This window comes from Lithobates pipiens, unplaced genomic scaffold (genome assembly GCF_037356315.1).
Source record: "Lithobates pipiens isolate NorthernLeopardFrog02 unplaced genomic scaffold, aLitPip1_a1.2 Scaffold_10, whole genome shotgun sequence".
Classification (NCBI taxonomy): domain Eukaryota; kingdom Metazoa; phylum Chordata; class Amphibia; order Anura; family Ranidae; genus Lithobates; species Lithobates pipiens.
Window position 1 is genome coordinate 51,059,412 of NW_027507686.1, and position 243,793 is coordinate 51,303,204.

At 42.1% G+C, this 243,793-nt stretch overlaps 1 protein-coding gene across 2 annotated transcripts; it reads left to right on the plus strand.

The window, feature by feature from the left end:
* Positions 1–85,724: 85,724 nt before the first annotated feature.
* ADAMTS18 (ADAM metallopeptidase with thrombospondin type 1 motif 18) lies at positions 85,725–238,980 on the plus strand. Of its 2 annotated transcripts, XM_077454708.1 has the most exons (23): positions 85,725–85,988; positions 86,072–86,153; positions 102,839–103,158; positions 155,366–155,594; positions 158,387–158,586; positions 160,828–160,911; positions 163,004–163,163; positions 163,371–163,476; positions 166,380–166,517; positions 170,890–171,037; positions 171,536–171,631; positions 176,304–176,452; positions 179,301–179,473; positions 182,615–182,745; positions 185,792–185,915; positions 190,306–190,550; positions 211,353–211,491; positions 218,808–218,934; positions 222,707–222,908; positions 229,391–229,582; positions 231,940–232,152; positions 236,181–236,328; positions 238,041–238,980. In XM_077454708.1, exons 1-23 carry the CDS (start codon positions 85,815–85,817, stop codon positions 238,172–238,174), a joined length of 3,714 nt encoding a protein of 1,237 aa, XP_077310834.1. In that variant the 5' UTR covers positions 85,725–85,814; the 3' UTR covers positions 238,175–238,980. The 2 variants fall into 2 exon arrangements, with proteins under 2 accessions (XP_077310834.1, XP_077310825.1); XM_077454699.1 differs by lacking the exon at positions 85,725–85,988 and having other exon boundaries at positions 85,999–86,153.
* The last annotated feature ends 4,813 nt before the right edge of the window (positions 238,981–243,793 follow it).

A 243,793-nucleotide genomic window follows, 5' to 3' on the forward strand; every position in this document is an offset into this window, starting at 1 on the left:
AAAAACTTTTTTTACCCTTTTTTTTATAAGTGATTACATTCCCTCTGTTCTTAGCTGTATAAGACCTGGGGGGAAGAAGCAGCATCACACTGAGCTTCCCAGTGACAGGCTGTGCAGCAGGGGAGTGCCAGGACAAGTGCGATCATTGGAGGAGAGCCAACTGAGTTACCAGCATGGCTAGAGAACTGACCACGGTGTGCTCTCTTGCTGAGTGTGGTCAGTTTTTAATAGGAAAGCAGAGGCACTGGCAGGAACACCAGGAATCTCACATAAAGGAAGAAATACAAAAATAACAGGTTAATTTCTCATGCAAGTACATGGCTAGGGCACATATCGGGTATATGAAGTGTTGGGGTAACAAACGCTTTAAGTTTATTATGATCAGGAATTGATTTTGCACATTGAGTTTGCACATTTTTGTATGCATAGCATTGTTATTGAGGAAATACTTGTTTGTACACAACTGCACTAAATTGGATACAGCAGCTTTGTACTTAAAGTGGTTGTAAAGGCAGAAGGTTTTTTTATCTTAATGCATTCTATGACCGGGACTCCACTCCTCATTGGCTGAGACAGCAGTGCGGCACCAATGGCTTCCACTGCTGTTAAACAAAGTCAGTCAGCCAATGAGGAGAGAAAAGGGGTGGGACCAGGCCATGGCTCCATGTCTGTATGGACACAGGGAGCTGTGGCTTGGCTTGGGTGCCCCCATAGCAAGCTGCTTGCTGTGGGCGCACTCGTTAGGAGGGAGGATCCAAGAGTGCCAAAGAGGTATCCGAGAAGAGGAAGATCAGGGCTGCTCTGTGCAAAACCATTACACAGAGTAGGTAAGTATGACATGTTTGTTATTTTTTTTTAAAATAGACTTTAGTATCACCTTAATTATTTAAAACTTACATAATTTGGGGCACGGGTTTTGGTTTTTCAATAAAGTGAACAGCGCATTTGCTTTTAGTAAATCAACCCCATCTTTCCAAAGGTGAAGGCTTGTGTGGGGGGCCAAGAGATATTGAGAAATAGTTCCATTGCACATAATAATCCAGCCATTTTCTGATATTTATAGTCAGCTTTACAGCTGAGTGATTTGGGAAAGTATTAGGCAGAAATGATAGAAAATAGGGATAATAATGACGTTTCTCTCAAATGAATAAAATATGTTGCATCGCAGATGGGGGCTTGGTAAGTTTGCAGTACTTGTAGCCTATTATGAAAGGCAACTTGTAGCAATCCATTCCAACCAATAAGAATGTATTTTTTAGTAGTCCGTTTTTAGTAATATCAGATCTGCTTTATTTCTAATACATTTACACATTTCCGCTGTACTTTACCTTGTTTCAATTAACTTGGATGGTAAAAATCATACTAGTGAATTCTTTCCATACTGTGTTAATTGGTTCATGTTGTCTATGCACTTACTGTTTATGGAATGGGCCCCCGAAGAACGCAAAGCTCATGATTTCACATCTCTGGCCTTGACCTCCTTCATCCCATTTTCCCAAGAGGGCTTTCTGAGTTTGCTGACATACCGCATGTCAGAGGTTAAGTTGTGGCTAGTGAAGTGTTAACAATGTGACCACCAACAAAGCATGGCACACACAAGTTTACAGCCAAGACATAAGAACACTTTGGTGTGAATTTTGAGGTTTCCATCCAAATATCACAGTCTGCGTAGCTAGAGAGGAATACCCTTTGCATCTAAATGAATGAAATAACATAATCCCAAATTAAAAAAAAAATGGACCTATTTGATATCCATGGCTCTAAGTTCACACCTGTGCTTTGTATGTGCAATTTGTTAAAAACAAGTCCTGCATGCTGCATCTTTGAGTTGCTTTTATCAAAATTCACGTTCTATAGTGTTCAATAGTGGTATGCTTAAAATGCATGTAAAACATGCTGAAAATGCAATGTGCTAAAAATGCATGGCACAGATGTAAACCGACATAAAAGTCATAAACGCGGTAGAATGTAAAAATAGGTACCTGAATGTGGTCAACCTTCCTCATCAGAGATAACTGAATAATACAAAATCCACTCCACTGGTGATTCAATGGAGTGGACCCCATAATTTACACGTAGACAGTGCAGTAGCTTCCATAACAAACATCCCAAAAAAAAATCCAATGGGGATCCCACTTTTAAGAACTTAGTATACTACCTTATTAGGCGTTATCCTAGTATGTCCTGCGTGTAACATCACTGCACTAATAATAGAAGGGTTGTCCCAATACCACTTTTTTAAGACCGAATACAAGTAACGATACCTTTTTCAAGTACTCGCCGATACCGATTACCAATACTTTTTTTAATGATGGCAGTGGCACTGATAGGTGTCATGCACTGATAGGTGGCACGCACTGATGGGCACTGATAGGTGGCACACACTAATGGGCACTGATAGGTGGCATGCACTGATAGATGGCGCTGATAGGTGGCACTGATTATGCAGCACTGATGAGCACTGATAGGTGACATGCACTGATAGGTGGCATGCACTGATGGGCACTGATAGCTGGCACACACTGATGGCAGGCAATGACACTGGCTGGATGGGCACTGATGGATGGCCCTAACAGATGTCACTGATGAGCACTGATTGATGGCAGCACTTATGGGCATGAGAGGATTTATTTTTCGATGCTTCCTCTGCGACGCCCATCTTGGTAAACCTTGCACTAGGCCTCAATAAAGCAGCAGCGGACATCTTGTTACACCAAGCCCGAACTATATGGGCTATGTATAACAAGATGTCCGCTTGTGGCATACTATGGTCGAGTGCAGGGTGTACAAAAATGGGCGTCGGGATTTTCAAGCACTGACGGTGTAACGGCAACACAGAGCGTCATCGCCCTTCACCGAATGTGAAGGCTCCGGTCGCCGATCCCTATGGCTGATGCAGCTGTGCCCTGCACTCTGCACTACCTGCTTGAGGATTCGGAGAACGCGCTCTCCGATCTGCTCTCCGCTCCGCCTGCTGACTCCGCCCGCTGACTTCCTGTCTCTCCCATCCCAGGTATAGGCTAAGGCATCAGGGGCATTTGTGCAAGTACAAGTACTCGTGCAAATGCTCGGTATCAGTTCCAATACCGATACTAGTATTGGTATTGGGACAACCCTAAATAATAGGAAAGTACTTTACCTCCCTATAACTGCTTGTTTGGATCTGATAATAATGTACATTATCATACATCTTTATTAGGTTGTTGATATTATTATTATTAATATTATACAGAATTTATATATTGTCAACAGTTTGCGCAGCGCTTTACAACATGAGGGTAGATAGTACACTTATGCCCCATACACATGATCGGATTGTCCGACAACAAAACCATGGATTTTTTTTCCCGAAGGATGTTGGCTCAAACTTGTCTTGCATACACACGGTCGCACAAATGTTGTCGGAAATTGTGAACGTCACGAACGCGGTGACGTACAACACGTACGACGGGACTATAAAAAGGAAGTTCAATAGCCAGTGTGCCACTTGTACTTGATTACGAGCATGCGTGGAATTTTTGCATCTGACTTATGTACACAGGCTTGCAATTTCTGACAAGTTTTGTTGTCAGAAAATTTGAGAACCTGCTCTCAAACATTTGTGTGCGGAAATTCCGACAGCAAATGTTCTATGGAGCATACACACGGTCGGACTTTCCAACAAGCTCACATCAAACAGTTCCCGTCGGAAATTACGATCGTGTGTACGCAGCATTATAATACAAATCAATACAGGAGGGATCAGAGGGATATCACAGGTATTGAGGATTTTGTAACCCCCTGAGGCATTAAAGTGAACCTGTGCTTTGTCCATACAAGACAAAGTAATATGTTTACTTTGTGCAAGCCTGCCCAGCAGCTTAAACTTAACATTCTTTAGTTTCCTGACACTCTTTTCAGTCACCAGGATAGAATTGGTTGAAAAAAAAAGTCTTCTAAGGAGTACACACTTTTTGTTATGGATTGTGCTGCATGCTTTGCATATACCAGAAGTTGACTGATAAATGGTTCATTTGACTGCTTTAAATTAATATTAAAAGGTAAAGTTTTTAAATATTACAGATAAAATAAAAAAGATATTATACTTACTTGTTTTGTGTAATGATATTGCAGAGTGGTCCCTTACCTCCTGTTTGGCAGTTTCCCACTTGCGCTGTCCACTCATTCTTCCTCCAGGTTCCCCCTGGGAAATGCCTGTGCTATAGGGGGCACCTGTTCGTGTGTAGTCCTGGGTTGCGCTATTGGCATCCATAGACACACACATCTCTGGTAAATCACGCCCCTGCTTCCTTCCCCCAGGAGTTTGACTGACATCAGCAGTAGCCTTTGGCTCTGGCTTCCCTCAGTATCTCCTGTGAGACCAGAAAGAGAGGAGAGCAGTGCTGCAGCGAGGACAGTGCTGGATCGGTGAGAGGAGGCAGGTAAGTGTTTAGGAGTTAGGAAAGATAAGGGGCGTTTTTTTTGCTTTAATTCAATGAAAGCATTGAAGTGGTTCTAAAGGCTCAATGTTTTTTACTTTCATGCATTATATGCACAGGGCCGGTGCTACCTCTAGGAAAAACTAGGCAGCCGCCTAGCACGCACTGCTGCCTAGGGCACCCATCCGCTGGTGTTCCTACGCTCTTCTCTGCAGCATGCAACTAAGTCTCAGCATCAGCAGGCAGCCGCCGTTTCGTTCGCACATAGTGTCAGAGGTACAGCGGCGGCGGAGGACTGTGTTCGTGTCCCAAATGAATGGAAGCAAGCAAATATTCATTGATGGGTGCTGGTGAGGCTGTTTTTGATGGGCAGTGGTGAGACTGCATTTGATGGGCGCTGGTGAGGCTGCCATTCATGGGCACTGGTGAGGCTGCATTGATGGGCGCTGTTGAGGCTACATTTATTTGGCGCTGGTGAGGTTGCATTGATGGGCACTGGTGAGGCTACATTTAATGGGTGCTGGTGAGGCTGCATTTAATGGGCGCTAGCGAGGCTGCATTTAATGGGCGCTGGTGAGGCTGCCATTCATGGGCACTGGTGAGGCTGCATTGATGGGCGCTGGTGAGGCTACATTTATTTGGCGCTGGTGAGGTTGCATTGATGGGCGCTGGTGAGGCTACATTTAATGGGTGCTGGTGAGGCTGCATTTAATGGGCGCTAGCGAGGCTGCATTTAATGGGCGCTTGGGAGGCTGCATTTAATGGGCGCTAGTGAGGCTGCATTTAATGGGCGCTAGTGAGGCTGCATTTAATGGGCGCTGGTGAGGCTGCATTTAATGGGCGCTGGTGAGGCTGCATTTAATGGGTGCTTGTAAGGCTGCAATTGATGGGCGCTGGTGAGGATGCAATTGATACAATTGATGGGCGCTGGTGAGGCTGTATTTGCATTCAAAAGGTGGGGTATACATCGGCAGGGCAAAGAGGGCGGAGGCGGCAAAATGAGGTTTCGCCTAGGGTGTCAAAAATCCTTGCACCAGTCCTGGGTATGCATGAAGGTAAAAAACCTTATTTGTGCAGCAGCCCCCCCACCTTAATACTTACCTGAGCCCAATCTTCCTCCAGCGCTGTGCACCAAAGCCTCGGCTCTCTGGGGACTCTCTGTGCAAAACCACTGCACAAAAGATCACACAGCATTGTCATCACCTGGCAAAGCCAATGTACCTATGTATAAACGTAGTGGAAAAGAAAGACAGGAAATACAACTGAAATAAAAACGCATTTGTAACTTCCAATCCGGTATCACATTTTACTCTCTGAAAATGTTAAAAAAAGATAGCTGTTCAGTCATCAGTTCTTCACTATGCAGTTTTTTAAAACATTTTCCAAGGTCTTCTGGAATTTCCCTGGTTAGTAAGGCACACTGTACACTTCGCCCAAAGGGGTTACATGTAGGATTTTGTATTACGGTTTGTTCTGCAGGAAGTAGCTCAACTCTCACTGGTTTTCCAGGACAGCTAATGAAACAAGAGTAGGGCTAAACCAGTCATTTCACTCAGCTGTCAATACCTTTTACAACCCAAGGGAACAATGTCAGGCAACATCTCTGTGATTGACAGCTCTGCTTTTCAAGAGATTCAACAGCATATGTGACCCTTACACCAAGTCCCAGAATGTACTTACATACATACGTAGCCTAAATGTTTGTATTTTTCCAATTTTTTTATAATTATTTTTTTAAATAATTTCCATGTACAGAATTCGTCTTAAATTTCTGTACATAGAAGGTGCCCATTTTTACGTACTAAGAGGTGTTTACCATAGTCTGTGGACCTATGGAATCCTTATGCCGTGTGCACACGGCCGGACTTTTTGAAAGTCTGTCGGACAATTCGACCGTGTCTGGGCTTCATCGGACTTTTGCTGTCGAAATATCAGACGGACTTTAAATTTAGAACGTTTCAAATCTTTATGACGGACTCGAGTCTGGTCGAAAAATCAGCTCGTCTGTATGCTAGTTCAACGGGTGAAAACCGACACTAGGGCAGCTATTGGCTACTGGCTTGAACTTCCTTATTCTAGTCTGGTTGTACGTCCTCAAGGTTGAATCCGTCGGACTTTGATGTGATTGTGTGTGGCCAAGTCCGTTTGTTCGGAAAGTTTGTCGGAACTCCACTGAGAAGTCCATCGGGAAGACCTAGTCTGCCAGAAAGTCCAGTCGTGTGGTGACCAATAATAAGTTGGATGGATACAGTCACAGAAATTGTGAACATTGCGATAATTTATGGGTCTATTTATAAATGTTTTCACACAACTTTTAATTGGAGCAATGTGTGAATCCTGGGTAAACGCTGTATGAATCTTGTGTGAAGACATTTAAAAATTGGCCCCTTATAGTGTATGTAAATCCTATTTATTCTTTTTTTGGTCTGCTAAATATACCATTGAAGGAAGTTTGTTGTGTCTGTTTTAGCACATGGATCTTTTCCAAAATCCGAGTCACGTTGATGTTAATGGGCACCATTGAAAATAATGTGAGGAGAGGGGGGAGAGGGGGGGGGGGGGGAGTATAGTGGCGCTTGGAGAGAGACAGATGGGTCGGAAACAAAACTATAGGTAAAGGTGGTTATGATAAAAAAATCCAGTGGTTAGGGGTGGCTTGGACCCTGGAAAATTTCAGTTCAGACTTGAATGGGTTAAGAACAAGTTTTATGGGTTAACCACTTCAGCCCCGGAAAAATGTTCCCCCTTCCCGACCAGAGCACTTTTTGCGATTAGGCACTGCGCCGCATTAACTGACAATTGCGCGGTCGTGCAACGTTGCACCCAAACAAAATTCCCACAAATAGAGCTTTCTTTTGGTGGTATTTGATCACTTCTGTGGTTTTAATTTTTTGCGCTATAAACAAAAAAAGAGCGAAAATTTTGAAAAAAACACAATGGGGGTTATTTATAAAAGGCAAATCCACTTTGCACTGCAAGTGAACTTGGAAGTGCAGTCGCTCTAAATCTGAGGGGTAGATCTGAATTAGGGGAAGCTCTGCTGATCTTATCATCCAATCATGTGCAAGCTAAAATGCTGTTTTTTATTTTCCTTGCATGTCCCCCTCAGATCTACAGCGACTTTACTTCCAAGCGCACTTTCAGTGCAAAGTGGATTTTCCTTTAGTAAATAAACTCCAATATTTTGTACTTTTTGCTATAATAAATATCCCCATTTAAAAAACAAAAAAAAAACAATTTTTTTATCAGTTTAGGCCACTATCTATTCTTCTACATATTTTTGGTTAAAAAAACCCCGCAATAAGCGTATATTGATTGGTTTGCACAAAAGTTATAGCGTCTACAAAATAGGGATAGATTTATAGCATTTTTATTATTTTTTTTATTTTTTACTAGTTAACCTCCCTGGTGGTATGATTATTACAGATTTTAGGTGCTGAAAGCGGTACAATTATTTTGCATGGAAATTTGGCGTTTTATATCATAGGCCTGTAATTCTTAGGAATAACTCAGTTAAATCTGTCCAAACCAGAGTCTAGTAGACATCCCGGGTATGATAAAGTTTGAAAAATGAAATCATAAATTATAATATAATAAATAACTATAAATAATTATACCAAATAATAATATAATAATAATAAAAATTATTCAATAATGTAATCAAATCAAAAACACATTATACTGTATGTAATGTGTGTGTTTTACTTTTTGAGTTTGACGCCGTTCTCCGTCCCCGTGCGTCGCAACGCTCGCAGGGAACGGAGATCGGCTCCGTGATGAATCGAGTGGAGGATGAGCTGCTCACACAGCGGGGGGGGGGGGGAGGGGGACATCGCTGGATAAGGTAAATAAATTCATCCTGGTTCCTACGATGTGATTCCGAGTCCGGCTCGGGGTTACCGCTAATGGTACTGAATTTTCACCCCGAGCCAGACTCGGGAATACCGCCAGGAGGGTTAATGGTGGCGATCTGCGATTTTTATCGTGACTTCGACATTAGGGTGGACACATCGGAAAATTTTTACACATTTTTGGGACCATTGGCATTAATATAGCGATCAATGCTATAAAAAATGCATTGATTACTGTAAAAATGTCACTGGCAGTGAAGACGTTAACACTAGGAGGCAATCTAGGGGTTAACTGTGTTCCCTGGGAGGTGTTTGTAACTGTAGGGGGAGGGGACTGACTAGAGAAAGTGACAGATCGTGGTTCCTAGATAATAGGAACACACGATCTGTCACTTCTGGCAGAACAGAACAGAGAAGTGTGTTTACACACACTCATTCCTGTTCTGTGTCTCCTGCTCACGATCGCTCGTGGCCACGAGCATCGGCACCCCCGCCTGCTATCCCGACCCCGTATAGCTCCACCGGCTTGCTCAGGGGAGCCAGCTTGCCGCAGTATAACCACAGCGGCTGGTCGGGCTGCGGTTAAAGGTTTATGTAACTCTCTCGAGGTGCAGCCAGCTGTGGAAGAGGAAGCAGCTCTGTAGATATACAATGTGGACAACTAATAGAGAACTAATAGTTATTTTTCTGTATCTGAAGTGTGTTTAACCACTTGGGACCCGCACTATAGCCGCCTTATCTGTGCCCATCGGTGCCGCCTTATCTATGCCTATTAGTGCCGCCTTAACTATGCCTATCAGTGCCCACCAGTGCAGCCTATCAGTGCCCATCAGTCAAGCCTTATCTGTGCCCATCGGTGCCGCCTTATCTGTGCCCACCAGTGCAGCCTATCAGTGCCGCCTCATCAGCGCACTTCAATGAAGGAGAAAAATGGCCTGTTTGCAAAATTTTATAACAAACTATTAAACATGATTATTTTATTTTTTTTGCATCTTTTTTTGTTTGTTTAGCAAAAAATAAAACTCCCAGCTGTAATTAAATACCATCAAAAGAAAGCTCTATTTGTGGGAAAAAAATGATAAAAATTTCATTTGGGTACAGTGTAGCAATTGTCATTCAAAGTGCATCAGCGCTGAAAGCTGAAAATTGGTCTGGGACTGAGGGGGGTTTAAGTGCCCAGTAAGCAAGTGGTTAAATGGATAAAACATGGAAAGTGTGCAAGTATTGCAAGTATGTACAAAATATATTTTATTTATTTAATGAATTTTGCCTTGGCATGTATTTTAAGACACACACAGAACACACATCATTCTGGAGAAACATTATCCATGTGGTTGCCATTCTACATCTACTGGCCTCACTTTATAATTAATATAAAGAGAAATGGTGCCCAACTCTAGGAATATCCATATTTCATCCTTCAAAGTGTGCACCCCTCCCCAGCACTGCAAGGGTTATATTTGTTAAGTCTTGTTAGGGGGCACAGTGCTGCCTCTATAACAGGGGTCTCCAAACTTTCTAAAGTAAGGGCCAGTTTACTGTGCTTTAGGGGGACCGGACTTTGCCCAGTGGGAGTAAACAATGCCCCATCATTGGTATTGGGGGAGAAACAGTGTTGGTATCAGTGGCAGTAATAGTGCCCTATCATTGTTGTCATTGTGGGGTAAAACTGTCCCATCATTGGTGTCAGTGGGAGTAAGAGTGCCCCATCATTAGTGTCAGTCAGAGGAATAGTGCCCCATTGTTGGTGTCAGTCGAAGAAATAGTGCCCCATCATTGATGTCAGTGGGAGGAATAGTGCCCCATCATTGATGTCAGTGGGAGGAATAGTGCCCCATCATTTGTGTCAGTGGGAGGAATAGTGCCCCATCGCTGGTGTCAGTGGGAGAATGATTGCCCCATCATTGGTGTGAATGCTAGGAATGGTGCCCCATTGTTGGTGTCAGTGGGAGGAATGGTTCCCCATTCATGGTGTCAGTGGGAGGAGCAGGAATAATGCCTTAAGGTCCAGATAAAGGCAAGAAAAGGGCTGCATCCAGCACATGGGCCGCAGTTTGGAAACCACTGCTTTATAACTTACCTGTCTCCCCACTCCAGCCAAATCCGGTGCACTCCTCCTCTGCCCAAAAGAACCTGCCTGTGGCAGAGCCTCAACCTCATCACATACAATACGGACAGGGACATTAAAGAGGAAGTAAACCCTTCCAAACAACTTGGACCTATAGGTAAGCCTAGATTAAGGCTTACCTGTAGGTCCAAGCAATATCTCCTAAACCTATATGGTTTAGGAGATATTTGCCCGAAAATGGGCACCGCTGTCTACGGCGCATGCGCCGTAGACAGCGGCGCGCAGGCGCACTAAATGCGGCAAATCCAAGAATGGATTTGCCTAATTTGTCGACTCCCGTGCGCATGCGCGGGAGTGACTTCATCGCGGCTTCGCCGTATGGCAGCGGCGGAGCTGCGAGACGAGACTCCCGTGCGCATGCGCGGGAGTGACGTCATCGCGGTTGCGCCGCTGTGATTCGTCGGAGCTGCGAGACGCCACAAGCAACATGGATGCGGCGGACTACAGGGGACAGCGGCGACTTCGCTGGCTCCTGTGTCAGGTAAGTGACACATAATGAGCTACTATGCGATGCATAGTAGTCCATTATGCTTTACCTTTGCAGGGAAAAAAAGAGGAAGTAAACCCATCAGGGTTTACTTCCTCTTTAATCTTGTATTGTATATTGAGGAAGATGAAGTGCAACTGTGGTCGGTCTCCACTTAAAGAAGCAACTGCAAGGGGACCTTCACAAAGTTATAGAGATCCTGCTGGAGGCAGGAATACCATAAGTACTTGTTCATATTTCCCTACTCCTAGACATAATGATTATTTAACCCTTGCAGTCCAAGAGGGGGTACTGAAAGGGTTTTATTCTTTAAAGTTCTTAAAAGAACAGGTCTGAAGATTTACCTTCACTTTCTGACCCTGAAACACAGCACAGAAAATCTTTTCACAGCGAGGGAAAATCCCCTCATAGTTGTCACCATAACAGGTGTCACTTTGGAAGGTTTTCCCCGCAGGGGCACAAACATTTATAAAATCTTTGGCAGAGGATTTAAGCCATCCAACTCTATCCAAAATGCATTTTTCTTTTTTAAACTTATTAATGAACACTTGAATTCCAACAGCTATTAGTTAGAATCTTAAAATGTACCTGCAAAAATGTCTGTTGAAAATGGACTGGTTGCATACACCCTTTGAATTGCAGGACTTGCTGAAACCCTTAGGGGGTTATTTACTAAAGGCAAATCCACTTTTCGCTACAAGTGCACTGAAAGTGAACTTGGAAGTGCAGTCGCTTTAGATCCGAGGGGGACATGCAAAGAAAATAAAAAACAGCATTTTTGCTTGCACATGATTGGATGATAAAATCAGCAGAGTTTCCCCTCATTTCAGGTCTACCCCTCAGATTTATGGCGACTGCAATTCCAAGTGCACTTTGGGTGCACTTTCAAGTGCACTTGTAGTGCAAAGTGGATTTGGTTTTCGTAAATAACCCCCTATGTAACCTAGGGACGGCACAGTGGTGTAGTGGTTAGCTCTCTCGCCTAGCAGTAAAAATGGTTGCTGGTTTGTATCCCAACCACAAGACTACCTGCCTGGAGTTTGCATGTTCTCCCTGTGCCTGTGTGGGTTTCCTCTGGGTACTCTGGTTTCCTCCCACACTCCAAAGACATGCAGGTAGGTTAATTGGCTTCTGTCCAAAATTGGCCCAAGTATATGAATGGGGACCTTGGATTGTGGCTCCTTGAGGGTAGGGACTGATGTGAGAGTGCAATGTACAGGGATAGGGACAATTGTAGACACTCACTCAGGTTAAACTGGATGGACTGGTGTCTTTATTCAACCTTACTATGTAACCTTTTGCAACCTCTTTATGTCAGTGGAACCCTTAAAATAATTCTTTTGGTCTGAGGAACCACTGCTAAATTGAATTAAAGGGAGTCAGTGAGGTGAGCTTGCTTCAGCAGCACATATACCGAAGGGAGTCAGTGGGAATACTGCACCTTACATTGTTGGCTAGTGGGGAGAATGTCCCCCTTTCAGCGTTGGTTAAAATGCCACCCATACGGACAGCTAAAAAAAAGATCAATGGTGTCATGTAGCTGGGGCTGCCAAGCGGTATTGCAAACAGAATTTAGCAGGAACCATTAGATGGGAGGTCAATCAGTCTAAGCTAAAGGAACCCCTAAAAACTTCAGGAGGAACCCTGGTAAGAATGGTGGGTTTCATCACTGGGTGCCAGGGTTTGTAGATTTCCAAAATGCTCATAACAATGGAGAATATTCACATAATACTTTGATATACAGTTAGAAAACTGTGCAAATAGCAAAATATTGTGTCCTTATAAATATTCCAATATCCTTTATAGATATAGCTGTTAAAGGCCCCATCATGCAACGTAAATATCCGCAATGGGACACAGGTGGCAAAAAAAATCAGACAGGGGTTATCGCCTTCCTTTAGGCTACTTTCCCACTGGGGCACTCAGTGCGCTGGCAATAAAGCGGCGCTATATTTAGTGGTGCTTTACCATCGTTTTAGCAGTGCCGATCGGCTGCTAGCAGGGCAGTTTAAGCCGAAAAAGGGATAAAACCGCCCGCAAAGCGCCGCTGCATTTAATTAGCAGATGAAGCACCTTACTATTATTTCCCCTGAAAGTCACCTGCTCACAAAACCAATGCTTTTTTCATCCAATTACCAACCACCCTACATGACCGCTGAAAAGCGTAGGCCTTACAATTTCATAACAAAATTAGCCGTGTACCAATAATGACACAAAAACACATTAAAGCACCTTACGTTTAAAAAGGCCAAGGCCACCGCTTTAGGCTCGATTCACACCTATGCAGTTTTAGTGCTTTTTGCATTTTGCAGATTTGCACTACAGTCGAGTTAACATGGTTTCCTATGGAACATGTTCTGTAGTGCAAATCTCCAAAATGCAAAAAGCGCTAAAAATGCATAGGTGTGAATCCAGCCTTATTTAGATTGCCTGTCATTATAAACATAATCTGACAGTGATACTACTTAGTGCTTGATGTTGCTGATTGGCTTGCTGAATGCATTAGGTTCTCCCTTCTGAAATGTGCTAAGGGCTTCCTTCTTTAAAGAGGGATTCCACCAAAAAAAAAAAATATTAAAAGCCAGCAGCTATAAACACTACAGCTGCTGACTTTTAATAAATGGACACTCACCTGTCCCGGGTTCCAGCGATGCCGGCAGCCGAGGCCGATTGATTGCTTGGCCCTCGGCTGCTGCCGCCACCATTCTAGTTGAGGGAATCAGGAAGTGAAGCGAATCGGCTTCACTTCCCGGTTCCCTACTGCGCATGCGCGAGTTGCGCCGTGCAATAGGAAATCTCCGCGCTGTCACTGGGACCCATGTGTGTCCCAGCAGACAGCGCGGCAGGGCAGGAAATGGCGTAGACTCCCACGGGAGTCTATGCCCGGAAGTGGGTGTAAATACCTGTCTTTGACAGGTATCTCCACCCCCCTCCCCCCTGAAAGGTGTCAATTGTGACACCGGAGGGGGGGAGGGATCCGATCAGCGGAGGTTCCACTTTAGGGTGAAATCCCGCTTTAAATTGTGATTCATAGATTACAGTCTCCGCAACAGCCACTGTAAATCAGATATACTAAGAAAAGGGCATTCATTGGCATTTCTGCTCTCTAATTTGCCCATTTGTTTAGGAATAGCAAGAGAAAAAAAAAAAAGAATGTAAACTTTTCTATATCATTAATTTGGCCTTGGGTTAGAGCTAATGCATTAATACTTAATGACCTAGCCTGGAGCTCTTCAAACAAGCATGTCAGCTGCTATGACAGGTGAAGAAAATATATGTTATCAAATACAATGATGGCTTGTGGCCCATACAGTTATACTTTTAATTCAGCCGTAATGACTAGACAAAATTAGTAAAGCTTCCGCTACCCCATCCACATACAATTAGCAGTCTTTGTAATTTATCAGGGCAGAAAATTGCACACAAGGCCTTATAGTGGGTTCTCTTTTCTACCTTCCCTTCAGAGAAAGCAATGGTCTCTGTGTTCTTGGCCAATTTTCAAAGAGTTCACACACAATTTCAAAAATCACAATTCCCATTGTCATGCGTTATTCCAAGAAGACATGTCGCTCTTGTGAAGTTTAATTACTCGCCTTCAAAGATGTGAAATGCTAATGAGGATTCCGCTTTATCCCTTTCATGCTATTCTTAGAGGGCTTTTTTGTAGAAAAGATGTAAGATTTACACTACTTTCCTTTTACTGTAGACTTGTTCCACCAATTGTGTGTTCGGCCACCCGAAACTGCAAAGCAGGCAAAAGCTTTGAGTACTAAAAGCGTTTCATAGTTTGATCTAACTGGGACAGCCTGTGGTTTAATGCAAAGCAAATTTGTACATGCCTTTAAATTATATTTTCCACCAGGAATTAATCATGTTTTCAAGTAGTTTTGTATTTTTTTACGCTGCATGTTCTTTTGTGTTCATTGAAAACTTATGGGTGAAATATTCAAAGCCGACACTAACACTTTACAGTTTTATTCTCAAATGCCGTCTCCGAGACAGTTTTATTTAGATTCTGCGCTGTTACAAATCTCAGTTTCAATGTACCATCCAATTTACCAGCCTTTTAAACTTTTGTTTTCATTTTTTCTTTAAACATTATTAAAGGGCCAGTCTACCCACTATATTTATTCTTTTGCTACTCTGCTTATGAGATCTCTGCATTCCAAGAGTTAAAAAAAAAAAAAAAAAATATATATATATATATATATATATATATATATATATATATATATATATATATATATATATATATGTATATATATTTAAAAATACACACACAAACACACTATTACCAAAAGTATTGGGACCCCTGCCTTTACACACACATGAATTTTAATGGCCACCCAGTCTTATGCCTTGTACACACGGTCAGACTTTCCAACGGAAAAGGTCCGATTGGATTATGTTGTCGGAAAATCCGATCGTGTGTGGGCTCTATCGGACTTTTTCTGTCGGAAATTCAGATGGAAAAAGTTTGAGAGCTGGATCTAAAATTTTCCGACAACAAAATCCGATCTGACTTTTTCCGATCGTTTGTAGAGAATTCAGACGGACAAAGTGCCACAAGTGTTCAGAATAAATTACGAGATGAAAGCTATTGGCTACCACCGCGTTCAGAACGATCGGATTTCTGACAACTTTGTCCGACTGTGTGTATGCAAAACAAGTTGCGGCCAAAATCCAATGGATTTTGTGGTCGGAATGTCTGACCGGGTGTACAGGGCATTAGTCTGTGGGGTTCAGTGTTGAGTTGGCCCACCCTTTGCAGTTATAACAGCTTCAACTCTTCTGGAAGGCTGTCCACAAGCTTTAGAAGTGTATCTATGTGAATGTTTGACCAATCATCCAGAAGCGCATTTGTGAGGTCAGGCACTGATGTTGACTAGAAAGCCTGGCTCGCAGTCTCCACTCGAATTCATCCCAAACGGTGTTCTATGGGATCGAGATCAGGAGGACTTTGTGCAGGCCAGTCAAGTTTCTCTACCCCAAACTCGCTCATCAATGTCTTTATGGATCTTGCTTTGTGCACTGGTCCAAATCATTTGGTGGAAGGGGAATTATGGTGTGGGGTTGCTTTTCAGGGGTTGGGCTTTACCCCTTAGCTCCAGTGAAGGGAATTCTCAAGGCGTCAGCGTACCAAGACATTTTGGACAATTTCATGTTCCCAACTTTGTGGGAACAGTTTGGGGATAGGCCCTTCTCCAGTGCACAATTCAAGGTCCATAAAGACATGGATGAGAGAGCTTTGGGTGGAGAAACTTGACTGGCCTGCACAGAGTCCTGACCACAACCCGATAGGAGACTGCGAGCCAGGCTTTCTCGTCCACATCAGTGCCTGACCTCACCTCCTTCTGGAGGAATGGTCAAACATAGACCCATAGGCACACTCCTAAACCTTGTGGACAGCTTTCCTAGATGAGTTGAAGCTGTTATAGCTGCAAAGGGTGGGCCAACTCAATAATGAGCCCTAAAAACTAAGACTGGGGTGCCATTAAAGATCATGTATGTGTAAAAGCAGGTGTCCAAAAACTTTTGGTAATATAGTTGTAATGAAACGTTCCACACTCTGCTTGAGTGCTCTCAACATATAATGCTTCCTCCAGTCTGAATATAGATCAGATATTACAGCCTATATGTTGTAACTAAGAACCAGACGAGACTAGCTCAGTTACACAGCTTGAACATGGAATTGTTTGTTTGAACACAGGTACATAGAGATACACTCAGCGACAAGCCCTCCTCCTTTGCATAATGAAACAGGGCGGGGTAGACTTTACCTCCACCAGTAGCATGACACAGGTGTATTCAAACTTCTCATCAGTAGATTGTCTTTGGTAGGGGCTGTTGGAGAACCCCCCCCCCCCCCCCCCCACAGTTAATCCACAGAGACGTATTCATCCCATAATAGGTTTCTCCCAAGGCAGACAGACACAATAGAACAATGGAAAACAGTTATACCCCAAATGACCCAACAGACAGCACACCATAGTATAAGACAATATACAAGATATATATATTATATATATATATATATATATATATATGTATATATATATATATATATATACACACACACAACAGTCCGATTAGTACAGATTAGACTGGGGTGCTCGGTCACCCTGTGCCCCTATTAGACACGGGTTGACTTACACATAGGAGGTGCACGGGAAGCTGAAACAACCTCCCCAAGACTTCCGTCTCAATAGAATATATATATATATATATATATATATATATATATATATATATATATATATATATGCAGACACTCTACTGTGCAAAAGTTTTAGGTTAGGCAGGTGTGAAAAAATGATGTAAATTAAGAAAGCTTTCAGAAATAAATAATAATATTTTTTTTTATCAATTAACAAAATTGAAAGTAAATGAGCAGAAGAGAAATCCACATCAAATCAATGTGGTTTGACAACTCTTTGCCTTCAAAAGTGCATCCTTTCTTCTAGGTACACTAGCACATGGTTTTTGAAGAAACTTGTCAGGTAGGTTGTTTCCATCATCTTGAAAAATGAATTACAGATCTTATGTGGATGAAAGCAGCCTCATATCCTTCTGTCTCTTGGTGTAATCCTAGACAGACTTAATCAGGGCTCTGTGGGGGCCAAGCCATCACTTCTAGGACTCCTTGATCTTCTTTACTGAAGATAGTTCTTAATAACTTTAGCTGTATGTCTGGGGCCAGAACACCTGCTGACATTTTCTGCACCCTAGTTCCTATATTTTCATGCATATTTGAGTTGCTTAGCCTTGTGTTCACGTCGGAGGTATGGTTTTATGGCTGCAATTCTTCCATTAAAATCACTTCTGACCAGACTTCTCCGAACAGTAGATGGGTATACCTGGGTCCCACTGGTTACCACCAGTTCTGTGCTGGTGGCACTGCTTGATATCTGCTACATGCGATTTCCTTGGCTGACCACTGCGTTTACGGTCCTGACCATTACCTATTTCTTTGTGCTTCTTCAAAAGAGCTTTAACAGCTTAACATCTTGAAACCGCAGTCTGCTTTCAAATATTTGCCAGGAGAGACCTTGCTAAGGCAGTATCTTGTGTCTTGTTGCTGTGCTCACTCTTGCCATGGTGTATGACCAGCGACATAAAAACTTCCACAACCTCACCTGAGTAGCAGAGTCTGGCTGTTCCTCACTCAATTTTAAGCCTCCTATACAGCTGTTGCTGTTTCAGGTAATGACTGTGTTTGAACCTATATATGAAATTGATATAATTGGTGAATCATACACCTGGCTTTAATCCTACAAAATTCCTGACTTTTTACAAGTGTACAAAATGTGCAAGTGTTAGCCCTTGTACACACGGTCGGAGAATCCGTCGGAATGTGTCCTATCGGACCATGTCGTCAGATAATCCGACTGTGTGTGGTATGCATCGGACTGATTCCGTCAGAATATCCGTCGGACCCAATTTTCCAACATGTTGGAAATATTTCCCAACCAAATCCGTTGGATTTTGTCCGACGGATTTTGTCCGACGGATTGTGTCCGAAACTGTTGCATACACACGGTCGGACCAAGTTGTCGGAAAATCCGATCGTTCAGAACGTGATGACGTTATTTCATTACAACGGGACGCTAGTAGCCAATAGCTTTGATGTAGGAATTTGATCTGAGCATGCGTGGCACTTTGTCCGATCAAAATTCTCTACACATGATCGGAGTATGTCCGATCGGACCAGTTTGTCTGAAAATATTTCCAACAAGTTGGAAAATTGGGTCCGACGGATATTCCGACGGAAACAGTCCGATGCATACCACACACAGTCGGATTATCCGACAAAACGGTCCGATAGGACACATTCTGTCAGATTTTCCGATCGTGTGTACAAGGGCTAAGAGACAGTCATGTAAATCCTGGCTTCTGAACAATATTTATATCTATTTGTACACATGTTGTATTTCCCAGATCGGTTCCATGTTGCTGCTTCTGACTCACTACAAAGTTTCAACAGTACTAGTGAGCAACCACTAAGGGAGGGAAGACTGAAAAAATGCTTCCCCCTACCTGAAAAATTTTACTATAAAATGTAAAGTATGACGTTTCAATTTGCAGACTTAAGTTACTGCTCAATCTAGTTAAAAAGGCTTTCCATTACTATTTTTTACTTAAAATATTGGATAAACTTCACAACTACATAACACGTGTACACATTACAGATTCTAGCTATTGAAAGCACCCAAAGAATGTGTAGCTATATTTCATGTGTGTCATGTACAGAATAAGGCACGAAGAGCAGAATTTCCTTACTTCTGGCAGGTGACTATGACCAATAATATACTGTCGATCTAAATAAAAGTTTGAGAAAAGAGTGGATACAATTTTTGCTGGGGGGTATGAGTGGGTCGTATATCAAAATCTTCAGCGGTAATTCAAATAACCAAATTTACCACGTCAGCCTAAAAAAAACAAATTCTAATGACATAATTAAAATACGTCAATCTTAATCTATCAGAATTTGTACTATACTTTAAAACTGGTGTGATGTTTTTCTTGTCCTGTGGTTTTAAAAATTCTGCTTACATTTTTGTGACTCTCAGAATATTTGTTGGTTTTTGGTTACATTTCCTATACAAAGTACTTATAAATGAACAATATAGTAGATATATTCTTAGCTCCCACAATAGCCTCCGATCCTTAAAACAAGCACATCTGGGTTCCTGCATCTCTAAACAAACTTATAAAACTTGGGCAAAATTAGACAAAGTTTTCAATTCATACTCCTGGCTGATCTCCATCTGCTCTCTGTGACTTCGTATTTGGTAAGAGAAGTGACGACGAGCCTCACTGTCCAACTAGCTGTGGTCACTATTTGTGCTAGTTTTGGGGATTCCAGGACGCAGTGATGATCATTAAGGTTGTGCAAAGTAGATCTAGAAATAATCTCCATAGCTTTTTATTTTAGTTTAGAGTGTAGAGGGATTAGAAAACTTGTCAGTTTTTATTGTCATTTGTGCCCTCATTGGGGAAATTCTCCCTCTCTATTTTTCCTGTTTACATTATCGAAAGCAAAAGTATAAGAAAATCCCAAATTTTGAGTTACCTTCAGAACAGTAACAGAAGAGAAATCTTCCAATGGGGACACTAGTTCTGTGGACCCTAGTGGCAACCTGGGATTTCCTCCCACTTCCTGTTTAGCTATGGGCAGAAAGTGAAGGGAACTTTCCTCTATGGGACACAGATAGAAAAAAAACTGACAAGGGTTATAACCCTTCTTTACGCTAGGTTATAACCCTTCCTTACTATTGGCCTCAGGGGCCTTACATTCAAGAAGCGTCCAACAGTCATTAGTTATGCCAAAACGTATCTTCTTCTTCTTCAGCAGATCTATATGATCAATACTTTGTAAGTTGGGGTATGTTGATGGCAGATTCACAGTACCCTGAAATGCTCACAACTGTTATACAAGCGTGTGCTTACTATACAGAATGTTTTAGCTTATACCATTTCACCAAAATACAGGTATGTATCAAGTGGAATTGCAGCCAAAACCTTTTTTTTTTTTGGGTAGAGTGGTAAGAGGTTGCCTCCCTTGGGTAGATTCGCACTTCATGTTACATAAGAACAGACAGAAATCTAAGCTTGTCTGTAGTTCGTAAGCGTCCTCATTCCACTCAAATTTGTTGGAGTTTTGTTTTTAAGGGCATGTAGAGATATGATGGGAGTTCAGTCTGCTGAGCAGTCACTTTGATGGCAACAGTTGGTGCATAAGCATTCATGTTACTGTTATTAGCCAACAATAGAAATTGCCCTAGAAAATCTAACCGGCTTAAAAAATTCTTCCTTGAGGACTGCTCAGTCAGGGGTTAAACCCTAAACCCACATCCAATTCCTCCAACAGGGAAAAGTTCCTTCCTGACCCCATAAGATGACCATAGATAGATAAGGCCAGCCAATCAAGCAGGAAAATCTGACTGCCCGCAGGCAGGTATATTAGGCAGCAGAGGTCTATACATCTGTGCAGAGTAGATGGAGAAGGAAGCAGTGTCAGGTACCATGAAACAGACAGAGACAGAAGTACAATCAAATCACACTTGTTTATTAATAAAATAAAAAGGTAAATAGAAAAAAGCGTGATCAAGCATAGCCAGAGTCCAGTAGCCAGATCGGGTAGTCAGCCAGTCCAAAGTTCATAAACCAGATCGGGTAATCAGCCAGTCCAGACGTCAAGGATCCAAGGAGAGCAACTGCAAGCAGGATAGTAGCCAGGAGGGATGTCAGAAAGCCAGTCTTAAAACAAACAGCAGGAGATGGTTCCTAGTGATGTGACCAACGCGAAGGCAAATGAAAGAGTGGGCTGGAAGGCTTTAAATAGGCAGGTCAGACGAGCATCATTGTGAACAGCTGGTAACTGTGAAGAGAGAAGAGAGCTGGCAATTAGCCGACAGCTGAGTGGCCAGCCCAGAGGAGGAAGGGCTAAGCTAGCCCTGACAAGCAGACAGATAACTCATACCATCACAATCTCAGGGCAGCAGGGAAAACAGTAAACCCTGTTTCAATTTCTTATATCTAATAGATTCAACATAAATATTGTTTAGTTGACAAATTATGTAACCCCCTCTATCTAACATTTTCCCATTCCCCTGCCAAAGAGAATAATAAGTAATTGTCATCTCTAGTTTTGGTCATATTTAAAGTGGAACTACACCCAAAAGGGGACGTTGCACTCTTCCTCCTCTTCCCTCCACCTCTGTCACATTTGGAATACATTTTTTGGGGGTTTTGACAGGTATCCACTCCCACTTCCAGGTTGGAGTGCCGAGGAGGATCCACCGGTAGTCCAGTAATTAGTAATTAGTAATTAGTTCTGTAATTTTACAAACTGCAGAACGGCAGTGAGAGGTCAGCAGTGAAGTCACAAGGAGTCACAGCCGGCTGCCCACAGTTGATGTGCAGGCTCAAAAAGACCAGTGAAGACCTGGCCGTGTTAAAAATCAGCAACCTCAGTTTTTATACCGACTGAGATTACATTTATCGAGACGTGACTGAAACTCCCCTTTAAGCACCTTTAATGTTTAGCCCATAACTATTCTATCTGACAAGTGGCTTCCTTAACAATGTCTATGGTGCAGTTGTGATAAAGGATTAACACTTAGTTAACCTGTCTGTAAAGTTCTTCAGTGTATCGGTGGTGCTAGTTGTATTTTGACTGGTGTCCTGGAAACATAGCGATGGATTTTATCACAGCATTTTCTTTTTACATAGCTATCAGTTTGATGATGTCACATTAAGCATACTTTTTCTCAGACTATGTGAACTTTCTGGTAGAGTTAAAAGTAGTTACAAGTACCTGTTATCTATACAACTATGGGTTTTAGATGTAATTGCTTCCACAGTAAGGACTTGTCAGGATGTCAGCGTACATCCTGGTGTTTCAGTTGACTTGTCTAGATTCGTTTACACAGGTCTTAAGATTTAATTCTTATTCTTTAATATAGTAGCATTAAACCAACAGTTTTGCTTTTACAGACAGTTCATGCACTACAGTGTTTTCTTAACATCTATAATGTTGAGATAACGAAACATAAGCTCTCCAAAGCAAATGCTTATAGAGAAGTAGGGGCGTTAAAGTCTTACCTCCCAACTGTCCCTTATTTGGAGGGACTGTGCATGATTTGGAGCAATGTCCCTCTGTCCCTCATTCCTCTTCATTTATCTTTTAAAAGGTGTTTCCCAGTGCTAAATCTTTCATCTAATTTTTTAATTGTTACAACTGTAAACTTCAAAAGCCAATATAAAGGAATAGTAGTGGTAACAAAAATAAAAAATAAAATAAAAAACACATGTTGGTTTAACCAATCTTTTTTTTGTATAGTTCTCCTTTAAGGGAGTGTGGCAGGGGGAGTGTCCTATGCCTACATACATTTGCTAATAGGTGTCCCTGGGTCCCATCTTGAAAAGTTGGGAGGTATGCAGTCTTCACAATGAATTACTATTTAATAAGGTATTGCCTATATCTGTCTCTCTTTTCCCGTTATTTAAAGCATTTTGTGCTGTAAAGTAGATCTTTAGCCACGCTATGTGCATTTGCATATCTGTGTATTATTTACAAGCAGTAATTCTGCTTTAAAACAAATTCTACTAACCTCAATAGTTACAGTCACTGTGGAACAATTCATGCTCAAAGTTTAGGAGCTGTAAAGTTATTCAACTCTAGTCTAAGCACCCTGCTATCTCTCCTATTACTGTGCCAATTCAATGCTGACGAGGAGCTCAGCTGAAGAGAAAGTGAAAGTATAACGGAAGCATCAGCGGCAAACTTTGAGGATGGTGTTGTTCTTTGCATTTAATAAACTAAGTGAAAATTCACTTTGCTAGGGCAGCCTAAACTCCTTTAATAAATCAGCCCTGAAGTGTTAATTTAACCCTTTCATGACTAAGCCTATTTTTGGAATTTGGTGTTTACAAGTTAAAATCCAAATTTTTTGCTAGAAAATTACTTGGAACCCCTAAACATTATATATATTTTTTAGCAGAAACTCTAGAGAATAAAATGGCGATTGTTGCAATATTTTATGTCACACGGTATTTGTGCAGCGGTGTTTTAAACGCAACTTTTTGGGAAAAGGGACACTTTCATGAATTAAAAAAAAACGAAACAGTAAAATTAGCCCAATTTTTTTGCATAATGTGAAAGATAATGTTACGCCAAGTAAATAGATACCAAACATGTCACACTTTATAATCGCACGCACTCGTGGAATGACGACAAAGTACGGTACCTAAAAATCTCAATAGGCGAAGCTTTTTAAAAATGTTTATGGTTACCAGGTTAGCGTTACAGAGGAGGTCTAGTGCTAGAATTATTGCTCTCGCTCTGACGATCGCGGTGATACCTCACATGTGTGATTTGAACACCGTTTACATATGCGGACGCGACTTCCGTATGCATTTTCTTTGCTTCGCGAGCTCGCGGGGACGGCGGGCACTTTAACATTTTTACATTTTTATTTATTTATTTAATTTATTTTAAAATTAATAAATAGTTTAAAAAAAAATCAAATTTTGATCACTTTTATTGCTGTCACAAGGAATGTAAACATCCCTTGTGACAGTAATAGGTGGTGACAGGTACTCTTTATGGAGGGATCGGGGGTCTAAAAGACCCCCGATCCCTCCTTTACACTTCAATGTATTCAGATCGCCAAAAACGGCGATTCTGAATACTGTATATTTTTTTTAAACCGGCGCCATTGGCAGCCGAGTTAAAGGGAAGTGACGTCACGACGTTGCTTCCGTGTTTACTATTAGGAGACTGGAATGATGCCAATTACAGCGTCATTCCAGTTCCTCCCCAGCAGCCGGAGCCATCCGATTGTGAATCGGTGCTCCCGATCGAGCGATCATCACTGGTAACAGCGGCGGGAGGCGGCGGGAGGGGGGACGTCCCCTCCCGCTCCTCCAGCATAACAGCCGAGCGGCTTTTAGCCGCTTCGGTTGTTAGGACTAGATAGCCAATCGCTTGCTGGAAAAAACGGTACCGGGATGATGCCTGCAGGTGCGGGCATCATCCCGGTATACCCCCCGAAAGCTGAGTTCGCACATCTGCGTACGCTCGGCAGGAAGGGGTTAACTTAAGTCTGTTTTACTTTGAAAATTATCAAAGTGTGTTCACCTTTATATAGATCTGACTTTCATTTTACAGCATGCTTGATTTGCAATGTACATAAAAGATTTCACCATTTGTGAGTATTTTTTGCAGTTGAATGTGGGGTACACATAAGAGGTGAGGTCTGGAAGATGATATATGCACACAGAAGCAGTGTGGACGGATGGAAATGGACAGGCAGGTGTGGCCAGAAGGTGGAGTAACAATAAATACATGACTGACAATAGATGACCTCCCCTATGGCAGAAAAACAGTAGTAATATTAGTCGGTTTCAATCATTCATAAGAAAACATATCAACCAAAGTTAAAAACATAAGAAAATATAGTAAAAGACCAGAATTAGAAAAAAGAAAAAAAAGAGGAAAAAAATACCGGGATCGTACCTTAAATCCCGCGGGCAGTGTCATTACCTGTGTCAAGCACGCCAGCTCCAATTACAGTTGGAATTATCTAGAGTAAGGGGCACCATTTCTATCCCTTATGAATAAGTCCGGGCTCACTACTCCTGGGGTTGGACACGCTGTCTAAGACGGCTCTGCCAGTTCCAGCAGCGGCAAGTCTAAACTGGGAGATACGTGGGCTGAGTCCCAAGTATGTTCCAACCATGGTGCCCAAGTGCTGGTGAAGCGATCTCAGGTACCTTTACAGGTTGCAATCCATTCCTCCGCCTCTCTGATCTCATTGACCCTACGCACCCAATCCTCTTGAAAAGGCATTTGTGTTTGCTTCCAATAGATTCGTAGCAATTGTTTGGCTGCATTCAACAAGTGGGGCAGCACACTCTTCTTATACTGACTAATCAGTACAGGAGGGGTGTGCAGGAGAAAATGGACAAGGGAGTAGGTAATATCCAGACCCAGGATTTCTTTAATCTAAACTCTAAAATCTGTCCAAAAGGGTACAATCTCAGGGCACTCCCACCACAGATGTAGGAAAGTAACCTGGCCCCCACATCCCCTCCAGCACAGCCCAGGGTTAGAAGGATATATACGGGCCAGGTCATCAGGCACCCAAAACCAGCACGACAGAAGCTTATAATTGGTCTCCTGCATTTTAGAGTCAATAGAGCTTGTGTCAGTGAGCTGGTATAGGTGTGTCAGCTGAGCAGTGGTAAACTCAGTCCCTATTTCCCTTTCCCAGATCCGGATATATGAGGGCTTAGCAGCCGAGGTGGCAGAACCCAACGGTAGGTAAAGTTCCAAGACCATATGCAGCATAGGCTCCTCAGCTATAAAAAGGTCTTCAAATGGCATAAGAGAAGTGATATCTCTTATAGAACTGCCATGAACCTCAAAGAAGTGATGCAATTGTCTGTATTTCCAGAAATTAATTTGGGTACAGCCCAGATCGGGCTTTCAAAGTCTCAAAGGGCAACATTTTACCATTTCTCATAAGTTTACCACATTCAGTTGTCATTTAATGTTTTCAGAATATAAATTTTTGGTCAAATGAACTGATCATTGGATAAACAGAGTTTAAGATAGCTGTGGAGGTGGGGGTATAGGATTGATGTGAATCATAGACCGCTGGAAGAAGGGCATAACAAAAAGACTGGGAGAAACTCTTTCTACTAGTATGGCACCTCTGCCAGGTCCACTAGCAACAATGTCTATATTTACTTTAGTGTGTTGTTCCATCACAGCCTAGTATGTTTGAACTACACACACACACAAACTTTTATGATGGGCTTGATAACATGTTTGGAATTGGGTAAACTGCCAATCAGTATTATGTAATGGAAGGGGTTGGGCAAAGAGTTTTCATTAGCGGGGGTACTGGATTCTTGCTTCCCATAGAAGTCACTCTGCAGGTGCAAGAAATGCATGCAAAAGTGTTAATCAGTTATAGCCAGGGATTTCTACAGATCCTCATATTGGAACTCACACAGTAATAAATTGTATTTAAAGTTTCTCCTATGTGGAGAGAATATTCTTTTATTGCATGCACTTTCTACCCTGGTAATTTTTAAATTGCTTTTCCAATACCTTGGCTCTGTATAAGATTATAAGAAGAGTTTATTGCACAGAAACCGAATCTATGCAGTCCATGCACTGTCATCATTTACATTTTATTAGAAACAATAGAACAGCAATTAATTTCAAATCAAAATACCAGTAAAGAAGCCATTTTGGTGTATGGTACATAACTGGTGCAGTGGTCGTTGCCAATATTAACATACATTTATTGATGTTCTGTTTCTGTTTTAAATAATTTTAATATTATGAACAGTCAACGAAACTCTTGCAAAGTCAGTGTGATTTTTCCATATGGAAGGCAATATGCTATTAGGATTATTAGGATAATTCTGTCTTAATTTAAGCAATGTTCAGTGGGCCATAGCAGCCAATCAAAAATCAACTTTCATTAGTCTGACAACAGAAAACTTCTAAAAGCTAATTAGCACAAGATTTATGTGTTGATACACCTGTTAATTATCAATTGATATTTTTTTAGTAAACACTGTATTATCTTTTAACCTATTGCAGTCTTCAGTCTCCAGCTGTCACAGTGCTTCTGAGGCATTGGGGTTGATTTACTAAAGGCAAATAGACTGTGCACTTTTCGAAGTGCAGTTGCTCCAGAGCTTAGTAAATTAGGTAAAGCTTCCCTTTGCAAAGAATACCCAATTGTGTGCAAGGCAAATAAAAAGCATTTTTGCTTTCACATGATTGGATGATTGAAGTCAGCAGAGCTTCTGCTTATTTACTAAGCTCTGGAGCAATTGCTCTTACAGAGTGCAACATCACTTTGCAAAGTGTACAGTCTATTCGCCCTTAGTAAATCAACCAGTGACAGTATGAGCTGGTAGGTTTGTTTGTTAACAAACCCATGTTGCGGCGGCACAGTGGTGTAGTGGTTAGCACTCTCACCTAGCAGTAAGAAGGTCACTGGTTCAAATCCCAACCATGACACTACCTGCCTGGAGTTTGCATGTTCTCCCTGTGCCTGCGTGGGTTTCCTCCGGGTACTCCGGTTTCCTCCCACAACCCAAAGACATGCAGGTAGGTTAATTGGCTTCTGTCCAAAATTGGCCCTAGTATATGAATGGGGTCCTTGGATTGTGTGGACTCCTTGAGGATAGGGACTGATGTGGGTGTAGCAATGTACAGGGAAAGGGACCATTGTGGACACTCACTCAGGTTGAACTGGATGGACTGGTGTCTTTATTCAACCTAACAAACTATGAAACTAACTATGAAACTATGTAATCACCATGTCATAGCTGTCATATTGTCCAGTCAGGGAACCACCTTTCGGGAGCGATCTGCAGCTCTCACTTGACAGCAGGATTTGACAACTAGGGATGTGCATGGATGCGTGCTCCTAGTGTGAAGGAATGTAATGTACATAATGATAATCAGAAAATGTCTATTTGCTTATGTGTATACATGGTTCTATGCGACTCCTTACTTATTATGTAGTATACAGATTGACTCTCTGTTTGGAATTAAAGATGGCGTCTGTACCCTACATCCCACGCGTTAGAAGAATGCATATGAGATAACAGAACCAGCTTCAACCAAACTTCAAGCATCAAGTTTCTCCATTTCTCTTGTATTTTAACCAATGAGATGTACCTATTAGACTGGCATAGCAATGACGTATCTTTCTGTATAAAATATTAACACCGCCTAGAAATAAATCAGAAGTTAGAAGTAACTGAGCTGAACGTGTCTCAGAGAGTGTTTACTTCTAATGTGCATGCACATTTATAATTTTTAATTAGAAACAGCAGCAAATAACCTTGAACTAGATTGTAGTTCTTTTCCATTTCACTAGTTCCCACCTTACATGTAAAAGTAGCTATGAACCCCAGCTGAATAATATTTCGTTTGCTAATATACAGCCTAATGAGAGTGCAAAACAAAGGTCTGAAAGTCCAAAATCCTATATTAATAATATTAATAATTCAAAACAAAATAACATAAAACAGGCAACACTTTTTGGTGGTCCAACAAACTCCCCTTTTTCAGGGCTACAAAACAAAACAAAAAATCTGCGTACAGTAATAAAATTTAAATTCCTGTATTGGTCCCATCAAAACATACTTACATTTCCAAACACAAAAATCATAACAAAATTCACTACAAACAGAAAACATATTAAAAAATTATTTAAATCAGGCTGATCATACCATCTTTTCGTAAAAAATAATAGGACGATCATAAAATGTATTGGAAATAATAAAAAAAAAAAGGTTTTGGAATTTTTTTGACCCTCCTGTTAGGCTAAACATACTGGGGGTTATTTACTAAAGGAAAATCCACTTTGCACTGAAAGTGCACTTGGAAGTAAAGTTGCTGTAAATCCGAGGGGGACATGCAAGGAAAAATAAAAACAGCATTTTAGCTTGCACATGATTGGATGATAAAATAAGCAGAGCTTCCCCTCATTTCCAATCTACCCCTTAGATTTAGAGTGACTGCCCTTCCAAGTGCACTTTCAGTGCAAAGTAGATTTGCCTTTCGTAAATAACCCCCATTGTATGTAAATTCTCAATTCTGAGTCACCTTAGTGGTGTCCTATTTTGTGTAAATGAGCTGCACAGAAGCCACCATGCTCTGCTATAATCTGACTGATTTACCTAAAATTCATGTCTGTAGCCTCATTGGCACTTATATTTAGGAGCACTTACCCCCAAAGGAGCTGTGTGATGTGTTGGGTCTCCTGTTCCTGTGCCCAGGACTCTAGAAATAGCACACACTCTGACACACCTGACTGGGTGGGGAATATTTATTGCAGATGTATATGCAGTACCCCGGTAGCAAAAGATATATGGCACAACACCATTGGTACAAAAAACTATTAAAGTATAGTAAGAAATATATTGCAAATAGGTGATAGGTGAATAGTAGAACAAAATATGCTGTACATAAAAAAAAAGAGTAGAGAGCAACTATTCCTAAACACTATACTGGAGTAATCCTAACTAAGGAGAATTATGCCACACTAACAGTTCAGCTTTCTGTAATATACCCTCTATTGCTGGCCAGCTCGTTGGGGCCTGTTATGTTGGAGCGCTTATGCCTCTTTAAGCACTGATGATGACACTTACTATGGTCCCTTTTAAGCACAGATATAGTCACTGGCTCTCGTTCCATTAAGCACTGATAATGTCAGTGGCTCTGTGATATGTGCAGTCAACACTGTTCCTTTTTTGTTAAGGTGTAAAGTGGATTTGGCCAGCGGCTTCTCATCAACTTCTTGTGTTCACAGGTGGTCTTCTTCTATATACTAGGTGAGACACAGCTGGTCTGTGTCTGCAGCATCTCCCCCCCTTTGATCAGACCGAAGGCCCCACCAATATCTGTGGCTCGCTCTTCAATGTTCTCAGATGTCTAAAGCATTGTCTCTCCCTTTCAGGTGCAGCAGTGAGCAGTCTGCCTGCAGCCCAATGAGCACATATCCCTCTCAAAAATAGCCTCCACACTTCTCCTTAGCCTGGGAAAACAGAAGGGAACCACCTCTCCTCTTTGCAAAAGGGGGGCCCAGGCATCTGCTTAGTAGGAGGGCTGGCTGTATTGTCTTATTGAAGACACTGATCCTCTTCTGTCTCCTACTGCAGCGCTGCTGGCTTCTTCTCCTCCCCCTCTCTCTGGCTGCACTGCAGAGGAATTGGTTCTAGCATATGCGTGCCTTCCATCTGCTGTCGGGGCCCCCCTGGGTGCCCATTTTCCCCACTTCGCTTCCGGCTTCCTTCCTCTCCCCCAGGAGCTGCTGTGGGTACATGGGGATGTTGCAGGATGCAGAAAAGGGGAAGGGACTGGTAAATATATCATTTACTGGCCCCTTCCTTTCCTGAATAAACACAGTGAGCGATCAGTATCAATCACTCTTGTGTCCATTCATCACTGAAGCATAGTGAACTGTTTTTACTATGCTTCAGCTTGTGAATGAGCAGGAAGCCTCAGAAAGCCTCCTATTCATTCTTCTGTGCAGCTGAGGCCACAGGTAAAGGGACTGATAAATCTATGTCCTCAGTAGCTTTCATTCGGGGTGGGTGGGAGGATCCTGTCAGGTAGGCTGTATGGGGCCCTGTGTTTTCTAACAGCAGCCCTGCAGACCAGGGCTACAATTTATTTTGCTTAATAAAAAGTTCACCTTTTCAGAAAAAAATTAAAAGGTAGACTAAAGCCTCATACACATGATCGGCTTTTCCGCAGGCAAAACCTCAGCGTTTTGTCTGAAGGGCGTTAGCCAGGAACTTGTCCTGCATACAAACGGCAAGGAATTGTCGGCCAACAAACACGCATGTAGTAACGTACTACGTGGTTTTTCAGCTCTTTAGCACCACCCTTTGGGCTCCTTCTGCTAATTTTGTGTTAGCAGAAGTTTGGTGAGTGTTGATCCATGCTTTTCATTTTCCACTTTTAATTTCGCACTTTTCATTTTGCAGTTTTCAGTTCGTTTCTGAATGGCTGTTCGTCAACCAACCATGTTGTGCAATCGGAAGAGATAATGTGTTATTATTGGCCTTGGAGTTATTGCTTTAATCCAAGTCCAGTACAGGAACAGGAGGAGGAGGATTTCTTGGACCAAAAATTGGTTGCTTTATTAATCGTGACCAATTATGTAATATGCCTTTGCTGCGGGAGCTCCGGGGGAATAATCCGGATGATTTTCGGAATTATCTCCGGGTGACAGACCCCTGCTTTCACCAACTATTGGCATAGTTGACCCCCTATATTAAGAAATAGGACACATGCATGAGGCTTTTATTTTATTTTTTGGTTGAATAATGATTTGATTTGGTATATTTTTTTCGATTTTTGGATGCATAGAATGCACTTTTTGTTAAGTTCTATTGGCAGTCTTATTTTATTTGTTTTCTTTTTTTTAATGCACAATAAAAAAAAATTGTGTTTTACTTCAAATGACAGTTTGGGAGTAGGCAGTTTCATTTAAAAAAATACAATGTAAAATTAACAAGGGACATCAACATAGTTGTATCTTTGATCTTAAAAAACTATGGGATAATGGTGTTGCACCAAAAAAAAAAAAAAAAAAAAAAAAAAAAACAAGCATCATAATATTATTCTTGATATCATTAGACAAAAAAAGCCTTTGAAAATTAGTTTGCAATAATTCCATCAGTATCACCAGCAAAGCAGCTTCATTATTATCCCATTAAAGAAGAAGAGAATGTGCACTGCATTTTAAGATTTCATAATTTGCCACGTCACAAATGTTAATTCTCCATTACATAGTTACATAGCTACATAGTTATATAGTAGGTGAGGTTGAAAAAAGACACACTTCCATCAAGTACAACTTATGTGTGTGATTATATGCCAGTATTACATTGTATATCCCTGTATGCTGTAGTTGTTCAGGTGCGTATCTAATAGTTTCTTGAAACTATCGATGCTCCCCGCTGAGACCACCGCCTGTGGAAGAGAATTCCACATCCTTGCCGCTCTTACAGTAAAGAACTCTATGTAGTTTAAGATTAAACTACTTTTCTTCTAATTTAAATGAGTGGCCACGAGTCTTGTTAAACTACCTTCTGCGAAAAAGTTTTATCCCTATTGTGGGGTCACCAGTACGGTATTTGTAAATTGAAATCATATCCCCTCTCAAGCTTCTCATCTCCAGAGAGAATAAGTTCAGCGCTCGCAACCTTTCCTCATAACTAATAGCCCCCAGACTCTTTATTAGCCTTGTTGCCCTTCTTAGTACTTGCTCCATTTCCAGTACATCCTTCCTGAGGACTGGTGCCCAGAACTGGACAGCATATTTCAGGTGCGATCGGACCAGAGTCTTGTAGATCGGGAGAAATATTGTTTTATCTCTGGACTTGATCCCCTTTTTAATGCATGCCATTGCTGGGCCTATCTTCTACTAGGACCCCCAGGTCCTTTTCCATCCTAGATTCCCCCAAAGGTTCTCCCCCCAGTGTATAGATTGCATTCATATTTTTGCCACTCAAATGCATTATTTTAAATTTTTCTACATTAAACCTCATTTTGCCATGTAGTTGCCCACCCCATTAATTGTTCAGATCTTTTTGCAAGGTTTACAGATCCTGCGGAGAAGTTATTGCCCTGCTTAGCTTAGTATTGTCCGCTAATACAGAGATTGAACTGTTTACCCCATCCTCCAGGTCATTTATGAATAAATTAAATAGGATTGGTCCCAGCACAGAACCCTGGGGGACCCCACTACCCACCCCTGACAATTCCAAGTACTCCCCATTTATCACCACCCTCTGAACTCGCCCTTGTAGCCAGTTTTCAATCCATGTACTCACCCTATGGTTCATGCCAACGGACCTGATTTTGTACAGTAAACATTTATGGGGAACTTTGTCAAATGCTTTTGCAAAATCCAGATACAGCACGTCCATGGGCCTTCCTTTATCTAGATGACAACTCACCTCCTCATAGAAGGTTAATAGATTTATTGGTTTGGCAAGAATGATTCTTCATGAATCCATGCTGATTACTGCTAATGACACCGTTCTCCCACGCAGCTGGTATAGCATTCTAGGAATTTAAAATCCCTACCCTACAGGCTGCATGGCCAGTGATAGCTCATCACCCATGGTGGTAAGTACAGCGGGGAATGGGGAGGAATGGAATAGAGTTTTAGTTCACCTTTTCACTGTGTGTCGTAAACATTTGTCTTTTTTACTCTTTGTTGCATCTCAGCGCTACTGATCTCTCCCATGCTCTTTGCAGTCTGGACTCCAGTGATGCTTCGCTGGCATTTTCAGGACTTACTGATGGTGCCAGCAGTAGATCATGATTGACATGGAAGAGCCTACACGAGCCTTTAGTGTATATATATTAGGTTTACACTTTGAGAGAAATTAACAGAAGATGTGTTAATCAGAATTTTTTTTTTTTTTAAAGACCATAGAAGTCCATTATGCACATAGTAATGTACAATGCAGTCTTCCAAATAAATATCTTAAGAGCACAGATACTGTATCTAAAGTAAACCTGTTAACTAAGACAAGTCTATCTCAAAGTACAAAAAGTTAAGGGTCTTTAAGAATTTGTTCTTATCGACTTGTCTTTAAGTTTAGAGTGCCCTGGCCTGCTTTTGTTTTCTTGTAATCTGTTAAACTGGTTACTGTTTTGTTTCAGACGTACAGTACAAAAACCTTATTATCTCCCGGCATCTGTAAACAGTCTCCATGCTTGTTCTTCCAATGTAGAAAAAGTCAGTTCAACCAAAACGGATATTTCTATTTTGGGTAGATGGTGGTCTTTTTGCCACCCACCTTCTTATGATTATTCATAAGGACTACATTTGTATAATTTTTTCTTGTGTGTTTTGGGACCAGTATTGAAATCAGACCCGACTCTGATGAGACCACAAACAGAATAATTTACCAATTGACTTGCACTGTTGTATATTGGCAGTGCTTGACTGGTGTACTGCAGACTTACCGGCTGCCGTGACCAAATTCCACTAACCACCAAAAACTCTACCCAATTAAGACACGAGACCTTGCTGGAATTTAATGGCCATAGCAGACTTTTATTAACAATGAACCAAAAAAAATAAAAAAAATCCAATAACGATTTTTAAACATAAAATATCTAACCGACTGACTGTATAGCAGGTATTTTGAAGGCAAGCATGGTCTACCACTATGCTGTATCAAGCTACCTTTTAATACAACGGCCCCCAGCTGCGAATAACCTGGCACGGGGACAATATGTACACCTTACCAACCTGATACAGCCATCATACCATTTTTGTCTTACTGACGTCACTTAATACGGGAGGGTACCCATACCAAATATGAGCCCCTCCCACCATTCTCCAAGAAACATCTTTGCAATACCCACCTTCAAAAGCCTGAGACCCCTGCCTGCCGCTATGACATATGCCACCCCAACCACCACATAACCCACATACTCAACTCGACAAAAACGCAAACTAAGGGAGGGAGGGAGGGAAACTTCTCCTACTCTGCCTAGCTCCAATTGACCCTTTCCTAACTCCCCCCCCCCCCACTGCCTACACCCTCATTTACTCCACCCTGACCATCTTACTCCACCCTGCCACACCTTATTCTCCTCCAGTGACTGACCCTAACCTCGTTACCATGGCTATTATTTTAAAACTGCCTCACTACAGCCTACCCTGCCCCCCAGTCATGTAGGCCTTCCACTGATTGCTCTGCAACTATTACAGGCCTGTTCTGGATGGAGTGACACTGGGCACAGTGGTTGCATATGATGGGCACAGTGGCTGCATATGATGGGCAGAGTGGCTGCATATGATGGGCAGAGTGGCTGCATATGATGGGCACAGTGGCTGCAATTGGTGTTTTTGTTTCAGTATTTTTCAGAATTTTTCAGTTCGCTTACAAATATCCCACCTGCCCCCCCCCCCCCCCCCCGCCCCCAATATTTTGAACACTGGCCACCAATATATGTGTTAGAATTGATTTCATATTTAAATTTAAACAAAAAAACTGACTATTATATGGCCACCCTTATTTAGGACCTCCATTATTATAGGTCTTAGGTGTAGAGACATTGGTCCACCAGCTAGTTTTCATAATTTTGCAATATTGGTACTTATTATTGTGTATTTGTTTATTGTTCTTTCATTTGGTTATTCATTTACTATATGCTGCATAAATAGATATTCGCTTTTCAGCTTTGATGTGCCAGGGGGTGTAGCATTGCGGGAAGAGTTTTTGTCATCCGGCATCAGGAGACCCAAACAGCAGCGGCTCCTTCAGGGGTAAGTGATTATCAGAACCAAGTATCACTTCTGTTGTTCCAGCACTATCACACATACGTCTAACAGGGGGCACACACAGCAACATAAACCTGACAGATGTTCTAATCCCTATCCACTCCATCAAAACAATATATATACGTTTTGCTTTTAGTTATATTTTAACATTAGCCCTTTTTGATATTGCATTTTAGTGGAGGTCTTCTTAATACCCGCCTTACCATTACTCCAGAACTCCCTGAAATCTGTTTTCATATATCCACATACATTTCTTTATAGACAGTAACTATTCCCCATTTTCTGCAAAGCTGAGCTCTATTCATCTCCTCGCTTTCAGTAATAAAACCTTCCAGTGTGATAATAGGTAAGCAAAACAAATTCCCCCCCAGCAAGCTGGAGACCTAATGGTGCATTATTCCTTTTGCCTCTCTAAGACTGGGGCTTTGTACTTAGACTTATGATCTATTGCTTTCATATTTGACAAGCAAAGTGAGATAATGTGACCGGTTTCATAGGGGATGATAATTGTTTCAAGATGGCTGGGTGTAGATTAAAAAAAGTGTGTTTTTACCACTATTATTGGAAATAGGACCCCAAAACTTCAGAAATAAGAGCTCTAATGAGACAGAAACATTTTTTAAATGCCATTTTTCAAATTTATTCTGATTCAATATCACAGGATAACAAGTTTCTATTTCAAACTGTACAATAAATATGACTTTGATTGAAGCTCCAAAACGCTCAATATCAAAAATCCTATGTTTTTTATAATTTTTTTATATCTATAAATAAATGTTTTGCCTTTTGTTTCAATTTTAAATTGAATGGGCTATTTTACAAGGTGATCATTTACAATCACTTTAAGTTCTTCTTTAACCACTTGCCAACCAGCCGCCATTGTTATACGGTGGCAGGTCGGCTCTCCTACGCAAATCGCTGTAGCTGTACGGCGGTGCACGCTTACTGCCTGCTGCGGGAGCATGACAGGGGGGCGGTCGAACTTGATGTCCGCTGGCAGCACGCAATTGCCTGTTACAGAGGCAGAATGGGGATCTGCCTTTGTAAACAAGGCCGATCCCCATTCTGACAGGGGACATGTCAGAGATCTACTGTTGCCGGTGATCCCTGTCATGTCCCTGCTAGCCCATTCCCCCTACAGTTAGAACTCACCTAGGGAACACATTTAACCCCTTGATTGTCCCCTAATGTTAACCCCTTCCCTGCCAGTGTCATTTATACAGTAATCAGTGGCTATTTATAGTACTGATTGCTGTATAAATGTCACTGGTCCCAAAAAAGGGTCAAAAGTGTCCGATCTGTCCCGCTAAATAAAATGACAGATCGCTGCCATTACTAGTAAAAAAAATAAAAATAATAAAAATGCCATAAATCCATCCCCTATTTTGTAGACGCTATAACTTTTATGCAAACCAATCAATACATGCCCTTTGAGATTTTTTTTACACCACAAATATGTAGAAGAATATATATCGGCCTAAACTGCTGATGGATAAATTATTATTATTTTTTTGGATGTGTATTATAGCAAGTAGAACATTTCTTTTTTTTTTTTTAATTGTCACTATTTGTTTGTTTGTAGCACAAAAAATAAAAACCACAGAGGTGATCAAATACCTCCAAAAGAAAGCTCTATTTATGGGGGAAAAAATGTCAACGCAGTGCCATATTGCAAAAAATGGCAAATCCTTACGGGGCTGAAGTGGTTAAAAGACACTACATAGTCCAGGGTCCCTCCGTTCTTCTACATTAGAGGCCACATCCGTGGAATTCCCCATACAAAGGTGATTATGACAGTTCATGCACAATTCATCTTGGATTTATTCTAGCGGAATAAACAATGTAATCTAAAATCGACGGGGAAAAAAATAATTACATTCATTTTCGGTTGACAATGCAAACATTCTCTTTTTCATCCCTTCCATTAGGCAGGGCATGAGATTTTTGCTTCTATATCGAATAATACTTTGTATAATAATAATAAGGCTCTGACATCATCTATTTGTGTTCTTCAGTCAGGTGTGGAACTATGGGAGAAGCTCTTTGTCATGCTATAGGTGAACGGGTTAAAGGCGCAGACCTGCCACCCCTTCCCCCGTACAGGTTCCAGCATGACCCAGGTGGAAGTGTAAGGTGAGCACTATCAGATTTACCTGTAATTCTTCTGTAAATAAAACTTCAAAAGAGATAAGGAAATCTTCTCTAGTGCACTCAAGAAAAATAATGCGGTCAATATCTCAAAATGTTTATCTTACATAAAAGACTGTCATCTTTCTTCCTTCCTTTAATTGCATTGAGAAGAACAATACATTTCTGATCTCAAAGTACAGAAGGAGTGTTTGATGGTAGAACACTCTTCATGGAAGGAGAAGGTGTATACAACTCATAAAGTGTACCAATCATCCATTAATTGGTATTGAACCAGATAAAGCAAATTACTCTGAACTAAACGTTGACTGTACATTCTATGACGTCAACTCTTTGTAGCCTAAAGGCATAGTTGTGAACTGTGCATGGATTTTGAAGTTTTCTTTCATGGTTCTTTTATGGTTCTTGTCTTCTGTGTGCTTTTTATACTATTAAATATTAAAGCTTCGAGAAGATCTCCCTTTACGTGGATGACACCCTTCTCTATTTGGGGGACGCGGACACATCCCTCACCAACCCAACGCGATGATTCGGCACTTTGGCTCTTTGTCGGGATTATCCATCAAAATCAGTTCTTCTGCCTTTAGATGATCTACTGATTACATTACCGATTGATGCGGAGTCCCTCAAAGTTGTCCCCTCGTTTAAATACTTGGGAGTACAGGTTTCTGCAAACCTGACCTATTTAGAAGAAAACTTACTACCCCTATTCAAAAGATTCCAAATGACCTGTAACACTTGGTGTAAATTACCACTGATGGTAATAGGAAGGATAAATCTAAGTGGTTATACATTATGCACAATTCCCCACAGTGTTTACTCCGTAGATGAATCATGCATATAGATACCCCATTCAGATCTCTGATATGGAAAAAACAGGTAGCTGCAGTACGGCAAAGATCAGGGAGGAGCCGCAGTACCTAATCCTAGGCTTTATTTCTATGCCTCTGAACTACAACACCTGAGTGGTCTTGGTTCACCAGGTGAGTGTGACCTGATTGATGGCCTACTGGGGACTGGAATGTGTATCACCTCCGTTTTGGCGGGTTTGGAGGTGGGCCTACCTCATCTGCCACAAACGGCGCCTACGGTTATTCTCCTAAAAAAACCTCAAGACCACTGTTAAGAAATAGCTTGAGGGTGTCGGATTTCTTGAAGAAATGCCTGCTGTGGTGCAACCCTAATCTTGCAGAAATATGCAAACTAGACTTTCTATCATCTCAAGTCAGTCTGCCCATTCTCCTCTGACCTCTGACATCAACAAGGCATTTTCCTCCACACAACTGCCGCTCACTGGATATTTTCTCTTTTTTGGACTATTCTCTGTAAACCCTAGAGATGGTTGTGCATGGAAATCCCAGTAGATCAGCAATTTTTTAAGTACTCAGACCAGCCGTCTGGCATCAACAACCATGCCACGTTCACCACATCTAGAAGCCTAAATGCATTTAGTTACTGCCATGTGATTGTCTGATTTGCAATTTGTGTTACTAAGCAATTGAACAGGCCTACCTAATAAAGTGTCAGGAGACTATTTTTTTAAATTTTTTAATTTTTTATTCTGCCCTGTCTTATAAATTGTCCCAGTCCCTGTTCAAATCCAATCCAGGGACAAAACCAGGGGACTGTCCCTGGAAACCGGGGTTGTCTGGTCACCCTAATAGATAGCCACAGTATCCGTGCATATCTATGCCATGTCCGGCACCTCCTCCGCCCCTCCCCCCGTTGTCTTCTGAGAGACAAACAGGTCCCAGAAAAGACAGCAGGGACCAGTAGGATCGTGCAGCGCAACTCGCGCATGCCCAGTAGGGAATCGGGCACTTCCTGATTCCCTTACCGAAGATGGCGGCGCCTCCACCCAAGAGCCAAGGAACAGATTGGCTTTGGGTGCCGACATCGCGTGCGCCCTGGACAGGTAAGTGTCCTTATTTTGAAAGTCAACAGCTGCAGTATTTGTAGCTGCTGACTTTAAAAAATAAAATAAAAATTTGGAGGAACTCTGCTTTAAGGTAAAAAAAAACTTTTACCTTTAGAACCATTTCAGAGACTTCATGTGTCCCTCAAGGTATGAGAAAGAAAATAGGATTTTGTATTCGCTATATAGTCCTTTTTTGGAGTCCATTGAGGGGCAAAGGTAATACCCCTTTGTGTTTATGATCATTATTTCATCACTACTTTTCTACAAAATTGAGGCATGCTGTTAGTCGGAGTGGTTATCCTGGGCTGGCCTACAGTTTTCTGTTTGCCAGTGCTCAATGTCCCTGTAGGTAAAATTCTAAGAATTCTTGTGTCCTTCAATGGATTCCAATAAAAGATTTTACGATGAGTACAAAAATCCAGTTTTGCAGACCATATCATACAACAGCATTTATCCTGTTTGTTTTGTTCTGGATGGGCAAAGCATGTGTATTCATTAAGTGGGCAAGACAAGAAGTAAGACTATAGTGCTGATAGTATCTGCGTATCTTCTTTTCATTAGTGTTTTGTTATCCTGGGTTGTATTTCATTATCACAGTCACAAGCTGAGTGCTTGGAGGTGACCACGCTTAACTGCTTATCTAAAGTAGAGAATAGGAAGTCATGAAAATGGCTATCAGGGCTGTGAAAATGACAGTACTGGCCAGGGGCGTTGTTAGGTCTACAAAAGATCTGGGGCTAGAGCCCATAGCAGAGAAATAAAGAAAGTCATATGCTTGGGTGGGCATACACATGTATATAATATACGTGTGTGTATATTTGTGTATATGTATGTGTATATATGTACAGTATATGTATATAATGTGTGTGTGTGTATGTATATATATATATATATATACAGTATATAGATAAGAGTGTGGAGCCTCCACTTAAATCAGGGTCCCCAGAGAGCCTCCCCTTACATGTTGAGATGTGGGTGCTATAAGGTTAATTATTTGTAGTGATTTTTAACCTTTTTACTAGGGCTGTTACTGATTAAAATTTTCGTGTTCGATTAATTGATTTTTTTTTTTATTGATTAATCAACTAATTTCGATTAATTATAAAACACATACAAACTACTTTTAGCTGATCTCCTTGTAATACAACTCTGCATTAGTCAGTGGTAAATGTGGTATACACTATATACAATCACCCGACACTAGTTAGTTTCCACAATCCATGACTTAACTTCACAGTTCACACAAATACGTTTTAAATTCAAACTGTAGCACTGACATAAGTCATTTTTTTTCCCACAGTAGCGTGACAATTCCTCCACCTCTGGTCTAACTAATCACTCTCACCTTATGACATGGACCCCTGTGCAAACAGGTGGCCATGCAAGCGGGTATCAGAAGGGTTAACACGGACCATAAATTTCTCTCACGTCTCCTTAGATCTCATCAAGGACGCCAGGTCATGGGTAGAAAGAAAAGATCTAAGTGCTCACCGCTTAAGTATAAGATTTAATTTCTGTGTTCAAACACACACTACTCACATAAAGATGATAAAAACACAGCATGTAAAGCCGACAATCGTGTTAGTTCCGTAGGCGCAGCAGCGGGTGACGTCATGCGTAGCTCCTTCCCCGTGCGCGTTACGTTCAATCAGAACTTCAACATCACCGAACTCCTCCCCCTTCCCTTCGTTAGCAGACGGATGCACTTGGGGAAGGGGGGAGGAGTCCGGTGACGTTGATCTTCTTGACGTCACCGGATCTCCAACGGAACTCCCTAAAGACCCGGAAGCCGGCGGACAGGTGAGTACCGATCAAAAGAATTTTGATCGATCAAAAAAATTAATGATTAATCGAGGAATTAATCTTTAATTTCCACAGTCCTACTTTTTACACATTTTATTGGGTAGGAAGATAATATGCACATTGAATATTTGCTTTGTCCCTTGATGACGAGATAGAGAGAGATTCCCTGGAATCCAGTCAGGGACACAGAGGGGAAACACACAGAAATCTCATAGCAGGACATTACCAGCTTTATGGAGGAGTTCTGACACAAAATGTGCGCACTACTTCCAGTTATACAAGTCACAATATGGCAGGAGATTTCCAGAAGCACCTTAATTCTTCCGCCACAGCCGTTCTTCTATTCTCCTGTTGCATAATCCCAGTGTGACTCTGGAGGCACCAGAATAGTGGGTGCCGTCGCGCCGCCTGGATGGAAGGATAAATCCAGCAGCAAGGTCATTCTCCTGCTGCTTTCCTCAGGCATATCACTCCGAAGCCTGCAGGTAACAGTGCAGTGGGTTGCGCCGCTCTGGCCAAATCGCACAGAAGGGAAAATACAGCTGCTGCCGCTGCTCACTACCCTTTCATTATACTCAAAGGCTGCACCCGCTAAGACACTCGGGGCTAGGGACCCCAGATTCGGGGGTATAGCCGCAATAGCCACTCCCTAGCGACACCACTGGTACTGGCTGAATAAAATGACATATTCTCTGGCAAGTAAAGGATCTTCTATATATTATATGTTTCAACATTTATTTATCTAGCCTGGAGATTAACTTTACACACGGATGATCCAATCATTTCTAGACATGTGCGCCATCAATAAATTTTAAAGTTTCGTATTAGCCATTAATTTGTGTCCGAAATTCAATTTGGATTCGTACGAAATATGACATTTCTTTAACTTTTCGTAACAATTACGAATGTTCGTTATGATGAATTTATCATTATGAGGGGCTCCCCCCATCCCTGAGCTGTGCTAATTATGAGGGACTCCCACCATCCCTTTGCTGTGCTGACTTCCTGGGTTTTTAACTTCATCATAACGAATAATCGTAATTAACGAAAATTCTTTTTTTGTCCGATTCTGAATCTCCCATCCACTACCAGTACCAGTCTCCCACTCCCATATTAAAAAAAGGTAATTTACCCAATCCTCACCCAGCAGCAGAAGAACACCTCTGATTGGTCAACAAAACACCAGTCACGTTTCCATTGTAACGGAATTTGGATCTGAAATCCGTAAACGAAATTTTATATTTCATACTAAATTTGGAAGCATAGCAATTCGTATTTCAGATCCTCCCGAATGTACGAATTTACGGAAATTGGTACGAATTTTCATTTTGTACAAAAATTAATCGCACATGTCTAATCATTTCTGCCTGTCGTTTTTTCAGTGGGACCTGATCAGAAGGTCCATGCATCCCTATAGACAGGGGAGTGTAAAGTGACTTGTGTCCGTTTACACCAACCTACCTCCAGAAACTATCTGGTCTGCTAAAAAAAAAAACCTGTGGCCATACCTCCCAACTTTTTGAGATGGGAAGGAGGGGCACCTATCAGCAAATGTATGCAAGTATAGGACACACCCCATTGCCACGCCCTCTTAAAGGAGAATTATACAAAAACACAAGATTGATTAAAACTACAAGTGCTTTTTACCACTACTATTCCTTTATATTGGCTTTTGGAATTTACAAATGCAGAAATTTAGAAATCAGATGAAAGGTTTAGCACAGCAAAACACTTTTTGAAAGACAAAAATTGCATTTTTTTATCCAGCTATATAGATCAGACCAAAATAAGGGACAAATGAGGGACAGTGGGACTTTGCTCCAAATCAGGGACAGTCCCTCGAACTCAGGGACAGTTATGTTTAGGCGGTTTGGTGGGTTAAATGGACAGTGGAGTCTGTTTACTCCTGGCCACCCATAGATCAGAGAAGGCTCGGTCCGTGTCTGCAATGCAGAAACTGAGCAGACATGGACTTGTCACCTACCTGCCATGTTCCAATCAGCGGAGGATCTGTGAGTTGTTCCCTTGCTGATCGGAATGGAATCTGCCCCATGTGAAAGAGGCTTTAAAGAGGAAAGATCCTAAACAGGACCTTCTGTCTTTTAGTTTAATTTTATTTATTTTGACTACCCCCTTTCTTCTACTTTTTTTTCTTTCTGCCATGATGTGTCCCAGCAGCACATCATTAAGGGCAGGAAGCCCAAGGTAGACCAGGGTATCCAGATTTTATTGGATGGTATGATGTAATGCTTAGTGTTGAGGCCACAGAAACTCACAATGACGTTGTTATGCACAGAGTAGACTTCATATTTCTGCACAAACCAATGCCTGTTGACAACTAATGGTGCACAGAACGTGCTTTTGCTGACAGGCACTGTTTTATTAAATAAAACTCAATATGCTTTAAATAAGGGATGAGCAATAAGATATTTTGCAAGACCTTCAACCAACAAAGACATCATTTTTGTGGACATCGGTGTAGCTTAAATCATAGAATCTGCCATCAGATAGATCAAATGAGGAACAGAGCAACACGTTTTCACTTTCAAAACACAGGAATGAATCATTCATAAAATGTGCCTTTCCACTTTATAAACACGTATGTGTGGGCTATTAATCAAAAGATCAGTGGCAATGGGTGGGAAATGCACAGATAAGCCAATTCTATACTGCAGCTCATCAGTTAATTCACTTGGCAGAGCTTTAGAGGGGAGAAAACCACCAAATTTATTGTTACGCCCTTTCTTTTATCATATCAATAAGTTGTGCAATGAGTATAATCTCGCCAAGGGATCTAGGATTTAAAACATCAGCTCTCGGAAAGCTTGCAACCTATGATATATGTGACCTGATAAGGAGAACTTAATCACTCAAATAGCAAAGTAGAGTCATGTTTTTAGAGTCATGTCAGTGCCTTTGAGAACTGTTTTCAGGCTACTGATATACTATATGTGTAACTGCATATGAATAGAGCATTGCTAGAATGTGTAATGTCAAGCTGAATTTCCTATGGCAACATGTGAAGAAATAGAATATTCAAAGGGCAAGGGTCTTGTAGTCCATACACCATGGTGGATAAGACCACCTAGCTTATTGCTGGTGTCTTTAAAGTTCAATTCCAGTAAAACAGCTAAAAAAACACAGATGAAATACATATATTGGATGATTTTTTACTTACCAAGGAGATCTTGATTTTTTTTTTTTGCTGAAGCTAGTGGTTCTAAATACTCAAGGTCTTTTACTTTTATGTATTCAATGCATGAAGGTAAAAAACCTTCTCTGTGCCAGGGGCAGATCCAGAGTCTAGTCTTGGGGGGGGGCACTGCCAGAAAATATTTTTTTTGCAGGCAATTTATCGGGGAAATGGCTGGTGTTGGCGCTTCAATCATCCTGGCACCATGGTTGTTATGGTTGGTGTCAGGTTGATTGAAGCGCATTATTTCTATTATTACGTTATGTAAAATGAAATAGTTCAACTCACCATAATGTAGAATCAGTGGGAGCCCTGAGCATGTCACTTGCCACCGTCGCCTGCCACCAGATGTGGATTGTCACTTGCCACACCACCTACCACACGTTGCAGACGGTCACTTGCCACGTCACCTGTCACAAGTTGCGGACTGCACTTGCCACAGTCGCCTGCCACCACTTGCCACTTCACTGGTCACAAGTTGCGGATTGTCACTCGCCACGTCACCTGTCACAAGTTTCGGACTGTCACTTGCCACGTCACCTGTCAAAAGTTGCGGATTGTCACTTGCCACGTCACCTGTCACAAGTTGCGGATTGTCACTTGCTACGTCAGCTGCCACACGTTGTGGATTGTCACTTGCCACATCACCTGTCACTTATTGCCAATTGTCACTTGCTGCTAAGGTGAGGATTGTCTCTTGCTGTGTCCCAGAGTCAGGCAGCAGAGAGATGATGTAAACTCTCTGCTGCCCGCGGCTGCCTGCACAGTGAGGGTGGAACTGCAGGGCGGGCGGTGAGAGATTATGTTTCTCGGGTGAGATCGGAACTTCGCCCCTCCAGCCCTCTGCACCGCTACTCCTCTACTCTCCCTCAAATGCTAATCATCCTTCTACCGCCTCCGCCCCTGTGCATGTCCACCTTCCAGGTGATATTGTTGGACTAATAATGATGACATAATAGGGACCCAGGGGAGAACTTACAGTGTCTGTATCGAAACAGGTTTCCCCAGAAAACCAGGGAAGTGCACAGGGGTGGGGGCGGTAGAAGGATGATTCGAATTTGGGGGAGAGTAGGAGGAGCAGCAGTGTAGGGGGCTGGATGGGCGGAGTTCTGATCTCAGTCGAGAGCCAGGGAAAACAGACTTTGTTGGGGAAACCGATCTCGGCACAACTCCGACCCACCCGCGCTCTCACCCGCCCACTCTTTCACCTGCATCTAATTTCTGGGGGAGGGCAATTGCCACGTTGCCCCCCCGGATCCACCCCTGCTCTGTGCAGCAGCCCCCCAGGCCCCCTTAATACTTACCTGAGCCGCATCACAATCCAGCAATGTGCATGAAAGCCTTGGCTCTCCAGGGACTCTCCCTCCTCATTGGCTCCCATTGCTGTTAATCGCAGCCAGTGAGGCGAGAGAAAATGATCTGGAGGCAGGAGGGAGGATCGGGGCTGCTCTGTGCAAAACCACTGCACAGAGTGGGTAAGTATGACATGTTTGTTGTTTTTTTGTTTTCGTTTTTTAAAAAGAATTGCTTCAAATGTCACTAGAGTAACACTTATGCTGCGTACACACGACCGGACTTTTCGAGGGACTAGGTCCGACAGACTTTCGACGGAGTTCTGACGGAGTTCTGACGGAGTTCTGACAGAGTTCTGACGGACTTTCCGAATGAACGGACTTGGCCACACACAATCACACCAAAGTCCGACGGATTCGAACGTGATGACGTACGACCGGACTAGAATAAGGAAGTTCATAGCCAGTAGCCAATAGCTGCCCTAGCGTCGGTTTTTGTCTGTCGGACTAGCATACACACGAGCGGATTTCTCGGTAGGAACTGGGTCCGGCGGAGTTCCAGCGGAACAATTTGAAACATGTTCCATTTCTAAAGTCTGTCGGATTTTTACAAATCTAAAGTCCGCTGCAGCCCACACATGATCGAATGGTCTGCCGGAATTGTTCCGTCGGACCTTTGATGTCGAAAAGTCCGCTCGTGTGTACTGGGCATTACAGGTCAAGACCTGTAAGAGTTACTTAAGTGATATTATAGGCAATTCTCCTGCCTCTGATTGGACAGTAAAACAGCAGCATCACACTGATGAGATCATCTCTCTGTCACTCTAATCTCTCCTCCTATTCAGTGACCTGTATTCACTATGCCCTGTTTATAGCCACTGCTAGATCGTGCATTTCACAGAGCATGCCTTCTGAACTACAGAGGTACCGAGAGGAGGAGGATAAGGGGTGGAGTCAGCACAGGAATCATTGCCTGGAGGTAGGAAGGTACCATGGGATATGTAGTCCTTAGAAAATGAAAGTAAACGGCAGAGGAGATGCTGCAAAGCATGCAGGGAATCCAGGAAGTTGTGAAAAGAGATGGCTAGGAGACACACGCATGCAGAACTCACAGCATGAAAGGACATTTTTCATGTAAACTTATACTGGATCACCAAATATAACTATTGCTATTACTATCCAGATGTTATAAAATGAAATTGTATCTTGTGACCATCGATTTCCTTTAATGTAAAAAACTCCCCAATACCTTTCCAAATCCCTCACCCCCAAACACTTACTTTCTGGCCCTTGTTACCACTGATGGCTTTTTCATGATCTGTGCCATTCACTGAATGTCCAGGTTGTAGAGATAGTGAGATAGTGATGGTAAGGAACACATTTTAAAAGAAGCAGGCTATACATATTAGTCTGGACTTCCTCAGCTGAAATGAAATGTTTAATATCAATTTAACTTGTACAAGCATGTTGGTGGATAAAAAACGTTCCCATGTGTATAAAGTTCATAAATCATTGGGAGACTTGACCACCTACTGTGGTTGTGCTGCTATAGTTATTTTAGTTATTCTTACAGCAGAAATATAAGTAGAAGCTGGGTGTGCCCTATTCGTAAGTTAATGAACTTGTTGGGCTGGTCCATAAAGCTCAGGACGGGAAATTATATTAGACAATAGACATTTGGTGCTTTGCTTATTGAATGAGTCCATTGAACATTAGTCCACGGTTGATATTGAAAACAGCACACCTAATAGTGTAGTCATTGAATACGAACAAAAGAGAAAACCACCACCATCAACCATTCACACCACCACTTACCCTCCTCTTTGGACCCTCATAACAAAGGTCAAGTGGGCATTGGATGTTATTTGAAGACCCCTTGATCTCAAAATCTCATGATGCAAAGGGAGATAGATACAGGCACCCCAGTCTCAGTACTTCACTCCTGGTGATCTGGCCGTTAGCTCCACAGCCATTATGCCCATGGAACACAAAGGAACAGACCTCATGGTGCAGTAATCCTCAATCACGTTTAATTAGGTAAACGATTTTACACTCACAATTTCCAGGTAAAAAACATGCTAGTTTCTTTGTGGAAAACTTCCAGTGTCCCCCACCAACAAGATGGCCACTGCATCCGGCACTCACTTCACGTCAAAAGCTCCTCCCTGCGCGTTTCATCATATGATGACGTAACCAGGGGCATGGTTAGACGGGCATTCAAGTGATAGTAACAGCCATGACCTTACAGTCTGCCAAAAAGAGCAACTTGTAACAGTGCAGGGATTTGCATATAAGAGAAAAAAAATAAGTATAAAATAAATAAATAAATAAATGGAATTTTTGTAGGCAGATCAGGAAACATCAACCCACATCCAACATCAAGTGCTGAATGTAGGCATACTGATAATCGTAGCCAGTGATGCACATGCAAGGACGCGTCACAGACAATCCATTGCTACAAAATAAATATTTCATATTTTTAATCTGATTATAAAAAAAATATTGTGTTTGTATTTTTAATGCTTAATTTAGTAAATAAATGTTTATAACACAATACATTTCCTAGATGAAGCCTACTTTGTTTTTCTGCTATAAATAAAGCAATGCTTCCTTACTGATTTTGCTCAGAAGGAAGTCCGGGTGTTCAATAATAAAACAAAAAATGCAACTACGCAATATTTAGGTAGTGATTTATGCTGGTACATTGCAGTCTAATCCCCGTCTTTGTTTGGAATCTATTTTCTGGTCCTACAATCCATATTCAATTCCAAAAATGTATCACTTTAATCACGTTTGAATTTTTTCAGCCTGCATTTATATTTTTACTATGTCTAGTATTTATTTTTTACATGCATGTTGGCTTCTGTGTAGCTACATATGCTTTTACTATAGAGATACACATTTTAAAGATATGAAATACTATAAATATCTCCCAAATGGATAATCTGGGAGCCAGACTTTCAAAACCGAGCAATCCTTTTTTTAATTCTTTACATATTTATTTTGGACTGCCTGTATTACATAAATGCTATTTAATATATAGAAACACCGAAAATTAATTTGTTGGTACCCTTACAGTTCATTCTTCATTCTTCCTATAAAGTGATAAAATTAAAAGCAATTGTCTCATGTATACCCGAATGCCTGTAGTCTGTCCTGGAGTAAAGCAAAGAAAGTGTAAAAAAAAGATACATTATTCTACAAAAATATTTTAAAAAAATACTCCTAGAGAAGATTATAAATAATTGGTTCAGTACCAAAATGATCTTCAGTCCTGTGATCAGACATTCAGCCTTTAAAATAAAAAAAAAAGAATCACTGTTCGGTATTAACATGTACAGTGCACTGGACATAGACCAGAGAAAGCACAAGAGAGAGTTGTCAGAGGGCTGAAAAGGAATATTATAGACCAGCATGTCAAAGGTAAAAGCTATAAGACCGTATCCACGTAGCTCAATGTTGCACAATGTTCTACAGTCAAAAATATTAAGAAGTTTAAGATTCATGGAAGTGTGACCAACTGCCCTGGATGTAGCTGCAAAGGAAAATCGAGCCCAGAATGAACAGAAGGATAGTGCGAATGGTAGACAAAGAGCCAAGGAAAACTTCCAGAGATACAAGCTGAAGTCCAAGGTCAAGGTACATCAATATAATTAATTAACAATTTCCTTTGCTGATGGAAACCCACTACTTCAATATAATTGGTCATACACGGATGAGAACAGCTGCCAGACACTACATCGGGTTAACCCCTTCTTATTTCTTTTCGGGTGACCCATGATCTAGAAAACAATATATATATATATATATGTATATATATATATTTTTTTTTTTAATTTATTATATATATATATATATATATGTTGTGCCACAGTCATGTACCTTCCCAACATATCAACATAAACAATTATTTCACCATAAGGTCTCCCATAGTGAATACTCTTTTAAATGTTAATGTAGGTACTGTGCTGTGATAAAGTTCAAAAATGTGTGACAAACAAATGTTATAAAAAGTCTCTACTTTCTTCTAGTGCTGTTTACTATATTTCTCCTCAGTGTCCAAAACTATTACACCTCCATCCATGAACAGCTCCATGCTGGAACAGTCCTCACCAACCATATGTGAAAGTCTGCTTCACTTTTTGCTGGTGTTACATACTGTGTTTCTCCCCAATAACCATGTACATTAAAATACCTTCGTGCTCACTGCTGGGTTACACAAACTCAGTTCCACTCACCTGAAAGAGGATGTGTTAGGATTGGTTCCTATAGTGCAGTGATTCTCATCCAGGGTTCCTCCAGAGGTTGCTAGGGGTTCCTTCAGTATTGGGCAACTTCTGCCTCTCAGATAAGTTCCCACTCACACCATTGATCTTTTTAGCTACCTGTAAGGGGGTAATTCTTCCCAATGACCACAAGTCTATGGACCATTCTTCCCACTGACCATCACACTAATGTATCATGAGTTGTAGATTTCTACTTTTTAGCCGGGGTTCCCCGAGACCAGAGAATTATTTCAAGGGTTCCTCTGTGTTGAAAAGGTTGAGAAAGGCTGCTATAGTGTATTCCATTTATTTATTTTTATTTTTTATAGAAACCCCTAGAGGGCGCTGGTATCAGGGTCCTATATATATGTACAGTATTTAATCTTTATTATTATTTTACCTATGTTCCACGTAGTTTATAAAACTGCCACAAGATGGTGCACTTTTTTGCATGCGCATATTGAGGGGTTCGGGCTGATTCTCTGTGCTCCTCCCTTGCTAATGATGTTGTAGGTACACTATATTACCAAAAGTATTGGGACATCTGCCTTTACACAGTCATGAACTTTAATAGCATCCCAGTCTTAGTCCGTAGGTTTCAATATTGAGTCGCTCATGTTTTTATGGACCTTGCTTTGTGCACTGGTCTAAATCATTTGGTGATGGGGGGATTATGGTGTGGGGTTGTTTTTCATGGGTTGGGCTTGGCCCCTTTGTTCCAGTGAAGTAAACTCTTAAGGTGTCAGCATGCCAAGGCATTTTGGACAATTTCATGCTCCCAAGTTTGTGGGAACAGTTTGGGGATGGCCCCTTCTTGTTCCAACATGACTGCGCGCCAGTGTACAAAGCAAGGTCCATAAAGACATGGATGAATGAGTATGGGGTGGAGGAACTTGACTGGCCTGCACAGAGTCCTGACCTCAACCCAATAGAACACCTTTGGGATTAATTAGAGCAGAGACTGCGAGCCAGGCCTCCTCGTCCAACATCAGTGCCTGACCTCACAAATGCGCTTCTGGAAGAATGGTCAAACATTCCCATAGACACATTTCTAAACCTTGTGGACAGTCTTCCCAGAAGAGTTGAAGCTGTTATAGCTGCAAAGGGTGGGCCAACTCAATAATTGAACACTACGGACTAAGACTGGGATGCCATTAAAGTTCTTGTGCGTGTAAAGGTAGGCGTCCCAATACTTTTTGTAATATAATGAAAATAGATATGATGAGTCCACGGCTTTTCCACGCCCCTGATGACATCAGTTTTGAGGAAACGTACATAAGGGTGGAACCGGAAGTTGTGACATTCACCATGCATGCGTAATCCCAAATTGTATTGTGGGATATATAGTTAGTGAATGCCATGTGTATACGTGTTTTTTAGTGCTTTTTAAATGCAAATAAAGGACCTTACTAAGGATTTTACACTATGTGAGCCTGTTGCTCTGTTTTTTTACATTTCTGGAGATCTAGAGTAGTGGAGAACCTGTGACTGGAAGTCTGATGGTGGATTATGGATTACGGCAGTGACATCTTTATGCACAAGCGCTTTCTCATCAATAGAAAGTCACACATGCTCTGGTAGGCCTTTTTGTATACCAAGAAGAGAGAGAACGAGACAGGAAAAGTGGGACTTTATATGACGCACGCAAAAGAGATTTATTGGATGAAAAAGTGGTCTATTGAATGATAACATTCATGGACTGCGTGTTAAAATATAGTTCATATATATAACATATACATACAATAAAGGTAGATTGTCACATTATTGTAGACAGTACACATAAGATAAATAGATAAACACATGATACACATAATGAAAAATGGACATAAATCGAATACAGCCCACAATGAATTGAAACACGGCATATGACAGCTCTACGTGTTTGGTAGAGGTTATATCCACTCTCCAGGAGCATACATGTGACTTGCATCTGTAATAGAATAAAGACATTGCTATATGGTCTAACCATATCAAAAAAAGGAAGAGAAAAAAAAAGAATACATAAAAAAGAAAAAAAAAATTGGAACTAATAATCTCTCTCTGAGATACTTACAAACAAAGCTGTATGTTGAGTGGGGCACTAGAAACTGGAAGCACCCAAAGGGCATCTCTACCTGGAGCTGAGGTGGAGAGAAAGGCCAGTGGAACCAACAAGGGCCACATCCAGGGGGAACAATGTCCAGCATTAAAGATAGATATTTGTGACCATAGTGTTAAACCCATTATAGGAAGACATCTTGTGCTTCATATAAAGTCCCACTTTTCCTCAGTTTTTTTTATTCTTTTTGTATACCAGGTGGTGAGGACATGTGGTGGTGTTTCTAATGCCGCGTACACACGATTGGACTATCCGGCGGACTTTTTGTTCCCAAAACGGCCAGGGTTGTCGGGAAGAGACCCTTGTCATCATCAACATGGGCCTCAGGGCCCCCCCTTCCCCAAAGCACCCCCCCCCATGTTGAGGGCACGCGGCCTGGTATGGTTCAGGAGGGGGGCGCTCGCTCATCCCCTTTCCTCAATCCCGTGCTCGGATAAGGGTCTGGAATGGACTTTGGGGGACTCTCACGCCGTTTTTTCGGCATTGTGGTTCCCCGTTAAATCCATACCAAGCGACAGGGCTCGCGAGGTGTCAATCTCGCTGATGGAGGCGGCAACATTGACTTCCTTCGCTAGTCCCGTCTATCTGGAGACACGTTCAAAATGAACGGACTTTACTCCGTGTGTGGGCAAGTCCGTTCATTTCAAAAGACCTAATCTGCCGGAAAAGTCCAGTCATGTGTGGGCGTGTGTGGACAAGTCCGCTCGTTCAGAAAGTCTGGCGGACCTCCGCTGAAAAGTCCGGCGGATTGTCCGCCGGATAGTCTGATCGTGTGTACGCGGCATAAAAAGTTTAACTGTGAACTCGGAGATCTTGGAGGATATATTGGTATTAGACTTTTATTCATGCATGGACTCTGCATTTCTGCAATTTAATGTGATTAGATTTTTTTGGTCTTCTATGTACACTTATTATTGTATACTCATATTTATATATTCATTCCCTTTATATTTATAGCGCGGCATGTTATCTATAGATCTATTTATGCTGGAAATGATCCCATACATGTATTTGTTGCAGCTCACCTATAGTGACATTTTGAGTTGATTAACCATGTGCGTGGTATTCACTTTTTGTTTTAGTTGGTATCATTCTGGCCTAGGCCAGAAACCAGGAAGCAACTGAAGAAAAAAAAAGTTTAAAACAAGTAATAATTTACCATCTTATCTATTTACTAATTCTAGCAGCATAAGGATTAAAATCAGTTAATATTGACTGAAAGAATATAATTTCACTTGAAAAAATAACTGGAGTAGGATTGTAAACAGGTTATGGGGATTGATTTACTAAAGCCAAATAAACTGTGCACTTTGCAAAACAGTTGCTCCAGAGCTTAGTAAATGAGCAGAAGCTCTGCTAATTTCCATCATCCAATCATATGCAAGCAAAAAATCCTTTTTTGTTTTTTTATTTTCCTTGCATGTGATTGGGTATTCTTTGCAAAGTAAATCTTTACCTTATTTACTAAGCTCTGGAGAAACTGCACTTGCACAGTGCAACTTTGCAAAATGCACAGTCTATTTGCCTTTAGTAAATCAACCGCTAAGTGCAAAAAAATTAAATAAAATGGATCAAAAAGACAAATTGATAATTTACATTTTTCCAGTACCTTTCGTCTGTTTTGTTTTTTTCTTCAGAAGAACAAAACTTCTTTGCATGAATAATGAATAATCAAAACCATTTTTCTGACGACCTGTGTAGTAGAAGGACTTCCTGTTGAAGGTAACCCCTGCCTGATCAAAGTGATAACTTCAGGGCTTTGTGCTGAATATGAAAGATGGATGGAGGTGGTGAAAGACACATTTACTAACAGTAGTAAAATAGTAGTAAATGATAAATGTCAACTATAGGGCAAGAAATAATGGAAGGCAGTACTTGAAATCCTTTAAGTGAAATATATAGGTGAAGCTAGACAGAGACTGTAAATAGAAAGGAAAGAAAGAAAAATTGTAACGGTAGAAAGACTGATAGATTCATAAATATGGTAGATAGATAGATATGATAGATAGATAGATAGATAGATAGATAGATAGATAGATAGATAGATAGATAGATAGATAGATAGATAGATAGATAGATATGATAGATAGAATATTAGATGGCATTTGATAGCAAGCTGCACTCAAAACTCTGTAAGGACGTTTTTACCTATATATGGTGCAGCGTGTCCCAGACTACTGAGGTTCCTGACTGTGATCTCAACCTTCTATATGTTATGTATGACCAATCATGGAATCTTTAGGACTTGAGCATAGCTACTCACTTTGTTTTGTTTTCTCTTTTTGTATTATTATATGTTTATTCGCAATGTGACCATCAATGTGATGAAATGTAGAATATTAATAAAACCCTTTGTACAAGAATAATAGATGGCAAACCAGTGATTAACCAGAGAACTTCTGTTTCTTCAAACTCTTTGACGTGCTTGTGATCTATAGACAGTTTGCAATTTTTGTGATATTCTGAATATTTTAGCGCTTCAGTCTTGGCTGCATTCCAGGGGGCCAGGTGCCTTTGTGAGATTAAATTTGAGTAGCCTTAGGCCACCTACAGAGACTTCATGTAGAATCTGGATTCTGTTCACCTCAATATGCCGCTGTGTAGATGAGTTTCAGCTACCTGTGAAGCATTTCCAGATGGCTGGTGCTTCCGCAGATAATATTACATCGCATCACTTCATTCCCCTAATGGGAGGTTTGTTTGAAAGATATGACATGGAACTGGCACAACAAGCCGTGACTGTCTGATATTATTTGTACATCAAGGTATTTAGTGCTAGGAAGTGACCATGGGATGTGAGACCACAAAATTGGTAAAGTGACTTTGAAAGTGGAACTCCTAGTCATCTTAAATTAGGGCATACAGCCTTAGTGGAAGTCTCTACCATTGGAGATAAAGATGGCAGGTAGGCAGTTTCCTTGATTTTTTTTCATCCCTGTATTTGAAATATTTTAGAAGGGAGATATGAAGCTTACTCTTCCATAATTGTTAACCAATTGCCCTCCGGAAGGTTTTACCCCTTCATAACCAGGGCATTTTTTTGCTATTCAGCACTGTACTAATTTAACTGGCAATTGCGCGGTCATGCAACACTGTATGCAAATTAAATTCATATAATTATTTTTCACACAAATAGAGCTTTCTTTGATCACCACTGTTTTTTTTTTTAATTATATAAGCAAAAAAAGACAAATTTTTTTTTAAATAAATAAATATATATTATTTACATTTCTTCATTAATTTAGGCCAAAATGTTTTTGGTAAAAAATCCCAATAAGTGTAAATGAAGTGGTTGGTATGAAAGTTGATCAATCCTGATGTACTGACGGACTACCTCATTTCTTGAGGTTCTTAAAATACCAGGATAGTACAAATACTCCCCAAATTACCTTTTTGGAAAGTAGACAGTCCAAGGTATTTAGTAAGAGGCATGGTGAATTTGTTGTTTTTTTGTCGTAATATTTTGGAGAATGAAGATATTTACATACTGTCAGCAGTGCAGTACAGAATCATCATATGACTGGTGTGGCAATGAACAGGTATACTGACTGAAGACAATATGCAAAAATAAATAAATAATCTATTTCATTTTTTAAAACTTTTTTTGAATTTAAATTTTTATCTTTTTACATTCTGCCATCAGAGTAGCTCAGTATCATCATTGTGACACTGTACTACTCTGAAAGAAGTAATCAGAGATTTTTTATTTTGCACTGTTATTGCTTACAAAGTGATGATCACTGTGTAAGCAATAGTTTTAGCGGTCATGAATGGGTTTCCCATTTATGAACAACTTGCTTATGGTTTTGATCTGTGATTGGCTACAGCTAATCACATTATATAGGTAGCCAGGTATCATGTGATTGCTTTGTGCCAATCCCAGATCACAACAGTATGCAAGCTATTCATGAAGAGAAAGACACTCTTGAAAAGTTGTTTCCATTGTTATCATGTAATCACTATGTCCAATCATGGTGATCACATGATAGCTGGTTACCGATCACCGGTAACAGTAAGCCGCTGTGCCCACTATTGCACGCTCCTAACCCAGAAGAGGCAGAATTACATATATATACATGGCTGAGCCTGCGCTGCCACCCTGCCACAGTAAATATACTGTGGTGGGGTGGCAAGTGGTCAAACTGTATTTTCACTTTTGACGCAAAATTGGGATAACACCTACTTTATATTTGTTACATGTACCCATTCACATAGCATAACTGTGTAGCGGCCATAACCCTTGGCAGGGCGGCCTTAACTTTTGGGCTACCGGTTACCTCCGCTTGGCTGGTTCTTCCACGCCTAGGGGTTCCCAGAGTTAGTACCCAACAACTTTCGACGCTGACACCATAAAAGTCCTTTAGAAAAGGTTTTTATTTGCAGGGGTAACATCCAACAACACAGTCTCGTATGGGAACAGAGGGCAAGGGTGAAGAAACTCAGGCACCTTGAACTGCTAATATCAGAAAGTCTCTAATATCAACCAGAGAGTAGCCACTCGCAGCTGGGCGCTTCAAGGCTGAACAAATCTCTAGCCAGAGATTATGACAGTCAGCACTTTGATCTAGAACTTGTGAAATCTTTTACCTTGAGTAACTGGTAATAGAAGTGAACAGGAACCTTTTTCCTCAGTACCTGGAACGTTCTCTGTCTCCTTGACAATACTAGAAAAAACGTGAATTTGTCAGTGTCCTTCACAACTCAGAAACCAGGCACTTCTCAGGATGCCAGCTTGTTGGCCCTCCTTCGAAGAGTCCTCCCCCGGTCACCTGCACGAGCTGCGGTGCCCCTCCAAGCCGAGAGCACACCCGGACGCATTGAATCCTCCCTCAGTTACTGCGCCTCGGACCAGCCGGTTCCGAGACTCGGGAACAGATGGATCCTTACCCCAGACCAGGCAGGTCTACTGGGGTTAGCCAACCGAAGCATGTTGCGGAGCGACAAATGCTCCGGTGGCCAGGACCCCTCGCGGGGCTACCCCGGTCCAGAATCAGGAACAGACAGCTAGGGCCTCACGAACGAACCTCCAACCACGTGACTTCAACATCTTAAGTACCCTTCCCCAGACTCCTCAGCGGGGCCCGGCGCACCCACTGATTGGCTCCAGGGAAGCTGATACCCAAAACATCCAACCAGGCCTGGTTCTGAGCCTGTCATGTGCACCTAACTGTACACATGACCAGACAGAACTCTAACACAGCCCAGCCAAACTGATGTCAAAGTTAAACCTACACAATTAACCCTCAGAACCCCTTTACTGTTCTGAGGCCAAAAAACTAATTTGTACATGACAATCACTTTGTCCAAAGTGTCATCGCTACAACTGTAAAAAAAAAAAAAAAAAAGACAGCTTACCTTTTAGATCAGCCTTTCTCAACCTTTTCAACATAGAGGGACCCTTGAAATAGTTCTCTGGTCTCAAGGAACCCCGCTAAAAAGGAGAAATTTACAACTTGTGATACATTCATGTGATGGTCAGTGAGAGGAATGGTCCTTACAGTTGTGGTCATTAGGAAGAATTACCTCCTTACGTATAGCTAAAAAAACAATGGTGTCAGTGGTAACTTATCTAAGAGGCAGAAATTGCCCAATACTGAAGGAACCCCTAGCAACCTCTGGAGGAACCCTAGGGTTCCACAGAATCCTAGTTGAGAATCACCGTTTTAGATGCTCTGGACCTTCCAGAAGGGATACAATTCTAGGTGGTTCTCTTTGTTTATAAGGGAACAGGGCAGTTGTGTTTGCCATAATTAACCCTGTATGTACTGTGTAGGCAGATCTTCATTATCAATAGTAAACGGGTGGAACACTGTCCTAAAAAGGGTTAAAGGTGTAGAGGCTGGGCTTCTTGCATTGTATGTTAATGAGGACAGACTTGAAACACTCTAACATTGTTCAAAAACCCTTGCAGTCAGTCACACAGCATACTTTTAAAAAAAATAATACTTTTTACTTTTTTTCCTCTCAGGGTAGGTGTTACCCTGAGAGGAAAAAAAGTAAAAAGTATTATTTTTTTTTAAAGTATGCTGTGTGAATTGAAACACATAACAAACATGTAGTGGTGGTTTCTTAAATTCGACTGCAAAAGTGGAAATTAGACATATGCAATTTGTTTCAATCCGAACCTAAATTCAGACAAATTTTTGATCATTTGGAGATTCAGATGTATCTGAATCTCCAAATGACAATAGTATTGAATTTCATTGACATTCATTACGTTTTGTTTGATTTATTTGTTGTCAACAAATTCCAAATTTTCGGAATGATTTGAATTCAGATCGATCAAAAAATTATCCACTGATCCGAATTCTGTGTGAAGAATTTCTGGTTGTTCAGTAGCGGGCCAGGAAGTCCTTAGAAGCAGATGAAACATCAACTGTGAGCAGGTTTCCTCGCTGACAGCTTAAATTTAAACATAGCAATGCCGGCAGTGAAAAATGCAGAAATGTAACAGCGTGGGGGTCCCCCCCATCCATACCAGGCCCTTTGGGTCTAGTGTGGGTTTTCAAGGGGAACCCTACATCAAAATAAAAAAAAATTACGTGGGGTCCCCCAAAATTCACACCAGACCCTTATCCAAACATGCAGCCCTGCAGGCCAAAAAAGGGGGGGGGGACAAGCGAGTGGCCCTTTTTCCTGAACCATACCAGGCCACATGCCCTCAACATGGAGAGGTAGACATGTAGACAGGGTCACCTGGTTACATAACTGGGTAACCCCCGCCCCTATGTTCATCTGTCATTTGGCTGTGTCCCTAAACAGGAGCAGTTGTATTCGGCGGGTGACGTTTTTCATTCGGGTTGGTGTTGTGTTTTTAACTTAACTACCCCATACTGATTCACATGGGGGGGGGGGGGTTCTTGGGGGCCCCCTTGTTAAATCACTGGGCGAGGGTTGTGGGGAAGAGGCTCTTGTCTCAATCAACATGGGGACAAGGTGCTTTGGGGGGAGGGAGCCCCCCTGGCCCAAACTCATTCACTTGACACTCATATTACCATGCTGGTTAAATTCAGTATCTTTCTGTTAAGGCTGAGCTTTAGGAAAACAACTAAATATAAAGCATATATTTGTGAACTATCTTGCCTGATAAAAGATTTGTAATTCTGTTCGGCTAGTCTTGTCATCCTAGCACCCCTGTTAGACAGCATAACCAGGTCCTGGGCCTCTACTACAGTTAAAATTCACCTATTGCATGAAAAAACACAATAAATGTGACCACAAATACCTATACCTGAAGTAGCTTGGAAGTCACAAACTAAGCCTACATCTTCTGGACAAACCAGGGCTTACACACACATGTCCACAGTATTAAATATGTAGCACCCTCCTAGTTTGCTAGTTGCTAAGTAACTTTAGTTGGCTCCTCTGTAGGCAGAGGAGCAGGGATTAATTGTGTTTAGGAGACTGGGCAGTGCTTCACAGGCTGTGACTTTGTTACCTCCACTGCCTTCTGAAACTCTTTGCGGGGGACAGAGGTTGCAGCCTGAATATTCATGAAGCATCCGCCAATGCCTGGGAAGATGGGCCTAGAAGGCCTAGAAGGTGGGAAAGCAGCCCCTAAATATCTCGAAGCCTGGCAGTCTGGGAACAGAGTCCAGAGTCCAATCATCTGGAGGTGACTAGGGACTCTACCCCCTGGGCAGAAGGAGCAAGAGCAGAGGAAAGAGAGAGAGATAAACCTCCAAGACATCACTCAGCTACAGCCTCAGCTAGGCATAGCCAAGCCGGAAGCAGACTGTTCAGCAGAAGGCCAGTACAGCAATCTGCTGGATTCTAGGAGCTGAGTGAATACAAACCAGCCATCACACCCAAAGGAAGAAGAGGACAGTGAAGTGCAACACCTCACATCACATGTCTGGGGTTTATAATTTCTTCAGTTCTAGGCATCCCATGTACCCCAAACCCCATCCAAGTTCAACTCTATCCAAAATAAACACTAAAAACCCAAACTCTTGAGCCATCAGAGAGAGAGAACAAAAAATTCCTTTTGCCTGGCTGTGGATGATGTGAGGGGGAAATGGGCCCGAAGGTCAGCAACATCTTTGGGAGTATCACTACACATAATTCAATGAGAGATCCCTGCATTCTGGGATACAGGAGGAATGCACACGATTAAATTTGTATACAGACTCAGTAGTTTGGAAGGTAGGTATTGTATTACATTTTAATCTTTGAAATGATTGGATGAGTTGGAGAGGAGATCACAAGAAATCATCGCTCTCACTGTATGCATGTGTGTGGTTTACTGAGTATCTATTATATGAGCCAAACACGAAAACCACATATATTTGGGGGCTTTTTAGGTACTGTGCAAACTAACATAATCAATAATATTGGACAATGTGGAGAGGTTGGATAGTGACGTCACGTTCTCCACCTCTTCCAATCAGAGGATGCTATGCATTCTTTAAAAAAAAGCAAATAATCTTCTGAATGGTACCCATGCTAAGCGGCCAAACTGCTGTGGTCATAATGCATCAGACTAGCTCTGCGGCACTGGACCTGGAAGAAAGTGGAGATTACTGAAGTAGCGGTGTCTACTTCAGTGATTTACAGCTTCCATTGGCATTGGCCAGATATGGCATTTACATTAGTCCAGGCGGGATCAATGTAACTATGTAAAAATATATCATGCCTTGAATTATACTTTAACCAGTTTCAGACCACCCACCGCACATTTAACTGTACATTGTTCGTGACTTCTGATTGGCCAATCAGCGTGTCCAGCGGCCGCGGTGGCCACCAGCCACCCGTGATCATTCGGTGGAATGACAGAACAGTTATGTAAACAAGGCAGACTATCGTTCTGTCACAAAGGAAGGGAGAGATCCGTGATTCCTACTAATCAGGAACACCAATCTCTCTTTTCCTCTAGTCAGTCCATCCCCCCACAGTTAGAAAGCATTCCCTAGGAGCACACTTAACCCTTTGATTGCCCCTGATGTTAATCCCTTCCCTGCCAGTGTCATTTATACAGTGACAGTGCATTTTTTTAGCAATGATCGCTGTATTGGTGTCACTGGTCCCTAAAAGTGTCACTTAGTGTCCGATTTGTCCACTGCAATGTTGCAGTCCCGCTAAAATCTGATCGCCACCATTACTAGTAAAAATAAAAATGCCATAAATCTATCCCATAGTTGCTAGACGCGATAATATTTGTGCAAACCAATCACTATACGCTAATTGGGATTTTTTTTTTACCATAAACATGTAGCAGAATACTAGACATGTGCGCCATCAGTAAATGTGTTTTGTTCCGTTACGTTTCGTATTAGAATTAATTCGTATTTCTTAATTCGTGTCCGAAATTTCATACGAAATACGAATTTTCATTAGGTTCGTTAACTTTTTGTAACAATTACAAATGTTCGTTATGATGAATTTATCATTATGAGGGGCTCCTACCATCCCTGTGCTGTGCTGACTTCCTGGATTTTTAACTTTTAGGTTCGTTATTCGTTAACTTTTCGTAACAATTACGAATGTTCGTTGGGAATTTGGATCCGAAAATTCGTAAATGAAATTTCGTATTTCGTACAGTTCGGAAGCATAGTAATTTGTATTCGCATCCTCCCGAATGTACGAATTTCGTAAGAATTTTCGATTCGTACAGAACTAATCGCACATGTCTACAGAATACTGTATTGGCCTAAAATGATGAAGAAATTAGATTTTTTACATATTTTTATTGGGTATGTTTTATAGCAGAAAGTAAAAATTATTGATTTCTTTTCAAAATTGTCACTCTTTTTTTGTTTATAGTGCAAAAAATAAAACCAGCAGAGATGATCAAATACCACCAAAATAAAGCTCTATTTGTGGGGAAAAGGGACATCGATTTTGTTTGGGTACAACGTCTCACAACGGGCAATTGTCACTTAAAATAATGCAGTGCTGTATGGCAAAAAATGGCCTGGTTATTAAGGGGGTAAAACCGGGCTAAAGTGGTTAACTAAATTCTACTGGTATATGGAAAGCTATAGTGTTGCAGAAAGTTTTGTAGCCATAAATAGCAAAGGCAAGTAGCATCTTCAGAAAGAGGTCAGCGACAGTAGCCTCCATTTATTTTAAATGGGTACAGCTTTTAGTGTGTTAGCTTTTGTCTGCCCTGACTTATTTGCATTTATTAATACACTTCCAAACTGTGTTATTGTGGCAGTTAAAATAACGGCTCCCACCCACAAGTCTATTCACACATTTACAGTATGCTGGGTTCAGTATTCTAGCACCTGCTCTTAATTATGAAGCGATAATAGCAGTCAGTGAGCTGATTATACAAAGTACAGTGAGTTCCTATATGCGTCTTATAATTAAAAGCAAATGCCAAATTCTAATAACACCCAAGTTTCAATTAGAAAAAAAAAGGATGTAGCTTGTATGATATAATTCTTATTATCTTCAAATATTTATTCTGGCTTCCTAAGCCAACTGTACATTTTCCACCCTGGAAAATGAAAGTGCTGCTTTACTTTTGTAGAAATGTTAGAATATACGGTCACTGTACGTAACCTTTGCTTAAAAATGGTCAACTAGGTGTTAACATTGAGTGATTCCTTATTGCATACAGTGCACTTAGTGAGCTGGTAACTGGTCCTTTGTCAATGATATACAGTACCAGTTTACTAATACAATTGATGAATCAAATATTTGCAGGGAGAGCCATTTTGCAGTAATATTCTGCACTGAATGAAAACATGTTAAGGAACCAATAGGTTCAGGGCCGGTGCTACCACTAGGCAAACTAGGCAGCCGCCTAGGGTGCACTGCTGCTTAGGGGCGCCCGGATGCTGGTTTCCCTCTGTGTCTGCATGCTCTGCATACTGCAGCATGTAACTAACTCAGTCCGACCAGTAGTGTAATTAGAGGCGCAGCACTGGAGCCAGCGCTAGAGGAAGCAGAGCCGATTCTTCCTGTATAGCGGCACCTTCTGTCAAATGGGCAGGGCAAAGAAGGTGGAGCCAATAGGGCGGCAAAATTTGGTTTCGCCTAGGGTGTAAAAAATCCTTGCACCAGCCCTGAATAGTTCCAACACTAATGCCGCATACACACGATTGGACTATCCGGCGGACTTAGTCCGGCAGACAATCCGACTGACTTTGCAGCTGAGGTCCGCCGGACTTTCAAGCGAATGGACTTGGCCACACACGATCACTCCAAAAGTCTGGCGGATTCGAACGTGATGATGTAGAATAAAGAAGTTCATAGTCAGTAGCCAATAGCTGCCCTAGCGTCGGTTTTACTAGCACACAGACGAACGGATTGTGCGCTAAAAGCCGAGTCCGGCAAACAATTTTGAAGCAAGTCTTATTTCTAAGTCTGCCGGACTTTTGGGAAGAAAAAGCCCACTGGAGCCCACACACAATCAAATTGTCCGGCGGACTTATAGTCCGATTGTGTGTACATGGCATAAGAGACTTTTGAGGCTCCAAACCAGAGGCAAAAAAAACAACATTAACATCGTTAATGTGTTTGGATAGTTATATTGGGATGTGCCATTGTACATACATTTTCTCTCCATGAAATGGTTGGTTATTCTATCTCCAATGCATAAAATCACTAGCAGAGCAGATTTTCCCATACCGCCATATCCCATCAATGTATAGTATAGACTCCAGTGCACTTACAGTACATTGCCTTCTATGTGCTACATGTCTCCCAATACTCACAATCATCTTACAGACACTATCCTCATACAAATGCATGTTACCTTGTGCTTACAGATAAAGAAAGGACTGGGTAGAGGGGCATTTACCCCCCTGGGCATGTACCAAGAGGATATGTTGGTAACCACTTGAAGCATACCTCCCAACTTTTTGAAATGGGAATGGGGGACACTTATCGGCAAAAGCATGCAGGCATAGGACAAACCCCTTGCCATGCCTCTTTAAAGGAGAATTGTACAAAAAAACAAGATTGGTTAAACCCACAAGTGCTTTTTTTACCACTACTATTCCTTTATATTGGCTTTTGGAATTTACAAATGCAGCAATTTATAAATCAGATGAAAAGTTTAGCACTGGGAAACACTTTTTGATAGATAAAAAGTGCATTTTATAAACATCTATATAGATCAGACAAAAATGAGGGACAAATGAGGAGGAATTTAAACACCTTTACAGGTTACATGTTTAGAGTTACAGAGGAGGTCTAGCACTAGAATTATTACTCTCACTCTAACATTCGTAGCAATACCTCACATGTGTGGTGCAAACACCTCTTACATATGCATTCGCTTCTACACGTGAGCACGGAAGGTTACTTATTTATTTTATTTTTTATTTTACATTTTTACATTGTCCCTTTTATTTTTTATTTTTTTTATCACTTTTATTCCTATTACAGGTAATGTAAACATCCCTTGTAATAGAAATAAGGATGACAGGTCCTTTTTATGGTGAGATGGGGGGGTAAAAAAATTAATCTTTACTTTACCTTGAAAAGCAATAGATACCCATCGGATTGTTTCTTGGGCAAGTCGGTGGAAACGGTAAGCCTGAGAAACACTGACCAGTGGCAGGAGGTGGACGCCCCATGTCCTCCCACACTCAGAAAGTGAACCAGTGGCTAATGAGCCACTGGGATCACTTTTGTGAGAAAGCCAGCCATCAGCTGAAAATAAACAATACTGGTAAACCACTTGCAAACCACAATGTATATTTATTTATTGGAGTCCGCAAGTGGGTAACTCTGCATGTCAGATCGGGACCCACAATCAGTGACACATGGTTGGATTATGTTCCCTGTTCACTTGTGATCACAGCATGGACACATAGGCTAACATGGTGGGGCATTTAGAGGCAGAAAAAAAACCTCAGACACCCTTATGCCGCGTACACACAATCGGAATTTCAGCCAGCAAAAAACAGATGAGAGCTTTTCATCAGAAAATGCAACCGTGTGTATGCTTCATCGGATTTTAGCTGGCCAAATTCCTGCCACCAAAAATTTGAGAGCATGTTCTCAAAACTTTCTATCGGAAATTTCTATCGTGTGTATGCAGTTCCGACACACAAAAATGTACGCATGCTAAGATTCAACTACGAGATGGAAGCTATTGGCTACTGGGTACGAGTTCTACGTCACTGTGTTCTTGACGGTCGGAATTTGGTGTGACTGTGTGTATGCAAGACAGCTTTAGCGAAATCCCATCTGAATTCTGTCGGCAAAACCATCAGAGTTTTTTCCGACCAAAATTCAGATCGTGTGAAACCCAGGCGAAGTCCTATTTGCAGTTTGCAAGAAGCCATGTGGGGGACACAGCAAACATGTGGAAGAAGGTGCTCTGGTCAGATGAGACCAAAATTTAACTTTTTGGCCTAAAAGCACAACGCTATGTGTGGCGGAAAACTAACACTGCATATCACCCTGAACACACCATCCCCACCGTGAAACATGGTGGTGGCAGCATCACGTTGTGGGGATACTTTTAATCAGCAGTGACAGGGAAACTGTCAGAGTTGATGGGAAGATGGATGGAGCCAAATACAGGGTAATCTTAGAAGAGACCCGTTAGAGTCTGCAAAAGACTTGAGACTGGGGCGGAGGTTCACCTTCCAGCAGGACAATGACCCTAAACATACAGCCAGAGCTACAATGGAATGGTTTAGATCAAAGCATATTCATGTGTTAGAATGGCCCAGTCAGAGTCAAGACCTAAATCCAGTTGAGAACCTGTGGCAAGACTTGAAAACTGCTGTTCACTGACGCTCTCCATCCAATCTGCTATTGTGCAAAGAAGAATGGGCAAAAATGTCACCCTCTACCCAAAAAGACTTGAAGCTGTAATTGCAGTGAAAGGTGGTTCTACAAAGTATTGACTTAGGGGGGCTGAATACAAATGCACGCCACACTTTTCACATATTTATTTATAAAAAATTTGGAAAACCATTTATCATTTTCCTTCCACTTCACAATTATGTACCGGTCTGTGTTGGTCTATCACATAAAATCCCAATAAATTACATTTACGTTTTTGGTTGTAACATGATAAAATGTGGAAAATTTCAAGGGGTATGAATACTTTTTCAATGCACTGTATATACCCTAACGTCGGTCAACACTACGGCCTGCCTTTTACAACCCCTCTATAATACAGTCCCTGGAACAGAGCTGGATGCAGTCCTTACACACACTTTGTACTTAGACCTAGCTACGTGTAGAGCCATCCCGGCATCCAACCCAGCAGGAAAACAGAACATATTGGGCAGTAATTGTGGCTTTCTTCTGAGCCTGCCCTGAGGTCAGTGAGAACACGGCTCAGGCTGTCAGAAGTCACTTTACACTTTGATCACTGCAGAGTCACTGTGGTCTGATAGAAGGTACGCATAATCCTTACTGAAATGCATTGATTGATTGATCACATCTTTAAAGTGAGGAATGCCAGCTTATGGTGCTTTTTGCCCTTGGCAAAATAAAATTGTTAATCTCTGCTTCTATTTTTCCATCTTTAGTATTTCTGCAGTGAACACCACCTTGTATCGGCAATGCAATGTACAGTGTGCAGGGCTGGATTTCTACATGGCAAACGCATTATGGTCTAGGGCAGCAGGACTGCCAGGGAGGCATCAGGTTCCTGTTTATTATACTGCTGACACTGTTTTTGCTTATGGGATAGTAAGGCTAGTCATAGAGTAGGGGCCCATCCACACCAGAACCTGGTGCGGGAAACCTACATTCTGTACGCATTTCCTACACTAAAGTTGCGATCTGCAGCGGGTGTCAATATTAAGTTAATGACACCCAGGGATTTTTTTCTTGGAGAATATGTTCAGGAACTCCCCCCTTATAAGTCCCCTTTTGACTCTGCCCCTACCCACCTCTGAGCACTATCTCTCGGCTTCACCCTCTACCCACCTCCCAGTACCGCCCCTTTAAGAGAGTAAAGAACTAAGTATCATTTTGTACTACTAAGTAATTTGTATGGAATTTGATAGACCCCACCCCAGCAACAACAGACCCCGCCCCCCTTGAAACAGACCCCACTACAGCAACAATAGATCTCCCATCCAATCCTTGGTTCCTCTATTGTCTCATACACACTATCAGATTTTATGCTGATTTTTTCCTTCAGGTTTACCAAAACCATGTAGTGCAAGGGCCTGCCTGATTGCATAGAAATTGAAACTCCTAAGGTTTGACCTCTGATAGTATGTATGGGGGTTTATGATTTCCTCTGTCACAAGGAGGCAACAATCAGATGGGATGCTGATGCCCCATTTGACTCTGGCAGGCATCTTGCGCAGGCAGAGTCTATTTAAGACTCCAGATCCTAGGATTGGCCTGCTTCCTGTGAGTGGCTAGCGTAGGGAATGGAACCCTGCCTTTTAGGGACAGTACTAGAGATAGAGACAGGTTCCTGAGGAATAGGAACAGTGCAGAGACTATGGCTACCTTTCAGGAAAGCCTTCCCTTTTGGGTGTGGACTGGCCAGTCTGCATACCGCTCCTCCATGGCACATCTTTCATTCTGAATCTGGTGGGCCCACCGCTGTCTCAATTGTAAATAGATGTGCTCCCGACTGGGTCTATTATTCTTGACGAACTGTTCTGCAATACACTATTCCTGCCAAAGTCTGCCACCCCCCTCCTGCCTAACACTGTACCTAACCCACACGCACTATTAAAATAGGCTGCCACTGAATATTTCCTTCTGAAAATGCTAGCTGACTGGCTGTGTCTGGCTTCATTGGTTTCTGAGTTACTGATCGTTAGTAGTGATCAGCGGCGTCGCTATGGGGTGGCTTTTGGGGCTATAGCCCCGAATCTGGGGCCCATAGGTCCGAGTCTCTGCAGGGGTCCCCAAGGGGAGGGGAGGGGAGGCTCTCTGGGGACCCTGATGTAAGTGGGAGGCTCTCCAGGGACCCTGATGTAAGTGGGGGGGCTCCCTGGGGATATATACATACACACACATGCATAAATTCCTGTATATACATGTGTATGCCTACCCAAGCGTATGACTTTCTTTACTACGCTGCTATGGGCTCTAGCCCCAGATCTTTTGTAGACCTAGCAATGACCCTGGTAGTGATGCAGATTAGTAAAGTCGGAGCTCAGCTAATGTTAATATGGGTACTTGCTCTGAATCAGTAACTCAGATACAACAAAAGCCCATCGAAGCAACATAACAGCCAGAGAACCAGTGGTCCACCTGTGGCAGAAGCTTCTAACCTTATGGGTTCCCTTTAATATTTTTAAACCAGAAAAAAAAAACAGTCAGTGTCATAAGTCAGTAAACCAAAGAATTCTAAAACCCCTGTAGACGTGGCCAGGGTGTGACACATACACGGACGTGTCCTTTCTGGAAGAAGAAGAGTTTTTTGTACCCATCACAATTTGCACAAGGTGCTTAGCCTTGGCTGGCAGAGGTTCAGTGTACAGAGCCAGTGGTCCCAGTTATGCAAATAAATATATAATTATCTCCTGGCAAATTCATACAAGTGTATTTCCCTTTGCTGCGGGCATGTATTTTGCATACATAGAATTTAAGAACACATAAACGGCTGTCTTCTCACCACAGGCTAGACGTGGGTAGAACGGATTTGGACAAATAAGAGGCTTCACCACCAACATAACCAGTCAACGTCTTAGTTACTTGTGCCAGCTCTTGGACCATGCCAGTCATCCAATAGTGAGTCAGCTGCTCTGGAATGAATAAATGTAATATTTCCAGTGTCATACATGGAGTCTGCCTCTCTGATCTGCGCTACGTACTCTCCAGCTTGCAGGTGATTGGCTTAAAGTAGAACTAAAAGCAACTTCTAAAATATCTTATATAAGTTTTAAATTGTTAACATAATTCCAATTGTTTATAGTCTTTTTAAATCTGCAGCTTTCTTTATAATAATAACTGGTGATCCTGCTGTGAAGGTCAATGTTTAGGCATTTTTCCTATTATGGGGTGACAACGTTCTACAAATTGTGCTCCAGCTTTGTCAACCTATTGGACCTACCTTTGGTGGAGTCTACATTGACATATTGTGCTGATACACATTGTGCAGGCATGGTTTACTGTTGTCACTATCAGTAAACTGGTCCTGACTAAAGCAGGCCATAAATTATACAGTATGCTTTCCTGCAAAGAAAGAAAATAGCTTGATTCCCCCATCAACAGTCAGTGTTGATGGGGGAATCCCTCCTGCAGTGCTATTGTGTTCTGCTGGGAGGGAACTTTCAATAGCCATAGCCACCAGCAGTGATCGAAAGAAAAAAACTGACAGGCTTGTTGTAATGCAGTCGATTGATGGATTGACTTCAGTACAACCAGCCTGCTCATAGATGGATCAAACTAGCAGGCACTGGCCGAGATCTGGATGTTATTTTTTTGGGCTACAGCCACTGATCAAGCAGAATTTTCCAACATTTTGTTTAGACAGAAGTTGATTAACCACTTGATTAACTGCCCAAGCCAATTTTCAGCTTTCAGCTCTGTCCCTGATTTAAATGACAATTGCGTGGTCATGCAATACTACCACTTTGTGTTGGTCTATCACATACAGTATCTCATAAAAGTGAGTACACCCCTCACATTTATGTAAATATTTCATTATATCTTTTCATGTGTCAACACTGAAGAAATGACACTTTGCTACAATGTAAAGTAGTGAGTGTACAGCTTGTATAACAGTGTAAATTTGCTGTCCCCTCAAAATGTCAATATTTTGTGTGGCCACCATGATTTTCTAGCACTGCCTTAACCCTCTTCGGCATGGAGTTCACCAGAGCATCACAGGTTGTCTACTGGAGTCCTCTTCTACTCCTCCATGACAACATAATAGAACTGCGCTCCTCCAACTTCCATATGAGGATGCCCCACAGATGCTCAATAGGGTTTAGGTCTGGAGATATGATTGGCCAGTCCATCACCTTTACCCTCAGCTTCTTTATCAAGGCAGTGGGGAGGGGATCATGCTCGGCTTCAGTATGTCATAGTACATGTTGGCATTCATGGGTCCCTCAATGAACTGTAGCTTCCCACTGCCGACAGTACTCATGCAGAGGTGACCATGACACTCCCACCACCATGCTTGACTGTAGGCAAGACACACTTGTCTTTGTGCTCCTCACCTGGTTGCCGCCAAACACGCCTAACACCATCTGAACCAAATAAGTTAATCTTGGTCTCATCAGACCACTGGACATGGTTCCAGTAATCCATGTCCTTAGTCTGCTTGTCTTCAGCAAACTGTTTTCAGGCTTTCTTGTGCATCATCTTTAGAAGAGGCTTCCTTCTGGCACGACAGCCATGCAGACCAATTTGATGCAGTGTGCAGTGTATGGTCTGAGCACTGACAGGCTGACCCCCCCACCCCTTCAACCTCTGCAGCAATGCCGGCAGCACTCACATGTCTATTTCACAAAGACAACCTCTGGATATGATGCCAAGAACGTGCACTCAACTTCTTTGGTTGTCCATGGCGAGGCCTGTTCTGAGTGGAACCTGTCCTGCTAAACCGATGTATGGTCTTGACCACCATGCTGCAGCTCAGTTTCAGGGTCTTGGAAATCTTCTTATGGCCTAGCCCAGTGACAGCGAACCTTGGCACCCCAGATGTTTTTGAATTACATTTCCCATGATGCTCATGCCTTCTGCAGTGTAGGTGAGCATCATGGGAAATGTAGTTGCAAAATACCTGGGGTGCCAAGGTTCACCATCACTGGCCTAGGCCATCTTTATGTAGAGCAACAATTCTTTTTTTTTTAGATCTTCAGAGTGTTCTTTGCCATGAGGTGCCATGTTGAACTTCCAGTGCCCAGTATGAGAGAGTGAGAAAGATAACACCAAATTTAACACACCTTCTCCCCATTCACACCTGAGACCTTGTAAAACTAATGAGTCACATGACACCGGGGAGGGAAAATAGCTAATTGGGCCCAATTTGGACATTTTTACGTAGGGGTATACTCACTTTTGTTGCCAGCGGTTTAGACATTAATGGCTGTGTGTTGAGTTATTTTGAGAGGACAGCAAATTGACACTGTTATACAAGCTGTACACTCACTACTTGTAGCAAAGTGTCATTTCTTCAGTGTTGTCACATGAAAAGATATAATAAAATATTTACAAAATGTGAGGGGTGTACTCACTTCTGTGAGATACTGTAATTAAAGCCTTGAGGCGATTCAGTTCGCATTGTGCGCTATACAAGTATTTCATTCATTCATTCAAAGTTAGAAAAACCTTCTTCTATTGATGATAAATTTAAGTGGCATTCTACCTATTGACCACCTATTGTAATGGAATTCTCCTTCCCACTGACCACCAATGTGAGGCTACGTTCACACTGCTGCAATATGATTTGGATCCGACTTTCAATGCGATTATGTAGTGCAACTTGGATGCTACTTTGAAGTGGTTTGCATATTTTGTGGGTCCAAAATTGTACTGGAATCACACTAAAGCAGTACAAAAATATTTTCCAAAATTGTGCTGTGTTGCATTTATGTGAACTCACACCATTGAAAACAATGTGATTTCCATTGTCATGAGATTCTGTGTGACTCAAGTCACTTCTGAAACTGCACTAGTGTGAATAGAGCCTAATGCCACGTACACAGGACCAGACTTTACGGCAGACTAGGTCAGACGGATTTTCCGAACTAACGGACTTGGCCACACACAATCACACCAAAGTCCGACTTAATTAGACTGTGATGTTGTACGACCGGACTAGAATAAGGAAGTTCATAGCCAGTAGCCAATAGCTGCCCTAGCATCGGTTTTCAGAGGAACGGATTTTTCGTCCGGACTCGAGTCCGTCGTAAAGATTTTAAAAATGTTATAAATCTAAAGTCCATCTGATTTTTCGACAGCAAAGGTCGGATGAAGCCCACACACCATCGAAATGTCTGACGGATTCGTTCCGTCTGACCTTTGCTGTCGAAAAGTCTGGCCACGTGTATATGGCATTAGGGTTTACTTTTCTACTGATCATGAATGTAAGGTGGTATATACACTAACCACCACTGACTACCAATATAAAGGGACACTACACTGACCACCAATATAAAGGGACACTACACTAACCACCAAGGTAAGAGGATATTTTTTCAATGGTGGTCAATGTTGAGCTCCTTATATTGATGGTCAGTGGGGATATACCCCCTTGCATTCATGGTCAGTGTAAGGCCCCCTTATATTTGTGGTTAGAATATGTGCCCCTTTATATTGATGCTCATTGGAAAACTACCTCTTTATATTTGTGGTCAGTACAGTGCCCTCTTGTATTGGTCGTCATTGAAGAAATACACTCTTGCCTTGGTGGTCAGTGTTGGGCCCCCTAAACTAGCAAGGAATGACCTTTGGGAGTTGCACAGGGAAACAAGGCATTCTATGGAGTTTGGTAACTAATGTAATCACTTGGTCCATATCTACCAATCAGATTCCATGCTGCTGAGGTCAAACTAATGAAAAATTAGTCTGGATTGGTCAGATTTTTTTTCCAACTGTGCTCCATTCTTTGTGCCCCATTAGAAGTTATGACCACCAATGTGAGGGGGCATTATACTTACCACTAAAATGAGAGAGCCCCACACTAACCACCAAATCAAGAGGGTAGTTCTTCAATTACCACCAATACAAGGAGGCGCTTTACTGACCACCAATATAAAGGCATCATTTTCCAATGACCATCAATATAAAGGGGCACATATACTAACCCCCAATATGTGTATATCTCAACTGACCATCAATATAAAGGGGCCCTGCATTGACCACCAATGTATAGGGGCATTTCTCCACTAAGCAATGATGTGAGGGGACACTACACATCTGTATTTCCTTTCTGCTTAATACGTATTTCATTTTATTTTATGATTACTACTGTAAACCATTTTGTCTTATAAAATACTCTAGGAGTTGCCATATTCTTTAGACTCTTTGTACATGGGGCCATCTAGGAGCAGTGCCTTCCTCCTGTGGATTTTTTGCACCCAGGAGGGACGGGGTGAACACTATACCAAGTGGTACCATCACCCCTGAATGCACAAGTCCGGCCCACTAGACACAGCATTCAGCCCAGTCCAGCTGCAGCCTTCCATAGACTTTACCAGGCTGCCTGCAGCAGGCCTCGATGTTCCACCTGCACTACAACACTGGAAGGGATGAACTGCAGCTGGATGGTCCCGTATGCAAGGGTTCTTGTTCTGCTGTTTATTATTTTATCTACTGATCATTTTATTGTACCTGTGAGCTGAGAGATCTAAAGAAAATTTTAATATGGGCTTCCAGAGACCTGGACATGGTTTCAAGGTTCCTCCAGGATAAAAAGTTAAGAATGGCCTCTTTATCTGCAAGTTTGTTTACTGAAATTTCTGGCACAAATTTGTTGTGGAGTGGTGGAAATAGCTTTCGGTGGACTGCTGATTCCTTGTCTTACACACTACATGTGGGCATTAATCCTTTCTTGGCTTAATGACAATGTTGCTATATTTAACAATGGGAAAATTGATGGTCTGTTAATAAAGTGCTCAATTTCTTTGCATTTATATGTGCTGTTTAGTTTCTCATTTTCTTATCTTGCTTTGTATAAATAATAATATTTTTTAGGTTATCTTCTCCTCCCCACATCTAGCTAATCTGTTTAATTATTTAAAAAACAAACTCTCAGAAACGCATAAAAACATACCTGAATCTGCTGTTGCATGATTCCTGAGGGACTTCGTCCAGAAGATCTTATTGGACGTAGCTGAAAATAATCGGCAATTCTTTTTTAATATAGATTCATATATTGGTATGGATGTGACTAGCAGTTTCACTTTTGGTTGGCATGGAAAGTAAGATATAGAGAATCATCAACTATAAGTAAAGCCAATCAATTAAACCTAATAGATAGCCTAAACTATCAATGGATGGCTTTGGGGACTGCATAGGGATGCAAAGTCATTGTACAGAGCATTGTATCTATTGTAACCACCATATCAACCAATCAGATTCCATGCTGCTGCAGTCAAACAAATGAAAAATTAGTCGGGCTTGGTCAGACTTTCTTTCCAACTGTGTTTAATTCTCTTTACCCCATTAGATAAGTATTGACAGGAAAGGCATACTGTTGTTTTCCGACCCTCATTCAATACCCTATTTCAAAGCCTTGCCCAAAACTCTGTGACCACTGACGACACTGCATAATGGTATAAGCAAACATAGATAAAATGGAACCAACTTTTTTTTTTTTCGATTTTTAAATAAATAAGAGAGGGAGATTATTGCATAAACCCAGTTGTGCCTGTTCTCTTTAAATGGGTGCCAGACTTTTCTTCCATTAGAGCCGGAGTCACCAAACCATCTAAACAAAGAACTAGTTTACTGTCCTTACTGACTTTAGGTGGGCTGGACAGAAACCAGTGCCCCATTGTTGGTGTCATTTTGAGGAATAGTGCACCATTGTTGGTGTAATTTGGAGGAATAGTGACCCATTGTTGGTGTCAGTAGGGGGAGTAGAGTTTGATCATTGGTGTCAGTTGGAGAATTTATGCTCCATTACTGGCATCAGTGGGAGGAATAGTGCCCAATCGTTGGTGTCAGTGAGAGGAATAGTGCCCCATCACTAGTGTCAGTTGGAGAAATTATGCTCCATTGTTGTCAGTGGGAGAAATAGTAGTACCCCGTTGTTAGTGTTGGAGAAAGGAATAGTGCCCCTTTATTGGTGTCAGTTGGGGAATTTATGCCCCATCTCTGGTGCCAGTGGCAGAAATAGAGCTCCATCGTTGGTGTCCGTGATCAAGATTTGTATGGACAGGTAGAGTATGGACAGGTAGATTATACTCAAGTCGAATATAATAGTGGGAATACAACAACAGGAGTCAATCCCCCATCAACACTAACTGCATTGATGGGGGAATCCAGCGATTTGAAGGAAAAAAAAATCAAATAATCTATGGGCTGTCTAATGCTGCGTACACATGACCGGACTTTCCGGCAGAAAAGGTCTGACGGTCTTCCCGACAGAGTTCCGACGGACTTTCGACTGATTTACGACGGACTTCTGAGGGAACGGACTTGCCCACACACGAATGGACTAAAGGCCATTTGTTTTAAACGTGATGATGTACGATGGGACTAGAAAAAGAAGTTCAATAGCCAATAGCTGCCCTAGCCTCGTATTTGGTCCGTCGGACCAGCATACGGTTTTCCCCATAGAAATTGATTCCGTCGGACAGATTTGAAACATGTTCTGTTTATAGGTCCGAAATTTTTGAAGAAAAAACTCAGATGAAGCCCACACAGGATTGGAATATCCGACGGAATAATTCCGTCGGACCTTTTCTGCCGGAAAGTTTGGTTTTGTGTACGTGGCATTAGTTTAATTTCACAGTTACCTGCTCTGTTGCTTTCTAATCTTTTACCAAATATCTTAAAGTGAACTTATAATTTGCCCAGGGTAAAGTAAAAGGTTCCCCAAAAGTCAGGTTTGCTTTAAGCAACGCCTGCTTATAAAAATAGTTATCTTACAATTATCTGCACCTGACAGCTGCAGCTAACGGCAATGTAACATTTCTTATTATATTTTAACCAGCACTGACACTGCTTTTATAATGATCAGTGCAAAAAAAAAAAAAAAAAACAGCTGACAGCAGATCTACTATGCCATGACTTCAGCTGTCAAAACTGACAAAGTGTCTCAGAGCTTACTGTAAACCTGTGGAAGTGGGTACACTGGGAAACAAAATTCTAGGATGTATGAAGAACATTCTATGTTCCTTACTGATTTAGGAATGTCCAGGTAAAGTGAAAATCTTTAATATGGTTGGGATCTGTCCAAGTAAAGTACTAATACCCAGAGCTCCAGGTTTTTGCCAGGGTCGGAGATCTGAAATATGTTTTCACTGATGCCATCTGCTGGTAAAATCAAGTATCGCAGCTTTTAAAATGTGTATGGACCTTAAAGCTCTGTTGACACCACGCATGCGTCATAAAGTGAACACTCTTTCTACGCATCATGTGTAGGGCAGCCCAGTAATTTCAATGGGCTGCCCTATGTGTGAGAAATGTGCAAAAGAAGTTCCTGAACTTTTTTTCAAAATCGCAGCGCCATGAACCGCTGTATACACTTATACACTTGGGACGTCTCTACTGACCACTTGCTGGTTCCATTTGGGACCTAATCCTCTTTAACATTGTTCACTTTATCTGACTACAACCTAGTGTAGTGCAAGAATTGGGGTCAAGAGTGTGGTGACCCCAGGCATCCATTGGGTGAGGGGGCATCCATTGGGTGAGGGGGGCATCCAGGGACAGGACAGACCCAGACAGCCGATAGACAGCCTCCTAGTCCTTCTGCTGGTGCCACTCACTGGTGATTTTTCTCTAGCGCTCAACCGCCGGGTGGCCCACCGTTTGACACACTGACATCAACATGTAAAGAATCTGAATGGAACAGGATTATCATTTCCACAATGAGTAAGGACAAAGCTCCAGAAGAAGTCATTCTGACGAAATGCGTAGGGCATGGCCATACGATGTGCACCTTCTATCTAGCAAACAGCGGCCGGCGGCGGTTGTATATATACAGCGATTTCATTACAACTATATTGTGAGTAGTTTTCTTTTTTAAATAAATGGATTGCCACTATGTACTACACTATGGATGTGTCTTTTCTCCTAACATACTTATAAACGGGGTCACTATTCGGAAGAGTGAATATCTCCCAGCACAACGCCAGCCAAATGCCAGACAGCAGCACAGTGGCTTATACTGTGGAGGCTCATCCACCCCTTTTGGGGTAAAATTTCTGGTGAGGGCAATACATTATCAAAACACTAAGGCCGCGTACACACGGGCGGACTGTTCGCCCAACTTTGTTCGTCAAACAGTCCGCTCAAAATTTGCATGAACGGACTTGACCACACACGATGAACGAACAGTCCGCTGAAAGCGTGCGCGATGACGTGAACGGCACATACGACGGGACGAGAAATTCGACGTCCAATACACTGCAATGCAACCTTCGCCGTGTAAATCCTTTCTGAGCATGCGCGAAACTTAGTTTGTCGAACAAGCCTACACACGAGCGGACTGTCCGCTGAAACCAAGTTTCAGCGGACTGTCTTACGGAAATTCCGAAAAACTTTGTTAGACAGACTGTCCGCTGAAACTGTCCGCTGAAGCCCACACACGAGCGGACTGTCCGCTGAAACACTGTTCAGCGGACAAAGTTGGGCGAACAGTCCGCCCGTGTGTACGCGGCCTAAGAAGTGTGCCGGAGAATTTTGCTCTATTGAAGAATATTGAATATTCCTGCACTAATCACTTCCTTTTCTCTACACTTGAATATGGGACTTTTTCATTAATTGTATTTTGGTTTTTAATTGTCACATGCTATTTATTTATTTATGCACTAGCACTTTCTATATCACGGATAATTGATTGCATTGACACATGATTTTTCCATTAGGATTGATTTTCCAATAGGATTGTTTTTTATTATTTTCCAATTTTTCATTTATTTTATTTATATATGCATCTATGCATTTATGTGTTTTATTAGGTATCCATTATAGCACATTTTCACTTCACAAGCTTTTTGGGTTGTAGGCACGTAACATTACATTTTATACTCATTTATAAGAAAGGCAAGAACAATAGTAAATATAATTTTTTTTTTTTTATTTAATGATTTTTGATGATATTACACATATGATTTTAAACTATCACGTGCAGGTACCCCCCACTTATATGGTGGTACACATATAATAACACTATCCATGTGAGTTATAGGTATAGCACCACCATCTACTACCCCTCCTTAAACCTGGTAAAGACTCTGCCCAGAAATGATATACACTTGGCGCTGTGGTTTAGAAATGAAACTACAGCCTTGAACTGTATCAGGTCTGACTGACATCAACATATCGAGAACAAGACCTTCAATTTCACACAATGAGTAAGGGCAAAACTTATAAACCTGGTAAAGTCTGGAAATCTTAGACACTTGGCATCACACAGGTTATAAATGAAAGTGCATGGGCTCCCATGGCTTCCAATACCATTTCTATGCTGATGCCACTCAAATCTATCTTGCCGCTCCTCAACTCACTCCATCAGTTTCCACACACATCACTAATTTACTTATAGGCCTATCAATATGGATGTCACACCATTTCCTCAAACTCAATCTATCCAGTATTAAGCTCATAACATTTCTCCCCCAATATACCCCTTCCCCTGACTTCTCTGTTGAGGTTGATGGCACAACTATCAGTCTACCCCACATGCCAGGGTGCTAGGTATAACCCTGGACTCTGAACTCCCCACATACTATTGCTTTCCAATTCTTGCCACCTCAACCTCCACAAAATCTCTAAAATGCGCCCCTGGTTAGCCAATGACACCACAAAGTCACTCCCTGTCCCTGCTTATCTCTTGCCTCAACCATTGCAACCCAATCCTCATTGGTTAGGCTTCCCCCACTTCAGTCCACTGTGTTTTGTACCCTATTCAAATGAATGAGCTATCAAAATGTACTGTAGGGAAATGTGCTGGAATCGCATGGGAACGCACATGGTCCGGTGTGAACTGGAACATACGTACAACTGAATACTACTCTTTCTCTTTTTCTCCTTGCCTCTGCTCATCTAAAGCACCATTGACTCATTGCTTCTTTTGGTTGCCGAGTGTAAAGTCATCATATACCCGATCCTTTAGTGCAGGAATTCTCAATCAGGGATCTATGGAGTCCTAGGGTTCCTCCAGAGGTTACCAGATGTTCCTTGAGCAATGACAGACCGATCTCCCACTTCCAATGACCACCAGAAAATTAATGTGGCCTCTTATAGTAAGTTACCGAAGTAGGGATAAATAGGGACCTGTACCATCATCCAGGAATCAAGTATTGCCAAAGTTGGGAGCCTAGTCCCTGGCTAGGCTACCACAAAAGTATAGAGGCAGTTGGACTTTCGCGGTACAGTAAAGGCAATACAATTAGATAATATAACAAATATATACAAAAATTACAGATGATTTTATTGATGCCAAAAAAATTGCCTTTGCCAATTGCATTTACCAATAAAAACATAGTAGCGGTACACAATATATCACCAGTGAGTAATCACGCTAGGAAAATTGATCACGGGTGTAATTTTCCTCGACTAGTTTCGTGAACAAAGGCCGCTTCATCAGGAAGTTATCTGTGATTGAATCAAAAAGACATTATAATGGTCGAAAGGTAGAAAAATAAAAACTTGTCATGCAGCATCATAATTGAAAAGAAGTCTTTGGGAATAATGTCGGTGGTGCTGTATTCCCTGGGAACACTGCTCGTCACTGACGCTGGTAAACAGTCATTGGTGGCTGTTTACCACATGATCGGCTATGATCCTTTCACAGCCAATCACTAAATGTAAACATAAAACGGTAACTAAATGTTACCGGGTTCTCTTCCTCACACACCAATCGTGACATCTCGTTACTGCTTACAGTGTACACCAATCACACTGATTACCCCCCAATAAAGATGACCTGTCACCACACATCAAAGTACCTGTCGCCACTCATCAAAGTACCTGTCACAGTTCATTTGCGTACCTGTGACACACAGTCCATCTGAGTACCTGTCACAGTTCATCCGAGTACCCAAGCACCTGTCATAGTTCATCTGAGTACCCGAGTACCTGTCACAGTTCCTCTGAGTACCTGTCACAGTTCATATGAGTACCTGAGTAACTGTTACCACCCTTCAAAGTACCCGAGGACCTGTCACCAGCCCATCAGAGTCCCTGAGTACCTATCTGTAGGCCATCAGAGTACCCGAGTACCTGTCAAGGCCATTAGAGTATCCAGGTACCTGTCACCAGCCCATCAGAGTACCCGAGTACCTGTCTGCAGCTTATCAAGTTAACTGAGTACCTATCTGCAGCCCATGCTTCATAGAATATACGTTGGGGTGTTTGCTTTCCAAAATGGGGTCACTTTGTGGGTAATTCCACTGTCCTGGTGCTCAAGGACCTTCAAAAGTGTGATAGGTAGGAATGAAATGAGAATTGTAATTTATGCTCCTAGAACACCTGAAGGTACTACTTCAATGTTGGGCCTCTGTATGTGGCCAGGCTATGTAAAAGTCTCACAAATGTGGTATCACCGTACTCGGGAAGAGTAGCAGAATGTATTTTGGGGTGTATTTTTTTTGCTATATACAGGCTATGTGATAGAAATATCTTATAAATTGAGAACTTTGTGTAAAAAAATTTTTTTCATTTTTTTCCACATATTACAAAAACTTCTGGGAAAAAATGACCCATTCAAAAGATACAACATGCTTTATAGATTATACGTCGGGGTGTTTGCTTTCCAAAATGGGGTCATTTGTGGGTAATTCAATTGTCCTGGTGCTCCAGGGCCTTCAAAAGTGTAATAGTTGGTTGAGAAATGAGATGTGTAATTTATGCTTGTAGGTGCTACTTCAATGTTCTGCCTTTGTATGCAGCCAAGTTGTGTGAAAGTCTCACACATGTGGTATCGCCACACTCTGGAAGAGTAGCAGAATGTATTTTGGGGTGTAATATGTGGTATGCATAGAGTGAGAGATAACCTAATAATATGACAATTAAAAAAAAAAAATCTTAATTTTGCAAAGAATTGTGGGAAAAAATACAATTTAAAAAAACTCACCATGCTACTTACTTAATAAAAAAAATGTGGGGAAAAGACTGCGCTACAACATAAAATAATTCAAAGTAAAAAAAAGCTGCCAACAATCAAACAAAGTTCAACATGAACAATAAAACAACAGTGTAGCGCTAATATACACACTAAAATGAAATAGTGCATGTGATTAAAACCAAAGTGTATAAAACAAAATTATATGTGTAAAAAACAAAATTATCTGTGTTTGGACACAGCAAATATATAAACTGGACACAAAACAGCAGTCTACAAAACATGTGAAAGGAAGGGCTCTTCCTGTTGCGGTGACACCAAGCCAATGGGGATGGTAAACTAATTGTCTGTAGTCATTCTCAGCAAAACTTCGAAGGCAAGTAAATAAATACTCTTACCAACTAGGATGGACAAACATGTCTTGTGACAGTGGGTCAAAACAGGCTCGAGATCCTATGAGATCTGGATCGGGTGCTGTACACATGAGGAGATGAGGCAGGTCCGAAGTGGTATCCCCGACTCTCGATCCCAAGACTCCACAGGTACTCTATAATCCAAATGGATATCTCCCAAACAGTTCCTCATGTACTCCAAAAGAACATCTTGAGTCTTGGGACTGAGAGTCATAGACACCACGCTGGACCTGCCTCATCTCCTCCTGTGTACAGCACCCGATCCAGACCTCATAGGATCTCGAGCCTTTTTTGACCCAGTCGTACGACATGTGTGTCCATCCTAGTTGGTAAGAGTATTTATTTACTTACCTTTGAAGTGTTTCTGAGGGTGACTACAGACAATCAGTTTACCATCCCCATTGGCTTGGTGTCCAAACACAGTTAATTTTGTTTTTAACGCATACTGTTAGACAGGTTAATTTGGTTGTCTGCGAGCTGGTGGTAAGTAGGCTTTGGTTTTTTCCCTGGGCATTCCCCAGACTTTGTTGTTACCTGTTGTTTAGCCTTCCAAAGCCACTTACTGCGATAGCCAGCTATAGATGAGGGCGGTGGGCAAGTTCTTGATAACACGGTAGTGTTTGCATTGGTCCAGCAATGCACCAACACCTTTAATGCCATTGTGCTCTTGCTGGGTGTTTGGTGTGTTCCTGTACCTTTAAGGAGGGGTGGCTCCCCTTCAGTCCACCTGCCCTCATCTAACCATCAGAATGCATGTGCCTCCACTGTGGGGACACCATGTTAGTGTTAGGACCACAGATACCAGGGTGCTTTGACGTGGCTCTGTGGCTCACGCATGCGTTTGCAAATGCGTGCGGACTAAACCCCTGTTTTTAACGCATACTGTTAGACAGGTTAATTTGGTTGTCTGCGAGCTGGTGGTAAGTAGGCTTTGGTTTTTTCCCTGGGCATTCCCCAGACTTTGTTGTTACCTGTTGTTTAGCCTTCCAAAGCCACTTACTGCGATAGCCAGCTATAGATGAGGGCGGTGGGCAAGTTCTTGATAACACGGTAGTGTTTGCATTGGTCCAGCAATGCACCAACACCTTTGCTGCCATTGTGCTCTTGCTGGGTGTTTGGTGTGTTCCTGTACCTTTAAGGAGGGGTGGCTCCCCTTCAGTCCACCTGCCCTCATCTAACCATCAGAATGCATGTGCCTCCACTGTGGGGACACCATGTTAGTGTTAGGACCACAGATACCAGGGTGCCTTGACGTGGCTCTGTGGCTCACGCATGCGTTTGCAAATGCGTGCGGACTAAACCCCTGTTTTTAACGCATACTGTTAGACAGGTTAATTTGGTTGTCTGCGAGCTGGTGGTAAGTAGGCTTTGGTTTTTTCCCTGGGCATTCCCCAGACTTTGTTGTTACCTGTTGTTTAGCCTTCCAAAGCCACTTACTGCGATAGCCAGCTATAGATGAGGGCGGTGGGCAAGTTCTTGATAACACGGTAGTGTTTGCATTGGTCCAGCAATGCACCAACACCTTTGCTGCCATTGTGCTCTTGCTGGGTGTTTGGTGTGTTCCTGTACCTTTAAGGAGGGGTGGCTCCCCTTCAGTCCACCTGCCCTCATCTAACCATCAGAATGCATGTGCCTCCACTGTGGGGACACCATGTTAGTGTTAGGACCACAGATACCAGGGTGCCTTGACGTGGCTCTGTGGCTCACGCATGCGTTTGCAAATGCGTGCGGACTAAACCCCTGGTTTTAACGCATACTGTTAGACAGGTTAATTTGGTTGTCTGCGAGCTGGTGGTAAGTAGGCTTTGGTTTTTTCCCTGGGCATTCCCCAGACTTTGTTGTTACTTGTTTTTTACACATATCATTTTGTTTCATACAGATTGCTTTTAAGCACATGCACTATTTAATTTTAGTGTGTATATTAGCACTACACCATAGTTTGTAGACTCTATAACATTACATGCGCTAATTTGGGTTATTTTTACCAAAGCTATGTAGCAGTATATATTTTGGTCAATATTTATTAAGAAAAATTACTAATTTGCTAAATTTTATGACAGAATTAAAGAAAAAGGCGTTTTTTTCACAAAATTTACGTTTTTTTAAATTTATAGCACAAAAAAAAAAAAAAAACCCACTAGTGATTAAATACCACCAAAAGAAAGCTCTATTTGTGTGAAAAAAGGATGCAAATTTCATATGGGTACAGTGTTGCATGACTGAGTAATTGTCATTCACAGTGTGAGAGCGCTGAAAGCTGAAAATTGGTCTGGGCAGGAAGGGGGTGTAAGTGCACTGTATTGAGGTGGTTAATCTAACCAATGATGCTGAGCAGCCAGGACACAATGGGGTTGATATACTAAAGGAAAGTAGACTGTGCACTTTGCAAGTGCAGTTGCTCCAGAGCAAAGAATTCCCAATCAAATGCAAGTAAAATAATAAAACAGCATTTTTGCTTGCATATGATCGGGTGATGGAAGTCAGACGAGCTTCCCTTCATTTACTAAGCTCTGGAGCGAACAGCCTATTTACCTTTACTAAATTAATCCCCATAGCTTCATTCATTTCTGTGGTACTAGGCGCCATACCGACAGCATCATCGAAATTAATTACATTAATCCAGGGTGGCAGCATTCAGGGTCACCCCAGCATTCATAAGAACCAGCCGACCTGCTCCACCTCCCACATGTAAGGTAGGATGGGGGACTGAGCACTTTGATGTGAGGGAGCTCTGATGTGAAAGGGGGCTTTGATGTGAAAGGGGGGCTCTGATGTTGGGGAGGTTGGGCCCTGATGTGAATGGGGTGCTCTGATGTTGGGGGGGTGGGCTCTGGTGTGAAGGGGTACATTTGATGTGAAAGAATGGCTCTGTTATGAATGGAGGGGCTCTGATGTAAAAGGGGGGCTTCTGATGTGAGAGGTGAACTTTGGTGTGAAGGGAGTGGGCTCTGGTGTGATAGGCGGGCTTATGATGTGAAAGGGGAACTATGATACAAAATGGAGCTCTGATGTAAAAATATAATCTGATATAATGGGGGGGGGGCTGTTTAATAGGGGGGGAGACTATGTCGTGAAAGAGGGACTTCTGATGTGATGGGGGATGTCTAATTTGATGGGGGGGGTCTGATATGAAGGAGAGACTATGATGGGAAAGGAGAGACTTCTGGTGGAATCTGGGGTTTCAGATAGGGGGGGGATTCTGATGTAATGGAGGGTTTCAGATGTTAAATTGGGGCTCTGATATGATGGGGGGCTTCTGATATGAAGGAGACTATGATGTAAAGTGAGGGTCTTCTGAGGTAATTAGGGTTTCTGATGGAGGGGGCTTCTGATGTGACGGGGGGTTTCAGATGTGAAATTAAAGCTCTGATGTGAAGAGGATTTTCTGATACGATGGGGGGCTTCTTATATGAAGGAGAGAATATGATGTGAAAGGGGGGAAACTGATGGAATTGGGGGTTTCTGATAGGTGGGGCTTCTGATGTGAAGGGGGGGTTGCGGATGTGAAATGGGAGGGCTGATATGATGGGGGGCTTCTTATATGAAGGAGAGACTATAATGTGAAAGGGGGGACTTCTGGTAGAATCTGGGGTGTCTGATGGGGGGGCTTCTGATGTAATGGGGGGTTTCGGATGTAAAATCGGGGTTCTGGTGTGAAGAGGGGCTCTGATATGATGGGAGGCTTCTGATATGAAGGAGAGACTATGATGTAAAGTGAGGGACTTCTGATGTAATCAGTTTCTGATGGAGGGGGCTTCTGATGTGATGGGGGGTTTCGGATGTGAAATGGAGGCTCTGATGTGAATAGGAATTCTGATACCGCAGGGGGCTTCTTATACAAAGGAGAGAATATGATGTGAAAGGGAGGAATCTGATGGAATTGGGGGTTTCTAATATCAGGGGCTTCTGATGTGAAGTGGGGTTGCGGATGTGAAATGGGGGGCTTTGATGTGAAGAGGGGCTCTGATATGATGGGGGGGGGGGGCTTCTTATATGAAGGAGAGACTATAAAGTGAAAAGGGGGTTTTCTGATGTAATGGGGGGGTTTCGGATGAAATTGGGGCTCTGATGTGTAGAGGGGCTCTGATATGATGGGGGGGCTTCTTATATGAAGGAGAGACTATAAAGTGAAAGGGGGGTTTTCTGATGGAATTGGGGGTTCGGAGAGGATGGGGGGTTCTGCTGTGATGGCAGGTTTTCTGATGTGAAATGGGGACTCTGATTTGACGGGGGGCTTCTGATATGACAGAGAAAGACAGTGTGAAAGGGGGGACTTCTGATGTAATGAGGGGGCTTCCGATGTGAAGTTATTTCTTTGACAGTGTTTATTCATTCATTTCAATTTTGTTAATTTATCTTTAAATCAGTTTTTTTTAAATGTGGCTCTTGTACTAAAACATTTGGAGACCCCTGCCCTAATCTAACTAACACTAAAAAAAATAAAATTTTGTCTTGAGTTATACTTTAATGATATTCCTGAAAATCCTCTGTTCCCATAATATAACACAAGGTCGCTGATCAGTCGCTCTCCAGCAACGTCCTTCGTTGCACAAATTATTTTTGGTTCTGTAAACGACTTTTAGGATCTCTGGGATTAAAAGTTACCCGAGCAGCTGAACCCAGAGAGCACAGGAGTGATAGCAGGGAGGCGTGCACAAGGGAGGGGGCAGTCAGTGAAATCCAATGCTGCCTTTAATGTGCATTGTATTGTTGGAGAATGCTGCTGCATGTTGCTGGGATGATCAGTGTGAGCCCCCAGCACTGAGTCCCACTTCCACTACCTGCCAGCATCAGCCAGCACTGGGCACCTTCCATCCACTGCATGCAGAGATGCCACCCGCCCCATCATGAAAAGGATACCCTGCCTATTGCTCTGCATGCCCTTTGGAGCGGAGTCAGGTTTGCATGCTTTGCAGAAGATGGATTACTTTGTCCTGATCATGTGGACCTTACCTGTCACTATACTCAAATGCACCTCTATGCCATTCCTGACAATCCTATGGATTGGAAGCTTAGATAAGGCAGGTCCTCTTTTGTACAGGTCATCACCGCCAACTTGTCCTATACTGATCAATCACTGACCTCATCTCTTCTTGTCTTTCAGACACTTCAACTCTATTGCCTATGCTGTGTGTCATTTGCAGCCACGTTAACTGGTAGCAGTGGGATGGGAGCGTTCAATCAAGGTGAGTGCAATCCATTTACATTCATTTGCTGTAGTGTAGTATACTTTGTCAGTATATAATGTTTTTAGCTTACTCCGAAGGACCCATCACACACGGTACAATCAAGTTTAGATGTACCAAAACGACGTAATATAAGGACCTACCTAATTTATCGAATTAATCTCTATATATTTAGGCAGGCTCTTGTATTACGTACTTGTTGGTAGATTTAACAGTTCAGCAGGAACTGGCTGGATTTCAGTCCAACTTTGGCTGTTGCCTGCTGAACTGGCTGAATTTCCATCAATTTCCTAACGATTGACTCCTCTTGAACGGGGCTATGGGCTGGTTCACATCAAACCGCGGTGCAGGAAAGGCGCGTTCTGTGTACATTTGTCCGCACCACAGTTGAACGTGCTTCCTTTGCAATTTGCATGTGGGTGCCAATGAATTGTTAAAGGCACCCCAAAAACATAGAGTTTGCAGTTTCTATGTGGTTTCGCACAGTGCGTTCCAAAAAAAGTACTGCTTTCCCCACTTTATCCGCATCCCAGTGCGCTTTGCCGCTCATTCAAATGAATGTGCTGCAAAACCGAACTGCAAAGGAACATGCCGGAAATGTGCACTTTTGAACATGGTTGTGAACCAACAATGTTGGTAAATCTTTTTTTGATCAGTGCCTGCAACCAATTGGCTGTAACTCTGATCAATGTATCCTGACAGTGGAGGAGTCCCTGCTGTCAGAATACAATAGTGCAATGAGGAGGATTCCTCCATCTACCTAATTTTTGTGGATGGATGAATCCGTTTGTTTTCTTTTCGATCAGCCCTCTGGCTGATTTTAAAAGAAAAAAAGATGATCCATGTATGGCTGGCTTAACAAAAATTGTATAAGAGATGATCCATGTATGACCAACTTATCAAAAATTGTACAAAGGATGGTCTATTTATGGCCAGCTTAACAAAAATTGTACAAAAGATGATCCATATATGGCAAGCCTAACAAAAAAGGTACAAAAGATGGTCTATGTATGGCCGGCTTAACTAAAATTGTACAAAAGATGATCCATGTATGGCCGACTTAACATAAGTTGTACAAAAGATAATCCATGTATGGCTGGCTTAACAAAAATTGTGCAAAAGATGGTCCATGTATGGTTGGCTTAACTAAAATTGTACAAAAGATGATCCAAGTTTGGCCGGCTTAACTAAAATTGTACAAAAGATGATCCATGTATGGCCGACTTAACAAAATTTGTACAAAAGATGATCCACATATGGCCGACTTAACATAAGTTGTACAAAAGATGATCCATGTATGGCCGACTTAACATAAGTTGTACAAAAGATGATCCATGTATGGCTGACTTAACATAAGTTGTACAAAAGATGATCCATGTATGGCCGACTTAACTTAAGTTGTACAAATGATGATCCATGTATGGCTGGCTTAACAGAAATTGTACAAAAGATAATCCATGTATGGCTGGCTTAACTAAAATTGCGCAAAAGATGATCCATGTATGGCTGGCTTAACTAAAATTGTGCAAAAGATGATCCACGTATGGCTGGCTTAACTAAAATTGTGCAAAAGATGATCCATGTATGGCTGGTTTCATAAAAATTGTACAATCAGATTGTAATGTGTGGTGAGCCAAGGTCATAGTTTTCATCCTTTGCAATGTACACTAGACTACAGCAACCAATCAACTGTGAGCTTCCTGTAGCCAGAGAAGTTATGAGATGATTTATAATTAGTTGTAGGAAATAACTGCACATTGTCCATTGTTACTATTACTAACTTTTGCATACAAATTATTTTTATAGGAAAATGTGCCAAACGCTCAGACCGATTTACATTTATTTGTTGTGGGAATGCACGCCTTAACATGCACTTTACCCCAACAAACAACAACATGCATTGATGTTTTGCTGTGCATTCATTTTGAATAGCACCTCAAAACAGTAAGGAGACACACATGCATCACAACATGCTGCAACGCTTGGCAGTGCACCATAGTTCCGTGTTGCAAAATTTAGTGATATGTTCAATTTCTGGCACAATCGGTGCTTCGAAAGCCCATTGAATTGAATAGGCTACCTCATTGCAACAAACGTTAACACATGACTTACCAGGCATTGACCCACGTGCATTAACGCACCACACAATGTAAATAGGCCCTAAGTGTACTCCTTAGCAGCAACAAAAGCAAAATGCAACCCAGAAAACATTGGGTTCCTATGGTATTTGTAGCTGGCACGTTTTACTAAGTACGGACTAAATTCCCAATGTTTTGCATTAAACCTGTTTTGGGGGCTTATGTATGAGAAGGAGCTAAAAGAAGAATGTCTTGTCGCTTGTAGCAATTCATGAGTCACGGCTTCAAACCATAGACTTTCAGAATGACATCTGGAAGCTGATTGGTTGGGCAACAAGAATTGTTCTTTGCATACTTTTCATGCATAAACCCCTTTGCGTGGAGCGAATGTGTAAGTTCACACTTGGGGGTCTAAATATAAAACAAGCACAATTGTGCAAATTGGCCAAGAACAAATGTTCTGTAAGCTATTTTCTCTTCTGAATGTTCTTTTATTATGGGCAGTAATTAAAATTATGCATTATGACCACTAGATGGAGCTGAGAAATATATAAAATAAATCTATCTTTGTAAACAAGAGATGTACTTTTACAGTTGTAGAGAATGCTAGAGGGAATAAGCAATTAGGTTTAACTAAACTGTGAACTTTTATGTATGCTTCTTGTCTTTGTTATATCCTCTTCCTCATTTTTATTATTATTACTATTGTTATACAGGATTTATATAGTGCCAACAGTTTACGTAGTGCTTTTTTCAACATAAGGGCAGACAGTACAATTAAAATACAATTGAATGCAGTAGGAATCAGAGGGCCCTGTTCCTTAGAGCTTAAAATCATTTGCTGTAACTGAACATCAAATGTAAGATTGAAATGCCACATCACTGGTTAATAGTCCAGACACAATTTTACCCCAGTATAGGGTCTCTTTATAAATAAAAAAGCGCAATCCAACACATTTCAGGGGTCCCAAGAAACTCCCTTCATAGGGCTGTGTAAGAGCATTCAGTGTTTATGGCCTGAATGAAGGGTTCATGTTCATTTTTAGGTAGTGAGATAGCAGGCAAAGGTTTTGTCAGCAGCTCACCCTTTACCCCCAATTCAGTCCATATACATTGTTTCCCATTAAAAGCCCAGAGTAAGGGGGCATCTTTGTACCCCTGAAAGACAATAGCTTCTTCTGTTTAATTTTCTCCATGACCCTATACTGTAATAAAATTGTACCTGGACTATTAATCAGTGGTATGAAGCTTAAATATTACACCTGTACCACAAACCAAGGAATCTGCCAACCCCAGTACCCAGGTAACCTATACCGACACCATTATAATACTATTAGATAGCAACACCAATAGGACAACCTCAGGGTCCAGCACTACCTGTCCTAAAGCTAATGCCCGCTGTTGCCTGGCATCACAGGGCTGGTCCAGGCTTCGGAAGGATCCTAAACCATATTGTTGGGATTGAGAGCTGGCTCCGGCTCTCAGGGCTTGGCTGAGATCCAAAACCAGCTGCACCCACCCCTTCTCCTGCTTGGCACACTAATGAGTGTTGGAGGGTCGCTGACAGTCACCTCTCTCTGCTCAGAATTGACCAAGATCTGAGCGATCGGTGGTTATGTGATCACTCAGTTCTCTTGCTTATAGCTGGCATCACACTCCAGCATAGAAGTATGTGTGTTTTTTTTTATTTTTTAACCCCATATTTCTCCTTTAAATGTAAAGGTGGGCAGAAACACAGAATTTTCTGGATATCAGTTCCTGAATGGCATGTTAACTGCTCTCCTAGTGCAAAGAAAGTTAGATCCAGCCCAGATAGCAAGCATTTGTGCTGCAAGTTTGAAAATTACTTGGTAAGACTTGGTAGGCTTCCCAAGTTTGTTGCACAATTGCAGCAAGTCCCCATTCCATGACAACTTTCTTCACAAACATTCTGCAAGTCTGTTGCAAATCCTGGTTCAATTATGTTGTGTCATAGTCATCCCACCACAGGGGTCGCTGTAGCTAAATTTTCATGCTGTAGAATTGCAGAGCTCTTGCTGTAGACTCACCACTGCAACTTAGCTCTTGCTAGAGACTTGCCACGCAAATTTGTTACAAATTGGAAAAATGTCAACTAGAATTTGTGCTTCAAGTGCTCTGCAAGTGTACAAGTTGCCAGTAAAAACGTGCAGCAAGTTAACAAGCGTTATAATTCAACACTGCCACAAATTTGTGGCAAGTTACCCTTTCTATCTGGGAGTGATTTCAGTAGTCCTTATTTTACAGCAATACCCCACTTTTGTACTAGATCAAAATTCTCCAATAAGAATCTCCAGCCAAAAACCTTTTTCTAGTTTTGGATAAAGTGAAGAGAGGTTAGAAGAACCTCTATCAGATTGTTATTGCTGTTTGGGACACCATTGGAGAAACTTCCCATTCTTGTGACATCCATGTCACCAGCACAGGAAATGAGAGGAAATCTCCATCAAGGATGTGGTCAGCAAAATACTTTTTAGTAGCATAGCAGACGACTAGAACCTCCATCAGTACTGGAGACTCTCTATTATTAATTGCAGGTATTGATGTAGCACCAACAATGTACACAGCACTTTAGATATTTATTGTGCATTCACATCAATCCCTACCTTCGAGGAGCTTACAATTTACTGGCCCTAACTCACAATACAAGGGCCAATTCAGACTGCAGCCAATGCACCTACCAGCCTATTTGGTGTATGGAAGGAAACCCAGCTGAGCACTGGGAGAACATCCAAACTCTATCTGCATAGAGTCATGTTTGGGATTCAAACCACCAACCCTAGTATGGCCAGGTAGAAGTGCTAACCACTAAGCCACTGTATACTTCCTGCTAAAGCCCAAATCTGGGAACAATTAACTTACTAAGGTTTAAACACTTAAGCTGGCTATAGATGGATTGTATCTCAGCCTGTTCAGCAGGGACTGGCCAAGATTTTATCCATCTATGGGCAGGCTGGTTGTACTGAAGTCAATCCATCGATAGATTTCAGAACCTCCATCCTGTTGGATTTTTTGCATGTGAGTCCAGCCGGTGGCTTTAGGTACCAGCAGTAATCATTGTATTCTGCTGGTAGAGAAGGCTTCCCGCTGACAGAACACATTAGCTCTGTGGAAGGGATTTTCCCATCAACACTGATTGTGTTGATGAGGGGATCGAGTGATTTTCTTTCCTTTAACCTGTGGTTGAAGGAAATAAAATGACATAATCTATGGCCAGCCATACACATTCTGTTTCCTAAAAAGCACCCCCCCCTCCCCCCACATCATACAGGCATTTTTCTACTTTAGAGCAATTTGGTTGTTTACATGCTGAGGGATGTACAGGGGTTGGACAAAATAATGGAAACAAGTATGGTAAAAAACGAAATCATTATCTAATATGGAGTTGGACCGCCTTTGGCATCCAAAATGGCCTGAATTCTCCTGGAAATTGAGAAATATAAGTCTTGGATGGTGGATAATGATACCACTCTTAGTGCAAAAATCCGGGTCACAATCCTGCGCAACGTCCTTTTGTCTCTTTCGGTCGGTTGACCACGTCGACTGTGTATGCCGTCATAACCTTTGATACTGTACATCGTGACACCGCAAACAAAGTGGCAACTTCAGTCAGGCCGCGTACACACGCGGGGACTGTTCGCCCAACTTTGTCCGTCAAACAGTTTCAGCGGACAGTCCGCTCAAAATTAGCATGGACGGACTTGCCCACACACGACGAATGAACAGTCCGCTGAAACCGTGCGCGATGACGTGAGCGGCACGTACGACGGGACTAGAAAACGACGTCCTATACACTGCAATGCAAACTTCGGCGTGTAAATCCTTTCTGAGCATGCGCGGAACTTAGTTTGACGAACAAGCCTACACACGAGGGGACTGTTCGCTGAAACAAAGTTTCAGCGGACAGTTTTTCGGAATTTCCGAAAAAACTTTGTTCAGCAGACTGTCCGCTGAAACTGTCCGCTGAAGGCCCACACACGAGCGGACTGTCCGCCGAAACACTGTTCAGCGGACAAAGTTGAGCGAACAGTCCCCGCGTGTGTACGCGGCCTTAGAGAGCCAACAGCTAAATGGGCACCAACAAGTTGCCCTCTTTGAAACTCGGTAAGCTCTGACATGACTCCGTATTACTAGCAGGGAATGACGAAAGGGAGGCTTCTCACCTGTAGGTAGTAGTCTCATCATACAACGGAAGAAAAAGAATGTTACATTATTTCCACTTTCAACGCGAAACGTATGTATCATATTCTTGTCAAGCCCCTGTACCATGCCTGGCCAATACCCCTGGACACTGGAAATTATTATAGTGGATAGAGCTACTGCGGTGATCTCCACTTGCTTCAGGTGCCAGAAGAAAGCTGCTGGCCTGATGCATTCTGAACATAGGAGGTTAGGTGTTCAGCATGGGCACCATTCAGAGAATGTTTTATATTTTCTGAACTAATGCAAACTGTGGTCTGATTGGACAAGGTGGTGATCATAACGTCACACTGATCCACCTCTCCACCTTGTCAGCAAGGGATCCAGAAGCAAGCAGAGATAACTTAAGTAGCAATGTACCTGTCTTTTTTTTTTTTTTTTGCCCGTGTCCCATTGCAAGATTTACCTCCACTTCCGTTATCAGCAGACACAAAGATGGGGTGAGTCCCCCAAACAAGCAGAGGATGCTTGCCATTTTCTCCATGAATGCAAAGCATTCTCTGATTGGTTGAGGTAAAGAGTGTGACGTCACCATTCCCGATTTGTTCATTCCCCGACTTAGTTGGTATGGGCGAAACACTTTGGTGGGGATGGGTCAGCCACGCCTCTTGACCATTGACCTCTGGGGACCCGCCTGCTGACCTTTGACCTTTGGAGGAGGTCCCTTTTCCAATTAAGGAGGAGGTCCCTTTTGCAAGTATGGTATCCCTGTACATATTGATATTGGTCTACTTGGATCAATGTAACTATGTAAAAAAAATCCCATACCTGGAATTCTTCTTTAATGATGGCAAGATGGAATGCTTTGACAAATGATTTTTCAGAATTTCCATACAAACGTTCAAACTAAATTCTACTGGTGTATGCTCAGATTTAGTAACTTCTATGCTTCTGTCATAACAGGTTCTCTTTAAATGTAATTAATTAATCAATACAAAAGCGAAATTTAAGCCTTAGGCGATTCCACTGGCTAGAGAGAACATGTTACACCTGTAACCCGTTCCTGGCTTGTCTAGTCATCCCTACACTGTCAGGAATAATTTACTGCCAGGTTTAATGACTGGGCCTCACGGTGGGGCTGTAAAGGCCTGCTTTCCCTGTGAAATAATGAATTAATGACAGGTTTCCTGCATGCTATGCACAGCACACAACGATGTTGCTAAGGAATTCTCCTCTGCAGATGTTGTTTCCTGTAGAGCCGGTTTGGAGAGCTCTGCTCTTCATTAATTTACCCGAGCATTGATTTAGTGTGAAGAACTGATCACTAGACACATATCCATGTCCTAAGATGCTACATACATAATGGCCACATGTGTCTCCCGAGCTATGTGTACTGTCACATCTGCTGCTCTTATTACTCACAGATGACTCGTCATAGAAAAAGCAGGAGAAGGTCACAGTCAGGGAAACAGTGATTACAGGCTCGTCCCTACAAGTCTTCCAGTAGAATTTCACGGTGTCATTCCAAGACCACTGGAATCTCAAAGAGAGGACAATCCCTTGCAACCAAACACCTTCCCAAAAAATTATATTAGCATATCGTGTATTTTAGGCACTTCAAAAAAACATTCTCTTGTAGACATCCAAAAGCCATGAGACTGCTGCTAGGCATTGCCATCTTAGATGTGATGTCAGAAGCCCCAGGAGACTCGGAGCTGTCATTTAAGTCACTCTGTAGCAGTCTTTCATCTTTTTTCTTCAAAGGAACCCTTAAAATATGTTTCAAGTCTTGGGGAAACCTTGCTAAAACAAATTCATTGTTAGTCAGTGGGGTACATGCCTCTTACATTGGTGGCCACTGGGAAGAAGGCTCCCCCTTACAGTGGTGGTCACCTGGAAGAATGCTCCCCTTACAGTGGTGGTCACCTGGAAAAATGCTCCCCCTTACAGTGGTGGTCACTGTGAAGAAGGCTCCTCCTTACAGTGGTGGTCACTGGGAAGAAGGCTCCTCCTTACAGTGGTGGTCGCTGGGAAGAAGGCTCCCCCTTACAGTGGTGGTCACTGTGAAGAAGGCTCCTCCTTACAGTGGTGGTCACTGGGAAGAAGGCTCCCCCTTACAGTGGTGGTCACTGGGAAGAAGGCTCCCCCTTACAGTTGGGGTCACTGGGAAGAAGGCTCCCCCTTACAGTGGTGGTCACTGGGAAGAAGGCTCCCCCTTACAGTGGTGGTCACTGGGAAGAAGGCTCCCCCTTACAGTTGGGGTCACTGGGAAGAAGGCTCCCCCTTACAATGGGGGTCATTGGGAGGAAGGCTCCCCACTACAGTGGTGGTCACTGGGAAGAAGGCTCCCCCTTACAGTGGTGGTCACTGGGAAGAAGGCTCTGCCTTACAGTGGTGGTCACTGGGAAGAAGGCTCCCCCTTACAGTGGTGGTCACTGGGAAGAAGGCTCTCCCTTACAGTGGTGGTCACTGGGAAGAAGGCTTCCCCTTACAGTGGGGGTCATTGGGAAGAATGCTCCCCCTTACAGTGGTAGTCACTGGGAATGTTCCCACTTACAGTGGTGGTTAAAATGCCACCCTTACAGACATGCTATGCCAAATGGTGTCGGCCCTAGAACAATTTGGGAATCATCAAATGGGAGGTCAGTCAGCAAGAGCTGAAGCAACTTCTTGCAGAACCTTGGTTGAGAATGTCTGCTCTATAGTATTCCTCTTCACACTTCTTACCACGATAGCTATAATAAAATGTTTTGCAAATGAGATGAGGGGAGGGGTAAAGGAGCTGAACCGGCCCATTTGCACTAGTCACATGCTAAAATGATCTGTGCGGGCTAACACGGTCTAGCAGTGCGTTTCCAAAACGCATGGCAAAACACATTTTCTGTGAGTTCTGAAAACGCCATATGTGCATGGAGTCTTAGGCCTCGTCCACATGGGGACTCCTAAGCGTACACCCGTGCGAGGGCTGTCTTTTCCCCATAGGATGCACTGGTGTTACATACAACCGCGTGCAGGCAGTCCCATTCATGAGTTTTGCAGCCTCAACTCCAATTGTAAACGGGCAGACTCGATGGACCACTTGGTCTTTGGTATTCTGTCACTTTTCTGTTTCTGTGTTTGACATCCATATGGGTGTGTGCCCACAAATGCATACATTGTGAGTTTGAGGACATAGAGCCCAATGCACCCGCATCCATGTCAGATTGGGAGCAGTGTCTGTGTCTGTGCAGCTGCTGCATCCCAATTGACATGAATGGGACTGCCAGCACAAGGATGCACGGAACACCTGGGCATCCCGTGCAGGCAAAAATTGCCCTCGCACAAGGGGCACACTTAAGTACGCCTGTGCCAACGAGGCCATAGGGCTCATGCATATGGATATAATAAAATAGTGATATCGCCGCAGGATCCTGCTGATAGAAAGCTCCTGCCTAAAAACGCATGTAATTGTCTATAAAATGCTTTCATTTACCCACATTTAGATGCAGTAAAACTTCCACATCCATAAAAATTCTTCTTCTATTTTAGCTCAGCTTTCAATCCCAGCATGTACACATAAACATACATCTATAGCAGGGGTCCTCTGACCTCAAATTAGGGTAGCCCATGCTCTGGGATGGCGGGTCGGCAAGCCCAGATCACGATCAACGGGTTGCAACCTGCCATCCTAGAGCATCAGAGTGCATAGAGGAAGCAGGTGGCCGCGGAAGGAGCAGGAGCTGCATCAGCCAGTGTTTCCTCTGCTGTGAAGTGCACTTCGCCTGGGACCTTTCTAGCAGCATGGAGAGCGATGCCAGCAGAAGCTGGAAGAGGAAGAATTCAGTGTATTAATCATCACATACACTGCACTTTTACAATGGGCATATTGGCTCGTATAAAAAAAAGGGTTATAGGCTACTTTCACACTGGCACTTTCAGAAAGTGCACCACACCCACAAGATATAATAGATGTCTATGGCTCAGTGCAGCTAACCTGCAGGAAAGCCGCAGGTGCACTGCGCTGCACCCGTGGTGCCGGTAAACCACAGCGCATCAGTGAAAGAGCAGCCTTATAGAGGGCTCAGGATAGTAAGAGCTTGTTTATATTTCTGATTTGGGGCATAGTAAAACCCCATAGTTCAATCTTGCTCTTCAAAAGGTTGAGCACCCCTGATTTACAGGCATACACGTTTAATTTTTACAGAATTTTCTACTTTTATTTTTTGCTACTGAATGCAGTGCAAGATTATCAAGCACAATGCAGCTGTGAGCATGTGCCCATAATATACAATACCATACCTCCAATCTTTTTGAGATGGGAACGAGGGACACCTATTATCAAATGATTGTAGGGATAGGACACACCGCAGCCTTGTCAAGCAGCCTGTCCTCATTGCAGTCTGTCCTCATTGCAGCCTGTCCTCATTGCAGCCTTGTCATGCAGCCTGTGCATCGTTGTCCCCTCAGTGTTAGGTTTTATTTTTAAAAATGGCGCCGCCGAGATGTCCTGTGTATCTCGGCGGCGCCCGGAAGTTCTTGGCCGCCTTTGGCCGTTCTCGGTGGCTTTTGGCAGCCTTTGGCCGTACTCGGCAGCTTTCGGCTGCCTTCGGCCGTACTCGGCGGCTTTCGGACGCCGAGAAGGGCCGAAGGCGGGCGAAAGCCGGCAAGAAGGGCCGAAAGCCGCAGAGAAAGGCCGAAAGCCGCGAGAAGGGCCGAAGGCGGCCGAAAGCCGCAGAGAAAGGGCGAAGGCGGCCGAAAGCTGCGAGAAGGGCCGGAGGCGGCTGAAAGCCGCCCAGAGCCCAGAAATCGCAGAGGATCGGCGTATAACACGCACCCGCGATTTTCCCCTGATTTTAAGAGGAAAAAAGTGCGTGTTATACGCCGATAAATACGGTATATAAATCATACCAAAATGAGGGACAAATGAGGAGGAATGAGGAACAGAGGGACATTGCTCCGAATCAGGGACAGTCCCTCAAAATCAGGGACAGTTGGGAGGTATGCAATATGGCTCCATTCAGATCTGTAAAAGCTATATGCTGTATAGCTCTGAACTCAGCTTTTTTTTTTTTTTGCGCCTGTATGCAAGAGCCCTAAAATTTAGTTTTTTGTTAATATCGAACTGCATTTCAGCTTTGAGATAGAAAAATAGATATAGATACTTTTGTCTACATCAGGCTTTCTCAAGCTTTTAATCCTAGAGGAACGAATGTCTCTTAAAGGAACCCTTACTAAAACCAAATCATCAGGGCTCAATAGGAACAATGCTCCTTCTATTGGTGGTCAATAGGAAGAATGTCCCCCTTAAAGTGGTGGTCAGAATGCCACCCTTAAAGGCAGCTAAAAAGATATTTGGTGTCATGCTGCTGGCTTTGCTATGTGGTGCTGAACCTTGAACTCTGTTGGCATCATCAAATAGGGGGTTCATCCGCCAAAGCTCAAGAAACCCCTAGCAACCTCTGGAGGAACCCTGGTTGAGAATGGCTGGTCTATATTATAAAATAGATATGTAAAAAGTCTGTTGACATTAACGTCTACAGCAAAAATATTGAGTGGATATTGGATGTTGTGTTGGGTGGTTGACTGCTGCAGAAAAAAAATGCAGACTCAGCATTCTTTAACCTGTAAGAGCTTCCCAGGATTACTGTGTAACGGCCTAATATGTTTGATAGGCAGAGCATGAACAGAGCAAAACCTTTAAACTCGGCCTTAAATCATTTATTTGCTAACTCTTATTGTACTGACTGGATAATCAGCTGAACCCCTGGTGGTGACAAATGTTTGTCTGAAGGACTTTATTGTAATCACTCGCCGTTTAGTTTGACTAATCCTCTTTTTATACCAAAACATAATGACAGGATCCCTTCTTGACCTCTATTGTTTTGATTGAGTTGTCAGAAAGCAGAGTGTGCATTTAAAGAGACATTAGCATAAAAAGCCCTTTAATTGTTTAGATGGGAGTCAGAAGACTTATAATGGTTCAGTACAGCTGCAGATGTACGAGGGATTCCATATAGTCCATGTTATGGCTTTATCTGCTAGAAATTTTTTTTTTGGTAGAGATGTATTAAAAGGGAATTTCAGCGACATTAAAACAATACAAAATGACCGCTTTAAAATGATTATGTTGCTAAGTGCGTGGAACTTTAAGGAGATAAGATACATTGAATACCAGATCCTTATATTGTTGTCTCTGTCTTTGAAGCCACCAACCTCTGCCCTGCAGTGTGAAGTGTTTTAAGCTGTTAAGCTAAACCATGACCCATAATACAAATGTATTGCTTGTGAGTGAGAGATAACAACATTGTGAATCTTGTTCCTGGTGAATTTTAAGACTAAACTCTAAAGCTGCCCAGTGCCCACCTACCAAAGGACTTAGCCCTTGTACATACGGTCGGACATTCCGACAACCAAATCCGTCGGATTTTGTCCGACGAATTTTGTCCAAAACTGTTGCATACACACGGTCGGACAAAGTTGTCAGAAAATACGATCATTCAGAATGTGATGACGTTATTTCGTTACGACGGGACTACGTTCAGGTTAGTAACCAATAGCTTTGGTCTAGGAATTTGATCTGAGAACTTTGTCTGATCGGAATTCTCTACACATGATCGGAGTATGTCCGATCGGAGCATTTTGTCTGCAAATTTTACCAACAAGTTGGAAAACTTGGTCCATCGGATACTCCGATGGAAACAGTCCGATGGAGACCACACACAGTCGGAATATCCGACAAAACGGTCCGATCGGACACATTCCGTCGGAATCTCCATCCGTGTGTACAAGGGCTAAGGAATATTTTGGGCAGGGGGTGATGCTATGAAATGTAGATCTCGGAACCTTTATCTTTTAATAAACAAGGTTTTTAAAAATGTCTCTGATATAAGGCATATTAACCGGACCCTTAGAAATGATTTAACCCCTTAGAGCCAGTCACATTAATGCATTGTGGTTATGCACGTTATCCAAAACATTGTGCATGCATTAGCACATTGTGGTGTCATTCAATTTCAATGGCACCTCAACGCACTAAGGTCTTGTTCACACTCAAAATATTGATCAAGAACAAATAGTGTTAATGTGTGTTGTTTGGCATGTTTGGCCCTATGCTCAGTTGATGCGCGTTAACCACTTGCCTACTGGGCACTTTTACCCCCTTCCTGCCCAGGCCAATTTTCAGCTTTTAGCACTATCGCATTTTGAATGACAATTGCGCGGTCATGCAACACTGTACAAACACAATTTTTATCTTTTTTTTTCACAAAAATAGGGCTTTCTTTTGGGGGTATTTATTTATTCACCACTGGATTTTTTTTTTTTTGCTAATCAAAATTTTGAAAAAAAAAAGCATTTTTCTGTTATAAAATGTAGCCAACGGGTAATTTTTCTCTTTCACTGATGTGCGCTGATGAGGCAGCTTTGATGGGCACTGATGAGGCGGCACTGATGAGGCGGCACTGATGGGCACTGATGAAGCAGCACTGATGGGCACTGATAGGCAGTGCTGATAGGCTGCACTAATGGGCACTGATGAGGAGGCACTGATGAGGCTGCACTGATATGCGGCACTGATGGGCACTAATAGGCAGCACTGATGGGCACTGATAGACGGCACTGATAGGCAGCACTGATGGGCTCTGATAGGTGGCACTGATAGGTGGCACTAATGGGCATTGATAGGCGGTACTGATGGGAACTGATAGGTGGCACTAATTGGCAGCACTGATGAGCATTGATAGGCGGCACTAATAGGTGGCACTGATTGGCAACACTGATGGGTGCTGATTGACACTGATAAGCAACACTGATGGGAACTGTTGGGGCTGCACTGACAATCAGGACACTGATGATCAGTGCCCTGATTATCAGTGCAGATGTCCCCTTTCACATTAGCCAGTAAGGATGAGCTCATACACACTAGCCAGTTATTGGCTCTCTCCTCTGCTCACCCTGTGACAGCATGAGGAAAGGAAAGCAGATAACCAGCAAGTGTGTTTACATCATGATCAGCTGTGCTGGTGACACCATTCACTGACACCAAAAAGCATTTTGAAAAAAATAAAGTAAAATACAAAAAAATGTAATTGTAAAAAAAATAATAATAATAATAATAATAAAAATAAAGAACTACTGACAACATCCACTGCCCTACTGACACAATACTTCACATAATACCCACCGCTGTACATTCCACACTCCCCACCTGCACATTCTACCCACCTACATACACTCCGCACTCCTCATCTGCACATACTACCCACCTCCATACACTCCATACCCCTCTCCCTGCACATACTATCCACCTCCATTCACTCCATACCCCTCTTCCTGCACATACTACCCACCTCCATACACTCCATACCCCTCTCCCTGCACATACAATCCACCTCCATACACACCGCACTCCTCTCTTTTTCGTGCCTAGGGCGCACTTTTAATCTTGAACACGGACCCACTGATTTCATGATACGCCCCTGACGGACACATAGGATAACACTGAGTTGTTTCTACAGGCAGCAACAACACAAAACACCTGTAGAATCAGTCATTTTTAAGCACAACGTGCATGGACCCTAAACGTTTCTGCCACTGTTCATCCCCATTTTTTCCCGATCCGCTAAAATCAGACGTATGGCGATACATTCACCATCCGGCTGGGCGGATCAAATGAGATCTGATGAAAACAGACATGCTGTCCGTTTTCATCCGATCCCTCCATAGGAATCAGGATATGGCTCTGACAGGATATGTCAGGATATGTCCTGACCTGTCATCCGCCGGCTGAGCGGATCCACCTCGTGTGAATGAGGCCTAAGTGAAAATGTCCAAATTGGGCCCCATTAGCCATTTTACCTCTCCGGTGTCATGTAACTCGTTAGTGTTACAAGGTCTCAGATTTGAAAGGGGAGCATGTGTGTTAAATTTGGTGTGTTTGTCTCTCTCAATCTCTCATACTGGTTACTGGAAGTTAAACATGCACCTCATTACAAAGAACTCTTTGAGGATCTGAAAAAAAGAATTGTTGCTCTACATAAAAATGGCATAGGCTATAAGAAGATTGCCAAGACCCTGAAACTGAGCTGCAGCACGGTGGCCAAGACCATACAGCGGTTTAACAGGATAAGTTCCACTCAGAACAGGCCTCACCATGGTTGACCAAAAGAAGTTGAGTGCATGTGCTCAGCATCATATCCAGAGGTTGTCTTTGGGAAATAGACATATGAGTGCTGCCAGCATTGCTGCAGAGGTTGAAGGGGTGGGGGGGTCAGCCTGTCAGTGCTCAGACCATACGCTGCACACTGCATCAAATTGGTCTGCATGACTGTCATCCCAGAAGGAAGCCTCTTCTAAAGATGATGCACAAGAAAGCCTGCAAACAGTTTGCTGAAGACAAGCAGACTAAGGACATGGATTACTGGAACCATGTCCTGTGGTCTGATGAGACCAAGATAAACTTATTTGGTTCAGATGGTGTCAAGCATGTGTGGCGGAAACCAGGTGAGGAGTACAAAGACAAGTGTGTCTTGCCTACAGTCAAGCATGGTGGTGGGAGTGTCGTGGTCTGGGGATGCATAAGTGCTGCCAGCACTGGGAAGCTACAGTTCATTGAGGAAACCATGAATGCCAAGATGTACTGTGACATACTGAAGAAGAGCATGATCCCCTCCCTTCAGAGACTGGGCCACAGGGCAGTATTCCAACATAAAGAGCCCCAAATACACCTCCAAGATGACCACTGCCTTGCTAAAGAAACTGAGGGTAAAGGTGATGGACAGGCCAAGCATGTCTCCAGACCTAAACCCTATTGAGCATCTGTGGGGTATCTTCAAACGGAAGGTGGAGGAGCGCAAGTTCTCTAACATCCACCAGCTCCATGATGTCATCATGGAGGAGTGGAAGAGGACTTCAGTGACAACCTGTGAAGCTCTGGTGAACTCCATGCCCAAGTGAGTTTAGGCAGTGCTGGAAAATAATGGTGGCAAAACAAAATATTGACACTTTAGGCCTAATTTGGACATTTTCACTTAGGGGTGTACTCACTTTTGTTGCCAGCGGTTTAGACATTAATGGCTGTGTGTTGAGTTATTTTGAGGGGACAGCACATTTACAAGCTGTACACTGACTACTTTACATCGTAGCAAAATGTCTTTTCTTCAGTGTTGTCACATGTAAAGATAGAAAAAAATAGTTACAAAAATGTGAGGGGTGTACTCACTTTTGTGAGATACTGTAGATCTAAAGCTTCAGTTAAGGTTATAGCTAGGTTTCTCAGTTTTTCTTTACTTGTTTCAAGCACTGGAAGCCACTTTCTAGGTTCTAGGCACTGAAAAGGAACATATTTGGTTGACCGGCTTCTATTCGGGTTGGCACTACAGCATATGTACAATATATTAGCTTGTGTGATATACACAATATAATTGCTAAATATTCCAATGAGGATAACAAAAGTCTCTGTTCTTTCATCAGATTATGTGTTTGTCACCCCTGTGGAAGTGGACTCCAGCGGAGCTTACATCTCACACGATATTTTGCACAGCAGTAGGAAGAAGAGATCTACACGAAGTTCAAAGCCTTCTTCCATGCATTACAGAATTTCAGCATTTGGACAGGAACTACACTTGGAGCTGCAGCCTTCCTCTCTGCTGTCTAGGGAGTTTGCCGTACAAGTTCTGGGTAAAGATGGATACCTAACAGATGTGGAACACAGCGCAGAGCCATGTTTCTATCAGGGATTTATCAGGGATTATGAGAACTCTTCCGTTGCTATATCGACATGTGTGGGCATGGTAAGTCATTTTAAACACCTATAGCTTTTCTTCTGTCAAGGAGGACTAATTTCAACTACATGGCCAATTGTTAGAAAGGGTTAATTTGAAGATGCTTTTGACTATGCATTGCTTTATTTTAGTCCGTATATCCTTGTATTTAGAGATACATGTCAAGAAAAATTAAACATTAAAAATGAAAGTGTTACTAAACCCAGGACCCTGCATTCACTATATCTGGTCTACCACAGTACACAGAACATGGAAATGCAATAATTTTAGTAAATATGACCTGTTAAAAACCTTTTCCCTTCTACAGTATATAGCAGTCAGTGTCTGGTTAAAGCTTGTAGGAGGAGTTTTCATACTGCACTGGCTGTCCTATCAGGATGCAGGATCCCTGACCCTCTGTCTGGACAGTGCTGATTGGCCCTGTGCTGATCACATGCACTCTCCCAAGAAAAGAAAAAATCTAGCAATATACACCAAACTGAGCATGTGCAGCCTGACTCCAGTAGCTCTGTCTTATCCGGACATGTTTTGGAGACAATACAAGAAGGGGAGGATCTGTGTATACAGGATCAAACAGCCAAAATTTTTCCACCATTTATTGCTGTAGTGCACCAAAAAACGTATTGTTGTTGGTAACCCTGTAGTCTGAGGACCCCTGCTTGTGATACGGCAGTGGAATTCCTAAACACACCCAATGTAATTTCTTCAAAGTCTCTCCTACACAAAACCATGATGTTAAAAAAAATTAGTGTCTCCCAGCCACCAAACAAATTTAAGGTATTACAGGCATTAAACAGCACTATACAATGGCTGAAGAAAAAGTCGAATGATTGCCGAAAACTTGCATTTTCAATAAACTATAGCAGAACAGCAGCCAGCAGAATACTCAACTCCGTTTCAGCGATGCGAATGCTGCATCCCTCGTTGGCCGTTTACATCTTTTCCCAGGGCTTCTTTCAGGTGCTGGGTTTTGAGCCTCATGAGTGGCAAGTGGGGATGACTTGACTACCATGCATGCAAACCAGAGTCAATTTTGAGTGTTGGCAGTATGAATAACACTGCAGCACACCGCAAATAGAGCCATGCTTTAGTATGTTTTAGTATGCTTTAGTATGTGTTGCAGTAACAAGAGCGTATTCCTGCAAAGCATAGGCATGGATGGGCTCTTCATTATCCCCACAGTCATTCATCAGACTCTGGCCATGTTTCATGTGGCTCTTACCATGTTTCTTGTTGCTCTTACCATGTTTCTTGTTGCTTTTCCATGTCTCATGTGGCTCTTACCATGTTTCTTGTTGCTCTTCCATGTCTCATGTGGCTCTTACCATGTTTCATGTGGACTCTTACCATGTTTCATGTGGACTCTTACCATGTTTCATGTGGACTCTTACCATGTTTCATGTGGACTCTTACCATGTTTCATTTGGACTCTTACCATGTTGCATGTGGAATCTTAGCACGTTTCATTACCTAAATGTGGTCAGAACGTGGTCAGCAAAATGGACTTAGCTTTTACCTAAGGGAAGTTCTTTTTGGTATTGATGAGCATGTGACTTCCTTCTTTGTTTCAAACATAACATCGATGGTTCTTGGTAGTTGGGTCAGCACTGTCATATGTCATGAAAGAGTCCTAAGCAAGGCAAAGATTTACAGCAAAACACAGGTTCAGAAACCAATACAAAAATAAGAGTATCACTTGAAGCTCCAATGTTTTCAATGTTTTCAGTCCATTGATTCCACACACACTGACAGGTGCAGTGCCAATGGGGCCCATCTCGTCCAAATGGATAGCCAACAAGCAGAAGATAGGGGTGCACACTGAAGCGACTAGATTCCAATGCCCCGTACACACGATCGGATTTTCGGACAACAAATGTTGGATGTGAGCTTGTTGGTTGAAAGTCCGGCCGTGTGTATGCTCCTTTGAACATTTGTTGTCTGACTTTCTGCCAACAAATGGTGGAAAGCAGGTTCGGAGTCATTGGTTCCTGCTGCTGTCAGTCACAGCCAGTGAGCCAATGTTGGGAGAGCAGGGGGTGGGGCTGTAAATGGACACACAGAACGGGGCTCGGGAGCAAGTCTGAGTGCCCCCATAGCAAGAGTCTTGTTATTAGGGGCACTCATCAGGGGGGAGAGCCAGAACTGCTAGTGAGGGACCCTAAAAGAAGAGGATCGGGCTGCTCTGTGCAAAACCACTGCACAGAGCAGGTAAGTATAACATGTTTGTTATTTTTTTTATTTTTTTATCTTTCCTTTAGAATCACTTGATCTCCAGTCATTCCAAGTGGGGATCAAAAAAAAGTATATATCTACATATTGTTTTGACACATTTTGAGATGGGAATGAGGGACACCTACTAGCAAAAGTATGTAGGCATAGGACATACACCCTGCCACGTCCCACTTAAAGGAGAATTACATTTAAAAAAATTAGTTAAATCCACAAGGGCTTTTTTTAAACTACTACTATTCCTTTATATTGGCTTTTACATTTTACAAATGCAGCGATTTCGAATTTGGATGAAAGATTTAGCACTTGGAAACACCTTTTGAAAGATAAATAGTGAATTTTATATACAACTATATAGATCTGACCAAAATGAGGGACAAAAAAGGAAGAAAGAGGGAGCTATGATCAACGTCCTGTAATCCCCTGCAAAGCAACTTTTTAGAATGGGAGAGGTGGGACAGCACTCTGAGCGTGTTCTTTGCACAGTGCTGTTTATCTAATGCCGCGTACACACGATCAAACAATCCGGTGGAAAAGTCCGGCAAACTCAAGTCCGCCAAACAATCCCCCCGTGTGTAGCCTCCGGCATACTTTTTTGACACGAAAGTACGGCGGACTTAGAATGCCGTGTTGCACTCCAATCTTCCCGCCGGACTCGCATTTCGGCGGACAATCTGGCCGTGTGTGTGCCAGTCGGCCGTACTTTTGAAATGAGCGGACTTTTCCCGCCCGGAGAAAAGTCCGCTCATTTTGAGCGGGTCTCCAGGTAGGCGGGGCCCGCGAAGGAGACGTCGCTGGCCCCGCCGCCTGGTATGGACTTAAAGGGGAACCCCAACGCCGAAAAAAATCGGCGTGGGGGTCCCCCCCAAGTCCACAACAGACCCTTGTCCGAGCACGCTACCCGGCCGGCCAGGAAAGGGGGGCGAGCGAGCGCCCCCCCCCCTCCTAAGCCGTACCAGGCAGCGCGCCCTCAACATGGGGGGTGCCTTGGGGAAGAAGAAGAAGAACGGAAGGCGGCGGCGACAGAAGACCGGGCCACCGCCTGTAAAAGAGCTATAAGAAGGCGCGGTGGCCCGGCAGAAGAACCGAAGAGGTGGACAAGACCCCCGAAGTCGGAAGAAGATGCCGGCGGCGAGGAAGAAAGCCGGGCTCCTCCGCTAGCAAAAGAGCTACAAGAAGATAGCGGAGGAGTCCGGCGAGAAGACCCCCGAAGACGGAAGACCCCCGGAGCTGTGCAATAAAGTATTTTATCTCGTGTGTTGTGGTTTTTTTGTACTTTTATTTTACAGGTGAATGGGTAGGGGTACATTGTACCCCATACTCATTCACATAGGGTGGGGGGCCGGTATCCGAGGGCCCCCTTATTAAAGGGGGCTCCCGGATTCCGATAAGCCCCCCGCCCGCAGACCCCGACAACCAACGGCCAGGGTTGTCGGGAAGAGGCCCTTGTCCTCATCAACATGGGGACAAGGTGCTTTGGGGTGGGGGGCCATGCGGCCCCCCCTTCCCCAAGGCACCCCCCATGTTGAGGGCACGCGGCCTGGTACGGCTCAGGAGGGGGGGCGCTCGCTCGCCCCCCTTTCCTGGCCGGCCAGGTAGCGTGCTCGGACAAGGGTCTGTTGTGGACTTGGGGGGGACCCCCACGCCGTTTTTTTCGGCGTTGGGGTTCCCCTTTAAGTCCATACCAGGCGGCGGGACCAGCGACGTCTCCTTCGCGGGCCCGCCTACTTGGAGACGCACTCGAAATGAGCGGACTTTCCTCTGTGTGTGTGGGCGAGTCCGTTCATTTCAAAAGTAGGGCGGATAGTACGGCGGGCTTAGTACGCCGTATTAGTCCGCTCAAAAAGTGCCGCGTGTGGGCAAGTAGCCCGTTCGGAAAGTCAGACGGACAGTCTGGCGGGAAGTCCGCCAGACTAAGTACGTCGGACATACCGCTACGTGTGTACGCGGCTTTACACATGAAGCAGACCAAGCTTCATGAAAGAAGGAAGGAGCAGATTACTGACCTCACCAGTATGCTGCTGATCCTTTACTGCCCAGTCATAGGTTGTGTTTGATCTGATGCCTTGCACACATGGTCGGACATTCCGACTACAAAATCCGATTTTTTCAGATGGATTTTGTCCAAAACTGGTGTTGCATACACATGGTCAGACAAAGTTGTCGGAAAATGCGATCGTTCGGAACGTGGTGACGATACGCTGCATATGACGGGACTATATAGAGGCTAGTAGCCAATAGCTTTGGTCTCGTAATTTGATCTGAGCATGTCTGTCGAAATTGTGAGATGTCAGATCGGATTTTTTTGTTGAAAAACTTTAGATCCTGCTCTCAATCTTTTTCTGTCGGAATTTCCGATGGAAAAAGTCTGATAGAGCCCACACACGATCTAATTTTCCGACAATAGAATCGGATCAGACCTTTTCCGTCCGAATTTCCGACCGTGTGTACAGGGCATTAGACCCAGACTATACCTGGGGCGTCTCAGGAAGTACAGGACCTGTCTGTGCTGTTTGGTGGGGTTGTGTGGATAACCATACTGTCCGTAGAGGCTCCTTCAGCAGTTAAGACAGTTCCCATGTATGTAGTTCAAATGTGTATTATCTTGTTTGCCTGGAGTTCATCTGTAAATACATTCAATATTTCTATGACCTTCTTAACATGGGAGAGTGGCATAAAGGACTGGTAATCGTATCCAGTTACAGGTGGTGAAAACAAGACAATGGAATGCAGATGGGAAGAATGGAGACGTTCAGGAGCCCACCTATAGCACATTTACAAAGGGTGATTGATTCTTTTGTATCTTCAAATCCAGGCTAATTCCCTCCAGACTGGAGCTCCTATGGCAAATATCACTTGAAATGCTTTGATTTTAAACCAATTCAGCTGATCCTGTTGCTTTGAAGCACATGTATAGGCATTCAAATTGTCACTGCACATCCTGAAAGCATATGTGTGATGGTACATTCTTTTGTTGAGAGCAGACTATTGTCATTAAACAGCAGCAAGGGGTACTGAAATAAAAAACAAAGTTACTTTCAAGCAGGCACACATTTTCATAAGTTACAGACTATTTTGATGCAGTCATGCAGCAATCTCCCTGTATGGACTCAAAATAATTGCAGCAAAAGAGCACCAATGAGCTGGATAGGCTTGTCTGGAAACATGTTCAGTGATTTTTATGGGACTATGCAGAGGTTATTCAACGTACACTTTATTGCCCAAAGTATCGGAATTCCTATCTTTACACGCACATGAACTTTAATGGCAACTCAGTCTTTATAGCTATAACAGCTTCAACTCTTCTGGGAAGGCTGTCCACAAGGTTTAGGAGTGTGTCTATGGGAATGTTCGGCCATTTCTCCAAAAGCGCATTCGTAAGGTCAGGTACTGATGTTGGACGAGAGGGCCTGGCCCGCAGTCTCGCAGTCTCCAATTCATCCCAAATGTGTTCTATTGGGTTGAGGTCAGGTCTCTATGCAGGCCATTCAAGTTCCTCCACCCTAAACTTGCTCATCCAGACCTTGACCATCGGACCTTGTTTTGTGCACCAAATCATTTGGTGGAGTGGGTATTATGGTGTGGGGTTGTTTTTCAGGGGTTGGGCTTGGCCCCTTAGTTTCAGTGAAGAGAACTCTTATGCCGCGTACACACAAGCGAATTGTCCGGTGTACTTAGTCCACCGAAACGCATTTCAGCGGACAATTCGATTGTGTGTGGGCTTCAGCTGACTTTTCCAGCGTAAAGTCCGGCGCACTTAGAAAGTAGTTTTGCACTCCAATCTTTCCGCCGGACTTGGGTTTCAGCGGACAATACGTTCGTGAGTATGCTAGTCCGGCGGACTAAGAATGATGCATGCTCAGAAGCAAGTACGAAAAGGAAGCTATTGGCTACTGGCTATTGAACTTCCTTTTTCTAGTCCCGTCGTACGTGCTGTACGTCATCGTGCTAGCAAACGCCGGACTTTCTGTGTGTCCGTGTGTGGCCAAGTCCGTTCGGTAGAAAGTCCGCCGGACTATCCACTGGATTGTTTGCTAGACTAAGTACGCCGGACAATTCACTCGCGTGCACGTGGCATTAGGGAATTAGCAAACCAAGACATTTTGGACAATTTCATGCTCCCAACTTTGTGGGAACAGCTTCTTGTTCCAACATGACTGCCCACCAGTGCATAAAGCAAGGTCCATAAAGACCTGGATGAGCGAATTTGGGGTGGAGGAACTTGACTGACCTGCACAGAGTCTTGACCTCAACAAAGAAAAAATGATTGATCAAGGTTTTAAATGTTAATAGAATTATTAAGAGGCCCAGTGAGTTATAGTTTATTTGCCTCCTTATTTATTTATGTTTTCCAGTTTTCCATAGGCTGTGGATGAGCTAGAACCTTAATTTGTATTGTTTACTTCCTCTTATTTCCTGTCTCAGTGACAACTTTGTCCCCAAGTCAGAAACAGAGGCAAAATATCTCAAAAGGGTCTGTATTGAGTCATAGCCACTGAATGGTTGGGTAGTGTGCGGAGGTGCAGCGTGGTGAGGTGGAGAACTGAACTTGTATTAATGCAGAATCCAGGGAATCACAACAAACATGGTGGGAAGACACCTGACTGGGAACGCTCACGGCATAAAACAGTAATGTGTAGCAGAGCAGGTCTCAGGTGTGCTGACAGCTTCTGTCTTGAGGGATGGAATGCAGCCTGGCCGGTACGAGCCCAAATGGGGAGGTCTCCAGAAAGGTGGCGTGTCCTTTTCCTTTTCCTACTTGTCTGGAACCTCTCCCTGCCGCTAATCACTGTCCTTGACGGGTAACCTCTCCCTACACTGCCCAGACGTGAAATGTGCCAAGCCTGGGAGCCAGGGTCTTAATAGGCTCTGCCTGACCCAATATGGCTGCTAGAGTCACATGGGGCAGCAGTATCCAATCAGATAGCCTCCGCAGCAAACCTGTAAAACCAGGGATATGTAATTAGCGAACCTCCAGCTGTTGCAGAACTACAAGTCCCATGTTGCATAGCAAGACTCTGACAGCCACAAGCATCACACCCAGAGGCAGAGGCATGATGGGACTTGTAGTTTTGCAACAGCTGAAGTTCCGCTAATTGTATAACTCCGCTGTAAACCATAGGAGAACCATGTTCCTCTTGACTTCCTCTCCCCTTGCAATGCCACTGTGGTTGTGTGCCACCTACAGTGGAGAAAGTAGATGGAAAGAAGGAGGAGGAGCCATAAAGGTGAAAACATACGTCGGAGTAGGGATCCGTAATTTCCAGGTCCTGTGTGACATAATTTCTGGGCTGGTTAGTCAGAACAAGGCTTGGACCACACACCAGCCCTGAAGAAGCCATTTAATACACACTGTGCACACTAGTACCGGTGCATGGGCACTAATACATGTGAGTGCAATTCCTATTTGTTTTGTTTTCAACACCAATTACAAATAAAATACTAGACTATGTTACTTTTTAATTTAGCTTCCTGCGGAGTCATTTTCTCTATGAGTTTTCTACTCTAATGGAGGAATGAAGTGGAGCTTCTCATTAGACAGATCCCAGCTATTTTGTGGTTTCATGAGCCTTTTTTCACCTACCTGTAAAAAGGGGTCAAACACCTCTGGTGAGTGTACATTTGAGCACAAGCAGTGAAGATTAAGAGTATCTATTTACTGAAGAAACTATTGGTGTTGGGACAGTCACACTGGACTTTATCTTTTATAATTTTTTCAAATTTCTTATATTTATATAATATATTGCCTAACTACATATGCCAAAATCCTGAAGTCACCTTCACAACCCAAGAAGTATACACTAGGCCAGTTAGTATGGGTCCCAAGACATCAGTGTCCTAGTTACTTGCTTACTCTTGATGACAGGCACCTCTAGTTAGTCACAGCAGCCCCATAGATACACCCAGGCCCTTATTTCCACAAGCAGAAGGCTCTGTAGCAGTTGAAGCTATTGCAAATAATAACCCATGTTTTATGGCTTTTAAAGTAACAAATAGATTATCATCAGTATTTCACACCCCAAACTGGTCTAAATAATTTGGTGCAACTAAAGTACAGTAAAATTATGCTGCTTTTTTAGATGTACAATAAGCTTAAAGAAGAGTACAACGCCCCCACCCAATGAAAAAAATTTAAAGTCAGCAGCTACAAATACTGTAGCTGCTGACTTATATTATTAGGACACTTACCTGTCCAGGGTTCCCGCAATGTCGGCACCCCAGCCGATTTTCGGATCAGCTCTCAGGTGCTTACCATTCATGGTAAGGGAAACCGTCAGTGAAGGCTTTCGGCATCACAGCCGGTTCCCTACTTCACATGTGCAAAGCACGCTGCACTTTCTAACTGGCCCAGCGGTGGATGAAGGAGGAGGGGGCGGAACTTTTGAGGGAGGGCACTGTGGCGCAGTCTCCCAGAAGTGGGGAAGAGTACCTGTCAAAAATAGGCACCCCCCCTTCCCCCTGAAAGGTGGCAAATGTAGCACCAGAGGGGGGGAGGAAGCAGATAAACAGAGGTTCCACAGTTTGTCCAGCTTTGTCAGAATCAGGTGACAAAAGTGCTGCTATGGGCACCATAGCACTGCAGCAGACCCATCTGAGCCTTCAGTCAACAGAACTGAGTGTGTTGCCTAAATTGCCAAGAGTTGCACTTGCAATACTTGCAATATAAGACTGTAGCATAGAAGTAAATCTTTTACAGTCCATGTCTTCCATATGCTCTTGATTTGTTCTTGCCTGGCCAATTTGGACCACTTGAACATATATACAAAGATCGATCTTGGGCCAACTATTAACAGATCAGGAGGTCTGTACAAGGAAAAGTCACACACTAATGATGTCAATGCTCTAATAAGCTTATAAGCTTCTTCATGGCATGTGCACTGACAGTCTCCGTCTGTAGCCATAGCTACTGGCGCTTTTCCCCCATGATAGGGCTTAGTTCTAGAGACTAAAGATGAATAGACTTAGCCATGAACAAACCAGCATTAACAGATTTAATAGTAAATATGTATACAACTAAATATATATTGAATTAAAAGAGTATCTAAGCCAGGGGTGTCCAACCATTTGACTTTCCTGGGCCACATTGGAAATCTTGGGCCACACATAAAATACACTAACAATAAGGATAGCTGATGAGCAGAAAAAGTTAGGCAGAAAACAAGTTAACGATCACTGATATACTGTAGATAATGTACAGTACCTGTCTGAGTAATAAAACTTAATTTTTTGGTCATATTTTTTATTATAAATATAAAAAGGACAAAAGATGCAATATTTGACATTTTTGATAAACGAACGCATCAATATCTGGATGTATTAGCTCAATGAATTCTCAAAGTGTTCATCAGATATTTTGGATCTAATTTTGCCCTTCGTGTGCTTCATTCTTGAAAATAGTTGCTCACAAATATAGGTGCTTCCGAAAACTGATGACATGAATAAGGCGTGATTGTGAAGAGTGGGATATTTTTCTTTGGGAAGATAAGCCCAGTAAAAAAAAATGTCTTCAGCCGCATGTGTTCTCTAAGTGTAAACACATTTTTTACAAAAAATTCTCCCCCAAAAAACTTTTTAAGTTTACAATTTTGTGTTGGTCCACATTCATAGCTGTCTTGGGCCACATGCGGCCCGTGTGCTGCAGGTTGGACACTCCTGATCTAAATCTTAATATAAAATGTCTCTCATTTGCTTCCTTTTGGTCTGCTAAATATATCATCAAATGAGTTTTGTTATATCTGTTTAATAAGTGAAAAAAATCCACTGATCTTGCCAGAAGTCTTGTAAACTGATCATTTCCTGGGCTCTCTGCCTGTGTACGAGGATGGGAGGGCGTGATGAGGAGGGAGAAGAAGATACAAAGAGGTTACGGAGATGAGGATGTAAGGAGAGGCTGTTTTTTTTATAATCTATCAGAAATTAAGTAGGCAGGGCTGACACATGTACAAATACATAAATGGTCCATATAGTGTACTTGGTGTTGAGTTATTCACCTTAAGGTCATCACAGAGGACAAGGGGGCACTGTTTACAGTTAGAGGAAAAGAGATTTCATCCCCAAATACGGAAAGGTTTCTTCACAGTAAGAGCTGGCCAGCTCAGTAGATTGCTTTAAAAAAGACCTGGATTCTTTCCTGAAATTTACATGATATAACTGAGTACTAACATTTATAGGTAAAGTTGATCCCGGGAAAAACAGGAAGGTATTTTTTCCCCTGTTGTATCAAATTGGATCGTGCTTTGCTGGGGTTTTCGCCTTCCTCTGGATCAACTGTGGGTATAGGATTGCGTATATGTTATTGTATGTATTTTTTTTTTCTTCTCTTTTAACACGTCTTGTTATCATGTAAAAGAGGCTGGTAGAAGCACACTTAATTTCTGACACATCAACAATTATTTTTTTGTACTGACAGAGTGCTTAAGTGGCGAAAACATGGGGAAATGTTCATGCATTGAAGACTTGTATGGCCACTTTGGACATTTGGCCTTATTATTGAATTTGGATCTTTTGGATCAACTATGGGTATAGGATTGTGTGTGTGTGTGTGTGTGTGTGTGTGTGTGTGTGTGTATGTGTGTGTGTGCATTTGATATATATATATATATATATATATATATATATATATATATATATATATATATCTCCTTTATTGGTTGAATTAGATGGACTTGTGTCTTTTTTTCAACCAGGCTAACTATGTATCTATAGGAGGGCCAAAAGAAAATACACGTGCCAAGGAAAAAATGTACACAAAGCAGGCTACTTAAGATAATTCCTGCTCCTCTTTGTGACCTCATAGTAACACTTATTACTCATTACTCATGATTACTCATGTGTCACAATACTAATCAATGTTTGGACCATGAGGGCACATTCACACTTCCTCTGAGTATCTTGAGTATGTATTTTAATCTGACGTGTCTCAGTCTATTTATTATTATTATTATTATTATTATTATTATAATACAAAATTTATATTGCTCCAACAGTTTCTTTTACAAAAGGTTTATTGAAAAAATTCACATCAGTGAGACAATACAAGGATAACATAGATCTGCCAAAAACATATCAAAGACCTGTGAAGAGTTACATATAGACATGCTCCAACAGTTTACGCAGCGCTTTACAATGTAGAGGGGGGACAGCACAATTACAGTACAGTTCAATACAGAAGGGACAGGAGGGCCCAGCTCGTAGAGCTTCATTCTAAAGGGAGGGGGTATTGGTAAAAAAAAGGTAATAGATGCGGGAATGATTTGATGGAGGTGGCTCAGGGACAGTTGTTAGGTGGGTGTGGGATAGGCTTCCCTGAATAAGTGAGCTTCCAGGTATCTCCTAAAGGTGGACAGGTTAGGGGCTGATCGGATATACCGGGCAGAGAGTTCTAGAGGATGGGAGAGGCTCTGGAGAAGTCCTGAAGGTGAGCATTAGAGGAGGTAACAAGGGAGCTAGAAAGCAGGAGGCCCTGGCAGGAGCGGAGGGGACGATTAGGGCGATATCTGCAGATGAGGTTGGTGATATAGCTGTTTATGACATAATCCCACTAATCTTCTCCCCAGGGTGCCCAGTGCAGATCTGCTAATTACTTAATAATCTGCTGTATCTGATTGTCCTTGCTAATTTGGATGCTGATGAAGAAAAGTAATTAAAAGCATCCGGTATTGTCACCTTGTAGTGAGTTACTTTTTTCCACTATCCAAACCCGGGCCATGGCTTAACTCCAGAGGGGATAAGGGAAGCAAGGGTTAAAAGCGTCTTTTTAGCACTTGATAAACGATCAGTACATCAGCCTATACCATCAGAGGCCAAGTTTACCCATCACACTGTCAGGCCGAACAATATCTCCGGGACTGAATAACCTCCATATCCTTTTTACACCAATTACTTTTGTCACTTGGATGCACCTCTTTCCAGCTCGCTTTGTTCAGTGCAATTAAAGTGGAAGTGGTGATTCTTTCTCTACAGTTGGCAGCTCTTATCTTTCCATTGTGGCTTTCATTAGCAGTAGCTTCACAACAATAAAACAGCGATGGCCCTAGTCTTTCAAGACTCCAGTCTTCACAATGGGGACTTGGAAGGAATTGCATTTCAATAGACTGCAAGGGTCTCTTTGATCTAATTTTTGGATGACCCAAATGATTCAGTCGTTCAGTTCTCCTTTGCCTGCCAATACTTGTATTGAGGCTTGTGTGGTGAAAGAACTCATTTAGAAGGAGTTGCTAGGTTGAGTGATCTTCGACTGACAGAGGAACCACACACAAGCACACACTCACACATATATCTAACTGTTAATCAACGGTTTGCTAAATAAAGGCTTGCTTGTTTTTTTTCTATTGACACATTTTCAACATGGTCGGGTGATGTACAAGCATAGCAACACAACTCAGTTCACTCAAGAAGCTAAATACACAGTTCAGATACATACATGGGAACTTTTTTTTTTAGTTTTCAAAGGATTTGCAGTTTTATGTGGGTAGTCACCTGCCAGCCAGCACTGCCAAATCCTTCACCACCATTGGTTGGTGAAGAATACACTCCTGGTCTACTGATTGGAGAATGAATGAGCAGAAGAGAAAAGATGAAGTCATCAGTCAACTGACATTGATCTCTTCTCCTATCAGGATGTTCACCAATAGCATGTGCACATTGCAGCAGAGCCTGATTGGCTGCTAGGACCGGACCTCCCTATCCCAGTCTGAGGCTGATATAAAGACAGACTTGGGTACATACATTTTTCTGCACACAAAAATACATTTAATATTTCATAGAAATATACAAATTTAATGTAGTAATGTACAGTATGTGTTAGAAATTTATTTTTTAAAACAGTCAGCAATGAAAGCTTGACAGAACTGGTCCCCATCCTATTAATAAAGTACTTTTATTGCCTTTTCTATTCCTGCTGGAGAGATTCTCCTCATTTCTTGTCCCCGTGACACAACATGGTGAAGTAGGGCTTTACATATTGCTCAATTTACTTACATTTTAAGTTTATAAAATTGGAGAAAAAAAAATTGGGAAAAAGAGCAGCTGAAAATTTCTGTGGTACCAAAATGGCAGATGTTCGCAGACCTATAAGCACTGCAGACTGGGGCGTATTCTGGCACAATAAATCATACGCCGTAAAGCAGAACTACACTCCCATAAGAGAATAATAAGGGGGTGATTTACTAAAGGCAAAAAGAATGTACACTCTGCAAATGCAGTTGCTCCAACGCTTAGTAAATGGGGTAAAGCTTCACTTTTCAAAGAATATCCAATCACATGCAAAGAAAATAAAGAAAACAGCATATTTGCTTGCACTTGATTGGATGATGGAAGTCAGCTGAGCTTCTGCTCATTTACTAATTAACTCTGGAGCAACTGCATTTTGCAAAGTGCACAGTCTATTTGCCTTTAGTAAATCAACCCCCTAGCCTTTTAAAGCCCTCTAAGTAAAAAAGGCTTGTATTATTATTATTATTATATTTTGTTTTCTGGGGGGGGGGAAAGTTTTCTCTGTACTTTGTTCATGTTTTCTCTCCCGGTACGGTGCACATCCTGTAAATTATTTCAATGAACTTATAATGCAAGTGTGCACATACTGAAAGTTGCAGTTTTATTGCTGTGATTTCAATGGAATGACCAGCCCACTATTAATTGAAATGACTGTTTATAGTCAGGGGCTGCACATGTTTTAAAAATATAAAAAAAAATGATTAAAATTTTCCTACATTAGAGAATGATGTGAAGCAGCATATTTGACTTAACGTGTACCTAAAAGAAAAAAAGAAATGTTAGGACTTTAAGTGAGGCAATGGCTATAAAAGTATGGTACCGTTGTCTCCATCCCTGTTACTTGTAAAGAAGGGGGATCGGGGAAAAAATGGTGGGTTATTGGGACTTTATATGAAACACACCACTGGAATATGATGAATCAATTAATACATTTAATTGACATTTATTGGATACAAATGAGCATATTGGGCGATGAAAATGTCATCATAATACAGTACATAGCATATGATATATAATATAAACATGATTGGTAAATCATATGATAAAATAATAAAGTAATAATAACTATAATAGTTAAATAATATGCATCACTGTACCCAAATGTAGACATAATAAAATGGTAATAGACCCAGTTGACTACAAACATGGTTAACATGATAAAGTAAGGCCAAAGTACTGTATAATTGATTCATGATTCTCAGGCCGCGTACACACGGGCGGACTGTTCGCCCAACCTTGTTCGTCAAACAATCCGACAAACAGTCCGCTCAAAATTTGCATGAACGGACTTGACCACACACGATGAACGAACAGTCCGCTGAAAACGAGCGTGATGACGTGTACAGCACGTACGACGGGACTAGAAAAACGACGTCCTATACACTGCAATGCAACCTTCGGCCGTGTAAACCCTTTCTGAGTATGCGCGATACTTAGTCCTTCCAACTTGCCTACACACGAGCGGACTGTCCGCTGAAACCAAGTTTGGACGGACAAAACCAAGTTTCAGCGGACTGTCTTACGGAAATTCCGAAAAACTTTGTTCGTCAGACTGTCCGCTGAAACTGTCCGCTGAAGCCCACACACGAGCGGACTGTCCGCTGAAACACTGTTCAGCGGACAAAGTTGGGCGAACAGTCTGCCCGTGTGTACGCGGCCTCAAAGGTAAAAATCACATGGTAACGCATAGTTGCTGTGACATAACATCAATAAAAATCTTGACACGTTTTGTGGATAGCTTCCACTCATCAGGAGCAGATGTAACCTGGGTATATCTGTAATAGAATGTAAATTTACCATAGATATAATAATTAATAGAGCGGAAAGAGGGGGAACAAAGAATAGGGTCCCAACACTCTTTTTTTTTTTAACAATGACATTTTTATTGAGCAACTTCAGAAAATACAAAAACATAGTCAGTATACAGAAGTGTGATTAGCCAAGACTGGTCACAAAGTAAAATTGTGAAAGTCTGAAAGGGTGACAATGCTAAAAAATGTTGTGGTAGGTCTTGTCGTCCTCGTGTGCACTCTCCTGCATCTGCAGTACAGGATGGCGTCATGGTCAGCCTATGGTTTGTGTGAAGTGCAGCATAGGAACTGTGCCATCGCACAACGGATAGGGTGTTGCTTTATGGTGTGCATAATTAGGGGTTCAACACAGACCAACCCCAGCTTATCACTATGTCCCCTAAAGAATGGGATCCACCTGGTTTCAGCCTGGTGGACCAGGAGTACCCCAGTCTCCATTGGGAGTATTGCAGCCTGGGAGACCAGGGTCAGGGCTCTTTCCTTTTGGGAGGAGGACCATTTGCTCATTTTTTTATTGTACCTCTTGTTAGCTTTTAGTGTACGCGCCACACTGCAGAGAAATGACTTAGAATGAATAATTGATGGATTTACTCTAGCCTGGAGGAACGCTTCTGAGTTATATATACTTTAAGTGTTTGGGCTTCAATACACTTTAGCAATAAAACTGCCTAAAGTGATGCCTATTACATGCCATGTTGCCCCTTTGTTGGCCACTATCATTTCCTCCCACAGAAAGATGCCTCCAGATTTTTTTTGTGACCATATGCTCAAATTTACAACCTTGAATTATCAAATTAATATGTGTGTGTATAAAATTGTGTTCAAGTATATTACATTACTGCAGAAATGGTGATGCCCCAACCCCAAAGTATATATTTTATTATAGAGTATAAGAAATGAAAGACCATCCCTGTTTATAAAGCATATATTTAAACAAGATATATGAACACTTGAGAATCAGTCTGACTTTCGAAAAGGCCAACTATCAGAATTTACATAAAACTGCATATAAAGTTATTTTCTGGGTGTTTTATCAAATGTGTGTTGGTGGCTGCGTGGCAGTACCATGTGCACCTGTAGTGACACTTTATGGGTCATATGACAAGTAACAAGCTGGTGTCATAAGTGTTGCGAATATGGGAAAAGGACTCTAAGAAGCGCTAACAGATCTTCTACGGCCATTTTACGAGCCGTGTGATATAAAAGGTCTTGTGAACAGCACAGATTTACGATTTGTGCCATCAAAGAAAAGCTTTGTGTCTTTAGTCCCACTGAAATGTTACTTTTTCTCTTTTCCTCGATAGCCCAATTCACAAGTTGTAAATTATTGAATCTTTTCCTCTCTGCTAATTTCACCAAATACTTACTGATCTCCGATCAAACGACGGTACTTTCATCTGACCAATGAAAGGACATTCCCATCACTTTTTAATGTCTCCATTTTGCACGGTATAGGTTTTTTATGTGATTACTAAAGGAAATCTGGCCATCAAAGAAGGATGTAAACACAGCTACTCAGCTCCATTTATTTAAAGCAGAAATTCACTCTCTTAATCAACATCGACTATGTAGCAAGGTCCCAGGCCTCCTTTGGTCTGATGAGAACCTCCAGGGCCAGAGATAGCTGACATCCTTCTGAATATGGTGGGTTGTGAGGCATTGTGTGTTCAAGCTAGTTAAAGTTATTGGTTGCCAGACACTTCTTGAATGTAAAAGAGATTTTTATTTCTCTTAACAGAACTCTTGGGAGAGGGTTAGGACCAGGACACCCTTAGGTAGTTGCAAAATTAATTGTCAGACTCAGAGACTTCAACAGGAGGACAGCCATGCAGAGAAAGGCATCCAGCAAGATGCCACATCTGCATGTGTAGGAATGCTGTCTACTATAGCAACAGTCTTTAACAGTTCCTAACACAAAATGTAACAGTTCCTTCACTTTCACTACATTACTTCTTGTAGTTTTTCAGCCCACTGAGCTCCCAGTCTTTCTCACTAGGGCTAGATGATTCACTGACACTGAATCCCTTGAGCTCCTCCAATCTTCACTGTAGTATCTTACTCAAGCATCACCCCTGCCTCTTTGCTGAGTCCCTAGCTTGGCACTCAAGATACCTCTCAAGGCTTCAGCCTACTGGCCTGCTCAGTCCCTGGCTTGACACATAAGGCTGCTCTGCAAGTGTCACCTTTGCTGGCTGGGTCCCTGGCTTGATAACCACTGAAGTTTTCAGATTCTTCACCATCCCTGGTTGGTGAGAATACTGCCATGGTACTTGCTTCAGTTACTCACTGTGGTCCCTGGTAATAAGGTGGTTGGTCCCTTAGTGGAGACAGCTTCCCCTCTACCTCCAACCATGAGAGGTTCTCCAGCCGGCAGAACCGTCACTTCTGATTGGATTGCCAGCTGCAATCCCAACCCTGCGCTGCTCTCTTACTTCTGGATAGGCGCTCAGACAGCCTAACAGCCAGATGTGCCTGGGATAGGCCCAATCTCTGGCCTAGCAGCCCGGGCAGTGCAGCACACATCCACCCAGACAGCCATCCAGGTGGTACAGAACACTGATCACCTGACTCCACCCAAATATATAGGTTCTCCCAGCAGGCCAAGAGATTTAAGAAAACCCCTGCCCATTGGCTGAGATACCCAAAAGAGAGAAGTGCATAGAGTGAAATCAAATGATCCTTAACAATTGGTGAAGGTAGCTATACCTGGCAGGTAAATTTAGGATCAACCCTGCCTAAACACCAGGGTGCTACATCTATTTTTAATCCTTATGCTGCTAGCATTAGTAAATAGTTAGGCAAGTATATTGTTTAAATGTCTGAGAGAAGGGCAGATGGATTCCAGGAAGTAAACGCTACATCAAGGTGGCAATGGTCAGAAATGATAGGGGGTGTTTTTCAAAGTGATTTCTTAGCAACATAAAGCATGGAGACATGTATGGATGAGATTATTTGAATATTAGAAATTAACCAGTATAGTTCTGTGTTAAATAGTATATAGAATCATTTTAAAGCAAAACTGCTGTTATTTAAAGTGTTTCTAAACTCACAAGAGTAAAATCAGTCTGTATATGCAGTAAAGCATGCTTAATTTACTCACTGTGGAACCTAAGGGGTTAGACCTCTGCATTCTGTAAAAAGGCTGTTTGATCCTGTATGCACAGATCCTCCTCTTCTTCCATTGACTCCAAAATGTGTCCAGATAAGACAGAGTTACTGGAGTCAGGCTGCATATGCTCAGTTTGGTATGTATTGCTAGAGAGTTTTTCTTTTTTCTTGGGAGGGTGTATGTGATCAGCATAGGGCCTATGTTCTGTGTGAGACCAGATATAGCAAATACAGGGTCCTGGGTTTAGTAACACTTTAAAGCACAAGAAATGTGCTTGAAAGGTGCTGGCTGTTATTCAATCTGGAATTGCAGCTATCAGCAGAGAGGACTTTCTGTGGGGGGCAGAGCTGGAGACAAGTATTGCATAGAGAGCTGCATTTTTGTAATTTTAGAAAGGCCGGGCATTTAAAAAAATTGTAAAGCGGAGTTTCCTTTTATTAAAAACAAAAAAAAAAAAACGGCACAGGCAGAGAGATATAAATATCAAACTATGTTACTTTATTACACTGATGGGTGCTACAGCAAGAGTTAAAATACCTTGTGCTGCCAACATATAGGAAAGTCGGACCGCGGCTCTATTACACAATGCAGAGGCATGGCTCTCCAGCTGTCCAACATGCCCCTTAACACTACTCTAATCAGCAGTGCTCTCCCGCCCCAAGCGGCACTGTTAATTGGAGCTTGAATTTAGAACTGCATCGTATCGACCTGTATTAACTTATATTTATTGTTGCTGTTGCCAAGCTTTATGTTGTTTTTCTGTCCTAGTCTACTGCCTTTGAACTGCCTTTTTTCTTTCTCTTAACAAGGCAATGGTAATGCAGCATGAATGCATGGTAAATGCATTTCAAAAGCAAACCAAAAATCTAAACGCATCCACAATCAAGGCTGTAGTTAACTTAAACCATCAATGCACTACAGTAGTAAAGTAGGTGTTGAGGGAAGGATTTACAAGGTTCATTGTTCGAACACAATATCTGATACAACCACTGTGCCAGTGTGTTAAGACAGCTAAGATTTCCCATACCACCTGCCAGAAATGGAAGGATTAACTTTTCTTCCTTTCATGGGTGGCTTTGGTTTTACTTTTTTGATTAAGCAGGACATAGATAGTTTAAATCTCGCTGGGATCAGCAAGGACTGGCAGAGATTTGAACCTGAGCTGGCTGAATGTACCCAAATTGACCCATCGATTGACTTGGGTACAGCCAGCATGTTGGATTTTTGGCATGCGATTACTCCCAACAGTTATAGCCACTAGCAATAATCACTGTGTTTTCCTGGCAGGGATGGCACCCCCACACCCCCACGGGGACATTTAAATAGTGTTGTGGGTGTAATTTCCCCATAACACTGACTGTGTTGATAGGGGAATCGAGCAATTTTTTTTCCTGCAACCCGTGTTTGCAGGAAAGAAAATGGCACCATCTATGGCCTGCCTTAGCAACAGGGTTGGGGAATGGTTGAATGTGCATGCAGAGGAAGATCATAGTTGCGTACGTGCTCCAGTTTAGGACAAAGGAGGAAAGAGTGGAAACCATGTGCAGACAATTCTCCCACAATGGAGATTGGGCAAAATTTCCAACCATTTTGTTCTTTTAGAATGCTCATCTCGGGCAACTGTGTGTGGCACCATATACATTGCATCATCACCCAATGTAGGCTGTCCTAAGCAACAGGATGTAAATCGTAAAATCCACCCTCTATGGGCAGCATATGCCCCGTACACACAATCCGAATATCGTACGACCGATCGTACTTCCGTTTTCGGTTAATAGTCGCAAGTAGAAATTGAATAGCTAAATAAAGTCACGTTAATTCTCGTACGATAGAAGAAAAAAAATCGGAAATGATGTCATGTGTTGTAATGTATTTGTATTGAATTTTCGGACGACAAATATACTGACTAACCAAAAATCGTACGATCTGGAATCGTACGAGGGAAATTTCCGTGCATGTCCGATCGAATAAGATCAGATGAACGGTCGTGATCAGCTGTGGAAAGTAGTGTACACACGATCTGATAATCGGACGATCCTTCCTCGGACTACCGTTTTTGTACGATATTCCCAATGTATGTATGGGCCATTAAAGGGTATGCAAACCTTAATAACGCATTTGTTATATTTGCTTCTGTTCTGTTGTATCTGTCCGATAGGTGCAAAAATATACCTGTTGATCTTGCCAGAAAGCTTCCTATGCTCTCTGCGCTTACCTGATACAGGACTACAGAACCATCTATGTTATGGAGAAGAAGAAATAGGGAGGTTTCAGTAGTGTTGTCTTGTTTCTGTTGTCCTAATATAGTACAGTGAGTGTGTAGTGCTGCCCTTGGAGAGGAAGTGCGTTAAGCTGGCCATACAAAGTTAAAGTGTTACTAAACCCAGGACCTTGCATTCACTATATCTTGTCTCACACAGTACACAGAACATGGAAATACAATTATTTTAGTACATATAAAATGCTAAATACCTTTTATCATCAGCAGTATATAGCAGTCTTGTGACTTCTATCAGTATCTGGTTAAAGCTTGTAGAATGAATTTTCATTCTCCTCTGACTGTCCTATGAGGCTGCATGACCCCTGACCCTCTGTCTGGACAGTGCTGAATGGCCCTGTACTGATCACATGCACCTGCCCAAGAAAAAAAAAATGTTTCTAGAAATACACATCAAACTGAGAATGTGCAGAGTGCCTCCTAGGGCTCAGTTCTATCAGCAGATGGATTGGGAATGGTAAAAGAAGGGGAGTGTCAGAGAAGACAGGATCAAACAGCCTTTTTACACAATGCGGAGGATTAACGCATTAGGTTCCACAGTGATTATAACAATCAAGCTTTACTGCATATACAGACTGATTGTATTAGTGTGGGTAACACTTTAACTAACAGGTTCCTCCATACACAAAGCAAGGTCAGTGGAGGAATTCCTCCCCCCTGCAGGGACATTGTGTTCTGACAGCGGGACCGGCTGCCCCCAGAATACACAGATCAGCGGCAACATATTTACTTCAGCAGAAGTCGATCAAATGTTCGATTTCTTATGAAAATGTATGTGTTTCAGTGAGTGTGCCATTACCGTGCGCATGCCAATCACAGCGCCGTAGCCGCGATACCCGGGAGTAACACCCGGGAGTGATGTCGCTGGCCTGGGCTCTGTACGGGCACCGCAGTGAGGTCTTCGATCTCAGGTGAGTGTTACGCTATGCATACTAGCTCATGTTGCCTTTGTCTTGTAGGTGTAAGGCTCTCCAAACAGCATCTGCATAGGAAGTTCTCACAACTTTTGCTCCATAAATAAAATATTACACTGCATATAAAATCTTCAGAAATAATAATAAGAACCTGTTGGTTTCCTGCTGATTTTTACCCTGATACAAGTTTTTCATTCATGTTCTGTTTAGGTCTACACGATGGTTCAATGCACATTGATACTATAAAATCAATCAAGTGTCTGCAAGACCAAAGCCCATAACGTTTTACAGCTCTGTCTGCGGGATATTAAGTTAATTGTCAATCTCTGAAATCAGAAAAATCTGAATATCTGCCTAACTTAAGTGCTTGCTTTGTGTTAACATAATGGATCATTTCCTAAGCTATAAAAAAGTTTGCCTCTGTAACGTCAGCATCTTAAATGAGCATGAAGATGCTTGTGATAAATTTGGCTTCTATATACCTAAGCTGTAAATATGAATTTCTGTTGCTGGAGACATGCATCAAACATGGCTATAACATTCTGTTGTTATTTCTATGTCTGTGTATGGTCAGGCCAGAATAGTCATAATCAAAACACTGCATGTGATTTAACCAATTTTAAGAATACCACCGATGGTGAAGCCGTGTAGTGTTTTACAAAGGCTTTATCAAAAGTGGGCATAACTTTTTTTATTAAATTACATAGGTCATAGGACATAGGTCATAGGTCATTCAAATTTCACATCTTGGTAGAGTAAACTTAGATTAAAGTTCAGCCAGTCCAGCAGGGACTGGCTGAATTTTGATCCATGCATGATCCCACAAGAACATTGAGCCAATTGGCAGACCTTTTTGGTCATGCCCCTTCGACGGGTCTCCCGGATCCGTCGGGATGGAGAGCAGAGGAAGTAGCCGATAAATATGTAATTTACCGGCTTCTTCCTTTTCTGAATGAGCAGAGTCAGTGATCACAGACTCTGCCCATTCATCATCTGAGCATCCTAAACTGTGTCCTAAAATGATGCTTACATTTATGAATGGACAGGAGCCTCTGTCTCCTGTCCATTCATTTTTAGCGCAGCTGAGGATGCAGAGAAACGGACTGGGGAATATGTCCTTAGTCCCTTTTCTTATCTCAAAGGGGAGATGTCAGGGGTCTGTTTAAACCCCTGATATCTCACCAAAGCAGGGCTGATAAATAAAAAAATAAATAAAAAAAAAGAGAATAATAAATAAACATTAAATTGTAAAAATAATAATAATTAAAAAAAAAAACTGTGTGTACTAGGCTATACCTGGCTGCCTACTTGTTCCAGGTCGATGACTAACTAGGAAGTGAAACAAGGATGAAAATGTCTCTGGCTCCAGTGTCTGCACCTTTAAAAACTGAGCAGACACTGGCAACTCCCATATATCTCTCCACCCATACTTACTTTTATGCTACCCAATGAATACTATTTTAAAAATCATTAAATCTCATTGTGACTTAACATTGATTATTCTCTTTTGTATGATAAGATGGAAGGATTGCTTTTTAGTTCAATCTTATTTTATTAAGAAAGGAGAGGTATACAATACACAAGTATATTGTACATTAACACATATATAGAAACATACATTTCAATTTTGCCACCATAACGTCACATTGTATAGAGAATTTGTTAGCTTCAATGGAATTGATTTAGTATATAAGCCTATGTAGCCATAGCATCTATTATGACATATTGAGGGTTGGTGAGCACCACTATCCACTCAACGAGCGGTGTCCACCTATTGTAAACATGCTATGGCTTTTGTTATTGTGCTAAATTTAATTTCTCGCGGGGGAACTCTATGTGGGTCACAGAGTTCCCGTTTGTCGAGACTAGAGATTATGGTTTGGGTGTTCGTGTATCATTGCATCATGTTAAAGAGAGGAGGGGGAATAAAGGTGAAAATAGAGGGGTCAATGCAGTAGAGTAAGTAGATACTAAGGATATTTTTAACTACCGGTATGTGTTGTGTAACTATATTGGTGTTCAGCTCCCGTTGACCTTTATTGCAAAAAATATTGATTGTTATAGCTTAGTTGGGGGTGAGGGGGCAAACATAATTTCTGTACAGGAGCTTATTGCTTACTTTATCCACCATTGGTGGTTACCTTGGGTAGCTGGGTTTGTATGGGAGGTGTTGTTATATGCATATGTCTTCCGAGACAGCAGAATTGTTGAAGGGGAAGAGGCTGGATGGAGCAAAACAGAGACCTTAGAATAGCGTAAACACAGGGGCAGGAACCTTATTTGAGCTTTTGGTGCTTTTTTGTGAGTCTTTTGGAAAGACCAACCAGATGGGTGAGGCCAGTGTTTGCTGCTATCCTGGTAGTAGGCTCACTAACCCACAATCAACCCACCCATGTTATTAGCATACTGTAAATGGAGTTTGGTGGGGATCACATCACCAGTATTTCTGTTTCAGTTCTGCCTTGAACACTAACTTCTAAGATCTGTTGCCTTAGGGGTCTTTGTCAAGGGGCATTGGGTTTGTGTTGATGGGCAAATGTAGCTTGCTGTCAGAGTTCATAGTTCATGACAGGTGCAGTTAAACTGCAAATGCCCTCATTCTTAGCTCCATCAATCTGTTTTAAGCTGTGTTTGCTTTCCCATTGACTTTTATGGGGGAGGAAGCAATTCTGGCATGAATAAAAACCTGTTGATGCAGGCTGTTGTTTTACTGTAGACATTTGACTGATTGGGCCTTTTTCTTTGTGCCACGTGTCTGTTGCCAATTGGACTGCAGTTGCAGTTTGCTGATTTTCAGTAGGGGCAATCTGTACTCAGGTTTTGTAAAGCTTTAACTTTTCGTAATTGGCTCCCAAAGAACTTGCAAAGAAGAGCAGGGGACCATGATCACAGTTAAACCCTGGGACTCCATTATTGTTTTATTGTAAGTGCTTCAGTGCTGGCCAAATGTTGGGAATCACAACAGGTTTTGGCTGGGTGGGCAATGATTTCAGCAAGGATGGCAGACACCAGTCACTTCTAATGAAAATATCTGCTCATCTATATCCACTCTAAAGCCCCGTACACACGTTCTGACTTTCCAACGGGAAATGATCGATGACAGGCTGTTGTCATTAAATCCGACCATGTGTACGCTCCATCAGACAATTGTTGTTGGACTTTCCGCCAACAAATGTTGGCTAGCAGGTTCTCTAATTTTCCACTGACAAATGTGTGTTGTTGGATTTTCTGAGCGTGTATACAAAAGTCCAAAGTACAAACACGCATGCTCGGAAGCAGAAGAGGTCGGTCTTGTAAACTAGCGTTTGTAATGGAGAATTAACATTTGTGACGTGGCAAATTATGAAATCTCGAAATGCAGCGCACATTCCCTTCTTCTTTAATGGGATAATAATGAAGCTGCTTTTCTGGTGATACTGATGGAGTTATTGCAAACAAATTTCCAAAGGCTTTTTTTTTCTAGTGATATCAAGAATAATATTATTATGCTTTTTTTTTTATTTGGTCAAGTTACCACAACACCATTATCCTGTAGTTTTTAAGAACAAAGATACAACTATGTTGGTGTCCCTTGTCAATTTTACATTGTATTTTTTTAAATGTAACTGCCTACTCCCAAACTGTCATTTGAAGTAAAACACATAGCCAAGTATTATTCTCCACAATTTTTTTATTGTGCTTTAAATAAAGAAAATTAGACATGCTATCTGCCGATAGAACTTTACCAAAAAGTACATTCTATGCATGCAAAAATATAGAAAATATGCCAAATAAAATCATTATTCAACCAAAAAAATAATGTCAAAGCAATAACTCCAAGGCCAATAATAAATGTTATCTCCTCCGATTCCGCAACATGTCTGGTTGAGGAATGGCCGTTCAGAAAACAAACCGAAAAGCGCAAACTGAAAAGTGCAAAATGAAAAGTGCGAAATGAAAAGTGGGAATGAACATTCACCAAACTTCTACTAACACGAAATTAGCAGAAGGAGCCCAAAGGGCGGAGCTAAAGAGTTGAGAAACAATGTAGTACGTCTAGTAGGTCACTATGTTCGTAATTGTTGGCCAATAATTGTGTGGCAGTATGTATCCAAGACAAGTCTGGGCCAACCCCCCCCCGGACAAAATTCCACGATTTGTTGTCGGAAAGTCTGATCGTGTGTACGAGGCATTAGACTAACAATATATTGCCATTTAGTGAATAGCGTTCCCAACTTCATGAAAAGTGTTTCTAAAGTCTAAAAGTTTTTTACCTTTAAGTGATTCTAAACCTTTTTATATATTTTTCTAATAACAAACATATTTTACTTGCCTGCTCTGTGCAATGGTTTTGCACAGAGCAACCCAGATCCTCCTCTTCTGGGGTTTTCCTCTGGCACTCCTGTCTTCTCCTGCCTTCTGAATCTCCCCCCCCCCAGCAAGCCACTTGCTGGGGGGGTGTACATGTGTGGGCTCGCTCCTAAGCCCCGCTACCTGCGTCCATGAACACATACAGCAGGGCTATGCCCCGCTTCCAGCTCCCTCATCATAGGATTTAATTGACAGCAGCAGGGGCCACTGACTCCCACTGCTATCAATCTGCCACGTGAGGAGAGAGAGATAGGAGAGGGGCGCTGCTCCTGTACACAGTGCTGGATCTAGATCGGGGCTCAGCTAAATATAGTGGGGGGCTGGGGGGGGGGGGGTCCTGGACACAGAAGTTTTTTTTAACTTAATGCAGATAATGCATTAAGGTAATAAAAACCTTAAGGCTTTAGAACCACTTTAATAAATTTTCTGCATTAAAAAAAAACTTTTCACCATGTGTTCCCCCCTCCCTAAAGACACGATCAGATTATTGGACGACTGTTCGTCCGTTTTTTGTTGCATGTCAGTCTCATATCAATAGTGAAGAGGTTACTTAACATACAAATATTTTCATACGACAGAATACAACTTCAGATGTGGCATAATGTGTTGAGTAGTTTTATATGTGTTTTTTAGTTTCTGAGCATGCGTAGTATTGTTCTTAGGATTTTTTTCATATGAAGATCGCACTAATTAAATGAAAATCTGATGTTAAGTTCACTTATAACAGTATATACTATAGTCTGCACATCCAGCTTTTGTCGTACAAAAAAACGGAATCAGATGTTGAAAGCAACGATAAAAAAATGGCAGATAATTGCCAGACAAAATTTTACGTCAGATTTTTGTTATTGTGTGTACAAGGCTTTACACTTACCTAACTCCTGTATCAAACAAGCACTGTACCTAGTTGTAGGGCTTCTCTCCCTCTCTTCCTGGTCTCACAGGCTTTGCTGAGAACAGCAGGAACCATAGGCTCATGCTGTTCTCAGCAAAATCCAGTGAACACAGAGCAGGGTGAGGTCGAACTTTATTGTATGTGTGTCTGTGGACTAGAGCTCTCTTTAATATTGACTGGACCCTGGTCAAACATTTTCTTGGGCCCCCTCTTCCACGCAATTTCGCTCTCCACCTGCTTTGAGACATACAATAAATATCAGCTAGACTCAAAATTAGTTTACTGATTCAGAACAGGCAGTGATTGCAATTGGTTGCCAGAGGTTACAGTGTATCATTACCGCTCACTGACTGGCTGCTAGAGGTTACAGCACAAATTAGGTCTCACTGTTATTTTCTAGAGGTTACAGCACATGATTTCTGCTTGTTTATTGGTTTCTAGAGATTACTGTACATCAATACTGCTCACTAATTGGTTGTTAGAGGTCACTGCACATTATTACTGTTCACTGATTGGTTGCTAGAGGTTAATGCACAGAATTACCGCTCACTGATTAGTTGCTTAAGGTTACAGCACATCATCTCCTCGCTGCCTGCCTGCGTATTCACATGCGTCAAAATTCAGGGTGCTTTGGCAGCATGTTATTTTGAAGAAGGGTTCCACCTCCGATTTCCTTACTTTTGACCACAGTTTTTTAGGCAGGACTTTCAAGCATGCTTCTTTACCTCCCCAGTGGACAGCATTCAGCAGACGTAATGGTGGATGTGAACTCCGCCACTATTTACATATCAATGCAGGTTATTTACATGTAAACACAGGGTCTGTAGATGAGTCATCTGTACATGGCAATGGGGCAGACCTGGGCAGCAGCAGCAGAAGTTTACACTGAGATATCAGCACACAGCACGGGACTAAAACTCCCAGGGATCAGGGAATGTAAACTGGGATAGTTGGCAAATTTGAGGCAGCTGCTTTGGGCCCCACTACAATGATGGGGCCCAGGGCAGCTGCCCCTTTTTCCCTGCCTTAGAAACGGTCATACTGTGGACACACACAACCCGGCTGGGGATCGAGCCTGCACATCTGCCCCCATAACAAGCAGCTTGCTATGGGAGTCGCTACAGAAGAGGAGGAGGCAAGATCTCCAGTCGGGGACCTCAGAAGAGGAGGTTTGGGGCCATTCTGCATTGACTAGGTGAGAACAAACCTGTTCATTATTTTATTAAATAAAAATATTAGACTTACATTCACTTTAAATTACAGACCCGCTGTATTTTTTTTAATTATTTGCACATGTAGAAATAATTAAATTTAATGACTCTTCATCCATCTTTGAGATTTGTAGCCCTGAAGCACCGCAAGCTTTGATTGGGGTTTTTTTTGGGGTTGATTTACTAAAGCCAAATAGACTGTGCACCCAGAACTTAAATGAGCAAAATCTCTGCTAAGTTCCATCATCCAATCATGTACAAGCAAAAATGCGTTTTTTTAAATTTTCCTTGCTTGTGATTGGGTATTCTTTGCAAAGTGAAACATTACCTAACTTGCTAAAGCGCTGGAGCAACTGCACTTGCAAAGTGCACAGTCTATTCCCCTTAGTAAATCAACCCCTTTGTTTGCACAGTGTTTATATAAGTTCTCTTTGATTTGGGCTGAGTTTTTGATTCAGTGACCCAAAATCACATTTAATATAGAGAGCCAGGTGACCAGCAATGTCATCATTGTGCTTCCTCTAGTTCAGGGTTTCCCAACCAGGCTCCATTCCAATTTATCTAGCAGGTGTTACAGCTCCAAGCACAGTGGAATACACCTTTAAATGCGGACATTGTGCTAAAAGCACAGCGATATAGGGGGTTAACTAGCACAATCACAGATTCCTATCAAGTGCTCTTGGCAACAAAAAGAAGTGTAAAATAACACCAGTTTAAACACACTGATTTTTGACAAATGACATCAGTCTTTGGCAATGACAAAAGATGATACCCTTTGAATGGCAAGAGATACAGCCTAGAGGCATAAATTAGCAACCATTTACCGGGACTGCCAGCAATTAAGTGACAATCCATTTCCCAAGAGGGGATTAAAACTGTTATCTTCTAATCCTCACTGTCAGCTTTTTTTGTATTTAGCTAAAACCATGGACAGAAAAAAAAAGGAATTTTTTGGGGGTCCCTGAGTGCCTTTATAGGCAGAGAAGTATTCTGACAATAGCCTCATTACAGCCATGATGTGGTCAGGAATTATACATTCTAATAAACTGGCTGTATAGTTAGTTAAAGTGAACCTGTCACAAGTTTGAACAGTTCATATGGAGCACAATCAGTGTATTCAGATGTTCACTATAGACAGTTTAATATACCCTAAATTAAAAATGTCATATATTGCAGTTTACCAATCATCAGATGTGATGGCTGCATTCGTTTTCTTTTCTTCTTTATTCCCCTCAGTTTTTTCTGGTGATCTGGCCAGTAACATACCTCTTTTATTAGAGCATCCCTACTCTGGATGAAGGGTCACAGGGGGCACTTTTGGACAGCCGCAATGTCAATCAGAAGGAACGGAAGTGTTAGGCCGCGTACACACGGGCGGACTGTCTGACGGACTTGGTCCGCTGAAATGTGTTTCAGCGGACAATCCGCTCGTGTGTGGGCTTCAGCTGACTTTTTCAGCGGACAGTCTGGCGGACTAAGTCTTTCGGAATTTCCGTAATATTGTCCGTCCAAACTTGGTTTCAGCGGACAGTCCGCTCGTGAGTAGGCAAGTTGGACGGACTAAGTATGGCGCATGCTCAGAAAGGATTTACACGGCCGAAGGTTGCATTGCAGTGTATTGGACGTCGTATTTCTAGTCCCGTCGTACGTGCTGTACACGTCATCGCGCAAGCTTTCAGCGGACTGTCTGTTCGTCGTGTGTGGTCAAGTCCGTTCATTCAAAAGTAGGACGGACTGTCTGTCGGATTGTCTGACGGACTAAGTTGGCCAGACAGTCCGCCACGTGTGTACGCGGCTTTAGATGTACATATGGTTACATAGTTACATACTTAGGTTGAACAAAGACACAAGTCCATCTAGTTCAACCCAAAAAAAATAATAATAATAATAGTACAATCCCATATACAGTGGAACCTTGGATTACGAGCATAATCCGTTCCAGGAGAATGCTTGTAATCCAAAGAACTTACATATCAAAGTGGGTTTCCCCATAGAAGTCAATGGAAACGAAGATAATTCGTTCCTCATTGATTTCTATTGCATGCGATACTGCATGTGGCCAGAGGTGGGAAAATACTCAGGGACAGCTTTGCTGAACTCGAAAGGCTCCGGAACAGAGTACTCCAGAGTATTTCCGAGTGATTCCGAGTATTTGTAAACTACTCTGGACCATTCCGAGTGTCACTGGTGCCCCCGCACCTCTGGCCAAATGTGGTACTGCACACCCCATTAGCTTGAACACTTGCAAACCGAGTCAGAATTAAAAAAAAAAAGTTGCTCGTCTTTCAAAACACTTGTTACTCGTTAACCAAGGTTCCACTGTACACAATCCTTCACCCACAGTTGATCCAGATGAAGGCAAAATAAACCCCAGCAATGCTTCTCGAATTTGCTACAGTAGGGAAAAAAATTTCTTCCTGATCCCCCGAGAGGCAATCGGATTTTCCCAGGATCAACTTTACCTATAAATGTTAGTACCCAGTTATATTATGTACATTTAGGAAATAATCCAGGCTTTTTTTAAAGCACTATACTGAATTTGCCAGAACCACCTCTGCAGGGAGTCTATTCCACATTTTCACAGCTTTTACTGTGAAGAAACCTTTCCGTATTTGGAGATGAAATCTTTTTTTCCTCTAGACGTAAAGAGTGCCCCCTTGTCCTCTGTGATGACCTTAAGGTGAATAACTCAGCACTAAGTTCTCTATATGGACCCCTTATGTATTTGTACATGTTGATCATATCCCAGCGTAATTTCCTCTTCTCAAGAGAGAATAAATGAAGTTCCATTAATCTTTCCTCATAGCTGAGCTCCTCCATGCCTCTTTTCAGTTTGGTTGCCCTTCTCTGTACTTTCTCCAGTTCCCTGATATCCTTTTTGAGAACTGGTGCCCAAAACTGATCTGCATATTCCAGATGAGGTCTTACTAATGATTTGTACAGGGGGCAAAATTATATCTCTCTCTCTAGAATCCATACTCTCTTAATACAAGAAAGGACTTTGCTCGCTTTGGAAACCGCAGCTTGGCATTGCATGCTATTATTGAGCTTATGAGCTACCAAAACCCTCAGATCCTTCTCCACCATTTACCATGTACTAGCAGATTTAGACACACAAACAAATTGAAGCCAAACTTCAGCTAATACTTTATAAGCAGCTACAGCAAACTTTTTTTTTTCCTTTTGGGATAAAGGTTTTACATAAATAAATAAAAAAAAGTCTGATCATTGTAAGGCTGGCCATACATTATGCAATTTTCTTGTACAGTTTTTCTTTAGATTTACCAAAACCATATAATATGGAGTCACACCTAAACATTTTTAATTTGTATGTAATCAGGCAGGCACTTGTACTAAATAGTTGAAGGTAAATCTAAAGAAAATTGTACAAGATAGATGTATAATGTATGGCCAGACTAAGCACTTCTGTCAGTGGTAAATGGTTTGTCTCTTGTTTGTAACTGATATTTTATGCTGGAGAGCTTGTCTTTTGAAAAAATGTGGTCATCACATCTAAGAATTGGCAAGCTTTTGGGTTTAATACCGCTTTAACATATTAACACACAGTGGTGTATTTTAGTTTTGTGCAGCCCTAGGCAAGACTAAAATCATGTACCCCCCCCCCCCCCCCCTAAATTTGTCCCATCCCAGCTGATTTAAAATTGCAACAGCGACAAACAAAGTAAATTTTACTATCCATAGGCAACGCTTTGAAAACATTTATAGGTTACCACTTTAGATTTACAGAGGAGGTCTGGTGCTAGAATTACTGCCCATGTGATCTTATGTTCGCAGTGATACCACGGGAGAGCACGAGAGAGCCACAGAAGGTGGTAGGAGAGGGGGACGTCCCCTCCCGCTGCTTGTAATAGCAATTGAGTAGTAAGCTGCTTCGACTGCTATTACAACAGAGCCGACCGTCGGCTCTAAAAAAAAGATACCCACGTGATGCCTGCAGCTGGAGGCGGCATCTCGGTACAGGTGCCGCCCCCCCCCCCCCTTAAAAATGCCACCCAAGGCAAATGCCTTGTTTGCCATGTGGTAGATATCTGCATTAGTTACTTCTGACAGGTTATCCCAACACCACAGATTCTCTCTCACAGATTCTCCAGAGAGAGACCCCCCCCCCCCTTAGCAAACAGAAGGGGACAGTCTCAGCTGTGCATGTTTCCCTATAAGACTGTGTAGGGGGGGTGTCATTTCCTTCCACTCAAGTCTCAGGTTACACTCAGCTCTGTGCCCAATGCTGTTCTGTGCGTGACATCAAAACCCCACACCCTGCCTTCTGGAGCTAAGAAATAGTCTCTGAATTGTGTGTTTTAAAAGGCTGTAGACAAGAGAGGTGCCACAGATAAACTGGTACAACTTATGCAGGAGGATTTGTTTCATATATGTGTATCACCTGAGGCTAGTCACTTCACTTGGGTATATGTGAGGGTTTAGAACCACATTAATAGTTTCCATATACATATGTAAAGGGTGTATTTAAAGTGAAGTTCCACCCAAAAATGGAACTTCCGCTATTCAGATTCCCCCCCCTCCGGTGTCACATTTGGCACCTTTCAGGGGGGGGGGTCAGATACCTGTCTAACCTGTCAGGTATTTTGCTCCCACTTACGGGCATAGATACCCGAGCCACCCGTGGGTATATACGCCACTTCCGGAGCCTTCTCTGTCCCCCCCCCCCACTGTCTTCTGAGAGACACACAGGTCCCAGAAGACAGCAGGGACCAGTGGTAATGCGCAGAGCGAGTTGCACATGTGCAGTAGTTGCGGCTTCACTTCCTGATTCCCTTACCGAAGATGGCGGCGCCTCCATCCAGGAGCCGAGGGACAGATCGGCTTCAGGTGCCGACATCACCGGCACCCTGGACAGGTAAGTGTCCTTATTGTAAAAGTCAGCAGCTGCAGTAACAAAAGCAGCGGAGCTCCGCTTTAACCGGTTGCAGGTAGTTCAGCTTTAAGACTAATAGAAACAGGTTTTGTCTGTTTCATAAAAATGATGTGTAACACAGAAGCAAAGATTGTATCAGCGGCAGGCTTATTACAGATTAACTAACGGATGGCTTCATCCAGTGTTTTTACTCTTTGGCTCCTTTCATATACACAGCACTTCCGACCGTCTCTGACACTTGTCTCTTCATGTCTTGAGTTTGCCCCCTCTATACTCAATGTACAAAGCTGACAGGGGACAATGAAATCACAAGTTACATCATTCTGTTAAATGTAAAGTAATGGCTTTGCACAGATTGAATCTTCAAGCCTAATGCATCACTTATCTCTTAAGATCTTTGTCACCGATCGCAAGATATGTTTAAGCATATCACAGATAATAGGGCTACCAGTGTTGTACAATCGACTTACTTTATTTGCACAACCATGTACTCCAAAGGTCATATTTTCAAATTTGCAAGAGATTGAGGCCAAGGTCAGAAAATTCACCACAAATTTGATGTTTGACGGCAAGATTCAGTTATATCGACATAATAAAAACTGGTTGAACTGGTGAAGTTCACAGCATTCTACAACGCAGAATGCACTCCCCCATGTTGAGGGCACGCAGTCTAGTTCGGCTCAGGAGGGGAGGGTGGCACTCGCTCATCCCCACCCCCTTTCCTGACCAGCCAGGCTGCGTGCTCGGATAAGGGTCTGCTATGGACTTTGGGGGGACCCCCATTCTGTTTTTTCATCGTATGGGGTTCCCCTTTAAATCGATACCAGGCGAAGGGGCTAGCGAGGTGTCAATCTCGCCGATGGAGGCGGTCACATTCACTTCCTTCGCTAGTCGCGGCTACCTGGAGAGACGTTCAAAATGAACTGACTTTTCTCCGTGTGCGGGCAAGTCCGTTCATTTCAAAAGTCTGGCGGACTCCGGGGAAAAGTCCGGTCGTGTGTGGGTAGGTCCGCTCGTTCGGAAAGTCAGCCTCAGCTGCAAAGTTCAGTGGTTTGCCCGCCGGATTAAGTCCGATCGTGTGTACGCGGCATAAGTGCACTCGAGTGTAATCAAATTAGCCAGGAGAGTCTTAAAACATGTGAAAGTAAACCGCAAACATATTCATAACCCCCAACATTTTGAGATGGGAACAGGGGACACCTATTTTCAAAAGTATGTAGGCAAAGGAACACACACCCCCTGCCATGCCCCCTTGAAGGAGAATTATTTAAAAAAAAATGTTAGTTAAACCCACAAGTGCTTTTTTTTGCTACTTACTACTACTATTTCTTTACATTGAGTTTTGAAATTTACAAATGCAGCAATTCAGAATTTGGATGGAAGGTTTAGCACTGGGAAACACTTTTTGAAAGATAAATAATGCATTTAATATACAACTATATAGATCAGACCAAAATAAGGGACAAATGAGGCGGAACAATCATTTGCTCCAAATCAGGGACAGGCCCTTTAAAATCAGGGACAGTTGGGAGCTATGCATATTTCATATTTACCTGACTTAATAAAAACATGTATTTAATTGTATTTCTTAGTCCTGAGTCCTGACTATAGGAAATTAATAGATAAAATATTGGCAAAACCAGTATGCTTTCTCCTAAACTGTTACGGGGTAATTTTCTCCATTGTCTTGCATGAATGCTTTTCAATTGTTAACTAAGCTGGACATTAACTTCTTGCTCCTCTTCTTAATCAGATAAAAGCAAACATTCCTTAACTGCTTATATGAGTAGGATAATTATCAAAGTAACATAAAGGATATGCTATGTTAGGCAGGATTACTGCATTAAACAAACCCCTCACAGCAGGTAAATTCTAATCACGCCAATACATTTACTATTGGCCTGCTGCTTTTATTGCTTGTGAGGACAAAGGTGCATTCTGATTAGTTCCCTATGCCACAGCTAAATACTTTCAAGGTTCCTGAGAATTAGAAGATGGACACCCTATAGTAACAAGATTTAGAATAGAAAAGCACACTGTAGGAGGTAAAGCATGTGCACAAGTGAATTTTTGCTTTGTCTCCAGTTTTGCAAACCCTATGCTACATTTCTCCAGTTTGACATTGCTTGCACTTGGTGATTGGCCACTCAGCCAGTGAGCACTGCATTGTACAGGTTTGAGTTAGACCAGGCATGTGAAACTGGTTCACATGTGGCCTTCTTGCTACTGGTAGAAAAAAAAGGCACTCCCAGTTGCCCTCCAATTGCTAAGTTCCAAATCCTTACATAAATTAGCAGCTAAATACTTCAGGAACTGTTTGATGGCTGACTTCTCTGGGATTATATATAAATTGCCATTTTCATTTTATTGCTAAGTTCAAAAATGGCATAAACTATTTTGGAACTATGTAGATGAAACCCTCAGTAGACATAATGCTGCCCACAGAAGACATTATTGGCCCCCATTACAATTTAGTACTCTCAATTTTTTGGCCCATTGTTTTAATGTGAGTTAACATGATTGCTTTAAACTAGCCATACACGACTGAACTTTTTGATTATTCTTACTGTATCCGAGCTGTGGGTTGCCCTGACGGCAGCACCCAGCACTACAAACTTTGATTTGAAAATCAAAGGAGCTGAGCAGAAAACTCTTGGACAAGTAGGGACTGCAACCAAACAGATGAAGTCATTTTTTAGGGTTTCTAAAGCCGCGTACACACGTAGCGGTATGTCCGACGTACTTAGTCTGGCGGACTTCCCGCCAGACTGTCCGTCGGACTTTCCGAACGGGCTACTTGCCCACACACGGCACTTTTTGAGCGGACTAATACGGCGTACTAAGTCCGCCGTACTATCCGCCCTACTTTTGAAATGAACGGACTCGCCCACACACGCGGAGGAAAGTCCGCTCATTTCGAGCGCGTCCCCAGGTAGGCTGGGCCCGCGAAGGAGACGTCGCTGGCCCCACCGCCTGGTATGGACTTAAAGGGGAACCCCAACGCTGAAAAAAATCGGCGTGGGGGTCCCCCCCAAATCCACAACAGACCCTTGTCCGAGCACGCTACCCGGCCAGCCAGGAAAGGGGGGCGAGCGAGCGCCCCCCCTCCTGAGCCGTACCAGGCCATGTGCCCTCAACATGGGGGGTGCCTTGGGGAAGGGTGCGGCCCCCCCACCCCAAAGCACCTTGTCCCCATGTTGATGAGGACAAGGGCCTCTTCCCGACAACCCTGGCCGTTGGTTGTTGGGGTCTGCGGACGGGGGGCTTATCGGAATCCGGGAGCCCCCTTTAATAAGGGGGCCGCCGGATACCGGCCCCCCCACCCTATGTGAATGAGTATGGGGCACAATGTACCCCTACCCATTCACCTGTAAAATAAAAGTACAAAAAAAAACACAACACACGAGATAAAATACTTTATTGCACAGCTCCGGGGGTCTTCCGTCTTCGGGGGTCTTCTCGCCGGACTCCTCCGCTATCTTCTTGTAGCTCTTTTGCTAGCGGAGGAGCCCGGCTTTCTTCCTCGCCGCGGCCTCTTCTTCCGACTTCGGGGGTCTTGTCCCCCTCTTCGGTTCTTCTGCCGGGCCACCGCGCCTTGTTATAGCTCTTTTACAGGTGGTGGCCCTGTGAGTCCGGCGGGAAGATTGGAGTGCAACACGGCATTCTAAGTCCGCCGTACTTTCGGGTCAAAAAAGTATGCCAGAGGCTACACAGGGGGGGATTGGTTGGCGGACTTGAGTTTGCCGGACTTTTCCACCGGATTGTTTGATCGTGTGTACGCGGCATAAGTCCGCCGTACTTTTGGGTCAAAAAAGTATGCCGGAGGCTACACGCGGGGGGATTGTTTGGCGGACTTGAGTTTGCCGGACTTTTCCACCGGATTGTTTGATCGTGTGTACGCGGCATAAGTGGCAGTGGCTGTCAATATACAAAGCCAGCACAGGAGATTTCTCCAACCACAACATGTAGGTAGCGTGCTCGGACAAGGGTCTTTTGTGGACTTGGGGGGACCCCCACGCCAATTTTTTTCGGCGTTGGGGTTCCCCTTTAAGTCCATACCAGGCGGCGGGGCCAGCGACGTCTCCTTCGCGGGTCCCGCCTACCTGGAGACCCGCTCAAAATGAGCGGACTTTTCTCCGGGCGGGAAAAGTCTGCTCATTTCAAAAGTACGGCGGACTGGCATACACACGGCCGGATTGTTCGCCGAAATGCGAGTCCGGCGGGAAGATTGGAGTGCAACACGGCATTCTAAGTCCGCCGTACTTTCGGGTCAAAAAAGTATGCCAGAGGCTACACAGGGGGGGATTGTTTGGCGGACTTCAGTTTGCTGGACTTTTCCACCGGATTGTTTGATCGTGTGTACGCGGCATAAGTCCGCCGTACTTTTGGGTCAAAAAAGTATGCCGGAGGCTACACGCGGGGGGATTGTTTGGCGGACTTGAGTTTGCCGGACTTTTCCACCGGATTGTTTGATCGTGTGTACGCGGCATAAGTGGCAGTGGCTGTCAATATACAAAGCCAGCACAGGAGATTTCTCCAACCACAACATGTATGTTGTAATATACTTTGCCACCCTGCTGCTCCATTTAAACACCACTAGCAAGGCAAGAAAACCCTGCATAAGCTCCAAGTTGCTCTAGTGGAGTGGTCTCCAAACTGCGGCCTGGGGGCTGGGTTTGGCTCTGTTCTTGCCTTTATCAGGCCCCTATTCCTCCCACTACCACCAGGCACTGTTCATTCTACACCAACAATGGGGCATAATTCCTGTCACTGATATCAACAATAGGGCACTATTCCTACCATTGACCCAAATGATGGGACCCTATTGTTCTCACTGTCACCAGTGATGGGGCTGTAAGAGAAGCTCAGTTGGAACTAGAAGGCCATTACATGTTCATGCTCGTAATTATGAGCAAGTGCTCAATGCAGAACGAGCATTGGCATGCGCAACGTATTAGCATGTGCCCAAGTAGAATTGTGCACACGCGCACGAACTGGAGCCAACCGACCTATTTAAGCTGAACTGTGGCATGAACAGATTGCTGAGTGGTTTTCAGCTAGTTCCTATTTACCTGTGCCTTGACCTGCTATATCTGCCTACCCTTGCCTGACCCGGCTTTCCCTTGATCTATCCCTGGATTCCCGCCTGCCTATTGTGACCTCGGCTTGTACTCTGACTCTGCTCCTGTCTTGTGCTTCTGTGCCCTGCTGTCTAACTGTGTACTACTCACATGAGAGGAAGAGCATTGAGTCACCTGTTTCTCTATACCTGAAAGTACAAGGTATTTTACTTCCGGGGGCTTAACAGTTGAGAAATGGGATATATGTGCTGTTGAAGGGCCTGGGAGTTAAACCTGTTTCACTAACCATATCACACAGTCTCAAGCCTGAATCTTTACAGATAAGCCTACAAATGCGTTCTACTTTTAGTTGCTATCCCGCTGCACAACATTTCTGATAAATACAAATGGCTGCAAAAACTGCACCTGGTGTGATCCTGGTGATATCTATGATGTTTAAAACACATTTCAAAGTCTAACTATTAGCTTGTGGTTAAATAGAGTGCTTTCATATGAATTGATATGCCTCACTTTGATGTTTAGATGTAGGTCACATCTTTGCAAAGAGCAAGCCAAACAAAATACAGAAGAGCTATGATTTCATTATCTGCCAGACTGACATACTAAATGGTTGAGCACTTTAACACACTATTACTCATCTCAGTTATGTCATGGGTGTAAATTGTATACACAAAGTTCCAACTTGCCAGGAAACTGACAGGACCATCAGAAGAAGCCTGACAGTCAGTCTGATTCAAACTGAAATCCAAATACATTGTATAACAAATTCTATCTTGCCCACCGATCTATAGAATAGTTATAACTGCGTCAAAATTGGAGATATTCACAGGATATTGATGTTCACAAAAAGAGAAAATACTAGATACAATTAGAGGTAATCAAACTTAGGAGAAATTGTCTTTTCCCAAATTTTGGCAAAATGTTCTCATGAACTTGAAAAGGTCATACCTGGTAATGCAGGTGCAACATACCAATCAAGTCTATGGGGTTGATTTACTAAAACTGGAGCTGGTGCAAAATCTGGTTCAGCTGTGCATGGTCGGCAATCAGCTTCTAATTTCAGCTTGTTCAACTTGAAAGCTGATTGGTTTCTATGCACAGTTACACCAGATTTTGCACTCTCCGGTTTTAGTAGAACAACCCCCTATGGGACATTAGGATGTAGGCATGGGCAGCCTGGCACTACATGTTTACCGGCAGGGTTGCAGTCAGAGCAGGAGGCCACAGTCATTGGTGGAGGATAGTGTATTTAGAGGGCTAGGAGGATTTTTTATTTATTTAAAGATGAACACATTTACTAAAGATTGTCATTATTTATTATCATGACTTAGATCTGACCACATTTTAGGGACCATTCTTGCAGAAATCCAGGAAGTTCAAAAGACTTCACAAACTTTTTTGCTTCCAATTGTAAATGAATATGTATGATATAGCCCCTGCCCAAAAAAAATAAAAAATAATGCCACTTATTGAAGAGTCAGTCATAGATCAAATCTCACAGTTTCCAATCAAAACTTTTCTGCTAAATATGCGTTTACTGATTTGCACAGCCTACATCAAATTGCTAAAATTAGGTCTCCTAAATGCAGGGTAATATGGTCTGTTTATTTACTATGAATTGTTCAAATTATCACTCTGATATACAAGTGTGTAATTAAATTACTTGGAACATGTAAGGTCCTAGATTTTCCTAATCAGGTTGCTGGTCTTTTTCAACTCATATTTTCTACTCTCTTAGTTTTTAATACCTCTGATCTTCATATGCCATTTTTTTTTTTTTTTTTGCAATGGCTTATCTTTTCTTCCCCTAAATCTTCCCTGCAGTTTGACAATCCTTTGAACCTATTGCCTTTCTCATCCAGGTGCACCTCACTGCCAGTCTCCATAAATAACCCTATTAAAATCCATTTAGGACTTCATAGCTTACTTAGCCAGATGTCGGGAACTTAAAACGAGCTCTGTGTGCAATCTGTGCAATCTAATTCACAAAAATATAAACTTTGATCTTATGTCGAGTGACTTTCTTTATCCCCGCCTAAGGAATTCCATTTTATTTCCTTTTATACGTAATTAAAAGGTCTGTGACAGCTTGTATACATAATCTTAGCTTCTGATTTTGTGCTGCTGATGGGTGTCAGTATAATGCCAGGAGAGTAAAGGGAGGATAGAGGCACGGACTGCCCAAATCTGAAAACTCCATGTAGTGTCAGAATTTGTGGCTTCTTCTTGCTCTTCTCATCAACATCCTTATAGTCCTGTCACTATTCTCCTGATTTACTGAGTCCTATGATGTAGAGGCAGGTGCATGGGACCCCGGAGCACAGAGGGGTACAGCTCCAGGCATCTGAGTTGCTGTAAAAAGCAAAGTGTGCAGTGAACAGCAAACGTATGTGTAAGTTAATGTATCACTTCTTCGTTATTGCTTAGCATCACAAATTGTTTTGAGACAAATTATTTTTTATTTTTTGGATTACATTTTAGTGTAATGTATCCCCTGTAATGAAAAACCTGCTCCTTTGGTGATTCACCCAAAGCGTAGAGTCCGGTAGTTACTAGGGTTGCCACCTTTTCTTCAGGTCAACACTTTAATGGCACACGGCAACATTTTTTTTAAGGGGGGACGCTGTGGACTCTTATGTGAAGGAGAACTCTGATGGAAAGGGGTTTCTGCTCACCAAACCTCCCACTTTCATCTGAGTTCCCAGCATTCCCCCTTAAATTAGGATTCCCAAAGCCCTCCTTACATCAGAGTCCACAGGGCACCCCTTACATCTGTGTCCCTCTTAACTTAGTGCACTCATTGACTCAGAGCCAGAAGAGAGAAGTGAGGGAGACTTCAATCACAGACCTTGGATTTTGAGCTCAGTCGCCCAAAGATGGAGGCCCAGGTGTCAGGGGCCCCCCGTTATGGATGAAGGGTGTCAAAACCTTTCATCCATGATGTATCTGCCGGTTCCTGAGCTTCAAATCTCCAGACCACACATCCCTTTGCTGAGGCACAGAATGCCGGAGATTGGAGCGTGGGTGGGCAGAGAGATGGGTAGGTTTGGGAGGAGGAGGAGCAAATCAAGCCCTTTCTCCTCTCCTGTCCGTGTATGGGGATGGGGCCCATGCGTACCTCTATGCACTCGGCGGTTGTGGTACTTGGTTACTTGGGGAGCCACAGTCCATTATGAATATTGTGTCCAGGTTTCAGGCAGTCTGAAACCTGGACACACGATTCAAAACCTATACTGTCCGGGTGAATCCTGGACAGTTGGCAACCCTAGTAGTTACGTCTGTAGGCCCCTATAGGCATTAGCACTGCACTCTTATCTGAGCATGTAACCTTGTTGGCAAGAAAGGGGTGCAGCAAGTGTTTGCCCACCCCCCTTTTCAACCATACCAGGCCACATGCCCCCAACATGGGGAAAGACCTCTACACCACATCCCTTACTGGGTAGTTATGTGGATCTGCTGTGGGGACTTATCGGAGTGTGAACGCCATCTTTAAAATAAGGAGGCCCCCAGATATCTGCCCTCCCCACAAAGACCATTCAGGGTGTGCGCTTGGATAGGGGTGTGGTGAAGATTTTGCGGTGGTTCCCAAAAAATTCATAAGATACCCAAAGGGACTCTCACCCTGAAGGGTCTGGTATAAATTTTGGGGGGACCCTATGCCATTTTTTCTTTGCTGAGTTTTTGGCATGTTAGCTGAACGTGTGCATGAAACAAACGTTGAAGAAAAATTTTCCAACAAGCCTGTTGGCAAGAAGTCAATCATAAGAATGCAGTGTATCAGTGTGGTAATGTTATGACCTTAGCTCAGGAATATAAATAATTTTTAACATTGCACTAGAGCAGTGGTGGTCAACTTATGAGCTAAAGGGGGCCTCAAATGTGCCTCAAGGCATCACTGTAGGGCTACATCTAAGGTTCAATATATGTAATGCTTGACAAGACTGTCAGAAACTGCAGACTTAATAAAGGAAATGAAGGTCAGAATGTGGACATGCTACATTTTTGACTGGCTGCAGAAGACAATACGAAATACAAGACAATATGAAACTGGAAACGTGAGGCAAGTAGAAATTAGTGCAATTACCAATGTTCCCACTACAGTCTGATGAGGTCCAAGGGTCACACATCATACCAAAGGGCCTCATGCAGCCCTTGAGCAACAGGTTGGGCACCAGGACACTAGGGGGAAATCATTCTGTGAATGAAGGCACACTCTTTCACATGGCCAGTTACATGCGGCCACCAGATTCCAGCGGCAAGAATCAGCAGATTCTTGCCGCTGGAAGGACCAGGGCAGATGTCCAAGCCTGGACACAGCTCACAGTGTCCAGTCTTAGACATCCATTCATAACCACAGCTATCCGAAGCAGTGCCCGCTGCCAGCCCACCATTAGTTTAAATAGGCTGAGGGGCTAATGATAATCGCATGCCCTAGTCATTCCAGCCAAAGAATCCACTAGCCATGTGTACCCAGCTGTGTGAATGTGGCCTAAGAATGTTTTCAGAGTTTCACAATACTGCTTTGCGTCTTCAGTCATAGAAAATCTCCCCGTAATGAGGTGTTAGTCCGTGAAAAAACAAAATTGCAATTAAACAACATGAAAAATAACACAACATGTAAGTGCTAAATATTGCAAAATATATTTAACCGTTTGCCGACCATATAACTTACATATATGGTGGCAAAAAGGCTCTGCAATGCAGGATCACGTACCTGGTACATGATCCTGCACTTACAGGTCAGGGGGGCACGCGCACGTGACACAGGCAACCTACTCCCGCTGTGATTATGCAGAGGGCTCAATGTCCTTCAGCACACGTCGATATGTAAACAAGGCAGATTGCTGTTCTGTGAGTACAGAAGTCATGTATCTTGTGTTTCTGTAAAGCTTAAACACTGATCCATGCCTTCCACTAGTAAAATCCCCTCCCCCACTACACTGAAACACCAGCTAGGCACACATTTAACACTTTTCTTTGCCCCTGATGTTAACCCCTTCCCTGCCAGTGTCATTAGTAAAGTGACAGTGCATATTATTTTAGCACTGATCACTGTGTTTGTGTCACTGGTCCCCAAAAAGTGTCAAAAGTGTCAGTTAGTGAGCGATTTGTCTGCTGCAATATTCCTGCCCTGCTATAAGTCACTGATCGCCACCATTACTAATAACAAAATCAAATAAAAAATATCCCATAGTAAGCAGACACTGTAACATTTGTGCAAACCAATCAATATACACTTATTGGGTTTTTCTTTTACCAAAAATATGTAACAGAATACATATTGGCCTAAATTTATGAAGAAATTAGATTTTACATTTACATTTTTTTTCTAAGATATGTTTTAGAGCAGAAAGTTAAACAAATTGTTTTAGTTTTTTTTCAAAATTGTTGATATTTTTTTGTTTATAGCACAAAAAATAAAAACTGCAGAGGTGATCAAATACCATCAAAAGAAAGCTCTATTTGTGGAAAAAGGGCATAAATTTTATTTGGGTACAGCGTTGCACGACTGTGCGATTGTCAGTTAAAGTAACGCAGTGACGTATCGCATAAAATGGCTTTGTCATTAAGGGGGTAAATCTTCCGGAGGTCAAGTGGTTAATGTATTCATTAGGTAACAGGAGTTTTTTTTTTATGAAATTACCACTTTTAAAATAAATACCACGTGAGTTATTTTTAGGCAAAAAGTGCATGTAGTAATTAATTCTTAGTGAATTGACCCCACTGCCACATGTGCCCTCGGTGGAGAAGATAAATGGCTCTGCAGGCATGTTCCATCATTGTCACTATCAGAAAGCTGATCCAGAGCAAAATGTGCAGTTAACTCTGTGAGTGAGTACAGGAGGTGCTGAAAGATGCTGGAGGAGCACTGAGATGCAAGGTGAAAACGCAATTGTTTGTGATACACTTAAACAAATGAAATGTCATCCATTTAGATTTATTTTAAACACTTTTTTTTCTTCCGGGACATTTATTTTTATTTTTTGGCACACATGCATTTTTATATTTTACATATTAAATATGTATTTTTTTTATTTTATTTTTTTGCTGCAAAACAATTTTAAACCCCTAAACAATTTTATATTTTCATGAAGGCATACGCCCTGTAGTTGCAATTCTTTATGCCGAACAATGTATTTGCACCTGTTTTCAAATTCATATTTTCTGGAGAAAACACTAAAATGTATTTAATTACATTAAGTAAATTAAGTAAATCGATACCAAACATGTCAAGCCTTAAAATTGTGTGCAATTACAAGAAAACGATGTACCCAAAATTGCTCATAGGCGATTTATAAGTTATCTGTTTAGCATTAACCATGAATTATGGCCCCAGAATTATTGTCCTCACACCTACTTTCGTAGTGATACCTCACATTTCTTGCACTATTTATAAATGTTTAATATATATATATATATATATATATATATATATATATATATATATATATATATATACACACACACACACACACACCACACTATATTAGCAAAGTATTGGGACGCATGCCTTTAGATGCACATGAACTTTAATGGCATCCCAGTCTTAGTCCGTAGGGTTCAATATTGAGTTGGCCCAACCTTTGCAGCTATAACAGCTTCAACTCTACTGGGAAGGCTGACCACAAGGTTTAGGAGTGTGTCTATTGGAACATTTGGCCCTTCTTCCAGAAGTGCATTTGTGAGGTCAGGCACTGATGTTGGACTAGAAGGCCTGGCTTGCAGACTCTGCTCTAATTCATCCCAAAGGTTTTCTATCTCATTGAGGTCAGGACTCTGTGCAGGCCAGTCAAGTTCCTCCACCCCAAACGCGCTCATCCATGCCTTTATGGACCTTACTTTGTGCACTGGTCCAAATGATTTAAAAAAATTATCCAAAAAAAAATAAATACTGTATCAAGTTCAAACACACCTTTTTTTGAACTAGGGTCGGTGCTGTTTGGACACCATAGACAGTTAACAGAAAATTACTTCTTTTGCGCCAAGCAGATCTACAACTCTAGTTAGTACTAAAAGGATGAAGGATTTTCATGGCTTACATATCAGCATAAGGAAGTTCTAGTGAATGCAAGTGAAAGAATAATCTTGAGGATGAGCGTGTAGACCGTTGTCTCAACTTGTTCAAAGGACTTGAGAGACCAGGTGGTGTCAGATTCATTCACGCTGCGTATAGATTTGTATGCACGGTGCAGTTTATCTAATTTTACATGAAAAAAAAAAGTCTTGCATATCAAATGACCATTGGACACAACAAAAAGAAAGATCTATTTGGTCAACTTTATTTTTAACTAATAGGTCAATAAAGTATAGTAAACTATGGCTGTATGCACAACATTTCTCTGATATGGGTCATATGGAGTCAAAGGGTGTGACTGCAGCTGCTAAACTGGAAGATATATATAAAAAAATAAAAATACTTATTATAAAAAATGTGGTTGTTGTTAATAGAGCTGGAATTTAAACCCAAGGTAAAATATTCAGGTATGATGATATAAGTTAGGTAGACAGCTCAGTCAAAGCATCAAAGTGTGCTGCAACCAGAATTGTCTACGTTTCATTTTAACGTAGTTGGATTTTACGACCCAAGTTAATGTGATTCATAATGATCATACAAGAACTTTTATTTGTTCACTTCGTTCTTAGGTTCTCAAATTGCTGCTCATTAATAAAGCATTGCCCCACAATCCTACAGTTTTTTTTTTTGTTTTTTTTTAATGCTTCCCAGGCTTTTACCTTTTGAGGGTGCCATCCACCTTTAGTGGAGCTACACTAATTCCAGTGCCCTCCTTCATCCAGAGCCAGTACCACCACTAGGCAAACTAGGACACAGCTACGGCCACTGGTCTACTGATGTTCCCCACCAGGAGAAGGAGAAAGCCTCCATCAAGTTCTCCAGCAGGCCCGCCTCCTTCAGGTCCTGATCACGTGGGTCCTGCTGGCTTGTTCTTGGGCACTGAAGCCTGGCAGTTCAGTGAAGCCGGAACACGCTCCTCCTTGGCCTCCTAGGGCCCCCTGGGCTCCTCCGCTCCACCCTGACCTGCACCACAAGGCTCCAGCAGGCTCCATCATCCCCAGCACAGCAGATGCAGATTTTGGCACCCCAGATGTTTTGGAGGACCTACATTTCCCATGATACTCTTGCACTCTGCACTGTATTTGAGCATCATAAGAAATGTAGTTCCAAAACATCTGGGGTGCTAAAGTTCGCCATCACTGCCACAGACAGTTTGTACTTTGCCAGAACAAGAGGATCTTGAGCTTTTCATAGGACTGCATGTAGATGCAGAGGAGATGACCTCAACAGTGAAGATCTTTTATAAGGGGCTATATTGTGCCATGAAGGCTGCACAGTGAAAACGTGGTGGAGCCAACACAGGTAAGAAGAAAATGAACAAGAGCTGCGTCAAATAATATAAATCAAAAAAAACAATTTATAAAGAAAAGTCCATGAAAACTTTATGTTATCCAAAAAAGGAAGACGATCGCACCACAGTGATTCCACACTTCCTTATCGCTATAGTGTCCCACCACCGACAAAACAGTGCGCTTACCAGATGGTAAAAGCACAAGGAGCGTTTAGAGTACCAAGCCACCGGCAGCTCCTCGCTTCCACCGAACACTTTATCCTTAATCCCTCAGGAACGAACGATCCATACACTGTAGCCGCTCCACATTCTCATAAGTAACCCAGTTTCAGGTTCGTAATATAAAAAGAAAAGAAGCCTCCCATAGTGTAAAAAACTTCAATGCTTTTTTAATTAGTAGAAATACACTTACATAAAAACGAACGTTTTCCGCATATAAAATCAAGCCGGCCGGAAAAAAACGAGAGCCCGTCCTCCTCTCTTAACACGTGGTGACGTCACAGCGTAGGAAGGATAGGAAAAGATATTGAAGTAGAAGTAGAGTTGCACGTAATTGGAAAACATTTGGAATATATGGTAAAATTCTTCCTTGACAAATAATAAAATATCAGAACCATCTGAATGATTTATAATTATGTTTTCAAGTTTGTGGTCTTGTTGTTTTTTTTCTCTTTCCCAATCTAATAATTGCAATCTTAAAACAAAAAAAGAGTTTGAACTTTTCTATAGGACAGTTGGTCAGTTTTTGGAGAAAACAGCAGGTTGAAACTCATTTTACAAAGTCTCTTACGATCCTTTCGTTGAAACCTCTGAATGATCAAATCATTAAATGTATGGCCTGCGTAAGGTTAGATGTCAAGAATGTAATTACCACTGTTACATCCAATTATTTGTAATTTGCCATAACGACTGTTACTTTCGGCCGTGCAACTGTGAACTCTCATTGCTGAAAATGACGGCCATTATAGTTGATAGAGCCAAGTTAGGTGAGACCATTGTGCTACACTGAGCTGACAATTCAAATTGTATATAAGGTCCAAACTTTTCCTTTTAGAGTTAGATCGAATGTGGTAAAGTTAGAATCTATGTTATAGGTTTCATTGCTATCTGTGTCTGTGCTTTGGATGTTCACCCTCATTATTGGTCTTAATATCTATAATGGTCCCAACATTTTAAAGTGGTTGTAAACCTTTACATATACTCACTGAAGTGACTAGCCTCAGGTGATACACAGAGATAAAACAAATACGTTTTACCTGTAAATCTGTGGTATTCTTTTCTCTACAGCTGTTCAAAGTCCAGCATTTATAAAGCTTGTCTGAGCTTTCAGAAAACAGGGGTGGAAAGATAAAACGACACTCTGTAGAGCTTAGCGAGAGAGCTCTAAGTGCTGATTGGTGTGAAGGGGTATACCCCCTTTACCCAGTTCACAGAAACAGAGCTGAGGCTGTCAATCACAAGCTGTGTGCTGGAGATCCCTCCCCTGTCACCATTTTGTTTCTTGGTGTCAGGGGTGACACATGCTGATAGCAGAGGAACGAAGTACACACTATGTAGGGATATGCTTAGTTTATATTTCGTGTCTGAGGTTTACAACCACTTTAAAGTGGTTCTAAAGCCTAAACATTTTTTTTTTTTACCTTAATGCATTCCTTGCATAAAAAATTAAAAAATGTTTAGGAATTGATTATTACCCCTCACCCTCCCTTATACTTGAGCCCTCATTCAATCCAGCACTGTGCACATCTATAGCTCTTCTTTCTCCTCTCATCCTGGTCTCACTGGCTTTGCTGGGGGAACTGGGAGCCATTGGCTCCCAGTGCTGTCAATCCAAGCCATGGTGAGGGAGCTGGGGGCAGGTCCCACTATCTGTGTCAATGGACACAGCAGCGGGGCTCAGGAGCGAGCTTCCTGTGGGGGCACTGAACAGGGGGGAGAAGCCAACAGGATATTTGCCATGTCTGCCGCATTGAACGTCCATCTCTCTTGAACCAACATCTGCTTGCAATTTGCCTCCTAGCCTATTGCATTGGCATCTGTGGTAACTGTGGTCCAGAAGACATGCATTAATGGACGTGGCTTTACAGGCATCTCCTTCTTTATCCACTAGTGCAGATTCCTGTGCATCAAACTTGTTTGATATATGGTCTGGGATAGATGGTTTGCTTCATTGCTTTAGGAATTCTAGCTAAAATGTGCCTGAGGTATCCATGTGTCCATAGGACCCTCTGGATACAAAAAGACAAAAATCCCTATTAAGTTGAGTTAGCTTGAGGCTGTTATGTAGGACCATGTCTTCACTCTTCTTGCTTTCTGAATGATCGCCCATACTTTCTGAGATGGCAGGGATGTTTGATGATTTACCTTTCAACTGTATCATGATAGTGTAGGCCACAGCATCCACCTGTGTTCCACTAGCTGGGCTGGATGTTTTAATAAAGGAGGATATTGTCTGGTTAGTGATAAGAACTGAGACCCAGTTCTCATAAAGAAGCTTGAATAGTGATCCGAACCCTCGTGAAGGCTCTGTGGGAAGTGCAGGGCCGGAAAAGGGAGACTGGAATTATAGAGGGGCCTGGTCGACCAAAAATCTCAGATACTTCTGTAACAGTTGTAGTATGGGTGTGTGCAATTAAGCATCCCTAAATCCCTGTGTACATCTAATTCTACAGTTCTAGGGAATCAAGTCTGACTTTCCTCCTGTGACACGGGAAATGGCTTTCTGTACCCTTTCTGCAAAGAGTTATTTACCATAAAAAAGGGGTATTTTTACCGATTTTGTTTTGACACAGTGTCAGTTGTTTAGTTCTGACCGCAATACCCATATGGCTATCAGAAGTAGTGATTTTGATATTATGAAGAAACAATTTGTATCCATCGCCATCTCACCAGTGAAGTCCGCTGAGAGCCATAATTCATCCAAAGCCTTGACTATATTTTCCCTAAGAACATTTTGCTGAATCACTGTTTCCATTTTTTTAGTCCATGCCCACAGGGCTTTGGATACAGATAAGGCAATTGCTGACTTACTGGCGATTACTTGCCATTTGGTAAGCTCCTTTAAGTTGGGGTCTATTCATCTGTCTAAAGGATCCTCAATTGAGGCTGAATTATCGATTGGTGAGATGAAATTATTTTTTATACGAACCACTGCCGCGTCTACCTCCGGCGCACTGCAGAATCTTGTTCTGACCGTGGATAAAGTTTTCCTGGACAATTGAGATGAAAAAACATTAATTTTTTTACTTTCCTCTTCAACAATGTCTCTGATATCATCCATCAGAGTAAGCCTATGTTTCTACTATTGTGACCTGAAAGTCGCACCATTAGCCACTGTGACCTGAAAGTCGCATCAAAGTGGCACCAAGCAGTGCAGGGACTACTCTGAAGTCGCTGTGACATGAAATCGCACAGATAAAAAGTACTCATTGGGGTACGACTTGTCATGCAGTCCCAAGTCGCATGACAAGCAGTAGTGGAAACCGAGCCGAAAGAAGGAAGCCTGTTTCTTTAGAAATGGGAAGTACATCTTTTGACTTATCAGATGTAATGTTGGCTTTATCCCAGCCAATAGCTGGCTTTACAGGCTGGATACAAGGCTGAACTAGGAAAAAATTGAAGTCTGAGGGCCGAGATCTTCTAAAGTATCCTCAGATGGCCCACTATCATCCAGATGTCTAGGAGGGATACTTGCTGCATGCAATACAATCTGCACAACATTATTGTTAATTGGTTGTATCAACACTTTGTGCTACTATTTACAGGAGACAAATTCAGTAGCTGTTTAGTGAGTTAAATGAAATAACTCTTGAAAGCAAAGTAGGTTAAATTTGAAACACCCTTCTATATTTAACGTTTGTAATAAATTACTTGCTGAATGTTTAAAAGACAGCAGTGTAGTTTCACGTGGAATGGCAAAGCGCTGACAACCATTCATCCCTGAGCAAATAGTTATGTAGCTCCAGAAATTGACATGAGGTGTAGTATTACACTATGATTTAATGCCATATAGTTCTTGTTCTTTAAAATGTATGCCTTAAAGGGCAGCTCCAGATAAGGAGCGGAATACATAGGAAATATTTTACATGCCAAAAGATTTATAAAGTAATGCACATAAATATTTGATTCACCTACCCTTATAATTTGCAATAGAGAGAGGGGTTTGGGACTTTAAAAGAGGCACGTGACACCATGTGTCTCCATCCCTATTTATATGAAAAGGAGGAAAGGGTTGGTGCTTTAAATGAGGTGCGTCACTAACGCACGATACCATTTTTGGGGTACATTTATGGTAAATCAGCCTTCGTATCCATCTTTAGCTATGTACACATCTCTGGGGTGTGTCCAGGTAGTTTTTTTGCTCTTATGATTTAGTCTTTGCCCCCCCCCCACCCCCCAGTTTGTCCATCCTGTCTAAAGGAAAAACAAAGCAAAGAAGGTGCTTCTAAGTGCAGCAATAAAACACTTTAATGGCAAGGAAGGGTTAAAAACACTTACAAGATGGAAGCGAAAAACAGGCAATTCTTAACATCCAGCGGGATGCCTCCTGGGAGTAAAGACAGCCACAGGTGGAAGTACCAGCCGACCAGCAGTGGGAAACACTGTGTCTACGATCCAAGAAGGAGTGCCGTGCTGTCAGGGTCAGCATGGAATACAGGCAACCGGAAGTGACATCAGAGTGGGCAGGACATGTTTCGGAGCATGTTCAGTCGCTCCTTCTTCAAACAAATGGACTTTGCCCAGTCGCTCCTTCTTCAAACCAATAAACTCAAAGTCCATTGGTTTGAAGAAAGAATAACAGGGCATGCTCCTAAACATGCCCCACCCTCTCTGACATCACTTCCAGTTGCCTATATTCCATGCTGGGCCTGACAGCACGGCTCTCCATCTTGGATCAGAGATGTTTCCCACCGCTGGTCGCCTGGAATTTCCACCTGCAGCTGTTACTGCCTGTTTACTCCCTGGAGGCATTCTGCTGGCTTTTATGGATTCATTGATAAGCCTGTTTTTTACTTCCATCTTGTAAGTGTTTTTAACCCTTCTTTATCATTAAAGTGTTTTATTATTGCACTTAGAAGCACCTTCTTCTCTGCTTTGTTTTTCCTATAGCGTGTACTTCCCTCTTCTGAAGTGCTGCTGTGGTGCATTATTCACATTTTAAGAGCCAGTCATGCACTGTTTGTTAAAGTTTTCTTGTTATCCAGAGCGCCCTATTTGCCACACTTCTTGTCCTTCCTTCCTGCCACCCCCAGAGTCACGCATTCATTTCCTCACCCTTTTTTTACTTTTTTTTTTTTTTGTTTTTTTTTCTTTCCATTCCTGCTTGCGGGTGCCGATGTTTATTTTTGTTCTTATTGTCGTTTATTATATGTGGTGGATATTCTGCAGGTATATTGTGCAATAATTATGTATTGTTTATTTACCAGTTAATATGTTATGTGAACCTCAAGTGGATCCTAAAGAAGCCCAATTTGGGTGAAACTCGTCAATCCCACAACTATCCTGGGTTCTGTCGATTGTATGGCAAATTTGACAGCACTATACACGTTTTTAGACTGTCTTCTTACACTTTTTCTATGGATTAATACATTTTTGTTTTTTTTACATATCTTTTTTACTATTGGCTGTGGCACGTTTAAAAATTCCCTATACTCATGTGTCTCCCCTCATGGGAAACTCAGGGATACCCTATGCTCATTAAATAATGAACTTTGGGGAGTTTGCCGCCCTGTTCTATTTGCACAAGCTCCCTCACACAACTTTTTTACATTCTAACGTAACGAATAAAACCAAACAAAATGATTAACTTTGAAACAAAACAAAATGTTTCCGCCCTGCCCATCTCTACTTCATAACTGGAGACTTTTTTCTTTCTTTTAAGCAGCGTCACATTAATGAAAAAAAATTATATAGATATACATTTATAATTAAAAAGTAAGAACAAAAGCCGTTTTAAACAAATAGAGCATTTCGGAAATTGCCATAAGGCTGATTATATTTCAGATACAGCTCAGAAGGAACTGGAAAATTTACTGCGTTAGAACCTTTTAATAAACTGAGCTAACTAAATATCTTCTTTCCAGTCAGGTTTCTTAAGGACGCTCACAAGTGAATATTTCATATCACCATTGCCGGAGCACCTTGCAGAAAAGCACAACGTCACGGCTCCAGGTGGACATCACCCTCATGTATTATATAAGCGGTCAGCAGAGAGTACAATTACTCTGGACAGGGAAATCTCTCTTTCAAGCTCCATTCACCAGACACCTCAAAGTTTGCAAAAGCAGCATTTCTGTGGAAAACCCACAAAACGTGAGTTAAAGGTGGAATCATCTGTAATGTGTTTCAGGCAAATAGGAGGGAAAGGTTTGTATAGTAGGGTGTCTGCACTATACATGCACATTTATGGGGAAGTGACCACATCTCTCTCTCTTGTGGTTTGTGAATGAGATTATTTTCTAAGATTCCAGATGTTGACCCTTTGGGGACTTTTCTTGGTGCTTTTTGAGATAGTGGACCATCATTATCATAGACCTAAAAGGTAGCATAGATCCTGAGGCAGTGAAGTGACGAGAAACATGTCAAACCAAAGACACCATATCACAAAAATATAGTCTGTGGATTTATATTGTTCTGTCTCAATCACCAACTTTTTTACTTTTGGAATAAATTTGGGGATCTTACTTTCAGTGTGCTTGTTACCTTGATTGGTAAAAGTCCCACTTTTTATCCCTTCTCTCATTCCTGGGTTAACTGAGTGGTTATATGGTATAGCAAGGTTGGTATCTTCAGGGGGAGATGTTCCTTGTAATGCCCAGTACGTCATAAATTACTTTATTGGCTGAACCCAATGACTGCAGTTTTGGGTGACCCTCTTTACCACCTACCTAAGTGCATTCAGAACATATATCTTAGTTTTGCATAGACTCATGAACTGGAGATACTTTGGACTGGTTTTATTGCTGTTCATGACAACATTGGAGAGATTTCTTCTCAGTTCCTGTCACTGTGACAGCAGAACAAGGAACACGGGAAGGAGTTTGTGCCAAGATAGGATGATGTGGACAGTATTAAGAATTTCTTGCAATAATACTGAAAAAAGTATGTTGCTGCAGTTTGTGTCCCAACTTGAAAGGGTTCCTATGCAACAGGAAGAGAGGGAAAATCTCTCCAAAGGGGATACAGACCACAGATAAACCCCCACCAAAACTAAAAAGAAAAAAGTTTGGCCAGGTTTAAACTTTAAGAAGTGCCCTCCCCAAAGTCCACAATGTAGAAACCTTTGGCGATATCATTGGGAATGCTTTGACATCACACTGTATGTACAGTTATGCTCATAAGTTTACATACTCTGGCAGAATTTATGATTTCTTGGCCATTTTTCAGAGAATATGAATGAGAACACAAAAACATTTCTTTCACTCATGGTTAGTGTTTTGACCTGAAGCCATTTATTATCAATCAACTGTGTTTACTCTTTTCAAATCATAATGGCAACAGACACTACCCAAATGACCCGAATCAAAAGTTTACATACCCTTGTGATTTTGACCTTATAATATGCACACAATGTGACCCAAAGGGGTTGGCTATTAAAGGTAACCACCCTCACCTGTGATCTGTTTGCTTGTAATTAGTGTGTGTGTATAAATGGTCAACGAGTTTCTGGACTCCTGACAGACCCTTGCATCTTTCATCCAGTGCTGCACTTACATTTCTGGATTCTGAGACATGGGTAAAGCAAAATAATCAAGTCAAAGGATCTGTGGGAAAAGATAGTTGAACTGTATAAAACAGGGAAGAGATATAAAACGATATCAAAGGAATTGAGAATGCCAATCAGCAGTGTTCAAACGTTAATCAAGAAGTGGAAAATTAGGTGTTCTGTTGAAACCAAACCACAGTCAGGACCAACTAAAATTTCAGCCACAACTGCCAGGAAAATTGTTCGGGATGCAAAGAAAAACCCACAAATAACTTCAGGTGAAATACAGGACTCTCTGAAAACATGTAGTGTGGCTGTTTCAAGATGCACAATAAGGAGGTTCTTGAAGAAAGATGGGGTGCATGGTTGAGTCACCAGAAGAAAGCCATTATTATGCAAATGTCAAAGTATCCCACTTACATTACACCAAACAGCACAAAGACACGCCTCAAACCTTCTGGAACAAAGTCATTTGGAGTGATCAGACCAAAATTTAGCTTTTTGGCCACAACCATAAACGATACATTTGGAGAGGAGTCAACAAGGCCTATGATGAAAGGTACACAATTCCTACTGTGAAACATGGAGGTGGATCGAAGATTTTTTGGGCACGTGTGAGCTACAAAGGCATAGGAAATTTGGTCAAAATTGATGGCGAGATAAATGCAGTAGGTTATCAAAAAATACTGGAGGAACATTTGTACTCATCAGCCAGGAAGCTGAGCATGGGACATACTTGGACATCTGAACATGACAATGATACAAAACACAAGGCCAAGTTGACCTGTCATTGGCTATAGCAGAATAAAGTGAAGGTTCTAGAGTGGCCATCTCAGTCTTCTGACCTCAATATCACTGAACCACTCTACAGAGATCTCAAACATGCAGTTCATGCAAGGCCGCCCAAGAATTTACAGGAACTTTTTGCCAAGAGGAATGGGCAGCTTTACCATCTGAGAAGATAAAGAGCCTCATCCACAAGACTTCAAGCTGTCATTGAGGTTAAATGGGGCAATACACGGTATTAAGGACCGGGGTATGTTAACTTTTGATCAGGGTCATTTGGCTAGTTTCTGTTGTCATTATGATTTAAAAAGAGTAAACACGGCTGACTGATAATAAATGGCTTCAGCCAAATACGAACCATGAGTGAAATAAAAGTTGTTGTGTTATCATTCATATTCTCTGAAAAATGGCCAAGAAATCATAAATTCTGCCAGGGTATGTAAACATGAGCACAACTGTATAATGGGGCTTTTGTAAAAGATGCAGCTACAACTTGGACCCAACTGTACTGTCTATGAACCCTGCTTTCTTTTTTTTTTTTTTTCCTAAATAGTTGAATGTATTTCTACAAAGTAAATTGTACTTGAAGTAAATGTTGTATCTTTATTTCTAGATTCATCTGGCTTTACTTCAAAAGACACCCATATAAGATCCGATGAACATTCCCACCCACCAAGATTGAAGCGTTCTGCTGCAAAATTCCAGCAGTCTAACAGTTTGGTTGTTGAGACCCTTGTGGTGGCTGATAAGAAAATGGTGGAAAAACATGGCAAAGAAAGTGTCACCACATACATACTCACTGTGATGAACATGGTAAGGTACTATCTGTTTATTCTTTATTTTGTAGACTCATCGGTAAATTGGATTTTGCATGTTGGGCCACAATCTGGTATATCTTGAACTTATAAATATGAATTTGTTCTAACCGGTTAACCAAAACCTGTGCTGAGGTAATGCTATAGGCTAGTATGTTTAATTTCTAATTTTTGTTTTATGTCCCCTCATCCTGACTGAATCCTGTAGTAGGTATCTCAGCTTCATGTGACCTTCACATGCAGCTGCTTGTCAGCCTCTATGTGAAGGTTGCAGAGTGTCACAGGTTGTTCAGCCCAAACCAATAAGTTGCATGCATGGATGATGGACTGAGGCCTAGTCTTCTCATCCTCCTGGCCCCTACAAAGTTAACCCATTGTTCCCTGGGAGTACTCACACACCTGGTCCACACGTCACTTCCAGGACCAAGATGTCAGGCTGGCACCAGTAAGCATAGCTCTCACTCCACTTTCTGGGACTTGGCTGTGATAAAAACTTCACTCCATTATATTTTCAAACAGAAGCTTCATGATGCAGCCAAACCTTGCTGGAACAGTTCAACAAATTACACACAACAGTGAAAATACTGGCACTGGCATTGACATTTCCCAATGTCTTAAAATAAAGATGTTTAAGCATTGTATCTCTTGTGGCTTCAAGCAGATGTTATCCCATCTACTCTCCATCCTCTGGTTGCACACTCCTACAGATCTTCCAAAGGGAGGAAACAGCGGGAAACTGCCTAATCTTTTTTAATGTATTATATCAATACATTTTTATTAGATTATATCAAAAGTTACACAACCAATAAAAAAGTTGAAGAACCAGGGCATAATAAAAGATCATATAGGCGGGGAGGAGATAACATCTCTCATCGCATTGAATAACATTACTAATCCGGTGGCAATCTCAAGAGATGTACCAATTAAAGTTATACAGATAATAAACATAACAGGCTCTTTCACAGTATATAACAACAATAAAGTTTGTTTGGGCTGTGATACGCAAAACAGAAATAGTGCACATCTAATATAAGCAGAATAAGAGAAATTGTCATGATCAGGAGTCAGGCTCAGAGACCAGTAGCTATAGCAGTAGGGGGACTCCCACTGACCAGCAGGATAGGTGTACAAGCAGGTCATCCTGGCCGATGATACCGTCTCACCTGAGGTGCAACGTCTATATACTGTTCACCAGAGCTCCTGATGGTGAAGATGGGTTTTGCTGCATGTTATTGACAGGTCACGGGTCCTCAGGATTGCCCCGCCACGAGGTGAGCAAGCCGGGGTCCAGTAGCGGATACAGCAGGTAAGGATCAGACAGAAGTGTAGTCAGTAAACAAGCCAAGGGTCGGTAACAAGTGGTTGCAGGTTGGGATCAGACAGAAGCGTAGTTGAGGAGCAAGCCAAAGGTCAGTAAGAAGTATAGCAAAATATAGACTGCAGCAGGGAAGACCAGAGCAAGATATTGGCTGAGAGAGCACAATAATCTGGCAAGGAAGAAGTGCAGAGACATAGCTTAACTCAGGATGTTCATGGGAGTAGCAAATAGTTCAAGGTTCAGCAGAAGTCAAGGCACGAGGCAGGGTTGTCCCATGGACCAGACAGGGTGCTGTCCAGCATCTCAGGTAACTTAATGAGAAGAGTCATCGGAATACAACAGGATCCTTCCCCAGCCCCTCCCTGAAGGGGAGAGCTTAAACATCCTCAGCAGGCCTTCCTCTTCTGGCTGAAATGAGCCCTGAGCCCAAGCTCCACATACCTTATATAGGGATACTGAAAAAAACTCTCCACTAGAAGGGGTAGCCTTTAGGGGACCTTTACCTACTACTACCTGCCTACAAACGGCCATCACTGTGTGTTCTGCAGATATGCCATTTTTTAGGTGAAGTTATCCTGGGAGGAAGGAACTCAATACTTTTTTATACAGATTTAAAACTGAAATATTTTTGCATTATCATTTTTGACAAATCGCACACACCGATTTATTAAAGGAGTGCATTTTTTTTACTTAGCTACATTTAAATATTTTCACTTCAACTATTCAATCATGTACATAGAAAGTTCAATCTATTTATGTCCTCTGCAGATGATTGGCCATTCAAAGTAAATACCGGTTAACTTGGCTCAGAGAAAATAATTCCTTTAGTAAATTATTGTTTGCACACATAGGAGAAGGGACAGACCCTACTGTGGGTACAATGCAGTTGAACTATTGTAAATTCTTTATATCTCTCTGCAGGTTTCCAGTCTCTTTAAGGATGGAACGATTGGAAGTGACATAAACATTGTTGTTGTGAGTCTTTTGCTTTTGGAAGATGAACCAGTAAGTAACAACCATTCTACTTACACCTGTACCCAGTCCTGCTATGTAGCTGGAACAACACAAATTGACTGTGAGCCAAATACTCTTTCATTTGTATCTCCTTTATAGAAACTTTAAAGCCTTAACCATTTTTTGCTGGCCATAATGGTGCTAGGAGATTATTTTTGGGTGAATAATATCTCAATGTTACAGCAAACATTGGGTTTCGAATTCTCCCAAACCTAATCTCCCAGCACTGCTAGGAAAGTCAGCAGCAAAGGGGTGGGCTTTAAAGGTACTATAAAGGAGACACAAATTAAGATGGATTTAGCTCACCCAGGAAGTTTTTTTCTACTTTTATGAGGCTTGTTCATCACAACTGAATTTGGTATTGGTTTAGATTTAGGCCTTTCTCAACCTTTTCAACATGGAGGAACCCTTGAAATAACTTTCTGGTCTCAGGGAAACCCTGCTAAAAGTTAATATATCCTTAACTCATAATACATTAGTGTAATGGTCAGTGGGAAGAATGCTCCTTACATTTGTGATCATTGGGAAGAATTTACCCCTTACAGATAGCTAAAAAGATCAATAGTGTCAAAGGGAACTTATCTGAGAGTCAGAAATCTCTCATTGTTTAAAGAACCCCTAGCAACCTCTGCAGGAAGCAGTGGCGGCCCGTGCATTGTGGGTGCACGGGCGCCACCCCCCCTATTCCTGCCACTGCCTCCCCATCCATGCACCAGGCCCCATTGCTGGGTTATATACACTTTCTGTATTGCTAGGCTATATACACTACCTGTAATGCTGGGCTATATACACTATCTGTATTGCTGGGCTATATACACTATTTGTATTGCTGCGCTATATACCCTGATCTGTAAGGCTGATCTATATATTCTGTCCTGTGATGCTGAGCTGTATACTCTGTCATGTGATTCTGGGGCTGTATACTCTGTCCTGTGATGCTGAGCTTTATACTCCTGACACTATGGGTGGAAGCAAGTGGCATACAGGGGACAGAGTGGGTGGATTATATAAGGGATGGGGCTTATGAGAAGTGGGAGGGGTCAAAAAGGAAAGGCCTCCTCTGGCGCCTCCCATCCTAAAGCTTTACCTGCTGCCACTGGCAGGAAACCTAGATTAGATACCCCAGTTTAGACTATTGTACTGGAGCCTTTAGTCATACTTTATTCAATTATCCTACAGTCCAGGTAATACTGTATTGATTCTCTACTGAGAGTCATGCAGTTACAGCTTGACAGTTGCAGGTGAATTACAAGAGAATTCTGCTTTCACCAAAGTAAAGGCATTTATTTTACTTTGGAAAATGCAACAGGAGGGTCTTGGACACACAAAGTTGGGTGGGAACACCCAAAAATCCAAGTTGGATAGCAGCAGAGTCAGAATTATAGCTGGAAGGTCTCACCGTTGGAGTATCCAAGACATAATAATAGCCATTGTCAGATACAGCCCATCAGATTAAAACTGATAACTTAAATACTGTATAACTTTTAGATTGACTGTTTCTTTAACCCTAACCTCTCATGCACACAGGCAGAAAAAGCAAACTTTTAAGAGGCATTTTTCATTTTGTTACGCCTCTGCCAGTTCTGTGCAGAAATATCCAGTGTAAATGGGAGTAATTAAATACTCCTGTGCGCTGCAGCTTTAGGGTACCAATGCAAAAACAGAAGGCAAGTAGACCCTAAAACGTTTATATATCTTATATCAAGAGTATTTAAAAACAGTTTAAAAATGGTGACTTGTTTTAATCTTGGGTTAAATTGTTGGCTTCCAAACACGCTATTAGATTAATCACTCATCTCTAATTACCAGGATCTTAATATAAGCCCGGGTCCTCAACTTCCCGCAACACTATCAGAGAACTGCACACAATTGTCTAAAATGTCTTTGTATTATGTAACAGTATCTGTACCATTGACTGGAAACCCTCTAAACTCAAACTCAATAATGGACAGAGAATCCACATATTTTTGGCCATAATATAGGTGTCATGCATCCACAAACTTGGCCATATTCATAAATACATTATTTTTTGCTAATTTTGCTAATTACGTATACAAATATTATTCTAATTTTTCTTCCACAGTCTGGACTTAAGATCACTCATCATGCTGATCAATCCTTGAATAATTTCTGCCAGTGGCAGTCATCCTATGTGGGTAAGAATGGAAAAAGACACGATCATGCCATTCTTCTAACAGGATTGGACATTTGCTCATGGAAAAATGAACCTTGTGATACCCTAGGTAAATACCTTACAATATAAGTAAAAACACCATAAAACAATGCACTTGAAAAAGAATGCAGTCTTTTTAAAAAGCAGAGTATGATTTTAGAAGAAGGAGCAGTTGAAATCAGTAAACGCAGTTTGATATTACCATTGACAGATCCAAGAAATAACATAGATCCGGAGAATTTTGCATTGTTTACTGGAATTGTCATTTCATCTGTAGGTTTTGCACCAATAAATGGCATGTGCAGCAAATTCCGCAGTTGTACCATAAATGAAGACACTGGTCTGGGGTTGGCTTTTACTATTGCTCATGAATCGGGTCACAAGTAAGTAAATATAATCACTGAAAATAATAAAGTGTAATACTATTAATAGTTTAGGGTGGAGAGGAAAAAAGCTTGGGAAGATGCCATCTAGTAAAATCAGTAAGAAGGTTCCTGTATGTCGTAGGAACTTCAGTGACAAGATCCCAGTGGTGAGGTTCCCACCTCCATTCTCTAAACCTAATATTAACTTTGCCCTGTATACTGAATATATTTATTTATTTTATATTACATTGAACCAAGGTGATACCTTGGTGTGTTATAGTCATAGTTGGGTTGCAGATCTTTGCTACTCCATCACAAAGATACTCAAAAAGAATTCTCAAGTGATATTGAAGGCCTGTGGATGAATCAGCTTAATCCCATAGTGAATTTGACAAATTTAGTATTCTTTTTAGATGTACTATAAAAGTTGAAGGAAAGTGGCAATAGGGTCCGTTTTAGATAAGGCACCTCGTCCCAAAATATCAGATCAAAAAATGGGAAAGGAGGAAGGGATTATTACGGTGCCAAGAGAATTGCATACACAACAAATTTAAAAAAATATATATTTTTTTTTAATTTGTTGTGTATGCAATTCTCTTGGCACCATAATAATCCCTTCCTCCTTTCCCATTTTTTGATACTATAAAAGTTGTGACAAACAAGGCAAGCAGATGATAAAGGATTACTGATTTGTTTTGCCCTTAGGCTCCCTGCAGCTGATGTTTTCCCTATTACTTCCCATGCCTGGTTCTGCACTGTGTCTATGGAAGCAGCCATCTTGGCAGCACTTTGCCTCCTCATATGAGAGCTGCTCCCCTGATGGGTGGATCAATGATCAAGTAAAAGATGGAGAGTTGGGGAAAGCACAAATCCATAGAATGAAAGAAGCAGAATCAGGGAGATCCTTGCACTGTAAGTCCTTAAGTCTAGGTTCCCCTCCAACAAGAACAAAAGTGACCAACACTATAGTGACAGCAACAAATTTCACTCCAAACCTTGTAAGACAGTCAGAGGTATGAGTGCCTTAGATTATCTTACACTTCAAAATTAGGCTACAGAAAAGGAATTCGTAAGCAAAGTCACATGCCAGAAAGTGGGCTGAACTATTTTTGATGAGGAATTCAAGACTAAAGTTAATTTCAGGGTACTGTTGAAATAAAATTATAATTTCTAGATGTTTCCCTCAAAATAACAAATGTTCACCATTTAAAGTATCACTAAACCCACAATAGAGTCACACATATGGGTGTATATACAGAGGTAAATGATAGTTCATTTAAAATATATATTTGATTTGAAACAGGTAACTGATAATAATCTTTTATTTTTATTGTGTATTCCCAAGGCTGTTTTTTTTTATATATTTTTTTATTTTTTATTTTTTTTGAACATGCAACCAGCAGCAGAGGACTAGAAGTTCCTACTGCTTATGATTAGCAGACAAGCTGGGAAAGAGCTGGGTCATGTGACAGCTGTATATTGATTAGGAAAAGGTACTTACCGGTAAATGTTTTTTTTTTCTTAAAATAGTTACAGCGCCATCATCCACATACAGAAAGAGAAGGGATAATGTAAATTATACAGTGTGTGTTTAGTATCACTTTAAGTTCTCGTAAACATTCATATTTTAGAAGATGTTAAGTTGGCCTGAGAGACCAATGGATGGTGAAGCTTCTGCTTCGCTAGATGAGACTTCAGCATCCACCATTTCTCCTAAATATATCTTCTTATGAGAAAGGGAAATTATCTGGTGGTGAAAAGTATCCCTTCTCCTTGTTTTATTATTGCAAATAGAAAGAATAATTAATAATTAGCTAATGTTTTCCAACAATAATAGCAATATGATCTCTTAAACAAAGTTCCAATAATAAAACCCAAATTTTTCAGTCTTAGGTAAGGAGCGAATAAGGCCGCGTACACACGGGCGGACTGTTCGCCCAACTTTGTCCGCTGAACAGTGTTTCAGCGGACAGTCCGCTCGTGTGTGGGCTTCAGCGGACAGTTTCAGCGGACAGTCTGACGAACAAAGTTTTTCGGAATTTCCGTAAGACAGTCCGCTGAAACTTGGTTTCAGCGGACAGTCCGCTCGTGTGTATGCTTGCTCGACAAACTAAGTTTTCGCGCATGCTCAGAAAGGATTTACACGGCGAAGGTTGCATTGCAGTGTATTGGACGTCGAATTTCTCGTCCCGTCGTACGTGCCGTTCACGTCATCGCGCACGCTTTCAGCGGACTGTTCGTTCATCGTGTGTGGTCAAGTCCGTTCATGCAAATTTTGAGCGGACTGTTTGTCGGATTGTTTGACGAACAAAGTTGGGCGAACAGTCCGCCCGTGTGTACGCGGCCTAAGAATAATTAATAATTAGCTAATGTTTTCCAACAATAATAGCAATATGAGCTCTTAAACAAAGTTCCAATAATAAAACAATATATAAGAGATGAACCATAAAGGAAAGCATCAAACTTTCCAATATCATTGCCTCCAACATCCCAAAACTTGTAAATAGAAAGATCCCCTAACAAGGAGATCACAGTACCCCCCAGTACAGCGGGACTTTTAAGGCAGACCAAAATATTTAATATATACCTTTATATTTTGGTCTGCCTTAAAAGTCCCATTGTACCGGGGGGTACTGTGATCTCCTTGTTAGGGGATCTTTCTATTTACACATGTTGTGATGTTGGCGGCAATGATATTGGAAAGTTTAATGCTTTCCTTTATGGTTCATCTCTTATATATTGTTGTATTATTGGAACTTTGTTTAAGAGCTCATATTGCTATTATTGTTGGAAAACATTAGCTAATTATTAATTATTCTTATTCGCTCCTTACCTAAGACTGAAAAATTTGGGTCAAGCTAATCATTTGGCTTTGATTTCTCTTATTGTATCATACAATTGAATGTATACTCTCGTGACAGCTTTGGAATGGTCCACGATGGAGAAGGGAATCCTTGCAGGAAGACTGAAGGGAACATCATGTCTCCCACCTTATCTGGAAACAATGGGGTGTTTTCCTGGTCAGCCTGTAGTAGACAATATCTGAAAGAATTTCTCAGGTGAGAGCCAAGGTGGACATCTGCCATCAGAAATGTCCCGTAGACAGTACAATTCTGGAATGTAATTATTCTGCTGCTTTCCCTTCCTGCATGATAATAATACTTCCAAGAATCCTTTCAGGACTTTTACTGGCAGGTTTATTGGTTTTTATAAGTGTCGCTTCTGTCTAACAAGCTCCCAAGCCAGCGTTACGTTACCTTTCGTGGTAGAGAGAACCAGATGTTCCTCTTGTTTTATAAAGCTGTAGCATTTCCAAAACTGACCTTTTTGTTTCAGTCTCCAGGTGTTGGTGTTAACCAACACCTTTGTCTCTGCTCCTGCTTCCTGTTAGTGACTTGGTTATACATTTCTGAGCGTGTTGAAACACTGCACACGACTGGACCGTGTGCGTTTGTAACAGACTGCAGTCATGAACCTGAAACATTCTCCCTGACCCCAACTGCCCTATGTGTTCTTTTATTGTCATGTTCCAAGTAGCTTATTGCATTTCTTGCTGCATTTACAAGGCCAAGCCACCATAAAACGTATATTTTAATTTTGGGTAGATCCAAGAGATTTGATCACACTTCTTATATCTTTCAAGACCTCTGCACCTGATAAAAAAAAATTCTGTACCGTATAGAAATAAAATAAAAATAGATTTTAACCGTAAATGTTCTCACAGGTTTTTTTTTTTGTGAAAATTAGCCCCACTGACAATCTATCCGTGCATTTCATTTACCTGGTCAGAAATTCATCATTCATTAAAACATTGTAAATGTCTAAAAACATAAAATAAATATTACTTAAAGTGGTTGTAAAGCTTAGCCCCTTAGCGCCGACTGTACGCACATATGCAGCCTTGGCCTGAAGGGGTTATACCGGGGTGATATGCAGCTGCAGGCATCATCCCCGTACCGTTTTTTAGAGCGGGGGCGGTCGGCCCTTCGGGCATAACAACCGATGTGGCTAAAAGCCGCTCGTCTGTTATCCAGAAGGAGCGGGAGGATGGATGTGCTAAAAGCCACACTTCTCAGGCCTCCCCTCCCACCGGGAGACCCGAGCCACGATCCGGCACTTCCGCCGGCTAGAGTGAGACTGGAAGGAAGCCAGAAATGGCTTTGTTCCAGTCTCCTATGTGTAAACATGGAAGCCATGTCACAACCTCACTTCCGGTTTACTCCGCTGCTGATGGCGGCTATTTAAAAAAAAAATGACAGTATTTAGAATCGCCGTTCTTGGCGATCTGAATACTTTGAAGTTCAAAGGAGGGATTTGGGGTCCTGATCCCTCCATAAAGAGTACCTATCACCACCTATTACTGTCACAAGGTATGTTTACATATTTCATATTACATGTTTTCCTTGTGACACTAATAAAACATTTTTTTTAAAGAGACCATGTAAAATAAATAAATAAATAATAATTTAAAAAAATCCCCGCAGCAAAGAAAACGCACACGTAAGTCGCACCCACATATGTAAACGGTGTTCAAATCACACTGTATCGCCGTGATTGTCAGAGCAAGAGCAATAATTCTAACACTAGACCTCCTCTGGAATTCTAACCTATTAACTGTTAATTTCATGAGTGTGCGCAATTTCAAAGCATGACATGTTAGGTATCAATTTACTCAGCTTAACATCATCTTTCACATTATATAAAAAAATTCGGCAAACTTTACTGTTTCGTTTTTTTTTAATTCGTGAAAAAGTACAGGCATACCCTACTTTTAAGTACACATTGGGGTTTATTTACTAAAGGTGGAAAGTGCAAAATCAGGCTTCCTTCTGCATAGAAACCAATTAGCTTCTAACCCCAGCTTGTTCAATTAAGCTTTGGTAATAAAACCTGGAAGACCATTAGTTCCTATGCAGAAGTGGACCTGATTTTGCACTTTCCAGCTTTAGTAAATAAACCCCATTGCGTACTTAAAAGTGGGGTTAGCCTGTATTTTTTCCCAATAATTGCGATTGAAAGACTACTGCGCAAATACAGTGTGACATAAAAAATTGCTACGATTGTCATCTTATTCTCTAGATTCTCTGCTAAATATATATATATATATATATATATATATATATATATATATATATATATATTGTTTGTTTGGGGGTTCTAAGTAGTTACCTAGCAAAAAAATATTGATTTTAACTTGTAAGCAACAAATGTCAGAAGTAGGCTTAGGCATGAAAGCATATTTTACCTCAATGCATTCTCTGCATTAAGGTAAAAAATGTCCAAGTGCTAGTTTAGCCCCTTGACCCCCCCACCCCCCCCCCCCCCCCCAGATACTTACCCAAATCCACACTTAAAGCAGAGGTTCACACAAAAATTGAACCTCTGCTTTTTGGAACCCTCCCCCCTTCGGTGTCACATTTGGCACCCTTCAGGAGGGAGAGGGGTGCAGATACCTGTCTAAGACAGGTATTTGCACCCGCTTCCGGGCATAGACTCCCACGGGAGTCTATGCCTCTTCCTGTCCCGCTGTGCTGTCTGCTGGGACACACATGGGTCCCAGAGACAGCACGGACCTTTCTGATTGCGCAGTAGGGAACCAGGAAGTTAAAGGGATTGTAAAGTAATTTTTTTGTCTTAAAATAACAAACATGTTATACTTACCTTCACTGTGCAGCTCGTTTTGCAGAGTGGCCCCGAACCTGCTCTTCTGGGGTCCCTCGTGGCTGTCTCTGCTTCTTCCCTCAGGTGCTTCTCACGTTCATGCGAGCTCCCTCGCATGGTGAGAAGCATCTGCGGGCGCGCTCCCGTGATACAGCCGGTGGCGATAGCCGCTCGCTGTATCACACGGCCCCGCCCTCGGCGTGCCGCATCATTGGATGTGATTGACAGCAGCGCGAGCCAATGGCTGCGCTGCCTTCAATCCATCCACTCCAGCCAATCAGCGGCCAGGCTGAGTGGTGAAGAGGAAGTCGGGTGCGAGCGCGGGACTTTTGAGGGGTCAGGTAAGTATAACGGGGGGCTGGGGGCACCGGCACTGTGAGATGTTTTTTCACCTTAATGCATAGAATGCATTAAGGTGAAAAAACATTTACCTTTACAACCCCTTTAAGCCGCAAAGCTTCATTTCCTGATTCCCATAACGAAGATGGCGGCAGCAACACCTGAGAGCCGAGGGACGGTTCGGCCTCGGGTGCCGACATCGCTGGACCCTTGGACAGGTGAGTGTCCTTATTTTAAAAGTCAGCAGCTGCAGTATTTGTAGCTGCAGACTTTTTTAAAAAAAAAATTTTTGCGGGACTCCCTCTTTAATCCAGTGTGGTGCCCTTCTGTAGCAGCTCTCTCCTCTCTACTGCTCACAGGCTTTGCTAGCAATCAAATCCTGAGCTGCTGGGGGGCCCAGCTTGGGAGCGTGCCTGCACGAGTGCCCCGGTAGCTTGCTATAGGGACACTTGGGGAAGAGGAGGGGCCACTTTTCCAATTTCATTTTCATTTTCCAATTCCACAGATCAAGTAAATATCACTTCAATCAATCACTTTAAATAATGAATACTTTTTTTTTTTTTTTTTTTTTAAGTTATGCTGAACCCTGCAGTTTATATTGCATGGTATGTGAGAGTTTGTGTGTGTGTGTGTTTATATATGTGCGTGTGTTTATATATGTGTGTGTGTGTGTTTAAATATGTGTGTTTGTGTGTGTGTTTATATATGTGTGTGTGTTTATATATATATGGGGCACGCATCGCATGTGGTGAAGCACCCCCGGTTTATGGTGGAATGAAGGTTGACAGCACTTTGATCACCTTGCAACGCTGAGTAGATCACTGTAAACACCCTATCTGCACAATAAGAACTTTCTAGTGATCTCTTGTACATTGTTGCTTCTGTTAAGGACTCTTCATTAAGCGCTGTTGTAATACGATTATTCTCAGATATATATTGATGAATTGCTAGTATTATCTTTTTTTATATATATATATATATGTGTGTGTGTGTGTGTGTGTGTTTATATATGTGTGTGTGTGTGTGTATATGTATGTATGTATTTTGTATTATGTATGTATTTTGTATTTAGAGTGAAAATGTTATTTATTTTTATTGGGTAAAGTAAAATATTACTTATGTATATTTACTTTGTTTATCCAAAGGAGGTGAGCTCCAATCAGATCAGCAATTTACTACAGACTCAAAAATGTTTAGCCCAGCATGAATATTCAGTGTCATGATTGCATCCTGAATTAAATATTTGTAAAAGAAAGATTTTATACAATTATCAAATAGCTCTAAATTATTTGTTTATTTAAATTGACCAACATTGATTGTATTATTGCTCTCAATTACATCCCTCCTGTATAAAGTGTAATGATAAAGCATGCCTTTGCTGTATGTAAGCCAGTTGTCTATGAGAATGATTCACACTGAGTTCTATCACAGCACAGCTCAATCCGCCTGTCTCATTGATGAGCCAAAACAATTAGGCCACTTTCAGTATCCCGAAAAGTTGCCTGGACAGATCTATGATGCAGACACTCAGTGTAAATGGCAGTTTGGACCAAAGGCAAAGCAATGCAGCTTCGTGAAGGTATGTCCTGTGTTCTGAGGACTGTAATAGGCAAGAGACTATGAAAAAAACTAGATTAATATAAAGGCTAATTCCAGAGAAAACATTTTATTTTGTACCGAATAGAGCAGAACAAAGTTAGAAACTTTATCAGATTGGTATTTCTGTCTGGATCCATACTGGGGAACTTTTCATAAACTCAAGACTAGATTGGAAATGAAGAAAGATCTCCCCAGTGGTGTCACAGACAGGAATAAAAACATATTTCATATTGTAAAAAAACAAAACAACATATTACAAGGCGTTTCTTTTAAAAAGTGATACTTTCTAATTGTTACAGTGAAAAAGACACCCGCATGTGACCGCTCTGTGCCAGTCACCGGGGTTGTCAGATAGAGGTGGTGGTGGGGGGGGGGGGGTTTGAAGGAAAGGTGGTCATGTGTTGCTGGGGAGAAGTCTATTTCTGTCTGTTTAATGTGACCATTTTGTGGGATTTACTTTGCTCTGTGTTCTTTGCAGGACATATGTAAGTCACTCTGGTGTCAAAAATCCGGCCACAGATGTGAGACGAAATTCATGCCAGCAGCAGAGGGTACTGTCTGTGGTTTGAATATGGTGAGATTATATAGATATGTGTTTCATATATTTATTTATTTCATATAAATCATATCTACAGGTATATAGATATATACTGTACATATATATGTGTGTGTGTGTGTGTGTGTTTATATATATATATATATATATATATATATATATAGGCAGGCATAACCCACTTTTAAGTACACAATGGAATTTATTTACTAAAGCTGGAAAGTGCAAAATCAGGCTCACTTCTGCATAGAAACCAATGAGCTTCCAGGTTTCATTACCAAAACTTAATTGAACAAGCCGAGGTTAGAAGCTCATTGGTTTCTATGCAGAAGTGATCCTGATTTTGCACTTTCCAGCTTTAGTAAATAAACCCCATTGTGTACTTAAAAGTGAGGTATGCCTGTATACACTCACACACACACACAGTGAAACCTTAGTTTGAGAGTAACTTGATTTGAGAGCATTTTGCAAGATAAGCAAAATTATTTTTTTACATTTTTACTTTATAAACAAGCAATGTCTTGATATACAAGTAGTCACGTCATAAAAGAGAAGAGAGGCGCCTCTAAGTGTGGCAATATGGTTACATTTAATGAAGGTACAACATTTAGCAACTCACATGGTTGATGGTTAAAAGAGGCACACCTAAGTATGCAGACAACCCTCTAGTGTACAGATAAACAAACAATTGCAGCGCTAATTAAAACAACAAAAATTAACAGTCGTACTTAAATGGTAAAATATCACAGCATGGAAAAATGTGTCCAAAAATAGTCCATATAAATATTATGTGCAAACGTCCTTCACATGAAAGGAATTGAAGAAATTACCGCTCACTTATAGCATTATAGGTGCCTATGTAGATGTTCAGAGGGAGCACACTGCTGATAATGTGTGTTGGCGTTCCTTTCACAGAATACAGCAATGATCCAAAATCAAATCTCATAGCGTAGTAAATCATGAAAATGAATTGAAAAAGCTAGGGAAGAAACACCCCTGAGGATGAGCATTGGCTGGAAACGAGTTAGGTGGTGCCATTCATGTGACGTCACGCCACCACGAAAGGTGCGAGTGACCCATATTACATTTGTAATATTGTTTTTACCCAAAAAGACTTGAGACTGGGGCGGATGTTCACCTTCCAGCCGGACAACAACCCTAAACATACAGCTAGAGCTACAATGGAATGGTTTAGATCAAAGCATATTCATGTGTTAGAATGGCCCAGTCAAAGTCCAGACATAAATGCTTTGAGAATCTGTGGCAAGACTTGAAAATTGCTGTTCAGACACTCTCTATCCAATCTGACAGAGCTTCTAATTTGCAAAGAAGAATGGAATGCCACTCTCTAGATGTGCAAAGCTGGTAGAGACATCCCCAAAAAGACTTCCAGCTGTAATTGCAGTGAAAGGTGGTTCTACAAACTATTGACTCGGAGGGGGGCTGAATACAAATGTACGCCACACATTTCACATATTTATTTGTAAAAAAAAATATAATTTGAAAACCATTTATCATTTTCCTTCCACTTCATAGTTATGTGCCACTTTGTGTTGGTCTATCACATAAAATCCCAATAAAATACATTTACGTTTTTGGTTGTAACATGAAAAAATGTGGTAAATTTCAAGGAGTATGAATACTTTTTCAAGGCACTTTATATGTGAAACAAGAAAGTCCAAAGGAAACAAATCATCCACGATTCACTTGCTCCACCAGTGTCCCCGTAATCACAATTCTTAGAGCTTCCACCACCAGGTGACTCAAAGTATTAAAGCCTCTTATCGGATCCTGTAGACCATCATATAGTATGGTCAAATATGCGTGTTACATCTCCTTTTGATGGGTAACTCCAAAGCACCAAACATGATCCAGTCAGGACTGGTTCATCAGCAGGATGAAAAATAAAAAGCATATATGCCCATAGTGTAACCCATAAAAAAACATTTATTCAAAAAATAACAAGTAAAACTTGCAAAGGCAATCACACTAAGCAAATCATTGGGCTTAAAAAATTTGGTTATAGCAATAAAATCAAATACAAATGCTCTCCCAAAAAGCAGAATGTGGCTGCACCAAACTCTCCCGCTGGTGGGAGAGCAAATGTATGTTTTTTAAACCTATTACCCAAGGAATTGCTTAGTGTGATTCCCTTTGCAAGTTTTACTTGTTATTTTTTGAATAAAGGTTTTTTTATGGGTTACATCAGGGGTGCCCACCGCAGGCCCTGTGGCCCGTGGCGCCCTTCGATGTGGCCCGCCATGTCTTGCTCTGAAATGGTGGGTCAGCAAGCCCAGATCACAGATTCCTGACCCGCCATCTCCGAGCATTAGTGCGGAGAACGGAGCCACCGCTAGAGGAAACAGAGCCGATGATTCCCGTATAGCACCGGCTCCTTCACAGGCGGAGTGATACCAAATGTACTCAGCCCGTGACAAGAACCATTGGCTCTGTTCTATATTGCATCTGCATGCTTCTGTCACAATTATGCTCGAGGATGGCCGGTCGGAACACAGGAACCCACGATCTGAGACAGCAGCCACCAGTATCAGTACCAGCCAGCAGTATCAGTAACAGTACTAGTCAGCAGTACCGATACCAACCAACAATACCAGTACCAACCAACAGTAGCACTACCAACCAGCAGTACCTGTACCAGCCAGCAGTACCAGTAACAACAGTACCAACCAGCAGTACCAGTATCAGCCAGTAGTACCAGTCATCAGTACCAGCACCCGCCAGAAGTATCCCCCAGCAGTACCAGTACCTACCATCCATACCAGTAATCAGTACCAGCCAGCAGTATAAACCAGCAGTACCAGTACCAGCCAGCAGTACCAGTACCCATCAGCAGTACCAGTCATCAGTACCAGCCAGCAGTACCAGTATCCACCAGCAGTACTAGCCAGCATTACCAGTACCATCCAGCAGTACCAGCACCTGTCAGCAGTACCCACCGGCAGTACCAGCTAGCAGTACCAGCCAGCTGCAGGAATCCTGAGGAAGAGGTGAAGATTGAGGTCAGTTGAGGAGCAGGTAAACCACTGTGCATCAGTGTGAAAGCATCCTTAGGCCCCTTTCACATGATCGGTCCGATCGGGTCTGCTTGTCTGTTTTTCAGGTGTACTCAAACGGAATCTCCATTCAACTCTATAGAGCGGTAGATGTGCTCTACATATGCAGAATGGACACAGACCTGCCATCCCCCCTTTACGCTCATTGTGGCCTGCGACCGGTTACCAAGTTGATAAAGTGGCCCTCGCTCCTCAAAGGGTTGGGCACCCCTGGGTTACACTATGGGGGTATATGCTTTTTAATTTTTATCCTGCTGATTAACTGGCCCTGACTGGATCACGTTTGGCGCTTTGGAGTTTCCCTTCATAAGGAGATGTAACACACACGTTTGACCATACTACTGTATATGATGGTCTAAGAGGCTTTAATACTTGGTGTCACCTGGTGGTGGAAGCTCTATGAGTTGTGATTGCAGAAACACTGGTGGAGCAAGTGAATCATGGAAGATTTGTTTCGTTTCACATATATTTATATATTTTCATTTTTTAGCCCTTCTAAATGGACACTTATTTACATATTTGATACGATTTCTTTATACATGTTTTTTCACCTAAGCTTGATCATTTGCTTTGTGCACTGGTGCGCAGTCATGATGAAACAGGAAGGGGCCATCTCCAAACTGTTCCCACAAAGTTGGGAGCATGAAGTTATCCAAAATGTCTCGGTATGCTGATGCCTTAAGAGTTCCCTTCAAGGAAACTAAGGGGCCAAGCCCAACCCCTGAAGAGCAACCCCACACCATAATCCCTCCTTCACAAAGCAAGTTCCATAAAGACATGGAAAAGCAGGTTTGGGTTGGAGGAACTTGACTGGCCTGCACAGAGTTCTGACCTCAACACGACAGAACAGCAGATACTGCGAGCCAGGCCCTCCTAAACCTTGTAGACAGCCTTCCCAGAAGAGTTGAAGCTGTTATAGCTACAAAGGGTGGGCCAACGCAATATTGAAATCTACGGACTAAGACTGGGATGCCATTAAATTTCATGTGTGTATAAAGGCAGGCGTCCCAATGCTTTTGGTAATATAGTGTATATTCATGACTATAGTAACAATGAAGAAGAGTAATGAAAAGAGTGGGACTGTTCTGTCATTTTTTCTTGTTATCCAGTTAGAAAATTAATTGCAGATATGTTTCTCTGTAGAGGTCTCCTTTAAGAGATATAGCCAGTTTTTAACTCTAATCAGTAGTCCATCAAGCCTAAGACTGACTATAGAAAAATAAATACCTTACAATGAAAACAAGCATTATTGTATTGCATTGGTCGAATCCATCAAGATATTCTTGACTTAGTGAAAGCTTCATTCATTTTTTTGCAAGAAAGAAAACAAGAAAAAAAATGGCTATTGCTGCCTGTTTGCTCATATTTTCCAACAAGCTGGCAAATCTTTGTAAAAACAACAGCCTCCAATAGTCAATAGCATTTTTTTCTCTAGCCTATAGAATTGCTATTGGATCAAATCCTCCCTCTGATTGCATCAGCAGTGCACAGATTGGGCACATTGCTTGCACTAATTGGGGTTTGTGCAGCCACCTTACAAATACCTACACAAACTGCTGGTATAATTCTGATAAAAAAAGAGCATACTAAACTTAGAACCTGTCCTTGTGTTTAAATAGTGGTGTCGAAGAGGGCAGTGCGTCAGGTTTGGAGACCATGGACCAAGATCAGTTGTTGGAGGGTGGTCTGATTGGACGGACTGGTCAGAATGTTCCAGAACCTGTGGAGGTGGAGTGATGTATCAAGAGAGGTTCTGCAACAACCCGGTGTAAGGCCCAAATTTGTTCTTTCATTGTGGAAAGTTAATATTATTTTTGTGTTAATAAAAAAGGCCAGTACATAAAAAAAACTGCTTATCTGGTAGATACCCCTATTTGTTAGCCTCAGCTGTGCACAGGCATTTATGTACAGTATATTCTGTATATATAATGGATTAAGACTGTGACATAACAAAATGTGGAAAAAGCGAAGCGATGTGAATACTTTCCGGATGCACTGTATGCAATATATATATATATATATATATATATATATATATATATATATAAAATATACTGATTGAGGCTCAGGGCTCTTACTCATGGTGTGGAAACTTGCTGCTGGGTGAAGAGGCTGATTGCTGACAGAACACTAAAAAGGTACATTAGCTGTCTGTTTGCTATGGTACACCCTGTTAGTCAGAAACACACCTGAATTTAGGTCGTGGCTTGGGCAACCAAATGTTTTGTTTATTTTATGCTATGGATTTGTTATACAAAGCCTTTCTGCACTAACACACTTTTTTGCTGAATAGAAGTGCAGGACAAACCTGCTTGGACTGTTCCTGAGTGTCCCTGTTTCAAGCATGGCTTACCACTGCCAATACCAATTAAGCCATTCCTCCTTACAAAGTATAAAGGCGTTTTAATAGTTTATCAGGACAGAAAATGGTTTAGCTCTTGCCTTGGGGAGATGCATTTGTTATACATCGTTCTTGTTCCCAGGACACTGCAGGCAACCTCTGGCAAATATTCTTTAGCCTAAGTTGGCTGATAACATGGATAATGCTCTGACATCTCAGTCGGTGTACATCACTTTCCATCACCGTCACCATAGACAGGAGATTGTCACCCTAAAATGGTCCGATCATGTAATTGTCATCTCAGGTTTTGAGGCTCTCTAAACTTCATAGTACCGTAAATAAAAATACAATGTCAAACTGATGGATCTAATGAGTTCTTACCTACAAGAGAAAGTAACATCAATGAAAAGTCAGTGTGTTTTTTTTTTTTATCCAATGAATGTACATTTATGCCGGATGCTTAGTCCTATATCAGAAGTGATGTGACCCCCCCCCCCCCCCCCCAAAATACATTATAATGTGAAAGGATCAGCAACTTTTATTGCATGATTATCAGCTAGTAGTAAAGAAGGAGTGGGCTGGCATGCAGAGGCAGTGGTGCTGGTCAAAGACTCAATAGGTGGCAAAACAGGACATGGGCCTAAATACAGCTATGACTTCAACTTTATTATGATATTACTATATCATTGACCTAACTTTTGATTTTGAGGGTCATCTGATGTCTTAGCACAAAGAGGCCCTCTGTTTCCTTCATTGCCCTCTGTGATGTGCTGTATACTTACTGTAGTAGCTAATGCCATGTTACATGTAAAAAGACACACATTCATTGAGTCTAATCAAGGGTAAAATATACAAAAACATACAAAAAAATAAGCGTTTGCATTTTTAGAACCCAAAACTGATCTGGAAGAAGGCAAAATAACCCTTTAAGAGTCTATTCACACAGGGGCAACACGACTTCCATCGCGACTTTGGGAGGCAACTTGGACACGACTTGAGTATGAATCACAACACGACTTGAGGCAACTTACAAGGCAACTTGAAGTTGCTTCCAGGACAGGGGACTTTGCCAGTGGCCAATCACATAATAATCAGCTCTGTGGCATGGAGGGGTTTGCCTAGAAAACTACTTTTACTTCCTGGAAAGTTGCTTAAGTTAAGACAGGGGATCCAACTTGGAGGCGACTTCCATTGAAATCAATGGGTACAAGTAACCTAAAAGTCGGATTGAAGTAGTACAGGAACCTTTTCTGAGGTCAGAGCGACTTCAGTAGTGTGCATTAAGACGGCTCTCATTCTCTTACATTGATTTTATCATGTTACATGACTTGAGGCGACTAGGGGCAACTTCAAGTCGGATCCAAAGTTGCCCCTGTGTAAATGGACTCTTAAAGCATGGTGCAATTTACTATAAAAGGGAAAATTTGAAAATTCATTCTTGATCCCCAAAGGCAATCAGATACTTCCTCAATCAACAACCTACAGTATTGTTTGTTATACATATTATTAAACAAATTTAGTTTGCTTATTTAGAAACACATTTTTTTTAAGAAATCTACAGAGTTGACTACAGTTTTCTCCTGTGGAAGGCACCACATTTTTACAGCCCTTTCTGTAGGTGGAGGTTAAACTTTTTTTCTCCTGGACAAATAGAAGTGCTTCAAAGATGGAAGGAACAATCCCAAAATAGTCTGTAGGTAGACAAACTAGCACAAATGACTTGTGTTTTAACAATACTGTTATGCCCTGTACACACGATCAGAAATTCGGCCAGCAAAAGACCAATGAGAGCTTTTGGTCGGAAAATGCAACCGTGTGTATGCTCCATCAGACTTTTGCTGGCCGATTTCCAGCCAGCAAAAGATTGAGAGCATGTTCTCAATTTTTTGGTTGGAAAGTTCTGTAGCAATTTCTGACGTGCAAAATTCCTACACATGCTTGGAAACAATTCGACGCATGCTCAGAAGCATTGAACTTAATTTTCTCTGCTCATCGTAGTATTGTACATCACCGCGTTCTTGATGGTTGAAAGTTCAGCGAACTTTTGTGTGAGCCGAATTTCCATCGGAAAAACCATCCAAGATTTTGCTGCCGGAAAATCCGCTCGTGTGTACTCGGCATTAGCTTTACTTAGTTCAAGTCATTTTGTAAATTTTTTAATTTAAGCCATTTTGCATGATGAAAACTTGAATTTTTGGTTTACTGGCCCTTTAATAAAACATGTCAAACATTGCCAAGGTGTTAATACCCATTTTCTGTTGTTCTTGTTGTTTAGACCTCAGTATGGAGGAAAATATTGCCAGGGATCCAACCGTATTTATCAGATTTGCAATGCCCAGACTTGTCCTTCCAACACTCCGGACTTCCGTGCCCAGCAATGCGCAGAGTACAACAGCAAGCCATTCAGAGGATGGTATTACAAGTGGAAACCCTACACTACAGTGGAAGGTGAGAGGGATATGGGATACAATGTCCTGAAACCACTGCCAATCAATCTAGGCAATATCCAGAGATAGAATATAACTCACTTTCATTATTTCAGGTGCTGTTCTGCCTTTGTCCAAAATTATGACAAAGTTGATGTGAGTGAGATTATCAACTTTTCCAAATAGTATTCTTCATGATATGGCTTGTTGGATAATGCCATTATATGCTACCCAGCTAGCCATTGTGTTCAGATGGATATGCTGGCATTATTACCAGAAGCCATGTTGTCTAAATGCAGCTGTTTCCAGTTTATTCTGGAATGCTTGTACAACGGCATTCTAGGTTGTCAACTTCACTTAAATCATTATGCATTTGAAAAACAAATCTTCTTGCAAATGAACAGGCTGTCAGTCGACAGATGTTTGTGCACATCAAACCTACTATCATACTCTGCTAACTCCAATATTAAAGTCTACTGTAAAGATTACACCTTTTCTTTATCATCTATTGAGGTATGCAGGGAGACTTTAACTTTTTTTTTTTACTGCAGACTACAAGACGAAACAAACAAAAAAAAATGTAGGCCAATCCAGGGTAACCCATCCCACTATTAGCTTGCTTCCATTTGTTGTTAGTGGATGTCTTCTCTACAGCTTTCCTGTGTTAGTAAAAATTTTTTGCTAGTACCCTTTTTTCTGCTTTGATTTATTTTCTTCAATCAAGATTCTTCTCTACATGCTGCTGGAGCTTATTCTCTTCATTTGCAGCTTCACGGTGTGGTCATTTTCAACCTGGATTTTGGAGTGATAAGTCTGGACCCCAGTGGGCTGGATGTGCCGGGACAGCCTGAAAGTGAGTTCTCTCACTGTGTTCTTCCTAGAGTACTATCCAGACTCCATTCTTTTCAGGTACAAAGCCACTGGCATTACCTCAGCACTTGCCCTTTATGAGGACTCACATAGCGAGTAGGCTGGTCAGGTCAAGCATTGGGAGCTACTTCACTTAATTAGGTTGCTCATCGCGCTCTTTCCCGTTTGGAGTGTTGAGGAAGCATCTTCCACCTTCTGCTTTTGTATAATAGGAGCTACTGTACATAGAGCTTTGATCTTTGACCTGTTCCTACTGCCCACCTACAGTGACTTAGGTCACCTCTGGCCATCTAAACCTCAGCTTTGCAAGTACTTGAGGTCTTGCCTCTTATCACGAGCCTGTACAATGCCTATTCACCACACAGCTGCTACATGTCTTCTTTTAAATGGGGGGGGGGGGGGTGACAGTCCTGCTGAAATGGGTGACAGCAGCTCACAGCCTACTAGTGGTCCTGGGACTCATTGCAATGTACCTTCTTATGGAGCTAACTCCTGCAGCGTTGAATCTTGTTTTGCTCTGATTTAACCACTTGCCGACAGGCCCGTAGTCATTTTGCTGCTGACCAAAGCTCCCCAGGCATTGTGACATACCCGTACATTATGGTGAACTTCCTGATTTACAGGTGCGTGCGCCCCCTGCTTCTCATGTGTGGTTAGACACAGCGTGAGTTCATCATAATACTCACAGCCAATGATTTTGGCTGTGAACCTGCTGATGACTGTGGCCAATCAGGAAGTGAAGCCAGCCAGTCTGTGAGTAAATTCAGCACACATTTACCTGTTGGGCATAAGTTTAATTGCACTCCTGATCACCCCTGTCACCCAGCCAATGTCATTAGTATAGTGTCAGTGCACAGTTTTATCACTGATCAATGTAATAATGTAACTAGTGACATCAAATAGCATCAGTAAGTGTTCCTCCCTGCCAGTGTCAGTTAGTGCCAGTCCCTGATTGCAGCCACACTATTAGAATCACACTATAAGTCGCTGATCACTGCTATTACTAGTATTGTGTCCATCCGGGTCCATATCCTGTGCATGGTCAGAACTATACTCGTGTCCCCAATGGTATAGTGTTCCCAAAGATGCAGTGTTAGCAGGATCAGTCTCTATCACTGCTTAAGACATGTAACAGAATAAATTTTGGCCTAAATATATGAAGAAATTTGATTTTACTAGATATGTTTTATAACGGAAAGTAGAAATTATATGTTTTTTTAATATATAATTAATAAATAAAAAAAAAACAGTGGGGATCAAGTACTATCAAAAGAAAGCTCTATTTGTGTGAAAAACAAAATAATATAAATGTAATTTGGGTACAGTGTTGCAAGACCGAGCAATTGTCAGTTTATAGTAGCACAGTAATAATTAGCAAAAAATGTCCTAATCATGAAGGGAAAAAACATTCAGAGGTGAAGAGGTTAAGAGTCTCTTCCATCCTCAAACTCCTTTGGGCCCTCCCTGCTTCTGGCTGAGGCTTTTACCACAGTCATGCAAGATTTTATGTCCCAAATTGTCCAATCCATTGAGGTACACAGGCCTCACCCCCTATGTTTATGATTATATTGTTGGTACTGCTTTTCTGCTAAATATAATCACACTGGTAATGGGAAGGGTCATCATGGGCTTGCCTACAGTTTTACATTTGTCAGTGTCTAATCCTCTTGTAGGTGGCAGTATAACCTGAAGGTTTTAGACGTTTTGTGTCCCTCACTGCGCTCCAACATACAGATTCTATGATCTGAATAACAATCTTATTTTTCTCCTATTTCATGAAATGGGGATAGATAGACCCTTTGTCAAATTTTTATTGCTTGTATGGGGAGAAGGGATGAAAGCACCAAACCTTGGGATTGGTCCAGATATTAATTTTTTATTTGTCACAATAAAAGGGTCCATTAAGAGATGACAGCCAATGAATTTTGGGGATTATATGCTAATTCCTCTTCATCAGGATTTGAAATTATAGTGTGAGAGTAATCTGGACAGTTAGTTAATCCTGGATTTCTATATAGAGTGTAGTTTGAAGCTCATTAAGTAAAGTTGTTTGGCAGCCAGACAGTTGTCCCGCGCTCCACCAACCTAGTTCCAAAGTTTTTATTGCCGTCTCTTTCTTTCCTGGGGTGATTGATAATTTCTATTTGTTCTGGTGACTGTTGATTACTTAATTTGATTTAATTTTGTCTATTTTTTTTATATACAGTAAATTATTGTCATTACTTTCTTTCAGTTTATATTAATTCAGAGACTAGCTGTTAACTATGTATTGATTTTCATGTTTGTGTTTCAGAGGAGAATATCTGCAAGTTATACTGCACGGCTGAGGATTTTGATTTTTTCTTTGCACTGTCCAACAAAGTGAAAGATGGAACACCATGTTCTGCTAGTGGATACGATGTTTGTATTGATGGAAGCTGTGAGGTAATAACTGCTGTGATGAATATGACATTAATGCATATTAAGGGTCAATTTCCCACAGAAGTTATATTTTAGTTATTGGCAGTGCCCAGTAGGCTTCTTATATGTCTCGGAAACTCCAAAAGTAAGACCTCCCTGCCATAATTCCAGAATCTGCTTCTGTCTACCTGGGAGTTTTAGGTGTTCTGCCCACCTTTTTGAGCTCAAGAGCCACTAATAGAATCTTGAAGAGAAAAAATTAAATATTAGGTAGTGTAACGATCTGGGGTGATTATGCTCAAGTGGTGTATGCCTTTTCAGGAACACCGGTAAATTTAGACTGTATTTTTTAAGGGCGTGACAGCCCAACTTAATTTAAACTAAACAAACTTCACAGAAAGTCTTTCCTCTCAGGGGGTTCCACCATCATTGTATAACAGAAAAACTTCAGCCCTCGGCTCACTCACTCATACTTATGCCCTGTAAACATGGTCGGACTTTCCGACGGAAAATGTGCGATCGGACTGTGTTGTCGGAAATTCCGATCATGTGTGGGCTCCATCTGACTTTTTCCGTCGGAATTTCCAACACACAAAGTTTGAGATCTGGATCTAAAATTTTCCGACAACAAAATCCAACCATTTAAATTCCGATCGTGTGTAGACAATTCCAAAGCACAAAGTGCCACACATGCTCAGAATAAATTACGAGACAAAAGCTATTGGCTACTGGACTCTTTATAGTCCCATCATACGTGTTTTACGCCACCTCGTTCTGAACGATCGGATTTTCCAACAACTTTGTGTGACTGTGTGTATGCAAGACAAGTTTCGGAAAAAATCCGACAAATTTTGTCGTCGGAATGTCCAACCGTGTGTACAGGGCATTAGTCAAACTCCCTCCTGGAGCTTACTTGCTCAGCTGCGTGCTGCTTGGTCGCGGGCCACATCTTCCTCCTGCAGACATACACGCTCCTAGAGACCGCCTGTCTCTCTTTCATGGAGCCGTCTCCACCTGAAAGCCCTCCCGCTTCCTACACCGGGCCACCTGCCTGTAGGGTGGAGCTGTTCCAAAGTGTGAGCCCTGAGCTCTCTTCTTGATGGCAATTTAAATCCAGCCCACAGGTGTGCAATCATCATGCCTGTCTGTAAAAACCAGGCTGAAGGTGCTAATACACACCGTGACCTGGGGTCGTCTCTCCACGGTGCTTTAACTCTACAGCATCTACCAAAAACTGAAATATCAATTTTAATTTGAATAATTCCTTAGGAGGGATTCACATTGCTGTAGACCATTAGCTTGAGTTGCGTTAAGGCAGTCTATTCCTTTGGAGCAGACTGTCCATGCACTGCAGTGCAGGTCCCACTATAGTTACATAGCAAATCTGGTTGAAAAAAGACGCAAGTCCATCCAGTTCAATACAAAAAAAAAAAAAACACAGACACACATAAATAGAAAACCTCCATATACACTATCCTATCCTATATCCACAGTTGATCCAGATTAAATTGCTTTTTCTCCAGATGTAAAGAGTGCCCCCTTGTCCTCTGTGATGACCTTACAGTGGATAAACTCTACACCAAGTTCACTATATGGCTCACTTACATTTGTGCTCATAAGTTTACATACCCTCGAAAAATGATTTCTTGGCCATTTTTCAGAGAAGATGAATGACAACACTAAAACTTTTCTTTCACTCATAGTGTTTGGCTGAAGCCATTTATTATCATTCAACTGTGTTTACTCTTAATAAATCATAATTGCAACAGAAACTACCCAAATGACCCTGATCAAAAGTTTACATACCCCAGTTTTTAATACCTTGTATTATTGCCCCCTTTAACATCAATGACAGCTTGAAGTCTTTTGTACACACGAGAGGACTTCTCGTCGGACTGAAAGCCGAAGGACTTTTCAACGAAGTTCCGACGAAGTTCTGTCGAAACTGACTTGCCTACACACGATTACACCAAAGTCCGATCGTTTAGAACGCGATGACGTACGACGGGACTAGAAAAAGGAAGTTCGTTAGCCAATAGCTGCCCTTGCGTCGTTTTGGTCTGTCGGAACAGCATACAGACGAGCGTTTTTTCTCGATAGGAACTGGTTCCGGCGGGAAGATTTGAAACATGTTCTATTTGTAGGTCCGTCAGAATTTTAGAAAGAAAAAGTCAGATGAAGCCCACACACGATCGGAATGTCCGACAGAATGATTCCATCTGACCTTTTCTGCCGGAAAGTCCGGTCATGTATACAGGGCATTAGATGTTAAAGCTGCCCATTCCTCTTGGCAAAAAGCCTCCAGTTCCTGTAAATTATTGGGCTGTCTTGCATGAACTGCATATTTGAGATCTTCCCAGAGTGGCTCAATGATATTGAGGTCAGGAGACTGAGATGGACACTCCAGAACCTTCACTTTATTCTGCTGTAGCCAATGACAGGTCAACTTGGCCTTGTGTTTTGGATCATTGTCATGCAGAAATATGAAAGCAATGTGGCAAGCAAAGAAGTGCTGGTCCAATGCATTTTGACTCAATAGGTCTTCCTCTATATTATTTGTGATATCACATTGTGTTTCATTGATACAGGCTGTGTTACATTTTTTTACAATTGTACACATTCAATCTATGTGTTTGACTGTGCCTACATGTATCTATTATTATTTATGTGTACTGGTTGCTTTCGGTCACCAGTTTTTCTTTTGATGTGTTTTTTTCTTTTAGTCACATGTTTAGATGTTTTAGATGTTTTACTTATATGGTCACATTATTTAGCGCTACACAAATTTTTATGATTGCTCTTTGCGCTGCCTTTTCAAATAAGCCAACTTTGTATAGAAGTTTCTCAGCTTTGTCATAACTAGAACATTTCTTAACCGACTCCTTAATTAATTGGTCGCATTCAAAATTCTATTATCTCCCGGGTGTAAAATATCTTCTTGAATGTACAATAAAAGCGAGAAAGAGGATTTTAATGTCAGCTTGGCTTAGAGTCAGCATCCTGTGATGTGATACCTTCCGACAGTCACACTCCTCTAATGCGTATTTCATTTCTGTAATTCCGGTGCCAGCTTGTAGGCTGTGATTATGTTCTTGGATCAAAAGCAGCTCTGGATGCCTGCGGGGTTTGTAAAGGTGATAATTCAACATGCAAGTTTTACCGTGGACAGTATCCGAGCCATCACAAAACTAACGGTAAGGAGATGTCAATGAAGTGGAACACGGATTTGTTCTGTGTAATGTTTCCCTTAGCTCACCATAGATTTTCTGTTGTCATCAGGGGCATTTTTGATACATTATGACATATGGCAGAACATTATAAATCAGTCTAGCATATCAAATGATCCTTCTGTGCAGAAATAGTTTAACAGCTTCCAGACAGCAAGTAGAATCAATGCTTTGCTTTGAACGTTGCCACCACACCGGTGTTCTAAAATGTACCTAATTGTTCTCCGCTAAGCATCATTTACATCTAAGCTATCTACATAACATAACCTCATTGTAATTTCAGCAGCCGTTGCTGTGGAAAATCCATTTAGCATAGACCCAATGATATCGATGATGATGTTGATTGAGATATATATATATATATATATATATACACACACACACTAAATTACCAGAAGTATTGGGACGCCTGCCTTTACACACAAATTAACTTTAATGGCAATATTAGTCTGTAGGGTTCAATATTGAGTTGGCCCACCCGTTGCAGCTATAACAGCTTCAACTCTTCTGGGAAGGCTGTCCACAAGGTTTAGGAGTGTGTCTATGGGAATTTTTGACCAATCATCCAGAAGCGCTTTTCTTGAGGTCAGGCACTGATGTTGACGAGAAAGCCTGGCTCGCAGTCTCCACTCTAATGTGAAGGCCAGTTATGTTCCTCCACCCCAAACTCGCTCACCCATGTCTTTATGGACCTTGCTTTGTGCACTGTTCCAAATCATTTGATGGGATTATAGTGTGGGGTTGTTTTTCAGGGGTTGGGCCTGGCCTCTTCCTTCCAGTGAAGGGAACTCTTAAGGCATCAGCATACCAAGACATTTTGGACAATTTCATGCTCCCAACTTTATGGGAACAGTCAGGGCCATCTTTAAGGCAGGGCAAAAGGGGCAGCTGCCCTGGGCCCTGTCATTGTTGTGGGGCCGAAAGCAGCTGCCTCATACTTGCCAACTATCCCAGTTTAAATTTCCTTGTCCCTTGAAATTTTAGCCATGTTGTTGTGTACAGATGACTCACCTGCAGACCCTGTGTTTACATGTAAATAACTTGCATTCATATATAAATAGCAGTGGCATTACTAAGCAAAGAGCTGTGGCCATCTGCATTGATATGTAAATAAAGGTGACATTCATATGTATATCATGCTTCCCTGCAGTGAGAAGATGATGTGCTGTAAACTCTAGCAATCAGTGAGCAGTATTACTGTACAGTAATCTCTAGCAACTAATTAACAAGCAAAAATCATTTTCTGTAACCTCTAGCAACTAATCAGTGAGCCTTAATGTGTGCTGTAACTTCTAGCAACCAGTCAGTAAGCAGTAATGATATGCTGTAACCTCTGGCAACCAATCACAATTGCTGCCTGATCTGATACAGTAAACTGATTTTAAGTCCAGCTTCTATTTATTGTATGTCTCAGAGCAGATGGAGAGTGAAATTGCATGGGAGGGGGCCCCCAAAAAATTTTTTGCCCGGGGTCCAATCAATATTAAAGACGGCCCTGGGAACAGTTTGGGGATGGCCCCTTCCTCTTCCAACATGACTGCACACCAGTGCACAAACAAGGTCCATAAAGATATGGACTTAGCAAGGGTGGTGGAAAATTAACTTCAAGTTAATTCACATTATAATAGTAACTAAATCATATAAAATTAAGTGTAACAATCTAAAAAATACAAATTTCAAACTGCTATGATGGTGTAAACCTCCCAACTAAAAAGTTGTTGCACTTGAAGTTAATTTGTATTGCACTTATCTCTAGAGAGGTTTCCACCATTCCTGCTAAGTTTAAAAAAAAATATCTTATTCTCATTTTAATGTGTATTATATATGAAATATCACGCCACTGGAATTTTTGCACTTGAAGTTAATCTGTATGGCAAAGTTGAGTAGTCAGCAAGGCTTATAAAAGCCCCTCAGTGCGTGAAACTGCCATGTGATGTAACTGCTTGCAGAGACCAGCTGTCAAATCTCGGCAGTGATGTGGTGATGGGCGGGACAGAATATCTATCAAACACAAGCCAACAGGATAGGGGCTGTGCGGGCCGCTCTGTGTAAGTGGATCCGCCCCCTTTCTGTCAGCTATCAAACACTAGCCAATGATTGGGCTGCTTAAGAAAGGGGCAGGGCCACATACATGGAGCTGCCCACCAACCCCATTGGCTTGTGTTTGATAGCTTTTTGGTCCCGCTTACTCCCGACATCACTGCCGAGTTTTTACAGCTGGTCTCTGCAAGCAGTTACATTACATGACAATTTCACACACTGAGCATCTCTTACAAGCCTTGCTGAATGCTCAATGTGAAACTGTTTAAAGGCGGCGCGCTATACACTCTCTTGCAGCATTTTACAGCAGATCTTGGGACACACATTAGGGTGTGCCCAGGCACACCCCATGCGAGTGCCTATGATGAGAGTTCTGTCGCCTGAAGCAAAACGGCTGTCACTCAAAAAGTACATAAGCTTTTCGGCAGATTACAAGCATTTTTGGCCCCATAAACCTCAATAGAAATGCCTGACTTGAGCATTTACAAGTATTTTTTTGCTCCTTTTCTGCTCAAACAGCAGCTCTCCATCCCTATTTTACTCTGCTCCTCCTCCCTCTAGTGCTTTCTGTTGGCTAAACATAAATGCCTGAAGCTGTATAATGCCTGTAATATGCTTCTAAAACGCTTGTAAAAAGCTGCAAAAACACATAAAAAATGCCAGTAAATTGCTACGCTCAGGTGTGAATGGAGCCTTAGGCAGACCTTCAACTTCAGAAGCTGAGCCAAGTTGTCAAAATGTGAATCCCTCCTCTGGCATGCTGACCAATCCAAACCCTCAATTTGCTTTGTAGGGTCACTTACCCATTGAATTCCTTTAGACCCCTTCTAACATTTACATTGTGTAGCTTTTTGCAGCGAGTAGATGCCTAGTCCATTCTTGTTGACCTCCAAACGTAAACAGGCCAAAGAAGGATTTACAAAATGCAGAAAAGGAAGAATGCTAAAAATAGATCAAGAGCAGTCTCTACCCAATGCTCAAAGAAGAACAAATGATGTAGCTTTGGCCCTTCACCTTTCCACACAGATTATCACGTACCTGGTAGCAGAGCCTGATATGATGAGGAAGGCCTCTCTTACAGGGGCCCCTGATAGTGTAGGCAGGAGTACAGAGCGGAACAAGTGCCTGTATGACTTGCTAGCAGCAGGCAGATGTTCACTTTGGGCAGACGTCTTCAGATAGCTCCAGCAAGCAGACGGGCAGCTGGTACTGGTGACAGCAGGCAGAGTAGCAGAGTCAGGCAGGCTGGGTCATACACACACAGGATGGTTCGGGTACAGGGCACAGGCAGGAGTGTGGTCAGGAAACAAGCCAGGTCTGGAACTGCTCAGTAAAGCTAGAGCCAAAGGAGCAGACAGAAGCGGAGGTCAGGTGACAAGCCAAGGTCGATGCAGGTGGAGTTCAGAAAATGGTCAAGACAAGCTGGGTCAGCAAGTGGAAGCAGGATACAGATTCACAGGGTCACAGGTTACACAGGAGGCTCAAGACAAAGCAGCACTGATCCTGAGCATTGGTTGAGTTCAAATAGCCCATTTTAGCACCAGCATCTGTCACAGATGCACGCAAGCGCCGACGTGCACGAGAATGTGCGACGGCTTGTGTGTGCGCACAAGTATGCACATGCGCATATGCATTAGCCAGTGCCCAATTCTTGCAAGCGCAAAAGGGACCATGTTTTAGTTTGTGCACAAAAGGCCTTTCCTTACACAGCGGGTGGTAAACAGCTCAGTAATCCCAGACAATCCTAGAGATACACACACTGATTTTTCATATAAATTACCCTTTGATCTGATTTTGTTGATTAAAGTATCTAGTATCTAAAGGAACTAATTAGGCACAATCTGAAAGCAATCTCTTGAGAATCAGTTGATTGCTTCCTACATTACAAAAATGTTATCCAAATTGTTTAATCTTTGTTTGAATAATAGATAGATTCAGTTGGATTATCAAAATTATCTTAGTATCAAATGATTGATTGAAAATGTTTATAGCTAACATATGTGTACTGCCTACCACTGGTCTTTCCATAGATGAAGCATGTACATCGTATGTGTAGCTCTAGGATTGAAGGGTGAAGGACCAAATGTACCTTCTGTGTGCTGATGACAGAACTTGGATTCAATATTGGTTCATTTACTTAGGTTATCAAAATGATCTTATCAAACAATTGGTTTAATGTGTAGACAGTCTATGTGTACTGTTTACCACTGGCCTGTCCAGATATGAAGCATATACATTTTGACTATTATACTCTTGATTTAGCACGTGTTCAAGAAATAAACTTAGCATATACTCATCAGTCCTCATTACTGTTCAGATTATTACACAGTGGTGACCATACCGGCAGGTGCCAGAAGTATCCATTTTCAAGAAATCGAAGTCTCAACCAGCTACCTCGCTGTAAGAAACTTAAACAAGAAGTATTATTTAACTGGAGACTGGACCATCGACTGGCCTGGGAAGTTTTCATTTGCTGGGACTGTTTTCAACTACCAAAGACCTTTTCAGCAGACTGAGAGCCTTTATGCACCTGGACCAACAAATGAAACACTGGTTTTGGAAGTAAGATTTTAGATTTAATATCAATTTTTATTTTAAATAACATCTAAAACATGCAATTAGGTTTCTTAGATCTCACCAGGTATCTCATCTAACAGTTATTACTTAGAATTAGATCAGACAAGTGAAACCTAACAGTTATTTGTTAATGCTATTCTCTAATGCAGGCTATACACGGTCGAATTTCGAACAAATTTTCTTTTCAAAATCAGAAAATTCTTTTTTTTGTGATCCAATGAGGCCACCATTGATTTTCGAAATTCGGCCGACCAAGCCTTCAATTTCACCTCATGTTGCTACAGAAAAGAATTTTCTTGGCCGGGAATCTTCTTTTCTCTCCGTAAATTTTCTTTTATCTCCGTAAATTTTCTTTTCTTATTACATTTCTCGCACGATTCTCCCATTATTGATTAGAAAATCATTTGTTTTTCAAAAAATTTCCAACATGTCCGATTCCTCAAATTTTATTTCCGCACAAATATCGGCTGTTGCTGCAGCCCACTAATGGTGCGAAATTCATACGAAAATTATTTCGAAATTCGAACCGTGTATGGCCGGCATAAAACAGGGTTTCTCAATCAGGATTCCTCCAGAGGTTGCTAGGGATTCCTTTAGCAATGAGCAATTTCTGCCTCTCAGATATGTCCCCATTGACACCACTGATCTTTCTGTAAGGGGGTAATTCTTCCCAATGACCACAAGCGTAAGGAGCATTCTTCCCACTGACCATCACTCACTAATGTATCATGAGTTGTATAAATAGTAATTTTTATCAGGGGTTTCCTGAAACTAAAAGGTGATTTTAAGAGTTCCTCTGTGTTGAAAAGGTTGGGAAAGGCTGCTCTAAACTCTAAGACTGTGGTAAAGTTACAATTTTATCAAGTTTTACTTTCATATGTTTTCAATGTAATCCACTGTTATAAGATTTCATAGAACTCCCCACTTGTGCAGTAGGACTGTTTTCTAAATCTGTGCTTCCACATTCTATTTAGAATGCATCGCCAATCAGGTACAAATTTTCAATGTAAATTTAAGGCTTGTAAGAAGGAAAGGAAACTATAGTATGTGTGTTTTGGAGTACCTCTCCTTATTACCGTATTTTTTGCTCCATAAGATGCACCTGACCATAAGACACACCTAGGTTTAAGCCCTTGTACACACGGTCGGACATTGCGATGGAAAATGTCCGATTGGACCATGTTGTCGGATAATCCGACTGTGTGTGGGCTCCATCGGACTGTTTCCGTCAGAATATCCGATGGACAGAGTTTTAGAGCTGGGCTATAAAACTTTCCGACAACATGAGCCAATCCGACTTTGTCCGATTGTGTGTAGAGAATTCTGATTGGACAAAGTGCCACACATGCTCAGATCAAATTCCTAGACCAAAGCTATTGGCTACTAGCCTGAACATAGTCCCATCGTAACAAAATAACGTCATCACGTTACGTACGATCAGATTTTCCGACAACTTTGTCCGACCGTGTGTATGCAACACAAGTTTCGGACAAAATCCGTCAGCCAAAATCTGATGGATTTTGTTGTCGGAATGTCCGACCGTGTGTACAAGGGCTTAGAGGTTGAAAACAATAAAAAAAAATATTCTGAACCAAATGGTGTACTAAAATATTTTCCAGTGCCCATGAAATGCAGAGTGACCATTACCATAAAAAATGCAGAGTGACCATTACCATAGAAAATGCAGAGTGACCATTACCATAGAAAGTATTGGCAGGATATTGGCAGGGTATTGCAGGGTATTGGCAGGGTATGGCAGAGTATTGGCAGGGTATGGCAGAGTATTGGCAGGGTATTGCAGAGTGTTGGTGGGGTATTGGCAGGGTATTGCAGAGTATTGGCAGGGTATGGCAGAGTATTGGCAGGGTATGGCAGGGTATTGCAGAGTATTGGCAGGGTATTTCAGGGTATTGCAGAGTATTGGCAGGGAATTGCAGAGTATTGGCAGGGTATGGACAGATGTCTGTGACTGCAATTGACACAGAGCAGCGCTGTGGGCACTACAGATGCAGCCCACAGCGCTGCTGCCATCCGATCTCTCCCCTCTGTGTACAGATCTGTACACAGAGGGGAGAGAGGAAACGGCATCATCATGATGCTGGTTTGTTTACAAGTGATCGCTCCGTCATTCGACGGAGCGATCACATTGCAAACGGTGGGTGCCCCAAGGCTGCTGCTCCGGCGGGGGGCCGGTGCCAATCGTATATTCGCACCAAAAAGCCAGTAAATTTTCTCCCATATTTCTGGGGGAAAAAAGTGCGTCTTATGGTCCAAAAAATATGGTAATTAACAGGTGAGGAAAAGAGATTTATGCTTTGCTGACAAAATTGGGTGGATTGGTGCTCCACAGCAATACCTAGATAAGGAACTGCAACCCGAGTAAGTGACTTGTGTTACATAGTAAGTAAGTTTGAATAAAGACAATAGTCCACCCAGTTCAACCTGTGTAGGTGTACATGTGTCAGTGTCTATAATTACTGGTATTTCCCATATCCCTGTATGTTGTGTTCTTTAAGATGCACATCCAAGAGTCTTTTAAATATATCAATACTCCCCACTGACACCACCAATTGTTCCACATCCTTATCGCCTTGACAGTGAAAAAACCCCTGTGTAGCTTAAAGCAGAGTTCCACCCAAAAGTGGAACTTCTGTGTATTTGCTTCCTCCCAACTCCGGTGCCACATTTGGCACCTTTCAGGTGGGAAATTGTACCTGTTTTTGACATGTACCTGTCCCCACTTTTGTCAGACGGAGCCGCGGCACCATCCCTCGAAAGTTCAGCCCCCTTCCTCCTTCCTCCACCGCCAGGCCAATTAGAAAGTGCAGCGTGCTTTGCACATGAGCAGTAGGGAGATAGGAAGATGGTGGCGGCAACACCCGACAGCCGATCTGAAGATTGGCTGGGGTGCTGACCCCGTGGGCTCCCTGGACAGGTAAGTAAGTTTCCTAATATTAAAAGTCAGCAGCTACAGTATTTGTATCTACTGACTTTTAATTTTTTTTCCCCAGGCTGGAACACCTCTTTAAGGTTAAACTGCTTCTCCTGCAATCTCATTGTGTAGCCCTGTGTCCTCCTTCTACTTAGTAAGTTCATTAAAATAGTAAAAGTGTGCACTTACATTACATGAGATAGAATTCAGCAATACCGCAAGTACATGCATCTGATTGGTACCAATGCCTTCTTACTTCTGGTAAAGCATTAATGATGACATCACATGAGCCCTGCCCTGCGCATTTCGTTGTAGAAGACAAATTCAGGGGGGATGGCCTTTCCTAGTGGCTGCACTTCCTTGATATTATGGTGGAACCCTGAAATGCCTTTACAGGTACACAAGTCATACAAATACCTTAATGGAACAAAGCATAATTTATTAAATGTATTTTTGTGTTTTAAGCTGCAAGTTCAGTCCCCTGAATTATGGTGTATTACCTCCACATGATCCCCTGCACCAGAAATTGCATGATGTTCACTCTCAAATGTCAAGAGCCAAACATTTATAGCTTGTTCACACCTAAGCAGTCAATTGTGGTGCATTAATACATGCATGGTAACATTGGGGGTTATTTACGAAAGGCAAATCCACTTTGCACTGCAAGTGCACTTGGAAGTGCAGTCGCTCTAAAGCTAAGGGGTAGATTTGAAATGAGTGGAAGCTCTGCTGATTTTATCATCCAATCATGTGCAAGCTAAAATGCTGTTTTTTTCTTTTCCTTGCATGTCCCCCTTGGATTCACAGCGACTTTACTTCCAAGTGCACTTTCAGTGAAAAGTTGATTTTTCTTTAGTAAATAACCCCATTGTGTTAAAGCAGCCCATTCTTAATGATGCATGGCAACAGACGCAACAATGCACATGACCATTCTTTTTTATAAACCAGTATACCACAATGCATGGTATGAGCGCTGGTTGCTATCATAGAGTGTGTTGGGGTGCCATTTGCAATAAATGCCATATCAACATACTTCGCTTAAATAGATGCGTTGATGTGCATTGCAATAGTGCATATTATAATGTGTCTTTTCAATGTGTGTTGCTATAAGCCCCAAGCTAAACAGCCTATGTTGAACTATAGAATGCTGGTATCCTAACACATTTCAGGTGCCAGAGTTTGCAGGGAGCCGGAAGCTTGCAGGAGGGGATAGGATAGGGCAGTGATGGTGAACCTTGGCACCCCAGATGTTTTGGAACTACATTTCCCATGATGCTCAACTACACTGCAGATTGCATGAGCATCATGGGAAATGTAGTTCCAAAACATCTGGGGTGCCAAGGTTCGCCATCACTGGGATAGGGAAAAACGAAAAAATCTGCTGATGTTTATGCATATTCCAAATAGGATGCCTACATGGAAGTGCAGCAGAATTTGGATTGCTACAGACTCCAAACAGGGCCGGATTTTCATCTCAGGATCCTATAGGCAGAGATTTCTGAACTACCCCCCCCCCCCCCCCCCCCCAAAAAAAAAGACCTTTTTTTTTTCTTGATAAGTTACTAGCTAAGTTTACCTAAAGCTAAAAAAAAAAAACTAAAGTGAATTTTAGGGCAAACAAACACAACCAACTACAAAAAATATAAAAGACAAAAGTAAATAGATACCCAACATGTCAAACCCTAAATTTGTGTCCCCTCTATTCTTGCCACCCCCCTAAATACATATATGCTTTGCATGAATCTACCCATTTTCAGACGCTCGGTACCTGAATTACAGCGGTGGGGGTGTATTTGGGAAGCACCTGATTAGAGCCATAGGTTCAGGGTAGACCCGGAGCGCAGAGCATTGTGCGTTGAGCCCAACCAGATGTGTTAGAAAAGCAAATTAATCTTTGCTTTCTAAAAGTGAATCAACTCTCCGGCAATCAGGAAGTGCGGGTCTGTTGGACGCATAGGTGGAGGGGAGGAGACACACGGCGGAAGGCGCCATTATCTCAGAAGGACATGGAAGATGCTGCAAGATGTCTGTCCCCCTGCCCGATGTGCCCGCCGATTGGGTAAGTGCAAAAGTGCAAACAGAGGGGGGGTTTAAGGTACAGCAGGGGTTGTGCTCCACCCCGACCAGCAAAAAACACCAGCCGCCCCTTGGAGATATACTTTAGTAACCTATATTTTCTATAGGCAACACTTCAAAGGCCCACTTTAGGTCATCGGTTTAATGTTACAGAGAAGGTCGTGTGCTAGAATTATTGCTCTCACTCTGGCATGTGCGGCGATATGTACCATGTGTATTGCAATCAACCTTTTCACTTGTAGACGCCCAGACACTTGCATTTACATTCATACATGCGTATATGGGGGGGGGGGGTGTCTCCAAAAACATTTTTGGGGGGGTGGGGGAATTTATGTGCTTGGGTGTAACTATAATTTTATCCCCCCTAAAAAAATAGATATCATTTTTTGCTTAATTTTTTTTCCATCACATACGCCTGAATGCTTCCACTTGGCAGGCAGGAGTCTGCCTGTCAGTTTTACACACAATCCTGGTGGCTTATGGATCTGGCAGCAAGGCAGGGTACCTGTAGGCCCATGCCTACAGTGTCTATTCTACCAGAAGCGTATTTGTGAGGTTGGACAAAAAGGCCTGGCTCGCAGTCTCTGCTCTAATTCACCCCAAAGGTGTTCTATCGGGTTGAGGTCAGACCTCTCTGCAGCTCAGTTAAGTTCCTCCACCCCCAACTCCTTCTTCCATCTTGTTATGGACCTTGCTTTGTGCACTGGTGCGCAGTAATGTTGGAACAGGAAGGGGCCATCCCCAAACTGTTCCCACAAATTTGGGAGCATGAAATTGTCCAAAATGTCTTGGTATGTGGCCCCCTTAGATTTCCCTTCACTGGAATTAAGGGGCCGAGCCCAACCCCAGGAAAACAACCCCACACCATAATCCCCCCTCCACCAGATGATTTGGACCAGTGCACAAAAAAAGGTCCATAAAGACATGGATGAGTAAGTTTGAGGTGGAGGAACTTGACTGGCCTGCACAGAGTCCTCCCATCAACCAAATAGAACACCTTTGGGATGAATTAGAGCAGAGACTGCGAGCCAGGCCTTCTGGTCCACATCAGTGCCTGACCTCACAAATGTGTTTCTGGAAGAATGGTCAAACATTCCCATAGACACACTCTGAAACCTTGTGGCAGCCTTCTCAGAAGAGTTGAAGCTGTTATAGCTACAAAGGGTGGGCCAACTCAATATTGAACCCTACAGACTAAGACTGGGATGCCATTAAAATTCATGTGCGTGTAAAGGCAGGTGTCCCAATACTCTTGACAATACGGCGCATGTGTAAATAACAAGAGCTGCTGACCAGAATTTTGAATAATTTGGCAGGTAAAACTGATATATCTCTCAGAAGGTGAAAGAAAAAAAAAAAAAAAAAAAAAAGGAAAATTGACAATAACACTACAAAAATCACCTTGTGGCGCTACAAACGAAACACTGCTAAATAACAGTGCACTACAATGTCCAAAATTGAACTACGTGAGAATTATAAACGCATGTGCATAAATACAGTACAATAAACATTAAAATAAATTGTGATTAAATAGCAATCAAAGGGTGTTTTTGGGCCATGCCTTAGACTTCTGCATGTCCCATAATTACTTTTGGTATGGGGGTGTCTTCTACTCGCAGAAGGTTGGCGTGGCAATGGGGGCCAAATATGCCCCGAGCCTTGCCAACCTTTTTATGGCAGAGTGGGAGGATAGGGCTGTCTTCTCGAGTAGACCACAACAGTTGATCTTCTATCGGAGGCTTATTGATGATGTTTTGCTTATTTGGGTGGGCACTGAGCTAACTGTTAAAATGTTCACGGAAAAATTGAACTCCAACCTTAATAATATAAGATTGGACTTCAACATCAGTCCCATTTCTGTTAATTTTTTGGACCTCACTATAGAAAGAGATAGGGATCATTTGAAGACGACAGTATTCTTTAAAACTACGGACCGGAACAGTTACCTGTCCACGAGGAGTGGGCATCACCCCTCGTGGATAAGGAATATCCCGAAAGGCCAGTTTCTGAGAGTTCGCCGCAACTGCACCACAGATATGGACTTTATGACCCAGTCTGGTGTATTGAAAGAGAGATTTCTACAGAAGGGATATAATTGCACCCGCCTTGATAAAGTAATAGAGGAAGTGGGAAATATCCCTAGGGAGGTATGCTTGCAAGACCAGATAAGAAGTAGTGATCAGACACAGCACCAGTTTAAATTCTTATCAGGTTTTCATCACCAATATAGGGACATAGAATCCATTTTTGCCAAGCATTGGCATATTTTGGGCAGGGATAAATACCTGGGCGCGGTGTTACCAACTGCTCCCAGGTTTATCTATAGAAGAGCTCCCAATATTGGTGATAAGATCGTTAAGAAGATATTAGATCCGCCGACAAGAGTTACTATCTCTGGGGATTTAAAAGGATTTTTTTCATGTAGAAAATGTATTTGCTGCAGAACGGTTTTAAAGATTAATAGGGGCATAACCTCAGTGACCAACGGGGTGGGTGAATCCTTCAAAATAGAGGAGTTTATGACCTGCAACACGACCTTTGTGGTATATTTGCTGTGGTGTCCATGTAGGCTCTATTATGTGGGACGCACTAAAAGGCAATTGAAGGTCCGTATTTCGGAGCACCTTGCTAATATACGGAAGGGGTACAAGTACCATAGTGTGTCTATGCATTTTAAAGAGCGCCATCAGCAGGATCCATCCCTTTTACAGTTCTGCGGTATTGATCAGGTTCATCGTTCTTGGAGGGGCTCAAACCGGATCAGAGACTTGTCACAAAGGGAAACGAGGTGGATATTTTTGATGAGGAGCTTGACACCAGCGGGTATGAATATTGAGCTGGATGTCAATAGTTTCATCAATAACTCCTGACATTATTTGTCATTGAGATTGACCGCTTCGTTTTCCTTTTTCTTGCTTAGAGGGCAGTATTGTGAATATGAGCTGCCTATAAGCAATTAGAATCTTAGCTAGGAAGTTAACTCTTGGACGCATCTTGGGGAACATTTGGATAAAAAAAAAATTTAAATTTATTTTTTTATATTTTTGTATATTTATTTTTATATGTTTGATCTATAAATGATTTTTTTTTTAGGATTGCATGTATGTATTTGGAGGTACATCGTGACACCAATCATCATACTTTTGTGTCTTTTATAATGATTGTTGTTGGTCCATGTATCTCATGTTGAAATAAGTATATGGGTTTAAGAAAAGTAGTTTATATCATATCTTGATTTTTACTTTTATAATTAGTGTGTCTGTAGATTAGGAGAAGGTCTATAATGTTTTGTGAACTCCTGGGCATTTGTCGCATAAGGAAATGCTAGCAGGTTGTTCAATAATTAGGGAGATATTGAACATCCCCTCTAAAGTAGTGGGGGCTAATACACATTATTTGGAATCCTTTGTGTGATCTCCTCCGCTGCCCGATGATTTTACTTTATGGTAGTTTATAGTTGTCACTTGCCCATATAAACACTTAAAGACTTTGTGCACACACATTCTGGTTTATGCACATATTTTTGTATGAGTGATCAGCCTCACCATAGGTGCTTATTCCTATTTGTGGAGTTGAGGTTGGGAGCATCGTTAGGATGCTATGCTTAGCTGAATGTTGTGTGTAAAGTCATTGCTAGATTTGGGACGAATAGAGCAACTCTGCTACTTAGTAGCATTGTATGTGACTGCCTATCTCCCCCTGATTCGTCCACTGATGATTCAGATTGGAGGGGGTTGCCGATGGGGAGGAGTTTGTGCTCTTCTCGCCATGAGACTGTACAATGGTCGGCGCCTGCGCAACCTATTAGTGAATCCCGGGTGTAGTAAGATGTCGGGGGTGGAGTGGGCGGTCCGGGGGGAGCACGCTAGCGTAAGCGTGATGACGGCGGCGCCCAGTTACAGCCAATCAGCTGGCGAAGTGAACGGGCTTCCCCGGAAGTCCGCGCATGCGCGTCGACGAAATGAACCATCCACTACTGCGGGGATGAGATAAATGAAGAGGAGAACATTTGGAAGGTTAGGTGGGTGAGACTCTCTGGATGTGTGCGCTGATCAGCTTCTCTGGATGTGAGCGGTAATCAGCCGATTATTCACTTTCCTGATCTGGCTGAGAGCAGTATGTGGGGGGTGATGAGTGACCCTGTACACAGAGATGGGGAGGAGCTGGGGTGAAATTGACCATTAACCACCCACCGGACGAGCCTAACAACCAATTGGATAGCATAGGGGGGAGGGGTTACCTTTGCTGGGAGGGACTGGTCGCTTGTGATTTTAAATAAAAGGGGGGTTGTGACAGCTGGATAGCCAAACCCATGAGGAAGTCTATTGGACGAAACATGTCGGGGGAGTGGCTATACGGCGACCAGCACACACAGTAAAAGGTTAGAGAGAAGGCGGAGGAAGGAGAACACACAAGTTGAAGGACTGGATATCACTATTTGGTGCTGCTTTTAAATTGGGTTGTCTGCTGTCAGGTACCGCACAGCTACCTTATATAGAGACGGTGCTTTTTGATATCAACTTAGCTTGCTTCCAGTGTGCTCACCAATGCCTATGAGTGAAGGATCTCCTGATTGATAAGTGGAATGTCTATTTGAAGTGCCTGCTTTTAATTTGATCCATGTGAGTGTGATTTTAATCGATTGTTTTATTGAGATTAAAAATAGCTTTGCAATCTTGCACTATGGGAAGTCTCTTTTGTCTCCCTGAGGTAACTCTGAGATATTAATCCATTAACCTCTGCTGCGAAGTCTGTCACAAGAGTTGGCTGGAGAAACAGTTATCATCTGCATTCACTATAAGCGATTTTTGCCCGACACGAGAGTGCTGGCAATACTGTTGGTGAGTGTTCTAAACGAGGGGGGCACGAACACCTAGGGTGCGGTGGAGGTTTTGCGTTTTATGGACACTTTGCTATAGAACTTTCACTGGAGAAGGAGTCTTTGAACTAATGCTATCATCAGATTTTCTTATTAGACATTGAGTGTGTCTGATTGAATATCAAATTTTTGAGACCAAATTTCTTTGGGACTGCACATCGTTATTAGAGCACTATTTGTAGCAGTAAATATTTTGTTTTATTTATTTGCTCTATTTATGTTCTGTCACTCATTCACTTTATTACTTTTATGCGATTTTTGATTGCTATTACTTATATGCGATTTTTGATTGCTATTTAATCACAATTTATTTTAATGTTTATTGTACTGTATTTATGCACATGCGTTTATAATTCTCACGTAGTTCAATTTTGGACATTGTAGTGCACTGTTATTTAGCAGTGTTTCGTTTGTAGCGCCACAAGGTGATTTTTGTAGTGTTATTGTCAATTTTCCTTTTTTTTTTTCTTTCACCTTCTGAGAGATATATTCAATTATTTAAGTGGCAGCTGGGGAGAGAGAGGGGGGTGTTTGAGCGCTGTGATGATATACTAGAGGGAAGGCCATTTATAGTGTATCTTGAGTTTTTTAGGTAAAACTGATAGCAGGTAGAATTTTCCAGCAGAAATTCAATTGCTCCGTTTGCACTTGTAATAATTGCATAACATGCCTGAAGGCTATGGGTGGTGCCTGTATGAAGGGGTGTAATATATACATAACGCAGCAAGACTCTCTAACCAATGGGGGACTTTCCGAAGTCCATGCTTGTCTGAGATAAGCCATTCTCTAAAGCCGCGTACACTCGTGGCGGACTGTCTGGCCAACTTAGTCCGTCAGACAATCCGACGGACAGTCCGTCATACTTTCGAATGAACGGACTTGCCCACACACGGCACTTTTTGAGCGGACTAATACGGCGGACTAAGTCCGCCATACTATCCGCCCTACTTTTGAAATGAACGGACTCACCCACACACGCGGAGGAAAGTCCGCTCATTTCGAGCGCGTCTCCAGGTAGGCGGGGCCCGCAACAGAGACGTCGCTGACCCCGCCGCCTGGTATGGACTTAAAGGGGAACCCCAACGCCGAAAAAAATCGGCGTGGGGGTCCCCCCCAAGTCCACAACAGACCCTTGTCCGAGCACGCTACCCGGCCGGCCAGGAAAGCGAGCGCCCCCCCTCCTGAGCCGTACCAGGCCGCGTGCCTTCAACATGGGGGGGTGCCAAAGCACCTTGTCCCCATGTTGATGAGGACAAGGGCCTCTTCCCGACAACCCTGGCCGTTGGTTGTCGGGGTCTGCGGGCGGGGGGCTTATTGGAATCCGGGAGCCCCCTTTAATAAGGGGGCCCCCGGATACCGGCCCCCCCACCCTATGTGAATGAGTATGGGGTACAATGTACCCCTACCCATTCACCTGTGAAAAAAAGTACAAAAAAAACACAACACAGGGTTAAAATATTTTATTGCACAGCTCCGGGGGTCTTCCGTCTTCGGGGGTCTTCTCCCCGGACTCCTCCGCTATCTTCTTGTAGCTATTTTTGCTAGCGGAGGAGTCCGGCTTTCTTCCTCGCCGCCGGCCTCTTCTCCCGACTTCGGGGGTCTTGTCCCCCTCTTCGGTTCTTCTGCCGGGCCACCGCGCCTTCTTATAGCTCTTTTACAGGCGGTGGCCCGGTCTTCTGTCGCCACCGTCGCCGCCGCCACGACAACGGCCAGGGTTGTCGGGAAGAGGCCCTTGTCCTCATCAACATGGGGACAAGGTGCTTTGGGGTGGGGGGCCGCGCGGCCCCCCCTTCCCCAAGGCACCCCCCCATGTTGAGGACACGCGGCCTGGTACGGTTTAGGAGGGGGGGGCGCTCGCTCGCCCCCCTTTCCTGGCCAGCCGGGTAGCGTGCTCGGACAAGGTTCTGTTGTGGACTTGGGGGGGACCCCCACGCCGTACTTTTGAAATGAGCGGACTGGCACACACACGAGCGGATTGTCCGCCGAAATGCGAGTCCAGCGGACAGTATTTCCAACATTCCGAAATACTTAGTCCGCCAGACTGCACGCTGAAAAAGTCCTCTGAAGCCCACACACGAGCGGACTGTCCGCTGAAATGTGTTTCGGCGGACTAAGTAGGCCAGACAGTCCGCCCGTGTGTACGCAGCTTAAGGGTCATAATCAGCATGTTCATGACTAAAAATACAGTTAGCCATGTTATTAATTTGAGGTTCAGAACACATTGGTCTCGGGATCCTTGAAGGGCGAGCTGTACATGTTAAAAATGTGAGTCACTGCATCAAGTACAAGATATCTTTAATCCATCTGGTTAGGACGATGTGTGGTTTGATTTTGATCAAAGTTCCAAGCACAACAAGCCAGAAGGATCTGACCTTATATAAACACTTAACTATAATCTGGACTGACCGAGTCCCACTAGGGAAATGCTTAATGAATGAGTTGTGTTGTTAACAGCTTCTCACTGATGTATGCAAACTTTCAATAGAACACTGATGTGTTTAATCCTCTCCTTTGCGCAAAACTCAGTGGCCACAAAAGAGCACGTGTGATTAAATGCAATGGAATTATGCAGGCAATGCCAGTAGCCCTGTGAAAATAACTTACATAGTTACTTAAAGCGGAGATCCGCCGATTTTTATTTTATTTTTAAAAGTCAGCAGCTACAAATACTGTAGCAGCTGACTTTTAAAATAAGGACACTTACCTGTCTAGGGCGCCTGCAATGTCGGCACCCGAAAGCCAATCTATTCCTCGGCTGTCGGGGTGCTGCCGCCACCATCTTCGGTACCCTACTGCGCTTGCACGACATCTATGTCCGGAAGTGGGAGCAAAATACCTGTATTAGACAGGTATGTGCTCCCCCCTGAAAGGTGCCAAATGTGATACCGAAGGGGGGGGAGGAACCTTTTTTTTTTGGGCGGGGGGCGTTTGGCCCCCTCTCTTTGCTCACAGCTTTTTGGAACATATCACAGGTCCCAGAAGGCTGAGGAACCATTTGCAAAGTGCAACACTGTTCGCATATGCGCAGTGAAAAGTTGGCTGTGAAGCCGCAAGATGTCCTACAGGTTTTAAATGTGAAAATGAGAGCAGTAAAGCATAACCATCATGTAGCACTGCAAAGCATGAAGCAGAAACTGTATGTATATTTAAATATGTCTGCCCCTATGTTACTATATAATTACAAAACACTCTTCCTGCCTACCGTGCGCATATAGGCAGACTTTTTTTCTGTGGGGCTGCATATATGTGTATCTCTCCTTGTGCTGGGAGCGCAATACAAAGACCAGGCTCTCGCACAGGAGTCTCGTACTAACAATTGGGACCCAGGACTCCCACTTCCGGGTCACCTGATCGCTGTGATAACCTCTAATTGGCTATCAAAGTGATTAGTCACTGTGAGCCCACCCCTGTGTTTACTTCCTCTTCTGAATGAAGAGGAAGATACATTATATCTTTCTCTTCTTGCAGGAGAGGAAGATATACACCACGGGTTCTCAACCTGTGGCCCTCCAGCTGAGGCATTGCAAACCGATGACAGATACAATCTTGATTCCCAAAAACAGAGGCATGATGGGAATTGTAGTTCTGCCAACAGCTGAAGGGCCACAGGTTGAGCACCCATGAGATACACAGACAAGTGTGTAAAAAATAAATACTTTTAAAATTGATATGAAGAAAAAAAATAAAGAGAAAAAAAAAGAAAAAATAACAAGATCAAGGTTTGCCAAGGTTAGTGTTAAGGTGTGGGTCAAAGGTCAGGGTCAACATATTTTGGGTAATTTTTTATTTTTTTTGTCAGTTAGTGGTAGTGTGTTTTAGGCAGGATAAAAAACAAAATAAATGTAATTTGCACCATTGTTTCTGGGCAATATGGGTACAAACAATTAACATACACATATGTGATATCGCTGCGATCGTCAGGAGAATTTATTTTGGGTTGTTCTTTGGTGGTAAATTATGGTATTAGCAAGAAATATACAGCTAAATGAAAAACGTGATTTGTTTTACTATTATGGGCCAGTTTTCTTTTGATAATAATAATAAAATAAAAAAAAACAGGAAAAACCCCTTACCATTTACCACAAAAAGAAAGCAAAACTGAAAAAAAAAAAAATCTATAATCCACCTGGATATAAAAAGTAGTTGTGGTGATATGTACAGTTTTATTAACACATAAAAGTTGCAAAATTGTGTTTAGGCATGAACATTTGTTTTACCCCTAGCCAGGAAGGGGTTAATAAACATGCTGGATATTGATAGGATTATTTAGACCAGGCTTATTTCTTTACATATTTAACATAATTTTACATTTTTTTAAACAAACATTATGTTTTTATGTCAGTTTGCTGCTACTTTATGCCCTCATCCACAATTCAGCATTTATTTTAGAGGCCTCAGTGACAATAGTTTACACAATAGAGAGAATTAGGTTTGCCACTGCTTGAATAACCAAACTTTATGGTTAATTTTAGTGACTCTGGCAAATCCTAGGCTTGGAGTCTGTGGTTTTGAAATGAACTAACTGTAAATTTTATGAGTCTTTGCCCTGTGGTCAGGCTTGCCGAGAGCTGTGTCTTTAAAGTCAGGTGGCGCATTTGTACGCGGTAGACCTAAAAACTCTATTCTGAGCCTGGGCGTTCTTTGAGTTCCTTCACCAACTTTAAATCTAAAACTTATTTCCACTTGGCTGAATAGGTCCTGGATCCAAGCCAGATAAGTAGGCTGTAGCCCTGGAGGTCCTTCCAACTTGAAGGGTTTAAATTACTTGCTCTGCATCCAGACTTTTAATGTGGAGTTGTTAGAAAATAGCTTCATTTATTATTTAGGAAATGTTAAAATTGCTGCTGGAAATATTCCATTTCAGCCTTAAAAATAGAATTGTTTCAGTAGTTTCTGATGGCAAATTTCACCATTCTTCTTGAATATGCGTTTAGTTGTAGCAAACTACAGATTGCTTAGATTGTAAAGTCAAAAGTTAATTGCATTTCATATGTGATTTAGGTTGCATTGACACTTTCGCATAGAGGGAACAAGCAATTCTGTTGGGTAATTTGCACGCGATTTCATGGGTCATACATAGGGCAGCTCATTCACTTCATGGGCTGTCCTATGTGTGGAGTTCCTGCTCATGTTTGGATGACAAGCATGGCACATTTTTAAAACTCGTGTGAGACTTGCATCACTTTTGAGATGCCTTTAAGGAATAATTGCACTCAAAAGCGTGCAATTTGGGATCACAGGCAGAATCTCAGCTTTCTATGCTGGTTCCCAAAAGTGCAGCGGCCATCTTGCCTGTAATTCTGCTCATCTTTTGACTGCTAGTCAGTAGGAAGGTCCAGAGAGACAGGAGAGCCCTATACCAGCATTACTGTTTGGATTTAAGAGCTTGGTTTACTACTATCCTTGTGAATGTAATTTTATCCTTACTTACACTATAATCATAGTCTTACTTACTTAGTTTCACCATTTTTTTTTTAAAGCGGAGCTCCACCTTAAAAAAATTATTAAAAGCCAGCAGCTACAAATACTGCAGTTGCTGACTTTTAATAAATGGACACTTACCTGTCCAGGGTGCCTGCGATGTCGACAGCAGATAACGAGCAATCGCTTGTCTCTCAGCTGCCCCTGCCGCAATCCCGCCATTCCCGGTCAGGGAACCAGGAAGTGAAGCGTTGCAGCTTCATTGTCCAGTTCCCTACTGCGCATGCGAGAGTCACGCTGCGCATCTTCACTGGTCCCCGTTGTGTTCTGGGAACTGTGTGTTTCCCAGAATCTGCGGATATTATGCGGCTATCTATGCCCGAAAGTGGGTGCAGATAATTATACAGGTATCTGCACACCCCTCTCCACCCTGAAAAGTGCCAACTGTGGCATCGGAGGGGGGTAGGAATCCAATGAGTGGAAGTTCCACTTTAGGGTAGAGCTCCGCTTTAAGGTCTTTTAATTGTAGGTTTAGTTTAAAATACCCTCCCTTCTAGATTGTAAGCTCTAACGAGCAGGGCTCTCTGATCCCTCTGTATTGATTTATATGGTAAGTGTACTGTCTGCCTCCATGTTGTAAAGCGATGCGCAAACTGTTGGCGCTATATAAATCCTGTATAATAATAATAATAATAAAACTCCTTAACAGATTAATTGACCCTGGTCCCAATCCAGTCTCATTTCTTCTTGTGGAAATGGTAGTTCTACTTAAATGTCCAGAATGGTCACCCAGAATCAGATATGACATGACTAAAGCCCATTTACATTATCAGAAATAATATGTATGGGGCTTTAGTGGAATATGAGTCATTAAAGGAAAATATTTTCAATGTGCACATATTCTGACTTATTATTTAAGTGGTTAGCTGAAAGAATTTTTATTTTGGCGATACAACACTAAACATATTAGTTATGTGTTTAATGATGTGTATCCCATTACCTGTAGGCAGCTGCTTCTTGTTCATTGCCTCCCTGATAGCTGCTGGGTATTGTCCTGAGTGGATATCTTCTGGCTATAAGTTCAACTGTCTTATCGCTGTAATGCTTACTCAGGAGTGGAATTAACCATGTTTACCTACAATAGTCTTCCTTAAGCTGACTATACAACTTTTCAACTGAAAATTTGTATGAAAATTTAAGTAAATTTGATGGTTTGTCGAATGTCGTTCGAAGGTAGTTTTTTTTCTTTTATATTACTTTCGAGAGAATAAACTTTACGAACGAAAACAACAAATAGTATTGGAAATTTTGCTATAAGAAACAGAAAAAGGAGAGAGGGCACACGAGCCTAGAGCATTATCACAATAGATCATTTCTTGAAAACCCCAAATAAATATACTTGCAAACACTGTGATAATGTGCTCCTTAACATGGGAGGTTACCACCTTAATCCTATTTGGCTTACGCATTTCAAAGGGTATACTCTCTTCCTCAGAGCCATGCAGTCTGTTTTAATTTTTTTCTGAAAATGTGAACCTATACTTTAATCACTTTCAGACCGGACCAATTTGCTGGTCAAAGACCAGACCACTTTTTGTGATTCGGCACTGCGTCGCTTTAACTGAAAATTGCGCGGTCGTGCGACTTGGCTCCCAAACAAAATTGACGTCCTTTTTTTCCCACAAATAGAGCTTTCTTTTGGTGGTATTTGATCACCCCTGCGGTTTTTATTTTTTGCGCTATAAACAAAAATAGAGCGACAATTTTGAAAAAAAAGCATTATTTTTTACTTTTTGTTATAATAAATATCCCCCAAAAATATATAAAAAAACATTTTTTTCCCTCAGTTTAGGCCGATACGTATTCTTCTACATATTTTTGGTAAAAAAAATCGCAATAAGCGATTATTGATTGGTTTGTGCAAAAGTTATAGCGTTTACAAAATAGGGATAGTTTTATAGCATTTTTATTAATAATTTTTTATTATTTTTTTTTTACTAGTAATGGCGGCGATCAGCGATTTTTATTGTGACTGCGACATTGTGGGGGACCCATCGGACATTTTTGACACATTTTTGGGACCATTGTCATTTATACAGTAATCACTGCTATACAAATGCAGTGATTCCTGTGTAAATTACACTGGCAGTGAAGGGGTTAACCAGTGGGTGGCAGTGTAGGGGTTAAGTGTTCCTAGGGGTGTGTTACTAACTGTGGGGGGGTTGGGCTTTCATTTAGTGAACACTGATCTCTGCTCCAATCACATGGAGCAGAGATCAGCATCACTAGTTGCTAGGCAGAATGAAGAAATGCTGTTTAGAACAGCATTTCTTCATTTGGCCGCTCCGTGAGACGATCGCGGGGATGCCCGCGGCTATCGAGTCCGCGGGTCCCACGACCGGACTCACGGGGGTCCCGACCAGCGCGGGATCGCGCCACCGGCGGCGCGCTCCCGATGGCAGGGCGGCAAATTTAAAGGGACGTACATGTACGCCCATTTGCCTGCCCGTGCCATTCTGTCGATGTACATCGTCGTGCGCTGGTCGGCAAGTGGTTAAACCTTGAGTTAAGTCTGATATCAAAATTACTGGTGAACTGCTGAGAAAAGAGAAAAATTAAAGTGGAAGTAAATCCATCCATAAAACAGTTTCATTTCCAAGGCATGCTGGAAATGTAACACTCCCATTGGTTGTGCTCTCAATCAAACTGTTAAACCATCCAATGGCTGGTGTCATGACAGATCACATGTGCAGCATCATGGTAGTTTTATATTAAACAGAGGCAAAGATGGCAGCTTCCTTGGCTGAAAACGATAGGGGGGTTTACTTACACTTTAAGGTCTAAAGTGAATTTCGTACTGTTCTATGACAAATTTTATCCCCTGCACCGGTCCCTAGTAGTGTACTGACTTTGTTGACTGCTCTCCATCTGCTGTCCTTATTTCAATCTTACTTTATCTTCATTGACAATATTGTCACAGCTGAGATTGTCAAGTGCCACAGAGAGAAGTTGCTGGGAGGCCCCGTCAAAATTTTGCTATGGGGCCCCATGATCTATGTTTCCTCCCTTTTTTGTGGCCTAAGGAAATTGGCCTTGTGAACTTCTCAAGTTATTCCACCCCATCCTCAAGAGATGCTCCATCTACACACTAAGCGAGGACACACCTCTCAGTCTGCAGTCGGTTTCCCAAAAAATCGAATGTTTTCATCCTTATGCCAAAAGATTGTAAATAATGTATGCTAAGCCTGGGGGTGTGCCTACTGAAATACTTTCCTATTGTCATAAATACAAACATGAAAAAAAAACAAAGTTCATGTTTAGAAGAGAAAATTTGTTAAATGTAATTCCTGTAACACTGTGTTAGTGACCTTGACATAAACATTGAATTAAAAGATCCTTTTTTTTTCCTGCAGCAGTGCATATGAAAGCTTTTTACTGTCCATCAGACACATTTTTGCATTCCTGCAATCCCACTTGGGTTAATTAAACAGGTTTTATTTCATTTTCCCAATCATAAAAAGATGTAAGCATACAATTTTGGCCTCGTTCGAAGCCTTAGGCTGCCTCAGCGGGCTCCAGTGGGATTTCTGTTACTTCCTAAACAAGAGAAATACAGAGTAACTGTCCACAGCCTCAGATGGTATTTATGATAGTTAATTATATTTTATTTTTATATTTGTTTTGTTACACTTTTTTCATTCACCTGGGCTAGAGGATTACCACAAACCTAATACCGTGCATAAAAATATGTCAAAGCTATACAGAGTTGTGGAAAAATGTATATAAAAACAGAGTCTTTGTCCCGTACTGTACATGCATTTTATATATATATATATATATAATTTGCATAGTGTTTCTGTATAGCAGAGATGTCCAACCTTTTGACCTTCCTGGGCCACATTGGAAGAAGAGGAATTGTCTTGGGCCATACATAAAATACATTAACAATGAGGATAGCTGATGAGCATAAAAAGTCGAGCAGATCACAAGTTAACGATCACTGATATAGATGATTTACCTATCTGAGTAATACATTTTTATGGTATGATTTTTATTATAAAAGTGAAAGAGGGCAACATAAAAGTAGCGCAATATTTCACACTGTTTTTGATAAACTAACGCTTCAGTATCTGGTTGGATGGATGTAGTAGCAATTCTCAATGAATTCTCAAAGTGCTCATCAGATATTTGGTTCTAATTTTGCCCTTTGTGTGTTTCCTCCTTGAAAATGGTTACTCACAATTATAGGTGCTGCCAAAAACTGATGACATTAATAAAACACGTTTTTGAAGAGTGGGATATTTATCTTTGGAAAGATAAAACTTATAAAAGTCCTGTAAAGAGACACCGTCAAATTTTTCTTCGGCTACATGTGTTTGCTAATGGTAAATGCATTATTTTTTTTTTTTTTACATTTAAGCAAGGTTACAATTTAGTGTGGCTAATTCATAGCCGTCTTGGCCCACATGTGGTTGGATACCCTTACTGTATAGCTTTGACATTTTTTTGATGCATTATATCAGGCTCATGGTGGTCCACTAGTACAGGTGTATGAACAATGATTTTGTTTATGGAACTATTAGAACAAACTACATTTGTTTTGTTCAACTTTTATATAAAATATTGTTTTTTAACAAATACACATTTATTACAGGATGCACCCTTGGCTTTATATAAAAGGAAGAAATCAGCTACTCAGTACAATCCAAAAGTGTAGTTACTCTATTGGCTACATGATAAAATATAATGAAGGCCAGGCTTACACCTTTCAGAAAGAAAGTCTTGGTCTAGCACCTGTTGGGTGTGCTGTTCCCCCAGCCCGAGCATTGGTAATCCAGCTCTGATAGTCCAGATGATCGAAAGCGTCCCTTCTTGTATATTTCACCCTTGACTCCACATTCACAAAGAACTTGAGAAAGAGCTGTTTTCTTTCAGACTTTCTCTTTCTTTTTAAAACATCATACTGAGCCAACTAAAAAGGCTAACAGATAGGCAGGCCAAAGTGGCCATAAAGAGGGAAGAGGGCAGCAGGGAGTTTCCTTAGGTGTGTTGAATAAGTGAACTTGCAGAGCACAGGACATGATGATGTAAGTGGCCACCATTTTGGAAGATTTTAGCAAAAGAGTTAAGTTATGTACACCAAAATCTATCATGCTATCATTTGTATTGCTATTTTATCAAGTGTATTAGGCTCATTACAATATTTATTTTTAAAAGCAGTTCTTCTTTAAATAATAGGCACGGCACATTGGATTTCTGAACTGATATTATCTGAGTTGTTTTTTACAAGTAGGTCAAGTCTAAAGTGACCAATGACTATCCTATGTACCGTAGCAAATGTGTATCTCTCAAACAACATGGGGCAGATGTATGGTTTTTCTAACTGGAAAAGGCTAAACTATTCAGGGAAAAAATCCTAATAATAATAAAATAATTACGATAGACTGCCCATAATACTTGGATATATGTCTTTATTCAGATACTTTATCAAGGAAAGAACGGAGGATTTACATGGGAGTATACATTACAATATTCCCTTATTGAAGAGAACCCTGTAAAAAAGACAAGCTATTCCTGGGTTCCTGTCTATACAGATTGCTCTGTCACGTGTGGCGGTGGTGAGTTGAACAATTTCCTTTTTTTTATTAAAATGGCTGATTTCTGACTTGTTTTTGACTATAACTGTATATACAGACCTTAGCAGATTTGACTATACCTACAATAACCTGGTGACCTCCCATCATTTAATATGAATTCCAACTAAACGACACCCATTGCAATTATTATACTGCCAGGAATGTGAAATGTCACAATTCAGGAAGACCAACAGTCTGAAAAAGAACTTTCAGAAAGAAATGAAAGTACTTAAAGCAATCCTTTAAAATGTTTATGGATTCAGATTTTAAAGTGAAACTCTGGGCACACAGCTAAAACACACAGAAACCTTCCAAAGGATTTGTATTACTGTCCGCCAAAATTGATTTACAAAGCCCTTCCATACAGCACAGCCAGGTGGATGACATTGCTTACATTTAGGAAATACAGGCATTCCCCACATTTAAGTACACAATGGGGTTTATTTACTAAAGTTGGAAAGTACAAATATCAGGCTCACTTCTGCATAGAAACCAATGAGCTTCTAACCCCAGCTTGTTCAATTAAGCTTTGGTAATAAAACCTGGAAGCTCATTGGTTTCTATGCAGAAGTGAGCCTGATTTTGCACTTCCCAGCTTTAGTAAATAAACCCCATTGTGTACTTAAAAGTGGGGTATGCCTGTACAGTGGTTCTCTCTTTATACTGCCAGCTTGTTGATTACACAGTACGAGCAGTAATAGGCTAATGAGTTAATTCCTCTGTTCACTCTTCTATCTACTCTACTCTACTTCTAAAAGTAAGTTTCTCGTTAATAGATATGCATAAAGCATACCTGATTGACTTCCAGTTCTGCTCCATTCTCTCCCAGTCTGGGTTCTGCTGTGCCCTTTTTTTGGGGCTACAATTAAGCGAAAAGAGAGAAACGTGTCTGGGGAGTTCTTTACCGGGAGAGAACAGGAGCTGAAGCCATTTTTTTTTTTTTATCAATACTTTATTTTTGCAAAAGGAGAAAGACACACGGTATAGTACAGAGAGGGAACCCACACAGTGGGAACAAAGCACTTACAAAACGGTGCAACAGAGGTTATCATTACAACAGAGTTAATATGCATAAGATCTTAATTTTTCCAAAGATGCAAATGCCCGATGTCTGAGTCAAGGCGTCTCCGCGCCCCGTGTGTCGCATCCCCCCCCTTTTTTTTTCCCTGCGGGAGTGTCCACATTATACAATGTTCAGGAAAAGCCCAAAGAAGTCCAGGAAGAGAAGGAAAGGAAGAGAAGGAGAGAAAAAAAAAGGGGGGGGTGGGTTGTCCAGCCGCCTGACACAAAACAAGGTCACCGGATAAGTCCATTCTTCATGGGAGATTTAGAAGTTAGTCCTGTGTACTCCTCTGAGTACATGAATGTGTGCCAGTAGAACCATTTCTTAGTATATTTCTTATGCTGAAGCCATTTTTTTATCGATCTCATTCACATTTATGTAACAACAGGAAGTCAATGTCCAGACGGCTATCATTTTTTTTCAGTGCGTGTGCTAGTTACATTTGGTAAAATATAACAATTTATTAATGAATAGAGAGTCTTGTGAACCTGTATCTGGAGTTCAGTGTTAATCTAATATAAATAGACAAGGTGAATAAAAAATATAGAATAAATCAAAGACTACTTTATTTTCCTTTTATACACAGCCACAATTCAGCACATGCTAGGTGATCTCTCTGTACAATATTCACTTTAACCACTTCAGCCCCAGAAGGATTTACCCCCTTCCTGACCAGAGAATTTTTTGCGATACAGCACTGCGTCATTTTAGCTGACAATTGCGCGGCCATGCAACATTCTATCCAAAATAAATATCCCCAAAAGATATATGTAAAAACACATTTTTTCCTCAGTTTAGGCCGATATGTATTCTTCTACATATTTTTGGTAAAAAAAATTGCAATAAGCATATATTGAAAAAAATAGGGGATAGATTCATGGCATTAATCTGCAATTTTTATCAGGACTGTGACATTATGGCGGACACATCGAACACTTTTGACACTATTTTGGGACCATTGTCATTTATACAGCGATCAGTGCTATAAATAACCACTGATTGCTGCATAAATGACACTGGCAGGGAAGGGGTTAAACTAGGGGCGATCAAGGGGTTAAGTGTGTCCTAGGGAGTGATTCTAACTATGGGGGGGTGGGCTACCACTGACATGACAGCGATCACTGCTGCCAAGGACAGTGAGCAGTAGATCCCTGTCATGTCACTAGGCAGAACAGGAAAATTCCTTGTCTACATAGGCATCTGCCCGTTCTGCCTCTCCGTCTCACGATCGCGGGCCGCCGGCGAACATCGGGCACACTCCTGCGGCATGTGGCAGGCGCGTGCCCACAGGGTGGCAAATTCAAAGGGACATACAGGTACTCCCATTTGCCTGTACGAGACATTCTGCTAATGTATATGTGTGTGTGGTGGTCGGCAAGTGGGTAATCAAATGAACATTTAGACCCCTTTCACACTGAGGCATTTTTTTTAGGCTCTACAGTGCTAAAAATAGCATCTGTAAAGCACCTAAAAAAAGCCTCAGATGCAAACTCAGATGCAAACCCAGTGTGAAAGCCTGAGTGCTTTCACACTGGGGCGCTGTGCTGGCAGGGCATCACAAAAAGTCCTGCCAGCAGCTTCTTTGCAGCAGTGAATACACCGCTCCTCCACCGCTCCTCCACCGCTCCTCCACCGCTCCTCCCCATTGAAAACAATGGGGCAGCGCTGCTATACAGCCAGCAAAGCGCCGATACAACGGCATTTTGTGGGCAGATTTAACCCCTTTTCAGCCACTAGCCGGGGTTAAAACTGCCCCACTAGCGGTCGAATAGCGCTGCTAAAACAACGGTAAAGCGGTGCTAAAAATATCACCGCTTTACCTCTGACGCCCGGGGCGGCTCAGTGTGAAAGGGGTCAAAATCTGACAATAAATTCCAATCAACCAGAAAATTATCAATGTTGTTGCCTTCCATACAATCGCAACAGACATCTTTGCTTCGAGTGGTCAGGACAAAGATCAGGTACTTGTCTCCTTGCTTAATGGAGAGGTCTTAAGCAGTGGTATGTTTTCATCCTGGCACAAAAGTCTTGAATGAAGCGTGATGCCCCCCCCCAAAAAAAAACATTAAGCGAAAATGGATCAAAGGTGGGAACACCCAGAATAATCACAGATCATCAACCCTGTGCCCTGATGAGTTAGATGTAAGTTCACAGTGTGAAGCAATGTAAAACAATGTGAAACAATATAAAACTGTATGATACAATATGAAACAAATGACAGATTAAGCTTGTGTTAAGCTAGATGCTGTGGGTGATATACAACACACTACTAATCCAACGATAGCAGCTAGAAGTGCTGCTTCTTTCCAACATGGGTGTACTGTGTGGCTGTAGGAGAGAAAGAGTGGGGAGGGGGAGAGAAGCGCAACAACCATAGTGTAGCATGTAAAGTGTAATTTTAATAGAAAATATAAAAAAGCACTCACAAAGATAGAATAGAGCTCATCATGACAGTCAGGTAGTCTCTGGGACAGAGATCAGACACTCAACCAGGATGCCAGAAAGCCAAAGCCATGGATGAAACATAGGGCCCAGGGTATGACGCCACTTTATGTTGTAAAGATATCTTACCAACTGCCTTTATGAGAGTCATACAACGTTAGGTTTTAACTGGGCTGGTAGGTCAAGGGCAGCAATAAAAAGTAGAACTATGGGCAAATTTTTTTTCTTTTTCATTTTGGATAGAGCAAGGGAGGGTTATAACCCCTGTCCGATTTTTTTTTTTCGCCATCTCTGTCCTATTGCATTGATTTCCCTTCACTTCCTATCCCATTGCCAAACAGGAAGTATGAGGAAATCCCTGTAAATTAAAGGAATTTTTTGGGGACCCCCAGGCCACCAGAACTAGTGTCCCTATTGGAAGATTTCCGCTCTATTACTTTTCTGGGGACAACTAAAAATGTGTGTTTTTCTTTTACTTTCACTGTCAGTTATAATAGTAAGCAGGACAAATAGAGGGGGGAAATCTCCTTAATGGGGGCACAGACAGCAATAAAAATTGACAGGGGCTCTAATCCCTCTCCACTCTGTCCAAAACAAAAAAAAAAACTTTTGCCTTTAGTTATACTTTAAGCTCTCCTCAAAAACATGGAAGGATTTTCTATTATTTCTGATCCTGACAGGAAGTGAGGGAAAATTTACACAATAGGGGTTACCCAATAAGGACACAGGCAGCAGTGAAAGCCAGACAGAAGTTTTAACCCATTCGGTTTAAAAATTAAATAAAAAATGTGGCTGCTGTTGGGCTTTAAACATTCCTTAGCTATTCAAGATGTCATAACAGGCTTTTATTATGTTTACTAATGAATGTGTATTTAAACCAATCAAATAGCGTGGCCGCTAAATCAATAGATCATGATAGAAAATCCACAGAACTGAATGTGCGATCAAACTAAAATTCTCAATTCATAAAGTGAAAAAGTGAAAGTAGATAAAACTTCCTAATTCATATGTAATCTCCAGCATGATGAAATGATATAATCACATATGTAGTGTAAATAAATAAAAAAACAATAACCCAATCCTCAAAGATCATATGAAGTGCAATAAATACAAGCTAAAAACAAAATTCCCACGTCATGAAGTGAACAGATAAAAGTTCATAATTCATGTGCAATCACCAACATAATGAAAAGTGTAAAGTCCCACATCCAAGTGCAAATGAGAAAAGTTCTTGTCTAAATACAGTATAGAGGTCAGAAGAAGCTTGATAGATGTAAACAATCCAAAAGAAGATGCATTCAGGGCTCCGTCCAAAAAATTTAATTGGCTTCTTACCAGACAATGGGGACCATAATAAAAAGATCAACAGTGTATTAGAATAATCAGCATATCCTCCTGTCACTTGTCATCCCTTTGCTACAAGCTCACCCAGCAACGGAATGTAGAGTAAATAAATAATATCTCATAGCATAATATGTTTCAAAATCCATGTCTTTAATCACAATACACGCACATATTCTCCATGATAAAATTGCATTGAAGCTGATAGTGTAATGCAGGGGTGTCCAAACTTTTTTCAAAGAGGGCCAGATTCGATGAAGTGAACATGTGTGAGGGCCGACCATTTTGCCTGACATTCTTTGAACCATTAAAATTCGGTCATTCGAGCACTCATACCTGGCCCAACAAAAATTCTTGTGCCTTTGTCGCGCTCGTTTGCCCGACACACAGACGAATGCTCTGTTCTTTAGGGGTACCGTTAAGTCTTAATGGTACCCCACACATTGGAAACATGGGGTGCTTTTGGTGCAGCGCAATAAAAAAAAAAAAAAAGCTCTGGGACTTCTTTCCCTGCATTTTTGTGGGTATGGAAGCCCATTGAAATGCATGGGCTGCCCTACACACAGCATGCAGCCATGCAGATGTGAGCCAAGGGCTTATTGGAGGGGCAGTAAAACTACATGGTTAAGCTGTTTTTACCACCCCCAACTTCTCCCCCTTTAGCTGCAGAGGGAGCAGCTGGGGGTGTACACATGCTGTGGCTGCAGCTGGAGGTATGCTCAGGGTGAATGGGCCTGCACTGCAACTACCTGTGCGGTATAGTGATGCTACATTTACGGGCTTAAAACAGGTGGTGAGGAGGCAACATAATGCCTCTTTACCACCTTTCAAATGCCTCTGAAAAGCGATCTGTATATGGATTGCTTTTCAGAGGAGCAGCAGTCCTGGCTGCTATCACACACACAAGCACCACAAAAGCAGTTCTGATGGTACAAGAATGGGGGGGGGGTCTGGATTAAAAGTAACACACATGCATACACATACACACAGACATACACACATACAGACACATGCATACACATACAGACACATGCATATACTTACATACATACAGACACATGCACACACACACATACAGACACATGCACACACGTACATACATACATACATACATACAGGCACATACATACATACAGACATACACGCACATACATACACGCACATACAGACATGCATACACACACACACACACACACATACATGCACACAGATACATACAGACACACATGCTGCACACACATACAGACACACATACATGCACACACATACATACAGACACACATACATGCACACACATACATACAGACAGACATACACGCACATACATACAGACACACATGCACATACGCATACATACAGACATACATGGACACACACACACATGCAATCATACATGCACAGACACACACAGACACACATGCACACACACACAGACACACATGCACATACAGACATACATACACACACACACATACATACAGACAGACATGCGCACACACACACACACACACATATAGACACACATGCACACACATACATACAGACATGCACACACATGCACAGACACACATACATACAGACACACATACATACAGATACACATGCACACACACACATACACACATGCACACATACATACATACATACATACAGACACACATGCACACACATGCATACAGACAGACATGCACACACATACATACATACATACAGACATGCACACACATACATACATACATACAGACATGCACACACACACACACATACAGACAGACATGCACACACACACACACATACAGACAGACATGCACACACACACAGACAGACATGCACACACACAGACAGACATGCACACATACAGAAACACATGCACACATACACATACAGACAGACATGCACATGCACACATACAGACACACATGCACACACATACATACATACAGACATGCACATGCACACATACAGACACACATGCACACACATACATACATACAGACACACATGCACACACACACACACATACACATAAATAAAGCCTTTTTAAAACGAATCTAGCTTGTAGTACAGTACCTTTCCATTCCATTTCCTCATTCAGCCGGGTACTGCACTGTAGGGGGAAGCAGAGAGCACAGCACACTCCTCTGCACTTTACTTTCACTTTTGAAGCCTACGGAGCTTCACACAGTGCCGGGGATCGGCTCATTTGACAGCCCTGATCCCGCAGCACACCAGGCGGGCCGTTCAAAACCGGACTGCGGGCCGCGATTGGCCCGCGGGCCGGACTTTGGACATGCCTGGTGTAATGGCTTCAGTATAGGCCGCACCTGACGGGAGTTTCATCAGAGAATGACGTCTTCAGGGGGATTAGCCACTCCCAAGTTTTCCTCTTTAATGAATGTGTATTGTATATTTTTAATATATATTTTGAACAGTCTTATGATTTCCCTATTAGGTTTTATGACTGTGAAGTTTGTATGCCTTCAAGACCTTCAGATTCAAGTAAACTCCAGCTTGTGCAGTTCATTAAACAAGCCTTCCCCTGAGCAAAAACCATGCAATACCCAACATTGTCCAGCCTAGTAAGTATCTCCAAATGTTTCACTTTTGTAACAATACACTGAATCATATCCTCAGGCTACCAATGAAGGTAGTGACTTGAATAACCGGATTAAATGTTTGATTGGCCCCAAATGTCTACATTTATAAATCTTCATAAAACAAGACTGGCCCAAGATCCTTCTATTGGAGACTTAAGCCTGGTACACAGGGTACCAGGCGGGTTGATGAGGGTTAAAGTAAATCTGTCACTATATTTGGCCTGGGTTCACACTATAGCGATGCAGGGACCAGGGCGATTCTAACGCTAGTTCCCACATCGCATCTCTCCCACAGGAAGTTCACATGCCCTCTGCGAACCGCTGCGGGTGTCAATACAATGGTAATGACACCCCCAGATCGGTTCACAAACTGTGGATTCGGACAGGAATCAGATTGCATGGGATTGCATGGGTGTAAACACCCATGCGATTCAATTCCAATGTGGGGAAGAAAAAATTCCCTGTGCTTTTTTATGCGAATCCAGTGCGAATTCAGCCATATAACTGTATGGCTGGACTTGCATTGCACAGACATGGCATGTGATCGGCACATGAGTGAAGGTGCGAATCACGTGTGATGTTTGTGTTCACAATAGTGTGAACCCAGGCTAAAACTGAAGGTATCAGTTAAAAGTTCATAAGCAAAGGTTACCTTTTGGGACAACCACATGTCAACACAGTGAGAAGATTTGCAGCTATAGACCGTGATATGAAAATCCCAACTTTTCCTGCTAATACTGCTCAGTACACTCAGCACCACCTTTACAGAACAACATATCTGTGATTTTCACAACGTAAAATATACATTGCCTCCGCTGCTCACAGCCAGCACAGTGCTGCTGTCTTCTGGCACTCTCCATCTAATTAAAAAAAATAAAACATGTGGTGGGTCTAGAAATAGAAATAATGGTTGCTCCAGGTGCAATCACCAGGCTGGAGATGGAGGCCAGTACTCCTTATGGCCAGATCCCTCTTTGAATTTCAAAGCAGGCTAAGAGTGCCAAAGAAAAGGAATGCTGAATTGACTCTAGGGAGCCTGGGGATTGTAAACTTGACTTTGCGAGAGTCAGAGAAATTAGGTTTTATTTATAATTTAATTTAGATGGGTGAAATCCAGTGATATGTATTAGGGTACCTTGGATACAAGGATGGTAGGTGCATCACCTTCAGCACCATGTTGTTTCAGCCTCTGTTGGTACAGCGCTTCTTTCATTCTGCTTGGAGAGTGTACACTGGATGACTATTTATGGGTATGACTGACATTGCATATAAAGTCAGGTAGGCACACATCTATATGTAGTTTTAAGACCTGGAGTGGGGGTGCTTGGTAGGGAATGAAAACACCAGCCAAGGGGCTTCTCCGTTTATTTTGTACCAAAGCTTTAAAGTGGTTGTAAACCCTTACAAACCACTTTGACCTACCGGTAAGCCTAGATTAAGGCTTACCTGTAGGTCAAAGAAATATCTCCCCAAACCTATACAGTTTAGGAGATATTTGCCCGAAGACGGGCACCGCTGTCTACGGCACATGCGCCGTAGACAGCGGCGCACAGGCGCACTGAGCGTGGCATCGTCGATGACGAAGATGCCGCGCAATGCCACGCGTCTCGGCTCCCGTGCGCATGCGCGGGAGTGACGTCATCGCTGCTTCGGCGAATCAGAGCGCCGGAGCAGCGAGACCCACGGATACCCACCAAGAAGATGGACGCTCGGAACTATAGGGGAGAGCGGTGACTTCGCTGGCTCCTGTGTCAGGTAAGTGACACATAATGGGCTATTATGCGATGCATAGTAGTCCATTATGCTTTGCCTTTACAGGGAATGAAAGAGGAAGTAAACCCATCAGGGTTTACTTCCTCTTTAAAGGTGCATCTGTCCTTTAACAGTATCCATATGTAGGATGACTTGACCAGAAGTCATTTTTGTTGATAAATTATTGTCCCCTCTATGCATCATTTAATTTTTATTACTGTCCGAGGGACTCTTTATATGTTTGCATATTTATCGATGGTTATTAAAGTGTAGCTAAACCCACAAGCCAATTCATTCCAACACCTTTGTGCCTGACCTCACAAATGCGCTTCTAGAAGAATGGTCAAACATTCCCATAGACACACTCCTAAACCTTGTGGAAAGACTTCCAAGAAGAGTTGTGGGCCAACTCAATAGTGAACCCCAGGGACTAAAACTGGGATGCCATAAAAGTTCATGTGCGTGTAAAGCCAGGCAACCCAATACTTTTGACAATATAGCGTATAAACTGAATATATATTAGTACTATGAATAAGTGAAGGTTACCTTCAGTGAAAACTGCATGCCACAATTATCAGTGGAACCAGAGATACACAGTAGGTGATTACATTTTTTAGATAAACCACGATTTTGTTGTAAAAAGACAAGTTTGACTACCTCTCCTTCAACCTCTGAGACCCTCTATTAGTCATAATAAAGATCACTAAAGGCATAATCCGGAGACTCAAGGTGTGATGTCTGCTTATGCATTCTTTCATCTTAAGCTCAGTTTTATTGCTTAGGTTTGTGAAAGGTTAGACTTGTGGATTTACATATCTACCATACCATGAAGTGGTGAAAAAAAAAAAAAGTTCCATAAATTGTTGGGCCCGTAGTAGGAAATGAAGCCTACTCCTGTGGCTTCCCAACAGCCTAGAAGCAATCAGACACATTATAAATCCACGTTTCTCTTTATTCTTCCTCTTACATGTTGCTTTCAGATGTGGTCAAGACTTTTGCAATAGTTACTACCAGGGGCAGACTGACCATTGGGCCACTTGGGCACTGAGCCACTAGGGGGCCCCATCAGGGTTGCCAGCCTCAGTAAAACCAGGGACAGTATGTAAAAATCTGTGTTTTTTTTACACGTGTCTCTGAAATGTCCCTTACCGACATCCTTTTGGTCTAAAAATCCTGAGATTATAGCTGCCTCCCCTCTCCAGTACTTTCTCAGCCAATAGAAACATGTCTGTATACTGTGTGTACTGTGTGATTGTATACTGTGTGTGTGTGTGTGTGTGTGTGTTTGTATACCGTGTGGCCCCATAATCTCAGATTGCCTGGAGACCCCATAATCACTAATAGTCCGGGGGGCACTATGAGTTGTCAGTCCACCCCTGGTTACTACTACAGCTCACAGTCAGATTAAGACACATTACATGCACACAATCTATGTTCTGTCATTTAAAGCTCAGTCGAAGTCGCTAATCCTCTTTTTCTTTACAGTCCTGTGCTCCAACATGCTGTGATTTATGACAGTTTTTTTGCATAGAAATGTTAGACGGTATTCTTTTCTCTGGTGGTACCTGCCTTTCTCTAGAGTGGTCTGTGTTGGCAGAGCTGAGTAACAGATACACCCCTCAGCTCAAGTATCCTTACAATGCATTGTACTGCAGAGAAAAGGAGGAGGCTTCTCTGACAATATCTGTGGGAAGTTATTTTCTGGTGCAGTCTGCATAGTCATATTTAGACACCTCGTACAACTACTTTAATGGGAAAGTGGATAAAAATGGAGGCTGCCGGTACAATGTCTATCTGGCTGCAAATCTATTTCTGTAACATCAATTGAACTTTAATGGTGCTTTGTATCCTGAATGGGCTTCTCCTATCAATCGGATTGCTAAGGACCATTGTGCATCATTGCTCTGATTTATTAAAGCTGTAAATATGTGAATTTGCTCATTATTAGGGCCTTATGTCATGAAGTGTGTCATATGCTATAAAGGTTGTTTTCTGCCAACAGTTGGATTGCCAGTGATTGGAGTGCATGCAGCGCGTCTTGCGGTGGAGGTGAACAGACTCGGTCAGTTCTGTGTGTACACAGGACAGCACAAGGTGAAGAGCTGGTGGGGCATTCACACTGTCCAGTAAGCACTCCCATTCAAGTCCAGAAGTGCCATATCCAGGACTGTCCAGCTGAATGGAGCACAGGGCCCTGGTCACAGGTATTAACTGGCCTTCTGCATTGCAGGTTGGCTTTGTCACTATATCGGAACACTTTTACAATTTAAATAATATCTTGTATTCAGATCAAACAGCCAACAGAGTTATAAAGAATATAATAATATGTATCCATGGAATAAGTCAATCTCTTTGATTTTTGAATTTCGTTTTAATACCAAGCCAGGGCCAAAAGCACACCCATTATTTTTGGGAAAGGGGAAGAAGCCTTTTGCAAACAAAAGCTAGAAAGAATGTTCTACATAAAGTAAATCTAACAATGCATAAAAGCTTTGATAACACTACTAGACTGTTCTAAATTCTGCTTTTTTCTTTCTTTAAAGCGGGATTCCACCCTAAAGTGGAACCTCCGCTGATCGGAACCCCCCCCCCCCCTCCGGTGTCACAATTGACACCTTTCAGGGGGGAGGGGGGTGGAGATACCTGTCAAAGACAGGTATTTTCACCCACTTCCGGGCATAGACTCCCACGGGAGTCTACGCCATTTCCTGCCCTGCCGCGCTGTCTGCTGGGACACACACGGGTCCCAGTGACAGCGCGGAGATTTCCTATTGCGCGGCGCAGCTCGCGCATGCGCAGTAGGGAACCGGGAAGTGAAGCCGATTCACTTTACTTCCTGATTCCCTCACCTCGAATGGCGGCGGCAGCAGCCGAGGCCCGAGCGGTCGATCGGCCTCGGCATCGCTGGAACCCGGGACAGGTGAGTGTCCATTTATTAAAAGTCAGCAGCTGTAGTATTTATAGCTGCTGGCTTTTAATATTTTTTTTTTTGGGCGGAATCCCTCTTTAAGGGAAGAAGTACAGTGGAAACTTGGTTAACAAGTAACGTGGTTAATGAGCGTTTTAAAAGATGAGCAACTTTTTTTTTTAAAACCTGACTCGGTTTGTGAGTGTTGTCAACAAGCAGAATTCAAGCTAATGGGCGGTACAGTACCGCATTTGGCCAGAGGTGCAGGGGCGCCGGTGACACTCGGAATATTTTGGAGCCTTTTGGAAATATTTGGAAACACTCGGAAATACTTAATTCACAATCCTTTCCGAGGGTTTCCGAGTTCAGCCGAGCTGTCCCCGGGTATTTCCGAAGCTCTCCGGCGCCCCTCCACCTCTGGCCATATGCAGTATTGCATGCAATAGAAGTCAATGCGGAACAAATTTTCTTTGTTTCCATTGACTTCTATGGGGAAACTCGCTTTGATATGCGAGTGCTTTGGATTACAAGCATTCTCCTGGAATGGATTATGCTCGTAATTCAAGGTTCCACTGTATAACCTATCCCTTTGCAGGCTTGGTGTTCTCTCATCTTCCCCCTTTCGTGATACATTGGGGTTGATTTAATGAAACTGGAGAGTGCAAAATCTAGTGCAGCTCTGCACAGAAACCAGTTAGCTTCCAGGTTTTTGCCAAAGCTTAACTGAACAAGCTGAAGTTAGAAGCTGATTGGCTACCATGCACTACTGCTTCAGATTTTGCACTCTCCAGTTTTAGTAAATCAACCCCAATGTGAGAGCTAGTATCCCACTACTTTCCTTATGGGGTATACTTTCCCCCATCCATTTTGCACTGCATGGCTGAGTAGTTGTTTCGGGACAGCTGCTTCATCAATGGTGTGGTGGCAATAGTTGGTTGTCTCTCTAAGTAAAATGCAAAAGGAACATATGTACGTGTATGTATGTATGTATGTATGTACCGTATTTATCGGTGTATAACACGCGCCGGCGTATAACACACGCCAGCATATAACACACACCCCAAGTTTAGGAAGGAATTTTAAGGAAAAAAACTTTTAGGAGGGAAGTTTAAGGAAAAAAAACTTACATTTAAATGCCCATCAATGCAGCCTTATCAGTGTCCATCTGAAGCCTTGTCAGTCTCATTTGCAGCCTTGTCCATCAATGCAGCCTTGTCAGTGTCATATGCAGCTTTGTCATGCAGCCTTGTCCACTATTGCAGCCTTGTCCATCAATGCAGCCTTGTCCACCATTGCAGCCTTGTCCACCATTGCAGCCTTGTCCACCATTGCAGCCTTGTCCATCAATGCAGCCTTGTCCACTATTGCAGCCTTGTCCATCAATGCAGCCTTGTCCACTATTGCAGCCTTGTCCATCAATGCAGCCTTGACCCCTTGTCTGTGTCATTTTCAGCCTTGTCTGTTTTATTTAGAGCTTTTATTTTTAAAAATGGCGCCGCCGAGATGTCCTGTGTATCTCGGCGGCGCTTGGTAGTTCTCGGCCGCCTTTGGCAATTCTCGTTGGCTTTCGGGCCGCCTTTGGCCCTACCCGTCGGCTTTTGGCTGCCTTCGGCCCTTCTCTGCGGCTTTCGCCCATTCTCAGCTGCTTTCAGGCGCTCTCGGCCTCTCTCAGTGGTTTTCAGACGCCGGGAAGGGCCGAAGGCGGCCGAAACCCGCCGAGAAGGGCCGAAGGCGGCCGAAAGCCGCCGGGAAGCGCCGAAGGCGGCTAAAAGCCGCCAGAGGCTCCAAAATGGCGGGGATCGGTGTATAACACGCACCTGTGATTTTCCCCTGATTTTAAGGGGAAAAAAGTGCGTGTTATACGCCGATAAATACGGTACTTCCAGAACAGTCCTTCATAAAAAAAAAAATACAGTTTTATTAAAGCAGAACTATACTGCATCTGACCATCACAAATCAAAAACACTATTTAATGCATTTAAAATATTCAAAGCAAACTCTCCCACCCATCCTTGTCACCATGCTTTATTTTGCTGAGAAATCACTTTGAAAACCACCCCTAGAATTTCTGGCATTGGCCTACTTGAAGGAGAAGTCCAGCCAAAGCTCGTTTGGCTGTACTTTTCCTGTGAATCACAGGAGTGCAATTCCTTTTGCACTCCTGTGACCCATGTCACCAATGTCAGTTCAGGCACCATGTCATCTTGATCACGGAGTCTGGATCCGCCAGGTGCCTGGACTGACACCTGTCTCAACGAGGCGCTGAAAGCCTGAGACGGCCGCTCCGCTCCCTCCACAGCTCAGCACTCCAATGAGTGGGGAGGGAGCAGAGCAGAGAGCTGTGACTGACAGTCTACCGCTCTCTGCTCACAAAGCTCTGAAAACCAAGTGATCGACGATGTTTGATCGCTCGGTTCTCAGTGTAGAGGCGCTGGGGGACAGATGCAGCATCGGACTGATGCTGCATCCACCTACCATGTTTCCCCGAAAATACGACCTAGCGTGATTGTCGGTGATGGTTGCAATATAAGCCCTACCCCCCAAATAATCCCTACCCCATTTCCCCTAAAATAAGCCCTACCCTGAAAATAAGACCTACAAGGACTTTAACTAGGGCTTATTTGGGGGGTAGGACTTATATTGCAGCCATCACTGACAATCACGCTAGGTCTTATATTCGGGGAAACAGGGTAGGTAAGTATGATTGGGGATAAAAAAAATCCTTTACTTCTCTTTTAAGTAAGGGCAGATGATTCATGTAGCATTTACATGTAGCATCTTGTGAGTGCCAACATTTTTTTGCTGTTCTGGACCTAAAAATCACTTTTGGACATTTGAAATCTTACATTCCATGTTAACTAGGGCAGTGGATAGAGATATTGAAGAGTGGGTTACTTCTGTCTCAGTAATGCAGTGTACACACGGTTGGACTTTCCGGCAGAAAAAGTCAGATGGAATCATTTCATCGGATATTCCGATCGTGTGTGGGCTTCATCTGACTTTTTTTTCAAAAATTCTGACGGACCTAGAAATAGAACATGTTTTAAATCTTTCCGACTAAATCAATTCTTATGGGGAAAACCGTTCGTCTGTAGGCTATTCCGACAGACCAAAAACAAAGCAAGGGCAGCTATTGGCTACTGGCTATTGAACTTCCTTTTTCTAGTCCCATCATACGTCATCCCATTCTAAATGAATGGACTTTGGTGTGATTGTGTGTAGGCAAGTCCGTTTCAGCGGAAGCCTGTTGGAACTCCAAAAGACCGCCAGAGCTTTTTCTGATGGAAAAAACGGTCGTGTGTACGCGGCATAAGATACAAATACCTAGTGCCCAACCTGCAACTGTGTGGCACCGATAGTGCAGCCCTTTGAGCCCCTGCAGACAGTAGTCTATGTTTTCCTTACCTAGGTGCCTACTCAGACCAGTGAGAAAACTATTCTTTAGCCCTGGTTCACACTGACTGCGGGAATGAACTCACACGATTTCATTCTCGTATGTCAGTCCCGACTTCGGGGGGGTGATTTCAGAGACATCTGTGTGTTATGTCAATGGTAATCGCACCCTGAAATCGCCAAACGTAGTACAGAAACTACTTTTGGGAATCGATGCAGCGTCGCATCGATTTGGATGCTGCCATTGCCGGCCATTGATGCCTATTTGACATGTCAAATCGCATCAATGTGAACCAGGGCTGAGACTGTGTTTTAATAGTTGCATGGTTTGGTTTATTTCTATCACACTATCTTACTTTCTATGGACTGTTTGTTCCTTTATCTTTTTATATATTTATTTTTTGAATCCTTTTATAATGGATCTTATGGTAATTCTAGTAATTTTGGAAGTGGGAAGTACAAAGCACCAGGGCTTTTTTCTCATAGAATAGGTGCAGGAACTCCCCCTTTTGGGAGTTGCCCATTGTCTTTGCCCCTACCTACCTCTGAGCACCAGTCTTTGGTTTCACCCCCTACCCATCTCCCAACACTGCCCCTTTTAGAGAATACAGAACCAAGTAACATTTGTGGTACTAAGTAATTTGTATGGAATTTGTTATTGATTTCCTAGATTGTAAGCTCTAACGAGCAGGGCACTCTGATTCCCCGTCTTGAATTGTATTGTATTGTAATGTCTGCCCTAATGTTGAAAAAAGCACTGCGTAAACTGTCGGCACTATATAAATCCTGTATAATAATAATAATAATAACAAGAAAAACAGTCAAATAGACTCCCCACAGCCAACAAACATAGACCCACCAGCAACAATAGATCCCCCCCCCCTGCAACAATGGCCAACCTACAACAAAATACCCCCAGCAACAATAGACCCTCTAGCAGCCAGCTATAATAGACTGCTCTCTCAAAAGTAGATCCCTCCCAACAAAAACTGACCCCCCAGAAACATAAGACCCACCGCAGCAACAATAGACCCCCCACCAGCAACAGTGGACCTCCCCAGCAGCAATCAACCCTCCAGCAACAATAGATCCAGGAGCAGCCAGCATCAATAGACACTGTAGCACAACCCAGCACTCCTTGCCATTATATACATTCAGTGCTGGATGTGCCGGAATGCGTTCCCCCATGTTCCCGCAGAAAAAAAGCACTGACAAGCACAAACGTGGAATCATAGGTTTGCAAAGGAGCTTTAATAGCATTGATCTCTAACATTCTCATGTAATGTGTCTCCAGTCTTCAGTCTGCTGATGCATGTCCTCCGATCTCCAACAACTCCTTTAGCATGTTCACAGTCTCAGGCCATCTCCTCTAGTCTCTGGCAGTTCTCTTTAGTATTATATTCACTGAGTATTATATGCGGGCCATAGTGTCAAGGGTTACACTTGAGGCCCTTATATCAATAAAGTTGATGACCACTGTTCTAACACTTCCCCACTCTAATTCCCTGTACACACAATCGGACATTCCGACAACAAAATCCCATGGTTTCTTTCCGACGGATGTAGGCTTAAACTCGTCTTGCATACTCACGGTCACACAAAGTTGGTCGTAAATTCCGAACGTCAAGAACACGGTGATGTACAACGCGTACGACATGCCGAGAAAAATTAAGTTCAGTAGCCAGTGCTTCTCTTCTGCTTGATTCCGAGCATGCGTGGCACTTTGTGCAGCGGAATTGTGTACACACGATCGGAATTTGCGCGAACTGATTTTGTTGTCAGAAAATTTGAGAACCAGATCTCAAATTTTGTGCGACAGAAATTCCAATGGAAACTGTCCGATGGAGCCTACACATGGTCGGAATTTCCGACAACCAGCTCCGATCTCTTTTTTTTCCATCGAAAAAATCCAACCGGGTTTACAGGGCATAACTTAAACAAGCAAAGGACACATTTTGTCTGGAGTTCCACTTAAAAAAACTAAATAAAAATTTTTTTGTGTCTCTGTAAAGTTCTTAGCATACTGTAAGTTACAATTTCCACAGCAGCCTATTACAGTGGAACAATGGACCCTATTAAATTTATATTATACACATGACAACAAAATTGCTGGTCCCTTTGGTCTTGTAACAAGCCAGATCTTATGTCTGTCACTAAATAAGTACTGATGTATCAGCCAAAATGTCTAATTTGTAGATTGAGAGGCAAAATGAGGAGAAATATTAATCCAAAAAAAATGCAGCCTTGGCCCATTATTAGCCCAAAGGACTAAGCGCAAGCTCTTCTGGTATATGTATATATGTAAGTGAGCACTATACATGTCATGTTGATATAAGTATTCTACATGAGCTCTGTCTGACAGCTTGCATTCCTTGTCTGGTCTAGTGCTCCCGATCCTGCGGTAAGGGAATTAGGAAACGAGAGGTTTATTGCAGAAGTGTCAACTTTGAGAAGTATAAAATCCTTCCAGCAGACCTGTGTCCAGCAAGCTCCAAGCCAGAGTCCACTGAGAGCTGCATGCTTGCCCGCTGCCAGAAAAATGACAAACTGCAGTGGGTGATATCTGCATGGACTGAGGTAACCTTCACATCTAAAGAAAGACTGAAAATGTGTTTTAATTTGTTCTGTTTTGATCAAATTTACTGCTTAAGGGAATTACAGTGGAACCTTGGTTAATAAATAACGCAGTTAACAAGCCTTTTGAAAGACGAGCAACTTTTTTTTTTTTTTAATTCTGACTCGGTTTGCGAGTGTTGTCTCGCAAAACGAGCAGAATTCAAGCTAATGGATTGTGCTGTACTGAATTTGGCCAGAGGTGACACTCGGAAGGGTTCAGAGCCGTTCGGAAATACTCGGAAATACTTGGAAACACTTCAAGTTCAGCCGAGCTGTCCCAGAGTATTTCCGAGGCTCTCTGGCACCCTCCTACCTCTGGCCACATGCGGTATTGCATGCAATAGAAGTCAATGTGGAACGAATTATCTTAGTTTCCATTGACTTCTATGGGGAAAATTTATTTGACATGCAAGTGCTTTGGATTACAAGCATTCCCCTAGAACGGATTATGCTCATAATCCATGGTTCCACTGTACCTTCATTTTAAAGGGTCAGTCCAACCAAAATTTTAATTTTTGAAAGTTGCTGGGCATTTGAACCAGCCTACCATTTCCTCAGAGACTCTATTGTTGAGATCTCTGCTCTTGAGTTTTCATGTTTGTTGAGGCCATTATGGGAAATTCCCTATGTCTGGTTTGGAATTTATTGTATAATATAGGGAATGCATCAGATCTTGCCAAAATTAGCCAGAATCTCAGGTGAAATATAGTTGGGTGGAACTATAATAGGAAGATCTTATTACTGTAGCTTTCAAGATATAGACAAAGTCAGGGGCTAACTCTGGGATGCCATTAATCCGTAGGGTTCAATATTGAGTTGGCCCACCCTTTGCAGCTATAACAGCTTCAACTCTTCTGGGAAGCTGTCCACAAGGTTTAGTAGTGTGTCTATGGGAATGTTTGACCATTCTTCCAGAAGTGCATTTGTGAGGTCAGGCACTGATGTTGGATTAGAAGGCGTTCTATCGGGTTGAGGTCAGGACTCTGTGCAGGCCAGTCAAGTTCCTCCACCCTAAACTCGCTCATCCATGTCTTTATGGACCTTGCTTTGTGCACTGGTCCAATGAAAGCAGTCCATAGTGTAGTATCACAGTGACAGACGTTTAATAGATCAAATAACTTACATACAGACAATAAACAGCAATTTCTTTAGTGCAGGATGGCTCCAACCTCGGCCGCGGTCAGAGCCTCAGAGTCACCTGACTCTCTCTTCCCACACCCTTACACTGATGTGGTAGATGCTTTTTTCCAATGAGTTGCACTAATCCAAACTGTATTTTAGGGCATGGCAGCCCACTTCTGGGTGGGGCACGCCTGACCCCTGGTTGAGACCTCATGTGTCCTGACTGGGGCCTCTCTGACACCTGGGTGGGACCTGGGAGCTGTCTCCAAACTGGGAGCCCTGAGCTATCCTCAGGCTTGAGTATATGACCCTGGACACCTGTGTACTCACACAGACTGCCGGCATCCAGTAAAATCCAAACACAGGGTTGAAGGTTCTGTCCCACCCAAGACACTTTGGAACCTTCAAGCTCCAGGCCCCAATCCAGGTTTACAAAATCCAGAGAAAGCCAAAAACACAACTTTCTCTGCTCAATCTGGAACCTCACATTAAAGTAGTTTTTTTTTTAACGAATACCTGCTAGACAAAGGCATAATGAGCTAGTATGCATAGCATACAAGCTCATAATGTAATACTCACCTGAGATCAAAGCCCCCACTGCAGTGCCCATACACCAGTCCAGCAGCCAACATCACTTCCAGATATTGCAGCTCCTGTGCTGTGATTGGTCAGAGCTGAGATGACGTCACTGCGCGCGGGAGCCACCGGTGACGACACAGTCTCACATACATGCCATTGCTTCAGTCTGCTTTAGTGCTCATGTGCCGATGACGTTGGCACATGCAAATACAGGGGATATCTCCTAAACCGTGCAGGTTTAGGAGATATCCTAGGTAGCTACATGTAAGCCTAATTATAGGCCTACCTGTAGCAAAAAGTGTTTGTAAAGGGTTTACAACCACTTTAAGCCTTAAAGCCAATTCTGTGTAATTTTCTCCTACATTTCCACAGTGGCAGGGCATCACACTGTCATTGTGAGTAGTGACACTATTACAGATACTGTTGGTAATGTTGTGCCACAAAAATTCCTAAGAAATGTATAAAGAGAGCATGTGATCCCGCTTTGGTGAAGTTGACCCTTACACTAAAATTTACTTACTTTTTGTTTGGAGAACTTTAGTATGTTGTAAATTGTAAGTGACAGGCACACATAAATGTATTTCTGTTATTTGATGCATATGTTTCCCTTTGTGCAGTGTTCAACGACCTGTGGCCCCGGTGTGAGGAAGCGCGAACTGAAATGTGGCGAGAAGGACATTCATGGCAAAATTGTGACCGTTCCACAAAGAAGGTGTCGAAGCGTCCGAAAAGTCACCGTACCTCTGGAACAGCCATGCAATAACAAGCCATGCCCTGTACAAACACCATACACTGTTTATAATGGGTGGCATGCATCTACGTGGCAACCGGTAAATATTCAGAGTAACATGCCACATGCAAAGTCTTGCCATATTGTTCTTGCTTCACGTGTACTTGGGTTATTAGGAGGAAGCTTCATTATTAACATACTAAGGTATACAGAAGTCATCAATAAATCAAGTTACTAGGGTCCACCATGGAATTAAATATGTAGATACAGAATAATGTACACAATGGAGTGGATTTACTAAAACTGGCACACACAGAATCTGGTGCAGCTGTGCGTAGTAACTAAGGATGGGCTCAGGCGTGTTCTCAACTCCACGTGCCCGAGCCCACCAGGAAGATTACACTGCGCAGTGCTAATCACAGGCAGTGATACATTTTACGCTTCTGCTGCTTCACAGATCGGGAAATGTCTCACTGCCTGTGATTAGCGCTAAGCATTGAAAGCCTTCTGGCGGGCACGGGCACGTGGAGTTGCAAACACGCCCGAGCTCATCTTTAGTAGTAACCAATCAACTTCTAGCTTTTATTGTCAAAGTTTATTTAAACAAGCTGAATTTGGAAGTTGATTGGTTCCCATGAACCAAGCACCAGATTCTGTGTGCACTAGTTTTTGTAAATCTCCCCCTACGAATGTATGCTTGTCATCGTTTCAAAATGTTTGTGCACCTTTCCTATATTTTACTAGGGAATCCTGCTTGAAAGTGTAAATGATAAATTCCAGTGTTTAGGTGCAGGAGGGATGTAGAGGTGCACCATACAGCCCCACTGCTGGTAGCCTGTAAAAGTCTATGAGAGGCTTACATTTGCTGCAGGATGGGACAGTATGGTGGACCAAGCTTTACTCATGTTTAGTGCAGTATGCACCCAAGGACAAATGCCCGGAGCACTGACTGCTTGCATTCTGCTCATCTGTTCCTGGGCACATAATGCACTAAATATAAGTACTGCTCAATGCACTGTTCAGCCCATGCCAGCCGCAGCAGTCACCAGCTTCACATAGACTTTTATAGGCTACTGGCAGCTAAACCCCCAGTGTGCATCAGGCCTATGGAGGACCTAGTTGTATTTTAACCTAAAGCTATGTGGAGACTTCACAGAAAAGCAGTGAACCAATCAGACAAGCAGTAAACTTCTGGTGGACCTCTGTACACATACAATGTACACCTGCAGGTCGTCGTATTGCAAAGAAGGGATATTTTCATTTTGTTTTTATGATTTTAGAAATTCTTAGTAGTGGAAAGGTAATTTATTTACAAGATGGGAGTCTGAGCCAACTGCTCAACCCCTCCACAGACCGGCATTCCAGTGAGCGCTGAAGGGGCAGAGCAGACAGTCAGTGACTGACAGTGCCCAGCTCGCTGCATACTGAAAACTGAGTAATCAGCAGTCTTTGATAACTCAGTTCTTGGTCTTAAGCCTGGTACACATTATTTGTTTTTTTCACACAACCCAGCCGGATGAGCGAAAACCAACTGAGGAGCTTGTTCTACTTACTATGCAATGTTAGTACAGCAGTCTACCCACTGAGCTATTGTGTTCTGACAGGGGGACTGCCTCTCTGCCAGAACACACTGGTTAGCGTTGGCAGCCATTGGCTGCAAGCGCCGATCAGAAGATGATCGGCTGCTGGTTTTCCAGCATGCTGTCCGACAGAAGCCAGACAGGCTGCTGAACACACTGGCCAAATGTCGGCTGGTTTATATTTAACCAACTGATGCAGGCCAATATTCCACCAGTGTGTACCAGCCTATAGAGGCGGCGAGCTGCAGCTGGGATCAGTGCTGCAGCCACCTGGCTGAGTATGTATATTTTTATTAAAAGCCTTTTTTTAAATCGCCTGTATTTTCTAATTAAATGTATTATTTAGTAATTTATATATATATACACACAATGTCTCACAAAAGTGAGTACACCCCTCAATTTTTTATAAATATTTTATTATATCTTTTCATGTAACAACACTGAAGAAATGGCACTTTGCTACAATGTAAAGTAGTGAGTATGACATCTAGTATAACAATGTAAATTTGCTGTCCCCTCCAAATAACGCAATATACAGCCATTTATGTCTAAAGCGCTGGCAACAAAAGTGAGTACACCCCTAAGTGAAAATGTCCAAATTGGGCCCAGTTACCCATTTTACCTCTGTGGTGTCATGTGACTTGTTAATGTTACAAGGTCTCAGGTGTGAATGGGGAGTAGGTGTGTTAAATTTGGTGTTATTGCTCTCACTCTCTCCTTTTGGTCACTGGAACTTCAACATGGCACCTCATGGCAAAGAACTCTCTGAGGATGTGAAAAAAAGAATTGCTGCTCTACATAAAGATGGTCTAGGCCATAAGAAGATTGCCAAGACCCTGGAATTGAGCTGCAGCAGGGTGGCCAAGATCATACAGTGGGTTAACAGGACAGGTTCCACTCAGAACAGGCCCCGCCATGGTCGACCAAAGACATTGATGACATGCTCGTATAACATGCTCAGCATCATATCCAGAGGTTGTCTTTGGAAAATAGACATATGAGTGCTGCCAGCATTGCTGCAGGGTTGTAAGGGGTGGGGGGGACAACCTGTCAGTACTCAGACCATACGCCGCACACTGGATCGAATTGGTTTTGCATGACTGTCACCCCAGAAGGAAGCCTCTTCTAAAGATGATGCACAAGAAAGTCTGCAAACAGTTTACTGAAGACAAGAAGACTAAGGCCGCGTACACACGCGCGGACTGTTCGCCCAACTTTGTCCGTCCAACAGTTTCGGCAAACAGTCCGCTCAAAATTAGCATGGACGGACATGCCCACACACGACGAACGAACAGTTTGCTGAAACCGTGCGCGATGACGTGAACGGCACGTACGACGGGACGAAAAATACGACGTCCTATACACTGCATTATAGCTTTCGGCGTGAAAATCCTTTCTGAGCATGCGCGCAACTTTGTTTGACGAACAAGCCTACACACGGGCGGACTGTTCGCTCAAACAAGGTTTCAGCGGACAGTTTTTCGGAATTTCCGAAAAACCTTGTCCGTCCAACTGTCCGCTGAAACTGTCCGCTGAAAGCCCACACACGAGCGGACTGTCCGCCCAAACACTGTTCAGCGGACAAAGTTGGGCGAACAGTCCGCGCGTGTGTACGCGGCCTAAGGACATGGATTACTGGAACCATGTCCTGTGGTCTGATGAGACCAAGATAAACTCATATGGTTCAGATGGTGTCTAGTGTGTGTAGCAGCAACCTGGTGAGGAGTACAAAGAGAAGCGAGTCTTGATTACAGTCAAGCAGTAGTATGGTAGTAGTAGGGAGTGTCATGGTCTGGGGCTGCATGAGTGCTGCGGGCAAGGGGGGAGCTACAGTTCATTAATGGAACCATGAATGCTAACATGTACTGTGACAAACTGAAGCAGAGCATGATCCCCTCCGTTCGGAGACTGGGCTGCAGGGCAGTATTCCAACATAACGTCCCTAAACACACCTCCAAGACCACCACTGCCTTGCTAAAGAAACTGAGGGTAAAGCTAATGGCTGGCCAAGCTTGTCTCCAGACTTAACCCCTATTGAACATCTATGGGGCATCCTCAAACAGAAGGTGGAGGAGCGCAAGGTCTCTAACATCCACCAGCTCCATGATGTCGTCATGGAGGAGTGGAAGAGGACTCCAGTGACAACCTGTGAAGCTCTGGTGAACTCCATGCCCAAGAGGGTTAAGGCAGTGCTGGAAAATAATGATGGCCACACAAAATATTGAGACTTTGGGCCCAATTTGGACATTTTCGCTTAGGGGTGTACTCACTTTATTTGCTAGCAGTTTAGACATTAATGATTGTGTGTTGAGTTATTTTGAGGCAACAGCAAATTTACACTGTTATACAAGCCGTACACTCACTACTTTACATTGTAGCAAAGTGTAATTTCTTCAGTGTTATCACATGAAAAGATATAATAAAATATTTACAAAAATGTGAGGGGTGTACTCACTTTTGTGAGATACTGTATTTTTAAATATCAGCATCATGCCAATCCAAGTGTTGTCAATGGTAGATGAAATCTTTGTCACCTGTCTCCATATAGTGTACTGTGACTTGTGGTGGAGGAGTTCAGATCAGAAATGTCCAGTGCCTTCATCAAGGTAGACCTGCCGTGGGCTGTGTACCTAATCAGAAGCCACCAACATCCCAAGCCTGCAACATGCAATTCTGCCCTTCTACAGGAGTTCATGGTAAGTGTTCAACAGCGTGTGATGAACAGGCTAGCTGTCCTTGTATAATTTTGGAGACTCTTTGAACCATTGAAGGTACAGGGTATCAAATCTGATGTTTATCACAAACTGAAGTTAAGTATGCTTGTGCTTTGCCTTTCCTGAACCCCTGCCCCCCATCAACACGCTAATAAAATGTTTAAATAAAATCTTTCTTTTTTCATTACATACCTCACTCAGTGGGCCTCCGAGCTTCTCCATGCAATGCAAGCAGGGCATGGCTGGTTGGAGTTGCCAATGGGGTGCTGTACATAGCGCCCTAAAAACATCACAGCACCCAGCCTCAGTACCCCTCTCAAGAGGGGCTCTTGAGAGGAGTTATGCAAATATTAAAATGCATTGATGGGTGGATGGCATTCTGGTGGAGTGGATGCTCCTAGGCAGGTCTTATCTGACTTGTTCTGGTTTCTAATGCACACTGTGAGAAGCTGACATTCAGCTTTAATATGCACAGTATACTGAGAACCTGGCCTATCCGCCCAAAGCCTCTATTGTAAATACAGGCATAGTTGTAGTTAACCAGTCACCTACCAAGACAAAGTTCCTTTGAAATGATTGGCTGGAAATGTGAGAGCCCGAAGGCCTGTGTTGATGGGCTTTGGGCTGTGACAATGAGCTTACTTTTGCAATTTTGAGTCTGAAGCATTTCAAAAATCACAATTGGTATGCGCATTCAACCTACACCTATTACAAACTGGCATTTGACCTGAAGAAAGCTAGTATTGTATTCCTATAGCATTTTATAGGGAAAGAAGCAATTCTGAAGAAAACAAAGCCCATCGACATAGACCCTAAAGTTGGCCATAAACAAGGAAACTATTTCTGATTGCTTTAAAATGCCCTGCCATGCTTCCTGCTCCTTTCTTTACAGTTACATGTACATACATGGTCAATAAACAATCTTCAAGCATGCAGATATCTGCATGTTGGCATACCCATTAAAGCGGAACCTCAACCAGAAGGGGAAGTTCCGCTTGTTTCCATCATACCCCCATCAACTGCCACATTTGGCACTTTTTGAGGGGGAGCGGATACCTGGTTTTGACAGGCACCCGCTCCCACCTCCAGTCACATCGCCAAAGCGATCTGTGTAAAAGTTTGGCCCCTCTTTCCCTCTGAAGCCTTCTGGAACACATCACAGGTGCCAGAAGACTGCAGGGCTATTCAGAAAGCATAGCACGGCTCACGCATGCGCAGTAGGAAACTGGCTGTGAAGCCGCAAGGCTTCACTGCTGGTTTCCCTTATCTAAGATGCTGACGTCTGTACCCATAGCCAATTGAAGGCTCGGGTGAGGACATCGCTCAATTCCTGGATAGGTAAGTCTCTTTTTATTAAAAGTCAGCAGTTACAGTATTTGTTTTTTGGGGGGAGACTTGAGCTGCTCTTTCATGGCCTTTGCTAGCTTTAATGGAATATTGTAGTTTCTTTACTATATTCACACCTGTGATTACTGCATATTCCACACTGCATCCAGCTTTGGATCTGAAATCTAAAAGAGAATCAGGCATAGTAAACAGAGTCCTGAATGATTCAGAGAGTGACACCCTCACTATTCTTCTACTAGCAAGGGCAGCAACATGTGATTTTTTTTGTATAGCTATGTTTTGTATAGCTTTTTTTACCAGTGAAAATCAATGTTTGCACTAACTGGGCACATTGTCTTGTTTTACAGAAGATCCATCTTGCGTGGACTATTTCAGCTGGTGCTCCCTAGTGCCCCAGCACGGAGTCTGCAACCACAAATTCTATGGGAAGCAGTGCTGTAAGTCATGCACCAGAAAGAAGCACTTTGGTGATACTGGCTGATCTCCCAACAAAGGCAAATTTGTATAAAATCCTGTGAAACAAATTCATAAAGTGAAAGAAGTTAATCATCAGCAAACTGTCGTTTGATCCTCCAGCTAGAACTCCTGAAGCACCGAGAACTTCTAGATAATCAGATTTTAAATTGACTGAAGTTGACTGAAGTGTAGCCATAGCTGCATTCCATGAATAATAACAACTCAACTCATACTGCAAAGTAATTACACAAGGTGGCTTCAGGATAGAAATAAAATGGCTTACTTTTACATGGAGGAGTATGGAAAGTTGCCGCAGTAGATCCATCTAGTGTGGACTATAACACTTGGTGCTACACTGTTCTTCAGTATTGAGTATGCGACCATAAATAATATAAAACTATGCAGCGTATATACTGCAAATTGGATTTGGAGATGAACATCAATTCTGACCAACCACAAGTACGACAAGAGGACATGTATGCCTAATTATTGTCTATGCAGAACTGTAATCATGAATAGACTACAGTATGTCCCTCTGTACTCCTTTGTCTTCCACCATGGAGTTTGTTACCACAAAAGTTATGAGAAGCATGATATTAGACAGCATACTTACTAGGATATAGGAATTATTAGTATGGCCACCCAAAAGGTACACTAAGAGGACATTGTGTACTGAAAGAGCATTTAAAAGTTCATTTAATGCTTCTTTTTTGCCAACATGGAGTTTACAGACACATTTTATGTGGAAAACATTGTTTTAAGCAAGAAGAACATTAAACTGCTTTCTAAGTTGCTTTCATGAAACAGAAACTGCCATCAACCGATATGCCAAGAAGTGCGCATCTTTGTTGATGTCCTTACGGGAGGTCATTCATGACCATACTGTTAAACTGGTGCTCTTTCATTAACAATACAGGGATTTCTATCCCCATATTATATGGGACACAGTGTTTGCAGCTTTGGATCTGTCCCTATCTGGACCCCCATTAATGGAAAAATGCGACCACCGATTATTTCTTGTAGAGGAAACGTGCACCTCAAGTTTGTTACTGGCATTAAGAAACTGCTTTTTAGAGATTTCTTTGATTAAAAAACAACAGTCCAAGACTTGAATACTACTGGAAGGCTTCTGGTAGGAAAAAGAAATATTATGTAAAAGGAAAGAATAGCTGCACATGCAACACTGAATAAATGTGCATATTTATTAAGGAATGGACAAGAGCTGAGATGAAACTCTTGTGAACTATATCCTACAAATATGTATTTCAAGCCATAAAAGTAACCTATTATGAGTCAGTACAGAGGGCCATTTAATCAGTGGACCAAAAGGATGGCCCCAGTGATGAACTTTTAAAGCTATAAACATCCACCAAAACTTAGCCTTCAGTTATTCATATTGATTGTATCTTCAGTTACTTTAAATTCTAGACTTAAGGATCTAGCTTTATGCATTCTACTGCAGTTTCTCATCATTATAAAGTCGGATCATAACAATGGTCCTGCTCCGGTGCTTACTTAATAGAGACTGTTGGTCAAAGCTATTTGACCTGGACAATGTAAAGTATTAATATGATCATAATCTATCCATGGTGCTTTCCACCTTACTGCTGGAAAAGTAAGGTGATTTTCTATTTATTTCCTATAAATCACTTTCTGACCATTTGTTTATTAGTAATGCTGAAAATCCCACCAAAAGGAAGGGGCGGGTAGATCTTCAACAATGCAGGAATGTCTTGAAATTTTTATAAGAGTGAACCAGGGCAAGAAGACCCTTTAATGGTGTACAGGCCCTAACAGATGTTTGCATTTTATTGTCTTCCCATTTTAAAATGTGTTCATGCAGGTGTAACTTAAACTGGGGGTTTATGCAAAATATAAAACTGCTACTAGGAGACTGTTAAAAGTTAAACTTGTAGCCAGAGATTTGTGTTTCACATTTTAGTTCCCTACTTTACATAATTTCAACAGCTCACCATACTTGTCCTTCACTGGGATTATATCTTGCATACTTCATTGTTGGCAATTACACAATGCAGCACAATAATGGAGAAAAGAAGGCAAGATTGCAGGAAGACTCTTGAATTCATACAAATTGATCTGCAACACCAGAAAGCTGCAGTTAGAATCTTCCTTTTATTAAACCATCCACAGGAATAAAGCTCACAGACAAATTGATGCATCTCTGCCCAACAGGGCTTAGTTATAACTAATGACTAAGACCCTGTTGGGCAGAAACTCTTAAAAATTAAGATTTTAACTGCAGCTTTCTGGCGTTGCCAATCGATTTGTATTGGTTCAAGTTTCAACAGTTGTGCGGGCTGGCACTCGCTTGTCTTCTTCCATCTGACATTGGCTTCTAGGTTGCAGCATAGCTCCACTCTCTTTTCTATGCATTCTGTGGAAATAGCTGAATCGCATATGGTACAGCAGTGTAGGATCAGAATGCATGCAGCTTGTTTATTCTTTGGATCTTTCAGTGCACTTCAGACAGATACAATATAGGAATCTTAATAATGCGGATGAGTTATTTTTGGTGCCAAAATCTTGGCACCAAAAGATCTTTCAAAGGATGGGTAGCTTTTTGCATCCTTAATTCAGGCAACTGATTGAGTAAATATGGTTCTTATGGGGTCAAGCTAACAGCAGATTTTGTTAAGCGTCAGACAAGGGTTAGTGTTAGGGTCAATGGCTAAGGTGCTGGATTAAGGGTTTCAAGGATACTTTACAAAAGGTTAATGTTAAGTGTCAAGGGCATTTTTAAGTGCTAGGGTTAGATTGAGGGTTTAGGGTTAGCGTAAGTGTTTAAAGGTTAATTTTAAAGGTTAGAGCCCATTCCCATGTATGGCTTGTGACAATACATGCTAAAACACGTTACTATGTGTTTCTGCAACTCAATGTCAGGTCAAATGCTAGCCCCATGTTAGGGATTAGAAACTGGTTATATATCAGGGCAACTGGGGAAACATGTTATGTGCACCTTCATCCTATCACTGGGCTCCAAGCAGTGAAAAAACATATCAATAATAATGTTCTGAAGACCCAGATGTGGGTAATGAAAGAAACTTTTTGCTCTATCTAGCTTTGTAGACTCAGCAACAGCCTCGTGTGCGGTAGATATACAACCAAGATTTCCATTTTATCTTAGACTAGTAAATATGAATCCTCTACAGCAGAGGTTTCAAACTCAATTTAATTGCAGGCCGCATCAGCATTATGGTTGCCCTCAAAGTGCCTGTTGTATCTGTAAGACTAGATTACCAAAGCACCCCACCCCCCCTTACATCAGAAGTCAAGAGTGCCCCACCCTCCCTTACCTCACAGTGCACCCCTCTTTCTTGTGCTGCTGCTGGGAAGAAGTTGGGGGCAGAGCAGGGAAGCAGAAAGTGTAGAGTCTGAAGCAGGACCAGAGGAGGGCTGGAGTCAGCTAAATGCTGAGACCAGGGGAGGCAGAGACAGGGGGTGCTGTGGTTACACAAGGAGGAGCAGGATCTGTAGGAGAAGTACTGTTCGTCTCTCTGCTGCTGACTTCTGAGATGGGGGGTCAGAGGCGAGCCTCTCTGTGGTTGCATGGAGAAGCGTAAGTTCTGCCTTAGGAGTTCTGTCCTCTCTGCTGCCAACTGCTGAAGGGTTGCAGCAGAGGAGCAAGGGCCACATGAAATGGCCTGGTGGGCCTGATTCAGCCCACGGGCCTAGTGTTTGACACATGTGCTCTACAGGTTACCTAAGGAACATTTTAGAAAACAATATAATAACTGGTCATGGCTGCTTAGATCTCTGCCTATATGTTTAGCCTAGGTTATGTTAAGCTAGTCTCACTTCAATGGTGCTGAGGGGTCAATAGGGGAATAAAGGTGGCAAATGATATAATGATAATATGAGGGAAAAGCTCCCTAGCAGGGCCACAGCCAGCAAAAAATAAAACTGTGAGGCGTCAACCTTTCTAGACTCTATGCAACCCAAAATAAATTGTTTAGGGATACATTTTAATTGTACATATAGAGACCTTCTGTTTCCCTTAAGACTGCAGTCTAGTCCCATCTTTGCTGTTACGTAATCTCAGCAAACTGGTGTGTGTTGGCATAGAAGAGGGCAATTAGAACCAATTTAACATGGCCTCAGAAGAAAGGGTAAAAAATAGGACATGAGTGTAAAAATAATAATAATTGTGGCTATTTAAATTTCCTTACAAAGGAATAAAGAAAGCTAATGCTACTGCCAAACCCAGCAGGCCTCAGACATGGCTACATGCTACTATAATTTTATGAGGCGTGGCAATGAGGAGTATATTTATGGAACTCCATTTAATCCTACCAGTTATACTACATACCTAAGGTCCCATTTAGTTGCAGCAAAAAAAGTAACTTTGAAGCCTTTGATTACTTAACTCTAGACCGTGGTGAGTTCCAGTGACCATGTAAGAAAAATCAAAAAGCACATTTTTTTTTATTACTGTAGGCTGGTTTGTATGTATAGGATTTGAGCCACAACAATACATTGAATTACTCTTGTATATCACAGTGCTTTGATTGATGCCCAGGTTAATGACTTAAAGGGGAACTCTTCCTTAATGTTTCTTATAAGTACGATGATTATGGTTTGCCCCAAATTTGGACTGTTTACATTTTCATTAGTTCCCATACTTGTTTGCAGAGACATTAAAAGGTGAATATAGAAGAAACTATACAGCTGGAAATATTTGACAACTCATAAAAAAGGGACTTTAAAAGGCAGGTCCTAGAATACAATACAAATCAGCCACATATATAAAAAATAATATATATTTTATTAGTAACAGCTTGTATAGGGATAATGATTAACATAGACATGTTAATAACAACCGCACTAATACACTAGTTGATATATACCGTATTTATCGGCGTATAACACACACAGGTGTATAACACGCACATTCATTTTAAGAGGGAAGTTTCAGGAAAAAACTTAAATTTTTGTATTGGTGTATAACACGCACACGCTATTTGCACCTGATTTTCATGGTGAAAAAGTGAGTGTTATATGCCAATAAATACAGTAGATATTATGTATGTGTAGTGACCACTCATATGGAATAAACATGATGGATATCCCATTTCACTAGCAGTAAATTGCAGTCAACACATTTCGTAGAAAAACCCACTTCATAAGCACCAACGGTGAAAAAGGTTACACGGAATCCATAGACTTTACAATAATGGTTTCACTTAAAGCGGAACTTCCTCCTCTCATTCAACATTGACTATTTGTAATCCTTATGCTGCCACCATTGGTAAACAGATCATAAGTAGATCATATTTTCTTGTTTCAAACTCATTTTTTTTACATTTCTTTAGTTACTTCCTGGTTTCCAGCAGTGTTAATTTAGTTGAAGATAATATTTTTATATTATCAGATATTTCAGATGACAAAATACGACTAAAAGTAAAATTTAATTTAAGTCAAAAGTGACTATGATTAAAAATCGAAAATTGACGTAAAAAAACACTGGATATATATCACAGTGGTTAAATCTGCATCTGTAGTGTATGTTCAAACCTTAAAGTAGAAGTTCAGCCCAAAATTAACTAACTCTAAATCTATTGGCAGCCACATTCTAAAACAAACCTATCTAGCACTGTAAAGCAAAAATCGCTATACTTACCTTTTC

Coding starts and splice junctions, on each gene's coding strand:
- ADAMTS18 (XM_077454708.1), top strand. CDS start 85,815: ATGAAAAGGATACCCTGCCTATTGCTCTGCATGCCCTTTGGAGCGGAG. Junction 86,154..102,838: donor GATGGGAGCGTTCAATCAAG/GTGAGTGCAATC, acceptor TTCTTTCATCAG/ATTATGTGTTTGTCACCCCT. Junction 155,595..158,386: donor CTGTGGAAAACCCACAAAAC/GTGAGTTAAAGG, acceptor CTTTATTTCTAG/ATTCATCTGGCTTTACTTCA.